The 288358-nt window shown below is 44.5% G+C and overlaps 2 protein-coding genes and 2 pseudogenes across 17 annotated transcripts; 2 read left to right on the top strand and 2 right to left on the bottom strand.

The window, feature by feature from the left end:
* The first annotated feature begins 27848 nt into the window (after positions 1–27848).
* On the top strand, positions 27849–86866 carry LOC110136833 (guanylate cyclase D-like; annotated as a pseudogene).
* Positions 86867–87041: 175 nt separating this feature from the next.
* On the top strand, positions 87042–100960 carry LRRC32 (leucine rich repeat containing 32). 3 transcript variants are annotated; one of them, XM_020892775.2, is made up of 4 exons: positions 87042–87164; positions 87745–87914; positions 91858–91948; positions 96871–100960. In XM_020892775.2, exons 2-4 carry the CDS (start codon positions 87769–87771, stop codon positions 98776–98778), a joined length of 2145 nt encoding a protein of 714 aa, XP_020748434.1. In that variant the 5' UTR covers positions 87042–87164; positions 87745–87768; the 3' UTR covers positions 98779–100960. The 3 variants fall into 3 exon arrangements, with proteins under 3 accessions (XP_020748434.1, XP_020748435.1, XP_020748436.1); XM_020892776.2 differs by lacking the exon at positions 87745–87914; XM_020892777.2 differs by lacking the exons at positions 87042–87164; positions 87745–87914 and adding an exon at positions 87927–88072.
* Positions 100961–181578: 80618 nt separating this feature from the next.
* On the bottom strand, positions 181579–181962 carry LOC110136832 (prefoldin subunit 4 pseudogene; annotated as a pseudogene).
* A 19598-nt stretch (positions 181963–201560) lies between these two features.
* Positions 201561–281473, bottom strand: EMSY (EMSY transcriptional repressor, BRCA2 interacting). Of its 14 annotated transcripts, XM_020892767.2 has the most exons (22): positions 281199–281470; positions 279410–279518; positions 273832–273931; positions 272207–272281; positions 270824–270865; positions 267271–267446; positions 265523–265675; positions 263332–263591; positions 254218–254494; positions 249590–249844; positions 238509–238658; positions 235619–235789; positions 229936–230072; positions 227248–227421; positions 225148–225346; positions 217158–217322; positions 215290–215445; positions 214237–214278; positions 211574–211725; positions 209101–209664; positions 207634–208134; positions 201561–203550 (listed from the first exon to the last, which is right to left on the bottom strand). In XM_020892767.2, the coding sequence occupies exons 2-22, from the start codon at positions 279477–279479 to the stop codon at positions 203356–203358; spliced, it is 4014 nt and encodes a 1337-aa protein (XP_020748426.1). In that variant the 5' UTR covers positions 279480–279518; positions 281199–281470; the 3' UTR covers positions 201561–203355. The 14 variants fall into 14 exon arrangements, with proteins under 14 accessions (XP_020748426.1, XP_070329041.1, XP_020748424.1 ...); XM_070472940.1 differs by lacking the exon at positions 214237–214278 and having other exon boundaries at positions 211574–211776; positions 265523–265672; positions 281199–281471; XM_020892765.2 differs by lacking the exon at positions 214237–214278 and having other exon boundaries at positions 211574–211776.
* Between the last annotated feature and the right edge of the window lie 6885 nt (positions 281474–288358).

Raw genomic sequence — 288358 nt, 5'->3', positions numbered from 1 at the left:
GTAACATCAGTTAACCGAAGTCACAAATCCTGTCCTTGCAGGGCTTGCCTTCTAGCAGAGGGAGCAGGTGACAGAGAGCTAACAGAGTGTTAGATGGTGACAAGCACTATGGATAAAAATTGTGCAGTGCAAGGGGGTATGTGGGGTGCGAGGAGGGGAATGGGTTACAATTTTAAATAAGGTGGTTGATGTAGGGCTCCTTAGAGGAGGACATTTGAGCCAGTGATTGAAGGAGGTGACAGAGTTGGCCATATAGATAATTCCATGGGTGGTGTGTTCCTGGCCAGGGGAACAGCTGGGGCAAAGGCTATAAGGCGGGGCCTTACCTGGCTAGATGGGGTGGAGAAGGGGAACAGGAATATGAGGGCAGGGCAGTTACTGGGCCACTTGGCCAAGCCTTAAGAGGCCATTGTAAGGACTTTGATTTGTTTGCCCTGAATGAATTAAGGAGCCCTTGGAGGGACTTCCCTTGTGGCCCAGTGGTTAAGATTTCTCCAGGGCTAGTAGCCTGGTGGCTCAGTGGTAAAGAATCTGCCTTCCAATGCAGAAGACACATGTTCGACCCCTGATCTGGGAGGGTCCCACATGACTTGGAGCAACTAAGCCCATGCATTGCAACTACAGAGCCTGTGCTCTAGAGCCTGGGAGCTGCAACTACTGAGACCATGTGCTGCAACTACTGAAGCCTGCACACCCTAGAGCCTTGCTCGGCAATAAGAGAAACCACCGCAACAAGAAGCCTGCACATCTCAACTAGAGAATAGTCCCTTCTTGCCACAACTAGAGAAAGTCCACACACAGCAACAAAGACCCAGCACAGCCAAACATAATAAATAAAAAAAATTCTTGAAAAAAAAACAGACTTTGCCTTCCAGTGCAGGGGGTGTGGGTTTGACCCCTGGTAGGGGAGCTAAAATCCCACAAGCTACATGACCAAAAAAACCAAACCATAAAGCAGGAACGATATTGTAACAAATTCAATAAAGTTTTTTAAATGGTCCATAAAAAAAAAAAAAAGGAACCGTTGGAGGTGTTGAGCCTAAGAATGACACAATTTGATGTGGTTTATCTTATTGAGATGTAATTGACATGTGACACTGTATTAGTTGTAAGTGTACAAAGTAAATATTTGACATATCTATATATTGCAAAATAAATGATAATCATAGTAAGTTTAGGTAACAATAAGTTTTGTTTTTTTCTTGTAATGAGAACTTTTAAGATTTACTCTCTTAGCAATTTTCAAATATGCAATACAGCAGTAAAGAATCCACCTGTCTATGCAGGACATGCAGGTTTGATCTCTGGGTTGGGAAGATCCTCTGGAGAAGGAAATGGCCACTCACTCCAGTATTCTTGCCTGGAAAAATCTTATGGACAGAGGAGCCTGGCAGGGCTCCATGGGATTGCAAAAGAGGGAGACACTACTTATTAGCAAGTGACTAAACAGCAACAACAAATTATTAACTATAGTCACCATTCTGTAACATTATGTCCCCAGGACTTTTAATCCTGTGGCTGGAAGTTTGTAGCTTTTGTCCACCTTCTCCCATGACTCATGTTTTAGAAGGCTCACTCTGCAGGGCTCTTCTATGAGTTCAAATCCCAGCTCCGCCTCTTTGTAGCTGCATCACTGGGCCAGACATTTTACCATTCAGTTTCAGTTTCCTCTCCCTACAAAAGCAGATGAAGAGTATGTGTCTAACAGATCTTGGCAGAAATGCCTGTCTGCTTTTAGGCCTAAGAATAGCAGTCCTTCTGAGCAGTTGCTCTGTTTCAATCTCATGGGCTTCTCACACTCACTGGCTGCTGGGAAGACGAAAGCAAAGCTCGTGCCCTGCCCGGAGCAAACATGTCCATCTTTAGATACTCGCAGCTTTATTCCTGGGCTTGGTTCTTCCCACACCTACTTTAAAAGTTTTTTTTAAATGTTATGCCCTTTAAATAAATTCTTCAGAATAAGTTTTTCATCAATTACAAAAAATTTACATGTTAATGTTAGATATTTTAGGAAGCAGACATGTAAAGCACCATTAAAAAAAAATATGACCCAAAGATAACCATTTTTAATCTCTTTTGGTAGTATCTCTTTCAGATTATATACAAAAATATACATTTAAAATATATCTTAAATATATATTAAAATATATTTAATATATATAACAGGTGAAAGCAGATGGGAGTGGTTTGTTTGGGTGAAATGACTGAGATTAAGTTTTCACCTCCCATAATGGGAGTTCATAATAGAAATTAAATTTAGTCCAAAAAAAAGTTATCACCTTTTTGGCAGATCTGAGTGGTCTGCAGTTGGAATCCACTATATATACCCATGCACATACATACTCCCACAGTTAGCACTCATCTATAAATACTCTTATGGGCTGATTTTTTTAGCTTAATAAAATGCTGGGAACATCTTTCCATGACATTAAATATTCTACATCACCATTTTTACAACTGCCTTTAACGTCCCATTGATATTCAATACTATAGATACTCCCACTTGTATTTTTATAATATCCCATAGTGAAAGCGACTCTTTCTGACCCCATGGACTATACAGTCCATGGAATTCTCCAGGCCAGAATACTGAAGTGGGTACCCTATCCTTTCTCCAGGGATCTTTCTGACCCAGGAATTGAACTAGGGTCTCCTGCATTGCAGGCGGATTCTTTACCAACTGAGCCATCAGGGAAGCCCAGACATCTTAAATCCCTTTTTTACTTTTGACATTATGGGAAATCAATATATTTATGAATATGTTACAAGGTTGGTATGAGGATTAGCTATAATATATGTAAAATTTGAAATTGTAATATGTTCAAACCTTTCTTTGCCAAATTTACTTCTTCATCATTTCTTATCACAGTAAAGGTGATAATTGAATTAGAAACTTGGATGCCACTCTTGCCTACTCCCTTTGGCCCACCCAGTCCCCTATATCGAATCAGTTGCCAGGTCTCATTCATTCTATCTTTAAAACACGTCTGGGATCAGTGAGTTCTCTGCTCCTCTCCTTAGTTAGGCCCTTACCATCTCTCCACTGCACAGCTGCACCAGTGTCCTCCTAGGCTGTCTTCTTTGGAGTCCCTGCAAAAGCAGATCCTGATATAAGAACTTGGATACACACAGTTTTTGGAATGTGGTTGTTATTGTCATTGTTGTTGTTCAGTCGTTAAGTCATGTGTGATTGTTTGCAATTCCATGGACTGGAGCACTCCGGGCTCCTCTGTCCTCCATTATCTCCTGGAGTTTGCTCAAATTTATGTCTGCTGAGTTGGTGGTACTATCTAACCATCTTATCCTCTACTGCTCCCTTCTCCTCCTGCCTTCAATCTTTCCCAGCATCAGGGTCTTTTCCAATGAGTCAGCTCTTCAAATCAAGTGGCCAAAGAATTGGAGCTTCAGCTTCAGCATCATTCCTTCCAATGATTATTCAGGGTTAACTTCCTTTAGAATTGACTGGTTTGATCTCCTTGCAGTCCAAGGGACTCGAAAGTACCTTCTCTAGCAGCACAATTTGAAAGCATCATTTCTTCTGTGCTCAGCCTTTTTTATGGTCCAACTCTCATATCCGTATATGACTATGGGAAAAAAATCATAGCTTTGACTACAAGGACTTTTGTCCGCAAAGTGATGTCTCTGCATTTTAATATGCTGTCTAGGTTTGTCATAGCTTACCTTCCAAGGAGGAAGCCTCTTTTATTTGTGTGGCTGCAGTGCTTTTGGAGGGTGATCCTAGGAGTAAATCTGGCAGTGGGGAAAGTGAGGAGAAAAATCAATAAAACTCAGTCTCCTTGGGGCCCTTGAGGTGTCTGTAAAGCAGCGCAGGCTCCTGGGAAAGTCTTTTTCCTGGGCAGAAAATAGAGGATGTCTCTTGGAGTGGGAAGCTGTCAGCAGGTATGGGAATGGTGTCCTGTGGCCACTCTAGAACTTGGAGGGTGGACTGAGGGATCCAGGGCCAGACATCAGAGCAACTGAGACACTGGTCTTTGGCCTCAGTCTGTCTTTCTCTGGCTCATCTATAGCCACAGGGGTCTTTCTGAAACACAGAGTCCCAGGATGAAGTGCATGAGAATGAGGAAGCAGGCAGAGGGGTGCTGGGACAGACTGGCTCCCACAATGGGGCTTGTTCAGGGGCTGTGGCTTGCTTCATGGGCTGCCTTGTGTCTGAGTTCAGTTCAAGTTGAGCTGGACTGAGCTGGGCTGGACTAAGCAAGCCTCAGGACATCAGCTTTCTTTTGGTTCAGGTCAAATTGTAAAGACTGAGTCCTTAGCATCAGATGAGAGGGGGAGGTGGCTCAGGAGGCCCAGCAAGACCCCTGGGAATCCACACTTGCCATAGACAACCCACATGCAGATAATTGAGAGCTTATCCTGTGCATTTTTACTAAGGCACGAAAAGTACAGAGATGCATTTAAATCAGCACTGATAATAATTAATATTCTCATATAAGAGGACAAATTAATCTGTTGCTTACTTGAAAAAAAAGTATGGCACTACTGGAATATTGCCAGTGATGGAAAATGAAAGACTCATGTGTATCATGAGATCAACTGAGAAAACAGCTGTCTGGAAGCCGAGGACTTTCCCCAATAGCCTGGTGACTGCCCTCACTCACATGAATCTGAAAGCCTAGGGGCTCACTTCCCAGTCTGGCTGGTAAAGCAAGCTGAGTGGCTGGCAGCCAGAGCAGACCCCTCTGGGTCCTCTTAAAGGAACAAATTTCATCATGTGTTGATTAAATAATTAGTTCAGCGGCCATTTCCTGATACCTGTTTGTGCCAGGCCCTGGGACTCAGAGGAGGTTCAGACATGATTTCTGGTGATTTCTATTTTCTGCCCAGAAAAAAGTCTTTACCAGGAGCCTGCTCTGCCTTATGGACACCTCAGGGGCCCCAGGGAGACTGAGCTTTATTAATTTTTCTCCTCACTTTCCCCACTGCCTGATTTACTCCTAGGATCACCCTCCAAAAGCACTGCAGCCATGCAATTAAAAGAGGCTTGCTCCTTAGAAAGAAAGCTATGACAAACTTAGACAGCATATTAAAATGTAGAGGCTCATAGGGGTAGCTGAGATAGGAGACAGAATTCCATACTGTGATGGTGGGAAGTGTGGAAAGCCCCAGGTAGCATTATGAGTCACTGGGGAGACACTCTGCAGGGGTGATATATGAGATGGGTCTTGATGAATGAGTAGAAGTTTTCTGGATAGGAAATACACTGGGGTCAGAGCAAGAGGCCATTCCTTCAACTCCATTTATGGAGCATCTGCTCCATATGTTAGGCCCCCTGCTAGTTATTGTATGCATGAAAACAACAAAGAGATGAAACTTAGTGTTAAGGCAGCTGAGGCCCAGAGAGGCCACTTGACATGTTCAGGGTCTCACAGCACATCAGGGGTAGGGGGAAGACTGAGCTCTCTAAGTCCCAATCTTTTCCACCCTCACTGGGCATGACTCCAGAGGACGGTGCCAGGCAGTGCTCCTCGCTCTGAGTGTTCTCATGTGTGCGTACCCCAGACCATCCCTCTCACCCCCATTCCTCAGCACGAGCGGAGGTTGGCCTGCCTTTGACTTCTGTTTTCTGTGCTTCTGTCCACCTCTCAAGTTGGAGACTGTGAAAGTGTACACCCACAGTAAGGCCTAGGCCTGGGGCTGCTGGGGGAGGGTCTTGCTGGGACAGCTGGAGAAACCAAGCCCAGGCAAACATCAGCATATCAGATATGGTGAAGGTAAGGGTCTGAAGCAAAAAGCAATAATGTGTCACCTGCAAAGTACATGTGAGGAGTGGAGGAGGAGTCCAGAAGCAGGGGATGGAGGTCAACATATCCCGTGTTTCTATGACCTAGACCCGGAAGTTAACACATCTTCACTTTGATTGTACCCTATTGGTCAAGGCAGCTACAAACACCTGCCAGGCCCAAGGGCAGAGGACGTGGACTCTGCTTCTTGATGATAGGAGACATCATTGCAGTCATCTTTGGAAAATAAAATTTGCCGCACCCACTTTGCAACTCATGTTTTCACCTTCTTTTTTTTTTTTTCGCTTTCTTTATGGTATCTTTTGAGGAGCATAAGTTCTAAATTCCACAGCAATAAAATTTACTGCACTTTTCCATTTATGTTTGCATTTTTAACATCTTATTTTAAAAGTCCTTCTCTTTAAGTTCATAAAGCAATGTTCCTATATGTTTTCCAAAAATTAACAGAAAAGTTGGCTCTTGAATTTAGGTTCTTAATCCATCTGGAATTCATTTTGGGGTATGGTGTGAGGTGCAGCTCACACTTCCTTTTTTGCAGAAAGTTAACCAGCAGGGTCGACACCACTCTGGGAATAGTCCTTTCTTTGTCTGCAATGCAGCTGTCATAGATTAAGTTTCTGTGTTTTCAAGGACCTATTTCTGGGGTCTCTATTCTGTTTCATTGCTCTAGTTGTTTACCACCTGTGTCAACACCCACACTTTCTTAATTTCTATGGGTTTATGATGTCTTAATAGCCAGTAAAGCAGGCTCCTCATCTGATTTTATTTTGCCAGGGTTGGGGGTGGTGAAGTATTTTGGCTTTTTTGCTTACCTATTAAAAAAAACACAATGAAATCAACTTGCAAAATTCTCCAAAAGGTCTGCTGGGATTTTGATAGGAATGATATGGAATCTATGAATTAATCTGGAGACAATTGACACTGATAATTAATGATGATTTTTTTATCCATGATTCTTTACTATCCCTCATGTTTAAGAAGTCTTTTAAAATGTTTTTCAACAAAATTTTTCAATAAAATATTTCTTCACAAAAGAGCTTGATGTCTTCTGTTAAATTTATTTCAAGGTACACATAAAATTTTGTTTTGTTGTTTATAAATGCACCTTTTTCAAAAATTACATTTTTGAATTTTATGTTGCCAGCATATTCAAACCAACTGCAGTTGCTTTGAATGTATTTATCTTATATTCTCCCATTTGCTAAACTATAGTAATTATGTTTCAGGAATGTTTGTAGATTCCATGTAGAAAATAATATCATCAGTAAACAAAGAGAATTTTGGTTTTTCCCTCCTTTCTTTGCTTTTTTTGGCTGCACTACACAGTTTGTGGGATCTTAGTTCCCCAACCAGGGATGGAACCAGAGCCCTCAGCAGTGAGAGTGTGGAGTTCTAAATACCGAACCACCAGGGAATTCCCTACTTTCTTCCTTTCATAACTTTATACTTCTCATCTCTTCTCTTTATTGTATTGCCTTGCCTTGGGGCTCCAGAACTGAATTCAATAGAAATTGTGACAGCAGGAATCCTTGTTCTGTTCCTAATTTTAAAGAAGATGTTTTAAAAAACAATTCACTGCTGACTATAATATTTGCTTGTGTGGGTTGTATAGGTATTCTTTATTAGCTTTAGGAGGTTTTTTGTCTGTTCTGAGTCAGCTTTAAGTTTTTTTTTTTTTTAAACTATGAACAAACATTGACTTTTACTTAATCCTTTTTCTTTGTCTACCTAATGAAAATATGACTTTTCTTCTTTAATCTGCTATTTATTGCTCAATATTAGTTAAGATTTAACTGTAAATGACAGAAACCCCCAAATAACAGCATCCTAAACATAAGAGGAGTTCATGTCTTTCTCATATACCAATCTGGAATAGCCAATTCAGGGGTAGTTTGGCCACCTGCTCTGGGAAGTCTTCAATGGCCCTGGCTGCATCACCTCTCAAAGGGCTCTCCTGCCTTTTAGGGAGTGGAGGACCCACCAGGGACCCACCAGGACCCACCATGGGGTCGGACAGTTGGCTTTCAATAAAAGCCCTGCAATCTGTTGCCTTAGATTTAGCTTGTATTTTTTTATTTAGGATTTTTACATACATGTTTGTATATTCTATAAGCTTACAATTTTCCTTTATCACATCAACTTTGATTTTGGTATGGAAGTATTGAATTCATTCTGGGTTATTTATTCCTTGAAAATTTGGCATTGTTCATAAGAAAAACTCTTTACTTGGGAGTTTCATTGTAGGAAGATTTAAAAACAACTTTTAAACAATCTCACATTTACAGGAAAGTTGATAGTACCCATAATTTATTTTCTCCTGAAAGAATATTTTCATGTTTCCTACAAATAAGGACATATTCCTACACAACCACTATAAGGTCATCAAAATCAGGAAATGAACATGTATGCATTACTATACTCCTTAGACCCAATTAATCTTTCTCTAATTGTCCCAATAATGTCCTTTATTTTATTTTTATAGTTAACTTGTATTTATCTCTGTGTTTTTGGCTGTGTAGGATCTTGGTTACTGCACTCAGGCTTTCTCTAGTTGCAGGATCAGGGACGAATCTCTAGATGCCGTGCACTGGCTTCTTGTTGCCGTGGCTTCTCTTGTTATGGTGTGAAGGCTCTAGGGCACGTGGGCTCTAGCTGCAGCGTGTGGGCTTAGTTGTCCCCCTCCCTCTCCAGCATGTGGAATCCTCCGGACCAGAGGCTGAATCTATGTCCCCTGCTTCGGCAGGTGGATTCTGAACCACTGGACCACAAGGTAAGTCCTAATTGTACCAACAATGTCCTTTAGAGCCAAAGGATCCAGTTCAAACTCTTGTGTTGTGCTGTGACTCTTTGTCTCCTTTGGGCTTAAACGGACCCCCAGCTCTTCCTTGACTTTCATGATCTTGATATTCTGAGGATTACAGGCCAGTTATTCTGTAGGATGGATGCCCTTCAACTTGGGCTCATCTGATGCTCCCTCATGGTTAGAATTTTGAGCAGGAGCATCACAGAAGTGACGCTGTGTTCTTCTCAGTGCCTTCCGTCAGGTGGATTTCATTTACTCCATTACTGGTGATGTTCACTTTGATCATTCTGATGGTGCTTCAAGTTTCTCCACAGGAAAATTACTGCAGAAAGTGATTCCTTCTCCATTTGTGATGAAAAAGTATTTTGTGGGGAGGTATTGTGAAACTATATCAGTATCCCATTCGGCATCAAATTCTCTCTCCCTCCTCCTCCTTTCCCTCTCTCTCAAACTAGACTTCTGGTTTCTTATTTTATTCAGTGAATTATAATCTGTTACTCTTATGACTTATTTTGACATGCAGAGTATTCCAGATGTGACCAGTGACTTCCGTGTCCTTTTGGTATATCTCCATCATTCTTTGAGCACATCCCTACTTTCCAGAATAACAAGCTCTTCCTGGCTCGTCTTGTTCCTTCTTTGTCCCAGGCTTGGAATCAGCCTTTTCTACAAGGAGCCCTGGTTCCTTTTGGAAGCTAAGTGTTAAGGGTGCTCTCACTGCTATTGAAATGCTACTGCTCCCATCTCCTCTCAGTGGAGAGAGCTAGAGAGCATTATCTATCCGGAACACCAGGCGTTCATCTCACTACCTCAAATTCTGCTACAATACCACACAGAATATTCTATTTTTCTCTTTCCATATTTGTAACTCCCTCATCCCACAGTGAGAAAACTGGCTTTCATTATGCTGAATATATTTACTTAGTTGATCATATATAACCAGTCTCTCATCACAGGCGCTGCCCTGCTCCTTCATGTGGGTAACTTCCTAACCCTTTCTGTCCTCTAATACCCTGGGCTAGGCCAGCCCCCATGTGGGCTCCAGGCCTGGCAAAGGGGAAGTCAAGCTCAACACTTGTTGAGCTGACTCACTCAATGGTCAGCCCTTAACACTGACCAATAAATTCAAATCTTATTCTATGAAAACCTCTTTTAACTTTGAATTGTCACTGAAAAGGAAATCATTTGCTTTTGTAAATGGGAAGATAATTTTAAAAATAATGTCAAGTAAGGGAAAGATTGAGGGCAGAAGGAGAAGAGGGCATGCCAGAAGATGAGATGGCTGGATGGCATCACCAATGCAGTGGACGTGAACTTGGGCAAACTTCGGGAGATGGTGAGGGACAGGGAGGCCTGGCGTGCTGCAGTCCATGGGATTGCTAAGAGTCTGACATGACTGGGTGACTGAACAGCAGCAACAAGGAAAACACATGGTTAAAAATTCTCAGAGAACTCTTGTACCCTTAGAATTCATTGCTGGCCTACGGATTTGAGACCATTTTTCTCAAATGTGTGTTATACTTCTGCACCTTTGTAAGCAGCATTCACTAGTGCGGTTACACAATCATGAAAACTATGGTTCACTGTTAAGCACCCTCAGTGTTGCTGTTCTTATGCTCCTGCTCTGCCTGGTCCCTGACTGAGAAAAGGTGACCTCTGGTATCTATTGTTCATGATTATTCCATGTCCTTCTTGGTTGTCAGCTGATGTTCCGTAGGCCTGCCTATGTGCGCACCTGCAGGGTGCTTCCTTCAGATTTATTGGTTTACTCTGCAGAGGTGTGAGGAGCCAAATCACTGGGCTAGATGAGAATGTGTGGAAGTGGATTCATCGTGTTAGTGTTTGTTTAGCCCACACCACCCCCACCACGTTTCTCTGCCTTCAGCTGCGACCTGAATCAGGTAGGAAGTTCTTGGGTCTGTGGGCCCATACCAACCCCTCAGCTGAAGGAGAGGCCAGGTATTCATTGCTTTGGGTGCTCAGGTCTCCCCAGGCACCAGATCTTCTCCCCTTCTCTGCTTGATCCTCTCTCTTTGGGGCTTTCTGCTGGGCTCTCAGCTTTTCTTTAGGTTTCTTTCCCCTTTCACTATCTCTGTCACCTATATATTTGAAACCTGATTCTGCCACTGATGTGCCGGGCCTCAGTTTTCTCATCTGGAAAACAGAGGTGAGGGTTGAATGTGGTAGGTCTTAAGATCCTTCCCAGCTCTCCCCCTCCTTACCCCATCTCTGGCACACATTGTTTCATTTGCCACCACTCTTTGCTCCTTGCTTATTTATCACACACTGTTTCCCTATTCGCCTCTGATTCTCTTGGTTTATCTACTTCCTCTTTCTATGACTCTATTTCCATCTCTAAACATCTACTTCCTACCTTAATATTTCTTTCTTGAATTTCTTTGTGACTTTCTCCCTGTCTCCCTTCCTCTGTTTCTATTGCTTTCAATGTTGTGGTCTCCATTCCCTTTCTCCCTTCTCCCTGGCTTTCTACCTCTTCCCTGTCCATGACAACTTTGTTCTGAACTGTTTCTTCTTCTTACCCCATCGCTGCTTGATCACCGCTCCATAACTCCCTGCCCAGTGTTGTTTTCTCAGCCTATCCCTAGACCAGTGTTTCTGGGTCCACCTCCCCTCCTATCTCCACCCAGAATCGCTTTTCCCATTCATGCCCTGGCCTGGAGCCGGGACCTGGGAGCTGATGCCACGAGGTCCCTACTGGAGCCAGGCTCCTCCCTGTAATGGAACTAGCAGCTGTGAGGCTGGCTCCAGCAGGCACATTGGGTCCAGTTGGCTGCCTCTGTTTGAAGGGAGGCTCCCAAAGTCAGGCACAGCGCTCAGATGCGGTGTCAGGTCCTGCCACGGCCCAAACCTGGAGAGTAGGTATCGGCTGCACGAGCAATCCCATCTCGTGTTTATGCAAGTGCATGCACATGCATGCACACTCACACACACATACACACACACACACACACACACACACACACACACACACCTGGGGCATAAGCACAGGCAGTCATCTCTCACTGAGGGGGCATTCAGGTTTGCCTACAGAGTGTCCCTCTCCTTGGAGTCTACTCTTGATAGGGATAGAATTGGATAATCAATAGCTCAGAAACCCCATTTAGGGGAATGTAAATGGAGAGGGAACTTTAATGGGCATTGGGAGACCAAAGTAAGTTAATGATCACTCGAGAAAGCAGGTTTGCTTAACCACAAAACCAAGCAGGCTTGCTTAGCAACAAAACCATGCAGCAGAAGTAGGAGGCATGCCTCAAAACAATAAAATAATGGTGGTGTGAGACCCACATCCTGCCCAGTGAGCTCAGTAAGTTAATGACCCCAGGATGTGCTCTCTGAACACATAAAAAACAGTAATTTATGGAAAGGTGAAATTTTAAAGACTTTCATTGTATTGAGATCTAAAGTAATTTTTCCATAGTGCCATGATAGTCCAGACAAGGAACTGAAGATGGAAATGTGACGTCTACTCAAAAATGAGGAAGAAGGTGGTCTTTCCCCCCTCCCCACTTTTCCTTTGATTATAGAACTGTAGCCCACTAAGTTCTCAGGGTGTGGTACCCACTTGTCTGCCCATTTGTAAGCCTCACAAGCATCTTATTCTAATCAATCACTTCTTATCTATCACTTTGCCTCTCATTGAACTCTTATCAGAAAGGACAAGAACTCCTCGGAACCCCGGAAATACTCTTAGCAGTTTCACTCTGGCCTTATTTGCAAGTTTTCAGCCTTTGGAATGTTCCCCATGGAGATACAGATCAAGGCTCTGTAGAGAGAGAGAGTTCTGACCCATCCAGGGTTTAGGATCTGGCTTCCATCCTATCAGAGCCACGGGTTCTGCACCTTGCAGTCTGGCCCCATGTTTTCCATTACCCCTACCTAACAGACATTTGCTGGACATCTCCCGCCACCCAACCCTTGCTAGGCATACCAGTCACCCCACATAAGCCTCACAGCAATTTTGCGGGGCAGGCACAATCGTCCTTCATTCCATAGATGAGGAGACTGGTTCCCGAGATTGCAGGTCAGTTCAGAGTTTTAAGCCCAGCATGAGTCTGACCTGTCTACAGTGTCTTCCACCCACTGTAACAACCCGATGATGAAAATTTGACAGTGGGAGGAGGAGCTGAGAGATCCTGCCGGAGCAGACCACTGGCAGCTGGTTCCAGCTCTGGAAAAGGCACAATAGTTTCAGATCTTCTATCCCACGAAGTGTCATGTTATAGCCAGATTTCTGACCAGAGGCTTGAGGTTTGCGTTTTGGTGGGGAGGGCGCATGGCAGAAAGAGTTGAGGGGCAGGCCATACCAATAGCACAATCTTAAAGAAAGCAAGACATCCCCACAGGGTGGCCTCAGATGTCAGAGTCGGAAGTGGCAGGCTGCCTGTTTGGAGGTGCTGGCTGGTGGTCTGGTAGCACAGGGAGGGGCCGCCTCCTCCCCCGACTCACTACCAGGACCCTTGTCATGGAGGCAGCCTCCACGGCCTGGTGTCAGCCCTGTGCATTCAGCCCCACTCCCAAAATGTGGCTAGTTCTGCAGACACTGCACCCGGCTGGCCCTGTCTGGGGTCTTGGGGCCATGCAGAAGACTTTGACAGCACTTCAGACGGCAGACTCTCAGGGTGCTTGCTGCCAGGGCATCTGACAAGCGTGGCTCAGTTTTTCATCAGGCTGCTGCTCACGTTTTCTGGCTTCTCCTATCTACTCTTTGCTATTTGCTGCTGGCTCTTCATCAGTTGATACCTCTCTGCCAACCCTCCCTCTGTTGCCTCTGTCCCGCTCAGTCATTTTGCTGGAGATTGGGGTCAACCTGCACAAGTGTGACAAATGGAGGGCCTGAGATTCACCAGACCATAGGATCCATACCAGAGAGGGTTGTTTCCACCTCCTTTTGTGCCTCCACTTGTTATCAAACACAAGTTTGTGTGCCTGAAGCACAGTGAGGCCAAACAACCCGAAACATCAGAGTTGGGAGGAGGGAAAAGTACATTGCAGGGCCATACAAGGAGAACCCCCCAAGACACTGAACTCCCTGAAAGGTTTCAGCGAAGTACTTTTAAAGGCAAGGTGAGGGAGGGGCATGGTTGGTTGTTGCAAACTTCTTGGTGCCAGAATTCTTTGTTCACAGCTGTCCGTGTAGGTCAGGACATAATGTTCCTGTAAACCACAACAAGACAAACGTTATTCTCTGTACTACAACTTTCTGTTTCTACATGAATGGGAAAGCGTTATACCTTTAAAAGTCAGAGCCTTGAGAATGGGCTGTCATGATTATTTCAAGTTATATTCATTTGAAGCAAAAGAGATGGAATACAAGGTTCAGGTCAAAGAAACAGATCTAATATGGAGTCAGATTTGTTCTTCCCTATGACACACCCTTTGCATGCATGCATGCTCAGTAGCTTCAGTCGTCTCTGACTCTGTGGGACCCCATGGACTGTGGCCCACCAGGCTCCTCTGTCCATGGGATTCTCCAGTCAAGAGTACTGGAGTGGGTTGCCATGCCCTCTTCCACACACATCCTCCACTAGGTTGCAAACCTCTGCCTTCCCCACTAGGTTACAGCAAGGGCCCTGACTTAGTAGCCTAGTTCCCCCTGGTACCAAGGACAGAGCTGACATAGAGTAAGGGCTCAGGAAAAGTCCAAGTCACAGAAGGATGAAGGGGTGAATCTGAACAAGATGGATTCATGAGGAGCTTTATCAAGAACAAATGCAAAAGATCCTGCATGAGCCAGGACGAGGAGTGGGGACATGAGTTGCTGGTGGAAGAGGCAGACCCTCAGGTGGCAGAGTCTGTCACTTATCCTGGTGAGCAGCTATGGAGGCTGCAGAAGTGGGTTTAGACCAGGGTGGGTATTGAGAGCTTACAGTGAGTGATGTTGGATTCGTGATCTCTGAAGAAGATTTAGCTTTGGGACTAGGGAGCAGTCTTGATCACTCAAGAGTTTTTGTGTAGCAGAGTTTTATTAAAGTAAAATAGGACAGAGAAAGTTTCTGACATAGACCTCAGAAGAGGGACGGAGAATGCCCCCCTTGCTAGTCTTAGCAAAGGCATTATATACTTTTTCAATTGGTTAGTACAGTAAATCAGAAGAATGTCTCAAGGTTGTGAAGGTCTTACCAGACCCACTCCCACAATTTACATTTTAAGATAACATGATTAGAATTAACAATAGAAAGATCTTATCAGACTCACTCCCACAATTTACATTTTAAGATGATAGGATTAGTCAGAAGGGTTTTAAGAAGGAGAAACATGTCCTCAATGTATAGCAAGATACATTCCTATACTGACTAAGACAAAGCAATATAGAAACAAATATTTGTCTTTTTCTCCTCCTTAAGAATTCCAGACCCCTCTTTCCTCCTTGGGACTCCGGACTTCTTATCAACCTACCTAGGAATTGACTGTCTCAGTATGGCCCCACTCAAGTCTATACTGGCCTGCAGCACCTTGGCAGGTTCTAGATACTGCTTTATGGGAAGGAAAAGGGCAGATAAAGCACCCCCTCTTTTTCTTGGGGTCCTTGCCCAGTCTCAAGGAAGTCCCACCCTTTACAAGTCACTTTCTAAAACAGGAGCACTGCTTTAGACCTTCCTCCTCAGGGTCAGGGTCAGGGGACCAGTTCATGATCAAAGACCTCTCACTCTTTTGTGCTCCATGCAGGACTCTCCACTTGCTCCAACAAACACGACATTGGTTTTCTGTTCATTTTTTTAAGGTCTTGGCTTTCTGCAGGTTGCCGCCAGCCGACAAGCTCATTCCAGGGTAATTCAAGCCAGGCCTGGCCCCTGCGATAAATCCCTGGCAAGGATCACAAATGACAACAACACATAAAATAAATGCCTAGGGAAAAAGTCAGCCTTCTGAAACAGATGGCACATTTACACCCAGCAGCCTGAGGAGATGCAAGTCAAGTTCCGCATTAAAATGCTAATTTCCTACATGACAGAGGTGCGCCAGGAGTTCCTGGGCAGGCTGGTAAGTGGTTGTTTGGTATCCACCCCAGGTGGCAGTATGAGTTCACTTAACTCAGCCCTTGTCTCTAAGAGTCTTCCTCAGCCTCAGAGCTGCTTCCGCCCTCAAGACTTCCACTCTCAACTAGAACTGTCTCCATCCCCCAAAACCACATTGATCCTAACAGAAATTTCTCTAGTCACATTAGGGTCCTTGGTGTTAGTTGCTCAGTCATATCAGACTCTTTGTGAACTCACGGACTATAGTCTGCCGGTCTCCACTGTCTGTGGGATTCTCCAGGCTAGAATACCGGATTGGGTTGCCATGTCCTCCTCCAGGGGATCTTCCTGACCGAGGATTGAATCTGGGTCTCCTGCACTGCAGGCACATTCTTTACTCTCTGAGCCACCAGGGAAACCCAAGGTCCTTAAAGATCATGTTTGTTTCCCATTTTGTACTTGCTGAGTGGACTTGGGTAAGTGAAACAACCACTCTGGGCAATGAATACATGCTTTGTAAGTGTTGAGGGCGTCCAGCATACTGAGCGCTCTCTGCTATACCTCATTTAATCCTCCTGACAAATCTGAAAGGTACACTTATTTCCCATTTTCACAAAAGGCAACTGGGCTCTTTGTGAAGTGTTCTCCCCAAGCCCGTTATCACTGGCTGCAGGTGTGAGCGTTTGTCTCTAAGCCTGAGCGCCTAGTGCCTCACCCTGAACCCCATGGTCTCTGACCTGGTCTTCTCTGTCTCTATTCTTTCACCTGCCAGAGCTGCCAAAATGTACAGACCACGACCCGGGTTGGCTACAGTCCACCCCCACCGACCCCACAAGAAGATTTTTATTGCCAGGAAGCTCTCAGTTCAGTTCAGTCCAGTTGTTCAGTCGTGTCAGACTCTTTGCGACCTCATGGACTGCAGCATGCCAGGCTTCCCTGTCCATCACCAACTCCTGGAGCTTGCTCAAATTCATGTCCATGGAGTCAGTGATGTCATCCAACCACCTCATCCTCTGTCGTCCCCTTCTCCTCTTGCCTTCAATCTTTCCCAGCATCAGGGTCTTTTCCATTGAGTCAGTACTTTGCATCAGGTGGCTCACATATTGTCTAGGCCAGTTATTGGAGCCTTGGTGCCCTCTGCTGGGTTAAGACCAGAAGACCAGCCCAAGTCCACACTGTTACATTAACATCTTTTCCAAAAGGGCATTTATTTTTTTCATTCACCCATCCACCCACCTATGCACCTCCAACCATCTCAGTTTCACCAATGTCTGGAAGCATCACCCTCAGAAGGTATATTAAGCTTTATGAACCTCAATTCCTTCTCTGTAAAGCAACTCACCCAACTGATATTCAATGTGCATATGTTCTGTGCCAGTCTTGGCTTTGGGGCTACAGCAATGAATTAGACTGAAGGGGCATCTGCCCCTTCAAGCTTTATACTGTGAAGTTATAAAGAGGCTTAAATGAGGTAAGAATATACCACAGTGCTATCTAAGTGCCCTTTATGTCATTTCTTGTCATTGACTATGGGAGAAATGTGAAAGGATTTGGAGATGCTTTCTTGGGAAAAGTAGAGATGAGGAAATCCTTGACATTATATTTAAAAAAAAAAAGCTGCACATACTAGGGTTGAGAGCAGAAGGTCTGGAGCTTCATCACCTGGTTCTAAATCCCAGCTCTGCCCCTTTGAGCTTTGTGACCTGCAGCAGCAAAATGGAGATAGTAATATAGCACATACTTATTGAATGTCTCATAAGTGCTGGGGAGGGTCTTAAGGGCCCAGAAATGAACAAGACAGGGAAGGCCTGTTCTATTTCATAGGAACATGATGATGAAATGAATCATTACATGCCAGACACCTATAACGGTCCTGAGCATAAGTGCTTGCTATTATGACTATCTTAAGTTGTTGCAAAAGCTCTGTGGATGATATTTACCAGTATTTTGTGTTTGATGATGCCCCTTGACTGTCTCCAGGAGATAGTGGAGGACAAGGAAGACTGTTATGCTGCAGCCCAAGGGATCACAAAGAGTCAGACAGAACTTATCTACTGAACAACTTGACTGCCTGGGTTTGATGACAACCAGAGGAGGCAGGCTTGCCCTGTTGGCAGAGAGTGTAGAACAGGGAAGTGGAAGTCAGAGGGACATGGGTTTCTCAATGTAACAGGACAGGAGATTCAGCAGCTGAATGGCTCATAGCAGCGGCCCAGGGAGCAGTGAGTGGCCAATAATGACTGGAGGTGTGCAAACGTGGTTGGAGGTATGTGGAGTTCCTGTCCCGTCTGAGAGGTGGCACAGAACCAACTTAAATCTCCTTCTTCACTAGGAGCTTCTGTTTCTCTGGGGGTCAGAGAAACATCTAGCAACCCTGGAGAGAGCCTGGATTCTGGTTGGGTTTGGCCCCAGAGAAGCCCTAGCAGCAGTCAGAGAGTAAGACACATGGAATGGGGTTTCTGCTTCCCTGGATTCCTCCCTGTAGGGACCGCATAGTCTGGATGTGTCCTTTCAGCTTTCAAGACAGCCAGCTGCCTTCTGGGCTCCAGAATACTCTTTTCCTCATCTCTTTGGGCCTGGAGAGGCAATAGTTCTGCTATCATTACTCTCAAGTTGCTACAATATTCTTGATACCGCTGCTCTCACCTTTAGGACAGGCCTTTGTGAACAACCCCCTCAACCTTCCCAACCCCCCTCCCCCAGAGTTACTGTAATTTGAGTCTGCCCTCAGTTTCCTGCTGGGACTCTGTCTGCTACAAGGAGTGGCCTTAGGAACCTGATCCTCCAAATAGGATTCTGGAATTGGGTTGGTCCTGTATTTGAGCAACATGGGGATAATCTCCTGCTGTGGGAAACAGGATGCAAGTAATTCATGGCATCTAGTAGTAGCACAGTTAGCAGTTACTCAGTTGATCAACGGGTAGTAGCGTGGGATGCAGTGCAGGCTGGAAGGCCATACTCTGGCCTATCAAATGGCTGCGGTGCTTTGCTTGGCGGCAACAGTAATGGTTATAAAGACAGTGGAGGCACTTGGCTTCTTCCTATAGCCTGCGAGAGAAAGAGAGAAAGAGACAGAGAGAGAGAATGTATGTGTATGTATATACACATATACACACACATATATATGCAATAAATTAAAAATTATGATCATAAAATTGAAAAACGTGTGTGAACAACAGAAGCTGTCCACGAGAACTTGAAGGAGCCCCTCATGTCCTTTGAATGCTGGGAAGGTCTAACTGAGAACCAAACTTGGGGTCTGATGGCAAAAGTTGCAAGGTTGCTGAATCTCTGCCCCAAACCTCTTATATTGAAGGAGGGACACTAATAGGGAAGGACTGGGACTCCAAGACAGACAGTGGAGACTTGGGGAGACATGGATGGGGCTGAGAATTTTGATCTGCTTACTCCCCTAAACCTCCTTCACCAGCAGCCTTTCGGTGGTTGCCCTGGGAGCAGTAACTCTGTAAGTTAATACCTATGCTCTACAGAACACTCATCAGCTTCTTTCTTACAAGCCCATGACCAGTGCTCAGTTCCAGTATAGCCTGGAGGTGAAGTGCAAAACCTGAACTATGAGAAGATCATCTAGATAGTGAAATACTTCTAAGATTCTGTCAGGCTGTATCAGCCAGAGCCTGCGGGAGTGGATTCCAAAGGCATTAGACCAAGGGGAAGAATTAGGATTTGACTGGGCCACATTCACGGACATGGGTACCCTAGCCTAGGATATGGAATTTAATATTTTGACTTTATCACCCAGGAGTGGTTTTAGTCATTTGACTAACTGAAGCCTGGAAACAATGATGGCCTCACTGAAGGAAGCCAGAACTTCCTTGGAGTACTGTGTAGGAAAGTCTGAGGCCTCAGGAAAGTGGGCACGTTGGAGTAGATCTATTATATGCAACCTGCTCATACCCCTAGGAGAAGCCAGAGGACACTCTCTCTCTTCTTTTTAAGAAAGAAGTTGGATCTCTACCTTTAATCATATAAAAAATTAATTCAAAATGAACCACAGAACTAAATGTAAAAGCTAAAGCTATAAAACTTAAAACATAAGCATAATTGTTTGTGATCTTGGATTAGGCAATGGTTACTAAGCTATGACTTTATTTTTTTGGGCTCCAAAATCACTGCAGATGGTGATTGCAGCCATGAAATTAAAAGATGCTTACTCCTTGGAAGGAAAGTTATGACCAACCTAGATAGCATATTAAAAAGCAGAGACATTCAAAAATATACAAGCAACTCCTCCAGCTCAACTCCAGAAAAATAAATGACCCAATCAAAAAATGGGCCAAAGAACTCAACAGACATTTCTCCAAGGAAGACATACAGATGGCTAACAAACACATGAAAAGATGCTCAACATCACTCATTATCAGAGAAATGCAAATCAAAACCACAATGAGGTACCATTATACGCCAGTCAGGATGGCTGCTATCCAAAAGTCTACAAGCAATAAATGCTGGAGAGGGTGTGGAGAAAAGGGAACCCTCTTACACTGTTGGTGGGAATGCAAATTAGTACAGCCACTATGGAAAACAGTGTGGAGATTTCTTAAAAAGCTGGAAATAGAACTGCCATATGACCCAGCAATCCCACTTCTGGGCATACACACTAAGGAAACCAGATCTGAAAGAGACACGTGCACCCCAATGTTCATCGCAGCACTGTTTATAATAGCCAGGACATGGAAGCAACCCAGATGCCCATCAGCAGACGAATGGATGAGGAAGCTGTGGTACATATACACCATGGAATATTACTCAGCCTTTAAAAAGAATTCATTTGAATCAGTTCTAATGAGATGGATGAAACTGGAGCCCATTATACAGAGCGAAGTAAGCCAGAAAGATAAAGACCATTACAGTATACTAACACATATATATGGACTTTAGAAAGATGGTAACTATAACCCTATATGCAAAACAGAAAAAGAGACTCAGATGTATAGAACAGACTTGTGGACTCTGGGAGAAGGAGAGGGTGAGATGTTTCAAGAGAACAGCATTGAAACATGTATATTATCTAGGGTGAAACAGATAACCAGCCCAGGTTGGGTACATGAGACAAGTGCTCGGGCCTGGTGCACTGGGAAGACCCAGAGGGATCGGGTGGAGAGGGAGGTGGGAGGGGGGACTGGGATGGGGAATACATGTAAATCCATGGCTAATTCATTTCAATGTATAACAAAAACTACTGTAATGATGTAAAGTAATTAGCCTCCAACTAATAGAAATAAATGGAAAATAAAAAAAAAAAAAATAAATAAAGATGGAAAAAAAAAAAAAAAGCAGAGACATGACTTTGCCAACAAAGGTCCGTCTAGTCAAGGCTATGGTTTTTCCAGTGGTCATGTATTGATGTGAGAGTCGGACTGTGAAGAAAGCTGAATGCTGAAGAATTGATGCTTTTGAACTGTGGTGTTGGAGAAGACTCTCGAGATCCCTTGGGCTGCAAGGAGTTCCAACCAGTCCACCCTAAAGGAGATCAGTCCTGGGTGTTCATTGGAAGGACTAATGCTGAAGCTGAAACTCCAATACTTTGGCGACCTCATGCGAAGAGCTGACTCATTGGAAAAGACCCTGATACTGGGAGGGATTGGGGGCAGGAGGAGAAGGGGATAACAAAGGATGAGATGGCTGGATGGCATCACTGACTTGATGGACATGAGTTTGAGTAAACTCCGGGAATTGGTGATGGACAGGGAGGCCTGGCATGCTGAGACTCATGGGGTTGCAAAGAGTTGGACACAACTGAGCAACTGAACTGAATTGACTAAGCTATAACACCAAAAGCACAAGTGAAAAAGAAAAATTGATAAATTGATTCCATCAGAATCAAAACTTTTGGAGGAGTTTTCTGGTGGGCCAGTGGCTAGGACTTGTGCTTTCACTGCTGTGGCCTGGGTTCTGTCCCTGGTTGGGGAACTAAGATCCCACATGCCAGGCGGCTTGGCCAAAAAAATACTAAAAACCAATTTGTGCTTCAAAGGACACTGTGAAGACAGTGAGAAAACAATCCACAAAATGGGAGAATTATTTGCAATTCATAGATTTGAGTACAAATTTGCATCCCAAATATATTTTGAAAACTTTTACACTGATACCAAAGTCAGGCAACAACACTACAAGACAATTACAAATACCTTTATGAATATTGACATCATAATCCTGAACAAAATATGAGCAACCCAAGGCCTGTATTAAAAGCAAACCCTTTAAAAGTGTTATACACTATGACCAAGTGGGATTTATTCCTGGTATTAAAGAATGGGTCAACAGACAAAAATTATCATCATGATATATCACCATAGAATTAAGGGGAATAAATAAAACCAAAATCATCTCAGTTGATGCAATAAAAGAATTTTACAAAATCCCACATCCTTTCATGATAAAAACATTTAACGCTAGAAATAGAAGGAAGCTTACTATGATAAAGGCCATATATAAAAAACCCATAACTAACAGCAAGCATATTCAATGGTGAAAGACTGAAAGCTTTCCCCCTAGAATTAGGAACAATGCCCATTTTGCCACTTCTAGTCAATAATATCTTGGCAGTTCTAGCCAGAGCGAGTAGGCAAGAAAAAGAAATAAGACATTCAAATTATAAAGGAAGAAGTAAAATTATCTCTATTCAGAGATGATATGATCTCATATCTAGAAAACCCTAAAGATTACCCCCGCACACACAAAATTAGAGCTAATAAATGATTCAGCGAAGTTCCAAGGGAAAATCAACCAACAAAAATCAGTTGCATTTCTATATACTAGCAATGAACAAACCAGAAAGATAATTGAGAAAACAATTCCATTTACAATAGCATTAAAAAGGTTAAAATACTTAGGAATAAATGTAATTCTATCAAAATCCCACTGGTGATGAAGTTTTGAAACTAGAGAGAGGGGATGGCTGTACATTTTGAATGCACTAAATGCCATCTAATTGTATATGTTAAAATGGTTAATCATGTTTTATCTAGGCAATATCCAGCTTGCTTCTCTTTCTTGTTTCCTCCCAAGATTTTACTTCTAAAGTTTTCAGATATCACTTTGAAAGAATTTTTCAGTGAACATCTATATGCTTATCATTGAGATTCTATCCATGATCATTTTACTGTTCTATTCTTTACTATTCTTTATCACTAATCATCCATCTTTCTACTAGTCCATTTAATTTTCTAATACATTTCAAATAAATTTTCATTATCAGTACACTTCACTCCTAAATATTTCAGCATTGTTGTTGTTTAGTCGCTAAGTTGTGTCCAACTCTTTTGTGACCCCATGGACTGTAGCTCGCCAGCTTCTCTGTCCATGGGATTTCCCAGGCAAGAATACTGGAGTTGATTGTCATTCTTCTCCATGGAGGACACTCTCTTTATCCAAGAATTAAGGAATGCATTCACAGGAGTGGGGACCTCCCCATCCTTGAAGACCTCCATGTTGGTTGTCCTTTGTAGGCCAGAGACGGCCATGGGGTGGGGGGGATGGATAACGGGAGGCCAGGTAGATGGCAGCATGTAACCACAGAGACAATGATGTCTGGGACTCTCGAGAAGAAAAAAGAATGGGTGAGTGCCGGGAGCCAACACACAGATCCTACCCATGACAAGGTCATGAGGGAGAAAACCTGATGGGCAAGGCAGATCAGGTTTTTGGGGATTCCGAAAAGCTGCCCCCGGGCGCTCACCTTAAAGATGATATCTGCCTTTCTGATGCTTGCTTCAATAGACTACTCCCTAATTTCTGTGACACAGGCAGAAGGCCTTCCCTGATCTCTTCCCAAATAAGAATCAATTTAGAACTTTAATCAATAAGTTTCCCGGGTGGTGGTATTTTATGAGATTATCCAGGGTGAAAGGAGTGTTTGAATTTAAACTCCTTTGCTGGTATTTTAGTTTGCTTGGCAAATGTGTTTATACCCTTGGTCCTAATATGCATGACTGCTCATAATACCCTAATCATAAAACAGCATAAAGAATCTGATCATATAAAGGCCCTAATGACATAGAACCTTTTTATTGAGGGGGGGTGGTGAAGGAGTCCTATTAGAAAACATAAGAAAAATTATTCTAAAGGTGGTTATTGGGTTAACATTTGCTTGCTGTGTTTTTGCTCTTAATGTGCTAAGGTTGTGTTATAGAAACCATTGTTAATATAGTTCTAGATCTAGAAAAATATGAGCTTAGCCCTAGTATGGTAACACTGAAACGGTTGTTAATTATTAGCCAGGATAGCTAGGCAGGGGCTGCCTCACCAAAGTCGCAGAGTCAATGTGGGGTAAACTTAGATAAACACAACTGACAACTTCTGCAGAAGGATTAATTTTTGTGTTAACAAGGTTATACTTCTACTCTGTACTGTTGCCCTATGAGACTGCTACCTTTCAGTTAAGGTCACCACAGAAAATAGGTTTACATTCACCTGACCTGCATAAAATGTTAATGGGCCCCAAGGCCAGAAGATAATATGCTAAGATTTACTATAGAATTAGAAAGCAAAAAACATCCTGCTCTTCCTAAAAACAAACTGATGTAATACTAATCCTGTGTAAGCATGAGTAAGCATCTTGTACCTTGGATACGTTCTGAGTGAGGGTATAAAAACTGTTGTCAAAAAGTAAAACACAGACTTGGCCCTATCAAGGCTGGTCTCACGTGTCTTCTCTCTCCGATGCTGTTCATCCTCAGAGTACCCCCTGGATCCTGCCAAGGCTGAACCCCGGCAGATGAGCACCAGGGAAATCAACACTACTGAGCATCCCACCATATACAGCCCAGAGAGGTTGTATGGGGTATGTTCAATCCCTGGCATGAGGTAGATACTTGGTGTACTTAATAAAGGTCAACTTTGCCTTGGTAGAAGAAAGCAGGTGGCAGAGGAAGGGCTAAAAGTCTATTGGACTCTGGTGTCTATCTCCACATAAGGGAAAGTGAAAATCGTTCAGTCGTGTCTGACTCTTTGAGACCCCATGGACTATACAGTCCATGGAATGCTCCAGGCCAGAATACTGGAGTGGGTAGCTTTTCCCTTCTCCAGGGGATCTTCCCGACCCAGGAATCGAACCTGGGTCTCCTGCCTTGCAGGTGGATTATTTACCAACTGAGCTATGAAGGAAGCCCCAAATTATAATAAAGGTTTTTCTATCTTCTCTTTTAATGTAGACCTTATTTGGAGATTCTCAAGGACTTCTCTGATAGCTCAGTTGGTAAAGAATCTCCTCATAAGGTCCACATTAAAAGAGAAGATAGAAAAACCTCTATTATAATTTCCAAAGAATCCATGTGGTGTGATAAGCAGAAACCTGGACCCATAGGCAACACTAACACTTACTAGCTCTGTGCCCTTGATCAAACTACTTAACCTCTCCAGGCTGTTCTTTCCTTAAATACAAAGTGGGAATAATAATGACAATACCTGTCTGAGTGGGTTGTATAAATAGTGCCCAGTACAGGGTTTGGCACGTGGTAGATGCTCAATAAGACCAGTTTCATCCTTTTTCCCTCCTGGGAGTCCCGGCCAGGTGTGGAGCTGTCCGGAGTGCTGAAGACATCCTCCCTCCCTCCTTGCCTCCTTCCCTGCCTCCCTGCCTCAGGTCCTCTCTCCTGCATTTCTTCCTTCCTGTCTGTGCTTGGCTCCCCAGAGCCCTAGGGCCTGAACAGATCGAATTTTCCAAGTGGCTTCTTCAAGCCCCTGAGAGGGGACAGGAGGGAATGAACCATATACGAGGCCCTCTCCACTGGCAGAAGTCTTGGAAAGATGACAGGAAGCAGGAGTGGTGACTGTGTGACCGTGCAGGCCAAGGTGGGAATGGAGGGGATTGGGGGGAGGTTCTTCCCAGGGCAGAACCTCTTGGAGAGCTTGACATCTGAGGACCTCATGCAAAGGCCTTAGGATCTGCAGAGAGACAGTGAGTCGTGCCCAACAGCAGGGCACGGCAGGTGGGTCTTTGGGGAAGTTTCCCTGAATGAGGGCAAGAAAGACCAGGTTGGGAGGCAGGAGAGTGACTTTTGGATATTGGGGTCTAAGAAGCCCTGGCTCTGACAGGAATCATCCACCCCCATTCCCTGGAATATCTCGGTCATTTGGTTACTTGTCTGTTAATGTAGCTAAAGGCATCTTCATCATTTTAGGTTATAGCAGTATGGAGTTGACTAGCTTCATATGCTTGGCCCTATGAGCCACACTGTCTGTGGCTAACCCTTGGTGTCCACCTCCTTGAGACTAAAACTACAAATGGTCTCCCCTAGGAGGGTGGCATATGAACCTATTGTGTTAGAGGTGGGAGCACTGGCAGCTCACACACTCCAGGGGTAAGGGCTGGAGAGGGGATGCAGCCACCTTCAGAGATGAAAGTTACCTGTTTCCTGGTTTCTATTGACAACTAAAACATTGGAGATGAAGGATCTTTGGAGACCTAAATATTTAACTAAGCCCTCCCTGTACAGATGGTACAGAAAAGGATATGAATTTTGTCTCACAAGTCAGAGGCGGAGCCGGGGCTAAAGTCAGCTTCTGCCTTGGTCAGAGGCTGGCCTCGCTAAGGACCTGAGCCTTCAGTGACCCCCTGCAGGCCACTGGCTGCAGGATTTCCATGACACTGAGCAGGACTAACAGGGCCGAGCGGCCAGGGGAGCCTGCTGCTGCTTTATGGGATGGAGAAGTCCACACCCCTTCTGTACCCGGTTTCCTGTCTGTGCACAGAGGAGCTGCTTCAGATGCTTAGATCTCTAGGATTCTTCAGCCCTGATGTTCTAAGTGTTCAATAAAAGAGGTGATTTTTGTCTTTGACTGGGAGGTGGGATCCTGGCTCCAGTCTCAACTCAGCCTTAACTTTTGGTGAGAACTTGGGCAAGTTGTTGCCCTGCCCAGAGTCAGTCCCCCTGCCCCTCACTCCAAAAGGAAGATAAGTGATCTCTCTTCAGGGCCTCTAGAAGCACCAGGTAAAGCAGTGGATCACAGGTGCTTTGGGAGGTAGAGATTGAAGGGAGAGGTGCCTGTCATCAGTATTGGATGCATATGCCTATGTTCCCACCCGGAAATGATTCACTGTTTGTGAGCCCAGGACAAACCCAGCTGCTCTGAGGGGTTCATCCCTTGGGGCGTGATGCTAGGAGAGAGACCACTTAGAGCATCACAGCAGAAGAGGAAGGAGTGTACAGAGGGTCCCTCAGAGACTGGTGGACGAGCAGCCCTCCCCAAGTCACCGGCCTCTGAGATGAAGAAATGTAGCATCACAAGCCAGAAGGGCTCAGAGCTGGCCAGCCTGGCAAGCTGTCTTCTTCTACAGATGCGGAGGCTGAGGTTTTGAATGGGGCAGGGGCAGGACTGCAGTGCAGGCCTTCACTCCCCTGTCCATCTCTCTCTACCCCATGGTACATTTGCCTCCCCTCAGAGATCCAACGACGGTGATGGCAGTGGTGGTGATAATGATAACTATTACTTCTAATAAGTGCCTACTCACTTACCTACTCACTGCAATGACCATCCCCGCTGTAGCCCCTCGAGCCACAAACACACAAAGGGATGCTACCCAAACCCAGGCGCTGCTTGTGCTGTGGGGCCCTCAGAGTCCTGCAGAGTTAAGTGCTCTGGATGGTGCGGGGTTTGAGAAGTAAGAGTCAGGGGAGGTTCAGAGGGAAAACTTGGCCCACTTTGGAGGACAAGTGAAGGAAGAAATAATAATAGGTTGAAAGAGGTAAGATTTATTGAACATAGAAGTACCAGGGACTGTGCTAAGTGCTTCACCTTGTGTCATTTAACCATCCCAATAACTCCACAAGGTAGGTTTCATCATCCGCATTCTACAGAAGAGAAAAATGAAGCTCAGGAACTTCAGAGATTGGCCTAGGGCCACAAGGATGGGAAGCAGTGAATGGGTCTGGCTGGCTCTGACTCCAGAGTCCACACTCCAGTCTAGGACTGAGTGAGTTCTGGGAACTGGCTGTGAGCCAGTTCTGGGAAGGAGGTTTAGGTCCCCAGATCTGGGGGTCTTTGGGCATCAAGGATCTGAATCCCTCATTTTTTTAATCAATGAAGAGGCTGAGGTTCTGGGGGCAGGAGGGGTGTCTGCCTCAAAGTCATGCAGGAAGCACCAGCCAGGAATGCTGGAAAGCAAGCCTTGTCTTTACTCCTGTTTACTCCTGTTTCCCAGGACTGTGGGAGCGCTTGTATCCTGAAGATCGGTCCCGGACGTGGCCGCATGGAAAGGCCTGCCAACCCCGCCTGGGCCTGCGGGGGTCCATGCTTAGCCATCCGAGCACAGTCCCTTGCCTGGGCCTGTGGGGGTCCATGCTTAGCCATCCGAGCACAGTCCCTTCCCCGCCACTTCTCTCTCTGCTGCTTTGGGGTGCCCTCCTGTGGGCTGGCTCCCTCCCTGATCAGGCCTGGGGCACAGAGACCTTCACTCTGGGGGTGCTGGGTCCCTGGGACTGTGACTCCATCTTTGCCCAGGCCCGCCCCAGGGTGCTGCCTAGCTGGCTGTGGACTGAGCCAACCAGGACCCCTCACTGATGCTGGGCTCACGCCTGGCTTCCGTGGTTCTTCCCACGGGCCATGACAGCCCTAGTGCCCCGGCCACATTCCTGGCCCACAAGTACACCGTGGCTGCTTTCACGGGCCCTGTCAATCCTGGTTACTGACCAGCTGCAGCTGTGCTGGTCCAAGGCTGGGGCAAGACCCTCTTCTCCTGGGCATGTGGGGATGCAGGGGGAGGAGGTGAGCTGGTGACCACCCTGTCTTTGGCTGTCTGCATGCTTCTCTCTGTCATGAGACACTTTGGCTGGGCTCATGTGGCCATCGTGTCCTCCCACCAGGACCTCTGGCTGGCTACTGCCCGATGTGGCCATGACTCTCAGGACACACGGGCTGCCTGTGGGGCTGGTGACCTCTCTGGGACCTGGGGAGCAGGGGGTCACAGAGGTCCTAAAGCTGCTTTGCAGTGTGGATGGCCTGAAAAGTAAGTGTATGTGGGTGCCTTCCTCCTACCCTAGCCCAGACTTCACATGGCTGGTGATGGGGAGTTTTCTTGTATCAGACACTAGGCTGAGCCCTTGACAACAGGCTCACATTTAACCCCAGAGCAGCCCTGTGAGCTATTAATAGTTCTGCTGCTGTCTGCACTTTGCAGCTCAGAAAAGGTATGTAGCAGACCCAAGTCACACAGTTGGCAAGCAGCACAGCTGGATTTTGAGTTCCAGTGTATGTGTCAATTGTGGAGTGGGAGCCAAGGGCTTTCTTGGTTCTTCCCTGGTAGAGCAAAGAAAAAGAGAGTGTAGTAGGACCTGAGCCCCAGGAAGGGTGTTAGAGCCATTCTAAGTTTCTTGAAATTAGAGTCAGAACCTTCATGGATTTGTTGACTGATGGAAGACTTCTGCATTCATCAAGTCCCTGCTCTGCTGGGAGCCTGGTTGCCTGATGAATGGGATAGACAGTGGCTTCTCTAGGGGACGACTGAGTGATGGAGACACAGGTGTATAAGCAGGAGATTATGATAGACCTCACGGTCACCCCAGGGAGTGGAGGCTTGGAGAACAACAGGAGTATGGGGCTGGGCCCTGGGGGAATCTAAGGAGGCTTCTTGGAGGAGGTGACACTTGGCCTGTCTTTAAGTAAGTAGCTGGGCACAGAGAGTCATGGTGGGATGGGGTGTAGGGGAGTGGTGGCCTCTGGAAGACAGAAGATGCTTAGTGTTCATCTGGACTAGAGCTTTTCCAAACTGTGGGTCATGTCCCATTTGGTCAAGAAACCAGTTTAGTGAATCAAGCCTAGCATTGCCGGAGACTTCCCTTGTGTTCCAGTGGTTACGAATTTTGCTTCCAATGCAGGGGATGAGGGATTGATCCCTAGTACCACAGGTCAAGTGGCATCACTGAAAAATAAAAAAAGAATTTTTAAAAATATATTGTACAAAATGAGTCTAATAGAATTTAATTAAAATCTAAAAAAAAGAAAAAAGACAAACGTTACCAAAAAAAAGGAGGAAGCGACTGAAACAGAAAGAGAGGGACAAGAATGGAACTGACTAGGACAGGATAAAGTGGTGAACGTGAGGATGGAGGGCAGACAGCTGGGGAAAGTATCACTCTGTGAAACTTTCAGTTTCCTGAGCTACTGCTTTCCTATTCCCAGCTTTGAGAGCACACCAAGCTAAAAGATGCTTCTCTCTGTGGCGCTGGCAACAGTTTGAGAGCCACAAAGACCAGGCGCTGTGTTCTATCTTTTTGGAATGCGAGGCTGGTGCCAGCGAGGAGGGCCAGGGTGGGCAGCCTCTGAGCTCCTGAGGCCTGTAGTGAGTTAGAGCTGAGTGGAGGGGGAGGCCTGGCCCAGATGTGCCCGCCGCCCCTCAAGACAGGCTTCTCTCAACCCAGTTTGACAGGAGGGGAAATGGGCTAATGAGACCTATTTTGCAGGATCGAGGGCTCTGTACCCACTTCACTCAAGCACAGTCACTGAGCACTACCCTGTGCGTAATCCTCGCTGGGCTCTGGGGACACAGAGGAGCTGGCCGGGCACCAGCAGGGCGAGCTGAGTTTGGGGGGAGATAGATGCGGACACAGCCCAGAGCCTGCGGGGCCTGATCTGCAGGGGTGTGGGCAGGGCTTCCCAGAGGAGGTGACGCCAGTGGAGGGCCTGAAAATAAAAGTTGATGGCAGATGGAAACCAGGGGGAGGAACTACTGACAGAGAGGTCAGCTAAAGCAAAAGAATGGAGGGAGCCTGGTAGCAGGATTATGAGGATGAACATGTTCTTTTTTGTGTGGCTGGAGCATGGCAGAAGTGGATGGGGGAAACCTCAGTAGACTCTTGCTCCACCCCTGTTGTAGGGGTTGAGTTCCAGCCATGGTGGAAACCAGAAGGCAGAGTGGTTAGGGGCACATTCTCTGAAATCAGATTACCGAGATCCCTCTCTTAGACCCATTTCCTACCAGCTGTGTGACCTCAGGCAAGTCACTAAACCTCTCTGTGCAGTAGTTTCCTTGTCAGGGACATGACTTTAATGAAAGCCCTTACTTCATGGGGTTGTGAAGATGAGATGGACTATTGCAGATAAAGGGTTTGACTGTAATCAGTGTGGACTTTGATCTTTTTAACCTTCCCTGTTGTGTGGAGTAGCTCTCCCTTGTGGCCACATGAAGAAAAGCGCCTCAAGAGAAAGGAGAAGCTGAAAGGAGAAGCAAGGCAGAGCGGAGGGGACCAAGATAGTCCCGGTTTTGTTTCCATTCAGTCCTGGTGGATCTTTCTCCCAGGGCCCTACCCACTATTTGGGGGGCAGAGAGGGGTGGCTCGAGGCCATAGCCCACATATCATGGCCACCCAGGAGTCAGCAGAGTCCAGGCTTCCTGGCTCCATCTTCTACACGAAGGTCCCCTATTCCTGGATAAGAATCCCTCCCTAGCATGGAGACCCTTGGCCTTTCTTGATGGCTCCATATTCCTGGATTTTTCTGGAGAAGCAATTTCAGTAGGAACCTGGCCCCAGCCAAAACAAGTGGTGGCCCTTTTTTGGCAGGGGTTGCAACCCTTGTCAGGAACCCAAGATGCAAAAACCTTTACTTGGGCAGCTACATGGGGCCCCTATTTTGGGCAGGATTCTCTTCTGTCCTGGGTGCTTGGGGATGGAATTACCTGTTTTATGATCATGGGCTTCATTTCTGTTACACAGGCCAAGGGGAATGTATTCATGTCTGCTCAGACCTCGAGGATGCCTCTCAGAACCACAGTTAAGATTACAAGCCAATGATAAATGGATAAACAAACTGTTTATACAATGGAATATTGTGCAATGGTAAAAATGAATAAAGTACTGACACAGGCTATTACATGGGTGAGCCTAGAAGACATTATGCTAACTGAAAGAGGCCAGACTTAAAAGGCTGCATATTGTACAATTCTATCTACATGAAATGTCCAGAAGAGGCATATTCATAGAGATAGAAAGTAGATTAGTGGTTGCCTGGGGTTAAGAGGAAAGAGAAATAGGGAGTGACCAGTGTTGGGTATAGGATTTCTTTCCGGGTTGATGAAAAAGGTTCTAGAATTAAATAATGGTAGTAGTTTCATAACCTTGTATATAAAACTACTGAGTTATACCCTTTTAAAAAGGTGAATTTTATGATATATGAATTATCTAAAATTTATTTAAATGTTAAACTATAAAAAGATTACAAGTTGGGAGCCAGCCTTCCTGAGTTCCAGGACTGGTTCTCTCACCCTGGTAGCTGTGTATCCTGGGCAACTCCTTAACCTCTCTGTGCCTTGGTTTACTCATCTGAAAGTAGAGGTAATGATGAACATACTTCTTTTTTAAAATATTTATTTTTATTTATTTATTTGGCTGTGCTGGGTCTTAGTTGTGGCATACAGGATCTTTAGTTGTGGCCTATGAGAACTTGGGTCGCCTGCACTGGGACCACGGAGTCTTAGGCACTGGACTGCCAGGGTAGTCCTGAACATACTTCTTCATATTGTTGTTAATTGAATGAGTAAATGTTTGTTAAAGTACTTTAGGACAACACATAACAAGATGTCAGTAAATATTAGCAATTTTCAGAGCCAGTGGGGCACAGGAAGGGTGAAAATTTGGTCAGAATTACTTGGCGGGAAGATTGGGAGGGACATATTAATATAAACTTGTCCTCAGCTGAGGGGATTTTTTTTCACCAGATTAAACCTGGATTTATCAACCTTGGCTGTGATTGTTGCGAGAGCATCAGATAAAGGGGAAATTCCTCTTGCCCCCAGACTGAGGCTTCCCTGGTAGCTCAGACGGTAAAGAATCTGCCTGCAATGTAGGAGACCTGGGTTCGATCCCTGGGTTGGGAAGATTCCCCTGGAGGAGGGCATGGCAACCCACTCCAGTATTCTTGCCTGGAGAATCCCATGGACAGAAGAGCCTGGTGCGCTGCAGTCCATGAAGTCTCAGAGTCGGACCTGACTGTTCAACTAAGCACCAGACTGAGGGGGTGGGAGGAAGAGAGGGACAGCAAAGGGGGCCGGGTGGACCTGCGAGTTGCAGTTGCTCTCCAGGGCCACAGAAGCCTGGGGAAGGCCTGGAGGGTGAGCCCCGGCCTCTCCCCCAGTTGTGGTGCTCTGCATGCCCTCAGCGCTCCTGGGCGGCTCCGAGCAGACCTCCTTGCGGAGCAGGACATGGGCCCAGGGCCTGACAGATGGGAGGCTGGTCTTCCTGGCCTACGACACGCTGCTCTTCGCCTTGCCCTACCGTAACTGCTCCTATCGGGCCTGGGCGCCGGCGGGCCCCTGTGGAAGGCATACGATGCAGTTCTGACCATCAGCTTGGAGTTCAGCCTCAGAGACATGGCCTTTGAAGCCGCCAGGGCTGATGGAGAGGTGACTGCACCTGGAGCCAGAGCAGGTAGGTCAGCACAGACCCTCACGGACCCAAGGAGCAAGGGTGCAGGCAGGTGTGAACGTTTCTCACCCCCCTGGCAACCGGTTCCTTCTCCACTGTGGGCACATGGCCTGTCCCTTATCTGACAAAGTGTCTTGGTCTGTCTGTCTCTTTCTATCTCTTATAGAAGTGTGTGTGTGTGAGCATGTGTGTGTGAGCATGTGTGTGTGAGCATGTGTGTGTGTGAGCATGTATGTATGTATGAGCAGTGTGTGTATGTGTGTATGAGTGAGTGTGTGTGTGTATGTGCATGTGTGTGAGCATATGTGTGTGTGAGCATGTGTGTGTGAGTAGTGTCTGTGTGAGCAGTGTCTGTGTGAGCAGTATGTGTGTGTATGAGCAGTGTGTGTGAGCACGTGTGTGTATATGAGCAGTGTCTGTGTGAGCAGTGTCTGTGTGAGCAGTATGTGTGTGTATGAGCAGTGTGTGTGAGCACGTGTGTGTATATGAGCAGTGTGTGTGTGAGCATGTGTGTGTGAGTATGTGTGTGTGAGCAGGTGTGTGTGTGAGCATGTGTGTGAGCATGTATGTGTGTATGAGCAGTGTGTGTATATGTGTGTGTGAGCATGTGTGTGTGTGACAGCATATGTGTGTGTGAGCGTGTGTGTGTGAGCGTGCGTGTGTGTGTGAGCATGTGTGTGTGTGTGTGTGTGTGTCTGTCCATCTCACTTCTTTCTCATGTCTCTCACTCTCTTGGCCACTTTGTTGATTCTCCTTCTCTTGTGTCTCTTTTGCCTCCATTTTTCTGTCTTCAACTGAGTTCCTCTGATTCCCATCTCCAACTCTTCTGCTCTTTCTCTCACACACATTCTTCCTCTCCTTTCCCCACATTTCTCTAACACACTGTGGAGGTCAGAAAGAGGGAGTGACGGAAGTATGGGAGAGCAGGGAGGTTTTCTGAAGTCACTGCTGTGGATCTGAAGAGTATGGGTGGTTGGGGATGTGGCTGCCGGCTCAGTTTTGCTCCATAGGACTCAGCTGCCTGAGTCTCTCCCAGGATGGCTACTTCCTGGTGGTAAGAAGACAGCAGTGTCTGGAGCTGGTGATGGGAATGTGGATGATGATGGAATCATCATCATGGAACCATCATGGAACCTCCATCATGATGATGGAGGGTCATTCAAGTAGTCATTCATCTAACAAATGTGGGTTGAGTCCCTTTCACTTGGCTCTGTGCCAGGCATCAAGGATATGGGGATGGGTAGACAGACTTGGCCTTCAAGAAGCTTCCATTCTATTAGGGTGAGACTGACAATAACCAAGCAACTTAATAAACAAATTCAAGTAGTGACTGTGTCATCAAAAAGTAAAACAGGATAAAGTGACAGAGAGTAATTGGGATGGAGTAGTGCCAACAAGAGACAGGACAGGCAGAGAAGTTCACTTGGAGGAGGTGGCACTCGAGCTGAGTTTTGAATGACAAGGAGGCAGTCAGGTGAAGATATGAATGGCGAGCAACCAAGCAGGGGAAACAGCAAGTGCAAAGGCCCAGAGGCAGAGTGAGCATCAGTGGCCAGAGGAACAGTTGTGGGAGTGTGGGGTGGCAGAACTGTCATGAGTGATGGGGCGAGGGCTCCGAGGTGAGCTTGGGACCCAATCATGTGAGGCTTTGAAAACCGGGTAAGGCATCTGAAGTTATCATAAGTGAAATGGGAGACAACCAGCAAGGTTTAAATAAGAAATGATTTATGTTGTTTTAAAAACATGGTTTGGTTGCTTTGTGGTGAGTGGTCTAAAGAGGGCTGGATGAAGCAGGGAGGCCTTGGGAGGCCCTTAGGAGGCTCCTGTATGGTTCAGGTAAACAGTGAAGGGGGTTTGGACCCAGGTGGCAGGAGTAGAGGTGATGAAGAGTCAGTTAGATTGGGAACAAATTCTGATATAAACCTAAAAAGATTTGATGATGAACTGGAGAGAGACAGGAATTGGGAATCAAGCCTAGGCTTGAGACTGGACTGGTGGTAGTTCCAGTTCTTCAGATTTGGGAGGAATGGGGTTTGGTGCAGTAGAACCATGAAGAACCTTACAGAATTGGGAGTTTTGTTTTAGAAGTATTAGGTAAGTGGTGAGGGTGGTGGTGGTGGCCGGCATGATGGTGGTAGCCATGGAGACAGTGAGGCTTCTGAGTGGGGACTGAGGTAATGGTGGGACTAAAGAGAGGACTGTGTTGTGGATGGAGAAAGGGGACGGTAATTCAAACAATTGCTGAGGGCAGGAGGGCCAGGACTCAGAAATGTCTGGGAGCCTATGATGGGGTTATGGAGCTAAAAGACTCTCTCTTCCTCAGGTGTCCCCGCTCTTTGGAACCATCTATGATGCTGTTGTCCTGCTGGCCCACGCCCTGAACTGCTCTGAGAGCCATGGGGCAGGACTCTCAGGGGCCCACTTGGGGGACCACACAGGGTCTCTGGATGTGGCTGGCTTTAACCAGAGGATCCGGACAGATAAGAAGGGGAGGAGGCTGGCTAAGTATGTCATTTTGGGACACAGATTGTCGGGGAAGCCAGCTGGTTCCCACCCACACCCTGGACGCAGACACATGGCAGTACAGCCCCTGAACAGGGCTATCCACTTTCCAGGAGGAGCCCCTCCAGCTCGTGACTCCAACTGCTGGTTTGACCCTAATACACTATGCATAAGAGGTAATTCATCATTTATCGATTCATCTGTCCATCCACCCACCCATCCATCCATCTATCCACCCATTCATTCATCCATCCATCTCTCCATCCATCAATTTATCCATCCATCATTCATTCACTCATCCATCCATCCATCAGTCATTAAGGCTCTCCATGTGGACAATTATGTGAGAAGCAGAGCAAGGAAGAGACTTGACCCTCCACTAGACTGCACCAAAGGTTGTGAAGCTCCAGGGACGCCTAGAAAGGCCTTCCCTCAGCCCAGCAAGCTAACGCATTTGTAGAGCACATTTCTACCTCTCAGCTCTCCTGAACTTCGCTAAACTTCCTAAACAGCTTTGTGACAAGGATACTATCCTCTATGGGCCCCAATGGAGAACCGAAGCTCAGAAAGTTTAGGTAACTTGCCTATAGTTACACAAGGGGCCCCAAGTCTATCTACTGCAAGGGCAAGATTCCCTTTACCTTATGCCCACGGGGGAGTATGAGACATGAGACCCACACATTCTCATTTCTGACATTCATCCACCCAGACTTTGATCCCTGATGAAATTTCACTGACATACAAGCATGTACATAGAGATGAGCTCACTCCTACATGTATACCAAGTGCACCCACATTTTCTGATGCACACCTAGTTGCAATGACTGCTGTTGGGGGTAAACTCAGATCTGGCCAGGCTTGCTTATATCCCTGCCTGCCCCACACTTTCAGCAGCTACTCTCCTGCCCCATGACCCAGACCCTGCTGTCCTTCCTGTCCCATCTCCTGATACTGTTCCTCCTTGTCTTTCCCCAAACACATGCCACCCTTTCTAGCCTCCCTGAGCACATGTGTTTTCCTCATCCTGGAGTGCTCTGGCCTTGCCTGGCTAAATCCTTTTTTCTTTCCAGAATAGCTCTCCAGTCTGAGCCATGGCAGGATAGTGCTACCACAGTGCTCCCCACAGTCTCTGGGGGCATAGCTTCTTAGGGTATGTGTCCTGTGTTGGGGAAGACCAGTGCCACCTGTGCCCAGACTAATAATAGGAGGTCATACAAAGAAACTTTCACCCAGTTGTTTCTTTGGCTCTCTTTTCATCTACAAATATTGATTGAGGGTTTACTGGGCATCATGCACTGTTCTCAGCCCCAGGGAAGGAGGAATGAATGAAACATTGTCCCTGCACTGGCTTAGAGCACCTGCCCTCCAACCCCATTACACGGTGAGCTCCATCACAGTGCTGGCAGTGACTCTGAATCTTATCTGCTGTTGTATCTTCAGTTCTTGGCACTGAACTCATCACACAGTGCTCTAGAAATGTTTGCTGAGGGATTTATTGAATGAATGAGCAAACTCCTGTCAGAGGGTAAAGTCTGTGAGCCAGAGCTGGTGGAGGTGTTTATGAAGATCTCCATCAGCCTCTGGCTGTCCCTGTCACAGTTTTGACCACATTGTGTGGTATTATCTCTGCTGTCCCTGTCTCTGCAACCAGACAAAAGACCCCGGAGAGTGTAGCCTGGGGCTGGTTTTCAAGAACATCAGCTCTATGAGGGCAGGGAAGATGCTTCATTCAGGCTTCTGCCACCGCTCAACAGCCTCTCTTGCCTGGATGCCTAGATGGCGTCTTCAACTTGACATTGCCTGAAACTGAACTCCCGATCTGCCCCCAGCCTTCTCCCATTTTCCTCAGCATTTCCCACTGCAGGTAATGGCAACCCCATCCTCCCTAAGGCTCAGGTACCTCATCTCCCCACACCCAAGGCCCAGCCTATCAGAACACCTGGAGACTCCATCTTTAGAACCTGCCCAGAAGCAGAGCCCTGCTCACCACTCCCCTGCCTCCTCCCTGGTCCAGGCCCCGTTATCTCTTGCTGGATTACCACAGCATCCTCCCAACAGGCCTCTGTGCTTCTACCCTTGTCGCTGGACCTCACCATGGCAGTTGGAGGATCCTTGGAACATATTTTAATAGAGCTGGCTTTCCCCTGCTCAGAGCCTGCAGATGCTCGCCTCGCCTAGAGTATGGCCAGAACCCTTGCCACCCTCAGCTCCCTCCGTCTTCCTCCCATTGAACACACCAGCCACGCTCCTGTTTCTTTGTGTTTGCTGCTCCCTGGACCTGGACTGCTTTCCTGTCTATGCTTCCTCTCTTACCTCCTCCAGATCAGGAGTCAAGCTTCCTTCCTGGGTGAGGGGCAGGGCGGGCGGTGGTTGGGAACCTAGTCCCTGCCACTCAGAGATAGTTGCCTGTCTTTCTGTTTCCTCTTCCATGGAATCGTGATCATGATCATACATACTTCCAGAGGTCACTGTGCAGAATAACTGAGTTGAAATATGTGACATCCTTAGAACAGGTGTTTAGTGCAATATGATAAACAGGAGTACCATAAATGGGTTTCCCTGGTGGCTCAGTGGTAAAGAATCCACCTGTCAATACTGGAGATTTGGGTTCAATCTCTGGGTCAGCAAGATTCTCCTGGACAAGGAAATGGCAACCCACTTCAGTATTCTTGCCTGGAGAATCCCATGGACAGAAGAGCCTGACAGGCTACAGTCCACTGGGTTGCAAAAGTTTTGGACAAAACTTAGCGACTAAACAACAGAACAATAAGTGCTGCAAGCTATTTGCTGCTGTTATTATTATCAGGACTAAAATTGGAGGAGGCTCATCAGAGGGCAGATGGACAGTGCTGTCCTTCAGCAAATGGAAGGAAGGGAGGGAGGCAAGGAAGGAAGAAGAGATGGTCCCGCAACTTGTGTGACAGAGGAGATCATTGTCCTCTCTCCAGAATAGGGCCTGGCATTTTGCCACCTTGCCAGCCCAGGCTGATGCTGGAGTTGCCCAAATGGCCCTCCCCACCCCTTGCCCAGCAGTCCCAAGAAGACTTTACACATCCAATATGACAGCTAGAAAGATTAAGATTCAGTGTCAGATTCAGGCTCTTCTAACAGTCAAAGTGAAACACTGAAATTGACTGCTGAAATAGGTAATGAGCAGCCCATGGTGGGGGTTATGTAAGAAGTAGAATAATCATTGATAGGCATCTACGATTTTTATTCAGCATCTTGCCTGTCTAACCCCTGTTTAAGGTGCCCAGGGGCCCTGAGATGAGTAAGAAACAGGTCTTGCTGTCCAGCTGCTCTCAGTCTAGTGGGAAGAGCCCGACATGCTGGCAGATAAGGGCCAGAGTGTGGTTAGGACAGTCATGGGGTCTGTGCAGGGTCTGTGGGGCTCCTGAGACTAGGAGCCTGAAGTGAGAACCCTAAGAGCAGTGCTGGGAATCAGATGTGTGTATGATGACCAGTCCACAGTCCGGGGCCATTCTGTGCCTTCCCCTGGGAGGGGTGGCACTGGGCAGGACTTTGTGTCCCCATGTGCCAGTAGGTGCAGGAGCGGAGTGCAGGGGCTGAGCTCCTATGTGGTTGTTAATTACCACTGGGACTCATGCCGCCCCTGCTCCCCGCACAGGTGAGCAGCCCCCCGAGGCCTCCTCGCTCTGGCCCTGGCCTGTGTCCTGGTGCTGGCCGGCGGGGCCCTCACTTGCCTCATTAGGTGAGATTCTGGTCTCCTGAGCCTGCTCTGCCCTCTATGCCCCCCACCCTGCTGGGCCTCCCTGCTGTGTATACAGCCCTGGCATCTGCAGGGAGCTTTCCCACCCTCCGCCCCAACCTCAAGACCTCCCATCTGCCCTCCTGTCCATCCTAGAACCCGGGTCAGGGCCCTGTCAAGGTGGGCATGCCTCTTAGGAGGTCCTTAGAGACCTGAGGAAGAAGCCCGGACCTCGGACAAGACTCTGTCCTTCCTGAAGCTCAGGCTACACACCTGTGCATTGAGGGCTTGGTCAGGATGACCCCAGAGCTCTTCAGCTTTGAAAACAATCATTCCTGGGTCTGAAGTCCTCTGTGCTCTCTGAGCCTCAGCAACATCCAAGAGGGACAGCCCTCTGCCCCCAGGCGAGTTGGAAACACCAGAAGACACATCAGGCCTGGGGTCCATCCAGCCCTGAGCCGGACTGAGGGGCTCTGAGGGGCAGTGCTCAGTGGTGTCCTCTCGGCCCAGCAGGGACTGATGGGGGAGACAGGCAGGGAAACGGGGAGGACCAGGAGGGCTCTGGGTCAGAGGCATCTCTGAGGAGCCAGGTTGGGGGGGTGGTGGTGACAACTCCATCTTCCCTGTCCTTCACTTTGCTCACCTCCAAATGGAGCATCTGGCAGTTGCAGGCCCCCACCGGATCCTGCTGATGGGCTAGGAGCTCACCTTCATCCAGCGGCCCCTGAGCAGACGGGTGGGTGGGCAGGCACCAGGCTGCGACGGCAGGCACAGGCTTGTTGGGGGAGACGCCAGGCTAGGGGGGTGGGCAGAGCATGGACAGAGCTGGTCTAGCTCTTGACCTCACCTATCACCTCCAGAAGCTGCACGTGGACCGTGTGAGTGAATCAAGAAGTGTGGCAGATGGCGGGAGCCTGAGGTCTGTGGCCCAGGGGTCAGCAAGGAGCCTACCGGCCCCCCAGGAGCCCGCCGACATGGCTCTGTACCAGGTGAGGGCCCCTGCCACCCCCAGGCCCAGGTTTTGAGAGCTCTTGTCAGTTTGGGAGAAGCTGAGGGAACCCAGAGCGTCTCTGTATGCCCCACTCCTGCTATGGCAGAGGAAACCGAGGCTGAGGGACAGACAGTGACTTTTCTGGGCCCCACAGCAAGTTGGTGGCAGGGCTAGAAGTGGGAAGCAGGACTCCCAACTCCCAGTCACCCATGTTTTGTTACCTGACTTGGGAAAAATCCTGTCCCCGGCCACTTGGGCCCGAGCATTGCTGGTGTGAGTCCAGCCCGGGACCTCTCAGCACTGGGCCAACCTAGGTCACTCTCCTGCTGGCTTTGGAAAGGGGTGGTGAGGTCTGGGGTCCCTGAGGCCCTGAGTGTGGGGCAGCACCCAGGCCCCGGACAGCTTCTGGACAGAGCCTGGGTCACTGGCTGACAGGACAGAGGTGAGACCAGTCAGATACTAAAGTTGCTGAGGACATTGTGATGTCTCCAGAGCTGGCTTCTCAAATCCAGCAACTGACTGATCTCTGACTCTCCTGTTGTGCGTCTCATGGTCGATGTACCAGGTTAATGGTTTCTATGGGAAGCCACATGAAGCTCTTGCTCCTTTCCACCTTCTCCCTTGGAGAATCCCATCTTTTTTCTCTTCCGCTGAAAGGAGGCTTTAAGGATGTACAAAACATGCTTAATCTGCTCTACCAAAAGCACTTCCGGCCAGGCTGAGGAGGCAGGAATCCACCAGTGATGAGAGGAGAGAGGGCGAAGGTTACAGAAAGCTCTCGGCAAGGGCTGAGCCCCAGCTTGAGGCCTCTGCCTCTCTCACCTCCCCTCTCTGCTTCCCTAGGGTCTCTGGGTCACAGAGCCCCCCTCACTTTGCTGGGTTTGGGCTGTTTAGGTGCCCAAGGCCAGGAGCTAACATGTTTTCTATCCACAATCTTGTTAGCCTTCTCCATGTGGGTGGGGATATCATCCTGGCTTTACAGAACTGGGACATGAGGCTCAGAGAACTGAAGTCCCTTGTCCAAGTTCACAGAGTTAGAAAGTGGTGGATCTCAGGTCTGTCAGCCGAAGGAGACAAAGTCTAACTCTTTGTTTCCAGTGGCCAGGTTCTTCTGGCTTGGAGCACACAGAAAGAACACACATATGGGGAAGAAGCTGAGGCTGAGAGAGGTGGAGGAATTGACTCCAGTTGGGGACCAGCAGCGGGTAAACTCTTGCTGTCTTTTCTTAAACAGGGAGAGTGGGTGTGGCTGGAGAGATTTGAAGGTTAAACAGCCCCTGAGCTGTGGCCAAGCTGCCTTAGTGTCCTGAGAAAGGTAGGGCAGAGGGCATGGAGGGTGGGCTGTGGAGGGGTGCTATCAGGAGACCCCTACAGATCTGGATTGGCCCCTACTCAATGCAGAAGCTTCTAGCCTCCAAAAAGGAAGGGCTTAGTATTACCATGATCACTGGCCCATTGTCATGACAGATATGCACCATCACTGTCATCATCCCACACCAGCATCCCCCATGTCACACCCCCAGCCCATATGATCATCACTGTGACTACCAAGGGCACAGACATCTCCACTACTGTCATCACAGGGTACGATCAGCACCACTGAAAGACCTCATCTTGTACCCCTCATCCCTCCACACACCCATTCATTCATCCACTGTTTTCTGAGCTCCTTCTATGCTCTGGGTTTTGGGAACACAGCAGTGGAGAAGAGAGACAGGATCCCTTCTCTCGGGGAACTTCCAGCCACTTGTCATCACTACTCACATAAGCCCCTTCACCTCTGAGGTTATCACCATCTTGAGAAGCACTGTGGGATGGAGGGCAGAGCATAAGATTTGAGTAAGGGAGATCCCAGATGGAATTCTGCCTCCCTAGGACACTTAGTTTTCCTGTAAAATGGAGCTAATGAAATGGGAATTAGGAGGGCTTCCCTGCTGATTCAGACAGTAAAGAATCTGCCTGCAATGTAGGAGACCTGGGTTCAATCCCTGGGTCGAGAAGATCCCCTGGAGAAGGGAATGGCAACCCACTCCAGTATTCTTGCCTGGAGAATCCATGGACAGTGGAGCCTGGCAGGCTACAGTCCTTAGGGTCACAAAGAGTTGGACACAACTGAAGCAACTTAGCATACACAGAGAGAGTATATAAAATAACCTAGAACTGTCTCTGGCAAGAAGAGTGCCTTTAGTAAATGGTGAATTTTATTATTACTTCCAACATCATGTCATCTGAAATCAGATTCAGAAAGATTAAGTGATGAGCGATTAGGTTAGACATTCCACAGTGGGCGTCTTACAACTGAGGCGTGTAGATGTTTCTTAAAAGAGAAGGTCATTTATGTGGTCAAATGAGTTTAGAAATTGCTTGGCTTAGGCACAGGACTTCTCAGAACATTTAATATTCTGTTTTGGTTATCTATGACTGTGTAAAAACTTATCCCAAAATTAATGGCTTAAAACAACCATTTTATAATATCTTACAATTTTGTGGTAGGAAATTTGAACAGGGCTCAGCCAAGCAGTTCTTCTGTTCCACTGGGCTTGAATGGGGGTTACTCAGTGGTTTTCAGCTTTAAATATACTGTCAGTAGTTGGTTCTCAGGTCAAACAAGCCCACTTCTTGTTTGTGTAGAAAAAATTTGATTGGAACACAAGTTCGTGTATGTAACCGTCTGTGACTGCCTTTACACTGCAGTGCCAGAAGTATTTGTAACAGAAACTGATAGGCCTTCAAAACCTAAATATTTACTATCTGGACTTTAACAGAAAAGTTTGCTGACCCCTTGTCCAGAGGGCCTCAAATGACTTTACTTGCCTGCTTGATGCCTTGGCTGGGCGGTTGGAAAAGTGTACTCAACTGAACCTGCTTTTCCACTCAGTATAATCTCAGGGCCTCTCCATGTGATCTCACCAGTGTGGTGACTTGGGATGGAGGGAATTCTTATGACCATTCAGGCATCCAACAAAGAGGGCTCCAAGAAACAAGAAATGAAAGCTGTCAGTCTCTTAAGATTTGGACCCAAAACACACAAGTTCACTTCTGCCATGTCTACTGGCCTTCTCAGATTCAAAGGGAGGGGTCAGCAGCCCAACTTCTTGATGGCAGCAGGGTTAAAGGATTTGAGGCCATTCTTCCCTCACCACATATACTAATAAGCATGCAGATCTCTAAGGAAGTAGGGAGAGTATGTAGGTTTCCCTCACTTAGTTGACCCCTGGACTGTATTTCAGAGGAAAGCCATGCCAGACAATGTTCCCCTCTTTCCTGCTTGGGCAAATGCCAGCCTCGCTGGTGGGGCCCAAGTTCTCTGACCTGCTGGGATGCTTTCTGCTTGTCCCTGATCCCTTCTGATCTTCTCCTCATCTGTCTCTGAGTCTTGGGGAGAGATTTTACAGTTTCCGCGTCCATGGTGTCACTTAGGTGGAGAATAGGTGTAGATGCATATTCTGTGCTGTTGGCTACAGTGCAGTGACTTATTCACCCATGATGCTTCCATGCCCTCATCTTACTGGCTCATCCATCTGTCCATCTCTCCATCCATCATCCATCTACACATTTGTCATTCATCCATCATCCATCCACACATCCACCATCCATCCACACATTTGTCATTCATCCATCACCCATCCATCCATCCACTCATATATCCATCCATCCACTCATCCTTTATCTACCCCGTCCATTCATCCATCCATCCACCCATCACATCCATCCAATGTTTCTGATGCCTCTCTGTGTTCAGCCCTGTGCTGGGTTCTAAGTATAGGGAGCCAGATGTCCAATCTTTGAGAGTCCCCAGGGGCTGCTAAGGTGTCCTTGTGCTGGCAGATGTGGGAGCTGAGGCATAAGAACATCGCCACCTTCCTGGGCTTCTTCGTGGCCCGTGGGATTAGTGCTCTGGTGTTGGAGCACTGTGCTTGGGGCAGCCTGGAAGACCTGCTAAGGAATGAGGCTCTGCAGGTAGACTGGACCTTCAAGGCCTCCCTGCTGCTGGATTTGATCCATGTGAGAACCCTTCCCAGGCCTGGAGCTGTGGGGGCAACAGGGAGGGAAGGGAGACAAGAGAGGCTCATTTCCCAGGCCTCATTTTCCACTTTGTCTTATTGAGAAAAATCTGAACAGTGCGGCAAAGGGTGAAGGGAGGCAGGGAGATTTCCTGGGGTCTATGGGAATTCTGAGAGAAGGAGTCCTTCTCATTCACCACAGGCCTAAGGGATTCCACTCTAATAGGGGGTGCGGTATCTACACCATCGGCATTCCCCTCATGGCTGCCTCAAGTCCCGAAACTGCGTGGTGGATGGGAGTTTTGTGCTGAAGGTCACTGACCATGGTTATGCGGAGCTCCTGGATGCTCAGAGCCAGCCCCAGAAGGTCAGCTCAGGGGTGGGCAGGGGGCTGCCAGTAGGTGCTGAGGCCTCTGTTCAAACCAGACTCTTGGAGGGAAGAGGAGAGGGGGAGATGTCCAGTCCTCCAGCATTTCCTGTGGTGTGAACTGGAGTGGATGGATTTTTCTCTCTGAGCCTCAGGACCCTCACCTGTGAATGGGGGAGGGCAGAAGCACCTCCCTCCTCTGGGACTGTAGGGACAGGACAATGACACAACCTGTATGAAGCGCCCACCCAGCTTGGCCAGCTTGGGTGGTCCACCAGTGACGGCCATGTGGCCCTGTCTTGTGATTGCAGAGCTGCTGCGGATGGCTCCGAGCTGCTGTGGGGGCCTGGAGCACCTGGGCGGGGCACCCTCAGAGGAGACACCTTCAGCATCGGCCCTATGCTGAAGGCCCTCAAGGCCCGCCCTATGGTTCCCCGGGGCTCCCAGCAGAAGGTACATCATCCTCCTCCTCCTTCCTCAGCTTGTCTCTGGCAGAGTCCCCACGTAGTTGGGTAGCTCTGTGAGCATGAGGAAATCAGGGCCTGAAAATAACCACAGAGACACACATGCCTGATTTGATGACGAGAAATGGGTTTCTTTGGCTTAAGCCAAGCAGCCTTTAGCAACTACCAAAATGTCTGCTCACCATCTCTAGAACTAAAAACTTTGGTTTCTGGGTAAAAGCCCAACCCCTTTCTTCCTCTCCCAGTGTTATTGCCATGTCCAGAGGTGGTTATGCCCTAAACGATCCGGCTGCCCAGCACAGACTTTGTGTCTATGGAGACCTCTGTTCTTCCCCTGGATCACTTACTGCATGACCTTTCACTAATTGCTTACCCTCTCTCAGCCTCAGTTTTCCCACCTTTAGAGTGGGGATCAAATTTTAAAATGTGTCAGGCATCCAATGCCTGTCTGATGTCACCAGTCTGCTGGGTGTTTGGGGACTTGGTCTTCTGCCTGAGTGGGGCTCCTTGAAGCACATCTTGGTGCTTCTGGGGTAATCACTCACACCTTCCCCATCATCACCTGGTCTTACATATTTTTTTCTCTTCGGACCCCAGTGTCAGGACCCAACTTCAGAAACAACACCTCTGCTTCTCTGTTCTCTGTCAGGGCTTCCTGGACTCTGCGCTGCTCTTTCAGTAGCCTGTGCCCCGCCCCTCCACCCCCAGCTGCCTCTGTCCAATCCCGGGGACCTGTCTCACGGATACCCTGCATTTCAGCCCACAGCACAGGCAGTAATGCAGTGATGGAGCCCACTTCCCTCCCACCCCAGATGGAGAATCGTAACTTACAGGGAGGCCTGGCCTCACTTCCTTTCTCCACCAAAGTATGACTCCATGAATCATGAGCATTCCAGGCCCCAAATTTATGGGGTGGAGGAGTGGGAAGAGGGGGAGGGCTTGGTCACACCATTTGTTCAACTCTCCTTGGCTGCCCCCCTCCTCAACTTGCTGACATCTGCCTGCTGCGGGTGTGGGAGAGGCAAACAGCCAGATGGGGTCTGTGAGTCATGCTGCCATGCAGGGGCCTTCAGGCCAGTGGTCTTCAGACTTCAGGGACCCCAGGGTCACCCCTGCATTGAGCTGTCAATCCCGGACCTGCTACTTCCTGGATCACTTTTCCTGGTCTCAGGGAGTGAAAAGTCCAGAGCACAACCTTTGGGGGACATGGACTTGAGCACAGCTCTACACCAATTCACCTCACGACTCTGAGTAAATCTCTTTCAGACTCTGAGCTTCAGTTTTTTTCATTTGTAAAATAGGGACCATGATGCCTGACTCCAAGAGTATTTGTGAGGATTCCGTGAAATGCTTTAGACAAGAGCCTGGCACACGCTAGACCCTGGGTGGTTTTAGGGATGTGCGAGTGGGGAATATCCCATGTTCTTTCAAGTCTCCTACTTAGAAGGGGACCTCCTTGCTCTTAGAAAAAGCATCTTTGAAAAAAGTTTTAATTAATTTTTAAATTTCATTTATTTTTGGCTGTGCTGGGTCTTCATTGCTGTGAACGGGCTTGCCTCTAGCTGCAGTGAGTGGGGGACTACTCTTTGTGGTGGTGCACGGGCTTCTAATTGCAGTGGCTTCTCTTGCGGCAGAGCACGGGCTCAGTAATTGTGACTCATGGGCTCTAGAATTCGGACTTAGCAGTCATGGTGCTTGGGCTTAGTTGTCTGCAGCACGTGGAATCTTCCCTGACTGGGGTGGAACCCCTATCCCCTGCACTGGCAGGCAGATTCTTAACCACTGGACCACCGAGGAAGTCCCAGAAATAGCATCTTTTTAAGATCCTGTGTGTGTGGGGTCACTTGTGGTTTCCTAAGCACTCTCGTATGTGTTATGCCATTGGACAATGCCATGAGGTTGTTAGTGCACTCTTTTCAGAGATGAATGCGGTGAGGCTCAGAGAGGGGCAGGACTCCCCAGCGGGAAGCTGTGGGTCTGGGATCCCAGTGGGCTCCGTGGTGTTGCCCTAAAATCTTCTGGAGTCATCCAGGGAGCATCTTCTCCATGGAGCTGGATGTATGGCCTTTTGGCCAGCGGCCAGCAGGACTGATCCATCCCAGTGATGGGCTGGATGTGGACAGTGGGCTCAGCCTAGGGAGGGAACATGAGATCTGGCCTGGCCTGGGCTAGGGGTTCCCAACATGACTGCCTGTGAGAACTCTACTTTAATGACAAAACAGTTTGGAGCCTCACATGCTACTATCTGACTTTTAATATCTGGTGACTGAGAAAATGCCCAGAGACAAAAATCTGCTCTGAAATCAGCAACACTTTGAAATGGATCTGTATTTCATTCATCACAACACCATTTGAATGCTTTTGAAAAAGAGCTAGACATGTGTATGTGTGATACATTATGGGTTCCATCTGTGCACACTCCTTTATAAGCATATACAACTTCCTTGATCTTCTACTCAGAGGCCCTCACGGTCTGACGCCTGCAGACTGGGCGCCTCTGGGCAGAGAAAAAAGTGCAGGCTGGGAGGCTATTAGGCCCAGTTCTAGCATTTACTTTTTACTGGCCTTGTGACTCAGTTGACCAATGTCACCACCTCCTCGGAACCTCAGTTTCCCTGTCTGTACAATGGAACAATGAATCATGGGCTTCCCCCAACAAGGAGGCCAGCAAAGGGAAGTTCAGAGAGAAGCTTCTTTTGACTCTCCAAGGAACTTTCTCTCCAAGGAACCCACCTCTTCTCCTCCTCTGAGCAGGGTCCCAACCCTCCTCAGAAATGACCCTGTTCCACCCCTAACAGCCCGGTGAGGGAGACTGAGGTTCAGAGACATAGCATAGCTTGCAGAGGATTAGAAGGATAATCTTGACATCTCCTCCAGTGCCGCTGAAGACCTGAGCTTTGTACCCAGCCTCACCTTCTCTCGGTGTGCCCATGAATCTCTCAGCTCCCCGAGGCACCCCAGGGCTGTCTGAGGTGGGAAAATCAAGGCACAGAGTGATGGCAAGTGGCACAGACAGAGCTGGATCACTGATCCGTGAGAGCTTGACTTAGTCTGTGGTCTTTATCGTGTGGAACAGGGACAGGAAGATTCACAGCAGGGATTGTCCTGGGAAAAGAGTCGTGACGATGGCGAACAGGCAAAGCAGAGAGTCTTGCCTCACAGCTGTGCAGAGTCGACACCAGATGGCCTCCGGGTGGTGGGGCTGCCAGACAGCTGCAGTGCCCAGGTCGTGAGCATATTCTTAGACACTGCTGGCAACAGCGCAGCGGCAAGTTGTGCAGGGTTCATGGGCTGGGGTGAACCTAGCACCCCAATATCTAGCATCTGTCATTTCCTTCCTCAGCACTCATCTCAGGAAGGCAGTTTATTAAGCTCACTTCATAGACGGGGAGACCAAGGCTCAGAGAGATGGCTGTGTTGTTCACCATCTCATAGAGAGGTGGTGGTGGATCCAGAATTCAAGCTCCATTCTCCAAGCTGAGACACTTTCCCACGCCACACTGTGGAATGGGCCCAGGAAAACAGCAATCCTGGACCACTGGCCAGCATGCCCTGGAGCAGAGAACAAGGGGCCGAGGAACACTCTCACAGCCTGGTGTCCACACCCCACAGGCCCACCCTGCTCTTCATCTCAGAATCCCAGGCCCATGCCTGACCTCCAGCTGTCCTCGGGGCCTCAGCCCCACTGGCTGGTCTGTGTTTATTGCAGAAATCATCAGGAAGGTGGTATCTCCCCCTCCCCTGTGCCAGCCCTTGGTGTCCCCTGACCATGGCCCACCCGAGTGCATCCAGCTGATGAAGCAGTGCTGGGAGGAGACTCCAGAGGACAGACCCAATCTGGACCAGATCTACAGCCAGGTCAGTGCCACCAGAGGAGCTGGCTGCTCACAAGAAATAGCAAATCAGTTCACCTCACTTTGCCCAGTGGGGGCCCCCCATCCCGGTGGCCTGGAAATCCTGTGCATAGAGGGGGCAATGGGCCAGCATCATCACCCCTGAGGGTGGAACCTGAGGTCTACCATCTGAGGGAATCTTTCTCAAACTCCGGGTTCATAGACACTGCATTCCTGAGTGCCAAGCTCCATGCTAAGTCCTGTGCTTATATTTAATCCTCCTGATAGCCCGTCAAGGAAGCATTGCTATTACCTGAGCTTTACAAGAGAGAAACTGAGGCACGGCCAGGTGATGGGACTTGCCAAAGGTAACCAAGGAAGTGAAAGGTGGGGCTGGAGCACAGACCCAGGTTTGTCTCTGCAGCATTGATGCTAGGAACCCTGATCCCGGGGAGGCCTCCTGGCACCAGAGCAGAGGGGCCATTTGTGGTCATGGAGGCAGCCCTGGGTCCTGCATCAGGGAGCGGAAGGTATGAGGGGGACTGCCCTTCCCACCCCCAGCCGGCCTTGGGGACTGCACTGGGAGGGGTGAGGCAAGCCTGGATGAGTTTGCTGGGCGGAGGTTTTGTGTGTGGACCTGACTGAGCCAGCTAATGGCTCTCACAGGGCCAACTCATCAAGCCTGAGGTGACAGCTTTTGTGCCTCCTGTTTCCTGCCCTCCACTCCCCAGCCACAGTGGAATTTTGCCAAGGAGAGGTTCAGTGAGACAGAGGGGCATCCAGACAGGTGATGAGGGAACGAGAGTTAGGAAGACAGGAGAAACATACAGGCATCCTATGGGAAGTCTGGACCTCAGAGTGAATGAGCTCTCAGTGGCCACTGTGAGGGTGGGTGGCAGAGCTAGGCCAGAAAGACAGTTCTTAAAACACCAGCCTAGAATATTTCCAGGGGTTAGAGATTGCCATGGCTAGCAAGACGAGGAAGAAGGATCTTACCCTGAGGGAGGGGCGACTGTGGGGAAAGCCTGCCTCAAGTTCAGTGGCAGAGAAGGCAGAGACTGGCACATGATGTACTCCACATGCAGAAGATGAGAACTGTATCACACTGTGGGGAGCTAAGGGTCAGAGAGCCTGCATTCAGATCTATGCTTCCACTTACCTACTACTTGACCTTGGCCAAATCAATTCTACTGTTGAGCCTCAGATCTCCTTAGGTGATGTCTAAAAGGGCTAAATCTGGTCCAACTGGACACACTGGTGTGACCATCAAGTGAAATAACTAAGCAAAAAAAGTATTTTTCTGAGGAGAGAATGAGGAGAAAGAGCACTGACCCTGAAGTTGAAAGACTGCAACTATAAATAATTAGCCTCCAACAAATAAAAAAAAAATAAATAAATAAAAGATGGAGGCATATCTAAGTAAATATGTTAAAAAAAAAAAAAAAAAAAAAAGAAATGCAACTGTTCCTGTTGTTGGATCCTGAAAAAAAAAAAAAGACTGCAACTGTGTTCATGTGAGATTGTTCTGGGAGTATCAGCCAATGCAATTAAGCAAGAAAATGAATGTTATAAAAGAAGAAGAAAATGGGCTTCGCTGGTGATTTAGTGGTAAAGAATCTGCCTGCCAATGCAGGAGACTCGGGTTTGATCCCTGGGTCAGGAAGATCCCTTGGAGAAGGAAATGGCAACCCACTCCAGTATTCTTGCCTGGGAAGTCCCATGGACAGAGGAGCCTGGCAGGTTATTGTCCATGGGGTTGCAAGAACCCAACACGATTGAGAAACTAAACGACAACAACAAAGAAAAACATAATTGTGTTTGCATATCCTATGATTTTGTTCCTGGGCAATGCAAGGGAAACAATGGAAAACACACTCCAAATGATAAAATAATTCTGTGGGGTGGCTGGTGATACAATTAATATATAATAGACCTCTGTTTGAAACTCAGTTCCACCATTATGTTGTTCTCAGCAAGTTGTACTTCTCAGATCCTTTGTTTCTTCATTATAAAGAGGGAGCCCTCCTTGCAGAGTTGATCTTACAGTCAGCTTCTTGTCCATGTTGCTCTCTCAGGGTCAGCAGCTGTCACACCCATGGCAACTGACCTAAAGCTTGTGCCTCTGCTTCTAATGCACAGTACAAAATATGTGCTCTTCAGGGGCTGCTGACACTCCCCACCTTACAGTCATTTGCCTGAGAAAAGCAGTATTAATGAAGGTTGGGTATAAATACCTACACACACACACACACACACACACACACACACACACACACACAGAGGTCAAGATGCTGGATTTAGACAGGAATAAACTCCTCTACTTTGATCATCATTAATTTGGTTTTCCTACTGACTGCACTTTGGTAAGGTACAAACCACACTGGGAAAAGTTCTAGTAAGTCTCCTTAGGAAACAAGGTTTCCTAAGGTTGTTGTTGAAGGTACAATTTATAACATCATCTTACAAAGACCTAGGAGAGGTACTTATCTCTGTTCAGCACCAGCAGTAATTGTCTTCCTTCTGGGAAACTAGTTTAATGCTCCAATGTCTTATGGACTCCATGTATTATGTAATCGCTGTTTCCCTCTTTGCTTTGTTGCTAGGGAGCTCATATCCAAAATTGTGACCAAATCATAGCCTGCATTTTACATATAGACCTCACTCCTGGATTAACTTCTTTAGCTTTTACTTTCTTTTGGTCTCAGTGCCCTTACATATTTATAATTTTGTTTTGTAAAAAAATTTTTTGAACAAAGAGAGAAATAAAGAGGTTGAAATAGATTATATACATGAACAATCTACATAAAATGCTTCTGTAATCTACCCATCTATCCATTCACCCAACCAATTTATCTTTGAGAACAAAAAAATACCTATTCCACAGTGTTTTTGTATGGACTAAAGTGTTAGTTAACGGTGATACAACGCTGGGCATGCGTTCCTTTGCAAAGTCCTCCCCATGCCTGTCTGCCTCACAGAGAACTAACCCATTCTTCTGCACTGCTGTCTCTGCTTTCCCTTGTCAGAGCTGCCACCCCTTGCCTATTACCTACCTGCTCCCCACCATCCAACTCTTCCTGGCAGGGACTATATCTGGTTCATTCCCGTGGCCTAGATTCTCAACCTGAGGGCCAAGTGCTATGCTGATCTTCATGGATAAATTGGGATTTTCATTCCATTTTCAGTTCAAAAGCATCAACCAAGGCAAGAAGACCAGTGTTGCTGACTCTATGCTACAGATGCTGGAGAGGTATTCCCAAAACCTGGAGGACCTGATCCAGGAGCGGACTGAGGAGCTAGAGCTGGAGAGACAGAGGACAGAAAGGTTGCTCTCTCACATGCTCCCCCTGTGAGTGGACTTGATTGTGCCTCTAGACTCAGTGCCTCTGAGCATGGGACCTGGGAGCTGGGACGTAGCAGGTACTCATTAAAGCTGGGTTCCATGAACTGATTCAATTCATTTGTTGTTTATTTATCCATCATATTTTCATAGAGCCCTTGCATGCATTAGGCACTGTGCTGTCCACATGAGTATTGAATTTCTGCTGCCTCTTTCCTTTGGGAACAAGGTCAAGGTGCAGTGTCCCCCATCTGACTTCAGAGGAAGTAATGTCCAGAGAGGGGCAGGTATTCACTGGAGGGGAACCAGCACACAGTAGACCTATCCCAGACCCCCTGACACTCATCTCAGGACTTTCCCACAGATATCCCTCCTCACTTCCAACTGCGGAAAGAGGGTCCTCCCACCTTGTGACTCCGGCCCTTCCTATCCCTTCAGGTCTGTGACTGAAGCTCTGAAAATGGGGGCGGCCGTGGAGCCAGAGTACTTTGATCAGGTTAGCATATACTTCAGTGACATTTTGGGCTTTACCACTGTTGCAGCCCTGAGTGAGCCCATTGAGATGGTGGGCTTGCTCAGTGACCTCTACACACTGTCTGATGAGGTTCAGGGCAATCATGACGTGTATAAGGTAAGAGGACTAGGAGGCAGGCATTCCATCTCTCTCTCTCTTCTACACTGTGTTTGCATCATACCTATATTTCCAGTCATTTACTTATGCACCTTTTATCAGTAAGCTATTGTTGTGTAACAAACAGCTCCCAAACCCAATAGTGTAAAACAATACACATCTGTTCTTGCTCACAAGCCTACAGGTCCAGCTAGAAAATTCTCTGGATTCGGCTGGGCTCACTCATACATCTGTGGTCAGTGTAGGTGAGAGGAAGCTCTGCTGATTTTGGCTGGACTCTGGAGCCTTGGCTGAGACAACTCAGTTCTGGTCCATATGGTACCTCACCCTCCAGCAGGTGAGTTGGTATTATTTAAAAGGTGTGCCAGAGTTCTGAGATAGAAGACAGAAGTCCAGAAGTCTCTTGAAGTCTAAGCTGAAATTGGGCATATTATTATTTCTGACATATTCTATTGGTCAAAGTAAGTCAAAAGCCCAGCCCAGATTCAAGAGGTAGGAAAATAAATTCTACTTGTTCCAGGTGAGGGTCGACAGATGAATCAGCTTCTGTGTCTGCCCACAGGGAGCTCTCAGTGCTGTCGGTAAAAGAGGAAGACAACCCACTATGAAACTGATGATCTGGGGAGGCAGAGGAGGCTGAGAGGGCCTCTAATCCAGCTAGGAGTACATGTGTAGAGTAAAGAGCAAGGAAGGCTTCCTGGAAGAGGTGCTATCTTCCTAGTATTGTCCATCCTGGGTGTGGTTGCCCCGGGCAAGCAATGGGGTAATAATGTACTAAACTTTGAGGTTTGAGAGGGTGGCCCTAGAAGTGTGAGAAATGCTAAATGGGCTTTGATGGCTGGACATGAAGTGGGCCATCAGTGGAAGTGGGTGGGAGACACTGGGTGGGGGGCAGCAGGGGCCTTGGCAGAGTCATCAACCCTCTCCATGATCTAGTCCCTGTGTACCTCTCAATCCTGGGTTTGAGTCCCACCCTGGACACCAGCTTCTGTGTCATTTCGGTTTCCTATCTCTGGGCCTCTGTTTCCTTACCATTAATATAAAACAGGAATGATGATTCCTGTCCCAGTGGGTTCATAGATGATGGGCAGATTGTCTCCCCCTGGTAGAAAGTCTGCGTAAAGCTGTGAGCCTGTGAAAGTGAATAGCCTTCTGCCCTCTCTGCCTGCCATGGAGGCCTTCCCATCCCAACCCTGCCCCTATTCTGATCCAATTGTTGGGGGTCCCAGATCAGCCTCAGACATGGTGGAGGAGGTGCGGAGGAGCTCCCAGGAGACAGCCATACCCTGGCTCCCCTGCCCTTCCCCTTCATTTGTGACCTGTCAGCCCCCTTCCTGCCACAGCCCTCCAGGAAGACTGGGGCTGGACAGGGCCAGGCCCTGGGCTGGGCTGAAGCCAGGAAGGGAAGGGTGCATGGGCGGGAAGTTTCAGAGGTGAGTTTTTGAGGTGCCAGGTAACCTGCTGATAGCATTACACAGAGTATCCAGGCAGCAGTATTCACCAGTATTTATTGAGTGCTTACTGTATACCACACACTGGTATGCAGTCTAGATGCCTTATATGTATTGTACCATTTTGTCATCATAACAACATAACAAGCTGTGAGGTAGGTACTAGCACTCCTAATTTACAGATGAAGAAACAAGGGGTTGAGCAGCTAGTCTCAGCAAGACGTGAAGCTGAGACTTGAACTTGGACATTCTGGTCCTGAAACCCAGCTTCCTCGGGGCTCATGGTCCTCCCAGGACCCAGACCTCCTCAGGATAAAGCCACAGGTTCACAGTCGGCTCTCCAGGAGTGGGCCCCGCCTCCCTCCTGTGTCTCTCGCTCTGCCTCTGCGCCATCTGCATTCCTCACACAGGCTTTGCTCTCTCGCTCTCTATAGCCGTGAGGTCTTCACACATGCTGTTCCCTCCTCCTGGAACTCTGCTCACCCTCCTCCTCTGCTCCCTCCTGGTCACCCTCCTGGTGTCAGGTTAGCTTGCCTGCCCTCACACACATGGTTAGGAGCTCTTGTGTGATGCTCTCATAACAACCCCTGGACGTGTCTGTTCCATGCTAAACCACTCTGTCCCCAGTGCTTGACAATGTCCAATATGTGGTGAGTCCTCAGAAAATATGTGTTGACCCCCAATGTTCATCGCAGCACTGTTTATAATAGCCAGGATATGGAAGCAACCTAGATGTCCATCAGCAGACAAATGGATAAGGAAGCTGTGGTACATATACACCATGGAATATTACTCAGCCATTAAAAAGAATTCATTTGAATCAGTTCTAATGAGATGGATGAAACTGGAGCCTATTATACAGAGTGAAGTAAGCCAGAAAGATAAAGACCAATACAGTATACCAATGCATATATATGGAATTTAGAAAGATAGTAATGATAACCTTATATGCAAAACAGAAAAAGAGACACAGATGTACAGAATAGACTTTTGGACTCTGTGGGAGAAGGCGAGGGTGGGATGTTTTAAGAGAATAGCATCGAAACATGTATATTATCAAGGGTGAAACAGATCACCAGCCCAGGTTGGATGCATGAAACAAGTGCTCGGGGCTGGTGCACTGGGAAGACCCAAAGGGATCGGGTGGAGAGGGAGGTGGGAGGGGGGATCCGGGATGGGGAATACATGTAAATCCATGGCTGATTCATGTCAATGTATGGCAAAAACCACTACAATATTGTAAAGTAATTAGCCTTCAACTAAGAAAAATAAATGGAAAAAAATATATATATGTGTTGACTAAATGAAGGAGCTCACTAAGGCCTAGAGAGGGAAATGACTTGCCCAAGATCACACAGCTGATAGGTGACAGAGCCAGGACAGGAGCCTGCAAGTCCACCACCACTGCCCAGATCTGTTCACTGCCCCACACTGACCAGCAGAGACCTGAGCCACTGACATTCCTAGCACACAGCTTCCCTCCAGTTTCCCATTTAGGACCCCATGTTCCTGCCCCAGCCCACGGCCCGAGGCATTCTCAGTCATGCTGGCTGTGTTCCCCTCTTGCCTCCAGAGCTTAGGAAAAGATTCCTCATCTCGTCTTGCTGAGCCCTGCAGCTTTGATGTGCCCTGAGTCACCCCTGGCCTTGTCTTTTCCTTTCCTGCTAGTCTTTTCTCACACATGTGTCCCTCTCAGCTCTGAATCACGCTTTCTGATCTGCTCTGAACTCTGGCCAAGAGGTCTGCATCTTTCTGGCAGAGCGGAATGAAATAAAACAAGGCCTGCACACCCATCCAGATGTGGGGAAACGGGAGGCCAGGTCGTTCCCAAGTGCAGGCGCGTCTCTCATCGCTCACTCAGCCGCCTTGGGTTCCCCTCCATTCCAGCAGGATCTGGTTACTGCTCTTTAATCCGGTCTGGGCTGGGAGGCAGCCAGGCAATCATTTCCTGGTTCCCCAGGGGTCTGCGATTCCCTCCCAGCAGGTACTGAGAGAGCACTCTCCTGGACAGAACTCCACAGCAGGGCCGTGTGGGCTGCCGGGTTGGGGGGGTGCTGGGGGGTGGCGGGGGGTTGCGTGCGGAGGTATGGAGGGGGAGTGGGGAGGAGAGGACTTCTACTCCAGTCCTCAGCCCAGAGGGTGAGCCTGGCCCCACCCACATGGTTGAGCCACTCTGGGCACATCACTTCATCTCTCTGAGCCTCAAACTTCCATTTGTAAAACAGAGGTGACAGTGACTCTGGCTTTGGGTAATTCTGCAGATTGAGCAGAATGTGAGAGGAAGTGCTGTTGTTCACACCAACAAAATGAGCACATCATGTACTGGCATTGAGGCCTTGACCTGAAAGTACAGAATAGGGGGAGGTGGCGCTAGTGGTAAAGAATCTGCCTGCCAATGCAGGGCATGCAAGAGGTGCGGGTTCTATCCCTGGATTGGGAAGATCTTGTGGAGGAAGGCATGGCAACCCACTCCAGTATTCTCACCTGGAAAATTCCATGGGCAGAGGAGATAGGTGGACTACAATCCATGGAGTCGCAACGAGTCAGACATGACTGAGCAACTGAACTCATGCAGACGCGCCATTTAAGCATCTGCAGAGAACTGACCTGGCTTAGGGATTGTCACAGGATATCTCATTTAACGTTCGAAGTGTCCCTCAGAGGGATGGATTATTATCTCTACTGTACAGATGAGGATACAGGCTCAGAGAGGTAGGAGACTCATCCAAGGTCACATAGCAACTCACCTCTGTGTCTGTTAGTATGGAAGCCTTTGCACCCACCTCACCTCTGGCTGCGTTCTCTCTTCTGCTAAAGGACCATGCCTGCGAACGAGGAGCTGCAGCTCTCAGTTGCAGCTGAGCGCCCCCTGCAACAGACGTCTCTGGTGATCGTCTTTGGGAGTCTGAGCTCCTAGAGAGCAGAGCCTGTGCCTAGTCACCTTTCTGCTGCTAGGGTTGTGGGATGGTTATTAATTACATCAAGCTCTCCCTTCTTGCTCAGGTGACAGGCAGGTGGAGGGCTAGAATTCAGGTTCGCGGCTTAAAGAATGGAGTTTGGATGTGTGGTCACCTCGGGGCTTTCTACGGCTCCTCTGTGCCAGTTTGGACCTTGGGTCACCCATCTGAGGCAGTGCTGGGTCCCTAGAGCCAGTGTACTGTTCCTGAATTGTACCTGCACAACTGGCGGGCTGGGAGTGGGGCCAACGAGCAGTAGGACTCTTGGGCTGCCTCTGGGAGGCAGGACTTGGCCCAGACATATGTGCCGACAACGTGCAGGGCAGGAAAGAGGGAACCCCACATAGCAGACAGATTCTCCCCAAGAGAGAGAGAGAAAGGGCCCAAGCCACATGCATCAAGAGGCAGCATAACATATGGGCTCTGGAGAACTTGCACTGAACAAGTTCACATCTGTGCTATGTGATGTTGGCGAGTGACTTAATCTCTCTGGCCCAGTTTTCTGTATGCAAAATGGCAATAGTACTTGCCTCACAGAATTCTTGTGAAGATTGAAAGCATTAATATCTGTAAAGGGTTTGGAATTGCATCTGGCATGTAATGACTGCTATATCAGTATTTAAAGGAGCCCTTACTTAGAGCGTCTTCCCATCTTGCCAGTCAGATAATGCATTCATCTTCTTGTGAGGGAGAAGAGTGTGGGCAGAGGGAAAGCCAGAGCTTGCTTATATTCTTCCCTCTGGGCTGTGTGGTGGGCGGTCTCTCCTCTGTGGAAATGTACACAGTAGGAGGGCAGCTGTGTCCTGTCCCTGCCACATTCACGCCAGCCCTCAAGTGAGTGCCGGGTGGGTGACAGTGAATGATGGAAGGGAGGTGGAGGGCACAGCCCTGAGGAAGGAAACGTGTTTTCCAGCTGATGATGAGGGAGATTTTATGGTCTCAATATGATGTGAACTGGGCTGATGGAGGGCCCAGATCTCAACAGATAGAGATCTCAGCAGATAGAGAACATTTCAGGGGCGATCAGGGGCCTGGAGGTGAGCAAGCGCTGAGTGTCTCTGTGGAGAGCAGAAAGGTTCCCATTTGGCTGAAGCGTGGAAAACCAGGAGCAATTGTTAGGAGTAAGTCAGGAAATTCTACAAATCATGGGAGTCCCTGATCGCTAGCTCCATGGGGAGTGAATTTTAAGCCATTGGCTGTAGGGAGCAAATTTAAGTATCTGAGCTCAATAGGGTGTGATTAGGCCAGATCACTTCTGGGTACTGGGGCAGGGATATCCGGAGTGAGGGAGAGGGAGAGTTGGGGGACAGAGCTAGGAGGGCACAGTCCACAGCTAATGATGGGGAAGGAGATGTATTCAGTTACAGCACTCCCTGTGGACATGAGAAGCATCATTATTATCATCACTGTCTCAGTTTAGTTCAGTTCAGTCGCTCAGTCTTGTCAGACTCTTTGTGACCCCATGGACTGCAGCACACCAGGCCTCCCTGTCCATCACCAACTCCTGGAGTTTACTCAAACTCATGTCCATTGAGTCGGTGATGCCATCCAACCATCTCATCCTCTGTCAGCCCCTTCTCCTCCCGCCTTCACTCTTTCCCAGCATCAGGGTCTTTTCAAATGAGTCAGTTCTTTGCATCAGGTGCCCAAAGTATTAAAGTTTCAGCTTCAACATCAGTCCTTCCAAAGAATATTCAGGACTGATTTCCTTTAGGATGGACTGGTTGGATCTCCTTGCAATCCAAGGGACTCTCAAGAATCTTCTCCAACACCACAGTTCAAAAGCATCAATTCTTTGGCACTCAGCTTTCTTTATAGTCCAACTCTCATATCCATACACGACTACTAAAAACACCGTAGCTTTGATTAGGTGGAGCTTTGTTGACAAAGTAATGTCTCTGCTTTTTAATATGCTGTCTAGGTTGGTCATAACTTACCTTCCAAGGAGTATGTTTTAATTTCATGGCTGCAATCACCATCTGCAGTGATTTTGGAGCCCCCCAGAATAAAGTCTCTCACTATTTCCATTGTTTCCCCATCTATTTGCCATGAAGTGACGGGACTGGATGCCATGATCTTAGTTTTATAAATGTTGAGTTTTAAGCCAACTTTTTCACTCTCCTCTTTCACTTTCATCAAGCAGCTCTTTAGTTCTTCACTTTCTGCCATAAGAGTGATGTCATCTACATATCTGGGGTTATTGACATTTCTCCTGGCAATCTTGATTCCAGCTTGTGCTTCATCCAGACCAGCATTTCACATGATGTACTCTGCATATAAGTTAAATAAGTAGGGTGACAATGTACAGACTTGATGTACTCCTTTCCCAATTTGGAACCAGTCTGTTGTTCCATGTCCCAGGTGCTAAGGGAGAGTGCACATGCTTGGCTAGAGAGAAGGTTCTGCTCTTCAGATCCAGTGATGCTGGCAGGTGCCTGCTGAAGGAGGGGCAGTGCATGAGTGGGGCTCTTTAACCTGCAAATATGAAGACCCAAGAAGTAGAGTCACTATGTTCAACCTTGGCTGGCTTGGCCTGTGACAGGGGAGAAGGCCATGACACATATGTGTCCCCAGGTACTGGAACGGTGTCTTCAGAATAGAGAATGAGCTTGAGAATAGGAAAGGTCTGTGGCATGAGTTCAGAAGGTAGAGCTGGAGCCAGCAGGTGAAAGGCAGGTTGCTTTCAACTCAACTTTTGTAAATCAGAGCTGCCTAGGGGGATAAGCAGCCATGTCAAGAAGGAGACATGAACAGGCCCAGATAGCCACTGGGAAGGCATATGGGTGGTCTTTTAAAGTCCCTCCTGATTCTAAGACTCTGGGATTCTATTGTCTCCAAAACTGTTAGTGCAAGAGATGATGGTGATGGTGATGGTGATGGTGATGGTAAGGACTGAAGTCTCTGCTTATTGAACATCTATGATGAAACTGGCTCTTTACTACTTTAACTTTAATATGCATTTCATGTAAGAGGAACAGGGGCTTGCACAGGTGAAGTGGCCAGACCAAGGTAAATGGCAGACCCAGGGTTTATATCCATCTATTGGATTTCACACTCTACATTCTTGGATTACACCTTGGAAAATCAAAGGTTGAAGAAGTAGGCTATGTATCCAATATACGTGAAGCCCTGTCAGCCCAATCACATGAAACCCTGATCTGCTGCTGCAGCATTGTGCAGTTGGGGCTCCCAGCTCTGTTGCCAATATGCTCATGGCCTGGGCTCAAAGGAGATGAGACAGGCATGGTCCAGGCATGGTCACCTCCAATTCAGACAAAGGTGATCTGAAACATGCAGATTCAATCATTGCTAGAGAGGCTGAGAAAGATGCCACTGTGGGCCAGAGACTCGAGGGGTGGGCCAGGGGTTCCCGAGAGGTGGCCTTGTGTGGGACGTGGGTCAGTCCAGGGAGGGGAGTGCTTGTACTGGAGCATGAAGGCTGTGACCTCTAGGTGGAGACCACTGGGGATGCCTACATGGTGGCCTCGGGACTGCCCAGGTGCAACGGGAGCCAGAACACGGCCGAGATCACCAACATGGCCCTAGACATCCTCAGCTCTGTGAGTGACTTCCGGATGAGGCATGCGCCCACTGTGCCCATTCATATCAGGGCTGGCCTGCACTCAGGTATGCACTTGGGGCTGTGGGAGCCTCCCAGTCCTGCCTGGGGTGCTGGCTGGGGCAACCCAAAGGGTTCTGAAATTCTGAGATTCTAAAAGTCCATAATATAATGTTTTTGCAATGTTCTTCTATTATTTTAAGCTTCTATTATAAATCAAAGAATCTGTTGTGCTTAGATTTGCAAATATATATATATATGTATATATATATATATATATATATATTTTAATCTCAGCATCTGTCAAGGGCATTTAAATCCCTGCTGAGAAACTGATAGAAGAGGCAGGACAGAGACCTTCTGTGGTCAGGCAGACAACTAAATATCTGTGGGGTGGGGACTAGGAGATGCCACAGGGTCTCTACTATAGTATATCCTTTTCACGCCCCTACCCCATAAAGTCCAAACTTCCCAGCCGAACATGGCCTCCAAGACACTTGCTAATCTCTGCAGCCTCATCTCCCACTTGGTATTCCATCCATACTCAGCCACTTGCAGTTTCCCACGGACCTGTGGGCTCTGTGCTTCTGTGGCTTTTGCATGTGCTGTTCCCTGCCCACTCATTTTCTTATCCTTCAAGACACACTTTATATACTGCCTCCTCCAGGAAGTCCTCAGGGCTGGGTCAGAGTCCCCTTTCTGGACTGGCACAGGTCTGGTGCTTCCCTCTTCATGACATTGATTATAGTTTACACGTCTCCCCCTACCAGGCTGAGGGCTCCCTAAAAGCAGAGCCTAGATTTTTCTGTGCCCTCCTACCCCCAGGCCAGAGCCAGGAACAGACGTCATCTCCTCTCTGGGTGTTGTTGGAGATGCCATACAGCTTCATCCTTACCCTTTAGCTGGAGCCCAAAATGTAGGGTGGGAACAGAAGTTTAGGGGGAAGGGTGAGAAGGACAAGACTGTTGTAGGGACTTCTCTTGGGCCCAGGAGCTCACTGGGCACATTTGGGTTTCAGGGCCCTGCGTGCGGGGGTCACGGGTCTCACCATGCCTTGGCATTGCCTCTTTGGGGACGCTGGTAACACCGCATCCCAGATGGAGTCTACAGGACCGTGTGAGTGTCTCATACTTCTATCCTGCCAGGGAGGGACTCTCGCAGTAACTCCTCCAGCCTGGCTGTTTGCAACAGTGCTTAGTAGCCAAGCCACCAGCTGGTGGCAGCGTGCTCTAGTTACCAGTAAAGCCACTGAAGTATAAGGAGAGGATGTGTGTGGTTTTTTTTTTTTTTTTTTTAAATATAACTTAGCACAGGGCTTTTGTGACGACCTCATGAGAGAATTAGCAGGAAAAACAATGACTTGAGGGGCAGGAAACCTGGGTCCTCAGCTGGACCCAGCACCAGGGTGCACAGTGTCCTTGAGCCAAAATGCTCTTCCTCTAGGTCTTGGTTTCCCCATCTTTAAAATGAATGGGCTTCCCAGGTAGCTCAGTGGTAAACAATCCTCCTGCACTGCAGGAGGAGATCCCCTGGAGAAGGAAATGGTAACCCACTCCAGGATTCTTACCTGGGAAATCCCATTGACAGAGGAACCAGGTGGGCTACAGTCCACAGGGTCGCACAGAGTCAGAAACAACTGAGCACACACACACAGAGTGAATGGACCCCTTTTGATTCTCTAAAATGCCATTTTATCCACTCACTGGCAGCAGGAGGCCACTCTGATGGCTTGATTACAGCCGTGCAAAAGCTGAGCCTCCGCTCTGGCTGCACAGACTGCGTGCTCTCTGATGTCGCTCCATACACATCTTGGTTAACCAGATGTGGTGGCCTTAGTGGGGAGTCCTGCCCTTAAATGTAAGATAACTTCTTATCTGCACTGATCAGCCTTCAAAGACTTTCCTACAAGTAGAGATTATGTTTCTGCAGTTCTGACTTCATCTTGTGTTCTCCTTAACACTCAATCCATGTAATTTACTTTTCCTTGAGACTGCTGCTTTAGTGCCCAGCAATCTACTGGGGGACAAGAGGGCCATGCAAAGGGCACTGCATGAATCAGAACCGTGTGCCTTGCTGGCTGGAACTGGGGACTGTTACAGACGCTCAATGATTTTACCAAACACTAGGTACGCAGTCACCAGGTAGTAACTTGACTATTGCCTTTCTCCTCAGCATACAGAATTCGTGTCAGCAGAAGCACAGTCCACACACTGCTCAGCCTGGATGAAGGCTACAAAATTGACATCAGAGGCCAGACTGAGATAAAGGTGAGAGACTTTCTTTCCTGGAATTGATTGGAAATGTCTCCAGGGGTCCAGTTTCTGTGGGCAGTGGGAGAGAGTCTCACCTGACTGATGTCGCTGAAGCAAGGCCGACCTGGGAGCTGATCATCTTCTGTGTCCTCCTTACTCTCCTAGTTCCGCGGAAACGTTTCTTCCTGGGAGACTCACCCTCATTTGGCTCCTCAAGAGGAGAAGTGCCAGGTCAGAGAAGTTACTTCTACTGATGTTCCACCCGGGCAGCATACTGATGTCCAATAGATATTAACATATTTATTACCACAGAAATGATGAAAGGAGGATCCATGTCCCTACTGTATAGTTAAGGAAATTAAATTAGAGATGCAAAGAGAGTTGTCCAAAGTCACAGAGTTTGATCTTAGATATGGTGGCTCCAAAGCCTGTGCCTTCTCCATAGCACTGTTGGGCTCCTACTCATCCTTCAGAACCTTAGCACAGACCTCAGCTCTCACTGAAGCCCACCCTGACCCAGGAATACTCTTCTTCTTTTCCCCCAACAATAAGTATCCTATCTTCTCTGTGCACCCACCAGTCACATGGCTGGCCCTCTGCTGTTATAGAGTGATGTTGGGTTGTCCCTGCCCCTCCATCCTGAAAAGGCAGAGATTGGTCTGTCACCTCTGTATTCTTTTTTTTTTTTTTAATATTCACATTCAATAATGGGACCATCCTAGGAACGACTTTTCTTCTTACCCTACCCCCTTTCGTTTCCCCAGCTCCTCAGGTAGAGCCACCAAGTGACTGAAGCAGCCAAGGTATTTAAAGGCCCAGGGCTGTGACTGGGCCCCACCAACTGGTGCCCCACAGGACTGACTTCATTACACAGTGAGATGTCAGAGCAGGAGAGTGCCGCTCAGAGACGAGCAGTAACTTGCCCAGGGTCACCTAGCCTGAGAGGGCCAGTGTAAGTGGGGCACTTTGCTCTGGAGGCTGAGGTTATGAGAGAGTGAGCTGGAGCAAGGGAAGGCATGTCTTGTTCAGGGGAATGGGTGCTAGAAGTCCCGAGGAGCAGAGGATTCTGATGACACGCAGGGATGCAGAGTGGGAGTGGGGAGGGCAGCATGCCAACCTCAGGTTCTTTGGCCTGACCTGAGGGATCCAAGGGGCTATACCCATCCCTGGGCCAGGTGGGACATGAAACTTCTAGGACAGCCAGCCATGATCCCTGTACCCCTCATGGCCCCTCCACTGCTAACCTCCAGGAAGCTGCGTCCCCATCCCAGGGAAGACCAGCGGAACCTTTGGCTGTTTGGGAGACTCACAAATCACAGAATCCTGGGATCTTAGCGTTCCATGTCTGCTGGTTATAGAATTCAAGATTCATTATTTTTTTACTTCTCTAATGGATAAACATAAATTCATTTAATCCTCACAACAACTCTCTGAGGTATTTAGGAAATGGAGGCACAGAGAGGCGATGTAAGTTGGTCAAAGTCACACGGCTAGCAGGTGGCAGAGTTAGGATTTGGACCCAGACAGTCTGCCTCCAGGCTCTAGGCTGCTCTCCTCCCAGTGGTGGGGATCACGCCTCTATCCTTGCTCTCTGCTTGAGGAGGTTTGCTGAGCTCCTTTCCTCTCTCTTCCAGGGGGAGGGCTTCGAGGAGACCTACTGGCTGCTGGGGAAGGCGGGCTTCCCCAGACCCCTCCCCACACCTCTGGACATCAAACCAGGGTGAGTAAGAGGAATTTCCCCCCAAAGCTTGGCCTCTTTTGTTTGAAGTTTGACACTTGTTATTTTTCTAACTATAAAGGTATTACCTGCCTAGTGTGGCAAATTTGGAAAATACAGAATTGTTTCATGACTAAATAATCTCCATCTTTCCACTCCTGAGAGACAGCTGCTGTTAGTACTTCAGCATGGTTCCTGCCAGCCTGTTTCTGGGAGGTTTTTCATGAATGAGATCAATCTGTCCCCATACTCATTCTGGTCTGTGTTCTCTGCTCAGCATGCTGAGCGCCCTCCTGTAACATTCAGAGCACTTTACATGCACACTCACGGCATCAGGATTGCAGATGTGGGCACCACGATTGACTCAACCTCCCTCTTGTGGCTGAGCATGGAGACTCTTCCCATTCTGAGCCAGTTAGAGGTGAAAATGAAAGTGTTAGTTGCTCAGTGTCCCACTGTTTGCGACCCCATGGACTGTAGCCAGCCAGGCTCCTCTGCCATGGAATTCTCCAGGCAAGAACACTGGCGTGGGTTGCCATTTCCTTCTCCAGAGGATCTTCCCAACCCAGGGATCAAACCTGGGTCTCCTGCATTGCAGGCAGACTCTACCATCTAAGCCACCAAGGAAGCCCAAGGGGATACATTGATAAATATCACTGGGCGTTTGTCACCATTCAGACTATTTCTGCAGATGAAGAATTTACAGATCAAAGGTCCTCATATTTTAGGAGGTCAAAAGAAGCAAATTCTCAGAGCTGGTGCCTGCCTTGCAGTTGGGCTCTTCCCTTTGTCCTCTGTCCTCTGTGACCCCCCGTCCCTCTCTGAGGGCAACGCGGGTGAGGTAGGAGGGTGCTGTGCTGTGCTGTGCTCAGTCGCTTCAATCACATCTGACTCTTGGCAACCCTATGGACTGCACCAGGCTCCTCCGTGCATGGGATTCTCCAGGCAAGAATACTGGAGTGGGTTGCCATGCCCTCCTCCAGGGGATCTCTCCCACCCAAGGATTGAACCTGAGTTTCCTGCATTGTAGACAGATTCTTTACCATCTGAGCCAACAGGGAAGCCCCCGCACTTCCTATAAATGATAGTGAGTGAGTGATAAGTTGCTTTAGTCATGTCCGACTCTTCAAAACCCCATGGACTATAGCCTGCTAGGCTCCTCTGTCCATGGGATTCTCCAGGCAAGAATACTGGAGTGGGTTGCCATGCCCTCCTCCAGGGGATCTTCCCAACCCAGGGACTGAACCTGGATCTCTTCAGTCTCTTGCATTGCAGGCAGATTCTTTACTGCTCAGCCACCAAGGATGCCTGGTAGGGAGGTAGCAAGTACATTTTACAGCAACATGCTGTTCCTTACTCCCTTCCACTGGAGCCACAGGCAGTCTGCAGAGGCCAAAGGGCATAAGTGCTGCCTCTTGTTGAGAATTAGTTTCCTAGAAATGAGGAGGACCTCAGGGCCACGGGGGCCCATGCGCTCATTCCACCAGAGGGCGGCTGGTCTGGGGATGGACAGAGCCCCATCAGGGGTCCACAGCACAACCACATGAGAGCTTCCTGAGCAGGGCCTTCCCTTCATTAGATCTTCCAACTGGCTCCTCTCAGCATTTCCAGAACAGGCCCCATCCCAGGCTGCACCTCCACCCCACCCCACCCCCAGCTATCTCTCAAAGATGAGAAACCCAATGTGAGGCAGACACGAGCTTCCTGGAAAAAGACCAGTGCTGAAGCAGCCTCGGCGGCACATCCTCCAGTGGAAGGACTGGTGTGAACAGGGGCAGAGGGCAGTCAGAGTAGCCATTTCCTACCCCTGCTGTTGGGGTGCCCCAGGCCTTGGGACCCCAGGGAGCCCAGGCAGAGCTGTGCCTGGGGGCAGGGAGCACCCCATTCATCTCCATCCCTGGGGTCCAGCGAGGAAGGAAGAAGGGGACACACACATTGACCTATGGAGAAGCCCTCAGGGTGCAGAACACACACAGGTGCACCTTAAAAAAAAAAAAAAAAGAGGACACTCCAGACTGCTGGGTGCAAAACCAGCTTGTATTCACAGAAGCCTCCAGAGTCCTGGGTCCTTCAACTTGGCAGAGGCTTGCTGGGTGAGGACCAGGCTCCGGCCAGGCTCTGGGACCTGGAGTAGGCTCTTGACCTCCCAGGGCCTTCCCCTGGGCAAGGGCTGCAGCCCCCTGGCCCTCTACTCCAGCCGCCTCTCCAGCCTCCAAAAGCCACCATCCTCTGAGCTTACTATCCTCAGTGCCGGCCCTGCTTCTGCCTCCACGTGCAGACACTTTTCTCAGAAGGCCCGTCTGCTGACGCTGACCTCACTTCCTCATCGCCCACTCCCGCCCGGCCCCCGCAGCCTGACTTCCACCCACCCGCCCAGAAGGCTCTGTGAGGTCACTGGTGACCTGCACCCATGTCACCAGCTCTGTGGGCAGTTTTAGTTCCCAACCTGACTGCGCAGTAGCGTTTCCCCCGCCTCCCTCTTCCTAGAAAGGTTCTCCAAGGCCTCCTCGGCCCCCCGTCTGTGAGCCCCGATCTCCATCTCCTCCTCCCTGTGCTCCCTGCCGCTCCTCTCCTCTCCCCAGCCCTTCCTCGCTGGGGCTGCACAGAGCTCCTCCCCAAGGTGGCCCTTCCTCTCCTGACACTGATGACACCTCCATTTCCTCCGGGCCTCAGCCCCCAAATTTCTCTGAGCTCCAGGCCCATGGAGCTCTCATTGCCCCCTCAACAGTTCCTTCTGTAGCTGTCACAGGACCTGAGACCCGCCAGGTCCACCGGAGGCCTGGCCTCCCCCAGAGTTCTCTTCTCATGGGTGGCCTCGCCATCCACAGTCAGAAAGCCAGACCCTGTCCCGGAGACATCAGCCAGTTCCGCCACCCTGCCTCCATCGCAGCCCCAAGCTGACAGCTTCTCCATCACCTCCTCTCTCTTGGCCACTGCAGGGGCTTCTCAACTTTCACCCTTATGCATCTTTGCCCAGTAGTCAGAGTGATCGTTGAATAATAACACACATGTGATTCATGTGGTGTTTCCCTGTTTAACACCCTCCGGGTCTTCCTACCTGAACTCTTTCATGCTGCCTCTGAGGCCCTGCTCTGTTGGGCCTGGGCCTGCCCTGTGGGCTCAGGTTTCTAGCACCTTGTCTGTGAGTTACCACCTCGGGGCCCCCCTCATGCCCCTTAAGACTCACTGACTGGGCTTCCCACCTCAGGGCCTTCACTCTCGCTGGGCCCTGTGCCTGATCCCTTCCTCCACTGCAGGTCTCAGCTCTCTTGCTGCCTCCTTCGCCAAGGGGCTCTCACCACACACTCTAATCAGGGCCCTGCTGTCGTCCCATCCCCATCTCCCAGCCTTGTGTCCCTGAAGCACTTGTTACTCCTTGATTTTCCTTGCTGATGCATTTATGGACTTCCTCCAGGAGGGTCTGGCTGGCTGGCCGATCCGCCTGCAGGTCTGCAGGTGACAGACTCCCAGGGAGGTGAGTTCTCATCTCTCCCTCCCGACCCTGCCGCCTCATCCTGGGAGTGGGAGCCAGCAGGTCTGGCGGCTATGTGTCACCCCGAGCTCTCTTAGCTGATGACTTTTCCACTCCAGGCCGGAAACTTTAGAAAGTGCCAGCAATGTTTTCATCTTCTTGGCTCAGGGAGGAAAGAGAGCGGAGATTAGGCCCAGTGAGCTCGACCTGACCTGGGAGCCTTCCAGGCCTCTCGGAAGCAGGGAAGAATCCCACACCACTTAGGCCCACAGATTCGGATACAGCAGGTGGGGGAATGGGAGCCTAAGCACACAAGTGCACCCGCCTGGGCACACACACCCTCCACCCTGCACGAGCATCAGACACGTATAAACGCGGAAACACCACCACGTGCCCCTCTGTTTACTGGGGGGTGAGATCACAGACAGACAGACCCATAGACACACGGAGAGATGCTTAGACAGCCACACAGGATCTCTGCAGGAAGGACCAGCTGGGTGAGAACTTGTCTTGGACTTGTGTTTGAGACAGTTACCAAATCTTTGCTTGAACTGTATGCTATAACTTGATTTTTTTTTAATAGTTTGATTTTTAAATCAAGTTTTCTAACCATGCTTTTATCCTTACTTTCTGTATTTGCCGTATCGGCTTAAGTTACTTATCTTTATTTTGAGGGCTGTTTGGGGAAGCTGGTCAAGATCAGGGGATGGGGAACCCCCCACTTCGTGATTTGGTATAGCCATGACCTAGGCAGCAGAGCCCCAGAAGGGCCTCCTGTCACCTGCCACAGAGACACTCCACACCGGGACCTGTTTTCTGCTCTGCCCTTGACAACTGTGCTCAGAACTAGCTCTGCCAAGCTGCTGTGAGGCCCTGGCTGTCACTCACCACCTTGCTCCCTTCTCTGTGCACAGCCAATGACCCCATTCCACACTCCTCTGGGCATCTGTGGGAAGCAGGTGAGAAAATGAAAGTGTGAGAAGGCTGGGGAGCCAGTGTCCTCGCTCTGACTTGTGTTATAACCCCAGAGCCACAGAGCTCCTCACCCCAAAGCATTAGGGCACAGAGCTGGGACGAGCTGCCCAACTCCTGGGAGGCCTCTGGACCCACGTGTAAGTGAGTGAGCAGCTCTTCAACTCCCTGGGCCCCGTCCCCTACAGTTTGAAGTGTGGACGGCAGTGGTGTGCCTGTGGCTGGGCTGCTGCAGGGATCAGGAGACGCCAAGGACAGTGAGGGAGCTCCTTGTAATCGGCTGTTGGCTCTGAATGCCCACCACTGTTGTTCTGGGTGGTGGGTTTATTATTCTTGTCTATCCTCTTCCCCTAGGGATGCCTGGCAGGAGCTCATAAACCAAAAGATCAAGGTGGCCTTTGCCAAAGCCCGCCAGAGCGCAGCGGGACCCTGGGGTGCGGGTAGGGCCTCGACCCGCCCTCAGGAGCAGGATGGAGCGGGACAGGGGCCAGCACCAGCCCAGAGACTCCTGTGCTGGGACACCCCCAGGCCCTCTCCCTCCTCCACTCCCTGCAATGAACTCCCTTGCTGAGTCTTCTGGCAGCCAACAGGCTCTCATTAATATGTGCCCTAGGGCGATAGCCACTGATGCTTTCCTCTGTGAATCCTACGGGTAAGCTTGCCTCTTGACACAGAAACAATAAAAAATAGAAATAGTCCCTTCCTTTTATGCTGTGCCTTGTTCTTGATAAATGGTTCTGACTCTCAGAGCTCATTATGGAACTCACTATTCCTTCCATCAAGAATGCTGTCACTGTCGTATAGTTGCGGTGCCCAGGCCCAGAGAGAGGAGGTCATCCTGCTCCTGTCACATCACTTCTCAGAGCCTCTGCTTTGTCATCTCTAAAATGGGTTTGGAGAAGGCCCACACGAGTCTCGTTCCTAACACAGGGCTCTGTTCACAGCAAATGTTCAGAGCGAGCTGCCTCCTTCCCTGCCTCTCCTCGCTAGCTGGCCTAACCTCTGTGAGCACTGTGTTGGGAGTCCAGGTCTTGGGCTCCCAAGATCTCAGGGAAGGGTGAGAAGGGGAGTGATAATTCCTGGGCTCTTAGGAAAATGAGACTTCTGTCTTACAGAAAAAAAAAAAAAAAAAAAAACAAACCACAACTAGCTCTTTAAACTGGCTTCCAACATCAAAGGGTTACTTTCCAAACCCCCGAGGCTGATTTCAGAGCAGCCGGACCAGACACACACGGAATTCATTTCCTTGACTGAGAGGAGAGGGTGGGGGCCAGGGGACAGGTTAAGCCCTGAACAAACTCGTCCTTCTTCAAGAGACCCCTTGGGAGGGCGGAGCTGGTACTAAAACTGAACTGGGAGTAGTGGGGAGAATGTTCTAGTGGGGGCTGTGCCAAGTGTGTGTGAGTGTGTGTGTGTGTGGATGTGAGAGGGATGTGGGTGACGTGTGTGGAGCCATGAGCTGCTGTGTGGTGGAAAGTATTAGACTCCGCTTTGGGAGATGCCCCTGCCATCCTGACCTGCACGACTTTGGGCCTAATCTTTTTACTCCTCAATTTCCTCAAATGCCAAACGGGATGGGTCACCCTCACCTCCCATGTTGTTGTGAGAATTCATGGAAAGGACTGGAAATGCCACAACTGGGCCCCAGCAAGCCTGCGGAGGGCTGAGAAGGGAGGGTGTCCACTTGCCCATCCTGGGACGCGCCCAGGGCTCTGTGCATGACTGTGTCTCCGCGAGCCGTGGCCCTGTGGCCTGGCCAGAAGCATGGCCCGGGTTCCTCCACTGAACTCTCCACAGCCCACAGAAGGCCTGTGGGTTTTCTCTCCAGGCCTCAGCCTCTTCATCTGATGGTCTAATCGCCATGAGGCCCCTCAGTGTGAGCCTCTGTGCGTACCCATGGGCACACAGGTGGTCAGTGGAGGGCTAGCAGTGGGGAGACACAAGACCAGAATTCAAACCAGGATTCCATTCCACTTTCCTCCCAGAAGCTGGCCTGTGGGCACCTCTATGCCCTTAGTGCCTCACTGCACATTGGGGATCAACCCGTGACCCCATCTGCCTTATGGGGCTGCTGAAGGTCAAAGGAGGCAGCAGTGAAAGCTTGGGGTCCCCGGGAAGGTGCTGCAGCCACGACTCAGGGTGCACGTGTGCAAACAGACCTCGTGGCTTCATGTACGTTGTGTGGATGTCAGCACTCGGGGGCCCCAAGCAGGCAGGTGACCATGTTTCCATGCACGTGACTGTGTCTGCATGTGTGTGCCTGCCTATGGATGTGTGTGTGTGAGCTGTGCATCTGTGCTCATGTGCACTGATGATGTGTGCGCCTTGGTGTGTCTGCATGCATGCTGCCTTTGCTGTGTGCATCACGTGTCCACGTGTGTCTGTCTGGGCACCAAAGTCTGGGAAGAGCGGCCAAACTTCCAATATTTGTGTCCATGCCCACAATGTGGGTCTGCTGGTGTGTGTTGCCTTGTGTGTAGGTGGGTGTATGTCCAGGGGTATCTGGATCTGGCCTTGGGTGGGTGTCCTTGCTCTTGGGCCCTCCAGGACAGTAGCGTGGGAAGAGCGGAGCTGCCTGTGCTGAGGAGGGCTAAGGTGGCTCTGTTCTCAGAGGCCTCTACTCAGACGCTCCAGGGTAGAACCTGGGCTCTCCAGGGAGAAACTCTGGTGCTAAAGCCTATGAATAGCCCCTGCAACTCTGGGGTCCTCATCTCTCCCTAGCCTCCCCCCATTAGTAGAGGATGTGGTCACCCAGGGGGACAGCCATTACCCACCTGGGTCCTGCGCTGTGATCCCTCCTGGGCTGAGCCGGTTTCCTCTGTCCCAGAGGCTTTGGGGCTTATTTACTTTCCAGTCACGAGCTGCCTGCTGTGAGCCAGCCCTTATGCCTGGAGCTTCCACACACATTATCTTAACCACAGCCACTCTTGGGACAGGAGGTGTTTACCCACTTTCTAGAATTAAAACAGAGGCTCAGAGGGGTGAAAGGACCTGTCCATGCCACCTCTGTCTCCTGATTCAAGGCGGCTGCACAGATGCTACAGAAGCCAGGACAGATAGCAACGGTCCCTGGAGAACATGCAGAAGGGGTGGCCTCAGGGTCAAGCGATTGTCTTCTCTGTGGATGAGATGAGGCTGAGGAGGTGCTCAGAGCTGGCCCTCCCCTCTTGAGGAGCTGGCCTAGCATTTGCATGGGGCTTCCGTGCATAAGCTCAGATGGAACCCCAGAGATGGGGCCCCAAGTCATGACTTTCATGATGAATCAGTGCCAGCTGGTCCCCCTGAAGTCCCCTCCTCTCCCCCACCAGCCTGGGGCCATCCTCCTGTCCCTTGGGGTCAGTTCCCAGCAACAGGACACCCCTGGCCTCTCTGGGGACTGGGGTTCTTGATATGACAGATGGGGCCACAGGGCTCTGGAAGGTCCTTGCGGGGCCTGGTCTGGAGTGGTTCAGTTCATGGGCCTTCAGGCAGGCACAATTTGGGATGGTCTCCTTGGAAACAACAAATGCTTTAGCCTGGCATTCAAGGCTCTCCTCACGCTGTCTTTACCGCACCAGCTCCCTGTACTCTGACGCTCTGGCCACGTCAGGCCTCTTATTCTTCCCCAAACCCTTCGCGATGCCACCTCTTGTTGTTTCCTCTACCTAAATGACCTTTTCTCTTTTTCAACATTTGGTGAACGCATCCTTCAGTGTCCACCTAAAAAGCTACCTCCTGGGAATCCCCTGGCTATCCAGTGGTTAGAATCCATGCTCGCACTGTTGAGGGCCCATTTCAATCCCTGGTGGGGGAACTAAGATTCCACAGGCTGCGTGGCCTGGCAAAAAAAAAAAAAAGAACTAGAACCTTTTCCTAACTTCCCTCTGTATGTAATTAGTAGTTGCCTTGCCTGACCTTCACGTCAGTAGGAACCTTATCTAGTTCATTGCTTTCCTCTAATGCCCAGGCAGAGGTGTGCATTGGGAGGCTGAATTGATGAATGAATAAACTGATGAGCTAGTTAGCCCAGAGGTTTCAATGAACAATCTCTGTTCCTGCAACACCAGCTCCTGAGTCTCCTGCCTAGTTTCTCCTCTGCTCTTTCTGCATCTGGGCTTGCTGAGTCTAGTGCTTAGGCAGGATCCTCCCCACTATGTAGGTATGGGCAGTGTGTCAGCCCGTGGCTGCCCTGTCTCTCTTCCCTACCTCCAGTCTCTGTCCTGGCCTGGGTGCTCTTCCCCAGCCCCTCTGCTTCCCACCCCTTCTGGCCAGCTCCTCTGTACCCTCCATGCCTCTGCTCCTCTGCCACTTCCTCCAGGAAGCCTTCCCTGAAACCCTCCCTTCTACCCCTGTGTTCTGTAGGAAGAGCACCTCCTCTGCCCTCTTAGCATCCCCCAAGTCACCCTGTCCAGCCCTGTCCTTGCACACTGGGGGCTTCCTGAGGGCAGGGCTGGGCTGAAGCCCCCTTTCTGTGACTTCAGTGGAAGAAGAAATATAACAGGGCAGGGGAGGTAAAGAAGGCCACAGTGATGGCAGGTGAGCATTGCTTTAAGGAAGTACACCTGCCTGGAAATTCATGTTCATTCTAAGACTAGAGATGAGTCTACACTCTTACAAGGGGGTGGGGGATGAAGTGACAAGAGTGGAGGGAAGGGCCTCACGTGTACTTGGCATGTTGTGTGTGCACTGTCTCAGGGAGCTATCCTTGCAGCCCTAGGAAATGGGTGCCTTCACCACAGTGGCTGTTGAGGTCATCTGGGGCTGTGGGACGACAAAGCCCGGGTGCTTTCTGGTGGGCCGGCCATGCTGCCTCTTGTCCCGGCTCTGTCTCCAGACTTGCTTGTAGAAGCCACTCCTACTTGGGGCTCCAGTCTCCTGGTCAAGACATGGATAGTGGACTCCTTTCCCGGTTTCCCTGAGTCCTCGAGACTCTTCAGAACTCCACTAGGGGGCAGGCAAGCTGTTCCCAAAAGAACCAGAGTCCCTGCTGCAACCCCAAGATCCCTAGCCCTCCCCCAAGCCCAGGGTCCCTGGGCTTAGCCCTCCAGCCCAGGAAGGAGTGATGCGCAGGACCCCACCACACGGAGAAGCCGTGCTAGAGGATCTCCCTGATGACGGATGGACAGGACAACAGATCTCAGCATCTGTCACCATCAGAAAGGCCCGGCCCAAGTCGGCATGTGTCAGAGGTTTGTCTAGTCTCTAGCCATTTGCAATTCTTGTTAAATAACATAAAGCTGATGCTAATCTCACCCAGGGCTCTGTTGGACGCGGCCTCATGCAGCCTACCACGCCCTCAGATGAGAGTGAGTGGCAATTCTGGCAGTTCTCTTCCACTGCTGACTTAGGCCTTCCTTCTGGGCTTCAGCTTAGTGCCTGGCCACCTATCAGGCATCTCCCCAGTGAGCTGCAGATCACCCTGACTATACCCTTCCCTGTTCCCTGCCCAGGACCATAGGTGACCACCCTTGCTTTCCTGTCCTTCCCATGACCCTTTGCCTCACCCCCCATAATGAATCCTCAAGTCTGTCCCACCTACCATGATGAAGTCTGCCTTAGTCTAGGCTCCATCATCTGGGTCCTTGGCAACTGCCGCAGCCTCCCCGTCACCCTCTGGCCTCCACTCCCACTAGCCCGTGCCGACCCCAGTTGACCCCCTGGGCAGCCCTCACCATGTCGCTTTCCTACTTAGCATGCCCTCCACTGCTGATGACCAGGGCCCTTCCTAGCACTCCTGCCAGGGGACCCTCCCACCATCTCCCCCAATGCCCAGACTTTCCCACCCCCATGCCCAGTCCTGTCTTGTCCCCTTAAACTGCTCAGACCCCCAGTTTCAACCTAGAGGATCTTTACCGTAAATGCATTCCTATTAGTCATTATAATAAAGCTCCTAAGACCAGGGATCAATAGTTTGGAAACTCTGTAACCTTGCCCTGTCACCACTGTGTCCAGGAGCAAAACCCTTCCAGTCTGAGGAACATCACAACAACCACTTGGCCCATTTCCAGAGTTGTCTTTAGATGCCTGGCCTGGGGGGAGCTAAGTCATGGGCACAGGCTCTATTCTTCTGCTTGTCCACCTTGAGCCCACACTCAGTACCTGATACAGCCCTAAAATCAGGCCCAACCTCCCAGTGCAGCAATGAGACATGTGGAGTTTGCTGGAGATTTCCTGGGAGCCAGAGAAGAGAGTATGTCCTCACCCTTCATGCAGCCAAGTTTCATGAACTCCTCTGAACCTCAGTTCTCTCTCCCAGGCCCCTCCCTGGCAGCTGCCTGCTCTTCCCACTGTCCCTCCCTGTTACCCTCTGTTGCTCCCAGTCAACCAGCACCTAGTCTCAGCTTCCTGCTCCACTGGTAATTACCCAAAGAGCAACTGCAAGATTGATCAAAGGACCAGAGCCTGGAGGCTGTTTGAAGGGCTGATTCAAGCCTTCTAAACACTGGGCAGGTCTTCAAGGCTCCCCTGCAGGCAGCCCATAGGAGGGTCTTTCAGTTCAGTTCAGTTAAGTCACTCAGTGTCTGACTCTTTGTGACCCCCACGGACTGCAGCACGCCATGTCCATCACCAACTCCCAGAGCTTACTCAAACTCATGTCCATTGAGTCAGTGATGCCATCCAACCATCTCATCCTCTGTCGTCCCCTTCTCCTCCCGCCTTCAATCATTCCCAGCATCAGGGTCTTTTCCAATGAGTCAGTTCTTTGCATCAGGTGGCCAAAGTATTGGAGTTTCAGCTTCAGCATCAGTCCTTGCAATGAATATTCAGGATTGATTTCCTTTAGAATGGACTGGTTGGATCTCCTTACTGTCCAAAGGACTCTCAAGTGTCTTCTCTAACACCACAGTTCAAAAGCATCAATTCTTCAGCGCTTAGCTTTCTTTATAGTCCAACTCTCACATCCATACATGACTACCAGAAAAACCATAGCTTTGACTAGATGGACCTTTGTTGGCAAAGTAATGTCTCTGCTTTTTAATATGCCATACTTCACTGTAAAGAAGGACCTGAGGCAGTCATGCAAGGTAGACACATTCCCCTCATATTTTCAATGAAGCTACTGAAATCAGCCCAAGGTCACCCAGCAAGTCAGTGGTGGGACCGGACCTTAACTCCAAAGCCTCCGGAACACACACCATCCTGGTTTCCTTGTCAGCCACAGCCACACACTACATGGAAAAAAGTGACGCACACACAGTGACAGCCTCAGTCACCAGCCGCAGGGTGAGACCAACCAAAGGAAGTGGTGTGAGTCCTGGGGTGAGGTCCAGAGGGGTAGGCAGTTGAGGCTGGGGACCCAGGTGAAGCCAAGACCCACAGCCAGGGGTCTGGATGGTGGATGGAGGAGCTGAGTGTTTTGTGGGCAGAGGTCAAGGCTGGAATCTGCAGTGTACGTGGGGCAGAGGGAGAGTGAATTAACTCTGACTGTCCAGAAGCCTTTTAAAGAGCCAGTTTGGGCACTGGACAGGTTGTCTTCAAGGCTCCCCTTGTGAGCAACCCAAGGGAGCATGGGTTTCTCATGTCTGCAGCCACAATATCTTCTCTCTTGGCCCCTGGACTTGTATTTCACGGACATGAAGCATCCTTTCAGTCAGAAGGCTTAGCTTTTCTTTTTTTCCCCCTTTTCTTTCTGTATGCACGTGTGCATGCTCATTCGTGTCTGACTCTTTGTGACCCCATGGACTGTAGGCCGCCAGTCTCCTCCTCTGTCTGTGGAATTTCCAGGCGAGAATACTGGAGTGGGTTGCCATTTCCTACTCCAGGGGATCTTCCCAACCCAGGGATCGAATCCATGTCTCCTTACTGACAGGCAGATTCTTTACCACTGTGCCCCTGGGAAGCCCCTTCTTTTTGTATGGGAGCCCCTTAGCTAGTTCTTACCATCCTCCCCTCTGCCAGCTCTTCGACAGAGACAGAGGTGAGAGATGGAAGTGGGAGGGAGAAGGGAGAAGACAGAGGCGAGGATAGGGAGTTTGACAGATGACTGCACACAGTTGGGAAAACCGGAAAGGAGAGAGGGGACAAGGGAGGATGTATGTGGCTGCTTGATAGGGACTTTGGCTTCATGAGTAGTGAAAGAGACAGGAAAACGGGAAATGTGACATATGCTTGGACCCCCAGGGCCATCAAAGAGTTTTAAGCAGCAGAGTGACCTGGTCAAACCTGTGTTTTAGAGAGACTCCATCTGGCCGCCATGTGGCGGGTGAACGGCTGGCCTAATGAACAGGAAAAGGAGACCCTGGGGCAGGAAGCTCTCCTGAGAGAAGGGTGAGAAGAGAAATGAGCGAGGCCAAGGAGGAGGGAGACCCATTTAAAGACCAGGGGGAGGAGGGGGTGGGGATGAGTTGCCACAAAAGGATACAGGAAGTGGTGATGGGGAGGCGGGAAGAGGACCAGGAGAGGGTGTTACAAGGAGCCACTCTAGCAGGCAGCAGAGAATGCAGTCAAGTGACCAAAGGAGCTAGGGATGGAAGAGTGTCTGTCCATATCAGTTCCAGATGTGGAGGCTGGGGGTAAGCTGGGTGGAATGATAGGGCTGGAGACAGTGGAGAAAGCAGTGAGGTGAGTGGGGGAAATGGAGGTCACAAGAGTAGATAATAGCCTTGATAGGTTCAGCCAGGAGGAGACTAGAAGAAGGGTGGGCAGGGACTGGCGGGGGTCTGGGAGGCCTGTAGTTGTTGTTGTTTAGTTGCTAAGTTGAGTCCGACTCTGCCATCCCATGAACTGCAGCATGCCAGGCTTCCCTGTCCTTCACTATCTACTGGAGTTTGCTCAAACTCGTGTCCACTGAGTCGATGATGCCATCCAACCATCTCATCCTCTGTCGTCCCCTTCACCTCCTGTCTTCAATCTTCCCAGCATCAGAGTCTTTTCTAATGAGTCCGTTCTTTGCATCAAGTGACCAAAGTATTGGAGATTCAACTTCATCACCAGTCCTTCAATGAATATTCAGGGTTGACTTCCTTTCCTTAGTATTGACTGGTTTGATCTCCTTGCTGTCCAAAGGACTCTCAAGAGTCTTCGCCAACACCACAGTTCAAAAGCATCAACCTTCTTTATGGTCCAGCTCTCACATGCATACATGACGACTGGAAAAAAACAAAACTTTGACTATATGGACCTTTGTCGGCAAAGTGATGTCTCTGCTTTTTAATATGCTATCTAGGTTTGTCATAACTTTTCTTCCAAGGAGCAAGCATCTTTTAACTTTATAGCTACGGTCACTGTTTGCAGTGATTTTGGAGCCCAAGAAAATAAAATCTGTCACTGTTTCCACTTTTTCCCCTTCTATTTGCCCTGAAGTGACGGGACTGGATGCCATGATCTTAGTTTTTTGACTGCTGAGTTTTAAACCAGCTTTTTTCTCACTCCTCTTTTACCCTCATCAAGAGACTCTTCAGTTCCTCTTTTCTTTCTTCCACTAGAGTGGTATCGTTTGTATTTCAGTGGTTGTTGATCTTTTTCCTGGCAATCTTGATTCCAGCTTGTGATTCATCTAGCCTGGCATCTTGCATGATGTACTTTACATATCAGTTAAATAAGCAAGGTGACAATATACAGCCTTGATGTATTCTTTTCCCAATTTTGAACCAGTCTATTGTCCCATGTCTGGTTCTAACTATTGCTTCTTGACCTGCATACAGGTTTCTCAGCAGAGAGATAGGTGGTCTGGTATTACCATTTCCTTAAGAATTTTCCACAGTGTCTTGTGATCTTTAGCCTTTGAAGCAGAAGTAGATGTTTTTCCAGAATTCTCTTGCTTTTTCTATGATCCAACAGTTGTTGGCAATTTGACCTCTGGTTCCTCTGCCTTTTCTAAATCCAGCTTATACATCTGGAAGTTCTCTATTCATGTACTGCTGAAGGCTAGCTTGAAGGATTTTGAACATTGCCTTGCTAGCATATGAAATAAGCACAATTATATATGGTAGTTTGAACATTCTTTGGCATTGCCCCTCTTTTGGATTGGAACAGGGAGTTGTGAAATAAGGGCGTGGCCATGCTGATGGGAGAACCTGCAGGGAGAGGGGCTGTTCAGATTTCCCAAGAGGCAACCTCCATCAGCGGAGAGCACAGCCCATCCCCCAGGAGGCCACGTGGGCCCTGATGCAGGAAAAGTGAGGTTGATTTTTAGGGTCTAGTTCAGATCTCAAACCCAAGTCTCCTGCCCCATGGGTAGAGATGGCGAACGGGAAGAAGACACACAGCCCAAAGGAAGGCCAGAGAGCAGGAGTCTGTAAAGCTGAACACCCATTCCCAAGTTTCCAGACCTAGAGAGAGGGGCTGGATTTGGAAACAGGGCTGGGCATCCCCTCCTCAGGAGACAGGATCCAGCCTTCTGCATGCTGGAGCCCCAGCCCAGCCTCCAAGTTCCTAGAGTCCTGAGGCCACAGCAGCCCACAGGGATGAATCACAGGATCCCTGGGGCATCACGGCAGTCTCACTGTGCCTTTCCCCCTTCTTCCCTTTCACACCCCCGGGAATCAGCACTCTGGGGAGCCACTTGACTTGTGTGTGGTCTGCTTCTGAGAAAATCAGTGTCATGAGCAATTTGAGATCACAGTCTTGCCCCATGAGTGTGTGCACACGCCGGCGCTTGGGTCTGTGTTATGGGCACCTCCACACACACATATGGTGTGTTTATTTGTGCGCTGTGTCCTGTGTGTATGTGCAGGGAGTTTGGGAATCTGGGTATTCGAAGTCTTCACTGTATACTTGGGATATGAAGTATGTTTGTGGGTGATGTGTGTGGAGAGTTTGTGACTGGTGTTTGCATGGGAGATATATGCACTGTGTACACATTGTGGATGCTCAGTGTGCAGGCTTGTGATGTGGCATGCATGGTAGACATCTGAGTGTTGAATTTGTGGGGAGTTGTGCCTGTGTGTGGTGGCTGTGTGACTTTTGAGGGTGTCTCTGAAATGTCTGAAATATTTGTGGACATATATGTTCGAAATACTTGTGTCCATGTGACATTTTTGTGTGAGGTGGATGCATGCTTCCTCTTTTCAGGAGGTGTGGCCCTGGGCGTCCATGTTGTCGTTGAAGGTATTTATGAAGGTTGTGTGTGTGTGTGTGTGTGTGTGTGTGTGTGTGTTGAGGGGAGAGTGTGCTTTTGCAGGTGTCTGTGTCTATGGAGGGAGCGTGTGTGAGGAGGGATGTCATGGGGGGAGATGTGACAGCCCCACACAGCAGAAGGGGCAGAGTTCCAGCACTCAGTTCACCATCTCCTGGTTGGGTGACCTGAGCTAGTTACTGCCCCTGCTAGCCTAAGATTCCCACTAAAGACCAGTACTTGGTGAATTTTAGGAAAGAATTCCCCCTACGGTCTTGAGGAGGAAAGCAATGTGAACAGGACAAGAAGGGATCGCCAAGAGCTATACTGAGGAGAAGGAAGACGTTCCCGGTGAAAGCCCAGGATGTGGCCAGGCCTCCGCCCCCTTGCCCAGCCCCCGGAGGCCCCACCTGTGCCCTGGCAGGGTGCGACTGCTGCCTGCTCTCACTGCCCCAGAGGGGCAGCCACAGCTACATTTTAGGCAGGTCTTCTCCTCACATCCCTCAAGCACAGACTGGAGAAGCTTCCTGACACTTGACTCCCGCCCTTAACTAAACTAGCGTGAAGAAAATAGAGCTGCTGCCCTCGATGGAAAACAATGCCTGGTTAAGAATCACAAGTAGTTCCACAGATGGGCGAGTGCCGTGGGCGGGCGGGCACTTGACACCAAGGGGCTCACTCTCCCAACAGCCCCCGTTGTCCATCCATGTTTGCTCCACTTTAGACATGGAACGCGTTCAGAGTGGTGAGGCCACCAGCCCAAAGTCCCACAGCAGTGCAGAACAGTGAGGACGGGAACACAGATGAGGCCCTCTCTGAAACCTGGGCTGCTTCTCTTCCTCAGTTTTGCGCTCTTCACGTCCCTCCTTGCCCCACCCAAGAGGAGGGAATATACAACTCGACACACATGGGGGATGTCATGATAAATTTTAAGAATTCTAGATGACATGCTCTTTTGGCTAATAAATGCTCCACCAGGTGACAGTTACAATAGAGTATTAAGTGGGTAGACCCTAGAGCCCCACTGAGTGGACTCGTCCAAAACTGGCTGTGCAAAATAGAGTTAATTACCTAACCTCTCTGGGTTTTCTCATATGTCATCTGTAAAATGGAGGTAATAATAATAATAACCATATCTATCTCACTGAGTGTTGTAGGATTAGATGGGTTACAATATGAAAGTTGCCTGAGAAAGCTGCCTGGCCAGCCCATCCCCTTTTCAAAAGTACAGAGGCTTCACACCCATCTCAGAATTTCACTCCTGGTGAGAAAGCTTCAAAATCCTGTTAACCATAACCTTTATATTTCAACCCTTCATTTCTGCAACTCAGTGGGGAGGGGCTGGTGTTATCTTCATTTCACAGAGAGGCGAAGGTAGCACCACAGTGAGGGGACAGCCTGCCTGCCCCATGCCCACTCAGGGCTTTTCAAAGGGCGCCTGCACATTGGCAGCATCGGCACCCCTGGGAGGAGGCTCAAGATGTAGGTTCCAGGCCCCAGCTCAGACCTACTGAAGCAAACTCTCGGGGGCAATCTGTCCTCACAAGCCCTCAGAGATTCTGATACTCTAGGAGGAACTGGGCAAGGCCTCTGAAGAGATTGCTGAACCAGAAATACCTCACATGAGGCAAGTGAAGGAAAGTGGAGTGGGGGAGGGGAATCACCCCCTCAGCTCACGTGTGACCTCAGGCCACATCCTCACACTCTCTGGGCCTAGAATCTGCTCTCCTTCCAGGAGTGATAGTACAGGAGGCAGGCATGATTCTCTGAAACTTCGGGAGGTGACCATTATCTGTGGGAATCCTCAGGGTCCAGGTGAGACAGTTTCTGAGTTCTGCCAGGCCCTGGGGCTTCAGGGGTTCAGCACAGTGGGGAACCCAAACTCTGAAAGAGCTGCGAATCTGGAAAGAGACCTTCAGAGAACCCCAAGAGGCAGGGTCCCCCAACTATGGCTGTCCTATCCGGGCCACAGTCCTTCCCCTGAGGGTTTGGGACATACCTCTGCCCTGGGTCCTGAGCCCACAGTGCTGTGGTCCCTCCAACACGGCCGTCCCTGTCATTGTCTCCCACCACTGGGTACTCATCTGTCTATAGGTCCTTTCAATCTTCCACAGACTTTTATGTGAGCAAGATCATGTCAGTCACGTTGACCCGGCCCCCACTCCATGGCTTTCTACAAGTCATCCTCTCAACATCCCCTTGAAGTGAGCAGAATGACTGTCCCCATTTGACAGATGAGAAATCGAGACTGCCAAGAGAGAATGACTGCCCAGTTCCCTTGTTGGGGGAGGGGGCTGCCCCATAGCAGCCTTGCCACTAATTAATGCTGCCTTCGGGGTGCTCATGTGTTTGCAGCTGTCTCACCCAGGCTTGGTTCTGTTGCTGATGTGTTAACCTGGACATGACACTTTATGACCTCATGGACCCTAACCAAGGCCTGTCCTGGTAACTCTGGATCCTCAAGAAAAGCATTCATGCGGTTTAACCTTCAAATGGTTAAAACAGACGAAAAAGCTGTGAGGCTCAAAGGGACAAACCCTCAGGTTCCCAGCAGCCCGAGGCCTGCAGAAAGCTGTGGTTTCATGGTCCACAGAGCAGCACAGTCAAGCTGTGGAGACGCTTCTGATCCTGCCCTGCCGGCTTCACTCACTCTCAAATTTTCTCACCTAACATCCCCCCCCACTTCCTCGGGGTCTCTGGGAGCCTCCAGATCCTCAGCCCTGGTTCTCACTGACCAGACTTAGAGCCAGGAGCCTCCTGTGTGGTGGCCATGGGGTATACAGGGTGCTCCCAGCACCTGCTATCCCCTGCATGGATGGCTCCAAGCAGACAAGCAGCCAAGCTGGCCACGCAAGAGAGGCCCTGGAGTCTGAGGGCTCGATGGGAAGGGCTGCCATGCCCCACCCTACTAGTTGTGTGACCATGGGCAAGTCACAGGATCTCTCTGAGCCTCGGTCTCTCTTCTGTAAAAAGGGAGCAACCATTGTCTTCCTTTCGTCAGGTGGCTGTGAGGAGGAGACGACACAAGTAAAGTACCTGGCACCACGCCCGGTCCTGCAAGCCCTCGTTATTCCCGTTAAACACGTCGGCTAGTTCTCGGAGGATGGGACACTCCAGCTGTCTCTTTATCAGGATTTGTTTCCGAAGCACCCTGTGTTGTCTTTTGGCTCACAAACTTCCTACAGCTGACACCCACCAGTATTTTCTCTCCTATCCTACTGTCCCTCTGGGGGGTGGCCTATGGGGTGTCCCTATGGGGTGGCCCATAGCTGGTATGCTCTAAGCCTAGCTGCCCTAGGGAGCAAGGGGGTGCTGGGCAAAGAAGAACTGGGGAACCCAGGGTTTTCCCACAGAAGGCAAGGCCCCAAAAGGGGCTGATGAGGGAACTCCCTGACTCCCCAGGGCCCACAGAGGTGCTGGGCAGGGCCGAGAGTGAGGAGAGCCACACTCTTGCACTGAAATCTGGTCTGGGAGTCTGGAGATTCAGGTTCAATTCCTCGTTACCAAGCTGTGTGACTTAGGCCAGTTATTTAACCTCTCTAAGCCTCAGTTTCCAAGTCAGTAGTTGAGACTAAAGACACCTGAGGCTGTCTGTGGTTGTCTTTACCCCCATTTGCCACAGGAGATGAAGGACTGGCCTGCAGTGGGGGTTCAGTAAAAAGGGCAGAAGAAACTAAGTTGGGGGTCCAGGGTGCCACAGTCCTTCCCATCCCATTTCTATGGTTAGATGAGGCCAGAAAGGCTCAGAGAGGTTTAGCAACTTGTCCAAGGTCACACAGGTTGTGCACATCATTGCCTGCCTGGGCCATTCACTCCTACTTGGGATCCTCAGGTATCAGTTTGGTCTCAGAAACCCTCCCAGGGAACTTTGAGCCTGCCTTGGTGCCTGGGAGAGTTTTCTCATCTCAGAATGGTAGTCCTAGAGACACAAGAAAAGATGTGTCTCCTATCTTCACTGACAGATGTTTGAGGGAACAGAAGCATTTCCACAAAAATACCAACACACTGAAGTTGAGCCTCCCTTGGAAGGGCTGTCTAGGAGAATTGCTGGAGGGGTGCAAGTAGGTACTAAGCAACATTGGATGGAATGTTGGCTTTGGTGGCCTTTAAAAGAAAGCCACCCTCCACACGGCTGCCACGAAAATCTGACCCCGCTCAGTCCCACCCTATCCTTCCCTTTCAGATCCAGTTTCGACTCCCGGACTTGGCCTGTGCGTCTTCTGGATTCCATCATCCTACATTCTCATTTGCCTCCCATCTGGTCTGGGGGTCCTACAAGGGTAGGTCCTGGACATTTTGACTCTGGGACCTGCCACAGAAGGGAGGTTATATTTCCTGGGCTAGGATCACAGGCCAGGCCCCCATCAGATGTTTACACACGTTTCTGCGATTTGGGCTTCACAATAAGACAGAACATCAGATGTTACTATTATTCTCATGTTGCAGATCAGCAAACTGAGGTCAGAAAGATCAAGCAATGTGCCAAAAGTCACACAGCAATGTGACTGCTGAAGACGTGAAGAGATGAAGGGGCGCTGAGCACATGGGGTTCCCACTTTCAGGCCCTGGTCCCCAGAGGCATCTGCAGTGGGTAGGCTCGCTTGGTTGCCCATCTGTCTCCAACTCCTGGGGAGGCCCATCTAGGCACTGAGTGAGGTGGACCCCTGTGAACTGACTAACCACAACTACAGTCTTTGGAGGTGTGTGGGAGGAGGAGAGTGGCTCTCCCCCAGCCCGCCATAGCCCCAGCCCCGCCCTACCCCAGCCCCAGCCAAAGCTCTGTGCCAGCCCAGTGGTTTCTGCTTGGCAGCAGCTCAGAGAAGAATGAGGTGGCGCTGGACGTGGGGGGAACAGGTTGGGTGGGAGAGCCTGAGAACTCTCTGATTCCAGCTCTGCCATGTTCTGCCCATGCTGCAGGGCTGCTGTGAGGCACTTCCTGGGCATTTGGCCCCTTGGACAAGGATCTGGAAAAGGAAGCCCACAGGGAGTGGCAGAAGCATCATTAATCAGCAAAATAAAGACAGCCAGAAGTTGCCTAACAACCACTGGGTGCATGCCCCAGGCTGGGTCCGTTATTCTTAGTCTAGGCACCAACCTGAGAAGAAGCTACTATCTTTCTCACTCTACTCATGGGGAAACTGAGGTTCCATTGGATGAGATGAGGACTAGCGCTGGGGGTAGGTGGGGGAAATATTAGTGATGACCAACAGGGCTCTCAGTCAGCATAGATCTGAGGTTCCTGGTGGCGAGGAAGGAGAAGGTGTGGACACCCTTCCCAGGTACTGTGACCTGTACCACGCTCTCCTAGCAGCTCAGGTCCCCTCTTAGAAAAGCTTTGCCGATCTCCTCCTCTGAGTCTGTGTTAGGCCCTGCCCCATCCCCACCCTGTTCCCCTACTGCTCACAGATTGTCATCTCTGAGCTGTCCCCATCTGCCCAGGCCTGTACCCACAGTAAGTCAGATGGGAGGAAGGAAAGGCAGCTGCCATTGTGAATTCAAGGAACTCAGCTTGTTAAGTCCAGCTTCATCCTGATTTACCACAAGGCTTTGGGTGGTCCCTTCCCCATCTGTAAAATGGGACACCCTGTGCTACTCTCAGGGCTGGTGACCATCACAGAAGGGAAACATTGTGGAAGAGGAATCCTCTACTACCCTCAGAACCAGGGTCTGGAGGATAGCTGTGACCCTCTTCCACTTGGCACCCCTCCCTCAGGTCCACACTCAGTAGGGCAGGGCAGCTGTGATTTGGCAGGGTCGAGGCATCCAGAAGAGGAGGTGGCTTTGGGGAAGATGTGTAAAAGACAATGATACCACAGTGCTACTTTTTGAATAGCACTTGAAGACAACCTGAGTAAGACGGTGCTGGAAACGGGGATCCAGTTTGGTCAGGGCTTAGCCCTGGGTTGGGAAGTTCCCCTGGAGGAGAGCATGGCAACCCACTCCAGTATTCTTGCCTGGAGGATCCCGTGGACAGAGAAGCCTGGTGGGCTACAGTCCCTGGGGTTGCAAAGATAGGCAATGGATGAGCAGCTAGGCACAGCACAGCTAGCTTTGTGAAGACTGGGCTGAAATCCCTGTCTCTTATAGTCAGTGTGACTTTGGACGTGCCACTTAACCTCTCTGAGACTCAGTTTCCCCAAATGGGGACCTTACTAGTCCCAGAGAGGTGATTTTTATTTATACTCGACGACCCCATCCCTAACTTGTTTCTCCACCCGAATTCTGGAGACTTAAGATGGTACCTTTTCACAGCTGCTTGAGGGTCCAGGAGCAGCTGGAGGAGGCTCTGAACACCACACCACAATCCAGAGAGGGGACTGTGGACCCACCAGAGGGGATGGCTGAGGTGTGGGGGAACCCCCTTTCTAGCCACCCCAGGGCCAGTGAAGGGTCATTTCCTTCCGTGTTCAGCCCCGCCGTCACCTCTCCTGTTTGCCTCCCCTAAGTGCGGCGGCGCCAACAGCGGGGGAAATCGGGGCCAGGCCGGATTTCCTCTGCGGACCTGCGGCTGCTAGAGCCACCCGCCCCTCCGGACCCCGCGGGGCCACGAACTGCACGTGCGGCGGCCTGGGCACGGCCTCGGTGGCACAGCGCTTCTTTATGGACCCTTCTCCCTCCCCGTCCTTTCATCCTGCCCTCTTCGACCCGCCCCTCCCCAGCCTCGCGGTTTCGGACGCGAGATAATGCTTCCTCCCCTCGCGGGTTCCGGATAAACCGAGTCACGCGGGGGCGCGCCGGCCGGGCGCTAGGACCCCGCGGCCGGGCCGAGGGGGGGCGTGGTGGGGCGGGTCGGCGGGAGAGGTATTTAAATTGGAGCCCCAGTCGCCCTCTCGTGGGTCAGGCTCCCGTGGGGCGGTGGAGCGGCCGTGCGCCTCCTCGGGCCGTGACCCCGGGGTCTGGCGCGGGGTGGGACGGGGAGGGCAGGTTTGCGCAAAATGTGCCGGGGCTGCCCGGGAGAGGAGCGGCGGCCGCGCTGAGCCAGGTAGGAGCCGCCCAGCGGGCGAGGCTGGCCGGCCCCTCGGGGAACTGGCGGTCCCGAGCCCCTCTCGAGCAGCCGGCGCGGAGCTGGGCTGGGGCTGGTTCATCGAGACACTGATCCTCAGCAATACACCCCCCACCCCAACCAATACTTTGTGCGTGGGGCCAGGGTTGACCCTGCCTCGGCTCCAGGCTCCTAGCTCAGCGGATCTTTCCCGCGAAGGGCAGGGCGAGGCCGGCGTTCCCATTTGACAGATGGGAAAACAACCGCAGAAAGGCCGGCACTTGCCTAGGGAAAACACAGGCTAGTCAAGGGCAGTTCAGGATTTGTCTCTGGTCTCCTACTGCCCTCTAACCCTGGCGTGGGGGGCGGGGGGTGGGGGGGAGCGGGTGTGTGGGTCTTCCCATCCCACCGCACCAGATAGCCTGCCCATCTCTAGGGGTGCAGAGGGTGAGGCACCCAGCTCTCTCCTAGGGTTTCCACAGCCAGCCCTCTTCATGGGTGGTAGGACGTGAGGGACCCCCCACCCCCACCCTCAGCTGCTTGAAATTCCGCCATCACAGACACATTCCTTTGGGTTAAGGTCTAATTCCCCCGTGGGCTGCACATGTCTCCAGAACGGGGCTTGCCCTTAGTGATTCACTGCTGGCTGGGAACATCCACAGCAGCACTCCCAGGACCCGACTCTGCCGTGATCCAGGCTGAGAGGAGGGAGAGGAGCACCCAGGAGCACCCCGAAGCCCGGCTGGCACTGTGAGCCTGTCTGCTGCTGCGTGTGTTGGGGTTGGGGGATGTGTGGAGTGGGCTAGAAAGGAAATCTTGGCCTGGTGTTGTGGAAACACTTGCTTTAGGAGGCAGACAGACTGGATTCTGAATCCTGACTCTGCCATTTACTGCCTATGTGACCTTGGGTAAGTCATCTCCCTGAGCCTGGTTTTCCTCTTGGGCAAATTCTCTAGGAGGCAGGCAGCTCAACACCTGCTGAAAAACGCACAACACACAGATCTGGGCTAAATCCCCAAACACTCATGAGCTGGGTAACTCTGGGGTAAGTCACTTCACCTTTCTGAGTCTCAGTGTTCTCATCTGTAAAATGGAAATTATAGTAACTGCTTCATTGGGTTGTTGTGAGAATTAAATGATACATGTCAAGTGCTAAGAAGAGTATCTAACATCCTTAAACACTAAAGATGGGCTTAACATCGGTAGCACCTCTCCACCTCATTTCTCTCTCTCCCTCTCTCTCTCACACACACACTTTCACACACACGTACACATTATTTTTTTGGCACTTCTCCTCCCAGAGTCCTAAGATGTTTCTGGCCTCTTCTTCCCTGGGCCACTTGTCTGCAGGCTAGGGGCCTTCCCTTTGAGCACTCCTCACCACGCCTGGGCTGCTCAGCCCTGCAAGTTTGTCCCCACTGGGAAAGACAATGTGTGTCCAGGGTACCTTCACAGCCATTCTCTGCTTGATCATCACAACCACTGGGGGCAAACAGTGGCTAAACAGGAACCAGGCTACTTGCTCTACAGATGGGACATGGAGACTCTGAAAGGTGAAGGGACGTGCCCCAGGGTGCAGGGCTGGTGAGCAGTAGAGTCAGGATGGGAGCCTGGGTCTCAGTGATCCCAGTCCTCCCTCTTGAGAGCGAGTAGCTCTCAAATTCTACACACTGTGTCTGGGCACTTCTGAAGGGTGCCCGCCATCAAGGGGCCCCTCTCCTTTGGATGGCAGGGCAGAGTTCCACGTGCTGCAGGGAAGGGCCCCCCTGGATGCTCAGGTGCCCACCTGGGAGATAGGATGGGATTTGGCAGGGGAACAGGAAACAAGAGCCCCTTTGGGAAGGTTCAGAACTAACCCAGGTCCTCCCTTATCCTTACCTACCTTATCCTTACTCAACACTCAGCCCTTTGCAGTGGACTGCTACCCCTCACTTTGCTGTTTATTCAATAGATCTTTAGTGAGCACTGCTTATTAGATCCCTGTTCTCAGAATAAGAAATAAACTATTAGGAAACAACCAATACAGGGAAAACAGTAAAACACATGCAGATCTGGGGAGGTGGAGGGAGCAAGCAGGGCCAAGGCCCTGAGGCAGGAGGGCACTTGCTTGAGGAATGGCGAGAAAGGTAGGACTCGGTGAGGGAAGGGCAAATGGTAGATGGAGTCAGAGAGCAGACTGTGTACATCTGGACTTGATGGGAGGTTTTCAAGCAGTGAGATTCATGGTCTGATACATGATTTAAAGACATCACTCAGGCTACTGTGCTTAGGACAGACTGAAAGAGATCAGGGTGGGAACAAGGTGTTGCTGGGGTTGAGGCCCGAGGTCATGGTGGTGCTTCCGTCTGTGGGGTGGTAGGCAGATCCAGAGCCTGTTTTTTTTTAGGAAGAGCGGACAGAACCTGCTGATGATGGGAGGGAGTGTGGCAGGGAGGTAAAGGAGAGTCCAGGAGAGAAACTGCCGTGTCACCGAGGCACCGCGTGTGCATTCTCAGTTCCTTCCCCGACCTGCACAGTGTGAGATGGGCCCGAGTGAAGAGCAAGGCCCCTCTGCCCTGGGGACACGTCCCATGGTGATGGGGGGGGAGGTGGTGGGGTCAAGGGAAGGGAACCAGGGGCGGATGGAATGCTTGGCGCCAGTATATAGCCCAGACTTGGAGAACCAGAGAAGGCTTCTTGGAGGAGGTAACATCTAGGCTGAGACCCAAAGAATGAGGAGGTATTCAGCACAACAGAGGGGAGGAAGTGAAGGTTAGGGGCAGTGAAAAGATGCTTAGAGAACTGAAGGGGATCCAAGGCTTCCAGAACACAGAATAGGAAAAGGGACAGTGAGAAATGAAGCTGGAGAGCAGAGCTGGTGAGGCAGGCAGGCTCCTCAAGGGCCTCAAAGGCCCTGCTGAGGGGTTTCCACTCAATTCCGAGTATACTGGCTTTCAAAAGGGTGGTGATGTTCTGCTTTTTAAACAGCAGAACAGAATTTCCTGTGAAAGCCCAACCTGTAACGCAGGTGAGAGGGAGAACAGCTGTGGGGCAGGGGGCCCATGGCCCCGGGGGAACCCGGGGAGCAGGGCTTAAAAGACACCACTGCGTTCTTTGCCTATCTGAACAAGGAAGGACCTCAGAGCACCCGCCGTCATTTACAATTCATAGCAAGGATGTTTATGGGTTCTAACAGTAAAGACGCAGCCCATAAAGGTTCTATAAATGCATCTTCTAAAGCATCCCTCAAAAATAAATAAATAAATAAATAAAGTATCCCTCAGATTCACAATTCAGTACTTACTTATTGAGCACCTGCAGGAGACCTTATAGCATAGAGGTTAAGTGCACAGATCCAGAAACCTAACTTCCTGGGTCTGTCACTTGTGAGTTGTGTGACCTTGGGCATGTTGCTTAATTTTTCTGAGCCACCGTTTGCCTGTCTGCACAGTGGGAATGGTGATCATGAAGCCAAGTCATTGAATTATTGGAAAGAGTAAATGAGTTCATAGCTGTAAAGTGTCAAGAAGAGTGCCTAGTATATGAGAGCTCTGTGTGTGACATTTTCATAGAATACGTCTCATTTGATCTTAACAAAACTTGGCGAGGTTGGCATTAGCCTCAGAAGAGGAAACTGAGGCTCAGAGAGGTAAAGCGACTTGTACAAAGTCACACAGCAGGTAAGTGAAGGAGACAGAGGAAGCAGTCTGGTGTGGGTGACTCTGAGTCCAGTGCTCTTGGAGAGCATTATGTGTCTCTCTTTGTTAATGTTTTGTATGTATTTATATTATGGTCACTTCTGGGCCTTTATCTGTGTCCCCAGTTCCCAGTACAGAGTCAGACATGAAGAGGCATTCAGTAAAGATGTGGGTGAATGAATGAATGAATGAATGAAATTGACGAACTGAGCTGTGTGTTGCTAGCACTTGGCCCAGGTTCTCCGTGAATGAGCACCTAGCAGCCCTGGGATGCGACCCGGCTGGGGCCTTTGTGGTCCCCCTCAGCCTCAACCAGGCTGCTCATAGAGAGAAGGGCTGGCCCAGCAGGCCTGGGTGTCCCACTGTGTAGGCGGTGGCTTCAGTGAAAGTTAAGGGCCTGGCAGCCTGTTCCTGGGGAAGTCCACGGGCCACAGTGCTGGGGGCAGGGCAGGCCTCCTGGCGGGGCTTCCTGTCAAGGCTCCAGGCCCAGCCTTAAAACAATGGCAGGGACTTGGGGATCAGAAAATCAAAAGAGAAAGGGCAAAATAAAGTTCTGCGGGTGGGGGGATTGAGGAATTCCGTTTGGAACTTGAAGAGCTAAGATGCGGGGAACTGCTTGTAGCCTGTGTGGAACTGGAGTCAGAGGCCCAGCCCTGAACTTGGTCCAGGGCAGCCCTTAAAGTCTGTCTGCCTCTGGCTCACCTCCTCCAGGCTGTCTTCCACCAGATGGGGCCTTTTGAAACCCAAATCTGATCTTATCACCCCCTGCTTAAAAACCCTTGTCCAAGGTAATGGCTTAGCTCCGCCACCTGGCACCAAAGGCCCTTTGTGACGGGCTGCAGCCCTGTTTCCCATCACCTTCACAAGGTGCCCCATTCACAGCACCTTCAGTCCAGCTCCCACTGTGGTCTGGGGTTCCCTGAGGGCAGGTGCAGACAGGAGGGGGTGGTGGGAGCCCGCAGTGGCAAGGAGCCTGCGGTCTTAACCATCTTCCCCTTTCCTCCCGCCCTGTGCAGAGCCATGAGCCACCAGATTCTGCTGCTTCTGGCCGTGCTGACCCTGGGCCTGGCTACCTCCCAACACCGAGACAAGGTGCCCTGTAGGAAGGTAAGATGCTCTGCCTCATCAGGGAGAGCTCCTCATATCCCCTGCCCCCCGGGCGTCCTACTGCCCCAGAAGCTGGAGGCTAGAGGGCTCAGAAGAGGAGAGGGGATCCATTTAATGCCATTAAACCTCACATTTAATGAACACCTACTAGAATGTCTAAATGCCTTGTTTACTATTAATCCTGCCAGGTAAGTATAATTATTCCAGTTTTAGAGAATTGAAAACCAGCTTGGAGAAGTTAGCCAACTTGTCCGAGGTCACTCACTTCAGGCCAGTAGGGACTCTATTTCCTCAAGCCGCCCCCACAAGGCAGTGGGTCCAGCTGGGGCTGAAGAATATGTGTGCGTGCGTGCTAAGTCACTTCAGTCGTATCTGACTTTTTGTGACCTCATGGACTGTAGCCCATCAGGCTTCTCTGTCCATGGGGATTCTCCAGGCAAGAATACTGGAGTGGGTTGCCATGCCCTCCTCCAGGGGATCTTCCCATCCCAGGGATCAAACCCACGTCTCTTACATCTCCTACCTTAGCAGCCAGGTTCTTTACTGCTAGCACCACCTGTGAAGTCCTGAAGAATATGTATATGTGTGGGGAACCTGGGGTGGGCAGCTGGGAAAGACTCTTCTGTTCTGGGCCCCTCCTGGGGACAAATCCCCTCCCTAACTGGGCTCCTTAACTTGGGCCGAACTGCCGTATTCCTGCTGTGATGCCTCTCATTTGTTACTGCCCAGGTCAAAAGGCTGCCTCCTCCAGGAAGCTTTCCCTGACCCTTCCCAGGCCATCCCTTTTCTGGGCTCCCACAGTCCTAAGCCTTCCTCCTTCTCAACACTGAGCAGATGGGGTGGTTGGTAAATTGGTCCACACCTGACTCATCTACCAGACCAAGAGCTCCTCAAGGGCAGTGACAAAGTTTGATTCACTTTGTCCTGTTTTCCTGCCTGGAGTCAGGGAAGCTAGCTCTGAGGTTACTGTGACCCTATGGGGTACAGAGAAAAGAGATTATCTAGTCTACTTGTAAGGCTGGGCAATCACTGAGGTCAAGGCCAGAGCTTGGGCTGGGGAAGGGACAGGCCCTCCAGTAGCCTCATTTGATCCTGGGACTGGAAGCTCATGACACAGAGCTGGTGTTTTAGTCACCCAGTCATGTCTGACTCTTTTGTGACCCCACGGATTGGGATTTTTCCAGGCAAGAATACTGGACTGGGTTGCCATTTCCTTTCTCCAGGGGATCTTCCCAACCAAGGGACCGAACTTGCATCTCCTACACTGCAGACGGATTCTTTACTGCTGAGCCACCGGGGAAGCCCTTGTGACACAGGGTGGGCAGCTGCTTTTGGAGGTGCCTGTGCTAGCAGCCAGGGCCAGTAGCACTTGCCTGGGGTTTGCAGTGTCTGCTGTCGCCACCTCACTTGTGCTCCTTGGAGCCCTTCCAGGGTTCCCAGAACCCAGAATAACAGGCAGAGAGGGACTCAGATGTCACCATGTGCAGCCCCACATCCTACCTGGGGCAGAAGGCTCAGAGGGAGGAAGGGTCTGGGCCACCCAACAGGCAGAGGGGACCTGGGTGAGCTTTGGATTTGGGGCAAAGGAGATAACAGGCAGGAAAGGACTTTCTGAACCCCCACGGAAGGCATTATGATGCTTTTCAGTAGTAAACAGAAATGGCCACATGCCAAGAGCTAGCAAGGGGCCTGCTCTACACTAAGGACTATCTCTCATTTTGTCCTGCCCAGAACTACTCTTTTCAGCTGAGGAAACTAAGGCTGAGAGAAGGGATGTGGCCCCAAGGTCATACAGACAGGAAGTAACAGAGCCAGGATTTGGACCCCTCCCTGCCGAGTTCATGCTGTCCACTGCAGGCTGATTCTCGCTGCCCTGCTTCCCTTCTGTGTGCAGGCAGTATGATGGGGTTGAGTGGCACCCTCTTCCCTCCCCTCCTTAAAAAAAAAAGAAGCTGGGCAATGGCATCCTGGCATATCATAGAGAGTGGATGGGGGTCATCAGGGGAAGCTCTGAACCTGACTAAGGTCGAATGCTCCCAAGACTCCTCCCCACATAAATCACTCCTGCTGGGGGCTCAGAGATCAGGGAGCATTGGGTGCCCCACAAATGGTGTCCTGAGAGCTGCCCTGGTCTTCAAGCTCCTTCTTGGACTGAACTGCTGAACTGGAGAGCTGAGCAGTCCTGTCTCGTGGCAGCCCCCTCTGGGCCTCTGTGACAGGGGTCCTGGGCACTGGGCAGAAAGCAGGATTGGGTGCTGGACTGGGCTAGTTTTATGTCCTGGCTCAGCTCTCAGGGGCTGGTGCCCCAGGGAACCTTTGAGTATCCAGAGGTGAAATGGGGCTGGGCTTACATATGGGGTAGGCGTTCCCCACCCCACACAACACACGTTATGTCTGTGTTCATTTTGTTGTTTCTTCTTTGATCAGGATGGTTCAGGGAGCTGAGAATATGGATGAGGAGTCTATGCCCAGTAGCCCCAGCTGGCAGGGAGGTTGTGAGGGAGGAGGGAGCAAGGAGCCAGGCAGGTCTGGCAAGGTGGCTGGAGTATGAGGATTCTAGCTTGCACTGGCACCCAATGGCAGGGGTTGTCCCTGGGCCTCTGAGGAATGCCGGTCACTGTGCCGTGTGGACTTGGAAGAGTCACACATGCCTGATGGAAGACAGCCGGTTCCTCCCCCCATCCCTCCCCCTACCTTGGGCTCTTGGGAGGAAGCTGAGGGCTGGGCCAGGCAGGGAACACCCAGGCTGTGTTCCGACCCTGTCGGCCCAGCTGCTGACTTGTGACCTCATTCAGGTTACTGCCATCTTTAGGCTTGGTCTCCCCATCTGGGAAGGGGGTGGGCTGAACCCTTTGCGTTCTAATAGTCTTTGACTCTAGTCTAAATAAATGGATGTACATCCTAAGTTGCTTCAGTTGTGTCCGACTCTTGGGACCACATGGACTGTAGCCTGCCAGGCTCCTCTGTTCATGGGATTTCTCAGGCAAGAATACTGAAATGGGTTGCCATTTCCTCCTCCAGGAGATCTTCCCAACCCAGGGATCAAACCCTATCTTCTTCATTGTCAAGCGGGTTCGTTACCACTAGCACCACCTGGGAAACCCTGAATGAATGGATCATCCTTTTTCTTTATCATTCAGAAAGGTGATTGAGTCAGTCCCTCAGACCTGTATTAAGCTGATGATGTGTTTCATCTACTGAAAAATGTACTGAGCACTTTCTGGTGCTCAGAAAGGCCAGGTCCAAATATCCACTCAATCAAACCCTTTGCCCTGAGCTCACTTTCTAGCCAGTCCGCACTCAGATAGTCACAGGGATCTGTGAGAGCCCAGAGGAGGCCCCGACCTGCCCGGCATTCAGGGAAGTCTCCTAGGTGGAGGAGACCCTGGTGCTCAGCACACAGAGGTCATGGTCCTGATCTGGTTCGGCAGAGCACAACCAGCTGGCGGAGCAGCAGGAAGGAGGCTGAGAGGTGGGTGTGGGAGGGCACAGTGGGGTGTGGTCAGGTGTGGGCTGGGCTAGGGTGGGTTGGGAGATCAGCAGGGACCACAAACAACATTGAACCCTGCTGAGGGTCCTGGCTCTGCCTGGAAGGGGTTTAAGTCAAGGGCAGCGTGGTCAGAGTAGAGTTTCTGAGCAGTTGCCAGGCATTTGGCTGGAAGACCTATCAGAAGGGGTCAGTGGAGACAGACAGGCTGGGGTGTAGTGGGCCTGAGCTGGGTGCTTATGGAAGTCAGAGCCTTTGCTGGCAAAGGCTGGGGTTCCTGGTGTGCCGGAAATGACAGCGGGAGACTGCATTCACATGGAAGGAATTCTGGCCCCTGAAGGCACATGTGGTAGAGGACAAAAGTGGGGTCTTTGGTTGTTAAGAGGCTGGGGTTCAAAAGCTATTAGCTCTGTTCCTCACCAGTGGGGTGATCCTAGACCCTCTCTTTCCCTCTCTGAGCTTGGGTTTCTTAGAGGGGTGATCATGTTTGATGGGCAGGTTACCATGACAATCCGATGAGACCATGGGTCTGAAAATGCGAAATAAAATATAAAATGCTGAATAGGCATTGGGGAAGGATGAGTTACATTCTGGATCAGAACCAGATGGAGCTCACACAGCCAAATCAGTCTTGTCAACAAAGAATATGGGTTGGGACTCTGGTCATCTTTTCCCCTGCCCCAACCCCATCTCTGGGGGGCCCATCTGGACTGGACCATGGGAACTGAAGCCACTGATGGGGTAGGGTGGGGTGGGGGTAGATGGGGCAGCGGGAAAGAGGTCACATCTAGGGAGTGTCAGCAAGGAAGGCAGGCTCTGGGACCAGAGCTGTGCCCTATGGAGTGAGGGTTTGAATGAGATCTGAGGGTGAGGGGCCACAATTAAAACAGAGGACTAGAGTGGAAAGAGCATTTTTCCCTTTTGGAAACATTTCTCCCAAAGTGGTTTCTAATCTGACATCAGCTGGGTAAGTTTAACTCTCTGGGTCCATAGAAGGAACTTGGGATGTGGAACAAGGAGGCCTGGGTCCCAGCTTGGCCCTGCTCCTCACTGGCTCTGGGTAACTCTAAATGATATATGGCTTAGTTTCCTGTAAATTGGGATAATAATCAGTACAGAATTTTTTTGTTGGTACATTTTTCCTTCTGTCTATCATATGTATGGTCTATCTATCAAAGCTTCCTTGAGTCTTGCCTGATGGTAGCACTGCTGTACTGTGTACCAAAGACAGCGGCAGGGAGCAGGGTAGGGATCATGCAGACCTAGGGGGATTAGGCTGGGGTGGAGGACCTGAATCATGCTGGGAGGACAGAACAGAGGCCGAGCCACGCCTGGTGGGAGCTCAAGTCATCCTTCCTAGAGGCGAGTGTCTGGTTCTACCTCCTACTGCATGCATTAATGTCCACTGCTCTCCCTGCCCTCCCACCCTCCCTAGGTGGACAAGGAGGTCTGGTGCCAGGGCCGTGGCCTGCTCCAGGTCCCCTCAATGCTCTCGCGGGACATCGAGGTCCTCAACTTATCTGGGAACCAGCTGCGGAGCATCCTAGCCTTGCCCCTGGGCTTGTACACGGCACTTCGTCACCTGGACCTGAGCGCCAACGAGATCAGCTTCCTCCAGCCAGGGGTCTTCCAGGCTCTGCCCCACCTGGAACACCTCAACCTGGCCCACAACCGCCTGGCGGTGGGCACGGCGCTGAACACTGGGGGACTGGGCCCCCTGCAGCGCCTGACGTCCCTGGACCTGTCGGGGAACAGCCTATACAGCGGCCTGGCGGAACAACTGCTGGGGGAGGCGCCCGCGCTGCGCACACTCTCCCTGGCGGAGAACAGCCTGACGCGCCTGGGCCGCCATACCTTCTGGGGCACACCCGCCCTCGAGCAGCTGGACCTGCACAGCAACGTGCTGATGGACATCGAGGACGGCGCCTTTGAGGCCTTGCCCCGCCTGGTGCACCTCAACCTCTCCAGAAACTCCCTTACCTGCATCTCCGATTTCAGCCTCCAGCAGCTGCGCGTCCTGGACCTGAGCTGCAACAGTATCGAGGCCTTTCAGACGGCCCCGGAGCCGCGGGCCGAGTACCAGCTTGCCTGGCTCGACCTGCGGGAGAACAAACTGCTCCACTTCCCCGACCTGAGCTCACTCCCGAGACTCATTTACCTGAACGCGTCCAACAACCTCATCCGGCTCCCTGCGGAGCCACCTCGGGGTGGAGGCGAGGGCCTCCATGCGCCTTCCGAGGGCTGGTCAGCCTTGCCCCTCTCCAACCCCAGCAGCAATGCCAGCACCCAACCCCTCTCCCAGCTCTTGAATCTGGATTTGAGCTACAATGAGATTGAGCTCGTCCCGGAGGGCTTTCTTGAGCCCCTGACCTCCCTGCGGTCCCTGAACCTCAGCCGGAACTGCTTGCGGGCCTTTGAGGCCCGGCCCGTGGGCTCCCTGCCCTGCCTGACGCTCCTGGACGTCAGCCACAATGCGCTGGAGACGCTGGAGCTGGGCGCCAGGGCGCTGGGGTCCCTGCGGACGCTGCTCCTACAGGACAACGCCCTGCGGGACCTGCCCCCGTACACCTTCACCAGCCTGGCCAGTCTGCAGAGACTTAACCTGCAGGGGAACCGGTTCAGCCCCTGCGGGGGCCCAGCTGAACCTGGACCCTCGGGTTGCGTGGCCTTCTCTGGCATCTCCTCCCTGCGTGTCCTGAACCTGGCGGACAATGAAATGGAGATACTGCGGGCGGGTGCCTTCCTCCACACGCCACTGGCCGAGCTGGACCTCTCCTCTAACCCTGGGCTGGATGTGGCCCCAGGGGCCTTGGCGGGCCTGGAGGGCTCCTTGGAGGTCCTGGCCCTGCAGGGCAATGGGCTGGACGTCCTGCAGGTGGACCTGCCCTGCTTCAGCTGCCTCAAGCGGCTCAATCTGGCCGAGAACCGCCTGAGCCGCCTGCCTGCCTGGACACAGGCTGTGTCCCTGGAGGTGCTGGACCTGAGAAACAACAGCTTCAGCCTCCTTCCAGGCAGTGCCATGGGAGGCTTGGAGAACAGCCTGCGGCGCCTCTACCTACAGGGGAACCCCCTCAGCTGCTGCGGCAACGGCTGGCTGGCGGCCCAGCTGCACCAGGGCCGAGTAGATGTGGACGCCACCCAGGACCTGATCTGCCGCTTTGGCTCTCAGGAGGAGGTGTCCCTGAGTCACGTGCGTCCCGAGGACTGTGAGAAGGGGGGGCTCAAGAATGTCAACCTCATCATCATTCTCACCTTCGCAGTGGTGTCTGCCATCCTGCTCACCACGCTGGCCACCTGCTGCTGTGTGCGCCGGCAGAAGTTTAGCCAACAGTACAAAGCCTAGAGAGTTTGGAGGCCACACACGGGCTCTGTCGGGAGACCCTGCTGGGGCAGTGGGGGAGCCAGAGGCACGGAGAAGAGTGGGGACTGACCCATGATCACACAGTGAGCCAGGGTCCAAGACCCTTGGTCTCTCCGTCCCAGCCCAGAGCTCCTTTCCCCGTGTCCTGCTGCACCAGTAGGTGACCCACTTCTCAGGCCGCACATCATGGGGTCCAGCTGTGGAAGCCGGAAGCTGGGCAGTTTCAGGAGTGATGAAGTGTAAGGCTGACCCCATCAGATCTTCAGATCTTTGCCAAGTATCTGTTTTATGCCACACCCTACCCTGGGCACTGGGGGTGCCGGTGTATGAGACACATCCCTGCCCTCAGCATTTCCCAGTCTGGGTGGGCAGGTGGTTGCAGAGTGTGCGGTCACCATGTGGAATGTGAAAGCCAGGGCTCCAAAGTTCTGCAGCCCCAGCTGGCTGAATGTGGATAGTCCTGCCCTGGCTGGGCCAGGGCAAGAAAGGGGCAAGACCAGGAGGATTCGTCTGAGACATTTCCAAGCAGACTATTTGTCACATCTTCTGATAATGACTTTCAGCTTCTCTGGAACATGAAGAGCTTGTGACCGGAAGAGAGCTGGAGCCACTTGAGTAAGGCTTGGATCCAGTGATGTTAGGCGGGCTGCGGCAGCTCTGGCAGGGTCTGGTTAAGAGGCAGTCTCCCTGGGCTCTGGCCCAGCACTGGACTGGTTTGTTTCCTGCTCTCAATAGGCACTTTCCTACCTGGCACCCTCAGGTTGCACACAGGGGTCCAGATAACTGCCCTAGCCCTCCCCCCATTCCCTGTCCAGGCCCTGCTCAGGCCTACTGCTCCAGCCCAGCCCCACCCTGGCCGGTGAGCCAGGAGTAAGACCCTTATGTATCTGGTTCTGTTTTACACCACACTTGGCAGCAGTGACAAACCCAAGCCTGTGTTGGCCTCTTTATAACAACCCTCTGAGGTTGGTATATTATCCCATTTAACTAGAGGCTCTGAAAGTCTCCCTCCAGGGATTGCTAGCTAAGAAATGCCAGAACTGAGCTCCAGACTCACATCCTCCTGCGTCCAGAGCCTGAGCTTGGCCACTGCAGGGGCTGCAGGCTGTAAGATGGACAGGAAATGGCCCCATATGGCTGGAACAGGGCCAGGGAGCATCTGGGCACGCCCACCCACTCTTCTCCTTCCTTTCTTCCAGGCAGGGCAGAGAGAAGACAGGCAGCCACAGGCGTGCTCCTCCTTCTGTGCCTCTGTTTCTCTTATTCCATCCTTTGCTGACTGGGAGGGCTCTCCTTTTCTCATCTAGTCCTTGAATTCCCTCCCTCTCTCTCCCTCTGTTGAGCATAGCCTGGAACTTGAGACCATTGAGTCCAACCTCCCTGGTACATAGATAGAACAGCTGAGACTAGGAAGAGAATGGGACTTGCTCAGAGCTGCTCAAGTCAGGACAGAGCCTGTGAAAAAAGGTGGATTCAGACCTCACTGAGGGAGTCAGGGTTGGGGGGCTTGGGGGTTGGACCTGGGCAGTTTTCCTTCTCTCTCTCAGCTGTCACATCACAAGATGATGCTGGCTCCAACCTCCCTTTCTGGTCCTCATCATGCAGGGAAGTTTTTCCCCCTAGAAAAATGCGTAGAAAAATCCCATGCAGATATGACCCATGGAATCGTGGGCTGTCTGGGGACAAAGGAAGCCCTGGGATGAGCCTAGGACTCTGTGTCATTGTCTTCACCTTCTTACTGTGCTTGGCCTGCACTCAGGCTCATGATGGTGCTCGGTAAAGTATGAGATGATGAAAATGGCCCTCTGTCCACCCCATTTTACAGATGAGAAAACTGAGGCTGAGAGAGGGTCAGAGACTCAGGGAGTCCATGGCAGAGCAGGGCCAGAACCTGGCCTGGTGGCCTGGCCCCAGCTGGGGGCCCTGGTGGTGAATGGGGCAGCTGGTGGGTCCAGTCCTGTTCAGGATCATGACCACAGGTGCTCACTGCACACAAACACTCTTCCTCAGGCCTGAGGGCAAGGCATGGGCCTTTTCATGCCTGATCTTTGAAAACACTACACGATGCTGCTCTCACCTCCTGGGAGCCAGGCCGCAACCCAGGCCTCAGGACCCACTCTTTGTGTAACCCACATGAATGTATTAAAAAATGATTTTAGAGAAATGGTGCAGCCTGCCGGCCTCCTCCTTGCTGATGGGAATCTTCGCATCCACTTGAACCCTGCCCTCCTCTACTTCCCTTCCAGCCTTTGAAGCCTCATGGCAGACCCCTGGGGAGACAGGCTGAGGACTGCTGGGCGGGAGACTGAGGCCATGGGTCTCACCATCTTGACTCTTGGTGCCTCAGCCACCATCATGTCCCTGCCACACCTCTGTCTCCTCACACTCGGCAAACCCCGCTCCCCACCCGCGAAGAAAATGGTGACTTCCAGCAGGAACTTGTTAGCGCCTTTCTCTCTCTGCAGCTCCATTCAAGTGCTTTCTCTGTACCCTCTCCCCACCCCGTCCAGAGGCAGCCCTGGGCATGTCCTGTCCTCTCTCACTCATTTATTTTCTCACTTTCCTCTCCTTTCAGCCTCTCCTCTCTGCTTCTGTCTTCCTTGCAGATATCAGCTATGCTCAAGTCTTGCCCATTTTAAAAACAGTATGAAGACCCTTAAACCACTTTCCCCTTTCCTTTCCAGACATCATGGGTAAACGTCTCAGTAAAGTAGCTTCCTCTCCCTCCCCTCCATCCTAATCTATTCCAGGCCACTTCCAGCTGTCCCCAGCAATCTCCCCAACCCAGGGCTGAGGTCAAAGGTGGTACTTTTCAGACCATGCCTCCCTGACCCCTCCACAGTGGGGCCCCTTGCCTCTATCCCCCGATCACCCACACCCTCCCCCTGGGACACTCCCCTGACATCTAGGACCCTAGATGCCTTCCTCTCAGGCAACTCTTTTTCAGGCTTTGCTGTGTGCTCATTTTCTTCAAGCCATCAGAATGGCGATCAGCAGGACTCTTCTCTCAGGAACGTTATCACATTCACTGATGTGGCTGCCCCATCACTCTGATGAGGCACACATCTCTGTCTCCAGCCCCAGGCCTTCCTGAGCATCCAGCCCTGCTACCCCAACACCCAAAAGCCTCCCCAGCTAGAGAGTTCAAGTCACCCCAGGGGCTGGAGGATTGAAAGTGAGCAGCCAGGCTGCTCAAAGTTGAACTTGGAAGAATCAAGAGGGGTCAGAAGAAGAGCATTCATGGTTCTTAGAAGGGAGTTGAAGGATGAGAGTGTGGACTGTGGGGTCTAGGGGAAGCAACAAGAGTCACCCCCCTGAGGTGGGGGTGGGAGTCTGGCGAGGGGCACTGAGGCAAAGTCTAGAGGGCGGGGAGTGGGCCCCCGGGCTCTCCCACTTTGCAGCCCTCTGTGCTTGTCTTCCTGCGGTTCCATCTCCCCTTCTCAGCTGCCTGACAGCCAGACACTACCCCCTCTGCAGGTGCCAACCTTCTCTTCTCCACCTCTCTCCCACAGGCTCCAGCTCTGCCTCCCCCACCCCCCAAGTACCCTGGAGATTTCTCCAGCCCAGCTTCTTCTCTGGGCTGTGGCCTCTCACCTCTCTGTTCCTGCACCCAGCTCCTACTCTCCAAAGGAAAAATTGAAATGCCTATTTCATGGCTGAGGCTTGGGCCGGGGGGGGAAGGGTGAGCATTTATGTGACTTGACGCCCTGGCACACAGGAGATGCTCCTTGATGGCCCACGGGAGGATAGTAGCACGGACTGAGCTCAGTCCAGAACTCTGCGGGAGCCTCCAGGCCCCTGACCTCTTTTCCTGGCAAACAGAGGAGTGTGCTCACCTGGCCAAGACCCCCAGCAAGGCAGAAATTCCTGTTTTCAGCTGAACATGGACTCAGCTGCCAACTAGGTCATCAGAGCATCTGGCAAGTTCCAGAGAGAGAGAGGAGGCCAGTGCACAGCCCCTGTCACCGACAGACTGCAGTGCCAGGTCACCAGGCTCACTTGATCCAGTGAGCCATTGCGGCACTCCACGAGGGCCAGGGCCCAGCAGGACTAGCCTTGCAGGCCAGGTGGGAGGGCGGGGAGCCAGCAGCCCTGGCCCACCAGCTGCTGCACCCTGCCGGTTCCCTGTGCTGGCTCAATCCCCCACCCTGGAATCCAGGATCCACTGTCTGATCTCTGTGCCCTTGCTGTTTAGCAGCTCACAGTTCCTGCAAGTCAGGTCCCTGCAACCCTCCAGCCCCATCTGGCCGCCTCCCACCTCTTATTCCAAGCTGACACTTAATTAGCACCTCCAGGTTGGGGTCTGCACTGAATGCTTGACGTACAAGGCCAAAGATAATTCTAACACGCTTTGAAAACATTTCTGTAATTGTCATCCTCACTTTAGAGAAACCAAGACTCAAGATCCCACAGGTATCAAGTGCCAGAGCTGAGACTGAACCCAGGTTCACCCCGCTTCTCTCTGGAGCCAGCGATCTTAACCATTAGGCAGCACTGCCTCCTGACCCTCCCAACTGCCGGCTCTCTCCCACCTCCTCTCCTCAAAATGTCTCACCCACCCTGACCCCTTTGCCAAACCCCTCCTTTTCAACCCCTGCCCTCATCACCTCCTCTGAGAAGACTATCCTGATTTCCCTCCTCCAGCCACTGACAGCTCTGGCTGCCCTGGGCTGCTACATCAGGGTGTCGGCCTGACCTGCCAACTAGACCAGGAGCTCCTGGAGAGAGGTCCTACCCAGAGTCCCTTCTGTATCCCTGGGGCCCGTGAGCCAGCAAGTTCAAAGAAAAAGCTTCCTGAATGGATGGCCCTGCCCTCTAGGACCTAAAGTCTTGTGAGGATTAAGATCAAACCAAGAATGGGTGACAAGCTTCTCAGACAGACCCCGGAGACCCAGTGGGACTGCTCTGGGTAAGAGGAATCTTCTGTCACCATCCAAGTTCCCCTTGGTTCCTCTTGCCTCTAGGACCCTGGCTTCTCTTCTCCATCCCCCACTTGCCCCCCACTCTCCTCTTCTCCTTCCCCTCCCTCAGTCATCTCCCCTCCACCCTCAACTCCCTGGGATCAGCTGGAGCCGTGGTGCTGAGAACATGGAGGGGAGGGAGGCCCAAGCTGTTTATAGGAACTGGAGCAGCTCCATCCATCAGCTCTGTTTGGAGCTGGAGACCAAGCATAATAAATACCTTGGCTCCTCCCCAGTTGTGCTTTCCCTGAACTTGGCCATTCGAACTCCAAATCTCTCTGGCCTGCTGGTTCTCAGGACCCAGCTCCCACCCCACCGCACCCTACCCCCACCTCCCACTAAGCTGCCCTGGAAAGAGCCCTGCCCGTGGGACCAGATATGCAAGGCTAAGTCTAGGCTGTGCTGCAGCTTTGCTTTGGAAGCAAATCATGCCCTGCATCTGTGCCTCCATTTCCCCATCCGTACAATGGGGTCATTATCACTGCCCTCTGAACGTACAATGCTGCTCACACATTAGGCTTGAGCATCCGCTTGGTGCTGGGCCCTGGGCCCCGGGCCCCTTGAGATCCCTGGGAACAGACAGGCAGAGCCTCTGCCTATTGGGCAGAGGGAAGGGCCGCACCATAGCACAAGCAGGAAGTGGTCAGCACCACGAGGGAGGTCCAGACTTTGGAAGTTTGTTTGCAGCAGGGAGCGGCCCTTCCAGCTGGAGGAGTAAAGGAAGACTTCGAGGACATCTGGTCTGGCCCTGCAAGGAAGGGTAGGATTTCAACATGTGGAGATGGGGAGAGCCTCTGCCTGGTGGAGCAAATGCTGGGCAGCGGGAAGATGCGGGCCTGGGGGTGGTGGGGGCAGAGAGAAGTCTCCATCTGCCCAGCCTCCACCCTATCACTCCCAACTTTGTCCTCTTCTCTGATCCTCCAGCACCTTATGCTTTTTGAAATCTTCCCTCCTTCCCTAGAGAGCTTTACACTCACCCAGCTCTCCCAAGTTGTAGATGCATTCCCGGAATTCTGCAGTCATGTCCCCACTCCCAGCCTCCCCCTCTCCCCAAAGTCATCCTAGAAAGTGGAAGATTCAGATCAGGGGAAAAGTCATTGGCCAATAGAACGTGTTTCTGGAATGAATAAGGGAATAAATGAATAAAGGAATAAATAAAAGAGTGAGTCAATAAAAAAGAATAAGTGAGTAGGAAATTGTTTAATTCAATTGACATACTATGCTGTTCATACAAGCTCCCTCCCCTGGTGGTGCTGCTTTTTGGGGGGATGGGTGGGAATAGGCAGTAAACACATGGTCGCATGCACACACACACACACACACACACACAAAGACAATATGGCAACTCATGATGAGTGTTATAAGGAGGAAATAATAGGGAGATGAAATGGGTGGACCTGGAAGTCCTCGCTGAGGATGGAGTCTGTAAGCTGAGACTGAAGGAGAACTAAAGCGAAGTGAGCGAATTAATATTCCTTCTAGCCTCTTCCCCTCACTCCCATTAATTTGCAAGAGCTGCACTCTAGACCCAGAGGTCCATTCTCATGCATTAAAAAGTACTCTTACCCTCATACCCTCTGAGCCTTCCCCTCCCTTCAGTGCATTGGCTGTCCCATTCTAGAGTCATGGAGAAAAATATGGAAGGCCATGCATAACAGGTGGTGGGAGGGATGGGCAAGGGATGGGTGCGAAGAGTCAAGTTGTGGGGTAGGGGGCTGGTTAGGCTACAGGATAAGAGAGTCAAGTTCCAAAGGCCCCTGATTTAAAATTTTGGGTGGCGGGTTGGATGGGCTTGGCTCCCTCCACCATTCTTAAGTTACCCATGTCAGCTTGCACCAACCATATTCTTTCACCCTAGGTAACTTTCTAACATTCTCCTATTTACCCTGTATGTTTTCTCCATAATCAATTCACCATCGACAGACATATTTAAAATATATGCAAACACACTTATGCATGTATCATTGTTTTATAAAAATGGGATCATACTATATACAGTTTCCTGCATCTTTCTTTTTTTATTCAGCAATACTTCGAGGAAGAACCACCAAACAAACAGATAGCTCTGATTCATTTTTGACAGTATGCAATATTCATAGTGTGAATATTCCATAATTTATTCAACTATTCACCAACTGGAAGATAAAAACTTTGATATCTTGCAACTGTAAGCATGCTGTAAAATCATCCTTGTTCATATACCCATAGTCTCTGGAATTGTATTTCTGTCAGATAACTACTTAAAAGTGAGATTCTACATCAATGGACAGATATGCATATGTGATGCTGTGCTGTGCCGTACTGTGCTAAGTCACTTCAGTTGTGTCCAATGCTGCAATCCTATGGACTATAGCCGGCGAGGCTCCTCTGTCCATGGGGTTCTCCAGACAGGAATACTGGAGTGGGTTGCCATGCCCTTCTCCACTGGATCTTCCTGACCCAGGAATCAAACTCAGGTCTCTTATGTCTCCTGCATTGGCAGGTGGGTTCTTTACCAGCAGCGCAACCTGGGAAGCCCATATATATGATACATAATTTCAATAAAGCTACTTTTCAAAAAAACAATGATGTTTCATGTTGCCACAATCAACTTGTGAGATAATCTTTTCCTATGCTTCCTGCCAGAAATGCGGGTAATAGCTACAGATGTGACTCTGCTTATGTGTCTTTGTTCTAAATTGCTTTTTCGGAGCCTCATTTTTCTTTCATAGCTTCTCAATTTGAGTATTTCACTCAGATTGTTCATATAGTCTAAATTTTCTTTTTTTTCTTTTTTTACAATTAAATCTTTAAGTAATCTAAAATTATTATGAAGATGGAAAAATTACTTGCTTCTGGATGTACTATTTCCTTTCCTGAAGGAAATGAGTCTTGAATATTCATTGGAAGGAGCGATGCTGAAGCTGAAACTCCAGTACTTTGGCCACCCAATGCAAAGAACTGACTCATTGGAAAAGACCCTGATGCTGGGAAAGGTTGAAGGTGGGAGGAGAAGGGGATGACTGAGGATGAGATGGTTGGATGGAATCATAGATGGTCATGAGTTTGAGTAAGCTCCGGGAGTTGGTGATGGACAAGGAAGCCTGGAGTGCTGCAGTCCATGGGGTCTAGAAGAGCTGGACATGACTGAGTGACTGAACTGAATTGAATGTACTGTAATTTTGCCAGCATCATGTATTAAATAATCAAAAGCTCACTCTGTCAAATGCTAAATTCTGATATATGTTTGGTATCTATTTCTGTATTTCCTGTCCTGTATATTTCATTGATCTACTTCTCTATTCCTATAATAGAGAAGTTTGTTGTTTGTTCTGATACAAAATAATGCAAGTTCTTTTGCACTGTTATTATTTTCCATAACTTTTTGGCTATTTCCAGGCATTTATTTACTCTTCCATGTAAACATTTCACTCTATTTGGAACTGATCTGGGGATTTTTGACATTTCTATGATATAAGTCTTCCCATCCAGGAGTATTAGTATTTCTTCCCATATATTCAGTTCTCATGTTCAGACTTTCCACAAGACTGTAAAGCTTTCTTCATATAGGTCCTACATTTTTGTTGTTAAATCTATTCCTAACCTATTTTGGACTTTTTGTCAAGATTATAAATGGAATATTTTTCCTACTTTCATTTTTATGTGTTTATTGTCAGTATAGAAAAAAGTACATAATTGGTTTTTGCATATTTATCTTGTACCCTAAAATTGATGTAGCCCATCAATTTTTCTTAATTCAAATAGGGTTTTTTTGTCTGTTTTGGTTTTGTTTTTTGCTTCTCTGCTAGAGGTTCTTGGGTTTTCTGGGTACACAATCACTTAGTCGACCTCATCTCATAGCTCCCTTGATGCCCTCATCACTGTAGCATCTGTCTCTAGCCAGACCTCTCCTCACCTGGATGGCAGCCAGGTTGCAGGGACTCCCCTCCACCATAACCCACCATGGAGCTCCTTCTCCTATATTTTTTCTCTTTCCAAGACCAGGGCTCCAATCCCGTCTCTGATTTGCAGGAATAGAGTGGAGGTGTTACATGGCAGCGCAGGGTGGACACTCAGAATTCCAGCTGATTTGTTCCACAGAATGATTCGTTCCACACTAACTAGAATTCTGTTCTCCTCCTAGAGCAGAGGTTGAAAAGTGGTGGCCTTTGAGCCAGATTTAGCCCTCAGACATGCTTTATTTGGCCCACACAGTGGTTTATAAAAATCTGGATTGGCTGCCAACATTTAAAACTTGAAAGAGTTGTTTTATATGGGACCATATTAAAAAAAATCTAGATTTCTGATATATTTTTTTTAATCATGGAGAATCTGAGAACCTGGGTCCCCAGCCCACAGGACAATGAGTGGCAGAAGCTGTGAAACTGTATCTCCCATTGAGACTGTGAGCACCTCCAGGGCCAGCGGCCATCCAGCCCCTCTGTATCCCAGCACCCGACACAGAGCCTGACTCCAGGCTGGGGTCATGAAAGTTTCATTCCTTTCCTTTTGTATCATGCACAAGTTTCGAGAATATGTGAGTCAAGAGTCCCATACAGGAAGGGTTCTGACCTTGGTTGTGCATGAATACTTTGGCAGTCTGATGACCCTGTGGACCCCTTTTCAGAACAAGGTTTTCTAATTCATAAAACAAAAAAAAATACACGTGATTGCAAAGGAAATCAATCCTACTGAACACAGTTTTCAAACTATTAAAAAATAATTGTGATTGGATGATATATGCTTTTTATTAACATGCTAAAATAACAAGATCTAGTTACAGATGTGATAATTACTATAACTTTGAAGTGCTGTTGAGCATGAGTTCAACAGCTGACATGAAAACATCTATGATTTCTGTAGGTAGTGGGACGGCTAACCTCACAGGTCCTGGTAATGGTTCATGGATTTGTGGCCCACGTTCAGGATGGAAAGAGCTATTACATTTCACCTAGAGGCTAGTGATGAAAAGGAAGATGTAAATTTTTCTCATCTGAGTTCACCGTCCCAGGAATTCTACCCTTGTGTCCCAAGGATCTCAGGTCAAGACCCCTGCTTTTGGGAGAAGGCGCTAATGGCAGCTATGACCAAATCACAGGAACAGGGAAACACAATCCCAGAGAAACCATTCTCATCTAGGGCAGGGTTGGGATGTAAATTAGGTCACTTTTTCTGGAGGGCTTCTTGACAATATGTTCCAAGAATCCTAAAAATGTGCATCTGATTTAACCCAGCACTTCTGTTTCTAGGAGTTTATCCTAAGGAAATAAAAATGTAGCCAAAAGAAAATTGACTGTGAGGATGTTTATCATAACCAAGGGCACATCCCGCTTCTGTGGGGCCCGAGGCTTATACAATTTAGAGGGCCTTTTTCTCAAAAAGAAGACAAAATATTGTTAAACTCCTCTCCTGGGCATGTAAAAAAGTTCTGGGCCAGTGAGCTTGTTATTGTTCAGTCGCTTAGTTGTGTCTGACACTTTGCGACCCCATGGTCTGCAGCACGCCACTCTCCCCTGTCCTTCACTGTCTTCTGGAGTTTGCTCAGATTCACGTCTATTGAGTCGGTGATGTTATCTAACTGTCTTATCCTCAACCACCCCCTTCTCCTATTGCCTTCAATCTTTCCTAGAATCAGGGTCTTTTCCAATGAGTCGGTTCTTCACATCAGGTGGCCAAAGTAAGTGAGGACCCTGCAGCTGAAGTGCCATCAGCTAGACCTAAATTGACCCAATCATAGCATTGTTAATGAAATCTAAAATTAGAAACAAACTGCCAACAATCAGGGTTCAATATAGTAAGTCACAATATATCTATACAAGGGAAAACTGATCAGCTGTTTTGAATAGTATGAATGTAGACATGTTTATTGACATCTGTTTATTGACATGAAGAGATGCTCCAAACATAGTGTGAAGTGGGAAAGCAGATTATAAAACATGGGTGAGATCCCAGTTTTGTTAAATAGCATGCTAGTTATGTGTAATAGGATGCTCAATGGGACTTTCGTGTCTCGGAATTACTGCAGGACTCAGCAAGAGGTTACAATGTCCTCACGCCATCACCTGCCTCCAGACTCACACTGACCCGGGAGAGGAGGACAGCTGCTGAGACTTTCTACCAAGGGATAGTCCAAGTGCTGTGCTTCACCTCAGATCTCAGAGGACCCAGAGCCTGAGCTCACTTCTCACACAGAAAAGTCTGAAGATGAGGGGACCGTGGAAGCTGTTCCTGGTGAGGGTGGGTTTGGTGGGGGATGCACCTTCCAGAGTTCGGCAACAAAAGAGAGGAATGTCTCCCAAGGGACTTATGGGATACAGTGCAGGGTACTGGGCATGAATCATCCCCAAATATCCCTTTGCAACAAGTCTACTCTCCAGGGCAAGGGGCCTGTAGAAGGACCCGCCCAGCAAGATTGGAGCGGGGGCAGGAGTGGAAAGGGCAGGTGGTCAGTCAGGGAATGTGTCATAAGCCCAGGGCCCAGTGAGGGGAGACCACAGAGGGAGCTCCATATAACCTCAAAATTGTTTACTCTGTGAGGGCAAGAACTAGAGTTTGGGCATCTGCTGCTTAGAAGGATCTAACTACAATTTACAAAGACTCCCTTCTGAGCAGACCTGGCACTTTCCTTGACCTCCCCAACTCCCACTCAACCCTGAGCCCAATCTGAAGATGCAGAAGAGAGAGAGAGACATGATTCCCTTTTCCCACCACAGGATTCTGAAGTGTGTCTGCCTGGGAGCTGTAAGGGAGGAGAGAAGCTTTTGAGAAATTCTCTTCCTTTGTCTTTTTGTATAATTGAGATATAATCTAGTCATGGTAACCTATGTTAGCCACTCAGTCCTGTCCGACTCTTTGCAACCCTATAGACTGTAGCCTGCCAGGTTCCTCTGTCCATAGGATTTTCCAGGCGAGAGTACTGGAGTAGTTTTCCATTCCCTTCTCCAGGGGAATCTTCCTGACCCAGGGGTCAAACCTGGGTCTCCTGCATTGCAGGCAGCTTTCTTTACCGTCACCCTTAACACACAATTCTGTGAGTTTTGACAAACTCATACTGTTGTGTAACTACCACCATAGCCACCATGTAAAACATTCCCATCACCCTAAAAAGTTCCCTTGCACCCCTCTATTATCAACTCCTTCCTCCATGCCCAGCCCCTAGAGATCACTGATCTCTTTCCTGTTGTTTTGCTTTTTCCAGAATAAATGAAACCACACAGTCTGTCATCTTTTGAGTGTGGGATCTTTCACTTAGTACAACTCACTTGGGTGTCATCTGTATGGCTGAATCAAGTTTCCTTCTCATTACGGAGTACTATTCCACTTGAGCAATACATGACCCTTTGTCCAGCCATTTACCTACTGAAGAACATTTGAGTTGTTTCTAGTTTGGGGGTGGAATTATAAAGACAACTGGTATAAACATTCACTATAGGTTTCTGTGTGAACACAAGTTTTCCTGTCTCTTGACTAAATAGCTAGGAGTGGGAGTGTTGGGTCCCATGGCAGGTGTGCGTTTAACTTTCAAAGTCACTGAAAAACTGGCTTTCTGAAGACACTGTACAGCGTTCACTTCCTAGCAGCCATGAATGAGTTCCAGTGGCTATTCATCTTCAGCAACAACTTGGTATTGTTGTTGCTCTTTTTAATCCATCTAATAGGAGTATAGTAGGAGACTAAAATTTTGTTTTAACAGATTTTTTAAAGAGCAGTTTTAGGTTCACAGCAAAGTTGAGCAGAGAGTACAAAGGGTTCTCACATATTCCCTGTCTCCCAAAAAGTACAGTTTCTCCCCACTGACACCCCCATCACAACAGTACATTTGTTATAACTGATGAACCCACACTGACACGGCATTATCACCCAGAGTCCATAGCTTATGTTAAAGTTCACTCTTGGTGTTCGATATTCTGTGAATTTGGACAAATGTACAATGACATGTATCCTGCATTGTAACATCATACAGAAGCGTTTCACTGCCCCCAAACTCCTTCATGCTCTGCCTATTCATCCCCTCTCCCTGCATCCTCTGGCAACCATTGATCTTTTTACTGTATCCATGGTTTTGCCTTTTCCAGAATGTCATATAATTGGAATCATACAGTATGTAGATTGGTTTCTTTCACTCACTAATATGCTTATAAACTTCCTCCATGTCTTCATGGTTTGATAGTTCATTTCTGTTTAGCTCTGAATAATATTCCATTGTCTGAATGGGCCATAGTTTATTTGTCCATTCACCTATTGAAGGACATCTTGGTTGATTCCAAGTTTTAGCAATTGTGAATAAAGCTGCTGTAAATAGCTGTGTGCAGGTTTTTGTGTGGACATAAAATTTTAACTCATTTGGGTAAACACCAAGGAGTGCAATTGCTGGATCTTATAGTAAAAGTATGTTTAATTTTGTAAGAAGCTGTCAAACTTTCTTCCAAAGTGGCTAGGCATGCCTGCTCAGTTGCTCAGTCATGTCCAACTCTTTGTGACCCCATGGATTGTAGTCCACCAGGCTCCTCTGTCCATGGGATTTTTCAGGCAAGAATATTAGAGTGGGTTACCATTTCCTCCTCCTGACACAAGGATCAAACCCACGTCCCCTGAGTTTCCTGCATTGGCAGGTAGATTCTTTACCACTGAACCACCTGGGTGTACCATTTTGCATTCCCACAAGCAATGAATAAAAGTTTCTATTTTGTTCCACATCCTCACCAACATCTGGTGTTGTCAGTGTTTTGGATTTTGGATATTCAAACAGATCTGTAGTGATATCTCATTGTTGTTTTAACTTGCAATTTCCTGATAACATGATTTTCATGCTTATTTGCAACTGATACATCTTCTGTAATGAGTTGTTTGTTCAGGTATTTTACACATTTAATACATTGTGTTGTTTGTTTTTTTATTGTTGGGTTTTAAGAGTTCTTTGTATAATAGTCTTCTATTGGATATATCTTTTCAAATATTTTCTCCCAGAGATCGAATAATTAATTTTAATTGGACTGGACATTTTTTTATCTTTTAGTTCTGAAACAAATTCAAACTTGCTGAAGAATGCAAGAATAGTACAAATGACTTCCAAATAGCCTTCATTCAGTTTCACCAGTTGTTAGTAATTGTCAACATTTTGTTCTGTCATTTTCTCTCTCTCTCTGTACACACTTTCCCCAAGCTATTTGAGAATAAGTTGCATATATTGTTACCCAAATATTTAAACATACTTTTCCTAAGAAAAAGACATGCATTTCCTCTGAGAAAAAAGACTTTCTTTTTCCTAAAGAAAAGTAGTTATCAAATTCAGGAAATTTAACATTGCTATAATACCACTATCTAATCCAAATTTCACTAAGTGCTCCAGTAATGTCCTTTTTAAAATTAAAATTTACTTCTTTTTAATTGGAGGATAATCACTTTACATTAATGTGTTGCTTTTTGCCATATGTCAACATGAATCAGCCACAGGTATACATATATCCTCTCTCTCTTGAGACTCCCTCCCACCTTCCACCCCGTTCTAACCCTCTAGGTTGTCATGGAGCACTGGATTTGAGCTCTCTGTATCATTCAGCAAATTCCCGCTGGCTATCTAATTTTACATGTGGTAAAGTATATATTTCAGTGCTACTCTCTCAGTTCATCCCACCGTCTCTCCTTCCCACCGTATCCCCCAGTCTGTTCTCTATGTCTGCGTCTTCATTGCTGCCCTGCATATAGGGTCATCAGTATCGTCTTCCTAGATTCCGTATGTATGTGTTGATATATGATATTTGTTTTTCTCTTTCTGACTTACTTCACTCTGTATAATAGGCTCTAGATTCATTCACCCTGTTACAACTGAGTCAGATGTGTTCATTTTTATGGCTGAGTAATATTCTACTGTGTATACGTACCACAACTTCTTTATCCATTCATCTGTTGATAAACATTTAGGTTGCTTCCATGTCCTAGTCATTGTAAATATTGTAAATATTGCTGTGATAAACATTGAGGTACATGTGTCCTTTTCATTTATGGTTTCCTCAAGGTATATGCCCAATAGTGGGATTGTTGGGTCATATGGTAGTTTGATTCCTAGTTGCTTTTTTTTTTTTTTTAAGGAATCTCCATACTGTTTTCCATAATGGCTGGATCAATTTGCCTTCCTACCAACAGTGCAAGAGGGCTCCCTTTTCTCCACGTCCTCTCCAGCATTTATTCCTTTGCAGCCATTTCCTCTCTAACCTAGGAAGAAATCCAGAATCACGCATTCTATTTGGTTGCCATGTCTCTTTCATCTCCATTAATCTGAAGCCATTAGTCTTTCACTGTCTTTTTCATTTTATGACACTGACACTTTTGATGAGTCTGGACCAATAATCTCATAGACTGGTTCTCAGCTTGGGTTAGTCTGATGTTTCCTCTGCCAGGTTCTGCCTTTTTGGCAGGAATACCACAGATGTGAGGTGTCTTTCTCAGTCACCACATCAAGAGGCACTTTAGACTCCACTGAATATAGCTTCTAAAGTGCATTAGGGGAAAAAGAAAAAAGAATGGAAAGAGGATATTCACCAAAAAACGAGTAGCATTTCAGATGATTTTTATTTTCTTCTTTAACTTATCCATATAATGGACTCATACCCAGCAAACATTTAATCTATCCACCACCTCCAAATAGCCCTTTCACCCACTTCAAACTAGATCTTGGTCCTTGATGCTCCGTGGAAAAAAAGGTCACAGTCATAAGGTTGTTATACAACATAACCTTTGCCTTCTGAATTTCTGAAATCCCAGGTCCTTCCACTTAAGGGATTATCCAAGGTTATTTTTATTGAAAACAATTTTCACCTTACACTCATAACAGCTAATGCTACTATACTTTCAGATATTTTCTTATACACTTAACTTACATTAGTCATGAATGAAAAGAAAAAAAGTTTATATTTTTTTTTAAAAAAGGTGAAAAATCACTTGCTTCCATGACATTTTGAATCGTGGACCAGAAACCTCAGCAGCCTGAGGTGGGGGTTACTCATTCCTCTGCTCCATCCCCAAGACTGACAGCTGCCACAGAGGTCACGGGGGTGGGGTGATTTATACGTCACTGCCCACATCATGGAAATTCTCAGCGTGGCATCTTCAGAAGGAGGAACAGCTTGGAGACAGGCACCTCAAAGGGGAAGATATCTCTAAATTAATCATCGGGCCCACATTTCTTCCTCCGAAATGTCTTTCATCTTCTCTTCATCCTCATGCCCCTGAGGGTTCAGGCCTCTGTCATCTTTCACCTGGATGGTGGCCCCAGTCACTGATCTCCCTGGCCTCCCTGTCTTTGGACTCTTCTGTAGCTAAATAATCTTCCCAGAGCCCTTCTGTTGTTCCCTCTCTTACGGTTCTCCACCGCTCCATTGCCTTCTCAGTTAAATGCATTCCCAAACCCTGAAACCCTGATGCCCACTTCTCCCAACCCTCTATCCCACCCTGCCTCCGTCTCTCCCAGAATCCCGCACCCCGGCTCCCAGGCAACAGTGAGCTGCTCACTCATTCCTTTAGTGTGTATCCTGCCTCTGAATTTTGCTAGCACCATTCTCATCCCTGGAATGCCTTCTCCATATGGTTCTGCCTGTCCAAAGGGCCACACTTCAGGAGCAATCATCAGAGTTACCTCTTTCAAAAAATCTCCAGAAAACCTTAATTAATGACTCCCGTGGGCCAGGCTCTGTGCCAGGCCTTGAAGATACAACAATGAGAATGACATATAGCATGCCTCCCAGGGGTTCACAGTCCAACTGGGAGTCCAGAAAGATAAACACACGAACAGAGAAACCAAGGGATAATATGGGGACAAAAATATTGTTCATTATAAATAAATATTAAATAATAAAAAAGAAAAGAGGGATAGAAACATGATACGTGACACAGAAAATAAGTGGCCCTTTTAGGTGGTATGTCAGTTTGCTCAGGCTGCTAGAACAAGGCACCACAAACTGAGAAGCTTAAAACAAAAGGAATACATTGTCTACCAGTTCTGGAGGCTGGAAGTTCAAGATTAAGGTGTTGGCAAGTCCATGTTCCTCTGTAGGAAAGGAACTGTTCCAGGCCACTCTTCTGGCATCCTGGTGGGTTCCTGGCATGTACAGCGCAATTCGGTCTTCACAGGGAGGTCTTCCTATGTATGCATCTCTGTCCAAATTTTGCCTCTTCTTTAGGGCACCTGTCGTATTGGGTTAAGGGCCCACCCTACTCTATTATAATCTCATCTTAATAATGAATGTCTACATCAACCCTGTTTCCAAATACGGTCACATTCTGAGATGCTGAGGGTTAGGACTGTAACATATGAAATTGTCAGGGGGAGGCACAACTCAACCCATAACAGGTGAATAGAGACCAGAGGCCAAAGTGGAGGGCTGAGCATGGAGGAATAGAACTGGAAGTTTCAGTTCAAGCTAAATTCACCCATGTGAGAAAGGCAGCTGGGTCAGAAGAGGGGTTGGGGGGAAGGACAGAAACAGTTCATGGAAATTTAGAAGAATGTTATTGCTATGTGGCACGCACTGACGTCTCTTCCATGTTCCACAAAACATACTTCTACTCTGTACCCTGGAGTGGGGGAGGGGATTGCAGATGTGCTGACCCCAAAGCCAGGCCAGGAGGCCAGGGCTCCTGGTAACACAAGCTAAACCTATAGCTTGGAGGAGCTGGGGTGCTCCTGGCTGAGGGAGCAGAGTAAGGAAGAGCCTACAGCACCAGCTCTGTGAGGGAAGAAACAAACACAACCAGCTGTGTTTGACGTCAGACTTTGCCATATGCACTCATTTCTGATGGCATGTTTGATTCTCATAAACACCTTAGAATGGTAGAATTTATTGTCCCTATTTTATTGACATGGTGGCTCAAGAGTGGTGTGGCCCACTAGAGGACCTACTGCAGGCACCAAAGTTTGAACCCAGGAAATAAAACAGCAAAGCCCAAACTCCTTCCAGAGGTACACTCTGACCACAGCCTCCTCTTCAGCAACTTGGGGCACCGCATGTGCACTGAGCCCCAGCAAGCCAGGCCAGGAGGATGTAGTCACATCCCTTGGCTCACTTCTGATTTCAGAAAAGGTCACCTCCCACAGCCAGAGCCTTACCCCAAGCTGGTGCTGTGTGTCCCCGCATGGGCTGCAGGCTCTTCAGCACCACCTGACTTGCTGGGGTAGTCTATGCAGACAAGGGGTGTAAAGGCCCTTACCCAGTGGAGTGAGTGTCTGGATCAACTTCCTGCAGGTAGATGATTCTGGGAGGTGTTCCATAGGCTCTGCAGGGTCCTGGTACAAGCCAGCCCCATCACACAGTACACAAATGATAGAACACGCTAGGGTGGACCTTTCTTCCTTCCCTGTTGCATTCTTCCCACCCCTTTTCTCCTGCTTCTCAGAATCACTTCCCTATAAATCACTTACACTGGGACCTTGAGTCATGCATTTGGAGGAACTCAAACTAAGACAGCAGTGATGATGCTGGTGGGAATGAGGAGGAACCCTTTCCAAGAGGCCCCTCTGAAACAGACTCAGAGGCACACATGAAGAAGCCAGCAAAGGCTCATGGATCAAGACCATCGAATAGGGTTTTGCTTCCGAGGCAAAGCTGGAGAGGGAGGCCTGAGTGTCTCACACAGGTTGGAGATCTGGGGCTCCAGCTAAGCATGGAAGCGACATGCGTAGTTAGAGTCATGCTTCTGAAAGATCAGGCTAGCTGCTCAACGGAGGATGGATGGGAGGAAGCAGGACCGGGGCCAGGGAGAGAAGTGAGGAGGCCGTTGTTGTAACTGAGTGTAGAAAATGAGGCCGGGACTAGGGGAGTGGTGATGGCCAGGAGGGGAGAGAGCAGGGTCCAGAGCAGTCTAGCAAGTCAAACTGCTGGACTCATGAGGACCCAGATACGGTCAGAGGTTGAGGGTGGAGAGAGACAGTCAGAGATGACTCCAGGCTTCTGGTGTCTTCCCTGATGAGGAGACATGGAAGGAGTTGGGGGGAGGGGAGTGTGTTGGATGTCAGTGCTCCTGGGTTAGGTAGGTCCCTGGGGCACCTGGAGGTCTGTGTGTGGCACTCAGGGGACAGCCTGGGCTTGAAGCAGATGTGGGGGGCATCCACCTAGTGTGTGCATCACTCGCGGGCCTGTTCCTGCTGCTGAAACCAAGAGGGGTCACCCTCGGTCACTCCTAAGCGTCCTGCAGCTCAGTGGAGGGGGGGGGGGGCCTCTACTGCTTCTTCCTTGTGTCCCCCAGCTGCGGGGAGGAGGAGATAAAACCTAGTTTCAGACCCCATCCCCAACCTCGGGACACTCTGCTTCTTCTAGGTGGAAGCCCTGTAGACCCAGCATGTCCCAGGAGATGAGGGCCCTGGAGGAACTCAGCCCCAGGCCCCAGCCCCTGGAAACCCCTGTTTCATTGTTTCCACAGCAGTACCAGCCCAGAAACAAGACAGGAGACTCAACAGGGAGTCAGACTTTGCCAAGTCGCCGTCCTGTCTCAGGTGGGTGGGGACGGGGCTGTGGGGAGCATCCCAGTGGAGATGGGGAACAAGGCAGGAAGGTGGGAGAAGGTCCAGCTTGGTCTCAGCTGGGATCCCAGCAGGAGATTGGGCCATTTAAGGTGAGGGGCTGAAAAGAGATGAATGACATGGTGGGCAGAGGAAGCGAACCAACAGAGGGTGAGGAGCACCCAGACCAGCAACGGAGGGGTGGGGAGCGGTTCCCCACCTGCAACCATGGTGTTCCCAGAGCCAGCAGATCCTGCACGGTGGCCACGCGGGAGGAACGGGGAGACTGAATGCTTTGCCCTCTCTCTCCTCCCTCCCTGGCCTCCCGCCATGGCTTCTTCTTGGCTGAACCTAACAGAAGGGTGAAGCATCCACAGAAGTCAGCCCCTCCAGGACACAGAGCAGAATGGAGGACAGACCTGGGGTGTTTGGAGAGCGACCAGTGCAGTGTGGATTCTGGGTGAAAGTGCCCCCTGTTCTGCTTTCCAGATGTTCAAGGAGGCTTTTCACCTCTTCATTTTCCTCATTTGTAGAGAGACAACTGGCGAGATGCCTGCCAGATAGAAAGCACTTAATGTTTCCCTTCCATGTTCTAGTCTTTCCCACAGTTCTACTCAGCAACAAGCTCCCTACCCCATGTACACATGGGCACTCCCACTGCACCTCCAATCCTGTTTATCTCCATGTTAGACTAGATGTTCTTTGAAGCATCTTGGTGTGCAAGGCTTGGAGTCTGAAGACTTGGGTCAAGGCCATGGCTCCATCCCCTACCTTAAGAAAGTCCTTTGACATGTTTGAATCTTGACTTTTCTCATCTACTAAAACAGTCACCATAAACAGTGCATTTTTATTATTTTAGCTCATACCCTTGGTACACCTTCCCGTGTCCTCTGAGATTTTCCTTCGGGAGGGAGCTGTGGGCACTAATTCACATGAGTGTGTAAATGACTGACAACTGACTCAGAGCTCTTGCAAGGGCCTGGGAGGACAAATAGATGCCTTAGTCATCAAGATTGTAGTGTGTCTCTTATTCATATCTGCATCACTGGTACCTCACACAATGTCCTACTCCTCATGGGCAGAGGGTAAAGGTTTGTAGAAAGGCTACATTCTCCTCTGATGTACCTCTGTGTTCTGGATACCTAGATGGAACCTGGCAAACAAGCTGCTAATGGTGATTCTCCAGGCAAGAATACTGGAGTGGGTTGCCATGCCCTCCTCCAGGGGATCTTCCCAACCCAGGGATCGAACCCGGGTCTCCTGCATTGCAGGCAGATTCTTTAACAACTGAGCCACCAGGGAAGTCCATGTGATCGATATGTGAAGGGATTACTGAGTTCAGTGGGGCCCCAAAGACCACGTGTGAGCGTGGGGTTCCTGGCTGCCGCTGTTGGGGGTGGGGGGCAGGATCACACCTCTCTACACGCAAGAAGTCAACGCCTTGGCAACAGCTGCAGCCAGCTGGCACCAGGTCCCGGCAAGAGTCATTGTTTGGCCAAAACAGGAAGCCACCAGAGGGGAAGTGTGGCCTCGCCTCAGTGAACCCCTGAAGAATGGCCCCTGAGAAACAAGGGGACGTGCTGGCGGGCACCGACCACACGGCAGCTACACCACCACCACCTCAGGCCGGGCAGCTGACCTCACTTGACCTGTGCGACTTGGTGCGGGAGAACAGGGCTGAGAGCCAGGGTCTGGGTTCCAGTCCTCTGTGACCCTGGGCAGTTACTGCCCCTCTCTGAACAGATTTCCTCATCAATCGAGTGATGAATCAAACTATACATTTCACCAAATGGATCCATGTCTGGCAATCTCATTGGCAATCCCTCTGGCCGCCTGTTTCCTGTTGTCTTTTAGAACAGACCAGGCCTATGGAATGACCATTTTCCACCAGGAGAGGGGAAGCATGATGGTTCAGATGCACTTCACGATTAGTAAAACACCGTCTCCTCAATTCATTTCATTCTCCCAACAATTATGACAAGAGGAGAAGGTGTGGTTAGCACTCTCATCTCACAGAGGAAGACACAGAAGCTCCAAGTCAGGATTTGAACCCCTAGCCCTGGCCTTGAGTCCCAAAGCTCTTGGGAAGCCTCACGTCGTGAGTGAGTACACACTCAGGCTGGAGAGGAAGGCGGCCTTCCACACCGCACGATGGGCTCTGAGGCTGGGCCACTGAGGACAGGCGCTGCAGAAACCCAGAGGAACTTGACCCCAGGCTCGCAGCTGGAGGTCTGCTCTGTTTGTTTGCTGTGTAGTTTTCTCATTTCAGGCTCTGCCACTCACCCACTTGTGTGACATAAATACGCCATCCCCACCTACCCTCTGCCTCAGTGACCTCAGCGGTCACCTGGAGAGAATGCCCATCCTGCTGACCCCCAGACTGGGTGGGGGTTGGATGAGCCGAGGGGAGACAGAGGCTTATTATCCTGTAGATGTGTTGGTTGCCCATCCAACCTCCACTCCACTCTGCCTGCCTTACTTACAGGACCTCAATTCTGCTCAACCCCCAAGTTTAACACTGCATGCTCAGTCACTTCAGTCGTGTCCAACTCTTTGCCACTCTATGGACCATAGCCCACCAGACTCCTCTGTCCACGAGATTCTTCAGGCAAGAACACTGGAGTGGGTTGCTGTGCCCTCCTCCAGGGGATCTTTCTAACCCAGGGATCAAATCTGCATCTCTTATGTCTCCTGCATCGGCAGGTTCTTTACCACTAGTGCCACATAGGAAGCCCAATTAACCTAAGCCAATTGATCTAAACCAATCAGCACAGGCATTCCCTGAGAGACTATCACCAACTGGAAACGTGACCCAAGTTGTCCTATTCAAACCAAAAGAAAAGGACTTTAGTCCAGAGTTGGGAGAGAAGTCCTCTCTTGCACTTTCCTGCTGGACATTTCACACGGAAATGTGTAGCCTCTGTTGTTACTGATAGCTGTCATGGGGCTGCAAAGGGAACCAGCCAAGGACAAGAAAGAAATAGAAAAGCTTATGTTCTTGATTATACAAGGAATTGCTGCTGGAGCCTGAACCACCCACTGAGGGCTTGTAGTGGGGAGAGGTGATACATTTCCTTGTTATATTTAGATGCTAGAGACAGGGTTTTCTCTTACTTGCAGCCAAAGGCATCTTCAGTGCCCCTCGTTATTGAGCATGTTCTGGTGCACAGTGGGAGAATGAGCTGCCCTCCCGTGTTGGCTCCCTCATGTTATTCAAGCCTTTGGACAGTTGTGAGGATGGTTGCAAAACCTCTGGGCACCCAGCCAGAGCTGATGACTTGTTCACAGCTTTTTGGAAGCTCTGCATTCTTTCCTCTCTGTTCCTCGAGCCAGAGACAATTCCTCCCTCCCCGCAGCTGGCCTCTGGCCTCAGCCCAGCCACCCCACAGACATGAATGCTGCAAGATTGATGGGAGCGGAGAGACTGTGAGCCTAGGCCCCAAGACCCCAGCCCTGGCTGCTCTTTCTGCTCAGCCTGTTTTTCTCTCTCCTCTTCCCTCCAGCGACCTCTGCCTCTTCCTGACTTGGGATCAAAGAATTTTCAGAATATAAAAGCCCCTGGAAACGACCTAGTACAAGCTCCTTGACGTACAAAAGTGGAAATCGGGGCCCAGATAGAGGTGAGAAACTTGTTCCAGATCGTATGGATCTGGGACTAGAACCCAGGTCCCTTGACTCCCAGTCCAGGACTCTTTCCCATAGGCTATAGGAACATCATAATTTGACATAACTTTTCCTTTTTGAATATCAATTGTAGAGCTGGCATTTCTTATCCCAGCGCTCCTTTTCTTTCCCTGTGACCACTGCTCTGATTTGGGCTTCTCAATCTCTTGCCTGGGTGTTGGTCTCACTTTAAGTCTGTCCAGTTCCCATCTACAATTCTACCATCCACAGAGCAGCCAGAGGGATAGTCCTTAACACAGACCTGATTCTCATCTCCCCGCTTCATTATATAAGCCGTGTGGCCCAGAATCTGTAATCTGGTTTACAGATCCCCTCAGGACTGGTCACTGCCCAACCTCATCTTCTAGGTAAGATCTATATTCCCCACTACTAACTTGACTGTAGTTAGCTACAGGACAACAGAGCTAACAATTGTAGCTGCCTCCAGGCAGCTCTCCTACATCCCTCTGTAGTGAACAGTCCTGTATTAGGGTCTATCATGGAGCTCTTCTCAGGGTGGGAGGCTCTGACCCCAGATATCTGCTCCCTGGATGGTGAGTGCTTCCAAAGCCGAGGCTGCATCTGCTCATTGTCCCTGCCTGCCTGCCCTCTCCACCAGATTTGACTTTGCCCTGTACTCTCCATCAGGCTCGAACTTGCCCATGTACAGTTTCCTCCTGTTGGTTCCAGTAACCTGTCAATCGTCCTGGGATGGCAAGGAGCTCAAGGGCGAACGGCAGGAGATTCTGATTCCTCCTCCTGAGTGGGCTCCGTCCTGCCCATCTTGGCCCCTCCTCAGAACTGATTTGGGTGTGAGTATGTCTCTGCTCCAGAGCACAGACATTAGACACTAGCCTGGGGCCATAGGAAGTCACAGGGGCAAAGCTTAGCAGACATTGTCTTCTGAGCATAGCCAAGAAAAGCCCCGAACTTGGAACTCAGTGCTGGGATTCTAAGAGCTCGATTTCCAGGAATCAGATCCTAAGGGGGCAAATTTCAGAATGTGAAAAAAGATGGACATGGGAGAATTTATTTATAATAGCGAAAAACTGGAAACAATCTAGAAATCTAGCAATAATTGAAAGGTTAAACATATGCTCTGATGGTGAAATATTGTACAGTCATTATTATGTTTGCAAAGAGTTGTTATTAACATGGAAAAGTGTTAAGTGAAAAAGAACAGAATATAAAACCATATATGTAGTATGACCATAACTGGAAAAAAAATACATAAAGACTGGGAGGAAATAGACTGAACACTACAAGTGGTTGACTTGGGGTAGAAAGGTTAAAATTTTCCTTGGCTTATACTTCCCTGACAACAAAGGCCTGGCTAGTCAAAGCTATGGTTTTTCCAGTAGTCATGTATGGATGTGACAGTTGGACTATAAAGAAAGCTGAGTGCCAAAGAATTGATGCTTTTGAACTGTGGTGTTGGAGGAGACTCTTGGGAGTTCCTTGGACTGCAAGAAGATTCAACCAGTTCATCCTAAAGGAAATCAGTCCTGAATATTCACTGGAAAAACTGATGCTAAAGCTGAAACTCCAATACTCTGGCCACCTGATATGAAGAACTGACTTATTGGAAAAGACCCTGATGATGAGAAAGAGTGAAGGTGGGAGGAAAAGGGGACAACAGAGGATGAGATGGTTGGATGGCATCACCGACTCAATGCACATGAGTTTGAGCATGATCTGGGAGTTGGTGATGGACAGGGAGGCCTGGCGTGCTGCATTCCATGGGGTCACAAAGAGCCGGACACAACTGAGTGACTGAACTGAGTTGATACTTTCCTGTGCTTTCCAAACTTTCTACTGTAAACTCATAACTCATTTTATAGTCAGAAAACTTCTACTGTAAACTTATATTCATTTTATAGTCAGAAAAACTAATTAGACAAGGAAAAAAGATAAGTTCTAGTTCTAACTTTGGTGATAATTGGACACATGACTTCGAGCAAGTCAACCACCCTCTTTATGATTTGACTTCATCTGTTTGTTCACCTGTTCCTTCCTTTTTTCATTCTAGGAATCTCTCCGAAAGGCCTCACCTGTGCCAGCTGGGTACTAAGGACCCAAAAGTGAATCAGAACATAAATATGTGAAAAGATATTTAACCTTGTTCATAATTAGAGAAATATAAATTAAAATTAAGCCAAGGGTTAGGTTTAAGTTTATCAGATTGGCAAAGCCTCAGAAGTTTGATAACATACTCTGTTGGCAAGACTGTAGGAAATGAAGTTCTCTCAACTGTGTGTGGTAGGTATACAAAAAGGGGCAAACTTTCTATGGAGGGAATACAGTAATTTCTAGAAAAATTACATATGTGCTTGTTCTTGAACATTATTTGTCATTGCCTGTCTTTGGGATTGGGATGAAAAGAGACCCTCTCCTGTCCTGTGGTCACCGCCGTGTTTTCCAAATTTGCTGGCATATCGAGTGCAGCACTTTCACAGCATCATCTTTTAGGATTTTAAAGTCTTAGGTTTTATTTAAAATATCAATATGAATTCTTGGTGTGAATTTTCTTAAGCAAAAAGTATTTCACAGCTCTGCATCCCGAAGTAACCTAGACATAATGACAGTCAAATAGCACTGAGCACTCCTCACATCCAGGTTTGAGGTCTCTCATGTCTCTTCTCATTTAAAGAACCAGAGCTTCTTGGATAAATAGCTAATTCCAGATCTGGACCAAAAATACACAAGACAAATCTGGACGTCTTGTCATACCAGAAAGTCAGGAAGCTACTAAACACTGCTTAGGGTTCAGATCAAAAGGACTCAGAAGTCAATTAAAGAGATCCCTACTGGCCAAAAATGGGATGATTTGATAGTAACTGTAATAGAGTAAACCATGTCAAATGCACTAAAACTATAAGATACGAATGATACAAAAACCCCAAACAAACAAAACCCTGTTGGTCACCGTTAGAGAATATTAGAGGCTCAACTCCTTATTCTGAAAGCTGATAAATAAGAGGAAAACACCAAGCATTTTTCTTACAATTCATGAATAGATTGTACCTCAGAGAAACCAGAGTTGATGACCAAAGTTTCTCTCTATAGAAATATTCCAGTTAATAAATGAAGAAGAAAGTAAAATATTGTTTTGCAAGTCTCTGATAAAGTAGTAGATCTAGGCAATGATCTTAGTATGGTTTAGATGTTAAGTCGTGTCCAACTCTTGCAATTACAAGGACAGAAGAGCCTGGCAGGCTACAGTCCATGGGATACTCCAGGCAAGAATACCAGAGTGGTTTGCCATTTCCTTCTCCAGGGGCTCTTCCCAACCCAGGAATTGAACCCAGGTCTCCTGCATTGTAGGCAGATTCTTTACCAACTGAGCTACAAGGGAAGCCCCTCCAAGTCTTTTAGAAGCCCCCAAAAGAAAAGATAGATAATGAAAATTGTGTGCCTTTTGAGGAAAGCATGGTAGTCTCCCCTCTTATGCATGATTTCACTTTCCACAGTTTCAGATAACTGCTGTCAACTGTGGTCCAAAAATATTAAATGGAAAATTCCAGAAATAATACATAAGTTTTAAATTGTGCACTGTTCGAAGCAGCACGATGAAAGCTCACATCATCCCTCTCTGTTTTGCCCGGATGTGAATCATAAAGTCCACTTGTCACTGAACAGCCACCTGTGTTATCAGATCGACTGTCACACAACTATCAGATCATGGTGTTTACGGCCAAGTAATTCTGATTTTACTTAATAATGGCCCCAAAGTGCAAGAGTAGTGATGCTGGCACTTCAGATATTCTCTTTCTGTGCCTAATTTATATTATACATTAAACTTTATCATAGGTGTATATATATATATATATATATATATATATATATATGAAAAAATATATGGTATATATTAGGTTTGGTACTATCTGAAGTTTCAGGCATCCACCAGGGGGTTTGGAACATACTCCCCATGGATAACGAGAGACTACTGTACACACACCTCCTATGAAGAATTCTTTCTAAAACTTTAAATATGAATTTAATTAAGTCTTTAGATATAACTGTCAATTTATAGAAAAGGCAGGGGACTGAAGAATATGTTAAACAACACCATGGGGGATGCAGTGGGAAAAGTCCACAGTGTGAAAGACTACCGGGACAAACAACATAGTTTATTTCACAAATGAGGGAAAATATAACAGAAGAGGGAGAAACCTACATATTGAAGGAACACAAAAGACCCAACAAACAAGTGACATGTACGGAACTTGTTGGATCCTAGTCTAGAGCAAATCAATTTTAAAAGACCATTTATGAGACAATGGGGAAAATTTAAACCTGACTGGATATTTGATAATAATTTTTAAATATTATAAAAATGTATGTATGATAATGGTATTCTGGTCATGCTATTATAATTTAGAAATACATACTGCAATATTTAGGGATAAAATGATTTGATATTTTGGATTTGCTCCAAATAATAAATCCAGTGGGGGAGGAGTTGGGGGTTAGAAATGAAGCAAGAGTGGCCTTGCACACAGGGTTCTTTGTACTGTTCTATTTTTGGGTATGCTTAAAATTTTCCACAATAAAATGTCTTTGCAGCTCTCACGGAGGTGGGGAGGAAGACTCAGAGACGTCAACCAAGGAGGTCAGTTTCCTCTGAGGCGATGATGGGGGCAGATCCCAGAGCACTGCACCTCCCTCCGCAGTAAGCAGGCAGGAATGGACATGTAGAGGGAGCGGCTCCCTTAGAGAGAACAGCAGGAGCTCGGGCAAGAGGGCTCCCTAATCTGGGACATTAAGGAGAATGGCTCAGACAAAGATGCGGGGAGGGCCTTGAAGGCCCAGCCAGGAGGCCCAGGAAGGGTTTACGCTGATGAGTAACATCGTGGGCTGTGTTTCAGCCATGTCACCCAAGCAATGGACAGACTGGAGGAAGGAGCCTAAAGGGGTGTGGGGAGATCCAAGCAGAGGCTGGGCAGGGGTCCTAGAGAGGCTCCAGGAGGCCTGAGCTGGGGTGGCCCGGGGACAGGTTGCAGAAGCTGCGTGGCTACAGTGAGGAGGTACTTGAGCAGTTTCTGGCTCAGACAACTTAGTGGATGTTGGTGCTATTATTAAAATGGGCCAATGTGGGGAGCAGTTTAGGTGCCCCCGTCTAGAGCCCTGGCTGAGAGGCAGGGGCCTGGGTTCTGGCCCTAGCTCTGCTGTGTGGCTGTGAACCTCAGAGAATATCTCTACCTCTTTCTGGCCCAGGGGTCCCCATCTCTGAAGCCTCAGAGCAGAGGCTCTCCAATTCCACTCAGCCAGTGCGTGCATCCTTCTTGCCTGCAAAGAGATCATGAGTTCTCATCTTGCCTCGCTGAAAATCCAGTTGTGTGATGTCAATGGCATTTCCCTTCAGAAAAAGGAAATGAGGTTAGCGAGCGTGTTACCAGGAAAGGAAAGTGAGTTGGGCCCCACCTTCGGCAGCCCCATGTGCCCCACCCTACCCCGGGCATGCTAGGCCCCTCGCCTGGAGCTGGGGACCGGACACAGAAATGTCACGCTTCTTACAACATGGGTGAGTATTGCCTATTACAACTTTGATTTCCAAGCAGGGCTGGGCCACCCCCAACAGAGTCAGCATCTTGTGCCCACAGCCCGAAACCTGGCCACATTGGGCGATGGGAGTCACAGGAGGCTCCAGGGTCTCATTAAATACCAGCAGGACCCTAATGATGAGTTTGTTGTACGTGAAGAGGCAGAGGCCCAGAGAGGAGAAGGGACATGGCCAAGATCACAGGACAAGTCAGAGAACACAGGTATAGGTTTCAGGACACCAACGGGGTCAGGTGGTCCCAGACAGCCTGTCATGCCACAGAACTCCCAGAATGTCCTGCTCCTGATGAATGTCCCCAGAAAGTCCTTCTCTGATTACAAATATTAAGTGTGTTTATTAAACTGCACCACTCCCAACACTAAGCTTTTGACCATCTGGACATTCTTTAAAAGTCTGTCATAAAGACAAGATAAAAAACAAATTCTAATCCTTCCAATAAAATTGCTGTGTACATCCAAACTGGAAAAACAAAAAAAAAAAGCCCTGAAATCAACAAATTGATAACTTGGTATGTTCAGCAAATCAGTCTTCTGTAAGGTTGATCCCTTGGCAAATGGATCATTAAGTGAATACACTTCAAGGGACTTGATCTTGAGCCTCCCACTGATTTCACCCATCACTCCACCTCCCGACCGTGAGCCCTCCAGGCAGAGCCCAGTCCAGCTGTCCTGTCTCTGCCTCCAACTGCCAGCCCAGCACCTGGCACACAGTGGGGGCAGGTGTTGGTGAGTTAATTATTGAGTTAACCAAGGAGATGGAGTTCTGAGGTTGGACCCGGCTGTCCTCAAGGGTTGAGGGCCTCCTCGGAGGGGGCTTAGCAATGGTGTCCCTGGTCACTCCCAGCACAGTGAGGTAACAGGGTGGAAAAAACCCTCACTCTTGCTCTTTGCAAAAGTCACCTTGGGTCATACTTTCCACTGTGCCCCCTGCAGGGAGGGCGTCTGGTTCACCCTCCCACACACCCAGGGGCTGGGGGTTTTCAGGTGAAGTGGAAGTAGGTGCTCATGTCTCTGTGCCTTTACGGACTCACTCAGCAACAAGGGATCCAGACAAGGCAGTGTGTATGTACACTGGTACGTGACACTGGTGAGCTTGTATGTGCATGTATGTGCTAGGGTGTGTGTTTGTGTTTGCACATGCACGTGTGGATGGCTGTGGTGTGTGGTTTTGTTCTGTATATACTGATGCTCATATAATCTGTGTTTATTGTTACCGTGTATGCATATGTGTCAATGAAATGTATATACACACCCAGTTTGTATGAATCTCTGTATGTTTGTGGTAGCATCCATTCAAATACCAGCTTTCACAGTGTGAGTATATTGAGTCTTGGTACTTGTCTGTCCATGGAAGTGTATGATGACTGGGGGTGTGTGTGCTTTTTGCATAAATCCGTCACTTGTGTTAATCCATGTGAGTGTACGAGACATGCATGTAGGTTTTGGGTAAGGTGTGTAGGTGCATCTTAATGTAGGGCTATGGATAAGTGTGATGTGTACATATAGGTGCCTGTGGGAATGTGTTTTTTGTGTGCCTGTGTGAACATGTGTGTATGTGAAGATCTAAAAATGTGTGCACACAGGTGAATCTGTGCATGAAGCGGGCCTGTGCAGTCTGTGTGGTGTGCATGAGTGCACATGATTGCAGGCGTGTGCACACGTGAACATCGCCTCGCTGCTCTTTGTTTTCCTCCTGGGAAATACAGAGCTTCTGTGCTCTAACCATGGCTGGTGACTCTTCCAGGAACAAGGTTTCCTGAACCTGAAAAGTGAGACCATCAGAGGTCCTATGTGAAAGGAAGGGGAATGGACCCGAGGCTTGAGCTCCTCTAAGCTGGGAGGTGGCCCCTAGGGCCCCAGCTGTGGGTCAGGCTGGCGAAGGGCAGGGACACCTGGGGCCTCAGCCCTCACTCTGAGCCCTGGGGAGTGTCAACTACCACCTCTTGTGGCAGCCACCTCAGTGGCTTTCAAACGTTTTTAGGGGTCATAGGGGGAAATAAAATCTTACAAGGATCCCCATGAGTGTAAAATAGATGAGTAAGTGGGAATGCTGTGACTGAAGTTTGGAGTTGGGGAGGGGTGGGAAGGGGTCTCCATGGAACTGAGCCTAAGCTGTCTCTGGGCCTGTTGGTTTACAGTTTAGAGTCTAGTTTACAGTTTAAAAAACATACTGATATCCATGATCTCAGCTAATCCTCTTGAACTTCTTCCAGCTGTTTGGGGAGGCTGGGAGCAGAGCAGTGAAAAGCCCTGGTTCCACTCTGGCCCCTCTTCTATCTGAGCAATTTCTGTGACCCAGACTCCCTCATAGCGAGAACCATGTGAGATCTGTATTTGGCATTTAGTAAGCAGCACAGAATTGCAGGCTCTGTGTTTATGGCTATCCTCATTTTGCAGATGAGAAAACTGAGACCTGGGGAGCCTGACTTGATCCCATGTCAGCCGGAAGTGCTGGGAAGCACTCAGGTCCTTGCTGACCTCAGATATTCACCCTCTGTCATCAGAAGTGTTTTCTTGTTCTTCTGGGCTTGGCCAGGCGGTGGTAAACCCCACATGTGGTTCTGTGGTTGCCCACACAGGCCTAAAAATAGCCAACAGGAGCCTGGGGCTCCCCCTTGGTGAGTGGCAGAAGGCTTATGCTCCAGACAGCTTAGCTCTGCCCACAGATGAACAGGTCCAGTCTAGGGAGGGCTGGGTGGTCTGAGTACCCTGCATGACATGCCAGAGGCTTTGCCAAAATTGTAATAGAGATTATTGCATTTCACTGACTTGTTTTGTAAAGTCTGTGATATCCCATTGGACAGATATGAAAACTGAGCCTAAGAGGGATGAAGTGATCCACCCAAGGCCAAGGAACTTCAATGAGAATCAAAGTAGCTCTGATCTAAGGCCCATCTTCTTACTGCTTCACCCTATCACCCCTTCCTTATCTTGAACCTGGGACAGCTGGTGCAGGACAAGAGCAGGACCGTTGGAGTCACACAGACCCAACTTCAGGTTCCAGCCTCACTGATGACTCCTCGTGGCCTGGGTAAGTCCTCACCTCTCTCAGCCTCATTCTCCTCACCTACAGAACAGGGAGCCGCATGGCCCACTGTGTAGAATCATGGTGTGGATGGAATATAATAAAGCGTGGAAGCACCTGGGGTAGGGCCTGGTGTAAGTGCTCAGTAAAGAGCCTTTCACACTCTCTCCCCATCACACCACTGAGGACCAAGCTTTCATAGTTGGGATGAGAGGAGCAATGTCTGCTGAGCCTCTGAAAGTGTCTTGCTGGTTGGGAGGTGAGACTCCTGAGGAGAGGTCAGGAGAGGAAGTCCCTGTGAAGGGTGTATTTTCCGAAAATGGACTCAGGAGTATTTTCAGATCCTCATACTGAAAACCTGCCATTCTCCATCAAGAAATGGAGTGCATTGCCCCTCCCATTGAAATTAAGCAGAACTCTGTGACTGTGTCAGTGAACAGAATGCGGCAGACATGACGTTACATAAGTTGCCAGGCTAAAATCTACAAAAGTAATTCAGCTTCCACCCATCTGTCTGAATGCCTCTCTATCACTCTTTTTCTCTCTCTCTCTCTGAGATCCAGTAACCATATTGTGAGGAAGCCCAGGCCACATGGAGAGGCCACTCTAAGGGTTCTGGCTAACCAGGGCCCTACCCAGTTAATCTCTTGGCCAATGGCCAGCTTCAACCCCTGGACTTACCCATGAATGACTCTTCAAATGATTCCAGCTCGCAGACTGCCAACCATCCCAGGTAATGCCGAATGGAGCAGAGATGAACTATTCCCTCTGAGCCCTAACCAAATATAGATTTGAGGACAAAATGAATGTCACTGTTTCAAGCACTAGGCTTGGGGTACACAGCAGTAGGTGACAGGTACACCTCTTTCCTCTTTCCCCTGCAGCCCTCTGAGTTCCCCCAGCCAGACACAAGTAAGTTCCTTCCCGTGCCCCAATTTCACTCCAGCAAGTACAACTTGGAGTCTGTCTTCTGCCCACTGTTGAGCCCTCCAAGCCAAGTTGGACAGCCCTGGCTCAGAGCCCAGGTCTGTCACTTCCAGTTGTGTGCCCTGGGGCAAGTCATCAACCATCTAGGATGCTTTATTTGTGTTAATGGGAATTAGGATAACACCTCTTGGGTGTCTGGTGTGCAACGTCAGTTGCTCAGTCGTGTATGATTCTTTGCAACCCCATGGACTGTAGCCTGCCAGGCTCCTCTGTCCATGGGATTCTCCAGGCAAGATTACTGGAGTGGGTTGCCATTTCCTCCTCCAGGGTATTCTTCCCAACCCAGGGATCAAACCCGTGAGTCCTGCATTTCCTGCACTGGCAAGTGAATTCTTTACCACTGAGTCACTGGAAGCCCCAAGGAGTCTGGGGGACTCATTAAACAAAGTGCCCAGGCACGTAGTGAGTGCTTCTTAGAAGGATAGAGGCATGTAAGGCTGGTGTGAAAGGACGTAGTCAAAGATGTAACTCCAGCCTCTGCCTTAGTCAAGAGAGAGGGGAGGAATGGGTCCAGGGAGCCTGAAAAGGCATGAGTTCTGGCAGATGTCTAGTGTGAGAGGCCCAGCCCTGTGCAGCCAGGATGAGAGCCAGGTGATACTGCCCTCAGGTGGCTCCCAGATTAACTGAGCTATAGGAGCAAGAGGAAAGGTGCTAGGTGGGCTTGGCAGGATCCTGTCATGGGTGAATGGGAGTGCAGCCGGCAGCAACAGGGGAGGGAGGGATGAGAGGTTGGGTAGTCTGCACCAGAACCACTCGGGTTCAGCCACATTTGAGCATCTCACTGTGAAGCTTCTCAGAAACCCAGAGGCGCTCTTCCTTCCCAGCCAGGGCTAGCCCAGACCCATGTAGAGATAAAGTCACTGCAGGGGCTCCCAGGCCAGAGACATCCTTATCAGCCACTGTCGTCTGGGATACTTGGGAATGTAAACACTGATGAAATGGACCAGCCCTGGGAAGACACAAGACAGATGCTCAGGGAGCCGTCCCCTCTCCCCATCACCCCATTCCCTCCCTGCAACCCAGGAGGAGGGAGAGCCCCAGCCTCATACAGAACTTGAGGAGTCCTCTACTCCCAGCACTGGGGATGTGTTCTTTTCCCTTCCGGTCACACTCAGATTTGAAGGGAGCCCACTCTGTTAAGGCTGTGCTAGCCAATGCACAGTGAGGATAACTGGAGGTGAAGGGCACACAGGCTGAAGTGCCTTCACACGCCACTCAGGCTCTCCAACTTGCATAAACATTTGGACCAGGCACGGGAATGGGTGCTGTTGTGAAGTGGGACCCAGAAAACACAGCCCTCCTGATTCAATGTCTGGTGGGCATGCATGCTAAGTCATTTCAGTCGTGTCTGACTCTTTGCGACCCTATGGACCGCAGCCTGCCAAGCTCTCCTGTCTATGGGATTCTCCAGGCAAAAATACTGGAGTGGGTTGCCATGCCCTCCTCCAGGGGACCTTCCCAGGGATCAAACCTGAGTCTCTTATGTCTCCTGCATTGGCAGGCAGGTTTTTTTCCACTAGCATCACCCAGGAAGACTTGTCTAATGGGCAAATAATAATAATAATGAACTTGTTGTTGGGCACTGACTATGCATCAGGCACTGTTCTGAGTGATGTACATGGATGAAGTTTTTAATTCACATACAGCCCAATAGCAGAAGAGGGTGAATATGTCTATTTCACAGAGCAGGACGCCTAGACCAAGGGAAGTGGCAGCATGTGCACAAGATCCCAGAGCAAGGATTCAAGACACAGAAGCCTGGCCCCAGGGACAGAGTGGTGAGGGCTGTATGGGGCTCCAACTGTAGTTTCTCCTGGCTGAGCCAGTGACCTGAGAAGACACAGGGGTGGGGTCAGCGAACAGTAGATGCCCCTCCAGGCTCAGACCCCAACCTCTTCTTCATAGCCCATCCCTACTCACCTGGGCTCCACTCCTTCCTTCTCATTGTGCTCAGGCCTGCTCAGGCCTGTGACTTGGGACTCTCAGTCCTGGTGAGGACCCTTCACAACCACATGCTCCTGGGATCCAGAGATGCCAATGTCAGGCAGTGAGAGCAGGGAAATAGCACTAGGTTTGGGGTGGGACAGAGTTTACATCCTGGCTTTGCATCCCTGGGCCTCATTTGTCATGTCCGATTCTTTGCAACTCCCTGGACTATAGCCTGCCAGGCTCCTCTGTCCATGGGATTCTCCAGGCAAGAATATTGGAGTGGGTTGCCATTTCCTTCTCCAGCAGATCTTCCTGACCCAGGGATCGAACCCATGTCTCCCGTGGCTCCTGCATTGCAGGCGGATTCTTTACAGTTGAGCCACCGGGGAAGCCCCACCTGTAAAATGAGGTATAGTCTAAATGACTTGCCAGGGCCTCATTCTCCACTGACATCCCAAGACTGTGTCAAGGCGAATAACTGTGACTGCATCTGCAGAAATGCAAGCAAGGAACCTGGGCGGCCAAGACAGGGAGATTCTGCTGTCTGGGGGCCTTCCTGGGGGAGGAGTAATTGAGCAAGCACCTGAAAATAAATTTCTTCTTTTCTCTTCCCTCTCTGCCTACTTTTCACCCTTTTCCCTGACGGACTCCCAGGCTGAGCAGGGGGCTGTATGCTTGGTATCACCAAGGCTTAGATCAAGGTTTGTACAGCGTATACTGGGGGAGGGAGCATAGAGTGAGGAAGGGGTCAGGGCCACCTTTTGGGGCAATCTTTGGGCGGCATGATCCTTGAAGAATGGGTGACATGAGACAAGTGCTCGGGCCTGGTGCACTGGGAAGACCCAGAGGGATCGGGTGGAGAGGGAAGTGGGAGGGGGGACCGGGATGGGGAATACATGTAAATCCATGGCTAATTCATTTCAATGTATGACAAAGACCACTGCAATGATGTAAAGTAATTAGCCTCCAACTAATTAAAAATAAATGAAAAAAAAAAATGTACCATTTAAAAAAATAAATAAATAAAAAAATAAAAATCTGCTTCTGTAACACACTGAAAAAAAAAAAAATAGAATAAGTGGGTGTTGGCCAGGCAGACCAGAGGGAAGAGGAGGAAGGAGCTGTGGGCAGACAGAGCTGGGACCAGAGCAGGAAGCCTCGGAGGCTGTCTGCTGCATGAATGGCAGAGCTCGGGGGCTCCTGAGGGCAGCAGGAGCTAGGGAAGCAGGAAGCAGGGCCTGAGCTGAAAGCTGAGGAGCTGGGCTTTCCCCTGAGGATGCTGGGGAGCTATGGACGGGTTTTGAGGCAAGGAGGGTTATAATCTGACCAGTGTGTCCAAAATGTGTCTATGGCTACTGTGAGAAGTTTGAACTGGAGCAGAGGGGTGGGTGGGAAGCTGGGAGGCCACTGGGATACAAGTCTGGAAAGTGAAAGTCAAAGTCGTTCAGTTGTGTCTGACTCCTTGTGACCCCATGGACTATACAGTCCATGGGATTCTCCAGGCCAGAATACTGGAGTGGGTAGCCTATCCCTTCTCCAGCGGATCTTCCCAACCCAAAAATCGAACCGGGGTCTCCTGAATTGCAGGTGGATTCTTTACCAGCTGAGCTATCAGGGAAGCCAATGCAAGTCTGGGGCTGCAGTCAAAGGCGGTGGGCAGAGAGGCTCTGTATGAGAGCTGAAGGGGTGGCCCTGGAACAAGAGGGATTGTCGGGAGAAGGAAGGGGAGACAGGTGACCTCAGGGGTCTGGCTAGTTGTATGGTGGCTGGACCCTAGGCTCAGCCCTCACCTGGGGTCAGGCTCCAGGTCAAAATGGGAAGCAGGGATGGGGAGAGGGTGGGAAAGGCTGTTACAGGGGAGTGAAGGGTGGGGTGACTAGGACCAGGAATGGGACTTTGGGAAGATGCCCATGGTGCCTTCCTCTTGAGGGTCCGGAGAGGAGGTCTCAGGGCTCAAGATAATAGAATCCTCTCGGGGGTGGTGTGGGTCCTTCTCTCTGCAGGCTGGTCTGTGCTCATTAACTGGGTGATTTGAGCTTTATGGACTGCTGTTCTGTGTGCAGTGTGAGGCTGGGACCTGAAAACCTCCAAGCCCCTTCCCTTTCTTACCATTCCCGGCTTCTTTGTTTCCCTCTGCCCTGCTGACCAGGCAGCTTTGTGTCAGGCTTTCCCCACTCCAGGCCTCAACTGCCTCCTCTAATCCAGAGTCTGTATTAAGCTGAAATGATCTCGAAGTTTCCACAGAAGGCCTCCGTGTTTGTTCAAAGATCAAGCGAACAGATTCCAGCTGCCAAGGCCCCAGATTTCATTCCTCTCCAAGGAGTCCACGCTCAGCCCTGCCTCCCTGGCCAGTCAGCCTGCCCCCCCCCCCCCCCCCCCAATTCTGCCCTCAACTAGTCAGCTCCTCGGGCACGGACGCAGCATGTCTGCTCCCAGCTCTCCCACTCCCTGACCCCCCCACCCCCCGCCCCGAGCATCCTGGAGCTGGGGAGGCGCGACCTGCAGGCCTGAGGCTTTCCCGCCAATCTCAGTAAAGCCCTGTGTTTCCAGAGATTGGGTGTAGCAGTCCTGCCAGCTCTCAGTCGACCCTGGAATTCAGAAAAAAGGCAGCTGGTGGCAGATAGATAATAACCTCTGTCTGAGTTTTTTAAACTTTCTTTAAAAGCGCTGGACATCATCCCACTCCCACCCCCTGCTCTCCCTCCCAATTCCGCCCACCACCTGGCACTAAGAGGAAGGTAGAACAAGGAGAGCCGTGACTTTGCAGATGGAGAAACCAGGGCTCAGAAAGAGAGGAGGAAGTGACGTGCCCAGAGTCACGCAGCAAGCCGCAGAGCTGGGAATTAAACCTCGGCTCTGCCGCCAAGCCTGTATTCAGAAGAGACTTCTGATTCCAGTAATTCCTGAAGTTCCTCCAGAACTTGCATCCTATACTAGGGTTTTCCCAGGCAGATGAGAGAGGTCAGGAAGAGGGGAGGGGCAGGACAGCCTGAGTGTGTGTGAGAGCCTGACCCTCCTAGCCCTGCTTCCATGTGAACCTGGTACTGTGCCATAGCCCTCCAGTCCCAGGCAGTCTGACCCTCCAGCCTCTTCTCTCTCCTCTTCTTCCTTTGCCCTATGAGCTCCTGCCACATGGTTTTCTTTGCTTTCTTAAATATACCAGGCTCCCAGCCACAGGGCCTTTGCACATGCAGTTCCCTTAGCGGAGAAGGCATACCCCAAGCCCCAGCCCCTTCCAGGTTCACATAATGTCTCTTCATCCTTCTAGCCTTATTAAATATCAGTCTTATTGAGTTATAATTCATATATCATACTATTCTCCTATTTAAAATATATAATTCATTGGTTTTTCAGGATAGTCACAGATTTGGGTAACTATTACCATATTCAATTTTAGAACAATTGCATCTTCCCTCACAAAATTGCCATACTCAATCATCACTGCCTCCCTCCCCCAAATTTCACAACCACTAATATGTGTATGGATTTGCCTATTCTGGACACTTCATACAAATGAAATCATACAATATACAGTCTTTTGAGATTGGCTTTTTTCACTTAGCATAATGTTTTCAAGATTCTTCCATTGGTACATATTTTATTACTTCATTTATTTTTGTTGCCGAGCAATATTTCATCACACAGATGATACCACATTTTATTTGTACATTCATCAGTTGATGAACATTTGGATTGTTCCCACTTTTGAGCTATTGTGACTAATACTGCTATGACCATCCTCTTGAGGACATATGTTTTCATTAACCTTGTATATATTCCTAGGAATGGAATTGCTAGATTATGTGGTAACTCAATGTTTGACCTTCTGAGGAACTGCAAGACTATTTTCCTTAGAGGCTGCATCAATTTCCAATTTCTCCACATCTTCATCAACACTTTTTATTGTCATATATATCTCCATCATGAAATGGTATTTCATTGTGGCTTTGAGTTGCATTTCTCTGATGACTAATGATGTCAGAGCATTTTTTCATGGGCTTATTGGACATCTGTACATCTTCTTTGGAGAAATGTCTGTCTAGATTCTTTGCCCATTTTAAATTGGGTTCTTTGTCTCTTTTATTGTTGAGTTGTAAGAGTGCTTAATTATATTCTAGATTCAAATTCCTTATCAGATGTAAGGCTTTGTAAAAATTTTTCCTATTCTTGATGTTGTTCTTTGAAATATACAAGTTTTTTGTTTTGATGATATCCAATGTTTCTAATTTTCTTTGTGCTTAAACTTTTGGTGTCATATCCAAGAAGTCACTACCTAATCCAAGGTCACAAAGATTTACAACTATTTTTTCTTCTAAGAGTCTTACAGCTTTAGTTTTAGATCTTTGATCCATTTTGAGTTCACTTTTTTGTGTGTTATTAGATAGGAAATCAACTTTATTCTTTTGCATGTAGATACCCAGTTATCCCAGCACCATTTGTTAAGAAGACTACTCTTTCTCTCATGGAGTGGTCTTGGCAACATTATCAAAAATTGCCTAATCTTAACTCAAGCATCATTTCTTCAGAGAAGCCTTTGCTGACATCCCTCCCCAACCTAACCTCAGCTTAGTCAGGTTCTCTGTAATACATATGTGCCTGTATGTGTTAGTCACTCAGTCGTGTCCAACTGTTTGCAACTCCATGGACTGTAATCTCCAGGCTCTTCTGTCCATGGAATTCTCCAGGCAAGAACAGTGGAGTGGGTAGCCATTTCCTTCTCCAGGGGATCTTTCCAACCCAGGGATAGAACCCAGGTCTCCTGCATTGCAGGCAGATTGTTTACCATCTGAGCCAGCAGGAGGTGGGATAGGTTATGAATTGTATTTATCTGTTCAATGTTGCAATCATGAGCACACACACTCACTCTGTAGCCAGAGAGCTGAGTTTCAGCTCCCAGTTCTGCCACTTCCTGGCTGCCTGGTATATTGTTTCACCACCCGTACCTCAGATTCCTCACCTGTAATGGGGGATTTACTCACCTCATATTGTTGTCATGAGAGTTGATATGTGTAAATTACATGGCAGGTGACGATAACATTGAATATATGAGCTCTCATTAATCAGTGTCATCTCCTTAGGTGTTACAATGCTTGAGGATAGGAATCCTGTCTGTTTTGGCTTTCATGAAATCCTCGTGGGCATCATTGGGAGGGCTCAGGGAAGGGCTTCAATGTTGGCTTCTTGAATTAATTAGTGGGCGAAAGCACGTACACATGCATGAGTGAATGAGCCTGGCAGACGGAGTTCTAATCCCACCCTCACACTGTCTGGCTGTCTGACTTCAGAAGACTGAAGCCAGACCCTTGGAAACGCTCGTGGTTTACTCCCTTTCTCTGCTTGGGTGCAGAACTCTCTCTTCACTTCAAATAAGGGGAACCTAATATATAACTCAGATAAAGGTGGCTGTTGTGAGAGCAGCCAGAGTGGGGCCCAGAGACCCCTCTTCCTAGGCACCCCCGAGGACCCCCAGAGTCTTCCAGACAGTAAGTGTGAAGATGTGATCCATGTCCTCTTCAGGCTCGAGGAGCCTGTGATTCAGAGGCAGCTGATGTCTGACGCTCTTAATTCAGCCCAAATGCTGAAGGTCTGTGTCTTGCGGCATGGAGGAGGCGGAGGGGCACATTCCAAGGGAGAAAGCTCTTCCTGCCTCCTGCCCGTGGAGGGGAGCCGTGTGCCCTGAACTTATGGACAAGCACGTCCTGGCTCTCATACCCTCCATTCCTTCCTGCTTGGTTTCTTGGCCCACACCTGGGATGGCCTGGTCTCTTGGACCAAACTTCCTCCTGCCTGCCCGCCTCCACCCTGACCTCATACCCAGCTCACTTCCAGGGAGGCCCACTGTGATCCTGCTCACGTCACCCTCCACGCCCTCATTTCATCTAGGAGACAATTCCTCAGAAGCTTAAGGGGAGTGACTAATCCAAGGTCATGGTGCAGTAAATAAGTGGCAGAGCAAAGAGTCAAACCCCAGCCTCCCAACTCCAAGTCTGGACACTTTCTTCAATAGCTGCCTCCATTACACAAAGAGGGAACCACCATCCACACGACCTCAGGGACAGGGCCAGAGCAAGAGGTATGGGAGCTCAGCCAAGCTCTGTGATCCCCAAGGCAGCTCCTTTGGCAAAAGAAGCTGCCTAACGCTTTCCCCTGGCAGAGGACCCCTGGCCACAGTGGGAGGGGTTGCCCTGGGAAGCAGGGAGGGGGAGGTTCCCACTTGGTAGGGGGCCGACATGAACTTAAGGGCTAGGCAGATCTGTTCAGGTTACTGCCAACCTCTCTGAGCCTCAGTCTCCCCTGACCCCATGCCATGAGGATAATAGTACCCACAGAGCTAAGTTGCTGTGAGCATAAATTAAGAGTGAACATACTTCTCTTGGTGCTGGGGAAGCTGGGCTCTACAGGAGTTGCCTGGAGTCCCCAGGCTCATAAGGAGGAGACAGCTGGTTCCCAGATCCCTCCCAGATCTTTGAATTCCCTGAGAATGTTTTTAGGAACCATATCTCTACCGGAAAAAGAGGTTTATAGTGCTAATGGTGCAGAGGAATGAATCTGGGAGAGTCACCGGATAATTGGAGAGTTGATTTGGGTTAATTAAGTTTTTTTAAACTCAGATTTCCTTCAGGACATTTGTCTACTGAAGACAAGCAGGTCTGAGACGGTCATGTGCGGGGGCTGCTGCTCTGTCACTTGGCTTTGGAGCCTAGCTCTGCATCTCTGAGCCTCAGTGTCTTCATTCGTAAAACAGAGGAAGGGAGAGTCCCATATAAAGGTTGCAGCCCGTGCTCCTGCTGCAGTGCTGAGCTGGAGCTCCAACAGGGGGCCTTTAAAGTGCGGCCTACAAGGTGCTGAGGAAATGACCCCTTCCAGGTGGGGGAATCTGGGTACACTTCCTGGGGGCAATGGCTCAAAAGAAAGAAAGCTGTCCAGGTAGAGGGAACAGCTTGCGCAAGGGTAGAGCAGTGGGAAATTACAGGGCCCACAGAGATGGTGGTGACAGGGATGTGAGATTCAGGAGGGAAGGCCGAGGGGGAGGTGGGGGTGAGGATGATGCGGAGCTCAGGTGACCGGCAGGGGCGGGATTCTGACTGAGCCTTGGGGCTGCTTCTGGGAAGGGCTCCTGGATCTATTCTCAGAGCTCCCCAAGGGGCAGGGAGGGGAGGGCCGAGTGATTCAGGTCTGCTCTGCTGTTGACACAGCTTCCTGACAGGCACTTTGGATGAGAGGCTGGTTCTTCCTGGAGGGCGTGGCTTCCCAGCCTCCACCCCGCCACAGTCCCTGGACCCACTGGAGGGTCAAGGGAAGTGGGGCCCAACCCACGCCTGAATTATTCACCAAACAGCCCAAAAAAAGCCAACAAGAGACGCCCACGTTAATAATAAAAAATAACAATTCCTTAAATGTGATCAGAAGCGTGGGAGCTCACTCCGTAGGGACACCTCCATGTGAGGTCACTCTCATTACCCTCCTGACTGACATACGCAGAACCGAGACTGGGGAGGGAAGTGGCTCCAGGGAGGCCAGTCATTAGGAGACTGTGGTCCCGAGGGCATCTGTGTGTGCACGGGGGGCGGGGGGCTGGGCACAGCAGGGGAGGGACCTCTGCCTGGGACAGTAACCCTGTGGGTCCCCTCAGTCTTAGGAGGAGTGAAGAGGGGTGTTTCTGGGCCCAGGGTCTCTTACGGCTTTCCTCACTGGCCCCGCAGCAGTAGCAGCAAACTGGAGGAGCAGGAGGGGAGCTCAGTCACTTGGCAGAGAGACCTGATGCGGGGAGGGTGGAGGAGGGATGGGGACGGGGCTGGGGGTGGATGGGGCCTTCTCTGGTTGCCCAGTGGTTAAGGCTCCCACTGCTGGTTAGATCCCTGGTTGGGGACCTAAGATCCCTCAGGTGTCCACTGTGAAATGCTGCCAAGAAATTTAACCAAAAAGTGAAAAAAAAATTTTGGATGTAGATGGAGTGGGGGCTGGCAGGAACCAGGTGAGGGAGGTGGGCTCTCTGACCGGGGAGATGGGGTAAGTCTCTTGGGCAGCATGCTGGCATCTCGTGGGAAGACTGAGGCCCAGAGACAAGGGGACTGTGTATCCCAGGCTTTGTTGTTGTTCAGTCGCTCAGTCATATCCAACTCTTTGCAACCCCAGGGACTGCAGCACGCCAGGCTTCCCTGTCCTTCACCATCTTGCTCAAGCTTGCTCAAACTCATGTCCATCAAGTCGGTGAGGCCCACCAACCATCTCATCCTCTGTTGTCCCCTTGTCTTCCCGCCTTCAATCTTTCCCTGCATCAGGGTCTTTTTCAGTGAGTCAGCTCTTCGAATCAGATGGCCAAAGTGTTGGAGCTTCAGCTTCAGCATCAGTCCTTCCAATGAATATTTAGGACTGGTTTCCTTTAGGATGGACTGATTTGATCTTGCAGTCCAAGGGACTCTCAAGAGTCTTCTCCAACAAACACAACAGGCTAGATTAGAGCATATCAGTTCAGGTCTGAAGTGAGCCGCCTTTCCCCTGAAGCCATCCCCATGGGGGATCCTGAGATGTGAGCCTCCCAGTCACACCACTCGTGTGAACGCAGTGAGCTCCCACGGGGACTCTGCAGGGAGTGAGGCGTACTTGGAAGGATGTGTCTTAGTTGTGCTGCTCTCCCATCTCACTCGAAAGACAGGGGCACTCCTCCCCAACACCAAGGGCAGGGCCTGACGTGCCTGCTATCTGAGCACGGTTTGTGAATGGACAGACTGACTTTCGAACCCCAGTCCCTTTTGACCAACTGCTCTTCTCCTGGCCTGGCAGCCAGGGCCAGGCCAGACAATGGCTAGTTGTTGGACCACTCCCAGGCGTGTCCAGATTTGGCCTGCCAGACCTTCCAGGGCCAGAGGGGACCTTCCTGCATGGCTCTGACTAACAGGCCCCTGGTTCTGTGTAGCATCACAACAGAGTCTGTTGCCAGGGTAACCTTAGACCCGGTAGCCTGGGACCTGGGGCTCTGGCCACCCCACACTGGCTGCCAGCATGAGCACTTCTAGGGCAGCCCTCCCTGGCTCAGCTGGGCTGTGCAGGACAATGAGGCAGGGGGAGGCCCTGTTTGGGCGCTGGAGCTGAGCCAGCCTGCAGGGAGAGCAGAGAGACTGGAGTCCCTCTCTCTCCCAGGGCCTTGGTCGTCTCCTCTATCAAGGACCCCACAACGTTATCTCATCACATGGACCAAGGCAACAGCGTGGGTGCCTCTGGAGCTCTCTCACCCCCTCATTCCATCTACCACCGCAGGCATTCTCCACTCCCCACTCCACCCTCCCTTCAGCTCCAGGGCTAGGTCCCCTCCTGAATCCAGTCTAGATCACAGCCCAGTCTCCTGTCTAGACGCTGGGCCTCACATGCCCAAAGTGGCCTCGATGGATCCAGCCTTTCCCTCCAGATTTCCTCCCTAACTTTCCCATCACTCTTGGCCACAGATGAACCTCACCCTCTCATCAGCAAAAGCAAAGTTCATGCAATCTAACCAATATATGTATACATTTATTTGTAAATTATATACATATGCCACCATACAAATATACTGGATAAATGATAAAACATATACCAAAAAACAGAAACCAAAAAAAGAATGAAAGAGTAAATCAGTTGTTTTATGTTTTGTTTTCTTTTTCTTTAATGGTCTAAAAAATCTTCTTTCTCTGATTAAATATATTATTACTAAAAATTGTACTTAAATGTGGTTCATTTTTCATAGAGAGCAGACTTGTGGTTGACAAGGGGGAGGGCAGGTTGAGGGGATGGACTGGAATTTTGGGGTTAGTAGATGCAAACTATTACATAGAATGGATGGGCAACAAGGTCCAACTGTATAGCACAGAGAACTGTATTTGATGTCCTGGGATAAATCATAGTGGAAAAGAGTATAAAAAGAGCATAAAACCAAGTCACTTGGCTCTACAGCAGAAATTAACACAACATTAGAACCCAACTATACTTCAATTTAAAAAAATGTGGTTCATTTAAAATAAAATCTTGGTTTCGTGATGTGATGCACTCATTGACTGAGAATCTGGTACTAAACTCCATCTATATTTTCACTTGGTTTAATTTCTGTTGTAATTGAAAAGTATACATACCTCATAAAGAGCAGATGCTCCATGTGGAATAAGAATGTTCCTGGTTGTGCTTACTAAATCACACGATGTGAACTTTTTTTGTTGTTGTTCATTTTTTTTCTTTTCTCTCTTTTTAAAAAATTTATTTATTTTAACTGGAGGCTAATTACTTTACAATATTGTGGTTTTTGCCATACATTGATGTGAATCAGTCATGGGTTTACATGTGTTCCCCATCCTAAATCCCTCTCCCACTGCCCTCCCCATCCCATCCCTCTGGGTCATCCCAGTGCACCAGCCCTGAGCACTTGTCTCATGCATTGAACCTGGACTAGCAATCTATTTCATATATGATAATATACATGTTTCAATGCTATTCTCTCAGATCATCCCACCCTCGCCTTCTCCCAGAGTCCAAAAGACTGCTCTATACATCTGTGTCTCTTTTGCTGTCTTGCATATAGGGTTATCGTTACCATCTTTCTAAATTCCATATATGTATGTTAGTGTGCAGTATTTGTGTTTTTCTTTATGGCTTACTTCACTCTGTATAATAGGCCAGTGTGAACTTTTTAATTCCATGCAGAGGTTTTTGCTGTAATTTTATTTAATGATATCAATCTTTAATTGGAAACTAATCAAAAGGTGTTATTTTAAAAATATTTTTGACAAAAAAGAGTTCAAAACCAACTGAAACTCTTCAGTTAGAAGATTTGAAAATTGTTTATAATATTATATTGTATTTCAAATGTGCAGATGCAACAGACAGATAATGCTCAGTAACAAAATCATTCCAAAATATATGTCTGCAAAGTATTCTGTCTGTAGTGCGAGTTTCCATCCCAAAGTGGTTCCTTTCTTTTAATCTTAAAACATCTTTACCTATGTTATTCATTTGTTTTAGCATCTACTGGATAGTATTTCCTTGTCATCACAGAGAAAGGTGGCACATTTGGATGGTCTGTCTTTTTGTAAAACAAAACAAAACAGAGAAACCTCATTTTTAAGGTGGCAACTCTTGGGCTCTTCCGGTGGCTCAGTGGTAAGGATTTGCCTGACAGTGCAGGAGACACCAGTTCAATCCGGGAAGATCCCACGTGCTGGGGAGCAACTAAGCCTGAGCGCCACAGCTACTGAGCCTGTGCTCTGCGCCCGGGAGGTGCAAACACTGAAACGTGTGCTCCACGGGAAGAGAAGCCACCACGATAAGAAGCCTGCACACCGCAAGGAAGAGTAGCCCCCGCTGACTGCAACCAGAGAAAACCCCCCCACGCAGCAACAAAAACCCAGCACAGCCCCCCAAAACGGTGGCAACTCTTTTAATGACTTTGCCATGAAACAACCAGCAAGTTTCTCTGCAGTGCAAAAGACTTTTATGGCCCCTGCCTTTGTCAACAATATGTCTGGTAAAGATTCAATGATTTAAAGACTTTGTTTTTATAAAATTAAGTGCCTGAATGAATCCTGTGGCAGGTTACCTGAAGTCATCACCAGGGGAGTGGGGACACCATTGTTAGCCAAGCCTGCATGGTGGACCCCATCCAAGCTTCCTCAGGAGACCTGGGATATGGGACATATGACCTAGTCTATTTGGCTAATGTTAGTAGTGCTTACATTTTTCTTCTTTTTTTTTTTTTTAAGGTAAAGACAAGGATACATAAATGTTCTAGAATGTTCTGTCTACATGAATGGGTCACTTAGTGCACACCATTCTGGACACCTCTGGGCTGCACAACAGGGTCCTTGGCCATCTTCACAGTCCTCTAGGATCTGTTCCAATATTCATCCCACCTTGGCTCCCATATAAAACTAAATTCAGTGTTCCTGAGTATATCATATGTTTTCTGTCTTTTCAACGGGAGTCTTTTTGCCTGATATTCCCATCCCCAGTGGACTGGTTCAAAATTTTGTCCTTCCTTCAAGAGCCACAGACTGCTGCTCCATAAAGACTATTCTGATTCTCTGGGCAGAGTCACATATTCAGTTCTCCAACAAATATTTATTGAGTACCTGTTGAATAAAATATTTATTTATCCAACAAATATTTGAGTCAAATATATGACTGATCTAGGGGCTACTGAGCATATAGCAGTGAACCAAACAGACAAAAACCCCTCCCTCTGGGAATTCGTGTTCTAGCGGGATAGACAGTGATGATCAAGGCTCAGTCCTCATGCCGTTTACCCACAGGTCGTTGGCCATTTACAAGTTTGTCTCCCCAGGAAAGCAGCTGTTCCTACAAGCAGGGATTTCCAAACCTGAGCTCTAAGTCCAAATAGATACGGTTGGAATTAATAAATAAGACAGGGGATAGTCAATGTGATGACACTAGCCATAGACGAACATCTGACACCAAACCCAGATGGAGGTCTTCCAAATGCTTGAGCCCAGCACACACTGTCTCATAAATGCTGTTCCCAAGAGCCTCCTCCCAGCTTCGGGGATGAAGGAACTGGATGGCCCCCTGCAGTTGGCAGGAACCACTTCCACCTCCGAATGTCCCTATATTTAGCTGCGTGCTGTGACCCCACAGCCCTCTCCCTTCTCCATGGCCGGAGGGAATTGCCCAGGCAGCTTTGATGGCGTGTTTTCCCAGGCCCTGCTCCTGCTTCCCAGACCTTCAGCATCCCTGCAGGAGGTGGGGGCCTTAGCCCAGTCCCCAAACAACTGGCAGGTTCCGCATCCCAAAATAGCATTGGCACTTGGCAAAGGAGAAATGGCCACCTGTAGGGACAGTGCTGCCTTGGGGAGGGGAGGCAGGGCAGGGTCAGGTAGGGTTAGGGGAGAGATCATAAGAAATGAGGTAGGGATGGGTAGCACACTCCTGAGGTCCCAGACCTCTTCCTAGCATTAAGTCCTTGACCCCTAATCCTTCCACTGTTGACAGCCAAGACAAATCTTAAGCTTGCCCTCTCACCACTACACACTCAATCTGCATATTAGCCACACTGTCCCTCATAGGTCCCCACCTCTGAAACTTAGCTTAACTAAATCTCCCTCAATCCCAACCCCACCCCCAGGAACAAAGAGTCAGTTCAAATGCCAGCTGGGTGCTGGAGATCCCCCGAGGCACTAGGATGGGCTCAGTGGTTATGCTTCAGTGTTCTCTGCCCCTGCCGCCCCTGGCCTGCCCTGTAACTTCTTCCTGGTCCAAAACCCCTACCATGGTGGTTGCAAGATGCAGGTTCTAGACTCACCTCAGTGTGTTACTCTGGGGTTGTCGCTCCTCAGTCTGGCCCTCAGTTTCCTTGCTTGTGAAATGGTGGAGTTTTACTCTTTAATCTCTAAGAAATTCCCAGCATTCTGAGCCTGTGATTCACCACCTTGGAGAACAAGATAACTCTGATCCTTAAACTCTTTCTCCCCCCTGCTCCCCATTCCCATCCTTCCCCACAAAGCCAGGTGTGGACTCCTGAAGAGGCTTCTCTGGCTGCCATAGGTGGGATGGGGCATGGTGACGAGGCTACCTCCCATGCCAGGAAGCCCCCTCTCCAGTCCATCTGGTTCAGGTTTCTCTGTTTCTGTCTCAGCTGGCGCACTCTGCCCACAAGTCTTGTCGACTGGAGTGAGACATCCCAGCATTTCCACGTTGTTTGCTTCAGCTGGGCAGAGGCCCAGGGGTTCTGCACAGACCACCGGGATCTCTGTGGACAATAGGAAATCCCAGCCGAGCTGCTCCGGAAGGGACCAGGGAGCCAGTTCTCGCTGGAATTCCAGTGAGGCAGCAAAGATTCCAGAGGATGCTCGGGTCTTACGGGCTGGGGAACCCCCTTGAATTCTCAGGTGTGTCCCCTCTCCTTTCAGTAGAGAATAAGGGCAAGCTTCCAGGAAATGTAAGAGGTCTTCTAAACAAGACTCAATGTCCCATCAGGGCAAAGATGATAATGATTCAATGGAATGTATTCAGTAGATGTCTACTGTATGCCAAGCACTATTCTAAACATGGGGGTACAACAGTGAGTAAAACTGATACAATCCTTGCTTTATGGAACTGACATTCTAGTGGAGAGAAGTAGACAAATAAATATATACTATTCCGGGTAAATGAAAAGAAGTGCTCTGACGGAAAATAAAATGAGGCAAGGGGACTACAGGGTGGCTACTCTCTGGAAGCTGACATCTGAGACCTGGAAGAAGTAAGAGGGAGCCACGGGGAATCTGGAGTAGGAATGTGCCAGTCAGAACAGCCAGCATGAAGGCCCTGAGGCAAGAGTGATGCAGGAGCAATGAGAAAGTCAGTGAGGCTGCCGCAGAGTCAGGGAGAAAGAGAGGAAATAAAGTAGGCAAATAACATGGGCTGGGAAGCAGACCACCCTGAGCAGTCTTTTATTTTTGATTGATTATAACCCACAGTAAGAAATAAATTTTATATTTCGATTCAGTATAAACACTTTGGGTGCAGCTTTGGGTTTCCCTGGCAGCTCAGCTGGTAAAGAATCCGGCTGCAATGAGGGAGACCTGGGTTTGATCCCTGTGTTGGGGAGATCCTCTGGAGAAGGGAAAGGCTACCCACTCCAGTATTCTGGCCTGGAGAATTCCATGGACTGTATAGTCCATGGGGTAGCAAAGAATCGGACATGACTGAGCAACTTTCAACCCATGGATGGAGGAGCCTGGCAGGCTATGGTCCATAGGGTCACAAACAGTAGGACATGACTGAGCGACTTCACTTCAAAGGTCAGTATAAACAAACATATACAAAAATAACCCTAAAGTCAACATTTCATAAAACATACCTTTACTGTATACATGCAGGCCTATATTTCATTTCATTCTACTTCACTAAGAAAAGAATGCTGTTCACGATCCTCAAATTGATTTCCCCTCCTATACAAAAGAGTCATGGCCCACAGTTTGAAAAACACTGATACTGGGCCTTACAAACAATTGCAAAGAATAAGCTGGGAGCCACTGGACAGATTTGCACAAATGTGAGTGACAGGGTTGGATTTGCCTTCCTGTTCCAATTTTTAAATTGAGGAATAATTTACATACAGTAAGATATACCTTTTCTCTTGGCACCACCCCCTGTGCCTCCCAGGGGGACAGAGCAGCCCAAGAGGCAGTTTGGCAGCCACAGGACTGTGGATCTTTGCTCTTCGGCTGGTGTGGCCTCCCCTGGGGCCCCGAGCCCTTTAAAAGTGGTTAGTTTCTTGAGGAATCTGTCACCATCTGGTCTCCATGTAATGCCTGTGGGTCTTTCTGGAGCACTGGAAGTTTCCATTCCAGCCAGGGTAATTGTCACCAGAGATGGGCATGACTGGGCTTGGGGAGGGGCGGCACTGCCCAGAGCAGGGCCTTTGATGACTTGAAAAGAGGGACCTGGAGACAGAGACAGAAAATCAGGACTGGAGGTGACAAGAGAGAGACAGAGGGAAACACCAAGACGGAACCGAGCAAGAGAGGGAACGCGTTCAAGCAAATGGGAACTTAGGTGGACGTGACAGCAGGAGACAGACTGGATGGTGTGATAAGGACAGAGAGCAAGAGAACAGAGAAAGGAATTGAGAGACGGACCCCAGAGAGGGGCAGAGACAGGGGAGAGACCAACATCCAAGGAGAGACAACAGAGAGGAAGGAGAGACCAGAAGGGAGAGAGTGGGTAGAGGGGGAGAAGAGAGATGTCAGCCAGGGGCTTAGAAAATGCTAGGACGCTGGAGCTGGTAAGACTGGTGGCTCCATGGAGGGAGCTTTCTGAGCTGCAAGAGCCCCCAGGCCCAGGGGGTGCCCATGCCCCCCGGTCCTGGGACAGCCATGGTCACATCAGGAGAGGTCAGTTGTTGCTCACTGGCCTCTCCGAACCCCGTCCCCACCTTGCACCACCCATCCAAGGACACCCCTCTCCTGCCTCCCTCCTGGGCCCTGGCCCAACACCAAAGTCACCTTCCCACTGGACTCTCGGAAACCACTTCTCCGAGAATGATCTTGGGAAGCAGGAAGAGCCTTGGACCACAAGCCTTGGTCCTGTCCCTGCCTCTATTCACCACACAGCCTTCTGTGTCCTCCCTCCCCTCTCTGCCTCAGTGGTTTCGTCTGTTGAAAGTGCCGGGCTTGTCTGTCTAGCACTTTATTCTGACCCAGCAGCAAAATTGGGCTCCGTAGGTGGTGGACTGCTCACCACACATGGCCTCACATCAGCCTTGCCTCACACTCACTCAGTCACTTGTTCACTCATTCTTTCATCCACTCATCCCCTCTGCCAGTCCCTCTGCTTTAGCCCCGCTATTTTTTCCTTCCTTCCTCCTTTTCTTTTCTTTTTTTTTTTAATTTTATTTTTTGGCTATGCACAGCTTGTAGGATCTTAGTTGCCTGACCAGGGATCCCCCTGCCTTGGAAGCTCAGAGTCTTAACCACTGGAACACCAGTGGTGGTGAAGTCCCAATCCCCCTCATTTAGTCTACCTTTGTCTTCCTCCCTCCCTGCCTCCCTTTCTCTTTCCTTTCTCTGCCTCCTTTGTGCCAGCCCTGGGGTGGGCACTGATGCCGTAGAAGTGGGTCCTACAGGGTCCCTGGGTCTGGTGGGCTCAGCCCAGGACTGAGGCATAAGGTGTGGGGCCAGTAGGGGCAGATCCAACTCCAGGCATAAATGCCCCTGCCCCAGACCAGGGGGCTCCCTCTTGTGCCACTAGGCCCAGCCCCCACGTCTACGTAGCCCTGCTTTGGGCAGTTTAGCTCTGGACATTGACCCCAGGATGCACAGAGGTAAGACTGGCATAATCAAATACTTCCCACGTTAGAATCAGGGGTGGTCATAGAGCCCAGAGAGAGGCAGGGACTTGCCCAAGGTAATACAGCTACTCATAGGCTGACTTACTTCCTACTTTGTCTTGGTTCGTCCTGGGGGACCTGTACAGATCACACACCCAGGCCAGGGAAAATCTAGCCATGGCCAGTCAGAGTGAGGTCACTGATGGGATTCATGTGTTTAGGCCTTATCCCCCCTACAGCCTTCCCCACCCAACCCCAGGAGGCCCTGGGAGGTAATGGGGTTGGGGGGGGGGTTGCGATGTGTCAGTCAGGCACTCAGCCCAGGGATGATGAATGCTGAGGCCAAGTCTGAAAAACAGGAGAGAAAGTGATCCCCACCCACCACCTTACATCTTCAGATAGGAGAAGGAGGGTATGGGGGTGGGGCACAGGAAAGGGCAAGCCTCAGGCTGGAGTGGGAACAGCTTGATGATGCCGGATGCCTATAGGTTCCGTGGCTTCAGGTAAGCCTAGACTCTGAGTCCTTCAAACTTGCCTACTAGTCCCCAAGATCTATAAGACAATTCCTGGCAATAACTCTCATGACGTGTCTCCTACTGGTTCTACTTCCCTAACAGCCCTGATCGATGCACCATCCGTGGCACAGACCATGTGCAGGTGCCATTTTGATGTAACATTCTTTCTCAAAGGATTTTCCCTGTTGCTTCAGTTTTCATTTTTGGCTGCAGAATATTTTATCTTGTGAATGCACCATAATTTACTGAGTCAGTTCCCTCTTGCTGGACATTTGTCATTGTTGTTCAGTTGCCAAGTTGTGTCCGACTCTTTGCTGGACATTTAGGTTTATTTAGATATTCTATTTCTTTATACATTTATTTATGTATACATAAATACATATATATTATATATTTCTATTTACAAATATAAACATATACAATTATTTATGTATACATTTATTTAGATATTCTAAATATCTCTATGGGGCTTCCCTAGTGGCTCAGTGGTAAAGAATCCACCTGCTAATGCAGAAAATATGGGCTCAATCCCTGGGTTGGAAGATCCCCTGGAGAAGGAAATGGCAAACCACTCCAGTATTCTTGCCTGGGAAATCCCATGGACAGAGGAGCCTAGCAGGTACAATCCATGGAGTAACAACAGAGTCAGATGCAACTGAGTGACTAAGAAACAACAACAAATCTCTCTATATATATCTATATAAATATATGTATATCTAAATATTCTTATCTACCATCTATCATTTTTTAAACTTTCATGAACATCACTGTAGTTTGAAAGTTTTTCTCAAGAGGAATCTCCAGGCATAGGGCTCTGGCATATGGACTCCCTGCCCATATCAGTCCAACTTCCATCTCTCTTTCTCTCTCTCTCTCTCTCTCTACCTGAGGGCTTTCTCCAGTGCCAAGGGAGCCTGTACAGGGAAATGTCAGAGATTCCATACACCCATGGGCACCCTTCAATTGTGAGGGGCGGGAGCTGGACCAACACTGAGCCGTCACCTCCCCATTTGAAAATTCTGCTGTGTGTTCAGTTCAGTTCAGTTCAGTTCAGTCACACAGTTGTGTCCAACTCTTTGCAACTCCATGGATTGCAGCACACCACGCCTCCCTGTCCATCACCAACTTCTGGAGTTTCCCAAACTCATGCCATCCAACCATCTCATCCTCTGTTGTCCCCTTCTCCTCCCACCTTCAATCTTTCCCAGCATCAGGGTCTTTTAAATGAATCAGCTCTTTGCATCAGGTGGCCAAAGTATTGGAGTTTCAGCTTCAACATCAGTTCTTCCAATGAACACCCAGGACTGATCTCCTTTAGGATGGACTGGTTGGATCTCCTTTCAGTCCAAGGGACTCTTAAGAGTCTTCTCCAACACTACAGTTCAAAAGCGTCTTTTCTTTGGTGCTCAGCTTTCTTTACAGTCCAACTCTCACATCTATACATGACCGCTGGAAATACCATAGCTTTGACTAGAGGGACCTTTGTTGGCAAAGTAATGTCTTTGTTTTTAATATGCTGTCTAGGTTGGTCATAACTTTACTTCCAAGGAGTAAGCGTCTCTTAATTTCATGGCTGCAGTCACCATCTGCAGTGATTTCAGAGCCCCCAAAAATAAAGTCTGCTGCTGTTTCCACTGTTTCCCCATCTATTTGCCATGAAGTGATGGGACCAGATGCCATGATCTTAGTTTTCTGAATGTTGAGTTTTAAGCCAACTTTTTCACTCTCCTCTTTCACTTTCATCAAGAGGCTCTTTAGTTCTTCACTTTCTGCCATAAGGGTGGTATCATCTGCATATCTGAGGTTATTGATATTTCTCCTGGCAATCTTGATTCCAGCTTGTGCTTCCTCCAGCCCAGCGTTTCTCATTATGTACTCTGCATATAAGTTAAGCAAGCTGTTAAGTTAAACATATAAGTTAAACAAGTTAAATAAGGGTGACAAATAAGAGCCTTGACGTACTCCTTTTCCTATTTGGAACCAGTCTGTTGTTCCATGTCCACCTCTAGCTGTTGCTTCCTGACCTGCATACAGATTTCTCAAGAGGCAGGTCAGGTGGTCCGGTATTCCCATCTCTTTCAGAATTTTCCACAATTTACTGTGATCCACACAGTCAAAGGCTTTGGCATAGTCAATAAAGCAGAAATAGACATTTTTCTGGAACTCTCTTGCTTTTTTGATGATCCAGCAGATGTTGGCAATTTGATCTCTGGTTCCTCTGCCTTTTCTAAAACCAGCTTGAATATCTGGAAGTTCACAGTTCACATATTGTTGAAGCCTGTGTGTTCTGTATACCTGCTCAAAGGGTGCCCAATGGGGTTAAGCTCAGGTGCCCACAGTGGTGTCCTGTTCATCAGACGCATTTTCCTGGGCTCTCTGCCTCCCAGGTCTCACTTCTCTGCCCCTCACTGTGTTTCCTGGCATTACCTCCTACCTAGAGAAACTACCTGTACCCGACTTCTTGGCTTAAGGTCTGCTGGGGGAATCCAGTTTAGGACAGGAGCAGTGGAAAATGTCTTTCAAAGACTTTACATCACTAGCAGGAAGGCGGCCATCTCAGCTCAACTTTTGTCTCAAATGATCTTGAATCCACTTCCACCATCCTCAGACTTCAGGATGCAGTGTAAGAGAAACAGCAGGGGTTTCAGAGCCAGGCAGCCCCATCATTGAGCAAGTCACTTCACCTCTGTGAGCCTCAATTTCCTCTTCTGAAAATGGGCCAGAAGGGCTGTATATTCGGCTACCTATAGCCCAAAGTCTAAAGGGAACTATAGTCCCACCACCTCCTTCCCAACCCTGGCCGTGTCTCCTCTTTCAGTCTGGCTGAGTGAGGTTGTGGCCTAAAGCCATTTCCCTAACCCTTTCCTGTCCTTAAACAACTACCACTTATGGTAACCCAGGCACTGTGCCAGGGCCACACATTGACAATGTCATTTAATCTCCAACAACCCCATAGGGCAGGTACAATGATTGTGCTCATCATAAATGAGAAAACTTAGATGTAGAGTAGAGACTTGCCCAGACATTCAGTTGTCTTGATTCCCATCCAGATCTCTCTGAGTCCATAGTCTCGAGCATCTTGTAGCTGGCCTCTCACCCTCAGAACCCTCTGGCGAGGAGAGAGGATTCCTTGGAGCTGACTCGGGGCCTGAGACAAGGAAGCCACCTCTCTGGTGGCTGCAGGGAGGGAGAAAGTGACGCCGGGGAAATTCCCACACAGAGTCGAGGTTCTAAGCAGTCAGGATCTGGAGGAAGGGGCTGTGGTCTTTGTCGCCACACTCAGGTCCTTGGAGGGGTCAGAGCCGCCTGGGTGGCTGCATGATATGTGGGGAACTAGGAAGAAATGAGTGAGGCCACCCTGAGTGGTTTCTGGAACCCAGGCACTGTCTGGGAAGCAGACATTCTTCAGTGGCTGAGGTTGAGCGGAATTCAGTAGGAATTCCAAAGGCTGCTTTTCCGGGGAGCCACCAGGAAGATGCCTGGAAGTGGCCTTTCCAACTTCTAAAGCCGTGTCACCCAATAAAATATAATGAAAGCCACATATGTAATTAAATTTCTTTAGTAGTCACACTGTGAAAGTAAAAAGAAACAAGTGAGGTTAATTTTAATAATACATTTTAGTTAACCTAATATATCCAAACTATTCATCATTTCAGCTTGTAATTAATATAATTAAAGTAAAAATCATTCATGATATATTCACATCCTCTTTGCATATTGTCTTTGAAATTGTGTGTAAAGTAATAATGATAATAATAAAACACAGCACATCTTGACTCAGACAAGCCATCGCCTCAGACACTGAGTAGCTGCATGTGGCTAGTTGCTATGAGGTGGAGAGCAGTTATAGAGCCCAGGGAATGGAGCCCACATCCCCTGGAGGATGCTAGTTTTCCAAGTAGGACTGAAGGGGGCCAACCATGGTGCCAGGTGCCAGCCAGGTTGGAGACCCAGAGCTAATGATAAGGATTGGGTACTCTTGAAAGTCCCTTGGACAGCAAGGAGATCAAACCAGTCAATCCTGAGGGAAACCAGTTCTGAATATTCATTGGAAGGGCCGGTGCTGAAACTGAAGCTCCAATATTTTTGCCACCTGATGGGAAGAACCGACTCATTGGAAAAGACCCTGATGCTGGGAAAGATTGAGGGCAAGAGGAGAAGGGGGCAACAGAGGATGAGATGGTTGGATGGTATCACTGACTCAGTGGACATGAATTTGAGCAAACTCAGGGAGATAGTGAAGGACAGGGAAGCCTGGAGTGCTGCAGTTCATGGGGTCACAAAGAGTCAGACACAACTTAGCGACTGAACAACAACTGGTGGTATATCATTTAATCCTCTCAGCAACCCTGGGAGTTTGTACTATTATCCCTGGGAGCTAGATGAGGAGGCCAGCTCATAGAAGTCAAGTGACTTGCAGAAGTTCACACAGCAGCATGTGGACCTAGTCACCCTGCAGAACTGAGGGGCTGTTGGAGCCCACCCCACCCCAGGGGCACAGAAGAGGGAAAGAAGACTCCCCACCACAGAATCGATGAACTCACTGATCTCTTCCCTGGCTCACCACGTAAGGGACAGGCACACAGCGGCAGCCCTTCAGTCACCCTTCCTTCATATGGACTTGGGAACCAGGAAGTGGATGGGCAGCAACAGCTTCTTCTACATCTTTCTCTGTCAAGCTTGTGATGGGTGGTATCAGAAGGACAAACTACCGAACAATTGCACTCATCTCACATGCTAGCAAACTAATGCTCAAAATTCTCCAAGCAAGGCTTCAACAGCATATGAACTGAGAACTTCCAGATGTTCAAGCTGGATTTAGAAAATGAGGGAGGAACCAGAGATCAAATTGCCAACATCTATTGGATCATTGAAAAAGCAAGATAGTTCCAGAAAGACGTCTACTTCTGTGTCATTGACTATGCCAAAGCCTTTGACTGTGTGAATCACAATAAACTGTGGAAAATTCTTAAAGAGACGGGAATACCAGACCACTTGACCTGCCTCCTGAGAAATCTGTGTGCAGGTCAAGAAGCAACAGTTAGAAACTGGACATGGAACAACACACCGGTTCCAAATTGGGAAAGGAGTATGTCAAGGCTGTATATTGTCACCCTGCTTATTTAACTTATATGCAGAGTGCATCGTGCAAGATGTCAGGATATGAAGCACAAGCTGGAATCAAGATCGCCAGGAGAAATAACGTCAGATATGCAGATGACACCACCCTTATGGCAGAAAGCAAAGAAGAACTAAAGAACTTCTTGATGAAAGTGAAAGAGGAGAGTGAAAAAGCTGGCTTAAAATTCAACATTCAAAAAGTGAAGATCATGGTATCCAGTCCTATCACTTTATGGCAAATAGATGGGGAAACAGTGGAAACAGTGACAGACTTTAGTTTTTTGGGCTCCAAAATCACTGCAGATGGTGACTGCAGCCATGAAATTAAAAGATGCTTGCTTCTTGGGAGAAAAGTTATGACCAACTTAGCATATTAAAAAGCAGAGATATTACTTTGCCAACAAAGGTCCCTCTAGTCAAAGCTATGGTTTTTCCAGTAGTCATGTATGGATGTGACAGTTGGACTATAAAGAAAGCTGAGTGCCAAAGAAATGATGCTTTTGAACTGTGGTGTTGGAGAAGACTCTTGAGAGTCCATTGAACTGCAAGGATATCCAACCAATCCTTCCTAAGGGAGCTCAGTCCTAAATATTCATTGGAAGGACTGATGCTGAAGCTGAAACTCCAATACTTTGTCCACCTGATGTGAAGAACTGACTCACTGGAAAAGACCCTCCCTGATGCTGGGAAAGATTGAAGGCAGGAGGAGAAGGATACAACAGAGGACGAGATGGTTTGGTGGCATCACCAGCTTGATGGACATGAATTTGAGCAAGCTCCGGGAGTTGGTGGTGGACAGGGAAGTCTGGCATGCTGCAGTCCATGCGGTTGCAAAGAGTCAGACATGACTGAACGACTGAACTGAACTGATCAGGAGGATGTGGCTTTTCTCCTTCTTTTCCCACTCTTCTGTATACATGTGTGCATGCTTATGCATGAACATAGTAGAGCAAGGGTTTCCATTCAATGTGAATAGAGAGGATTAGGTGGGCAGCTCCATTCCACAGATGGAGAAACTGAGGCACACGGTGAGAAAATCATATAAGATCCCAAGTCCATTCACTGCCCTCCGACCTCAGATACGCAGCTTCTGTCTCCTGAGCATCCAGGCTGCTTTAAGTTCTGTTTGGGACCAGTGTGGAATCTGGTAAGTCTGACCTTCTCTCCCACCCCCCAGCTCCTCTGCTGCTCTGACCTGGATCTCAGAAAGGGAGGCTTCATCCAATGTTCCAGTTTGAGGAACATGTTCCTTCTATGTCCCCAGAATCCCTGGTAAGTCCATGGAAACTCTAGGATCCCAGAGATCAATTGATTTCATCCCATCTTATTATTTACATGGGGGAAGAGACCTGCCCACTGCACAATGCATCCTCCCAGAGGCAGGGGTTGGTTGTCTTTGCCACAACCTTCCTACGAAAGATAGTAGGAGGAAAGAAACCTGGAGAGGAAACTGAGGCGGTGGGTGGGAGAGCATCATGCGAGGATTGGCTTCTCCCAGATCACTCTGCTCCTGCCATGGCCACAGGTACTGTCTTCCAGTTTGTCCACATCAGCACATGCAGCATCCCACTTCATCTTTTCCTCACCCTAACCTATCCATGGGTACACACTGTTCAGAGCAGTGTCATTCACATTCATTGGTTCAGCCAAGATAACACAAGAGGTTAACTCTGCAGGGATTTGCGCCTGTTACACAGATGTGGAGACTGAGGCCCAGAAAGGGAAGAGACTTGGTTCCCTGATCGGGGCAGGATGTTGTTCTTGGGAGTCTGCCCACAGCTTCCCACTGGCTCTCACTGAATGAGTTCCCCCATGCTGAGGGGGAGCTGAGCCAGCGACTCCAGCTCCTCTGGAGGGGACACCTCCAGCTCCCAGGGTTAGATGGGGTGAGGAGGCAAGGGAGGCGGGAGACGTAGTTGGTTTCCAGGTTTCTGGTTTGAGCGACTAAGTGTGGATGGCTGTGCACGTGGTGGGAAGCACAGTTTGGGTCAGGCAGCGCAAGTCAGAAGAGAGAGGCCCCCTGGGGAGGACAACCTGAGCAGGAACTGAGAGGTGTCTCTCTGGAGAGGCTGCAGCCTGAGTGGGTGCAATGGCGCCAAGAGAGTCACATTCCTGGTGAGCCTTCAGCAAATACCTGTTCAAAACTCCAGCCCTCCATACTCCTTACACTCTTGCCCTGCCTCATTTTTCCCCATGGCCCTTAGACCATGCAACCTACTATTAACTTATATCTCACTTACCTTATTCACTGGTCTGTTCCCCATGGTGGGTGGGAACAGACAGGGAGCTTGTGTTTGTTTGTATATCTGTTTGTTTCTCTTCTAGGCCCCTGTGCTTACAACATTGCACCTCTCAGAGATGCGTGGATGGATGAAATCCTCAAGAGCTGAGGGCTTGAGCCTGGGGTGTGTTGGGGATCAGCATGTAAGAGGTGGCAGAGAAATAACAACCAGTAGACAAGGTCCACTGCACCCAGGTAACCTCCACAAGGTCACTTCACAATTTTGGTTTTGCTCATCTGTAAAAAAGGAGATGGGCTAGTTTGCTGGGGCTGCTGTAACAAAGTGCCAAAAACTGAGGAGCTTACACAACAGACTTGTATTGTCTCCCAGTTCTGGAGGCTACAAATCCAAGGTCAAAGTGTTGGCAGGGTTGGGTGCTTCTGAAGGATGAGAGGGAGGATCTGGTTCTCGTCTCTGCCCTAGCTTCTGCTGCTTTGTTAGCAATTGGTGCCATTCTGTGGCTTATAGAAGCATCACCCTAATCTCTGCCATTGTTGTCACATGATATTTTCTCTGGGCAGGTCTCAGTTCAGTTTAGTTGTTCAGTCATGTCGAACTCTTTGCAACTCCATGGACTGCAGCATGCCAGGCCTCCCTGTCCATCACCAACTCCTGGAGTTTACTCAAACTCATGTCCATTAAGTTGGTGATGCCATCCAACCATCTCATCCTCTGTCATCCCCTTCTCCTCCTGCCTTCAATCTTTCCCAGCATCAGGGTCTTTTCCAGTGAGTCAGTTCTTCACATCAGGTGGACAAAGTATTGGAGTTTCAGCTTCAGCATCAGTCCCTCCAATGAATATTCAGGACTGAGTTCCCTTAGGAAGGACTGGTTGGATATCCTTGCAGTTCAATGGACTCTCAAGAGTCTTCTCCAACACCACAGTTCAAAAGCATCATTTCTTTGGTGCTCAGCTTTCTTTATAGTCCAACTGTCACATCCATACATGACTACTGGAAAAGCCATAGCCTTTACTAGAGGGACCTTTGTTGGCAAAGTAATGTTTCTGCTTTTCAATATGCTGTCTAGGTTGGTCAGAGCTTTTCTTCCAAGGAGTAAGTGTCTTTTAATTTCATGGCTGCAGTCACCATCTGTAGTGATTTTGGAGCCCCCAAAAAATAAAGTCTGTCACTGTTTCCACTGTTTCTTCATCTATTTGCCATAAAGTGATAGGACTGGATGCCATGATCTTAGTTTTCTGAATGTTGAGTTGGTTTTTTTTTTTTTTTAATGTTGAGTTTTAAGCCAACCTTTTCACTCTCCTCTCTCACTTTCATCAAGAGGCTCTTTAGTTCTTCTTCGTTTTCTGCCATAAGGGTGATGTCATCTGTGTATCTGAAGTTATTGATATTTCTCTTGGCAATCTTGATTCCAGCTTGTGCTTCATCCAACCCAGCATTTCTGGCAGGTCTGCTTCCAAATTTTCCCTTTATACCAAGTCATGCTGGATTAGGGCCTGCCCTAATGACTTCATTTTACCTTGACTACCTCTGCACTTTGCAGTCCCAGCTGCAGTGGAATCTGAAGGCATCAAAGGAGAACACAGAAGGAAAGAAATCCTGGCATTTTCTAAAATGTTCTCCCCTGGCTGATTCTGTATTTCTTCAATTAAAGATATTGTTTATGCAAGCTGGCATTGGGAAAACATAAGGGCTTTTTGGTGATAAAGATTGCTTCTAGTATTTTGCAATGGTGTAAGATGGCAGAGTAGGACATGTGCTCATCTTCTCCTACAAGAACTCTAAAACTACCACTCGTTGCTAAACAACTGTTGATTGGAGAATGTTGGATCTCACCAAAAAACAGATATCCCACGTCCAAGGGCAAAGGAGAAGCCCCAGCAAGACCATAGGAAGGGCAAAATCATGTTTAGAATCAAACCCCTTACCTGCCAGAGACGCTCAGAGGGCTCAAACAAATATTGTGTGCACCGGGACCCAGAGACCCCAGAGACTGAGCTAGAACTGTGTTTGAGTGTCTCCTGCGAAGGAACAGGTCAGCAGTGGCCTGCCGCAGGGGCAGGGGCTCTGGGTGCAGCAGACCTGGGTATGGCATAAGCCCTCTTGGAGGAGGTTGCCATTAACCCTACCACAGAGCCGCCAGAACTTACACAGGACTGGGGAAACAGACTCGGAGGGTACACACAAAACCTTGTGTGCACCAGGACTCAGGAGAAAGGAGCAGTGAGCCCACAAGAGACTGACCCAGATTTGCCTGTGAGTGTCCAGGAGTCTCCAGCAGAGGTGTGGGTTGACAGCGGCCTGCTGCAGAGCTGGGGGCACTGAGTGTGGCAATGTGTGCATGGGACCTTTTGAAGGAGGTCACCATTATCTTCATATCTCCACCATAGTTTGGCCTCAGGTCAAATAACAGGGAGGGAACATAGCCACGCCCATCACCAGAAAATAGGATTAAAGATTTACTGAGCATGGCCCTGCCTATCAGAACAAGACCCAGTTTCCCCCTCCCATCAGGAAGCTTCCATTAGCTTCTTATCCTTATCCATCAGAGGGCAGACAGAATGAAAACCACAATCACAGAAAGCTAACCAAACTGATCACATGGACCACAACCTTGTCTAACTCAATAAAACTATGAGCCATGCCATGTAGGGCCACCCAAGGCAGATGGCTCATGGTGGACAGTTCTGACAATATGTGGTCCACTGGAGAAGGGAATGGCAAACCACTTAGTATCTTTGCCTTAAGAACCCCATGAATAGCATGAAAAGGCAAAAAGATAGGACACTGAAAGATGAACTCCCCAGGTTGGTAGATGCCCAATATGCTACAGGAGATCAGTAGAGAAATAACTCCAGAAAGACTGAGGAGATGGAATCAAAGTTGTGGATATGACTGGTAATGGAAGTAAAGTCCAATGCTATAAAGAGCAGTTTTGCATAGGAACCTGGAATGTTAGGTCCATGAATCAAGGCAAATTGGAAGCGGTCGAACAGAAGATGGCAAGAGTAAACATAGACATTTTAGGAATCAGTGAACTAAAATGGACTGGAATGGGTGAATTTAACTGAGATGACCAGTTTATCTACTACTGTGGGCAGGAATCCTTTGAAAGAAATGGAGTAGCCATCATAGTCAACAAAAGAGTCCGAAATATGGTACTTGGATGCAATCTCAAAAACAACAGAATGATCTCTGTTCATTTCCAAGGCAAGCCATTTAATATCACAGTAATCCAAGTCTATGCCCTTACCGGTAAGGCTGAAGAAGCTGAAGTTGAACAGTTCTATGAAGACCTACAAGACCTTCTAGAACTAACACCCCCAAAAGATGTCCTTTTCATTATAGGGGACTGGAAGGCAAAAGTAGGAAATCAAGAGATACCTGGAACAACAGGCAAATTTGGCCTTGAGTACAAAACGAAGCATGTCAAAGGCTAACAGAGTTTTCCCAAGAGAAAGCACCGATCATAGCAAACACCCTCTTCCAACAACACAAGAGAAGACTCTACACATGGACATCACCAGATGGTCAATACTGAAAACAGACTCATTATATTCTTTGTAGCCAAAGATGGAGAAGCTCTATACAGTCAGCAAAGACAAGACCGGGAGCTGACTGTGGCTCAGATGATGAACTCCTTATTGACAAATTCAGACTTAAATTGAAGAAAGTAGGGAAAACCGCTAGACCATTCAGGTATGACCTAAATCAAATCCCTTACAATTATACAGTGGAAGTGACAAATAGATTCAAGGGATTAGATCTGATAGACAGAGTGCCTGAAGAACTATGGATGGAGGTTTATGACATTGTACAAGAGGCAGTGATCAAGACCATTCCCAAGAAAAAGAAAGGCAAAATGGTTGTCCGAGGAAGCCTTACAAATAGCTGAGAAAAGAAGAGAAGCTAAAGGCAAAGGAGAAAAGGAAAGATATACCCATTTGAATGCAGAGTTCCAAAGAATAGCAAGGAGAGATAAGAAAGCCTTCCTCAGTGATCAATGCAAAGAAATAGAGGAAAATATTAGAATGGGAAAGACTAGAGGTCTCTTCAAGAAAATTAGATACCAAGGGCACATTTCATGCAAAGAAGGGCACAATGAAGGACAGAAATGGTATGGACCTAACAGAAGCAGAAGCTGTTAAGAAGAGGTGGCAAGAAAACACAGAAGAACTATACAAAAAAAGATCTTCATGACCCAGATAATCATGATGGTGTGATCAGTCACCTAGAGCCAGACATCCTGGAAAGCGAAGTCAAGTAGGCCTTATGAAGCACTGCTATGAATGAAGCTAGTAGGGGTGATGGAATTCCAGTTGAGCTATTTCAAATCCTAAAAGATGATGCTGTGAAAGTACTGCACTCAATATGCCAGCACATTTGGAAAACTCATCAGTGACCACAGGACTGGAAAAGATCAGTTTTCATTCCAATCCCAAAGAAAGGCAATGGCAAAGAATGTTCAAACTACCACACAATTGCACTCATCTCATATACTAGCAAAGTAATTCTCAAAATTCTCCAAGTTGGACTTCAACAGTATGTGAACTGTGAACTTCCAGATGTTCAAGCTGGATTTAGAAAATACAGAGGAACCAGAGATCAAATTGCCAACATCCGTTGGATCATAGGAAAAGCAAGAGAGTTCCTGAAAAACATCTACTTCTGCTTTATTGACTGTGCCAAAGCCTTTTACTGTGTGGATCACAACAAACTGTGGAAAATTCTTAAAGGGATGGAAATACCAGATCACCTGACCTGCCTCCTGAGAAATCTGTATGCAGGTCAAGAAGCAATAGTTAGAACTGGACGTGGAACAACAGACTGGTTCCAAATTGGGAAAGGAGTATGTCAAGGCTGTATATTGTCACTCTGCTTATTTAACTTACATGCGGAGTGCATCATGGGAAATGCCGGGCTGGACGAAGCACAAGCTGGAATCAAGATTGCTAAGAGAAATATGAATAACCTCAGATACACAGATGACACCACCCTTATGTCAGAAAGTGAAGAAGAACTAAAGAGCCTTTTGATGAAAGTGAAAGAGGAGAGTGAAAAAAAACTGGGTTAAAACTCAACATTCAGAAAACTAAGATCATGGCATCCAGTCCCATCACTTCATGGCAAATAGATGGGGAAACAGTGGAAAGACTAGCAGACTTTATTTTTCTGGGCTCCAAAATCAATGCAGATGGTGACTACAGATATGAAATTAAAAGACACTTACTCCTTGGAAGAAAAGCTCTGACCAACCTAGACAGCATATTGAAAAGCAGAAACATTACTTTGCCAACAAAGGTCTGTATAGTTAAAGCTATGGTTTTTCCAGTAGTCATGTATGGATGTGAGAGTTGGACCATAAAGAAAACTTTGAGCACCAAAGAATTGATGTTTTTGAACTGTGGTGTTGGAGAAGACTCTTGAGAGTCCATTGAACTGCAAGGATATCCAACCAATCCTTCCTAAGGGAACTCAGTCCTAAATATTCATTGGAAGGACTGATGCTGAAGCTGAAACTCCAATACTTTGTCCACCTGATGTGAAGAACTGACTCATTGGAAAAGACCCTGATGCTGGGAAAGATTGAAGGCAGGAGGAGAAGGGGATGACAGAGGATGAGATGGTTGGATGGCATCACCAACTTAATGGACATGAGTTTGAGTAAACTCCAGGAGTTGGTGATGGACAGGGAGGCCTGGCGTGCTGCAGTCCATGGAGTCGCAAAGAGTTGGACACGACTGAGTGACTGAACTGAACCGAACCTCTATCAAGACTTCATCTCTCAATAAGGTTATATTCTGAGAACCTGGGAATTAAGACTTCATATGAATTGGTGGGGGCTTCCCAGGTGGCTCTAGTGGTAAAGAACTGACCTGCCAGTGCAGGAGACATAAGAGACGTGAGTTGGATCCAGAGGTCAGAAAGGTCTCCTGGAGAAGACGTGGCAGCCCACTCCAGTATTCTTGCCTGGAGAATCCCGTGGACAGAGGAACCTGGCAGGCTACAGTCCATAGGATCACAAACAGCCAGACATGACTGAAGCAACTTGGCACACACATGCATGAATTGGCAGGCAGGGAAACAAAATTCAACATAAAACATGAGATATGAATAATATAAAACTTGTTGGAGGAGAGGTTGTTGGAGAGGAGAGGAGTGCAAATTACTGTCCAGGCTAAGCCCCCCTGCATGACCACCAGGACCACATGACAGCCCACTGAGATGGACCCCCATAAGGGGTTGTCATAAATGCCGATGCCTAGGCCCCACCCAGAGATTCTGGTGTAATGGGTCTGGGGTGGGGCCCTGCCTTGCGATTTTTTTATAAGCTCCTAGGTGATACTGACATGCAGGTGGAGATGAGAGCTCAGGTACTGAATCTGTGGATCCGTGGCCCTCGCTGCCTCATCAGCAAACCCACGCTGGGTTGGCACAGCTTCCTGCTCAGGTGGAGCATTGGGGCAGACAATGGAACAAAGAGGCTTTGTCCGTGCCCACACCCTAGGGTGGAGCCTGTGTACCTGGGCCTTCCCAGAGCTAGGAAGACATTCCCAGGCCTGGGCTGTGGGAGAAGAAGGGATTACAAAGTTATGGCTTTCTCGCAGATTGCACCCAGGTACTCGGAGGCCTGTAGCAGGAAACGAGATGGAGCCTTCTGGGTGCGGTGGTTTTTAAGGTGAAACCTGGAGGAGGTCAGAGCATGGGATTGTGAAAAAGGCAGAAGGGAGGGCAGGTCCCCAGAAGAAGAAAGACAGAAAAAAAACCTGTGTGAGGCAACAGGGCGTGGCATGGCATTCAAGTCCAGGCCTCACCACCTGCCAACAGCGTGATCCTTGGAGAGGGAGAAACTTTACTAAGCCTCAGCTTTCACATCTGTAAAATGGGGGTTGTGAATATAATAACTAAATTGTTGCGGGGCGGGGGGGAGGGGGGGTGAGTGGTGCTATTGAGACTAAACACTAAAACTGGCCCAAACAGTTCTTTACCTCAGCTTCAATCCTATCCTCCGTCCATGAATTGAGTCCATCCCTCCGCTCAGCACCGCCCCACCCCCACTGGAACACTGGCCTGGGGTTCCATCGTCTGCCCTGCTCGGAGCAGGTCGCTTGCAGTGTCACACCTGACTTCCCCCCACAAGACCGAGGACCTGGAGGGCGGGGCCTGGGGCTTGCACTGCTGTGTCGCGGACCCACGTCTCATGCTCACCCAGCAGCAGGTCCCTTCTGAGAACCCCAGCTCAGTGAAGATAAGCATCTCTAAGGGTTCTCAAGAAGTACCTCGCAGAAGTGACAGCCCATATTATGTGATGTCTGCCATACGCTGTTCCAACAGGTGCTGGGAGGGTTTGGCTAAGGGACAGACGGACAGACATGGGAGCAGCATTTCCCGAGTGGGGCCACCCCACCGTGGTCTCTGCTCACACGAGACCATGTTCGCCGAGCAGCTGTGCTCTTATTTTGCCACGTGCACCCCCCTCCTTGGCTCCTCACAACCCCCTTCTGGGGCAGCTGCTTTACAGATAAGGAGATAGAGCTTGTAGGAGACGGGCACTTGCCCCAGCCTGTCTGCACCGCAGGCCGCTCCCACCCCACCCTCTGCCGGGCACAGGGCGCCGGGAATACCATTCTGTCCCTGCAGGCCCAGCACTCTACCACCCTGTCCAGGCTTGGCTCTGACCTCTCACCAGACCAGGAGCCCACACAGGCAGCCAGCACAGGGCCTGGCACAGACAAGAGTTCATACAGTACACAAGTGAATGAACAAGTGAATGAACGGATGGCTGAGTGAAAGAAAGCCAGCGCCTCTGTCCTCGAGGGGCCTGTGGTCTGGTGGGCTAGCACACAAGCTGCTCAGGGAGCAGAGAGCCCTTGGGAAGCACTGAATTCCTCTCTGCATGCACCGGGAACTGCTCACCCAGCCTCCTGGCCCAGGGGAGGGGAGGCCTGAGATTGACGACAGAGAAGAAGCGGCTTTCGGTACCACAAGAAAGCGCCCTCTGTGCGCCCCTGTGTGCAAGAACAAAGTGGAGCCCAGGCGGCGCAGGGATACCGCTGAGGCCACAAATGGTCCACAGCAGAGAATTTTTAGGTCTCCCGGCTCCCCTTTGGCCGGCGTCCTCTCCTTCATGCCTCACTGTCATGATAGTGCCACAATTATCGTATTCATTACAGGCAACCTTGGCCTTTAGGAAGTGCCCTTGAGGAGCTGGCCTGTGCCAACCTGGGAAGAATAGCAGCCACTCCCGGGTGCACCCCACTTGACCCAGGAAGCATGGTCCACACCCACCTCCTTTAGTCTCACAACAAGCTGTGAGGCAGCCGTGCTTCCTGGAGTGTAAATGAGCAGCTGAGGCTCCGAGGCAGGGCGCTTGCTCTCCCGGGAGCACACAGCCAAAAACAAGAAAAAGACAGCCAAGAGTGTGGGGTGACGCGAAAGTCCTGGAGCTGGATGGTGGCGATGGTTGCACAACAACGTGTATTATTTAATACCTCCGAGTTGTGGCTAAAAAGGGTTAAAATGGTAAACTGTATGTTATGTATATTTGACTGGAATTTGGAAACAAATAGCCAAGGTGCTGTGTGTACCTAGAACCGTGGGGCACAATTGGGGGCCTTTCCCGTCTTCGGGGTGTGGAAATTTCACCCACTCAGAGCATTCCGGTAACCCAGGCTACCCTCTACCTCATTCCTCTTCAGCAAACCTTTTGTTGGTTTCCACGCCGTGCTGGGGTCCTGGCTGGGTGCTAGTGACACACAGATGAGGCCCAGCCCCCCTAGAACTCGGCAGGGAGGCCAATCCAAGACACGGAGGGGCCCAGTCAGGAGCAGAATGGAGAACACGGGGCATCTGCAGGCTTCCAGACTGGGTTGGAAACAAAAGATGAGCAGACCAGGGTGGATAAGAGGTTCAACAATGCAGCGGTAGGTCTACCAATCAGCTGGCTCCAGAGTCGCGACTCTGAGAAAGGAGGTCAGGGCTGGAGTGAGGTCCCCAACCTCAGTGCAAGCAAGACAGGGAGCCTGACTGAGCACAGGAACCCGCACACCTCGGTTGGAGCTCAGCTGTGCCCACCACCTGTGGCAGGTCACTTCCACTCCGAGCCCCATTTCCTCAGGGTGATACCTGCTCCACCTGAAGCTCGTGAGCATTGTACTCATGGGCGTACACTGCCTAACTCAAGACTAAATCTTTCCGCCCTCCGCTGCCCTTCACCCTAAGCCTCATCCCCTGTCTTAGCTTTGAGAGCCCCTGAGCAGAAGACAGCAAGGGGCTTTGAGCAGCTCTGGCCCCTGGCCCCTGCTCCGGGACTGATAGCTCCCCACCTCCCAGGCCCCAGCTTGGCCCCTCACAGGTGCCAGGGGCCTGTCTGACGTGCTTTCATTTCATCGTCTAGTGAAACAAGGGTTGTTCACATCTACGCTACAGAAAAGGAAATGGGGGCTCGGAGAGCGGCTTCCTCAGTGTGTCGGGGCTGCCTGACTCCTAAATCATGACCTTCTCACTGACTGTCTGTTTGGGGCCAGCGGTGGATCCCAGCCCCCCAGGGCCATCACCCTCCATCCTTCTGTGACACTGTATCCTGGGAGCTGGGCTCAGCCCGGCAGCTTTGCCTGCTGTCCAGGTTTTTACCTGCGCAAGCTCCCCACAGCCTTCCTGCCCTGTTACCGCCTGGCTGTATCCACCAAGCCCACCTTTGAATGCCCCAGCTCACCTGGACGTACTGGTGGCTGGGTGCTATGGGTCCTCAACTCCCTGCTCTGGCCAGTGAAGCTCAGGTGAAGGAATTTTTCATCCGTGTGATGTCATATCCCAAGTGGATGGCACACACTCTGGGCTCCAGAAATGTCTGAGTGAATCAGAAACAAAGGACTCAGTGCAGTATCCTTGGCACCTAGAGCTGACACTGCAAAAGCACACCACCCCCAGAGCCCTGCCCCAGAGGAGCGACCAGAGTTATGTCTGCAGCCGGGTTCCTCATGTGGGAGAGAAGTGGGACAGGGTTTGGAGGAAGGAGCCGGGGGCAATGGTGAAACCACAACTAGGGAGGATGGTTAGAAGAGGCGGCCTGGCAGCCTGTTATCCTGAAGAAGACTCCAGAGGGCCTGCCCATTCATTCACTCATTCATTCACTCCACCGTTCAACACAGTCTCCAGAGTAGTCTCCCTAACACCACACTGTGCTAGGGCAAAGAGATGACACCAATCCATCTCTGCCCTTGGGACCCCCCAAAATCCCTCTCCACACTGCTGGACATGGAGTCTAGGCTGGGGCCAGGGAGCCCAGATCAAGTCATCTGGCTAACAGGCTACACGGATTGGGCAGGGGGTCCAGTGATGCCCTTCATTTGGATTAAGCAACTGGTGGATGGCGAGAGAACCACAGAGATGGGGACTATGAGGAAGGACATGCGTGAGGCAAGAGATCTGTGTGGGACACATGAAATTTGAGGTGCTGCTCACACATCGAGGGGTCTTCCAAGAGAACCAGATAGATGGTCAGGAGACCCACGGAGGGCTCCAGGCCCTGGGACAGAGCCTTGGGGACTGTCGGGGTAGAGCTGGCTCTGATGCCCCCTTGCAGCTGAGGGGTCGAGTGTGTGGGGAGGAGAGTTGACAGCAGTCCTTCCCCGGGAGGAAGCCCCTCCCCCAGGAGAGCCCAGGCCACTTCCTCCCTCGCCTGGAGCGAGGTGGATAAGGGCCAGCCTCCAGCCTTGAGGCAGCGGGGCCTTCCTGCTCAGCAGTGCAGCATGTGAAGGAAATAACTTTATTAGCTCGTGGATGAAAAACAGGAAACGTATGCTGTGACTCGGGCACCAGCAGAGTTTCACTCACATCTAGTTTCTAGGAAACAGTTATGTGGCCTCAGACTAGTGGGGTTTTCTCAGCCAGGTCTTTCTGGAAACGCCATGCTTTTCTCAGGAAAAACCATGTCCTGTAGGCCCCCCAGACTGAGGGGTAATAGTGAGACGAGACCTCACTTCCCTTCCCAGTCCCCTACCCCTAGAAGGCTTCGAAGATACCTGAGGGTGACAATGGCGGGTTTCCTGAGTACCTACTATGTGCTATAGAGTAGAAATAATTTGATTCACAGTAGTGAAATGAAGATGGTTAAAGAAGGGTAAAAAAAAATAGCTGTAAGAAAACAGAAAATTCAAAGGATGAAATAGACAAATATTAACCAAAAAGAAAAAAAATCTGGTGTAGCCAAATGAATATCAGACTAAACAGATTTGAAGACAGAAACACGATGAGAGATAAAGTGGGCCATCAGGAAATAATTAATATTTCAATTAACCAGGAAGATATAAAACTTTAATTCATACACACATGAAAACACAGCTTTAAAAAAGACATATACAGGGGGAGATCTATCAGAACTTGTTAGATCACATAAAAAAAAATCATCAGTAAGACTTCAGTGATCTAATTAAAATCCTATATCCAATAACTGGACAATAAACCCAGTTTTAAAGAACATAGACCACCTTTGCCTACTGATAATGCACTAGGCTATAAAACAAGTACCAACAAACTACAAAGAATCATATAAACCATATTCTCTGACTACAGTGTTCAACATTAGAAAAATCTATAAATGAACTGCTTTTAACAACAGATTAAAGGGAAAAATTAGAATTATTTTTAACATCCATTTGCAGTTAATAAAACTCTTCACAATTAGTAATATAAACGAATTTTCTAAACCTGATATCTACCAAAAAAATCTATGGGAAGCATTTTACTAAATTCTGAAACAATAAAAGTGCTTCTTTTAAAAATAGGAATAAGATAAAGAAGAGTACTTACTGCCATTTCTACTAAACATTGCATGAGTTCCAGAAAACACAATAAGACAAAAGAGAAATAGAATTAAGGATCGAAAAGGAAGAAACAAAACTGTTATGATTTAATATGACTTTCTACCTAGAAAAGCAAAATAGTCTAGAGTCAAATTACCAGACTTCAGAGAGTTTAGCAATTTGTCTGATTAAAGTCAACACACAAAAGTCAATTGCACTTTTATATTTTTTTCCATTTTTTGTTAGAAAATACAGTTTAAAAAGAATATGATTTGTACTAATAAAAATGTGCAATATCTTGGAATAAATCTAACAAAAGATGTACAGAACTATTAATAAAACTTCATTGAAAGATGTTGCTGTTGCTGTTTAGTTGCTAAGTCATGTCCTTTTGTAACCCCATGGACTGTAGCCCATCAGGCTCCTCTGCCCATGGAATCCTCCAGGCAACAATACTGGAGTGGGTTGCCATTTCCTTCTTCAGGGGATCTTCCCAACCCAGGGATCAAACCCGAGTCTCTTAAGTCTCCTGCATTGGCAGACAGGTTCTTTACCAAATAAACAGAGATATATATCACATTAATAAATGGAAAGACTTGCTATCTTGAAGATGTCATTGTTCTCCAAACTGATCTTTAGATTCAGTGCAATCCCAAACAAAATTCCCAGTGACTTTTTTCATTGGGAAAGAATTCAGTTTCCTTGTGATTTCTCCTGTTTCCTCATGATTAATTCATATGGAAAAACAAACCAAGACAGGCTCCCACTGACCAAATATGGGACCATCTGAACTTCATAACAATAATGACAAATATATTGAAATACAAATTGAAATACAAATATATTAAAAGTCAGCAAGTTCATAACAATACTTGTTCATATAATAATAGACCTATCATGGTGATCAGTTTGAAATGTATAGAAATGTTGGATCACTACGTTGTGTAACAGGACCTAATGTAGTATTGTAGGTCAATTATATTTCAAAACTAAACAAACTCTTAGAAAAAGAGATCAGATTTGTGGTAACCGGAAGTGGGAAACTGGGGGAGGAGGAACTGGATGAAGGTAGTCAAAAGGTGCACACTTCCACTTCTGTGATACATAAGTACTAGGGATGAAATGTACAGTGCAATAGATGAAATTAATACAACTATATGTTATATATGAAAGTAGTTAGAGTAAACATTGAGTTCTCATGGCAAAATTGCCTTCTGTTTCTTTAATTTAATCACATGTCTATACGACATGATGGACACTCACTAAACTTATTATGATATCACTTTATGCTGTATGTAAATCAAAACATTATGCTGTACACCTTAAACTTTAGAACAGCTATATATCAATAAAACTGGAAGCAAAAAGTCTTATTAATCAGCTTAGGAGGGTGCTAGAAAATAAACCCATTATTATGAAAGCTAATAAGTAAAGGGAAAGACATTTATCCTGACTTGCTATTGAAACTACCTCAAAGAAATGAACTCGTGTATTTGATGAAAAGAAAGTTTTTTAGTTTTGTTTTTAATGAAGGAATCCTTGCTAATAAGTAAAGAAAGAATAATAGAATGTCACCATTTTGCATTTCCTTAGAGAATGCATGTTCACAGGATAGGAGCAGGAACAGTACAAGATGTGCCTGAAATACGTAAGTACTAAAGATGAAATATACAATGCAATAAATGAAATTAACACCACTGTATGTTATATATGAAAATAGTTAGAGTAAATCTTGAGTTCTCACGGCAAAATTGCCTTCTGTTAGGGGGCACAGGATAATCACAGGATAATCACAGGATAGGAGCAGGAAGAGTACAAGATATGCCTGGAAGATCTTGTTGTGCCAGAAATTACGGAAGTATCCAAGAATGACAGGGATTTTTCAAAAGGATACATGACCCGGCTTGAAGGGACTGGTCAAGCTAGGAACAATTTGATCACAAAACTAAATACAGCCCAGCAAATAAAACAGAAAATCATAAGTACACACTGATATAAACAAATGAATAAATTGAAATCTTGATGAGAAATGAGACATTTTCACAGTTTCACAATATTTCTCTATGAAATCACAAAAGAGGAAGGAGTAACTTCACCGTGGAGAAGACTAGCAGATATCACCTCTATCTTCATCAGTAAAGGGACCGGTCAAAATCACACACCATCTGAAGACGCAATGAGAAAACCACAGGGTCACTTCTGGGCTATTCCTGCTAATGATGCATAATCATGAGGAAATGTCAGACAAATTCCTACTGGTCTAGAAAATCACTCCCCAAATGTCAAAGTCTTAAAAGTCAAAAGTTGAGGAACTTTTCCAGACTGAAGGAGGCTAAAGAGACGTGACATCTAAATACAGCGACTGTGTCTGAACTGGGTCCTCCAACTATACAATACACTACTGGGGCAATTGGCCACTTGAAGGAGCTCTGAGGAGTAAATGGTAGCGATGAGTCCCTCTCAGCCTCCTGGTGTTTCTGGTTGTATTACAGAGGAGACAGTCTTCGTAGGAAATAGTGTAGACTCAGGGGGTGATGGGAAACCAGGTCCACAACTCACGTTCAAAAGGTTCAAGGGAAGGGAAGTTCTTTGTAATGTACTTGCCACTTCTCTGTGTTTGTGCTTGTTTCAAATTAAAAAGAAAAACTTAAGAGACACAATCAAACACAATGTCTGGACCTTACTTTGGATCCTTATTCAAGCAAATATATATACATAAAGAGAAAAAATATATGTAAATGAATATACATATTATATATTATACTTTGTATATATGTATATATGTATAATATGTGTAAAAAGACAACCAGTAAAATTTGTTACATTGGTATTTGATTATACTAGAAAATCATTCACTTTTAAGGTGTGAAACTGTTTATCTTTTGCAAAGACTTGCTGAAGTATTTACAGGTGAAATTATATAGAGTTTGGTGTCTGTTTCCTTAACTTGTGGTTGGGAGTCTAGATGGAGCACAGTTAGCCACGAATCGATAACTGTTGAAGGTGGTCGGGGTTCATTCACTCCACTTTTACTGATGTGTGAAATGTCCTTACTTTATTTTTAATTTCCAAATAAAATGTAATAAAAAGCTCATGCAGTAAATATGGGGCAAAGCTGGGTGATGTGCTCATAATGTCTATTATGTTCTTTGCTCTATTTTTTTTTTTGGTGGGAAATTTTTTTTTTTATCTATCTATTTATTTAGTTATATATTTTTCCATTTATTTTTATTAGTTGGGGGAAGGGGAACACATGTAAATCTTTGCTCTATTTTTACAGTATCTGTCTAACCCCCTTCTTGAAAACACCATGTGTTGGTGACTGTAATCCCACAGGCGCTGTGATCCACGGTTAGTGGGAGTGTAAATAATGGCTACAATTCTTTGAAGGTAGTTTGTTTAGAGAAGTATAATTTTTAAAAATTATTTATTTATATATTTTTGACTGCCTTGGGTCTTAGTTGCAGTGCACAGGCTTATTTGCCCACAAGGCATGTGGGATCCTAGTTTCCCAACCAGGGATCGAACCTGCGTACCCTTCATTGGAAGGCAGGTTCTTACCCATTGGACCACCAGGGAAGTCCCTAGAATTTTTTTTTAAATGATCTGTTGAAAGTATCATTGGACCTCAAGAAATTGACTAGATTATAGTACTTCTCTAAAATGGGATACACTGTGAACATTTTTTTAATGAAGCAGTTCTTTTTTTTTTTTCTTTGCCCAGCATTCTGATGACTATTTGATTCAGGTCACTGACTGGGCAATCATGATTGCAATAGCCCCAGCCATGGGGTCTTCCTCTTCCAGAGTCAGTGGGTTGTCTGTTTGATTTTTATGACATGAAAATATATTGAACATAGACCCAAGTGAAAAAGTCAAATGGCTGAATAGTGTATGAAGAATGATTTCATCATAGTGAAGTGAAGTGCAAATAGCTCAGTCATGTCCGACTCTTTGCGACCCCATGCACTACACAGTCCACGGAATTCTCCAGGCCAGAATACTGGAGTGGGTAGCCTTTCCCTTCTCCAGGGATTTCATCATAATGTAGACATAAATATATTGTATGTATATTGCTATCTACACGTAAAAATTTTTATGACTATATCTCAAACTTTTAAACTTTTACTATGCAAATAGTTATATAAATTTTAAAGTAAATTATTCAGATTAATAGTGATACTAGCATTATTTTAAGGGAACTTTAATATAAATGGGCAGGGATAAGGATTTTTAAAATGACCTTTAATAAATACCAAAAACTATAGTGAAGACATTCCAGAAGAAGAAAGTGCAGATGGGGAAGTTTTACTCTACCAGATATTAAACAAGGGCATGCTCAGTTGCTCAGTTGTGCCTGGGTCTTTGCAACCCCATGGACTGTAGCTGCTAGGCTTTTCTGTCCATGGAATTTCCCAGGCACGATTACTGGAATGGGATGCCATTTCCTATTCCAAGGGATCTTCCAGGGATCGAACTCTTGTCTCTTGCATCTCCTGCTTTGGCAGGTGGATTCTTTATCAGGGAGCCACCTGGAAATCCCTACCAGATATTAAGACTTACCCTAAAACAACAGTAATTAACACTGTAAGATATTGTTTCAAAGTTAAATATGAGACAGAGACAGTGCTGCAGAGTGAAAAAGAATGCTGAGTGGTTGCTTATCTATATTTTAAAAACTAGTGCCCTACCTCCTCACACCCTCCACAAAAATCAATTCCAGGTGAATTAAAGATGCATGTGAAAGGTAGCATTTAAAAATTTTGGAAACACATAGGAGCCTCTCTCATGACCTTGGGATGAAACAAGGATTTTTAGAAGTAGACAACAAAAGCACAGAGCATAAAGGAAAAGATGGATAAATTTGACAATGTTAAAACTAAGACCTTCTATTCTTTAAAAGATACCACAGAGAACATGAAAAGATAAGCCTTTTAACTAGAAAACATGTTTGCAAAATACATAGCAAATTTATCAGTAGGCCAATCCTTTCTATTTTTATATCTATATATATGTTCATGACTTCCCAAAACAGCAGTAAGAAGAGACAACCAAATATTCCTATAAAAGGTCCATCTACTCCTTCACATATACACCTTATGATGTGACCCTCACTCCGTTGAAGCAGCCCCCACTGAAGACTCATTCTGACTGGGAGAAGTTTTTCCCTCATGGAGCTGAGACTTGAGCTCTTCTCTCCCACAAGTTCTAGTCTGCCTGCTTCCTAAGGAAGCCAAGGGGGACACCGGGCAGACCTCAGCTATAGGAGTCTGCCAAGGCAGCCATAACAAAGGACCACAAACTAGATGACTTAAAACAACAGAAAGGTATTATCTCACAGTTCTGGAGGCTAGAACTATAAAATCTAGGTGCTGGCAGTCATGCTCCCTCCAAAGCCCTCCAGAGGACGATTCTTCCTTGCCTCTTATAGTTTCCGGTAGTCTCAGGCATTCCTTGGTTTAGGGCAGCATAACTCCAATCTCTGCCTTTGTCTTCACATGACAATCTTTCCTCTTCTTATAAGGACACTAGCTATAGTGGACTAGGGCCCACCCTACAACCTTTTCTTAACCTGACTACATCTGCCAAGACCTGATTTCCAAATAAGGTTACATTGGCAGGTATGAGGGTTATATCTTCAACGGATCTTTTGGGGGAACACAATTCAATCCATAACATAACACCAGTCTCATTTCTGTCTTCCTGATCAGGTCTTTGTGTCCCAGGACCTAGGGCTCCCACAGCCAGAGGGAGAAGGGGAGAGCTCTGTACATGAGTGCATCCAGGGCCCATTCAATCCACAGGCCAGCCTCCATGTGGGCCCCACAAGAGCCAGCAGGATGCAAAGGACAGTCTTAGAGCTGCATAACACATGATTCAATCCTAGATCTATCATTTGCAGGTCATGAAACCTTGAGATTTCATGCCCATACTGAGCCTCAGTTTCTTCATCTGGAAAATGGGAAGTGATAACATACACCTTGAAGGCCTGTGAGGGTCAACGGGGATGACTCTGTCTGTGGGAGTTTCTGGCACGTACCAGACACTTGGTTGACTCTCAGTAAATGTTAGTGCTCTCTCCCCCAGGTTCCAAGAGCTCCTCAAGGAGAGAGGAAGCCCCGCCCTGCCACCCAGTCACTTGTAAGCCCCTCAAGGGTAGAGCCGTGTCCTAAATAATTCATACTTATACCCCTCAAGCATGGTCTTTGCAGGCGTCCAGTCGTATCATCATGTCTGAGATGAGCGACCCCTGGGAAAGGGCAGTCTGACACAAAGAGAAAGCCAGTCACCACTGGGAAAGTCGTGGGAGTCGCCACACTCATGTCACAAAGCAAAGTCTTGACCCTGAAGGAAGGAGCTAAGAGGCCAAAACCCGACTTCTCAGTGGGCGGCCAGGCCTGTTCTCGTTCCCTTTCCCCCTCTTCGGAGTCTGGCCCCATTGAGATTTGGGAATGTTTATTTTCTTTGGTGGGAAAACAGAGTAGGATAAAATATTTCCTTGCGTCTGGAGAGCTATTTTGAGCCAGGCCAGCCTGGTGATGCTCCTGGTGATGGACGCTGGCTGACCCGGACTGGGCCCCAGCCTTCCGGTCTCTCTCCCTCCCAGGCACCAGAGTCCTGGCAGCAACATAGCCTGTGGGAGCCTGGGTTCCAGCTCCTGCCCAGTGACTCATCCCAGGGGGGTCTCGGGGAAGCCTTTGGCGGTCCTTGGACCTTGTCTCCCAAAGGGGAGACTGAGGTCTGTGCTGCCCCCTCCTGGGGATTTTGACAGGGAACTCGGGCTGTGGACATGAACGTGCCACGGAGATACTTAGGATGTAGAAAAACAGGAGCGCCACACAGCCAGAGCAGTTCAAGATCCCAGGGCGGGAAAGGACCTCCCCGGAGGCTCCACCTGTAGCAGTGCCCCCTCCACACATCTCCACTCAGTGGCCACAGTGGCCTCCTGGAGACCCAGTCTGATCTGGCCCCAAATCTGCCTAACCCTTACCAGCTCCCACTGCTCACAGAGAGAAGTTCCACTCCATCTGTGATCAACAGGCCCCACCAGCGCTGGATGCCCCTCCTCTGCCTGCCCAGCCTCCTCTTTCTTTGTGCTCTGAAACCAGGCTGGCCTCTTCACTCCTCAAACTGCTGACAAGTCCCTCAGGACTTTCACAGGCTTCATTTCTTTTCCATCCTCACCATGACCTTCAGGCAAGTGCCTTCCAGGGCCAAGGGTTGGGAGGAAGAGATGTTTGTGAATATGCCTGCCACACAATAGGACCTTAATAAATGTTGTGTTTCTTCCTTCCTTCTTAACACACACCCTGTTTTTTCTTCTTTTTAAAAAAAAAACCCCAGTGGCATCACATAAATCTTACTGCAGAAGTCGCTGCTGTCGGGCGGGTGTTGAGGGCAGGAAAGTCCAGGTGGCCCCACTCCAGAGACAAGAACCAGGCCTCGGGATGAGGGGCTCCTGGGAGTCTGCTCTCTAAGGCTTCCCAGCCTTCACCGTGGAGCTGGGAAGCTGTGTAACAAGCTCCTCACATCCTCAACAGAGACGGGGCTCTGGCTCCTATGAAAGGCTGGAGGAGGGTCTTCGTGAGGCGAGTCCCGGCTGGAGGAAGGAACAACTTGAGACTTCTTGCTTCTGAAGGTGAAGCAGGAGTGGATGGAGGGGAGAGCCTCAGAGAAGAGAGGAAGTGGTCCCCGGGCGGAGTGTCAGGAACCTCTGGACAGCCCTGGGGTGGGGGTTTGCTGGGGTGAAGGGATGGGGACATCTCAGAGCCCCAGATACTTAACAAAGGCCAGATTGGAAGCAGTTAGGGCTTATTCTTTTTTTTTTTTTTTTTTTTAATTTTTATTAGTTGGAGGCTAATTACTTTACATCATTACAGTAGTTTTTGTTATACATTGATATGAATTAGCCATGGATTTACATGTACTCCCCATCCCAGTCCCCCCTCCCACCTCCCTCTCCACCCGATCCCTCGGGGTCTTCCCAGTGCCCCAGGCCCGAGCACTTGTCTCATGTGCCCAACCTGAGCTGGTTATCCGTTTCACCCTAGATAATATACATGTTTCAATGCTGTTCTCCTGAAACATCCCACCCTCGCCTTCTCCCAGAGTCCACAAGTCTGTTCCATACATCTGAGTCTCTTTTTCTGTTTTGCATATAGGGTTATCGTTACCATCTTTCTAAAGTCCATATATATGTGTTAGTATACTGTAATGGTCTTTATCTTTCTGGCTTACTTTGCTCTGTATAATGGGCTCCAGTTTCATCCTTCTCATTAGAACTGATTCAAATGAATTCTTTTTAATGGCTGAGTAATATTCCATGGTGTATATGTACCACAGCTTCCTCATCCGACATAATCCTCTATGACCCACATCCCAGAATTTCAGAAATAAAAGCAAAAATAAACAAATGGGACCTAATGAAACTTAAAAGCTTTTGCACAAGAAAGGAAACTATAAGCAAGGTGAAAAGACAGCCCTCAGATTGGGAGAAAATAATAGCAAACGAAGCAACAGACAAAGGATTAATCTCAAAAATATACAAGCAACTCCTCCAGCTCAACTCCAGAAAAATAAATGACCCAATCAAAAAATGGGCCAAAGAACTCAACAGATATTTCTCCAAGGAAGACATACAGATGGCTAACAAACACATGAAAAGATGCTCAACATCACTCATTATCAGAGAAATGCAAATCAAAACCACAATGAGGTACCATTACATGCCAGTCAGGATGGCTGCTATCCAAAAGTCTACAAGCAATAAATGCTGGAGAGGGTGTGGAGAAAAGGGATCCCTCTTACACTGTTGGTGGGAATGCAAATTAGTACAGCCACTATGGAAAACAGTGTGGAGATTTCTTAAAAAGCTGGAAATAGAACTGCCATATGACCCAGCAATCCCACTTCTGGGCATACACACCAAGGAAACCAGATCTGAAAGAGACACATGCACCCCAATGTTCATCGCAGCACTGTTTATAATAGCCAGGACATGGAAGCAACCCAGATGCCCATCAGCAGACGAAGGGCTTATTCTTAAAAAGTGGCTTGTTCTTAAAAAGTGGTCCAAGGGCGTTTTTTGGAGAAACCTCCATACCTTGAGAGTGAACTGGAGGAAGAAGTGAATGTGCAGGCTGAAGTGCAAAAGAAGAAAGATGAGGCAGAGGTCCAAGTAAACTTGTACATCATGGAAGCCACAGAAGCAGAAACAAGGAAAGCCAGAGGCCAGGGACCCTGGTACAAATTGTTCGACTGCATGCCTACCATCTAGAACTTGTCTCAATGGAACATCTATCTGGAGCATCTGTGGCCATTCTGATTGCCTCGACCACGTTTGAGAGACCCACCATGCTTGTATTAAAGCAGTCCCTTTTGGTCCTTTGCCCTGGACTTGTAGTATTACGGACTAGTTCTCTTGTCAGCTGTGGCTGAATGTAACATGTTCAGTAAATCGTTTCTTCTGCTGTCTTAGCTGAAGAAAAAGAAAAGTGGTCCGAGGGCCAGCAACATCAGCAGACTCTGGAAGTTTGTTAGAAATGCCATCTCTGAGGCCCTGTCCCAGACCTGCTGAATCAGAATCTGCCTATTAACAAAATGCCAGCAATTCACCAGCACACGAAAGTCTAAGAAGTACTCTTGATGGTGATGCCCCCACGTTATAATAAAGAATGGCCTTGAGAGGAGAAATCCTGTCCCAGTTTCTCACATTAAGTCAGTGACAGCCTAAGCCTGGAGCCCGGCTCTCCCGGCCTCGTCTTGGACTAGCTCTGCTTCATCCCGGTCCCCTGTGCAGGAAGTTATCCCTTCTACCCGAGTGTGAGAATAGGGAGAAGAGCTTTGGTTGGGGAAACAGGGACCTGGAGGCTGAGCATGGCTCTGTTAACAAATCCAGGTGTAACCTGCGCTCTTCGGGCCTCAGTTTCCCCTGTGGTTCTTTGAGATGGGCTGGAGTAGGCAATAAAATCGGGTGGTATAATCAATCACACTCATTTCCTTACAGCTGCCTGGTGAGGCAGGCAGGTCAAAGCATATTCTGGGGCTTCCGTGGTGGCTCAGTGATAACGAATCCGCCTGCTAGTTCAGGAGACAGGGGATTGATCCCTGGTCTGGGAGAACCACACAGACTGCGGAGCAACAGCCCATGCACCACAACTACTGAGCCTGTGCTCTAGAGCCCTCCCAGAACAACTATTGAAGCCCATGTGCCCTAGATCTTGTGCTCAGCAAAAAGAGAAGCCACAGCAATGAGAAGCCTGCACACCACAACTAGAGAGTAGCCCCTGCTCACCGCAACTAGAGAAAAGCCTCAGCAGCCATGAAGACCCAGCATGGCCAAAACCAAATAAATAAATAAAATGATTTTTTTTTAAAGGAAATATCATCCCTATTCTACAGATGGGGAAACTGAGGCCTGTTAGGCAATGGCTTCTCCGAGGCTGCCAGCCCAGGCTGCTTTATGCTGTTCTGCCCAGCCCAGCGACCCTGAAAGGTGCCCCTTGGACCCAGCCTTCCTCTCTAATGGTTCTTTCAGCTCCTGTCAGTTATCAGGGGCCCCGGCTCGGCTGACAGCCAGCATGTCTGCTGCTGATACTCGGATGCCCACATTCCTGGGCTGTGACGAGGAGCGCACCCGGAGCCCGGGCTGGGGGCACCCGGAGGGGCTCCACTTGGCTGCAAGCTCTGGGGCCTGGCTGTCTGGAGAGTGTCAGGATTCAAAGCGCTTTCTCTCCTTCTCACTGAGGAGGCAGGGGGAGATGTCTCTAGAGGCTGATATGACAGGAGCTGGAGAGGGTACAGGTTCAGCTGGGCCCCGAGGCAAGGCCTGGCCCTGCGGATGACGAGGGGGACGGAGGAGGGGAACAGGAAGTGTGAGGGGGCGGGAATGAGCTGGGGTCAGCGGCCGATCAAAGGGAGCCATCTGAGCAGCAAGACAAAGACCGCAGGCTAGAGAGTCGGACCTCGCTGGATTTGTGTCCATGCTCTGACATCTCTCAGTTCTGTGACTAGGGGCAAGGCACCCACCACCTCGGACCCTCCGTTTCTTCATCCTTAAAGCCTTAACACAGCCTTGTACATCCATAGTAAGCAGGCAGTGGAGTCCTTCTGAAGTCAAAGAACTCAGGGTTCAGTGTCAGACTAGCATTGCATTTAAAGCCAGCAGAATAATTCATCCTTCTCTTTTTAAAGAAGTCATTTCAATTTAGACATTATTGAAGTTTAATATAGAGAGCAAACTAGTGTTTACCAGTGGGGAAAGGGAAGCAGAGGGTGTAGAATTAAGAGGTACAACTATTATGTATAAAATAAGCAAATAAACTGGGCTTCCCTGGTGTCTCGGTAGTAAAGAATTCGCCTGCAATGCAGGAGACACAGGAGACCCAAGTTCAATCCCTGGGTCAGGAAGATTACCTGGAGGAGGGCATGGCAACCCACTCCAGTATACTTGCTTGGAGAATCCCCAGGGGCAGAGAAGCCTGGTGGGCTACAGTCCATAGAGTCGCCAAGAGTGGGCTTCCCCGGTGGTTCAGACAGTGAAGCATCTGCCTGCAATGTGGGAGACCTGGGTTCGATCCCTGGGTCAGGAAGATCCCCTGGAGAAGGAAATGGCAACCCACTCCAGTACTCTTGCCTGGAAAATTCCATGGACAGAGGAGCCTTGTAGTCTACAGTCCATGGGGTCGCAAAGAGTCGGACATGACTGAGCAACTTCACTTCATTTCAAGGCTTATGTTGCTGTCAAATCTTGATTATAACTCAACTTTCGAGTCTAACACCCACTGAGTTGATCCCAGTTTGGATTCCAAGGCATCAGTTTCTTCTAGGAAATTTTTCTTTGCTTCTTCTGACACTTCTTGTGCTCATTACTGAGAATGGCTAATAAAACATCACCAACTTTAAATCATCTTGATATTATCTGCAAGCATGATGCTCTGACAAGTGTCTTCCAAATTTCAAAGTTGTTTCCTTCTTTACTTCTAATTCTTCCTTCAGTTCTGGGATTCCAATTGTATTCTGTGCAAATGTGTCTTCTGTTTACCTTCAAAAGTAACATTGACATATTCTACAGCCACCTTCCTCATAGCGGCTGCCATCTTAGTGGCATCTTTGAACAATTCATTCTTTGCTTGATTCTGTTGAAAAGAAAAATGAATCTAAATACACTCCATGTGATGCTCTGAGAATCCACTTTCTCGTCCTGTTACTTCTATCCTCTTCTTAGTTTGGCTCCTGTCACCTCAAATGCCCTGAAAAATTTCTCCAACACCATGCTATTCAGTTCATTCTCATTTTCCCTCCCCTCAACCCCAGGACTTTACTGTGTGGATCAACTTGGCCTCTTGCCCAGCAACAGAGAAAATAAAGGGGAAAATGGCAGGGTCCCTCATACGATTCCCTTGGGCACGGTAGATTCTGTGTAGTGATCCCTGTTCCATGCAGATTACTCCTATGATTTAAAGCTGTGACAGGACAAAAAAGATTAACATATGAGCATTCAAGAGCTTGTCCTAACAACTCCTACCCACTAACAAGACTCTACGTTTTCCCTTTCAGTTCTGCCCGTCCTTACCCTATAAGGAGGGGTCTTGCGATGCCAGGTAGGACCTTTTCCTTTGGGAATGGAGAATAGGGTTGGAGGGTAAGCACAGAGGAACCGGATCAGAGGCCAGCAGGGAGGGGAGCGGGACTTAGGCAAAAGAAGTTAAACCTACTTACTTTCGGGGACTTCCTTGGTAATCCCTGGTTGGGGAACTAAGATTCAAAGTATCGAGGGGCAACTAAACCCATGTGCAAAACTAGAGAAATCAGTATAACACAGTTAATGAACTTGTGTACTCTAGAGGTCGCACAATGCAACACGAAGAGCTCAAGAGCCTGTGCTCTAGTTCAAATACAGAGGTTTTCTGTTCATCAAAAGGCATCAGAGAGTGAAAAGCAAGCCATAAAGTAAGTAAAAACATGTGCAATGCTTTACACCAGAAAAGAAATTACACCCAGAATTTATAAAGAAGTTCTAGGAAATAATGAGAAAAAGATAAAAATCAAGTTGAAAAAAATGACCAAAAATCATGAACAAATACTTCATTAAGAGAAAAGTCAAATGGCCAATAAACATATGAAAATAAACTCAACCTTAATAATAATCAGAAAAGTGAAAGTTAAAACTATGATTACACTCAAAATAATTTGTCATTAAAGAAATACAAATGAAAGCAATAATGACATTCTATTACACACTTAATAGGATGGCTAAAGTCCAAGAACCTGACAATACCAAATGCTGATGAGTATGTGAAGTAATAAGAGCTCTCTTTCATAGCTGGTGGGAATGCAAAATGGTATAGCTACTTTGGCAGTTTCTTTTAAGCTAAATATAGACTTACCATACAACCCAGCAATCACACTCCTGGGTATTGACTTCAGTGAATTGAAAATTTAAGTAAATACAAAATCCTTTACATGAATGTTTATTTATGGTAGCTTTATTCATAAATGCTCTAATAGGAAACAACCAAGATGTCCTTCAATAGATGAATAAATAAACTGAGTATAACATCAGGGTTCTCCAGAGAAAACAGTATACACATACTGGGCTTGGGAAAACGTGAACATATACAAAAATATTTCTAGCATAGCAAAAAACTAGAAGCCACCCCGCTTCGGTAGACTGGAAAATAAATTGTGGTATGTTCAGTCAATGGAGTCCTATACAACAGTAATAATGAACAGACAAATCTGTCATCATAGAAATAGCTTAGAAACATAGTGTTGAGTAAAAGAAGCAAATCATAGAAGATATAGTCGGTATAACTTCATTTATATAAAGTTCAAAAACTGAAAAATACATTATTTAATCACACACAAGTAGATGTCAAAATATTTTTTAAAAAAGCAAGGGCATAACTATAACAAAAATCAAGAAAGTGGAACTTCCCTGGTAGTCCAGTGGTTAAGAATCCACCTGCCAAGGCAGGGGACATGGGTTTGATCCCTGGTCTAGGAGGATCCCACATACCATAAGGCAACTAAGCCCCTGCATCATAACTGCTAAAAAGGCCGCATGCTATAGCTACTGAAGCCTACATACCTAAAGCCTGTGCTCTGCAACAAGAGAAGCCACTGCAATGAGAAGCCCGTGCACCTCAACTAGAGAGTAGCCTCCATTCGCTGCAACAAGAGAAAGCCTACACACAGCATCAAAGACCCAACACAGCTAAATAAATAAATAAAAATTTAAAAAAAAATCAGGAGAGTGGTTTTGTCCTGAGAAGAGGAATGTGACAAGAATCACACAGACGTGCAGGGTGATTGGCAAGTTCCAATTTCTTAACTCGGGTGGTAACTACATGAATGTTTGTATTTAGTCACTCAGTCATGTCCAACTCTTTGCAACCCCATGAACCAGGGTCCTCTGTCCATGGAATTCTCCAGCTAAGAATACGGAAGGGGGTTGCCATTTCCTTCTCTAAGGGATCTTCCCAAACCAAGTACTGAACCTGGGTCTCCTGCATTGCAGGCAGATTCTTTACCATCTGGGCTACCAGGGAAGATTTATAATTATTCTTTAAACTGTATAAAAATACTCTGTATAAAATACTCTGTATAAAAAAATAAAAATGTATATATACTCTCCTGTATATATTGTATATTTCTAATTTTAATAATTGTTAAAGAAAAGTTTAGAACCATCTATTCCTACTGCATTAACTTCTTTCTAGCGCTAGCACTTGAGCCTGCTAACCTACAGAGAGCAGTCAACCTGATCCCTTTGGTGTCACTTAGGGCATGACCTTCATCCATTCCTTCTACCCTTCATGCCACACTCCCTAGTGCCATTATTTCTACCAGCAGTGCATATTTCTGGTGATTTTCTTTGACCTGGGTAACTCTTATTCAGTTAACAACCATGAGCCAGGCACTGTTCTAAAAACTGCAGATACAGCAGGGAACAAGACAAGAAATCTATTCCTCAAAGAATTTACATTACATTCTAGGGCAGGTAGACACATATGTCAATAAACAAAAAGGTAGTTTAAGGAACTAAGTTGCATGAAATAGATAAAATAAGATAACATGGAACCAGAAGTAGGCTTTTGGTAGGACAATGTGGGAAGGCCTTTCAGAGAAGATGACGTTTGAGATGAAACATGGTTGATGAGAAGGAAGCGGTTCTGTGAAAAGACTTCAAGATCAAAGTAACAGCAAGTGCAAAGGTCCTGAGATAGGAATCAGTTTGCCATGTCCAGGAACAGAGAGAAGCCCACTGTGACTGGAGCACAAGAATGAAGAGAAGGAGGAGATGAGCTGGATAGGGTCAGTTGCACCAGGGTTAGGGTTGGGAAGTCATCCTAAGAGCAGTGAGAAGCCATCAGGCATTTGTCTGACACTTAACCCAAGAATTCGTTACAAAATTTAGAACAACTTTTAAAATAACAGTTTAATTGAAATATAATTCACAAGCCACAAAATTCACCCTTTTAAAGTGAAAATTCAATGTTTTTATTCACAGAGTTGGACAATCTTCTCCACAAACAATTTTAGAACATTTGCATCATATTTTTTAAAAAGACAAAAACTCTGTACCCAATAGCAGTCATTACCCAAAACCCCAAGCCCTAGGCAACCATGGATCTACATTCTGTATGAATTTGCCTATTCTGTATACTTCATATGAATGGAATTATACAGTATATGGTGCAGAAGGAAATGGCAACCCAGTCCAGTATTCTTGCCCGGAGAATCCCATGGACGGAGGAGCCCAGCGGGCTACAGTCCATGGGGTCACAAACAATCAGATATGACTGAGTGACTAAACATAACAACAATACAGTATATGGTGCTTTGTGATTAGTTTATTTCACTTAGCATAATGTTTTTGCTTTGGGTTCCCCCATTTTTCAGTGTAAACACTTTCTTTATCTCTTTTCTATTAATTAATAAGAAAGAGATGTTGAAGCCTCTGAACGTAATTGTGAATCGGTTTATTTTTCCTTGCAATTCTAGCAGCTTTTTTCCTCTACTACACTTTGAAATTCTTTTATTACATGCATATGCTTTTAGAATTACATGCTTTTGATGAGTTTATCTTTCTTAGGGCTTTCCTGGTAGTTCACTGGTAAAGGATCTGCCAGCCAATGCAGGAGGATGTGAGAGACAGAGGTTTGACCCCTGGGTCAGGAAGATCCCCTGGAGGAGGGCATGGCAATCCACTCCAATATTCTTGCCTGGAGAATCCCATGGACAGAGGAGCCTGGCAGGCTGCAGTTCATAGGGTTGCAAAGAGCCAGACATGACTGAGCATGCACGTGGCACCCCTTTCTTATTAAGAAATGGTAGTCTTTATTTCTGATAATATTCTTTGCTCTGAAATCTACTTTATCTGACACATAGAGCCATTCCAACTCTTTTTGTACTATTGATAGTATGGTATATATATTTTCAATCCATTTGCTTTCTAACTAACTTTTTAAAAATTGTATTTATTTATTTATTGGCTGTATTGAGTCTTCATTGCTACGGGCGGGCTTTCTCTAGTGTGGCGAGTGGGAACTACTCTAGTTGTAGAGTATGGACTTCTTATTGTGGTGGCTTCTCTTGTTGTAGAGCATGGGCTCTAGAACATGAGCTCAGTAGTTGTGGTTCAGGACTTACTTGTCCTGCGGCTTGTGGTATCATCTCAGACTAGGGATCAAACCCATGTCCCAAGCATTGGCAGATGGATTCTTAACAACTGGACCAACAGGGAAGTCCTTCCATTTACTTTTTAAAGTTGAAGTATAGTTGAGTTACAATATTATATTAGCTTCGGGTATACCACACAATGATTCAATATTTTTATAGGTTATAATCCACTTAAAATTATTACAAGATATTGGCTATATTCCATGTTATGTACAATGTGTGTGTGTGTTTAGTCGCTCAGTCATGTCCGATTCTTTTGCTCTATAATTTTGTGTTATTTTATACATAGTAGCTTGTACCTCAATCCATTTACTTTTAAACTATTTATGATTTTTTTCAAGTGAGTTTCTTGGAGGCAGCATGTAGTTGAGTCTCATTTCTACATTTAATCTAATGCTTTATGCTTTTTATTTGAGAGTAGATAATTTACATTTAACGTGATTATTTACATGCTGCTGCTGCTGCTAAGTCACATCAGTCATGTCCGACTCTGTGAGACCCCATAGACAGCAGCCCACCAGTCTCCCCCGTCCCTGGGATTCTCCAGGCAAGAACACTGGAGTGGGTTGCCATTTCCTTCTCCAATGCATGAAAGTGAAAAGTGAAAGTGAAGTCGCTCAGTCATGTCCAACTCTTAGTGACCCCATGGACTGTAGCCCGCCAGGCTCCTCTGTCCACGGGATTCTCCAGGCAAGAATACTGGAGTGGGCTGTCATTCCTTTCTCCAGGGGATCCTTCTGACCCCAGGATTGAACCTGCATCACTTGTGTCTCCTGTGCTGGCAAGTGGGTTCTTTACCACTAGTACATCTGGGAAGCCCAGATTTTTTATATGGTTAGGGTTAAATCCATTGTCTTGCTATTTGATCTATCTCTTCTTTGTTCCCCTGTGTGCTTACCTGGCCTCCCTCAAGGACAAAATCCCGCAAAATCACAGTGCATCGTGAAAAACCATCACTGAAGCTTGTATTCAGTGGTTACAGAGTTTTAGGTTGACAGGTATTTTCCTTCTGTACTTTCAAGCATCATTCTCTTTTTGTTTGAATTGTTTCTTAAGAGAAATCTGTTATTATCCTTATTCTGGTTCCTTCTTGTCTTTTTCCTCACACTAGTGCTTTAAGGTTTCATTTTCATCATTGGTTTTGAGCATTTGACTATGAAATGTCTATGTACACTCTTTCACGTTTCTTGCCCTTGGAGCTCACTGAGATTCTAAGGTGTGTGGGTTTATAGTCTTCATCAAATTTGGGGAAATGTTGGTCATTATTTTCATGTATTCTTCTGTCTCTTTGTCTCTTCTGTTTCTCCAGGGTGCCAAAATACACAAATATTAGACTGCTTAAAATTTTCTCACAGTCAACTGATGCTCTTATTCATTTTAAGATGTTTTCTTCTTACTTTCTGTGTTTCATTGGGGATAATTTCTATTATTGTCATTAAGCACCATAATCTTTTTTCTGAAATGCCTAATCTGCTGTTGATCCTATTCAACATATATCCCAGATATTAGAATTTTCACCTCTAAAAGTTTCATTTGCATCTTTATATCTTCAATGTCTCCATTTAATATTTCAATATATATATGTAGTGATACTGACATTTTTAAATGTTCTTGTTAGTTTTTTTATCTGAGGTAAGCCTGTGTCTGTTTTATTTGACTTTCTCACTGTAGGTTTTATTTTCCTGCTTATTTGCATTTCTGATCATTATTCGATGCAAGTAATGGTGACTATTACCTTGTTGAATGCTAGATATTTATTTCTATAAAGATTCTTGAGCTTTGTTCTAGGATGCATTTAAATGGGTTTGAAACAGTTTGATTTTCTTGGTGTATTTCTTTTAAGATATGTTAGGCAGGACAAAAATGGCAGTTCGTCCAGGACTCATGATTCCCCACGACTGAGGCAAAACTCTTTTGAGCACTCTACCTGCAGCCTTGTGAAGTAAGTAGCTTTCCAGTCTGGCTGGTGGGAACCAACCCTATTCCTGGCCATGTGTGAGTGACAGCTACTACTTCCTCTAATCCTTCCAGGTGGATCTTTCCCCCATTTTGATAGTGTCATCACACACACACACACCAATCAGCATTCAATAAAAGAAGCAGGAGGATATCATCCAGGTCCCTGGGAGATGGTGTGACCTTACTAAGGAACCGGAATGCTCTCTCCATTATGACTGAAGGCAGGCATGTGGGCCCAGATGTTAGTAGGTCATTAGAAATAGTGGGTGGAAGAAGTATCTTAATTTGGGCTCCCCCAGCAGAGCACAAGAGGAGGAGTCATCACGTCTAAGTCATTCATTCAGGAGGGGGCCCCAGGAAGCATTGTTACAGGAGTCGGGGAGTGAGGCAGGGAGGGGAAGGCAGCAAATAAAGGCAACATTACCAAGCCAGTTACCACTGTGGGTAACTGGGGCTTAACTTGCAGAAGATGCTCTTAAGTTATCCCAAATTAAGAGGTGAGAGAGCTGGGTTATTTTTTCATATCCACTCCCATCAGTGCCTGGTTAACTGGAGGGCCGTAAATTTCTCAACATTTCAGCACCTGCATGGGGGCAGAGGCAGGTCCCTGTGCCAGAGAAAGCCCTTGGGTGGGCAAAGAGGCTGATGTCGGCAGGAGTCTGGCCAACCGGCCCTGAAATGGAAAGGCTCTAAAGGAGCGATGCGTGGGATGCCAACAGCATCTCAGTGTACACTGCAGAGGGTCACTGCCACTTCTGAGTTCAGGGTTTAGTCTATACAATACGAGGTGAGGTCATCGTCTGAAGGAGAGATTTGAGGGAAGAGAAAACGTCACTCTCAGTCGGGGTGTCCTAAGTGAGACTGCACATTGCACAGTGTGCTCCAGCTGTTGATAAGCCTTTGATTTTAATACAGGCACACACGTGTGTGCACACACAACCATCTTCCCCAGTGCATCCCCACTGCACTGAGTCCACAGGGCTGTGGAAGGCACATGGTGCAGATGTGGTGTGGGCAGCAAGAAGCCACAAAAAGAGCATGAAATGTGGAGCCATGAGTCCTGGTTCTGCCTTTTGTGAGCTGTGAGATGTCAGGAACTGGTTTCCCAGTTGGGAAAATGGTGCTAACTTATCTCCCAGGACTATTGTGAGAATGAAGGGAAACAGGGCATGTGAGAGCACTCTGTGAACTTACCCACTATGTGCACACTGCCAGAGGCCATCAGGTACTTGTAAGACGCCCCAGAGAAAGAATCACTGAAGATAAGCTTCCCAAGAAAAAACACAGAAGGTTACAAGCAAACCTCCGGTAGGTCAACAAAAGACTTGATATTTAAATTGTGGTCTGTGGTCCAGCAGCCCTGGCATCACCCGAGAGCTTGTTTCAAATGCAGAACTCAGATGCCAGCCCAGGACTGAGTCCAAATCTACTGACTCAGAAACCGCATTTTAACAAATCCTCACGCAGTTCAAATGCACAAAGCAGCAGCAGGTTCACCGGTCCTGTGCTCAGCTCAGAGCCCACCTCTGCCCTCCCCTGCCCCTACCGCCACTTACCCCTCTGACTCCTGGGGCAGTTCGGCTGCCTCCAAGTTAGATTTGGGGTTTTAGTCCAGATCTGCTCCAGGGAAAGACTGAGCCTGACGTATGCCTTCTCTCACTCCTTTAGCAAGGCTGTGTACTCTCATTGCTGAGCTGGAAAATCATCATAACTATGTTCATAACGAAGATTGTGAAGAAACAAGAGATGGGAGGATCATGTTCAGGATGGTATGATAATATATTTCTGAAATTTACCTTCTAAAGAGGTTAAAATTAACAACAATAACTACAACAACAACAACAACAATGTCCTGTTGCTTAATTTATTTGAACTGTGGCAATCCGGAAAAGTCGTCAGTATGAAATGACTCATTCCCTGAGGGTTCTGAATAAGATTCTAAAATCACCACCCATGGTTTTCCTGCTCTTTGAAGTGACAGAACAAATGGCAGCAGAGGACGGCACTGTGCTCGGAGTCCAGAGAGGCTGATACACAAATATCTCACAACAATAACATCCTCATCCAAAAACAGCCTGCAATAAGGATGTTATTTCTGGGATTTGCTCGTGCATTTTAATGTTGGTAAGCATTTGTGCACCTGTGAGCAAAGCCCCAGGACCAGAATGGTCTGAATTTTTTTTACACAATCAACAAATTTGTTGATGCCTCATCCATGCCAGATCCTATTCTAGGGACATGAAGAGGAATTCAATTCTTAGAGCAAAACTTTCACGGAGCAAAAACTGGAAGCCATAATGAAAATTCAGAAGAGCTATAAAGGAGACAGATTCAACAGTAATGGGGGAAGAATTTGGGGAAATATCTCTGGAAGTGACCTTGTGGATGGAGGGTGAGAAGGGGTTTTGGTCAATAGGGGTTTTGGCCAGGGGTAAAATACAAGGAATACAAGGAAATACAAGGAATACAAGGCCCAGAAGCAAACTGTTTGTCAGGTTTTTCCAGCTGGTTAACAATCTAATGCTACGGAGAAAAACTGAAGATAAATAGCCTTTTAGATCATTTTAAAAACCATGGATAACTCCATGAGACCCTGACAGAATGCACTGTTGACCTCTGGGTGTGTAATAGTTTCCAGGGGCCTGCTTTGAGCTCCCTGCTCCCTAGTCACCCCACACCCCGATTTCCCACCATCTCTGGGTTATCTTACCTATTCCATTCTCCTACTGTCTGGCCCATGGAAGATATCTACCCTCCTTCCAGCATCAGCTCTGGGATTGCTAATGAATGAAACCATAAATTAGAAGAAAAGGAATTGATCTATTCTGGTTTGGGACAGCCTGAGGCTGAAGTACTTTTAGGAAATCCAGTTGGGGATGCATCAAGGTAGTGGGTTTTGGTCTGGGAAGAGATAATATTATAGATATGGATTTGAGACTCAGCAGAAAATTGAAGCAAATGTTATCTCCCCACCTACCCTCCTGTTCCTGAATTTACTTCTCTTATGTTGTAATGGATGAATCCAACACCTCCACAAATCCCTTCTCTTCCCACTAGTCAAGAACAGTACATGAGCAATTCTCCTCTCTCCTGCATTATAAACTTTTTTCTGTCCACTGGATCAATTCCATCAGGAATCCCGTTTTCTTAAGTTACGAAACACAAAAAACAAACATCTTGATCTCACTTGTTTTCTAGCAATTGCTCCTCTTTATAGCAACTCATTATCTTTATTCTTAGTTTTCAGTTTCCTCCTCATATTCTTCTCTAGCTTTTGTCCCTAACTCCACCACAATTGCTTGTCCCAAAATCACCAATGACTTCACATGACTAGTTCTGTGAGTTGTCATTTTGACTTAGCAACTTTCTTTAGCTGTTTCCTAGATACTACCACATCAGTCTCTAGCTTCACCTCCCATCCTTCTGGTCATTTCTTCTGTCTCCTTTTCTGATTCTGCCTCATCTTCCTGACCTTTATGTGCTGGACTGCCCAGGGATCAGCCCTTGTACCTCTTTTTTTCCCCTACCTACTTATAGGTATCTTGAATATAATTTATGCTAAACTGAACCCTTGATATCCTCTTTCAAAATTTAATCTTCCCAAAGTCTTTCCTACTTCAGTTAATAGCTATTCTACTCTTCCAAACTGCTCAGGACAAAATCCTGATGGTGATAGCAGATAAATGGTAGTCAACTCCAAGCTCCCATGGTCCCACAGAAACACTGAAAAATAAGCAGAACCTGTCAGAACCAATTTGTCAGACTCTGGAATGCAGTCAAAGGTTTACAGCAATAACCAAATGATGAATCAAGCAAATGGCAACTTGAAAAGTATAGGATGGTTAATAAGGGGCTGGGTGTGGGGCACAGAAATAGGAATTACTATATAACAGGTAACAAATGGGGATGAGGAAAAAGTTCTGGAGACAGACAGTGGTAGTGGTTGTACAACAATCTCAATGTACTTAAAATGGTAAATTTTTTTCTGTATATTTTACCAGAATTTAAAAAAAATGAGATAGAAAAAAAAAAAGCAGGAAAGCTTTATGGCATTTTACTAGCCTTCATCCCACTCTCCCTGACTTGGCTTAAAGATGTCAAGTTACCAGTGTAGGAGCCTGGTCCCTGGTTCTGGGAGGAGGACAGCAAACCGTATTTGCAAATTATTGTGTACATCTGTTCTAAGCTGCCTCAGGGTTATTTGAAGGACCAAAGCAAGGCACTCACTGCTGTCTCACTTGAATAAAAACTCACTCAGGCTGAAAAAGCAGCAGACATTGCTTGAAAACATGGTATGGCTGAAAGACAACCTACACACACCTGAAGAACAAGATTTGGTTGAGACACCAACCATCAATAAATCACCTAAGGACTGGGAAAAAAGACTAGGGAGTCATTTGTTGTTGTTTTTTTAAATTAGGGCATTCAAAAGCACTTGTACGTTAGGAGAAATTTAGAAAGCCATGCACATACTTAGGAAAAAGCCTGAGACCTCAAGCTTCACATTAGGATGGACTCTAAGTTCAGTGGAAGTCCGGTTAAGTGTTGAAGGGCCACAGCACAAAGTTAATCTGCAAACACAAGGAGGTGTGTATGTGTGTGTGTATTTGCTTAGCTCCTAGGGTTCAAGGAAATTTCTGTCAAAACACTAGCTGAATACATGCTGAGGAATAGAGACTTCAGCGACCACACATGAAAAAGAAAACAATTTCTGGCTGGGGGGAAAGAAGTTAGGAGAAGTCACTAGACAAGTGAACCACTATAGCCTTTAACAATCAAAATAAAAAACAAAACATGCCAAACCAAACAAACAAAAAACCCTTCAAATCCCGGGGGAAAGTGAAAATCTGATGTCTATAGAGTTGCCATATCTTAATATTTAGAGGTTCACTTTTCAACAAAAAAATAAAAGTATATAAATAAAGAGTAAAGTACAATCCACTCAGCAGTACAAAATCAATTAACTGAAAGTCATCCAGAAAACTCAGACATTGGACTTACTACACAAAGCCTTTAAAATAACTGTCTTAAATATGCTCAAAGAGCTAAAGAATAACATGGACAAAGAAATGAAGGAAAGTGATGTCTAAACAAAGGAGAATATCAATAAATTATAAAAAGGAACCAAACAAAAATTCTGGAGATGAAATAATTATTAAAATGAAAACATCATGGAAAAGGTATAAAGGTTCCTAAAAAATTAAAAATAAAACTATCATATGGTGCAGCAATTCCATTACTGGGTATATATCCAAAGGAAATAAAAAGAGTATCTCTAAAAGATAGTTGTACTCCATGTTCATTGTAGCATTATTCTCAATAGTTAAGGCATTTGTTCATCAACAAATGAATGGATACAGAAAGGGTGTGTGTGTTGTATACATACACAGTCCAGTTCAGTTCAGTTGCTCAGTCGTGTCTGACTCTTTGCAACCCCATGAACTGCAGCACGCCAGGCTTCCCTGTCCATCACCAACTGCCGGAGTCTACCCAAACCCATGTCCATTGAGTTGGTGATGCCATCCAACCATCTCATCCTCTGTTGTCCCCTTCTCCTCCTGCCTTCAATCTTTCCCAGCATCAGGGTCTTTGCAAATGAGTCAGCTCTTTGCATCAGGTGGCCGAAGTATTGGAGTTTCAGCTTCAACATCAGTCCTTCCAATGAACACCCAGGACTGATCTCCTTTAGAATGGACTGGTTGGATCTCCTTGCAGTCCAAGGGACTCTCAAGAGTCTTCTCCAACACCACAGTTCAAAAACATCAATTCTTCAGCGTTCAGATTTCTTTATGGTCCAAATCTCACATCCATATATAACTACTGGAAAAACCATAGCCTTGACTAGACAGACCTTTGTTGACAGAGTAATGTCTCTGCTGTCTAAGTTGGTCATAACTTTCCTTCCAAAGAGTAAGCATCCTTTAATTTCATGGCTGCAATCACCATCTCCAGTGATTTTGGAGCCCAAGAAAATAAAGTCAGCCACTGTTGCCACTGTTTCCCCATCTATTTGCCATGAAGTGATGGGACCAGATGCCATGATCTTCTGAATGTTGAGCTTTAAGCCAACTTTTTCACTCTCCTCTTTCATCAAGAGACTCTTTAGTTCTTCTTCACTTTCTGCCATAAGGGTGGTGTCATCTGCATATCTGACACTTATTATTCTCCCGGCAATCTTGATTCCAGCTTGTGCTTCCTCCAGCCCAGCGTTTCTCATGATTTACTCTGCATATAAGTTAAATAAGCAGGGTGACAATATACAGCCTTGACATACTCCTTTTCCTATTTGGAACCAGTCTGTTGTTCCATGTCCAGTTTTAACTGTTGCTTACAGGTTTCTCAAGAGGCAGGTCAGGTGGCCTGGTATTCCCATCTCTTTCAGAGTTTTCCAGTTTATTGTGATCCACACAATCAAAGTCTTTGGCATAGTCAATAAAGCAGAAATAGATGTTTTTCTGGGACTCTCCTGTATACATATACAATGGAATATTATTCAGCTTTTAAAAAGAATAAAACTCATTTTCAACATGTATGAATCTGGAAGATGCTAAGTGAAATAAGCAAGGTACAGAAAGACAACTACTGCATGATCTCACATATATGTGGAATCTAAAAAAGTACAACTCATAAAAGCAGAGAGTAGCATGGTGGTAGCAAGGGGCTGTGAAAATGGGGGGATATGCTGGTAAGTTCTTAAAAAAACTTCAGTAGAAGGGTTCAACAGCAAATTTGAAAAGGTAGAAGATGGAATCACTGAATTTCAAGATAAAACAACTGATATTATCCAGTCTGAGGACCAGAAAGAGAAGAGAATGAAGAAAAATGAATAGCGTCTACAAGACCTATGGAACACCAGTAAACAGATCAATATATGCATTATGGCAGAGAAGGTGTTGGTGACCCACTCCAGTACTCTTGTCTGGAAAGTCCCATGGACAGAGGAGACTGGTAGGCTGCAGTCCATGGGGTCGGTAAGAGTCAGACTCGACTGAGCAACTTCACTTTCACTTTCCTGCACTGGAGAAGGAAATGGCAACCCACTCCAGTGTTCTTGCCTGGAGAATCCCAGGGACGTGGGAGCCTGGTGGGCTGCCATCTATGGGGCCGCACAGAATCAGACACGACTGACGCGACTTAGCAGCAGCAGCATGCATCAAGGAAGTCCCAGAATAAGAGAGGAAAGGCCAGAACAAATATTTTAATAGATAATAACTGAAAATTTCCCAAGTTTGTTGATGAAGACATGAATCTACATATTCAAGTTCAGTGAACTTCAAGTAGAATAAACTTATAGACCCACATTAAGACACATCATAATCAAACTCTCAAAAGACAAAGAAACAATTGTAGAAAGAAGCAAGAGGGCAGCAACTTATCATGTACAAGAGCTCTACAATAAGATCAATAGCCAATCTTTCACAGAAGCCATGGAGTCTAGAAGGAAGTGGGATGATATACTTAAAAGTGCTAAAAGAAAAAAAAAACTCAATCAAGAATTCAATATCTGGCAAAACTTTCAAAAATAAGGGAGAACTTAAGACATTTTCAAACAAACAAAAGCTGAGGGACTGAATTACCAATAGATCTTCCCTAAAAGAAATGCTAAAGTCCTTCAGGTTGAAATAAAAGGCCACTGGATAGTAACTTGAAGACATATGAAGAAATAAAGATACCCAATAACTATATAGGCAAACGAATATAAGGGCAGAGTTTTGTATGCTATCAAAATTATCAATTCAAATTAGATTGCTGTAATTTTAAGATATTCCATGTAATTCCCATGGTAACCACAAAGGAAATATCTAAATATCTAAAAAATATACACAAAAGAATTGAGAAAGGAGTCAAAACATTTCACTGCAAATAATCAATTGACACAAATGAAGACGGAAATGGAGGATAAAAAGGGTATAAGACATTTGGAAAACAAACACCAAATGGCAGAAGTAAATCCTTCCTTCTTAATAATTACATGAATGTAAATGGATTTAACTCTCCTTTCAAAAAGACTGGCAGACTAAATTTTAAAATATCTAATCTGCTATCCACAAGAGACTCACTTTAGATCTAAAGGTAAAATAGAATGTTAAGTGAAAGCATAGAAAAATATATTCCATGCAAATGGTAACCAAAAGAGAGCTAAGGTGACTACACTAATATCAGAAAAAATAGATTTTAAGTAAAAACTGTTGAGACAAAGAGGCACAATATAACAATGATAAAAGGGTTGATTCATTAAGCTGCTGCTGCTGCTAAGTTGCATCAGTCATGTCCAACTCTGTGCGACCCCATAGACAGCAGCCCACCAGGCTCCCCTGTCCCTGGGATTCTCTAGCAAGAACACTGGAGTGGGTTGCCACTTCCTTCTCCAATGCATGAAAGTGAAAAGTGAAAGTGAAGTTGCTCAGTCGTATCTGACTCTTCATGACCGCATGGACTGTAGCCGACCAGGCACCTCCGTCCATACAAAACAATTATAAGGATATATGCACCAAACAGAGCTCCACAGTATATGAGGCAAATATTAATAAAAACTCCACAATAAAAGAGACTTGTGGAGACTTCAGTTCACCACTTTCATCAATCATGGATAGAATATCTACAATAGAATGAAGAAAAAAATAAAAGAAGTAAGACTGGGCCTTCCTTGGTGGTCTAGTGGCTAAGAATTTGCCTGCCAATACAGGGGACGTGGGCTTGATCCTTTGTCTGGGAAGACTACACATGTCATGGGGCAATTGAGCCCATGTATCACAACTAGTGAGCCTGTGTGCCCTAGAGCCTGTGTTCCACAAGAGAAGCCACCACAATGAGAAACTCACATATCACTACTAGAGGAGCCCCCACTGCTTGCATCTAGAAAAAGTCTGTGTGAAGCAACAAAGATCCAGTGCAGCCAAAAGTAAATAAACATTTTAAAAATAAGTAAAACTGAAAATTCACAAATACGTGGAAATTAAACATTTTAAAATAACCAATGGTTGAAGAAATCACAAGATAAACTAGAAAATGCCTGAGATGAATGGGAAAAAAAAAATCCCAACATACTAAAATGCATGGAATATAGCAAAAGTAATGCATCTGGTAAATTTATAGCTGTAAATGCCTATATTAAAAATGAAGGTCTCAAAATCAATAACCTAACTTTACATCTTGGGGAACTAGAAAAAGAAGAAAAGTTAAGACCAAAGCTAGCAAAAGAAAGCAAATAATAAAGAACAGAATGGCGATAAATTAAACAGAGAATAGAAAAACAATAGAATCAACAAAGTCAAGTCATTTATCAGAAGAGATCAATGAAATTGGCAACACTTTAAGTTTGGGCACGCTCTGGGAGTTGGTGATGGACAGGAAAGCCTGGCATGCTGAAGCCCATGGGGTCACAAAGAGTCGGAAATGACTGAGCTGAACTGAACTAAGTACTGACTCCCTCCCCAAAAGATGTCTATAAGGAAGATTCACAAGCAATACAAACAGTTCACAGTAGGTAACTAATGATAAGTGATTAGTAAACACATGTTTCTCCCAAAATGCTAGAGGAACCTAGCAGTGGGGTGGGATGAATTCTCCTTGAAGAGATCTGGGCAGTCTTAGTGAAGGAGGTGAAATTAAAGCTGGGCTTTGAGGAATGAGTGAGATTTTCTAACACAGCATAAACTGTGTGTGTGGTGGGGTACATAGGCAACAGACCAGGGTAGTGAAATGAATTATGAATCTAGAAACCTAAGGTGAAACTATGGCTAAAAACCTTGAATACCAGATTTATTCCACAGTACTGGGGAACCATTGTAGGTGTTAAAGAAAAGGGACATAAAGAGATGAGACTGGCATCAAAAAAGAAATGTTAAATGTTTTTCTGTTCCAATGAACAGTTCACTCCAAATATTTTGTAAATGTATTAATTCATTTTACTGGCTCTAATGGCTTAAAACTTTTTAATGACTTCTCATTGTTCTTTTAAAAAATATTCAAACTTTTGTAACAAGCTCTAAGATCCACATAGGTTGGTCTCTCCTTTCCACTCCCACTGAACTCACTGCCCTTGCTCTCCAAACTGCTGCCACCCTGGCCTAAAAGTCCCCTCCCACCACAAGGGTTTGTGTCTGCTGTCCATCTACTGGACAGCTGCTGCCCTCCTCTTTGCCTATCAGTCCTCTTCCTTCAGATTACAGGTTAAACAATCTTTCCTGAAGGAAAACTCCCCAACCTCCCCATTTATATGCTATCATGGCACTTTCTGTCACAGCATTTAACAGTGAATAGATCTAGGTGTGATCTTTGATGAACATTATCTCCTTTGCTATGCTGAAGCTCCATGAGGACAAGGGCTTCTCCCCCAGCTGACAACTGTGTCCCTGATATCTATGCAAAGGAAGTATACCGTAACTACTGATATTTTTTGGAAGAGAAAAAAAAAAAGTCAGAAAGAACCACTTGGGGGAAATTTGCTCACCTATCAGTTTTTTTTTTTTTAAAGTAGGAATTATAATTCATTCCATCTTCTGCTGTTTTAAGCCCCTTAGAGCTTGTCCAAACTCACATGGCTTGTCAGGAATCAAACTTAGGCTTTTTTTTTTTTTTAAAGAAAGCATGTTTTCAGGTACACTGTATACATAAGAGAGAAAAAGGCAAGAGTCGGCCTTCTCACAAGTACAAATGTAGTGTTTCTTCTTTCAATATATATATATATACAGGTCATCAAACCTCACTTATATAAAGGCTTATAAACCTGCAAGCAGAGGCAAAAGACTGTTTTTCACTGTCCTTTCTTGGAAAGTCCTTGCCCATATGGTGCTTTTTCACTCTACTTCCTCTTATCAGGAGTTTGTGATACATAATTAAACTGAGTTGAGCACCTCTGAGAGAAGGCATGTTAGGCTGGTGTAATGATCATCTTAAAGACCAACGCCAAGTTCCTCTGACGTTCCAAAGATTAGTCCTGTGTCTGGTGGCACAAATATACTCTTCTGTAGAAAGTAGCAACTCATGGCTCAGCATGATGCCTACTAGCATTTAACCTGTGAGGTTTGGTACATCACCTGTCTCTGAGCCACCAGTTTTTTAAGTGGTAGTGGTACAAATACTAGACTTAAAAAACAGATCACCAAACTTAGACTTACAAAATAGAGCACAACTGTGCTTGGGATTTTCACATAAACAATTTCATTTAATCTACACAATAATTCTATGGGATCAGACTTATGGAAAATGTGACTTCCTCAAGTTCACATGACGAGTAAACAGAGGAGCCTGGAACTCAAAACCTAACCACTATTTCCTTTGCACCATCCCAGGCGCTACTGAAGTCTCCTATCACAGCAGTGTATTGAAATGTATTTAAAAGCATTTTCAACTATAAAGCTCTATACATTTTTAAGGATGTTAAGTAATTTGCTACATTAGAGATGAAGAACAAGAACCTGCTTATAATTTTAAGGGTGATGAATTAATCTCCAGAAAACAATTTACTTTTAAGAGTAGTAATATTTCTGTACTTCAAAGTTCTCAATTTAAATAATAAAATAGAAAATAATTCAATTAAGAAATAGGCAAAGAACATTTATCCACAGATGTATGAATGGCCAATAAACACATGAAAAAAATGCTCATCATTAGCCACCAAGGAAATATATATCAGGACCCTTCCTATGTTAGCATAACTACAATTAAAATTACAGCCAGTATTGGCCAAGACAGAGAAACTGGAGCTCTCTGACACCGCTGGCAGGAATATAAACTGTGCAGTCACTGTAGAAAAGAGTTTGGCAGTTCTTCAAACTGTCAAAAATACTTACCACATGACCCAGACATTGCACTCCTAGATATTTACCCAAGAGAATTGAAAACTTATGTAAAACTTGTACACAAATGTTCATACAGCATCATTCTTAAGCGCCTCAAAGCAGAAACCATCCAAATGCCATCAACTGATGGATGGACGAAATGTGGTATAGCTACACAGCGGACTGTTACTGAGCCATAAAAAGGAATGGGGCACTGACACACACTACAACATGAATGAACCTTGAAAACACGACACCAAGTGAAAGGCGACAGTCATAAAAGACCACCTATTATATGACTGCATTTATGTGAAATGTCCAAAACAGGTAAATCCATTGGGACAGAAGTGATTAGAGGATACCTGGGGCCAGGGTGGTGGTGGTTTCAGGCACACAGGGTTTACTTGGGGGGCTATACAAATGCTCTAAAACTGACTGTAGTGATGACTGCCCAGCTCTAAATATACTAAAAAACCACTGAACTGTAATACTTTAAATGGGTGAATGGTATGACGTGAAGTAATCTCAGTAAAACTGCTAATTTTTTTAAATTCTGTAATTTCACCATAAACTGCAACTGCTAGTACGAAGCATTTATCAAAGATTCCTTTAAACCAAACGGATTTTTCTTATCACTGCTTATAACAGTTGTTAGGGTTTTATTAATTTTGTAGCATTTGCATTGTAATCTTGGAATATCTTTCACACGGATGATGTAAACTTACATTTATGGACTTAAACATATGAAACAGTAAAAGAACTAATGCTAAGATTTTCAGTAAAAGGATGCCTAGAGATCCATGAATGGTATTACCATCCACCCACTAAATTAAGAAACCTAAGAGCCACTCTTGTTTCTTTCCTTTAGCCTTCATATCCATTTCATCAGCCGGTAACCCTGCTTGTCAACTCCATAAGGGAAGGATTGTCTGTTTTATTCACTATGGTACATACCTGGTGCTTAGCCTAGCATCTAGCACACGGAAGATGTTTAATTAATATTTGTCAAATAAATTGAGAAATTCATGCTGTCCTTGAGATTAACAGCTTTTAAAAGAAAAAAAAAATTAAATCCCTCATTTGATAATTTTTTAAAATTATATTAATTTTTAAAAATGCAGACTATGGAAATTTCATTTGCCATTTTAGTTGCTGAAACATATTAAGGCTAAATTCTCAAAGGGACACAGATATGCTATGGTGCCGGAACATGCAGAAGTAGAACATAGTGACTTTATTCAAGTTTGCTGTTACCTGATCCACGAATATTTAAAAGATATTTTATTTTATAAAAACTTACATCTGTAAGTAATGGACTGACCGTTAACAGAGGGCTTAACCTGGAACACATAGATAGGCTTAGAGGCCCATGAACCCCTAAAGATTGCAAAACCTAACATGTATATTGGCATGTGAGAGTTTTCACTCTTTTTGGTGAGAGTTCAAAGTGTCGTCAGATTTTCAAAGAAGTCTATGACCCAAAAGGTTAAAAAAATTACTTAACTAGAAACAATCACAAAGTCTTTTAAACAGGAATTTGTACAATAAAATAATACCCAACAGCTCCATCTATGGGTATAAGTCATTATCGTGTAGCAGAAATAATGACAACTACAAGAAATCAGTGCATCTGTGAATGCCTGTGTTTAAATCTTCAGTGTCACTCTAGTGGGAATTTATTAATTATAGGATCACAGTTGGGTTTTTTTTTCCAGATATAGATGTAAAAATTAGGAGACCATCGAAGAATTCTACTTTACAGTACTTCAGCACCAAAAAATTGGGCAGTTATGCTGATATATGTATATACAGTTCAACATTTGTCAGTCTTAAAATGCTTATAGTGAAATCTATATAAAACCGTTAAAAACTTTTCTATTTACATTTTTTTAAAAAATGAAAAGTATAGTTTCCTTTGCCACAACTTGTCAAAACTGACTTTTACCCGTTCCCACCCTCTTACCCTTCACTCTACTTGTGACAGACAGTGATCACAAGACCCAAACATATTGCTTAAACAAATCATGTCCTAAAAAGGTAGAATGCTTAAAAACATTACATTTAGAACTGTAAATGAACTTTTTATACATTTCAAAGGGGGTTAAACAAAGGTATTTAAAAGTTATTTTCAAAGTCTCAGTCCAACATGAATGTGCAATTTCAGTGTTAAGATAGCATCATATGAATAACTTGTTTTCCTGAACATAACTGAACATTTCCTTTGGACTAGAGAATATTTCTTTTCCTCTGTTTCACAATGAAACATTTTCTCATCAGTTTTCTTAAAGGAGAAAGGGGGCGGGGTGGGAGGTGGAAAGGGTAAACAATCCTGGCTTACAGGAAATTTGTCAGAAGGAATATGGCCTGCTTTGAAATGTTTACATTTAAATAAATAGAAAGCAAGTGTGCTGCCTAGAGCACAAAGGAACAACAACACAATAAATTAGCATACAACTGGTGAGAATGTACAAACCACCCAAAGAAGCACTTCCCACTGGTGGAGGGACCTGATTTCCACCATCTAACAAGGATTCTTTAATGCCAGTATCAAAGAACTAGTTATTTTATAAGATATGAACTGAGGAGATGTAAAATGTTAACCAATTCAGCACTTGCAGGGATTTGCAAAAACATACAAGATTTTTAAAAAAAAACAAAAATGTTTCTGACACACTGTTTCAAAATACAAACTATTCACATTCTCCTTTTTTTGATGGTGTTTGCTCAGTAGAAACCAGTTGAGGAACATTCACAGGAAAAGTCTCTTTCCACTGCAAGACAAACTTTTCCATTAGCCATGGTCCAATAGAGAAAGAATATCAGGTCTTATGTCGCTGTAGATGTGCATCTTTTTTCTTTTTCTAAAAAAAAGTACATTCCCCTGTGAGTTTTATCTTGTTTTAAAATGCTACTCCTGCAGCAATTCTTGTTGAAACACTGCTGTTTCAGGGTCCACAGTCTAAGCATGGGCAAAGTGCTCTCTTTAGACATCAAAATTACAAGGGCTTCCCTGGACACTTGGTAACCAAGTAGGTTTTAAAGTGCACTCCTGTGTCCAAAACACTAGGATCGCTCAGCAGAACTCTGAGAGGGGCTGGGTTCAGTTCCATCCTCTGTGCTACTGTCTATGTCCTGCTCCATGGCCGTCTCATCATCATCCAACTGCTGACTGGTGAAATTGTTCAGTTCAAGGAGCCCGCTGGGCTCTACGACCACATTGGAGCTGGAGTGGCAAGGAATAGCATACTGGGGAATGGCCTGGAAGAGAAAACAGAGGAGAGAAGCTTCATGGTTAAAAAAAAGGGGGGTAATAAAAGGATATCCTCAACAATAACAAGGAAGGAAATAAGGAAACTGACATTAACTGGACAACTACTAGATGCCAGGCACTATGTTAGATGCTTAATATTATTCCCATTTTACAAATGAGGAAACTAAGATAGTAAGTGACTTAATCAAGGTCACACAGTTGGCCGGGGTCAATGCTAGGATGCCAGGATTCAAATCCGAGTCCTCTGCAACGCAAAGTGATCTCTCCACTCCTTGATGGTGCCTCTTCTAACAAAGCAGGCTGAAGCCCATGCCTCTCAAGAGACAGACTCTGGGGATATTTTTATTTGGTCATTAAGCAAATTTTAAATGTAAATGCATCAGATTTTGCTTCTGTAAGATGAATGATTAATCCACTGATACCACAATATTTTTAAGCCCTTTGGTAGTTCAAAGGTGAACTTATTTGTTTGGGTCACAAAGTAACAATATTTACTGAAAATAAGGCTAGAGAGGACAAACAGTCTTTTAAACAATAAAAGTACCAAAAGATAAACACATACTAGGCCATATTGCCTTGTCAGATTCTTTTTTTCTCAACTTTGTTATATAGCTTCTTAAAAGGTGTATCAGTCCATATCATACCCCTACTTAAAATTCTACAATTGTTTCCTACTGTTCTTGCTATAGATCAAAAACCTTACTGTGTCTCCAGCCTTATGCCAAACTCACTTGTACCATAGGGTGTGTGCACTAGTTCTTCCCCTCTTCCTGGAATATCCTTCCTCCAAATCTTTACATGGCTGGTTCCATTCTTATCATCTGCATCTTAGCTCAAATGCTTCAAGTAAAAGGCTTTGAGAAGACTTCCTTCTATGAAAGTAAACCAGAGTACTGGGTCGATCCCAACCCTAGCTCCTATTATGTTCTGTAACATTTTCTTCATTGATTTATCATCTCTTTGTTTTCTTCTCATCTTTAGAATGTAAGATCCAAGACAGTTTGAACCAGAGCACAGATCCTGACTATCTTTTTCATTGCTAGATACCCAGAACTTTGAACAGGGTCTGGCACACATTGAAACTGAAAGTCGCTCAATTGTGTCTGACTCTTTGCAACCCCAGGGACTATACAGTCCATAGAATTCTCTGGGCCAGAATACTGGAGTGGGTAGCCTTTCCCTTCTTGAGGGGATCTTCCCAACCCAGGGACTGAATTCAGGTCTCCTGCATTGCCAGCAGATTCTTTACTTTCCCAATGAATAATGTATCTTTTTTTTTTTTGAATGATGTATCTTTAACATAAAAAAACCTAGGAGCAAAGTTGAATATCAGCATTTTGAAAATATACCTAACCAAAACAACCTTCTACTGAGGGGATATGCAAATTTAGTTTTAATACTATCAAGAAAATAGTGCAAGATGCCTAGGCATTGATTCTAAAGTGGTAAAGTTTTTTTGTCTTCCCTCACCCTCCTGCCCTTGTTCCATACAGCTGATCACTGTGAAAAAGTCTCTGGTGGGATAAGAATTTTAGTTCAGCTCTAGCTGTGACTTGCTGTGGACCTCTGAATAAGTCACTTCCCTTCTTAAGCTTTAGTTTAATTTTGTGTAAAATAAGATAATTAGAAAAGATATGCTTTAAATATCCCCACAGATCTAAATTCTATGAAATCCATATACATACAGACTCCTTCAAAATAGAAGATAAAACTCAACTTGTTTACTCCTCTATCCTTACACCTAGCACAGTGCCTGGAACACAGAGGTCATATAATCCATGTGGAATGAATGAATGAATGAATGAATGAATGAATAAAAGAAATATGGATTATCTGTCTACAAAGTACTCAATATTAAACATGCTGAATTTGTACAGAACATTTTTCAAGAAATCAAAGAACTTCTGCAGATTTCTTTCACTCAAGTCAGTAGGTATTTTACTGAATGAGTAAAAATCAATACTTTGGGTCAAAGCTAAACATAACTAGTGAGACCTGAAAATAAATGTTTTAACAATCTGTTAGTGATGATTATAACAACAGGAGCTATCCTTATTGAGTATTACTCTATATAGGACACTTAATCAGATATTTACTCAATCCTCAAAACAACTCTTTGAGCTATTATTGTTTCCTCTTCATCACAGGGACAGAGGTTAACTGTTGCTCAAAGCCACAAAGTAGGTAAGGATTACAGGTGGGATTCAAATCTAGCTATTTCTGACTCCAAAAGCTTGGTCCTTAATGCTGCTCTTCCCTCTGACACAGTGACACATTAACCCAGAATATAGTAAACACTAAAAATTAGCTCAGTATTCTTGCAGAGAACCTACTCATTAGCTATCATCTTTGACACATGAAGCAAATTACATTTTCACCCCTGTTCATGAAGTATAGAAAATAATTTCCACATAAGCTATTCAAAATAATTTTCAATTTAGTAAGTATATGAACTTAAAAGAACTTAAACTCCCAGGGGCCACAGTAAATTTTGGTAAAAACAGGAATAGCTTCATATATTGGGCAATCACTACAAGTCAGGTACTGTGCTAGGTGCTTCATCTCAATTTTATATAATCCTTATGTCAATCACATAAAGTAGGCATTCCTTATTCCCATTTTACTGATGAGGAAACTAAGGCACAGTGAGGTTAAGAGTCTTGCCCAAAGTCACAGAGTGAATAGCAAAGCCACAAAACCTCCTTTTCCACCAAACCCTACCTCTTCAGTGGAGAAGGGCTTGGCAACCCACTCCAGTATTCCTGCCTGGAAAATCCTATGCACAGAGGAGACTGGTGCAGTTCATAGGGCCGCCAAGAGTCGGACACGATTGAAGCGACTTAGCACGCATGCTACCTCTTCAGCGGGAAAAAACACGTAACAAATCCATTTGGTCAACGATTATTTAGTTCACTATTTGTTTTGACAGGAACAAAATGCTTGAATAATTCAATGGCCAGATCTATTTGCCTTTAAGCATTGCCCCTATACTAAGATAAATCCTATCTGGGTTAATATCAGTCAATTTGCATTCTTTCATGGCTTGGGATCACAGGAAAGGCAAAATTTACTACAGAATCATCTAAGTCACACAATATAGTACAATAAATACTACCATACATAGTAAATACTAGGTTATCCACATTTCAATAAATTCAAATTCTCAGTTAACTAAAATGTGCTGCTCTGATACCTTCCAAGCAAAAAATGACAAATGTCAAGAAAAAAAACCTGAAACCTTGCAAGGAGAGAGGGAAATAAAACATAACTTCTAAAAGCTAGTCTGGACCCAGTAACTCTTCAGTCTGGATTATATATGATGACAGATGAGTTTTATTTTATTTTTTTTGACAGATGAGTTTTAGAATGAAGGGAATGTGAGGCATAGGAAAATCTACTGTCAATGAATAATCCATCATGTTCACTAGCCTGTACTTACCAAGGCAGGAGAGTAACCATAATGAGATTTTTCAATAATATAATGATTGAAATAAAAAGTAAAGCTTTATGGTTAATCCCAAGTTAGTTACAAAATTAAATTACTAAGAAACATTCTCTTACAACATGGTTCTCTAGACATTTCAGTTAATTAAGATTTTATAGTGCTGAAAACCATATATTTGGATCAAGATCAAGAATTGTGTTTCTACAAGGGTCTCTGAAATTAACTTGAAACAGGAGTACAATCCAGTTATATCCCAGAAGTACAAACTACTTATACTCTGGGCAAAGACTGAGAAGCCCAAAATTTGACCTGGAAAGTTACTGATCTTGTAGGTTGACTGCTGAGTCAACACTGGCAAGTGTGGCTTGCATCTATGAATCAAGTGGACACAAGGGCTCAGGGCCCTTGACTGTCTCTGAGGTGTACTGTTGTGACAATATCTATCAATTTTCTACGACTCCGTTTCAAAAAATAATTATAAACTTGTATATTTGTAATAGGTAATAAGCCAAATTTTATAATCTCTTTGCCATTTTGGCTTGACTCTTCCTGTGACATCCCAAAACACACCAAACCCACAACCCTCAAGACACCCAAGATTTCTTGTGTTCCTTCTGATTCTTACCTGGATGATAATTTCTGCTGGGCTCTCTTCAGCTTTCTTTTGGCCTACATTCTGAATACGCATGAACTGGCCTGTCGCAGGCACTCCTGGTGCATCGATTTTCCTTGTTGTTAGGGAAGGGCCAACAGCAGATGGACTTGAACAGGACTCTCTACACTTCTGTTGCTGGGGAGTGGAATTCGCCATCCCTGCCACCATCACATGGGTGGAGGGTAATGATCCTGCTTCACCAGTGAGCACACTAGTGGCAAGAGCCTTCTTTGGGGGATCCACTACCAAATGCTCTACATTTGTATCAATCTGAGCTTCCATCAAAGACATTTTCAAAATGTCTGACACTGCTGTCTTCTCAGAGGCCTGAATGGGAGATATGCTTGTAACTGGTGATGTCAACTTAGGCACAGAACTGCCACCAGTTATCTTTGTAACTGTGGGAGGCTGGCGCCCCTCAAAAGTTATCTTTGTAACAGAGGATCCTTGGGTTATAATTGGCTGCTCCACCTGAAAACAAATTGGGGTTGTGTGTGTTACAGCTACATATCTTTGAGAAAACCTATCAAACACCCCAGACAATAATGGCAAAAGAAACATTTGTGCTGTATATTAGGAAGATATTTTGAAGCTTGGTGTTTCAGTAAGAGGGCTGATGGGAAAGTATCTGGTTACTTTTAAGAAACCTAGCGAAAAAGAGGAGGGGTCAAAAGAACCTTTGTTCAGCCAGCCAAGGTTCATAGCAGTAAAGGAAAAAAAGTCACAGCAGCCTTGTATTCCTTGGGATTTACATCCCCACACAGCACACCTTAAACCCATCTCAAATCATTTCATATAATCTTCAGCTTTTTAAAATAAAGGTAGGGGGTTTCCAATCTTTTGCTTCAAAATACGTTTATACAAACATATTCTATATATATATATATGTATTTATAATACACACATATACACATACATCACTCCAAAGCCACTAATTTTCCCTAATATAATTTTTCTTTTCAATATTCACAGATAATTCCTCTGAAATCTAGAAGATAAATTTATTAACCAAATGGTGGTGGTGTAAACTACAAAGGAAAATGGTCAATGAAGCTCCTTAAAAGACTGTAGTTTACTTATTAGCATTACTGCCACAGAAATAAGAGTTTACAGGCATGGAAATAAATACTTTATGCCTAAAAAATAAAAATAATTTAGGTATATCTATGCATTGTTGATCAATGCTGAAGTTATTTCATTAAAAACTGCCTGGAAATTCAAGTTCTGAGTGCTATGCTTTTTTTCTTCCTATATTAGTGCGTACATTTCTTCCCTAATGTCAACCTTCTGATGTAGTAAAGTAATACCAGCGTAATGAGGCTTTTGAGTTTCCTCTTGCCAGGAGAATGCACCGCTAATCACGATAGGGTCGTGATGTTTTCATTTTTTTCCGTGAACAGAGAAGTTTAACTTTGCATGCTATCAATATTCCGTTACCTGGCTTGCCGGCTGTTTCTCTGAAGAGGCTGGGAGCGGCATTTGGCTCTGGGGGGTTTGGGGTTGCACGTAGATTTTTGGTTGGTTCGGAGCCTGCTGCAGTTTAGGGAGCTGCTGCGTGGTTTTCACTGCAAGCACCTGTACTACAGTCTGGGGGGGCTGTGCCATTAAGGTAGGAAGCTGCCTGTCTTTGGCCACCATGGGATGCTGTGTGTGCTGTACATCTGGCTTGGGCTGTGCTTGTTCTTGCTGGAGAGGGGTGAGTTTCTGATGCCTGATGGAAAGCTGGGGCATTTGCGGGAGTTTGTGCTGGAGCTGGTCTGCCTGCAGGTGGATGGTCTGCTTCTGTTTAGTCTGGAAGCACTGCAGAGTTTTCACTTGCAGCTGAGTCTGTTCCAGCTGTGGCTGGCTAAGTTTCTGCGGTTTAGCTGACTGTGACTGAGTCAGGGCAGATCGATAAAACAGACCTGTCTGAGGGTCTAAAGTGTCCATCTCTTCAACCTCGCCCTCCTCAGTTCCAAGTTCCTCGCTGTGTTTGGTAAAAGCAGTGTGACTGCTTAATGCCTAAGTAAAAAAGGCACAAAGTAAGAATGAAATAAGAAAAACACCTATATTGCTACATTTTCCTCAAATTGGAAAAGACTTGATTATGAGAATCATTCAAAATTTTCAGAAGGGAGAACCTAAGAAGACCAAAAAACTCTCAAGGTCTCTAAATCTAAAGGCAGCCTTAGATTGAGACTTAAAATTTCAATTCTTAGACATTAAGTACTGCAAAAACTGGCAAATGTACTGCAGTAAGAAAAGTCTCAGAGGGCCCAGAACTTAAAAGGTAAGAAAAATAGGGATGCTCTGCAAGCACAGCACAAGATGAGAAAAGAAAAGGCTCCCTGGCTCAGGACACAGCTCCAGAGCTGTTCATCTGTCCAAAGGAAGAATGCAGCAACCCAGAAGTGAGGTATCCAGAGAAAATTCAAGGTTCAGAGAAGCCCACTTGTGCTGTGCACCCATTTAGCACAGTCCAGGAGGTAGGCATTGTCTGAGGGCTGTGCCCATCCCAGTCTCCGCAAAGGGCCTCTTTGCTAAGGGTGGAGACGGGTGGCCAGGCCTACCAAGGTCTGAGTGATATGCCCTCTGCCCCAACCCTCCTCGCCCAGGTTCCAAGCCCACCAGGCAATAGCTTTCAGACACCTGGCTCCCTCCCTGGAGGGTAGGAAACTGTGGCAGCAATAAGAGCACTCCTGTTAGGAGAAACAGAGATGGCCTGATATCAGTTATAATACTGTTGGGAGGCAGCAGCGATCTTGAGTGACATGGTTAGAGCCAGCTGTCCGACCTCCCCCGGTGTCTTGAGAAAAGTCAATGTCAGGACAGCCAGACAAGGGCCAGACTCCAGGCTAAGAGCTGACACCCAGCAAAATCTCTGGCCATCTGGTTTCCCTCAGTGACAGAAGATCCATCTCAATCCCATTTTTCCCACTGCTTTGTCAAATGCTACACATCTACTTAAACTTTAAAACTCTGAGATTCAATGGAAACTCTCCCTTATCTCATAATGAGATTCAATGAAAACTCTCCCTTATCTCATAATGACCTTACGCATACAGGTTTTTAATTCAACTATTTCTTCATGCCTTTCCAGTAGTTTGCCTGTAATTACGGTCAACTGCTACCAGTTGAGTATTAAGTCATGCTTAAATCTGATATTTATGATATCACTTTATAATAGAGGCAGGAATCTTTAGATTTAAATCCTGGTTCTGCCATCCAGAATAGGTTATTTAATTTCTATGGGCATGAGTTTCCTCATTTGTAAGAGGGGTGATACAATCACCTTGCAGGCTCAAAGCAAGAATTAAATTAAAGCATTTAAAGCTCAAAGCACAGTATCTGGCACAAAATCAATATATCAATGTATTTTTAACCTTTTCCCCATTACCCTTGGTACCACATTTTCTGTTTTATATTAATTCATTTTCCTTCCTGTTGAGTCTCTTCCTCAATTGGTCACATTCAGTAAAAGAAGTCAAATAATATTTATCTACTTATTTTTAATGTTCCCATAAGGATTCATTATGAAAGCAAAAAGTAAAACAAATGAAAATCTCAGCATCAAACAGCTTAAAGAAGCCAACTTCTATTTCATTTGAAAATCTTGCCTCAGTGATAAACCCTTCCATAACAAGAAAATACATAGAAACAGTGACCAATTCTGATGTCATAGATTCATCTAGATAGCTTTACCCTTTTGAAATGTTAAGAGTTCACAGAAGACCCAAGAATACTATTTCTTAATTACTTTCTGGTGTTAAGACTCTCAGTTCATTTCCTTTACTCACCCCTCACAGATGAAAGAACTACACTAACACTCTTTAACTTAATTATTTCCCATCTTATAATAGGAGATGAAACTGAATCTTATTTCAGGAAGGAAGCAGCTACAGAAGGTAGAAGGAAAAAGAAGAGATACAACCTGCTGCATTATGTGGGTGATTGCTCCAGGGGAAGAAGCTGGGATGGACTTCACCACCACGGATGTCTGTGTTGCAGTCTGTGACTGAGCCACATGCTGGAGAAGGGTCCGCTGAGGCTGGGAGGGCTGTTGGGGCTGGGAGCGGTGGCTGACTGAAAATAGAGGAGGTGATGATGATATTTCTCCAGAAATCACCACAGCATCTGTAACCAGTAGTCATTTTAAACAATTGTCTGTGAGATTGCATCACAGAGAGAAAGTGTGGTACTAGGAGGCAGAAGACCAGAGTCTGCCCATTTATGAGCTGTGTAACTCTGAGAAAGTCACTTATCTTCTCTGAGACTCTGTGTCCTCATCTGTAAAATGGGAATAACAGAGCTATTATAAGGATGAGATGAGAAATGTATGTGGAGGCACTGTGAAAACTATTACCACAAAGGAGGAACAAATCCCTTAAAGCTACATCCTCCTGTGAGTTGCACTCTTTCTCCAGTGACCTTTACCCCATTAAGGTAACAAAACAACAATCAATTTCTGCAATCAAATCCTAGACTAATATTTTTAAGGATAGTGAGACAGTACACGTTTTTAACCTCTTGATCCCAGTTCTAAATGTAATACAAAAGCCAGAAGCATTCACTCCTTTATATACAAAAGACATTCTCTCATATCCTAAAGATTTAGGAGGTCAAGGTGATACTGCAGAAAGAGAACTGGATTAACAGTCACAACTGGATTCTGTCCCATTCTGCCACCAATCAGCTATGTGAATTTGAAGAGGTCACTTAAACTCTATGTTACTAATCTCTAAAATTCAGAGGTTTTATTTTGTCTATTTTTGTTTTTTATTAGGATAAAATTTCATTCTTAGAAGAGGACCAAATGAAGTAATGAATTGAAAATGGTCCTTAGATTAAGTACCAAAATATAAAGTTAACAAAATAACAGAAAAGTCAGTGTTCTTTTATCTTCTCAAATTCAGCTCATCCAAAACAAATGAATAAGAGTACAGTTCAGGAAATAATTCCACCTCTTAGTCTCTTGCTGGAAGGTCCCATGGAGTAAACTACACATTTAAACTACACATCTATGTTGATGCCAAACTATCACTTTTCATCAGCCTCAATTTCAACTTTTTAAACAGTATAAATACTCAACACTTCTTATTCTACAGAGCTTTAAAAATGTTTATAGTTACTGGAAACCAACTTTTTGAATCAGAAACAGATAAAAATAAATCTGTAAAATTAGCTAAGGATTTTGAGAATATCAAAACCTCTCAATAATCCATGGTTCTAATTCTCATATATCTTGATCTACAATTTCAAGTACTAGTGGTTCCATACTTAGAAAAGTCATAGTCAAATGCCCAAGGATAAGATGATCACTACAAAATCAATGTAAAAGTGCCATTGTGAGTATAGAACTTTAAAGCTATCCAGTGAAAAACAAGTAAGCTTCATTTTTATAACACATTTTATCTATATTCAAAAATGCCATTTTTCTTTTGAACATTTTTCTAATATTTATTTATTTGACTGCACTGGGTCCCAGTACTGCATGCAGCATCCTTGATCCTTGGTGCAGCATGTGGGATCTAGTTCCCCGACCAGGAATTAAACTCAGGCCTCCTACAATGGAAGCTCAAGAGTGTCTGCCACTGGACCACCAAGGAAGTCCCACAAATGCGGTTTTTCTGTTGTTGCTACATATATGCCTACATGTGATATGAGGTGACAGGCAGCACCACCAGTACTCTTTTATAAATGCACTGTAGTATCTTACTGCATTTCACAATAAGCTTTATATATACATTTTAAATTATATGAGTTAATAAAATCTTTCATATGTGCTCAACGAAACTGGAAAAAAGGGAGTCATGGTTTGTATTAAAATAACAAATACTGAAATCATTTACAATATAACTGAGTAAGAGAAAAAACAAATCATATTAATAATATTAAAACTAAGCAAGCAAATCAATGAAGCTTTTTACTGATAGAAGCATCATCAGAAATGAATGACATTTGAAAAATAATAAATATAATTTCTGATGAAATTATCAGATTATATGGAACATTTTTGCTGCCCACCCTAATCTTCATAATTATTACATTTATTAAGAAATGAAATGGATTTCATAGATGATCAACTGAAACCATTTAAGAATAAGTAATCCTCAAGATACTATAAATTCAAGATAATATAAATCTCTTCATAGTAATTCCCCAGAGTGCAGGTAAGTTAAAGAAAAATAACATCCACTGCAGAATAATACAAGACGGTCAGGAAGTTGGCTTTGAAGTTAAAAAAAAAAAAAACACTCAGTGAGGCTGATGATATGATGGGAGAAGATTATAGAAGGGAGGTCACAGAGTAGATATTTAGAAAACAGCTGAAGTGACCTTTATCTGGGCCATATAAACACCATAAAACAGTCACTTATTTCTTTAAACAACTCTTATTTTTCAATGTCAAACTGCTCATTTCTGAGAAAGAATCTGACTACTCTGCAAAAGGAAAGTCTCTCTCCCTTTTACTGAGTAGAGCTTACCTTTCCTCTACCAGATCAGAGTAGAGCGCATCCATTAAGTGGTTTGCCCCCAAAACAATCATCTTTTACCTTCAGTCACTTTTACTACAAATGGATGCACACCACTTACCTAGAAGGGGAAAAGCAACCTCTGTCCCCTCATCAGTGCGCTCTGAAAAGGATAAGTAAGGGAAGATATCATAGGTCTTGTTATCTATTTACCGTTTGATAATCTAGTCTATCCCCAGAGGTTATTATCGATTTTCCCAACATACTGCCCTCTGCTTTTTGCTAAGTATCTCTAAAGAAAAATGCTAGATAGCTTTACATAATTTTTAATTGGATTTTCCCTTTTGGCAATTTTAATCCATTAGTCTTAACAATATCTCCTAAAATTATGCCAAAAAATTCCTTTTCCACTTTGGTATTTACATCCTTCAAATATTTGCAACTCTATGTTCTCTTATGCTTAAGAAAACAGAAGACAGGTGTTCTTTATATATTGCCTCGTAAGTCATCTCTCCTAAGCCCTAATTATTCATGTTACTACTCTCTGAACTTCTCCAAATCTCGAAGTAATAGAGTGCCTAAAACAGAAAGCAGTATTCCAGGTGTGGTCTCACCAGAATATGAAAGAACCTATTACCCTTCCTGCTCCACTTCTCTACATATGCCATCCAAAAATATCATCAGTGTTTTGCTGCCAGACCACATAAATACCTAATGTGCTTTCCATCACAACTCTTAACTATTTATAAGGATTTAAAAGTTTCCACATTTTTTTCTTTACATTAAAAAGGAGGAGGAGGGTTGGATTTTATACCTTCTTTCTCCCTTGACCCACCTCCCCTTTCCCAAAACTAAAAAATCCAAATGTATATGAGTGTTTATTCCCCTAGAAAAGATATTCTATCCTCTCACTACCAGTACTGCCTGATGTTCACAGATACCTTTAAGGACAACTACAGTTTTATATTACTTGCAAACTTTATAAAATCTATCAATTTTCTCCCTCTAATCATTAAAGACAGGGTAAATTCCAAAGACAATGTGAATCTGTTCTCAGAGAAAACTGGAAGCGATCAAGAAATATAAAAAATACATTTTCCCCCAAACAATCATCCCATGAAATCCAGAAAGGTAGCACTCCTACCTTAATACTACTTTTTAAAAGGACACCTACCAGTAGTGATGTATTCAGCAACTAGTTCTGACTCTACCACCGCAATTGATGGGCTTTCAGGAGAATGTCTCTTTTCCTGGGTCATCTGAATAGGCACTGCCATTTGACTCAGGTCAATAGTGGGTTGTCTTGGTTTAGATTCCAATTTTTCCTTCACTGTATAAAAAAGTCAGGGGAAAAATTAACTTTATTACAAACAAGTACTAAAACCAGAGTTGTCCATGGAAAAATGAACAAGACCTCTGGGGTGCCACATGGGCAGTGACTAAGAAGCTAGGAAGTTGAAAACAAAAGAGCAGACTACTATATGGCTATAGAGTGCACAACTTGTACAACCATACTCAGTAGCATAGCAAGAACTCATATGCGTTCAGACTAAAATCTCCACCCTATTATCACCAGGCCAAACCACTGGATCTGTTTCTCTTGTACACACTCCCTTTAGAACATTTCCTTTACCCTTAGTCAAGGCAGTACCTGGTATTCTTGAGTTCACCAACCTAAAAACAAAGGGTGAGTAAGCAGTACATAGCATTATTTGCTCCAGGACACAACGGCCCAGAAGAGCACAACACAGTGACCAGTTTAATTTGATCTATTAAAAATTCAAGATAATCCCCCCAAAAATGTTACATTTTTATGACTCTTGAAGAATAAAAATATTCATTGTTAGGAAAATATGGTCTCTCTGTTCCTGCAAAAATGTCTATGGAATGGTCTGGAATCAAGAATGGTTTCCATGGATAGAATAACTTTCTAAATTATTACCTTTTCTACAAAATTATTTGGTTTCCACACTCTATAAGGCATTAACGGAAATAGTTGAGTATGTCAAAGACAAGGAGCTAAGGAAATGCCTAAAGCCAAAAATAACACCGATAAAAAAATCAAAGACTTAAAATAAATGCTACTATTCTTTGGGTAGTGTAGAGTGGATGTTACAACAAACAGTAACCAGTAATTAAGTCCAGTAAGCAATCATTCAGGTTATTCTCACCAAGCATAAAATGTGATAAAATCAAAATAATCATTTAAAGAAAGTAAAAATAAAACCAAAGGAATACAAAAGTCACTCCACAAGTAGAGAGGACACTGACCTGGGAATCAAAAGACATGGAATTTCACTCTGCCACTAGCCAACTGGATAACCTCTCTAGGTCTCAGTATGTTTATCCATAATGAAATGGTTGGACGAGATCATCACCAAGGTCCCCTAAGAACTCTGACAATATCTGATCTATTATAATAGAAAAGTCAGTATAACTAACAAAGTTTTGCCTAGAGTTTATAGAAGATATTTAGTAAATGGAAATACTGATTGAATCTTGCTAAATGAGAACAGCTTTGCATGGAAGCTCAGGTTCTTAAATTATACAAAGAAGTATGAAGATAAGAAAAAATTAGAATGTTAGCAAGGCCCTTAATGTTTTATGACCACAAAACTGCTCCACCAATATCAAGCAGGATGGCAGGAGCCCTCCAATTTGCCTTCTACTTTTCTTGAATAGAATTGGCAAATGTACTGCATTTATCTTTGTGCTTAGAAATCAACAGACCTACTCCTTTCTGGTGACAAAAGGCAACAGGATTGTCCATTTTGAGCAGGAGAGAGAGAAGAAAAGAACTGTGCTGTTTTTTCTTCTTTCTTCTGATAGAAACAATAGACTACAGTCTATCTATCCTTCAGTACTCTTGTGAACATCTTAATGAACTGACAAGTAAACAGACTGAACCAATGATTATAGACAAGTCCAGAGGGGGGAAATGTGCTCAAATAATAACAAAGAAAATATAACAGTAGTAGTATTTTAGCACAACCCATCTCTAGAGAAAACATGCTTCATTCAACTGAGCATGTGAATTCATACCTGTTGTCTGTTGGAGTTCTAACAGAGCTTTGATTGTTGAAGTAGCTGATTGTGATTCACTGGATACATCCTGATAAATTATGGTGGGGCTAGTCTCCATTGCAATCTCATGTTCTGACCAATCCTGACGCCGGGAAGCAATTACATGAACTACAGGCTGGGAATCTGTTTTATATTAGTTAAAAAAAAAAAACCCTATAAACAAAGTTTCTCTTAAAAAAAAAAAACAATTTGTTCTTTTTAAAAAATCTTTGTTTTACTACAAACTTCATGCTTTATCTCCCCAAAAAGACTGTAAGCTCCCAGAGGGTATAATGTCTTTCATGTCTGTATTCATTTATTCATTCATTCATTGATTCAACAAACTGGGCACCTATGTGCCAGTCTACATTTGGCACTGAGGATATAAAGGAGCTCACAGAATAATCAAACGACGCTCAAGAAGCACACAATCTGGTTGGAGAGACAGACATGTAAAGAGACAAATTACAATTCAATGTTATAACTGCTATAATAAATAGGTGTGCATTTCTGTAGGTGGGTGCATGTCCATGTACCATAAGAACGAAATGCAGTATGAGTCTTATTTTCCCCAATGCACCTAAAAATGTGTTCTGTATTACAACCTGAGCATTCAGTCAACACTTATTGGAGTCACTGAAAGGAAATCCTGTCCACTGACAAGAAAAATGGATAAATGATCTAGAAGCAGCATGATATAATAGGACACGTATAACATTCAGAATTCAAAGTCTTAGGTTACAGTCCCAGCTCTATCAATTACCAGCAAGTTGATTCTTTGGGTCTTAGTATCATTATTTCTAAAATGGCAACACTAAAATTACCTCTCTACCTCACAGGCTTTCTGAGGATATAATGAAATAATATATGTAAAAGAGCTTTATAAACTATGAAGGACAATAGAAATGTTTTATTGTTGTTGTTGCTGTTCTGGCTGTGGCCTGAAAATTTCTCAATTCTAAGCCTTTTTGTTAGTTTCAAAATAAATTATAGCCCTAACTAACTCAAGGCTTACTGTATTCATGCTATATAAGTATGCATGTAAATATTAGACACATCAAATCAAACAACAAATTATTTGAGTTTTCCATCTACAGAATAAGTAGATGGAATAAATAGTAAAAGTATAGTATACACTACACTATTGTTAAGTTCCTAAACTCCTTGGTCCAAGACACCACATAGAGATTACATAGGCTATAAAAGCATGACTCCTACTCTCAAGTTTAGATTCTAATCGAGGAGACATAAAACGTGTGTGTGTGTGTGTGTGTGTGTGTGTATACCTTTGTATCCTGGGATAAAGTCAAATGATTAGGGCAATTATATAATAGAAAGAAAAAGACTACTATGAATTGGAATGATCAGTGAAAGTATCACAGAAAATAACCCATGCAGCCCCAAAACCAAGAATAAGTACAACAATAAGTTCACCCTTCTATGAATTTTATATTTTTGAAAACCACAAAGTTGTTCAAAAAGGTCGAAGCAGGAGGAATGACCCTTCAGAAATAAAAACAAAAAACCTATCTTCCCCAAAAAACAAGATCAATATACAAAATATCTGGAATTTTTATTTACCATAAAAGCAAAACTCTATTTCCACTCCCTACCTTATCCTCTAAACTCTAAGTAGACTATATGCCACACCAGGGATGTGTAATTTCCATTAAACTTCAAAAAAATCCTAGATGATTGAAGAACAACATCATGTAGTAATATCAAATTCCACGTGAGGCTTATAGCAGTTTTTCTTTACTAATTCTAAGAGCATATATAAGAAATTAAACTTAAGAGAGAACTGATTATATTAGGGAATCATTCATTTTATAAAAACTTAGTTCTCAATTTTAAGAATCTCTCATGATGCTTTAAGTACCCCTTCGTTAGGTGAAAGGACCTATAGGCAAAGAATGACTCTGCAACCCAATTCTGTAAAATACACATATTAAATACCCAGAAGAAAGCAAAAACTACACTGGCAAAGAGATAAGGTAAAATAAGACTGGAAAAAGAAAACATATTTCTACAAGGAGCACCTAATCAGACACATCACCCTACATAACATCATCCCATAGGGACTGTGGAGACTGGTTTTTCTCTTTTTGCCCATACACAAAAAGTGCAGCTCACCATACAAAGAATCAATGCAGCAACCCCAATGGCTGTGACACAGAATGAGTGTGAACCTAAACGTGAAAAACATTCCTTGAGTGATTTTCCTCTCTACTTTTGGCTCACACTTAGACTAGATAAATCTACTGCCTACCAAATCTGATGCTGAGGTCAGAGTGCAATAACTGACACAGCAGGAGCCTGATACAACAGTCCCATTTGATTATGCAGTGTGCATCCATCCAGATTTCCCTATCTCTCTTGGTGGTAGGTTGATGGTGGCCTACTGACCCTCAGATATCTTTCCTCATAGGTCATTTAACAAATATTTACTGGGCATATACTACATGTTAAGTACTAGAGATATACACTATACTGTTATATCCAAAGGCAGATTTGGGCATCTCTATGGAAGAATGTCTCTTATGTCTTTACTACAAAAACTTTCTATCATATTTGCATAGAATTGTAAGACCTCTCAGGCTTCCCTAGTAGCTCAGCTGGTAAAGAATCCACCTATAATGAGGGTGACCTGGGTTTGATCCCTGGGTTGGGAAGATCCCCTGGAGAAGGGAATGGCTACCCATTTCAGTATTCTGGCCTGGAGAATTCCACGGACTATGTATTAGTCCATGGGGTCGCAAAGAGTCAGACATGACTGAGCTACTTTCAACTTTCACATGAGACCTCTCAGCTAGAAAAAATAAAATCTAAAAGTATGTTTAATACTACCATTGATCCTATGTTAAAATCTTCAAAATATCACCACCAGTCCAGGAATCTAGCACTAGAGAACTCACTGTTTTCCAAGGTAGTTTCCCTTCCATCTTTGCACAGTTATGACAATTAGAAAATTTTCTTGTATGGAGTGGAAACAGGTCTTCTGATTGCTACTCAATGGTTCTAGTTCTGCCCATGTACCTACCAAAGACCAATTCTTTTCCCTCTTCTTTGTCACAGTCTTTAAGATAACTGACAACAGTTCCTGTGTCCCCCACAACCCAATCCAATCTTCATCTTCTCTTCTCTTTGATAAATGTCCTGTCTCCACCTACGGTTCTTCATAAAAATGATTCCCAGATGTTGCATGCATCTAATTCATCTATTCTATACTAAACCCAAGATGTATCTTTTCCATGATGTAATAGGTATCTTCCCTCTGAAATACTGTCATACAAAACAAGGCCTTCACAGTATTTAACTGCTTACACAGCTTTCCCCCAAATGTTCCTTAAAGAACATAAGTTCTTTAAGATGTTTTGCAAAAGAAGGGTTCCAGGCTCAAAAAAGTTGGGGGGCATTTTATATTACATATGCCACTCTTCATCTTTCACAATATATATCACCACATAATGACTCTGAAAAGTTCTGCAATAAGTATTGGTATGTTTTGCCTAACCTTCATTCATTCCTTACCCTCACCATGACCTGCTGAGATCATGAAGCTTCTGGAAAAATCATCCTAGAAACCAAGTTACTTAAAACAATGTCTTTATAGGATGCATTTTTGTATTTGCCTCATAAATGTTCCATCTTAAATCCCTACCCTTGATTTTGTCTCCTTTTTCTCTTCCATTTTACTTCACATAATCTTGTATTCTAGCTAGTCTACTTAAAACCTTTTTTGGGAAATAAATTTTTCTTTTAACACTTTTTTCTTTCTTTAAAAAAAAATATGGAACCCAATAAGCCCAATAACACTGTTCCCAAGTGAAAAAGGGGAAAAAAGAAGATTCATATAGGAAGGAAAGCTGAGGAGTTGTGGAAGGCATGTGGCCCAATTTTCATTTAGCGACCTAGGCAAGTATGACCCTGAACTATTAGAGTTGGTCATCTAGCTGTCTAGCAGTATGTAAAAATACTTCAGGTGTACAGAACTTAAAAGGTCCACTCACTAGGTTAGGAGAAACCCCACAAAGGAAAAAATGTTTTGGATTCAGGCAACAAAAATGAATTTATAAGGCTGAAGCTTAACCCTGTGCCACAGTTGCTGTTACAGCTGCTGTTTTATTTGTTCATTCAGAGAAACTTTTACTAGTGTCTACTTAGAGCTAGCTAATCTCTTCACTAAATACTGAATATACAGAGATGAGTATGATGCTTGCCTCTGAAAAGTTAGTAGCCTAGTGGAAAAGAAAATAATTATATTAAACAAACAAAAAAAGTACAAAATAAAATGATCAATGATAAACTAGCTGGTAGTACAAAGCAATTTTGGAAGCCTAGTATAGAAGCAGTAATGAACCCTCCCAGGGTGATTAAGGAAAGTGCCATAACAAGGTAAAGATGGTCTCTTCTAGCCCATGAGGAGATAGTTCAGAAATAAGGTATAAGGTCTAAACTGCTTCTCCTTTCAGGCAGGGAATGGTGGGGAAAGTTTAGAAACCACAAGTAGAATCAAGGAATCCTTTGGCATAAAAAGACATCTTTATTCTAAGACTAGTATAAAGGAAGTCACTAGAAAAAGGATAGGAAGTCACTAGAAAAAGGATATGAAATCAAGAAAAGTCGATCTATTCTTATAGTAGAATGCCAACTATCAACTACGTAACAAATAACAGACTTTAGAAAATTATCACTGGATGCTAAAACTAGTAGATAAAGATGAGGGATATGATATTTATATAGTTTCAAACCATCTCCCCATATATTACCATTAATCTCAAAGGAAAATATGGTAATTTCATAATGCAAAAAAAAAAAAAAAAAAAGGAAGGCATTAACCAAGAGATCAACATTAACATCATCAATATTGGGACAAACTGACATCAGTGCCTTCTGATAAGATAAAGCTAAGGATACACCACATCTGTGGAATTCATGCTGAATCAAATGATAAACATCAGACAATGCAACTAAATGTAATGCATAATATTGATGTGGACCGTGGACTGGTGGTGGGGGTAGGTTGTTGTAGTGGCAAAACTACAAAGACCATGATTGGATAGTTGATAGCATCTGAATGGATTGAAGATTATACAACTAAATTTTAAATTGTGATTTTGATAACTGTATTTTAGTTATAAAGAGACTACCCCTTAAGAAATATAAGCCAACAAATATAAGTATTTAGAGATAAAGGGCATGACATCTACAACTTGTTCTCAAATGGCTAAAAAATTCAAAAATTATAAACACACAGAGGGCGGCACAGAAAGAGAATCAACAACAAAGTAAATAAGGCAAAATATAAGTAAGTGGTGGATCTAGTAAAAGACTAGACACAGAAGTTCTTTTTATTCCTGCAATTTTTTATAAATTTGAAGTTATATTAAAAGTACTAAACAGAGGTGTGCTAAAAACTACAAAAACAATATAAAGAAAAAAATGGACTGTTATACAGTGCTTATATTCCCAGTAGGTATGAAAACCAAACTTGAGTCTTAGACTTAGCAAAACCTTATCCCTTTCTCTTATAACACAGCATATATATTCCCAATTCCTTGGCTTTGGAGAATGTACTAAGAAACTATACAGTGAAATGGGGAGAGGAGTAAATGAAGACTATAAAAATTGGCTTTAGGGACCTCCCAGGTGGCCCAGTAGTTAAGAAACCACCTTGCAAAGCAGGGGACATGAGTTTGATCTCTGGTCAGTGAACTACGATCCTACAAGCTGCAGAGCAACTAAACCTGCATGTCACAACTGCTGAGCCCACACGCTCTGGAGCCTGTGTGCCACAACTAGAGAGCTGCGTAGCACAACGAATATCTGCATGACACAGTGAAGACCCAGCACAGCCAAATAAAATGCAAATACATAAATATTTTTAAAAATTGGCTTTATAATTAACTATATTAGATATCCTTCTTTGGTGATTTTTTTTCTGTATTATAAAATATTTTAAAAGAAGTAATATTCAATGAAAGATAAATAACAAAAGTAAAAATAAATTATGCCACATATAATAACAGATCAAAGAGCAAGAAACTGCACTCAATCATTTCCAAAAATTGTCAAGCTTTTGTCCATTTCTTAGAATGAAAACTAAAGGCTCCCTAATGTAATGGCATGTTAGGGAAGTAATGACTGGCTTATAGCTCCCTTAGGAAAAAACCAGCAATTTCAAAGGTAACCTGAGATTGTGTATATATAATTTACTGTTCAAGTTCCCATTTCAGCACCAATTCATAACCTAAACATTTTACCTGCCTTTTATGAAAACATTTCTCAAAGGAAAAAACAGCTGAAATTATTCAAGTAAGTACAGACTTGAAAATAAAACAGGAAAAAAGAATCTTATTGTTAGTTTAAGAACAGAATCTATACACATCAAATCAGTAAGTCTAAAAGAAATAGAGTAAATATGACTCCACTGTAACCAGACATAAACTGATTCACAACCAATATAGAATGATAAATTAAACCTTAGCAAATTGATTCAGAAAATATTACTATTACTGATAATATGCTGAAGAAAATTATCCATTTTATAAAATGAGAGACATACTGTTTGCTAAAATCAATATTTTATTTTTTTATCAATGAGTTTTCAAAGACCATTTCAAATGCTACCTCCTTCATGAAGCTTTCTCATAAAGCTTATTAGATAGTATAAATTTAAAAACAAATGTTCAAATTGAATTAATGGAATAATTAGCAATATGAACCATTAGTAAGACTAATCTGGGATGATTCCACTAAAGGGTTAAAATAATAATGCCTGTACAATATGAAGAAACTGTATTGAAAAAGTGAAGGTGCTAAGATAGCATTCCAGAGAGAATAATGTGGAAGTAAGGAGAGGAAACAGAGTGAGTAAGAATGATCAAAGAAAGGTAAACAGTTCTGTTTCGATATATCAGAGCTTATAAGTACCGACATAAATACACTGCCTGGGTGGTTAAGAAAACTGACACACACACGGGCACTAGATTTGTTGTTGTTGTTCAGTCACTCAGTTGTGTCCGACACGGGCACTAGATTTGTTGTTGTTGTTCAGTCACTCAGTTGTGTCCGACTCTTTTGCAACTCCATGAACTGCAGCACACCAGGCCTCCCTGTCCTTCACTATCTCCCTGAGTTTGCTCAAACTCATGTCCATTTAGTCAGTGATGCCATCCAACCACCTCATCCTCTGTTGCCCTCTTCTCCTCCTGTCCTCAATCTTTCCCAGCATCAGGGTCTAGATTTGTACAAAGTCTCAAAGTTTATGATCAATATGGGTGGTTAAGGTAACTGACAGGCACAGGTACTAGATTTATAAAAAATCTCAAAGCTTATAACCATTGAGTTTATTTCAAGGGACTCCCTAAAACAACATTATTAAAATAGCACTAATTATAACTAGTTTCCCTACTATGGAGCCTGGCTTCATATCACTTTCCTCATAATTAGGACAACCACACAATTATCATCTAAACTGGAACACCTATGAGAGTGAAAGAGAATGCTATCATTCTAGAACAGAAATAAAATAAGACTTATCCCATGCAAACTGCAATGTATGAACACCCACATACAGCCCGTTTATAGGCCCATCTCTGGCCACCATGATCCTTTCTCAAGGTTCAGCAAAAATCATTTCAAAAGGTACACTCACTTTCTTGCACACTTCTTCTACTTACTCAAAGCAAACAAAAGGAATCACACCTCTATCCAGTTTGATAATACCTATCTGCCAAAATCATCATCTAGTTTATGAATTATTTGGTGAACATATGCCAGGCAAGAAAGAATGGTAAGCCTTACCAAAAACAAAACTTCTGCTCACGTCAAACATTAGACAATAAAATCAAAAGAACTGACAAGTCAAAGTATACATATTTGTTTGAGATCCTTAGATTCAACTATTTTAGAACTAAGGCATAATCTCAGCAATAATTATATAAATCAGAAGTAAAATGGGTCTTACCTTGGGAACTTTGGGAGGACTCTGTAGAAGAGGAACTACTATCTGTATAACCCTGTGGTTCTTCCTTTCCTTCTTGAATAGATGAATTACCAGCCTCTGCCACCCTGGATGCTTGTTGTAATGTTTCTGTGACCAGTTGCCTTGTTTGTTCACTAACAACTGTCGCCTGAAACGTCACTGGTTTGGGTTTAATAAGAACCTAGAAGACAAGTGGAAATACAACCAGTATAAATTTTTGAGCATTTAAAATATATTTAACTTCTAGATCAAATAAATATTTTCCTGACATGGAAAACCGTACTCTGTCCATTTATTATACTTGGGGCACAGCATTGATCATCACAAATTCAATCTATGAATCAATTATACCAGGCCACATATACATTTCATGCTACAACAGCTACAATCCTGACAAGAGCCTTTGCCCTGTTTTTTCTTGGCTATAATGACTTCAGGAATCCTTTTACGATCTGCAGTTATATGGTAGAATGATAGCCACAAGCTAAGGACGGCAGAACAGAACGACACAAGGAGCCGAGATTCCCAGGGGAAGTATGTGTGTGTCTGTGTGTGTGTAATAGAATTTAAGTATTTATGTATACTATACATAGTCAGCATAAGAGGAAAGATTTCCTCAGATCTCCCAGGAGAATTTTTGAGCCACAATAACAGTCCAGGATTTCCTTCCTCTAAATATTTATCAACATAATAAAAATAAAACCCTAATTTGTTTAAGCCACTGTTCTTTAGGTTTCTTTTTAGCAACCAAATGAAATTCCTAATTAACACACCTGCACAGAGTAATCTTGCTTAGGACCTAAGTCATCTTTTAAGAAATCTTCAAAGGAACACTAATTTAGACAACTGGGTGTGCGTGCATGCTCAGTCATGTCTGACTTTTTGCGACCCTATGGACTATAGCCCACCAGGCTCCTCTCTCCATGGGAATCTCCAGGCAACAATACTGGAGTGGGTTGCCATTCCCTCCTCCAGGGGATCTTCCCCACCCAGTGATTGAACCTGCATCTCCTGCATTGCAGGCAGATACTTTACTGCTGAGCCACAATTTAGACAACTACTATAGTCAATATGGAACATGTGACAGATCAGCTCTTGGCAAAGGTCAAAACCACAGACAGTAGAACAAGTGAAATGGGAAGAAAGTTTCACACTGAACCATTCAATTCAAAGTGTGGACTCCAGGAGTTAACTTCAATTAGGTACATGGAATGAAAATGTTACTTTACCACAATTATTTTTTACTTCTCCATTTATAAGAATCTAAATCTTTCAGACTCTATTAAGTCACCCATTTCCAAAAATTCAAGAATGAAAACATGGGTTATGACAAAGATGATGGAGCAAATATAACAGTTACCACTGAAATTTAAAGCAATTTGACCTTATTAGAAAATCACAAAACTAATGGCTTTGATATATAAACTATTTGGCTATAATATTGAGGGAAACTGATTCTAAAGGCAAACTATTAGTTTATAGATAAATTATTATCTTTTACAAAAATTCTAAAATAGCATTTTTCAACCAAAGTTGACATCATTTCCTTTGATATTCACAAAAAGTAAAATACCTGCAAAATAAACAGTAGCCCAGCAACACAATTTCCCAGGTAAATTTCTAGAAAAGCTCCCTTATCATTTACTGGTTGAAAAATGAACAGATCTCTACTTTCTCCATTATTTAGGTTTCAAGAAAATAAAATTTTATAAGTAAATATCTGAAGTGCTTTCAAAGGTCATATAAACTTATACAAAAATATTCTTTGACAGATTATGAATAATTACCATCCTCTGTCAACCATCTACTTCTCAAATAACAACATACACCTTCAGCAAATTTTACTCCAAGGGGATTCTATTCTCTAAATTTTGCTCATGACATGACACAAATATTTAATTTTTTTGAAGTACTGAAAAGAGAAACACAGGTTTTGAAAACAGATGGTTATAAACATTCAATCATAACTTTTAATAATCTGGTTCTTTAATGTTACTCATCTTTTTGTTCAGATTTCTACCTTGGAATTTTAGGAATTTGAAATATACCAGAGTCAAGAAAAATCACCATATCTTAGCATACCTGTGTTTTCCCTTGCTGCCCATAAACAATTTTTGTTGGGATGATTTTAGCTGCTGGTTGAACTGTGGAACCTATACCTTTTGGCTGAGTTACAATCATTTTGGTGATGGGTCTTGTAGCAGTGATAATAGCTGGCTTTGCTCCTGTTGGCACCGTCTGAATAGTCTTTTCTCCCTAAATTGAAGTCAGTAAATACATGAGATTTACATACATTTAAATGGGGGAAAAAAGTCCTTTTACTGAAAAATCATAGGAAAGTTTTACCAGGATGATGGGGAAAGGGTTGCAAATTGTGCAACAAAGTATAAGCTTCCAGGTGATCAAAAATGTTAGAACTAGTTGAAATGATCTTAGAAGTCATCTGATCAACCTTCTGTCCAAAGAAGGCAGTAAATATTTCTTGGTGAGTGAATTTTAAAAATTACCTTATTTAAGAATACTTAGTATTCTCTGTCATTCACAGAATGTATACTAAAAGAGAGTCAAAAATTATAGAATATATACTAAAATGTTAACAATGGTTATCTCTAAGTGTTGGAACTACAGGTCGTGCTCCCCCAACATTCATCTTTATGTGACAGTTTATATGAAATAAACATATGTGTAATAAAAAAAATTACTGTGCATTCTACCAATAGCTAAATGTTCACATACAAAATAAACTAAATTTCCCAAATATGAAGTTATAAGGCTATCCAGCAGAATGTCTATGTGAAATGGTATGGGCAAGAAATGTAATCAGCAGTGATATTAACATTTTTTCTGAGGTTACACTGGAAAATACAAAGAAAAAACAGGACATTTCCCACATTAGCATGTTACTAATATCACTTTAGTCTATTAACTAGGTAGTTAAGCCCATTAACTTTTCACCATTTTCTACATTTTCATCTGCTTTATTCTTAAGTACTATTTTCTGATCATTTATGGAGTCAATACTTGAGCTTAACAAATTAAATTCAAATACAGTCATTTTACTAAAGTACTAAAATTTTAAAAATTAAAATCCGTAAAATTAAAAAGGAAAATATCTAAAATTTTTTCACCTTATCAGTTTTTCTTTTCAGTCACCATCACCTAAATGTGTGGCCACTGAAATTTAGCAGCCAGTAAAAACAAAATACCTAGGTGAACTGGCAAAAAGGTAATTACTCTGTGAATTTAGGTTAAATGATTACAAACTTCACAAGTTTAAATATCTGCTGCAATAATCTAAGGAAAACATGGAGTGTCTGCCAGCTATGTGATTACTTATTTTAATACATAACACACCCTTCACGGCAGCATCTCTGGAAAGAGCTCTATAGTCATTTGCCAAAAGCTGCTAGTTTGCAAATGGATGTGCCCTTCTATTAAGAAGCTCAATGGTCCCTGTCCAAGTATAATTATAAAGACCCATTCAAAACAAACTAGCAGGCTTATTTTTTGAAAAAGTTCTTCTGGTTGTGTGTGTGTGTGTGTGTACATGCACAGGTAGGTGTGTGTGTGTGTGTGTGTGTGTGTGTGTACATGCACAGGTAAGCAAGTTACGAGTATAGGTGCATGTACGTATGTGGTTGAAGAGGATGGTCTTATACCCTGATCTTGTTTAACTATCATTTCTTGTGTCAAACTTTTTGCTATTAGATATATATGGCAGCTAGTACTCACACATACTATTTTTAGATCTATATGACCGTAGGACCTAGAGTACATGGTACCCCTCTCTTTTAATATCAAGTTCCATGAAATTACAAACCATGTAATTTCTGAAAATCTATATTCTAATTCTGGCTTTATTTTTGGCTTACTGTGTAAGCCAACTAAAGCTAGGAACAATCTACACTTTCCTATGTGACGAAAAAATCTAACACTAGACACCCACCAGCACCATAAAGACTATGATGCCAAGGAAGCCACTAGAGATGAACTACAATGAAGTATAGTATTCTTATTTCTAGCAAAGTAGATATACTACCAAACCTCTATAGTTAAGTACAAAGAGTAATAACAGTAAGAAAAAACAATTTATTGAGGATTTATGTGCCAGGTACTGTTTTAAGCACTTTTAAAACAGTCATCAGTTAGTTACTCTTTACTCAACAAACTCACTGGTAGAGGTCATCATCCCCAATGTACAAATGAGGAAATTATGGATGAGAGAAGCTGAATAAGTTAGCCAAACACCTATGATACTCAGAGACAAAGCCTAGGTTTGGCTAACTTCAAATCTCTTAACCTTGTAACAATTGCCTTCACAACTATAAATGCCTCTCTAATTTACTATTTTTCCCACTAGTTCAAAAAAGAAAATAATGAAAGAAACAAATCCTTGTCATTAATTTAGTCTTAGCAGCAAATATTTCTCTTTGCCTAACCTACGTCCAGTACTAGACTGGTATCTACTGGCCATAAGCAGGAATAAAACTGTCCACTGACAGAGCTCCCTCTGAGTTAGGCTGGTAGAATCTTCCATCTGAACCAAGCTAAGATTGAAATCATGGTCATAAGCAACATAGCTATGAGCAACATGTTTTAGAAATTACTGTAAAAAATGGCATCAGTAGGTGGTGTTTTTTTACATTACAGTGGGGTAAATCAAGCCATTCTAGCCATTGTGGGTTCTAAAGTCCTTAGACAAATATTTATATAGCTGGTCTTTAAAATCCTTAGTAGACTGCTGAATCAGCAGTTCAAGCTCTTACTTACTCCAGCATTTAGCAACGTTGTGACAACGTTTTTGCCCGGGAGGCCTTGAATGGTCGTTCCTTTTCCTGTAGTCTTTTGCACAACAATCACATTGGGCTTGGAAGTCATGGGGATTGTAGTGATTTTGGTAGTCGTTCCTTAGAGAAGGGGGGAGAAAAGGAGGCCTGAGTTAAGGACTAGTGATATTTGGTTATTTCTATTTATGTTGTACACAATTAAATACATGTAGTCAGTGTCACCCCAGAGATGTCAAAGCTGTCATGAGGATGAAAATGAAGGCCTTGCAATAATAAATTAAAAGTTGTCCTAGAATGAAAGAATGTTAAGAATCGATTCTTACAGTGTTCATCTTTTTGGAATCTAAAGACCTACATACCAAACTCGGAATCTAAATATATCACCATCTGCTTCCCTATTGATATTCTTCTTCTGACTAGTTAACTGAAACAAATTAGACTATTTCATGACAAACATTTCTCCCAAACTCAATAGTATTACCTGTGTGACTAGTATGATAGGAAAATGCTTCAAAAAAAGAACATAAAAAAGGGTAAATGTATATCAAAATTCTCATGTAACACTAGGCTATAGAGAAAATTTATGAAAAAGAAATGTCATTTATTTTTATGTGAACAAAAAAGAAAATAAACACTAGTCCCAGACCAAGTCAGATGAAATGTGTACTCTTATAATTTGCAACATTCTGAAAAGTCTGAGGATGAAACCCTAATTTATACACTTAAATACATTAAGATCTATATAGTAGATCTATATCTACCAATCCAAACATATTAGTATCTTACCCTCTCCCCCACATCCTTCCACAACCTGTTTCTCTTGTATCAAATTTATCTTCCTATCATATCCATATCCCATACTCTTCTAATTGTTCAAGCTGGAAATCCTGGTGCAAATCTTTGATTCCTGCCTTGTCTTCACTCTGCATCCACTAACAAAATGAAGCCTCTTAGCTCCAACTGTAATTTTTTATGCCACTGACTCCTCAGTGTTTAGCACACATCGTACTGCAATTACTCAAGTTATCATTCAATGAGTATATGAATGAACTAAATTTGTCATAACAAATGTCTTCTTTCAAAATGTTATCAATGTCAGCTCAACAAACAGGCCCACATCTCTCTTGCTTTACTGTATCTTCTCCCTAGTTTCAAGTTTCTCTGTCATGCAGATAGCTCTGATGTATCCTGCCATAGCAAACATTCTTAAAAAACAAACAAACAAACACCACCTCATTTCATCATGCCACGAACCAACAACATATGAAACTGGTCAAAAACCTTTCAAATCCCCACTGTATTTAGTTTCAACTTCCCTTCCTGGGTTTCAAAATCCTTTATAATTTGATTTTATTTGTTCCCACTGCACAATGTACACCATAAACTCTATAGTTTAACGAGTAATTTCTTTTATTATGGCTTCCTATTATCTACCACACGAAGACCAAACTCTTCAGCTTAGCCCTCCAGGTTTCATCAGACTTTAATTTTCAGGATTACCCAATATATCTCTTCTTCAGTGTGCTGATTTCCACATCAGTCCTTGAGCATACTAGACCCAATGCGCCCTTTTAACCTACAATTTCCTGTGGCTATGCAAACAGGCAAGTCATATTTTTCTTCTACAGGTTTGCATATCATTTATCAAATGACTAAGCATAGAATGGATACACACTAAATACATGACTGATTAATATACTTGAGAAGAAAAATTAAAATTTTATTCTCTTCTACTGAGAAACCTTAGCATTCTCTACTGTTTCAGAAATAAGATTGATAAGAATAAGAATGTTCTAGTCATGTGTCAATTTTTGGCACTCTTGTTACAATATAATACACTTGCCATCATCTAATGCCTCACCAGTCAGAGGTAAGGTGCTCAGGTTACATAAAAAAGCACTTTTGTCTATGGGCCAGTTCCATCAATATTTTTTCCTTTATCTGTGGTCTGTGAATAGTAAGTTGTTAAAAGCCACAAAAACCAAGCTGCCTATTACTTGCTTTTATCAACTTTAACTCTTATTAACTCCAATTCCTCATATGTGATTGACTATGATGTCTTCTCTGACAATGCTCCCTCACCAAATATTTGGTTAATAAAAAAGTGTTTTTAGAAAGTAAGCATTAAATACTAGCTCAAGGAAATGTAAACCAAGCTTTAACTTTATAGCAAAGTATAAGGGTCACATTTTTGACAAAACTTACTTAACAAATGAAATATCTTTATAACTATGAAAATATCAAATCCTTTCTATTACAGGTGTGTCAATTTGTGAGACAGCTGCAAACCAAGCTCCCTAGCTTAACAAAATGGGAGGCGGGGTGTTAGAAAACTGAAGAAAAGGCATAACATAAGGAAAAGCAAGTACAGCATTATATTAAGATAGAATACGATTTATAACTAGAACTATCAAATTATAAAAATTTAAAATTCTAATAGTATATTTTTGTATCTCAGGTGGTATCTATTATATTGAAGTAAGAAGTATTACTCATTTTAAAAAAAGTCTTCCTCTATGCTTTCATAGTATTCAGCCTATAGTTCTCATGTGACAAGAGAATGTATAAAGTTCACTTATTTAGCATCCTACTGTAGGGCACAGAATGTCCCTTGTGTACATCACTGTGTATCACAGCACCCAACCCCACATCTAGCTCATAGCATATTAGAGAACTCACCTAGACACACAGTCTTTACTTATAAAGAGTCAAAATACAATAGGTGCAAGTAACTGTGAATCACAGTTGGATCATAGGCTATGACACTGACGCATTCCAGAGATTCCTATTCAAAAATAAGATGCCTGTAAAACTTTGAGCATTATGGAACGTGGGCTTAAAGAACACAGATTAATTGGCCTAGATTTTATTATTCACTGATCCTTAAATCACTGGCAATTTTGGTTTTGGGGGTAATTTTTTATGTTACTCTGCTCAAACAATTAGCAAATAAATGAATGAATGAACAAATATACAAACACTAGCCCCTTGCCTAGACATTGTACTAAAGATAAGGGGAATCAAAATCAAGTCCTGCCATTGTCACAGGTTCTCATAATGTCCTTAGATACAAGATAATGATTTTACCTCTAAAGGATCCATCTTCTACATAAAATAGACATGATTTTTCAACCAACCTTCAACAAAGCTCACCAATAGACTTACGTATCTGATAATTCTCTCTCTACATATACATATAAGTAAATACTTGACTGCATAAGATATAAATGAAATAACTGCAAGAACAGTCATGCCTTCAACTTAACTGCTTATTCTAATAAAAATAAAAACTTGATCTTTCTATAAAGTACTCTGGAAGCATGAATTTGCCTTCCAGGATATTACCAAAGGAAATAAGAATTTCATATAATAATTTATGTATAATAATATTCTTCATAGGATTTTCAATGCGAAAAAAACTGTTAAGTAACCTAAAACATTCAGCAATGAATAAACTGTTAAATTATGGTGCATTATAGGAGAGAATATTGTATAGTCATTAATCTAGGGTGTGAGGTATCAAAATATATTTAATGGAATGAGGAAATGATATTATTATATGAAAAAATATTAAAACTGATTATATAGATTTAAATTTAATTTTTAAAATATACATATATACACAAAAACATTTATACAGAAATCTAAATAGAAAAAGGAATAAACAGAAAGATACAGATTATTTCCCTAGATGGCAAAAATTATAGGTTTTTAGTTTTCTTTGTATACCTTTCTGTATTTTCCAAATTCCCCACAATAAACATAAAAGTATTATTTTTTTAAAAAGCTTTCTATTCTTAAAGCCAGATGTATGAGTGTATTTTAAGAAAAGCATTTCTTTTTTGTTGTGGGGGTAGTGAGGGCATTGACTCTAGCATCCAGCATCTGATCATGGATGAAGGCAGAAAACTGTCTAAATTCATTCAACCTGGCTTACTGGTTTACTGTGAAAAGACAGGGATTGAAAACTAAATAAACTGACCAATAATCCCAGTATCATGGAACAAGAATATATTAAGAAACACTGACACACAACATAAGGATTAAAGTACTCAGAAATGAGAGAAGTTCTTTAGAATGAAAGTGTCAAACAGCGAAGTAGAGGTTGAGGCAAAATGAGCTCTATGAGCTAATTCAGCTGTGAGTCCATTACATCCTACAGCGCTGAAAAGGTTTAAGAACTCTTCCCCTATATATCTATACACTTGAAATAGCAACGAACCACCAGTTACTTTATATTTTAGAACAAAGGTAGATGATGTGTTTACAAGTGTAGGGTATATACCTCACTGCCCCTTTGCTTCTAGGAAAATGTGCTTGTGTATACTGCTCTAACCTCACACAGAGCAGCTAAATCATAAATAAGGTTTGAAAACAAGAGGCTTTGTGACATTCCTTTACCTAAGTAAAGAAATACCCTATGGTCATAAAAAGTTATACACTAATAAAAAACATGATTACTTTTTGAAAAATGTTTAAGTATGTGCTCTATACTATTTAAGGATATTGTCAGGTAATAAATTACAATCTGAGTTTTAACTGTGTTATTTAAAATATCCTCTTAAAAGCTGGAGTATGATGATTCTTTCCCTACTGGTTTCACCCTCCTTAGTTTGGCAAACATCAAAGTTTCTCACTTACACTTAAAAACTAGAGCCAAAATTAGCAGCTTTAAATATAGAACTTTATGCCAATACCACGCCCTGCCTTGTTTTTTTTCCACTCCTTGAGTTATCAGCAACATCATATTACTGCCAGGAACTTCAATTCCTTCACTTTAAAATGTAGAACAATTCACTGGGGGCATACAAAATACGGCTAGTCTACAAAAATGGTAGACAGTAAAAGTTCACAGGGCTTGCCTGGTCAGAGATTATTCACATCATTTTAATTAAAAAATAATAATCAATGAAAATAGATACCATGTTAACATTCCACTTCAGGGTACACAACTCAAATATTGCAGGAATAAATGAGCCATTAAAAACCAGGTAGGGTTCTAAAACACCAATAAATATTAGCTTTCATTATCTAAGTTAAATATTTTTAAAAAGTAAATAGCCAATATAAATGGTGAAAGGCAAATAAAAATGAATCAAGTATTTTTATTTTTAATAAGCTAAAGTGATATTAGTAATTGAAACTATGAAATTATGATTCCACAAACATATGCAGACAAATAAATACTAGTTAGTAACTGAGATTATGATCCCACAAACATATTTAGAAAAATAAATACTAGTTCTTTCACTGTCTAGTTTATGTGGCTTTGGACACGTCAAGTTCATCTCCGAAATGTAAAACACATCTATACCTATAAACTGGAGATGACACCAACTATTTCAGAGTTTTGAGGTAGAAATGAATTGATAGATGGGACAATATTTTGTAAATGAAACATCTCTATGCAAATATAAACTATAATCCTTCCATTCTGATTAAAAGCAACTAAATGTTCTTTCTATTTTAAAACTCTCAAAAGCTTAACATGTCAAGATTTTTATAGTGGAACTAAAAAACTATACTTCATCACTAGACATAAGGGCTAAAAACAAAGTTCTAGATTTCTAAGCAGAAAACTGAGATCAAACAGTATCCTTTGACAGTGAAATGTTTTTTCCTCTTATTGGTCACCTATACCTTTAACACATTTCAGATATACCTACCAGAAACTATATTACTGCTAATTATCTTGCCCCCCAAGGTAGCTAATGATTTGGGTACTACTGTAATAATGCTACCACTGGTAGTTTTCACGTAGGTTGCAGCTCCAGGGGTTGCAGCCATCCGACCTATAGATGGGCTCACTGTTGGCCGAGTATAGGTTGCCTGTGTGCCTATAAAAAGGGAAAAGCCAAGAAAAAAACTTGTCATCACTTTTAGAAGAATGACAATTTATACAGTTTAACTGTAATTCAATGTAATCTACATTGCTTTAACTTGAAAATGGAATTTCAAGGTGTCAAGCCATTAAGTAACAATTTACAGCCAGTTTTCAATGCACATAGCAAGAACTACAGCCAACTCAATTTAAATTAACTTTACACATAAAATTTTGTGATGTGTTGCATCAAATTACTAACCCCAAGAAAAAGTATAACTAACTCTGTTCCCTTCTTCCACTACCATTCTTCCACTAGCTTGGTGCCAAAAGAAACTCAATCATCTTTCCTGCCAGAGCATTTTAGATATTTCTGTTATACATTTCAAGGTCTCTGCATTTGTTTTATGCTGTCTCAGTGCCAAATCCAATGTCAGCACTCAGCAAATAAGGCAGTATATTGTTTGCCTAAAATTTTAGAAACTTTTACTGTTTTGTACTCTGCTACCCTCTAAATACATTTCCATCATTAAAGAGTTATTCCAACATTTTACTAAAGATTAAGGTTGTAGCTGCCAAGAGTTGCCAGGAATATTTTTTTACCAAAAAAATTCACCATTTACATATTTCCTCAACTTTAACTGACCTGTTAGAATATTTTTCTTCATATCTCTCAAAAAGATTTTACACCCTTCCCCACTATTTCTAGGACTTTTTCCTTCCCCCAAATAGGAACTAAAAATTAACCAGATTAACCTACTGTAGCTTCTCACATATCTGGTAACTCAGAAACACTATTCCTAAGTTTCTAAAACTGTTTCTAAGAACAGTTAGTTCTGGGGAGAAAGAAGATAATTCAGGTAACACATTCTTCAACTGATAACATTTTTCTCATAATAGGTTCAGAAGTCACTGTAATAATCATTTTCAAAACCCCCCTAAAATTGGTTTTATCCAGTTAGTATTTACCATTTTAAAATACAATCACTACCCAAAAAAGGGAAGAAGCAGAGGAACATTAAGTAGAATTAGTTTAAATTGATTACAAACATACATCTAAATCAGAAAAATAAATCTAGTACAAAATAAATATGCTATGAAGATACATAGCTTGAATTAATTATAACTGGAAAATATTTCAACTTTAGCTTTTGTTTTAAAATTTGCAGAAACACTTATTCTAATATAGATACATAAGCATACATTATTTTTTATTACCTTTTCCTAACATGAGGAATCATATCTTTGTAAAACCAAATGGAGAAAAGTTTTGGGTGAAGAACAACAGATTCAATAAAAGAAAAACTGTTTTTAAAGCATAGGCTTTGCAAGAAGATTAAGCAGATTAAGTAGGTTATTGTAGAATGGCAGTTGTCAGGGACTGGAAGAAGGTGGGAATGGAAAGTTACTGTTTAATGGGTAGTTTCAGTTTGGGAAGACAAAAAAGTTCTGGAGCTAGATGGTTGCAGTGGTTGCAAAACAACATTAATGTACTTAATGCCAATGAACTGTACACTTAAAAATGGTGAAAATGATAAATTTCATGTTATCTACATTTTATCACAATCTTTTTAAAAAAAAGTTTTGGGAGTCAAACAGTCCTGGATTCAAATTCCAGTCCTGTCTTTTATAGACTGTGTGGCTGTGTAATGCTGCTATACATAAATCTCTGTTTTGTCTCTGAAAACGGAGACATTAAAGCTTAAGGGAGATTAAGGGAAATGTTTATACACACTTTTACATAATAGCCAATAGGTGATAGCTTATAAACTTGAGAAAGGAATCACTTTACACTCTTCAGATTCTATCATCTAAATCTGTTGTTGTTCAGTTGCTAAGTTATGTCCAACTCTTCATGACCCCATGGATTACAGTAGGCCAGGTTTCCCTGTCCTTCACTATCTCCTGGAGTTTGCTCAAACTCATGTCCATTGAGTCAGTGATGCCATCCAACAATCTCATCTCATCATCTAAATTTGACCCTCTTCAAAGAGTCTGGTAATTGTTACACAAATTTAAAATAACAGCAATGGATAATACTAATTCTAACATTAATTTATAGTAATGGCTAGTAAAGCACTCTCCTGGGGACTTAACATACCAGATTTAGTAAAGGTATTATGATCACATTGAAATAGACAATGGAAAAGACTGAGAGGAATTAAATTGGTCAAAGTAACAAAGGATGGTATTATTTAAAATGTTCTATACTGTCACTTCCTTGGGCCATAGTCTGGATGCTCTCATAACCAGGGAAAACAGCATCCAATGCTTCTCTCAGTCAGGCTAACACTTACCATACAATAATGTAACAAAGACTCTTAGCCTCATCAGGGTGAGATTCTCTTGGGCTGGGACTGTGTTTTCATTCACTCAGCAAATCCTGACTGAACACCTACTTACAGATCAGCTCTACATACATATGGTGAATGAAACAGATATGGACCCTTATCCTCATGGAGCTCACAAGCTAATAAAGTGATTAACATCAAACAAACTGACAAAAAAACTACCTAAATAATTAGAAATTGTAGTATGTGTTACAAAGGAAAAGAAGAGGACCATGAGAACAGCAGAGAGCTAATTTGAGTTGGGAGGAGAGAAGAGTCAAGAGAGGCCTCTTTGAAGAATTGTCTCCTGAATTTCTATATTCCCAATGTTAAGCAAATTACTGGGTCAGAGAAATTACTCAATGAGTATGATGAATGAATGGACTGATGCTCAAGATAACTTACCAGTAGGAGTGGTTACCAGTTTAGTTGTCATAATTGCACCATTACTGCTAACCACCATAATAGGGGAATTGCTACTGGTAGGCAGAGTTGCTGTCACTGGTTTGGGTAAGATTTTACTTGGTTGAACTTGTTGTGTGATGATTTTAACACCTTTGAAAGAAGAAAGATAAATCTCAATACAAATTATTTTTTAATAACGTGCTTTATATCAACCCGAGGGCAGCAGCTATACACATTTACTGAGTCTTTAAAAAGAAGCTTTCTTTCATACTGATGAATTATACTCTTTTAACTTTTATCCCTCAAACTCCTATCTTTCCAAATTTCTTTGATTCAGGAATATAATTAAAATACTACAAAAACTGTTTAACAAGTTCTTAATGAAAAATGACTTTTGTCTATGATTACATCATATGAGAGCTTTCAAACCAAATTAGCCATTGATCTTAACTTTCACAGACAATGTGTGTTCCATGCAAATACTTGGGATGAAAGGATTAGGATGAGAAGACAAAAATAGTAATGTAGCTTTTATATATTCTCTACTCTATCAAAGATTTTTCTAACCTCTTAAGATTACAAAAAGCAAAAACATTTTCTTTTTGGACCTTTTATTTTTAAACCAACTTATTTTAAAGTATTCAAATAGCTCACTTTGTCAAAAGTAAAGAATATGCTATTATTGAACCTACATAAAATATACATGTGGACAAGAATTTGAAAGCAATTACAAAAATAAAGTTAAAATATTAGGGTGGTGATGTTATATTTTTTATACATTTTTCAAATTTATTTAAATGTTACTGTTACACTGACTTTCCAAATTTCAGATGTCCACTGGAAAAATATCTCTCATGCTAACAACAAATTTAAGTCCTAACAGCTACTAAGGAAGGAAAATTTTAGTAACACTTTTTCCGCAGTAAACTTCACTGAAATAATTCATGGAATAGAATATATTTCAATAGACAATTAAAAATTTTATTACTTTTTTGGATGGTGATTTAGGTTAAGATATGAGGTAGCAAGTAAATATATTTATTTAATAGCCTTAAATAATTATAAAATACTTATACCCAACAAAGAAGTTAAAATAATAACATCTAGGCATAATTAGTCAAACTACTTAGTGATCTTTATGACTCAGCTTTCCGTTCATAAGATAAAGATAACATTAGTATATATACCTTCTAGGATTGTTGTGAAGATTAATTATGGGAAAATTGTGAATTGACTAATACACAGCAAGGATTCAATAGAAAAACAAGTATTACTACTGTATAAACAAATTCTGATTACAATAAATCATAAACTATAAAGCTATAGGGGAAAAATTGTTTCTAGAATTATCTCATTAATGAATTACAACAATGCTTAAGGTACATAAAGAAGATAACTCTCATGCTTTTAAAACCATTCCTCTCATTGCTGCAGTAAACAGGAAAAAAGAGGAATTAAGTTTTTTCTTTCCCTTTAGTGAGAACAAAGAAGATAAAGAGAACAGTGAGCAGGCCTGATCATTCCTACTTTTTACTTTAACTGTTCCTAATCTGTTGTTGTTGTTCAGTCACCCAGTCATGGCCGACTATTTGCAACCCCGTGGACTGCAGCATGCCAGGCTTCCCTGTACTTCACTAGTTCCTGGAGTTTGCTTAAACTCATGTCCATTGAGTCAGTGATGCCATACAACCATCTCATCCTCTGTCAGCCCCTTCTTCTCTTGCCCTCAATCTTTCCCAGTATCAAGGTCTTTACCAATGAGTCTGTTATTTGCATCAGGTGGCCAAAGGATTGGAACTTTAGCATCAGTACTTCCAATGAATATTCAGGGTTGATTTCCTTTAGGATTGACTGGTTTGATCTCCTTGCTGTCCAAGGGACTCTCAAGAGTCTTCTCCAGCACCGCAATTCAAAAGCATCAATCCTAATCTCTAGCCTGTAAGTAAGATTGCTTTTTGCCCCCTAACTCGACATGAGCTACATTTTGCACCTATTATTCTTTGACTCTGTGTGAATTACATCCTGAATCTGGTACTCACCTTTATAGCACTCGCTTCATAGACCACCCCTCAGTTTTTCTCTTTTTGCACTACAGAAAGAAGGCCACAGGGCTACCAAACTGCCAGATTCAATTACTGGGTTACCTGATGCCACTCTATCATTTTTTTTGAAACAATGCAAGAGGAAGAATACAAGATCCTTACACCTTTGTTTCTCATCATTGACTCCTGACTGCGAACCCTCATCTTATATGAGCCCCTAGACTCTTCATGGAAGTGGAGGCACAGTTTTTGAGGCACGAGGCTGTTGTGTCGCCCCTGCTGCTGCTAAGTCGCTTCAGTCGTATCCGACTCTGTGCGACCCAGTAGACAGCAGCCCACCAGGCTCCCCCGTCCCTGGGATTCTCCAGGCAGGAACACTGGAGTGGGTTGCCACTTCCTTTTCCAATGCATGAAAGTGAAAAGTCAAAGTGAAGTAGCACAGTCGTGTCCGACTCTTAGCGACCCCATGGACTGCAGCCCACCAGGCTCCTCCGCCCTCTGCTGGCTGAGAATTAAAGCCACCTTTCTAATTCCTCCAAACTCTTGGTCTTTGTATTTTTTTATTCAGCTTCAGAGGGCAGAGAAAGCCAAGATTTGGGCCCTAACATCACCAAAACAAAACAAACTGTGTGGTGTGCTCAGTTATGTCCAACATTTTGTGACCAAATGGACTGTAGCCAACCAGGCTCCTCTCTGCATGGGATTTTTCAGGCAAGAATACTAGAGTGGGTTGCTATTTTCTCCTCCAACCCAGGGATGGAACCTGCATCTTCTGTGTCTCCTATACTGGCAGGCAGATTCTTTACCACTGAGTCACTTGGGAAGCCAACTGTGTGGTAATGGATGTTAATTAAACTTATTGGGGTCATTTCATAATATATGCATATATCAATCATTATGTTATACATCTCAAACTAATAATGCTATATGTCAATTATACCTCAATTTAAAATAAGCAAATGACAAAAACCATTCCAGAGATTGATTTCTGACAAGAAAGCATGAGGAGCTCTGCTGACAATGAAACTGATTTTTTAAAAATTAATAAATAAAACCAACCAATGAAAGGCTCTGGCAACAGTCCCAACACCAAATGAAAAACATCTATTCAAGAATACATTTGGTAAGACAGGAAAGATCTATAATATTTAAACTAAGACCTGTTCCTCCTCATCCCTCCCTACAGGTGAAGCAAGGACTCGTCTCCAGACTGCCATAGTCAAAGGCACAGGGTTTTCTCCTTCTCCAGCTCCTAGTTGGAGAGCTTTCTTCTGAGGAGTAGAAGGACTTCAGCTTATCTCATCCTGCTCCCTGGTACCTGCTGCTAAGTCACAGGCCACTGCAGTCAAGAGGTGGATACTCCCTTCTGCCCAGGCCCCAATCCATGGCTCGATCTTGGGTAAAAAGCCTCTGAGAATATGGGGCTCATGACCACTCCTGCTCTGGCTTGTAAGACAGTGGCTCCACCACTGGGGAAAGCAAAATGAGAGGATCTCAGGCTGCTTGCCCACTCTCCCACACTTGACTTCACTGAGTGCTCTCAGCTCACAAAGCAGGGGTAACATTCGGAGAAAAGCCTGCCATTACCCTACCCCCAGAGTTCTAGAGCTGCCTGAGGATAAAAACAGGTCGTAAAACAGATAGCTCCCTAATCTCTTCCCAAAGAAACTGAACTCATTTGTAACAGAGCACGGAGAAGTTCAAACCTAAGGGTGCTCTCAAAAACAGTGGAGGATGTGACGAAAAAGACTAGAGATCTCTTCAAGAAAATTAGATACCAAGGGAACAATTCATGCAAAGATGGGTACAATAAAAGACAGAAATGGTATGGACCTAACAGAAGCAGAAGATATTAAGAAGAGGTGGCAAGAATGCACAGAAGAACTACACAAAACAGTGTCTTAATGACTCAAATAACAGGATGATATGATCACTCACCTAGAGTCAGATATCCTGGAGTGTAAAGTCAAACAGGCCTTAGGAAGTACCATACGAAAAAGCTAGTAGAGATAATGAATTCCAGCTGAGCTATTTCAAATCCTAAAAGTTGGTACTGTGAAAGTGCTTCACTCAGTATGCCAGCAAATTTGGAAAATTCAGCAGTGGCCACAGGACTGGAAAAGGTCAGTTTTTATTCCAATCCCAAAGAAGGGCAATGCCAAAGAATGTTCAAACTGCCACACAACTGCACTCATTTCACTTGCCAGCAAAGTAATGCTCAAAATCTTCCAAGCGAGGCTTTAATAATACATGAACCAAGAACTCCCAGATGTACAAACTGGATTTAGAAAAGGCAGAGGAAGCAGAGATCAAACTGCCAATATCCACTGGATCATAGAAAAAGCAAGGGAATTCCAGAAAAACACCTACTTCTGCTTCATTGACTATGCTAAAGCCTATGATTGTGTTGGTCACAACAAACTGGAAAATTCTGAAAGAGATGGGAATACCAGATCACCTGACCTGCCTCCTGAAAAACCTGTATGCAGGTCAAGAAGCAACAGCTAGAACCAGACATGGAACAAAAGACTGGTTCCAAATTGGGAAAGGAGTACGTCAAGTACTGTCACCCCGCTTACTTACCTTACATGCAGAGTATATCATGCTAAATGTGGGGCTAGATGAAGCTCAAGTTGGAATCAAGATTGCCGGGAGAAATATGAATAACCTCAGATATGCAGATGATACCACCCTATGGCAGAAAGTAAAGAAGAACTAAAGAGCCTCTTGATGAAAGTGAAAGAAGAGAGTGAAAAAGCTGGCTTAAAACTCAACATTCAGGAAACTAAGATCATGGCATCCAGTCCCATCACTTCATGGCAAATAGATAGGGAAACAATGGAAACAGTGACAGACTTTATTTTCTTGGGCTCCAAAATCACTGCAGACAGCGACTATAGTCATAAAATTAAAAGACGCTTGCTCCTTGGAAGTAAAGCTTTGATAAACCTAGACAGTGTATTAAAAAGAAGAGACAGTACTTCACCAACAAAGGTCCGTCCAGACAAAGCTATGGTTTTTCCAGTAGTCGTTTATGAATGTGAGAGTTGGACCATAAAGAAGGCTGGGTGCCACAGAACTGATGCTTTTGAACTGTGGTGCTGAAGAAGACTCTTGGGAGTCCCTTGGATTACAAGGAGATCAAATCAGTCAATCTAAAGGAAATCAACCCTGAATATTCATTGGGCGGACTGATACTAAAGCTGAAGTTCCAATCCTTTGGTCACATGATGTGAAGAGCCAACTCATTGGAAAAAACCTTGATGCTGGGAAAGATTGAGGGAAGGAAGAGAAGAGGACTGTTAGGAGAAGCACATTGACTGAAATCACCCACCCTGGCCAGGCACCATAGTGACCATCTGTCTGAGTTATTTTATGACAGGAGGTCCTCGCAAGGAACACGGAACTAATAAGCCACCACTAATCAGAAGAGTTTGGGAAAGGTCAAAAGGAGACACCATGTGTCCAACTACCTGCCAGTATCCTTCTTGCTGGCATTCATCTTGTCTGAGCAATCCTTGGCACCATCAGGAAGGACTCTGAGTCAGAATGATTGGCCAAAGACAACCAGGAAGCTAACCCCACCACCATAAAATTAGAGACTGCAAGCCAAGTGGCAAAGCACTTCTCCTGGGTTCCCTTAGCCTACTGCCCTCCTCCAAGCAACCTCTTTCCCAATAAAATCTCTTGTTTTGTCAGCTCATATGTCTGCTTGGACAATTCATTTCCAAGTGTTAGACAAGAGCCCACTCTTGGGCCCTGGAAGGCATTTCCCATTCCTGCAACAGGGCAACAGAGGATGAGATGGTTTGATGATAACATCGACTTAATGGACATGAGTTTCAACAAACTCCGGGAGATAGTGAAGGACAGGGAAGCCTGGCATGCTGCAGTCCATGGGGTCACAGAGTCAGACTTCACTTAGCAACTGAAAAACAGTGGAGAAGTTCAAGCCTACGGGTATCTCAAAACAGTGAAAGATGAGATGAAAGGCAATTCTATAAGTAGAATCATGGATTTAATTAAGATAGACTATAGGCCAGATAGTTTGTAGAAGACAGCCAAATAGTAAGGAAGCTGAGAGGAACCCTCCTGTGGTCAGAACAAATATCAAAAATAGAACTTTGAAATTATTCCTTCAAAGAAGCCACAATTTGCAACAGTTTGTAGAGCAACTTATGCTCCAGAGCATTGTGGCATACAGTAGAGAAATTAGTTTGTGAAGTTTAACAACTAGATGTGGTCAGGAAAAGAGAAGAAAGAGCCACACCAATACCACTGTCACCTCAAAATGACTGGGCTATATCTCCCTAAGGAACAATAGTGGGGGCTTAACTTCAACAAAATAATTGATCCAGTCACTAAACAACGAATAACCATGCAAATAATAGTAATAAATCACAAATGAGGGTAGAGGAAGACCTGTACCCAGTTACAACATACAATGTCTATTAGCTATATATACAATCTAAAATATCAATGTAAATATCTAAAATGTCCAGTTTTCAACAAAAACATCAAGAGGCAAGCAAAAAAACACAGGAAAATATGACCTACACAGGGGGAAAAAGCAGTCAACAGAAACTGTGAGAGCAACCACGTGTCAGATTTAATAACAACAAAAAGGCTTCAAACAGCCATTACACATATGTTCACAGAACTAGAGGAAAGCATGATTACAGAAGTAAAAGAAGGTATGATAACAAAGTTGCATCAAATAAAGAATATTAATTAAGCAATAGAAATTACAAAAAAGAGTCAAACAGAAAATGTACAGCTGAAAAGTATAGTAATTGAAATAAAAAATTCACTAGAAGGGCTTAAGAGTAGATTTGAAGTGGCAGAAAAATGAATTAACAAATTTAAAGATAGATCAGTTACAGATTATGCAAGCTGAAGAACAGAAAGAAAAAAGAATGAAAAAAATGAACATAAATGTGAAACACCATTAAGTGCACAACACATATGTAATGTAACTACAAAAAGGAAGGAACAGAGAGAAAAGGGAACATTCAAAGAAATAATGGCTGAAAATGTCCCAAATTTATTGAAAAGCAGTAACTTACACATCCAGGAAGCTGGACAAATACTAAAGAAGATAAATACGAAGAGATCCACAAACAGGCATACCACATTTAAAATGCTGAAAGTCCAAGACATGGAGGAAATTCTGAAAGCATCAAGAGAACAATTTTCCATTTACAAGGGAACTGCATCAAGGTTCGAAACTGACTTTTCAGTGGAAACAATGGAGGCCAGGAGACAGTAGAAATATGTGTTTGAAGTGTCAAAGAAAATCCATCAACCAAGAATCTGATATTCAGCAAAGCTGTCTTTCATATATTGCAGATGAAATAGTCTTTACCAAATACATTAAAAATGAAGCGAATTTGTTGCTAACTGACCAACTTAGACAGCATATTAAAAAGCAGAGACATTACTCTGTCAACAAAGGTCCCTCTAGTCAAGGCTATGGTTTTTCCAGTGATCATGTATGGATGTGAGAGTTGGACTATAAAAAAGGCTGAGCACCGAAGAATTGATGCTCTTGAACTGTGATGTTGGAGAAGACTCTTGAGAGTCCCTCAAACTGCAAGGAGATCCAACCAGTCCATCCTAAAGATCAATCCTGGGTGTTCATTGGAGGGACTGATGTTGAAGCTGAATCTCCAATACTTTGGCCACCTGATACGAAGAGCTGACTCACTGGAAAAGACCCTGATGCTGGGAAAGATTGAGGGCGGGAGGAGAAGGGGATGACAGAGGATGAGATGGTTGGATGGCATTACCGACTCGATGGACGTGGATTTGGGTGGACTCCGGGAGTTGGTGATGGACAGGGAGGCCTGGCATGCTGTGGTTTCTGGGGTCGCAGAGTCAGACACGACTGAGCGACTGAACTGAACTGAACTGACCACCTTACAATGGACACTGAAAGAAGTTCTATGAATAGAAGGAACTAGAAACAAAACAATGATATTCACTCTTGCCAGTTACAGTCAAAATTTTATCATTCCAGTCAGGGAAATCAGGCAAGAAAAAGAAATACAAGGCATCCTGATTATAGCAGAAGAAACTATCTCTATTTGCAGATGATTTGATATTTCATATAGAAAATTCTAAGGAATTCACTAAAAACTATTAGGACTAAAAGTGAGTTTAGCTAAGTTGCAGATGTAAAATCAGCAGATTCAGTTGCAGCTCTATACTAATCCAAATAACTAGAAAAATAAAATACTTAAAAATTAACAAAAGTATAAAGTTAATACACTGAAAACCATTCATTTCAACAGTGTTCAAAGAAATTAAAGCTCTAAATAAACACAGAAACATCCCATACGCATGGATCAGAAGATTTAACACTATAAAGATGGTAATACTCCTCAGCTGATCTATAGATTCAAAGCAAACTCATGAGATTTTCAGCTTTCTTCTTTGTAGAAACTGACAAGCTGATTTCAAAATTCATACAGAATTGCAAGGGACTCAGAACAGCCAAAATATCTTTTAAAAAACAACAGAACAGGAATATTCACACTTCCTGATTTCAAACTTAATATAAACCAATGGTAATCAAATCAGCACAGAGACAGACATATAATGGAATACAATTGAGAATCCCGAAATAAAGTCATACATGTTTTCAGTGGATTTTCCACAAAGGTACTGAGACCACTGAATGGAGGGGGAACAGTCTTTTTAAAACATGGTATTGGGATAATCAAAGCTTAATATGCAAAGAATGAAATGGGATCCTTACTTCACACCATTACAAAATTAACCAAAATAGATCAAAGATCTAAATTTAAGAGGTAAAATTATCAATCTCTTAGGAAAAACATAAGGATAATCTTCATAACCTAGGATCTGGCAAAAGATTCTTAAATAAGATACCAAAAGTACAACAACACAAGAAAAAAATCAACTGTACATCATCAAAATTAAAGACGCCTGTGCTTCAAAGGACATCATCAAGAAAATGAAAAAATGACCCACAGAATGGGAGGAAATGGCAGTTCATGTATCTGATAAAGGCTTAATATCTAAAATATGTATAGCAAAAAAAAAAAACCTTTCAATAATAAAAAGACAACTCAATTTAAAAATGGCAAAGGATATAAATAGACATTTCTCCAAGGTAGATATAAAAAGGGCCAATAACCACATGAAAAGACGCTCAACACTATTAGTCGTCAGAGAAACACAAATCAAAACCACAATGAAGTATCACTTCACACAAACTACAGTTGCTAGAATCCAAAAATCAGAGACAAACAAGTGTTATCAATGGACAAGTGGATAAACAGAATGTGAAAATATTATTACATGCTATTTCATAAATGAACCTTGAAATCCTTATGAAGTAAAAGAAGCCAGTCATAAAAGATCACACATTAAATGACTGCATTCACATAAAAATCCAGAATATAGAAACCTAGAGACAGAAAGTAGGTTAGTGGTTGCTTAAGGCTAAGAGGTTGTCATGGCGGGACTTCTTTTCAAAGTGATGAAAATATTCTAAAAATCAACTGTGGTGATAGTTGCACATATCTGTGAATATACGGAGTGAGTGAAAGCTGCTCAATCATGTCTGACTCTTTGTGACCCCGTGGACTGTAGCTCACCAGGCTCCTCTGTCCATGGAATTCTCCAGGCAAGAATACTGGAGTGGGTAGTATCCCTTCTCCAACGGATCTTTCTGACCCAACAACTGAACCCGGTCTCCTACATTGCAGGCATCTGAGCCTGTAAGGAAGTAAATATACTACCTACCATTAAATAGTACTCCAAATGGGTTGAATGGTAGGTGAATTCTCTCTCAATAAAGCTCTTTTTAAAAAAAATTCCAGAGCTTTTTGAAAAGGAAAACTTTACAATTCTTCCTTAAAAGCACATATACCATTGAAACTAAAGCCTGACAGAGACTGCAGGCAAAAAGAAAACAAGAGCTCAATTTCCCTATGACTACTGATACACTGTACTATCCATACCTCATACTAGCTGTGAGGCAGTGGCCAAATGGTACAAACTTCCAGTCAAAAGGCACAAACTTACAGTTAAAAGATACATAAGTGCTGGGGATGTAATGTACAGCATGATGACTATAGTTAACAACACTGCATGGTATATTTGCAAGTTGCTGAGAGTAAATTTTAAACATTCTCATCACAAGAAAAAACACTGCAACTATGTGTGGTGATGATGCTAACTTACTGTGGTAATCATTTTGCAATATATACATATATCATCAAATCATTATGCTACATATAAAACTAATACAATGTTATATTACACCTTAAAAAATAAAAAAATGTTTCTATCAAAAAGGTAAACAAAAAATTGAAAATATCAGGATCTCCCAAAGTCCTGTTCTACACTGAAATAAAATATAGATTCCACGGAGGGAAAAAAAATCTATTTTCTTTTCTTAAAGATATTAAGTATGTTAAGAGGCTTTTAATTTCCTTAAATCTAAGAATCTATCCTATCTGCCTTTCTATTCAATACCTTTACAATTCAGTAACTTAGTTATTGCCTCCTACCTCTGAGTTCCCACTGTGCTAGAGATGATTTCAATAAACTGTTATGCCACATTCTTCACTGTACACAGTGTCTTTTAATCTTAGTACCTCTGCCTAGCACCTAGAAACTCATGCCAAAATCACAATATGACCTCTAACACAAGACTCCCCAGACTAATTTTTCCACTGCTGACTTCTCATAACCCCAATGGGCTCCAGGCTATAGTTCTAAAATCTGGGTTTGTTTCCTCTGCTTCCTTTATCTCTCCTGAAAGTTCACTGAAGAAAACCTCTTGCTGCTGTGCAAACTGGTTTTTCATTCTTCTCTATTCCCAAGCATCAGTTCTCTCTATATAAATAATCTCCAACAGGAGGGCCTCAGAATATGTTTTGGAATTAAAACTCTAGTGCTTGAGGAGCCTATATGTGAAAGTAAATCCATATATATTATTACCATCTTCAGAGAACTGGTGACTGGGGAAGAATTACCATCTCCTGTAAACAGTTTTCCATTTACCTGACTCCTGTTTGATTTGAATGGTAGGCTTGATACCAGGTGGCAAAGGAGACTGCTGAGGCTGTTGCTGATGAGACACTGGAGAAGGCTGGGCCACCTGCTGCTGCGTCTGTTGCTGCACTTGATGTAACTGCTGCTTAGGAGACTGCTGATGCTGTTTAGGAAACTGTGCAAGAATCTGAGTTGGGGCACCCACCAAGCTTTTGGGAGAAGGAAGTCTGGTTGATGCCATTTTGATTGCTGATGTAGATACACCTATAGAAAAGTAAGGAAAAGAACATTTAAAAGTGAAGCATAATTAAAGCTACTTCTGGTTATTACTGCAGGTGATAGTTTAAAACTAGGTAAATCAATAAAAACAATGATTATTAAACACCTAGTGTCAGATATAATGTATGTAGTATTTTACATATCTGATATCTAATCCTCAAACTTTGCAAGAGAGGTATCATTGCACCAACACTCAAAAAACCAACTCATTTTCCCTTGGTGAAAAGTCAAAACAGAAGAAACATCAGCCAGCACAGTCTCACACATCTCTCAATAGGTTTTTCTCTTAGAAAATATAGATTCTCAATGTGAATAAAAGAACAAAAGCAAACTAAGTTTGATTTTGTTTTTTGCAAACTAAGTTTTGAATACAGTTTTTTAAACGTTGCTTTTCAGGTTTTAATGAGTCAATTTAAAAATGGCATTAGACAAAATAATTCACACTGAAATATTCACCTTTTGAATTATTTAACATGGCAAAGCAGCTTTTCTGTATCTCACTTCCAATAAAGTAAATATCAGTTTTCCTTGAGAACTGGGTCATTAATCATGTGGAAAGGTACAAGTGGGCATACTATTTAGTATATCCATAGCAAAAAATTCCCGTGATAAGAGGTTTTAAGAAATTTTTCAGTGCAATGCTAGTATTAGCAAGCATGCACAGAAAGCAAATACCAACAATTTTCACTACAAATGTTATGAGTTTGAGAAAAATTATTCCCTCTCCCAGATTTTTCATCAGTAATGTTACAATTCATCAACAAAATAACAGAACTATTATCTGTAATGAAGAGAAACTGATAAATTAATAGCCTAATTATAAAAATCTAATTATCAAACAGGCTATTTCACACCTTCCTCCCCCACAGCCCTATTATGACATTTATATTGCAGTACAGAAAAAAAATTTAAATATCACATTTGTATGTAAAACATTTCTGGAGAATAATAAAAACCAAGAAGAAATCTTAAGACACCCTGACTCAGTTTTCCTGGAATGCTGAGTTTACCCTGCACTATAATTCTCTAATGGTTGTTTAATGGATCAGGTAAAACCACAGATTGAGGAATACTTTGAGAGAAGACAAAAGAAAGATGCAGTTAGGATCAGCTGGAGGGCTTACTCATCTTATTCACACATTATTCTCCCACCTTGCTCACCTCCATCCCTCCCTGACTGCTAGGATTTTGGTGACATGTGTCTGCTATATTGCTTAGTTTTACTAAACTAGATTATCTCTGGAGCCCCTTTCAAGCGCCAACATTTTAAAACTTAATGAATATAAAGTGTCATTAAAGTGAAAGACAGTATTTTTAAACTATCTGAAAACTTTAACCTTTATATTACATTAATGAACTCTTGTATTAACTGAGGTAAACTGTGCACATGAGTAACTTCCTAACTAATCCATGTTCTCTACATCCTTTTATACAGGACCACATTTGAATTGACAGGGTTGGGGAATTTCATAAGAGGATTTCATGAAACAGAAATGGAAAATGGGAACTGCGTTCAGGGCCAGACTAAAAAAATAAATATAGTAAAGAGAACAGGAGTACTAGTGGATACAATAAAATAGGAAGTACCATGTTACTTAGGTTGAAGTGCAATCAAGGAGGAAAATAAAAGCAGAAGACTGTCACAATATTGAGGAAGGTAACTCATCAAGTCTATAAAACATTATTAGAAGAATGAGACAGAAGAAATTTCTCTCACCAAAGTAAGAGAAAAGGCAATGGCAACAGGATTTATCTGAGAAACAATAAAAAGTAGAAAACTAATAGTAATCAACCTGAGTAATAAATAATAGTCCATTCTTCGGTTAACGAAGAACAAGAGTCAGATGAATTTAAGAGATAAGATAAAAAAGGTTATTTATGACTTCTAGTCTGATAAATACTGTATGAAAACTAGAGGAGATAGAAGGGAAGAATCATGTTGTGATACATACTGAAGTATTTATAACTGAAATTATGATATTTAGGATTTGTTTCAAAACATTCCGGGTCAAGGATATGTAGAGGAAAATAGCAGGTATAGATGAAACAAGACTGACCATGTGTTGCTCATCTCTGAAGCTGAGTAATGGGCACATGGGCATTCATTTTACTATGCTATCTACTTATGAGATTGGAATTTTCAATAATAAAAAAGAAAATTTCAGTTATCCTATTTCATAATGATCAATTCAGTATAAACATTTTAATTGGTAGAATTTAGGACTTCTTATATTCCAAATATGTAGTTCCTCTCCATACACATGAGCCAAGCATACACAGTTCCCCTACACTCTACTTTTTAGAGCCAGTCAGATGATATCACTTAAATGACAGAAAGCAAAGAGGAACCAAAGAGCCTCTTAATGAAGGTGAAAGAGGAAAGTCAAAAAGCTGGCTTAAAACTCAACATTCAAAAACTAAGATAATGACATTTGATCCCATCACTTCATGGCAAATAGATGGGGAAACAGTGGAAACAGTGACAGACTATTTTTCTGGGCTTCAAAATCACTGCAGATGGTGAGTGCAGAGATGAAATTAAAAGATGCTTGCTCCTTGGAAGAAAAGCTATGACAAGCCTAGACAGCGCACTAAAAAGCAGAGACATCACTTTGCTGACAAAAGTCCACATAGCCAAAGCTATGATTTTTCCAGTAGTCGTGTATGGATGTGAGAGCTGTACCATAAAGAAGGCTAAGTGCCAAAGAATTGATGCTTTCTAATAGTGGTGCTGGAGAACACTCTTGAGAGTCCCTTGGACTGCAAGGAGATCAAACCAGTCAATCCTAAAGGAAATCAACCCTGAATATTCATCGGAAGGACTGATGCTGAAGTCGAAGCTCCAATCCTTGTCCACGTGATTCAAAGAACCAACTCATTGGAAAAGACCCTGATGTCGGGAAAGACTGAGGGCAACAGAAGCGGGTAACAGAGGATAAGATGGCTGGACAGCATCATTGACTCAATGGACATGAGCTTGAGCAAACTCCAGGAGATATTGAAGGACAGGGAAGTCTGGTGTGCTGCAGTCCATGGGGTCACAAAGAGTCAGATACGACCTAGTGACTGAACAACAACTACATTTATTAACATGGAGTCCTCTACCAGGTCTTATTGTTACTAAGACTCTTCCCCCTCCACCACCAGCTGCCCCTAAGAGAATAACTAGAAACAGATACATTAGCTTTAAAAGAGTTTGTCTTTAGTCTCCAACAGAAGCAGACACTGAATGCCACAGTGCCCCAGGTACCTACAAAGAAGCTACTAAAGAAGCCCTGCACTCAGAATCACAATTGCAGTTTATATATTACCACTTCTGCTAACACTTACCTTTTTGTAAGAAAATGCCTTAATTTCTTAGCACTTATATCTAAATTAAATATCTCAAACAAAAACTCAAAATAATTATACAGTTTCCTTGGAGTGTCTACATTTGGATGCTCTATTGAATTCCACTGAATTTAGGAGAAATCTCTGAGATGTCTTATCTAGCTCCCCTATGACAACTTAGGGCTCAAAAAGATACAGGATGCTAAGAAACAAAGGAGAAAATAGGGAAGTCAAAGTCACAGGTTCCCAAGAGATTCAGAAGATACCTGGAGAAAATTAAGAATGAAAAACAGAAGCATGGAATGTTCATTTTGCCTAAAGCTATTTCAATAATAACAAAGAGAAATAACAGTCAAACCAGTCAATCCTAAAGGAAATCAACCCTGAATATTCACTGGAAAGACTGACGCTGAAGCTGAAGCTCCAATACTTATGCCACCTGATGCAAAGAGCCAACTCACTGGAAAAGACCCTGATGCTGGGAAAGATTGAAGGCAGGAAGAGACAGAGGCGGGACAACAGAGGACAAGATGGCTGGATAGCAACACCAACTCAACGGACATGAGTTTGAGCAAACTCTGGGAGATGATGAAGGACAGGGAAGCCTGACATGCTGCAGTCCATGGGGTCACAAAGAGTCGGACACAACTGGGCGACCAAACAACAACAAGAGAAATATCCCTCTTTCCTCAAATAACAATTTCACAAAGGGGAAATGTGTGTGTATTGTTGGGGGCCGGGGGGGGGGTGGGGGGATTAAATCAGAAACTTGGGATGAACACTACTATATATAAAATAGACTATCAACAAGGACCTACTATATAGCACAGGGAACTTGACTCAATATTCTGTGATAATCTATAAGAGAAAGACACTAAAAAAGAATGAATCTATGTATAACTGAATCACTTTGCTGTACACCTGAAACTAATACACTGTAAATCAATTATACCCCATAAAATTAAAATATTATGAAAAAAAATTCCATATACTACAGGGACAGAATTTCATGATAAATTACCACTTACCTTGTGCTACTGTTGACATGACCACAGATGGTGTGGAAGAAACCACAGCTGTTACTGCAACTGTATTAGGAATAGGTGATGGTGTAGAACTGCTGCTGCCACTGCTGCTACTACTGACCAGAGAGGACTGTGAAGCAGTTATAACCACTGGTGGCTTCTGGGTTGTGGAAGCAATGACTGATGTTGGTACAAGCTTAGTGACTGCTGCATAGTTATGGGATTTGGAGAGAATGTTGGGCACGAAGGTTGAACTTGGTGATGTGGTCACTATAATAACCTAAGGAAGGTAAAATAAGTTATTTTCATGTACCTATCATACTACTAATGTATCTAGACTCACAGTTATATACAATTTAAAAATAGCTTATAAAACACAATGAAGCAATTCAAGAAAAAGAAATTTACAACTACAAATATATGAAAGCTTTCCTTTACTAGTGATCATCAAAACGTATTTAAAAGAAACAACTTTTACCAACCAAACATTTTAAAAGACAACATTCAATGCTGGACAAGATGCAGCATTTCAATATACTGTTCAGGGAGTATAAACTGGCATAATTTTTCTAGAAAATAATTTGGGTAGTCATTCATTTATAAATATTTGTTGAGCATCTACTATGTGCCAGGCATGGTTCTAGAGGCTGAAGCTAGTGTAATGAACAAAACAGAAACATTTCTAATTTCCATTCAACTCCAGTCCAGTAAAGTGAGAAAAACAGTAAACAAATAGAAAAGTAAATATATGCCATGTTGAGATAAATGGAAGACACAATAAAGCAGGGTAGAAAACAAAAGAAAAAGGGAGTGGTATACGGTTTTTTTACAAAACGTTCAATGAAGATCTTTCTGACAAGGTGACAACTAAGCAGAAATTAGAAGTAGGGGTTGAATCACACTGCTGCCTAGAGGAAAAGCATCCAATGGAACAGAGAACAGCAAATACTAAGCTCCTGAGGAAGAAACAAGCTTGGTATGTTCAAGAAACCTCAAGGACCTAATAAATGGGATTGGAATTTATAAAACAGAGAGTAGTAGCAGACAGACTTAGTAAAGTAATGGGGGACTAGATGGTTTAAGATCATGTTGATATGTATACCCTACATATGATATGACAAAAATGGCATTTTATCTCTGTGGTCTTCCTTCTAAAAACCCATAACCATAATGTAATCGTAAGAAAAACATGAGATAAATGAAGAAATGGGGCATACTACAAAATATCTGACTAGTCCTCAAAACTGTCAAGGTCCTCAAACACAAGGCAAGTATGAAAAACTTTCACAACTAAGAGGAGTCTAAGAAGACATGACAAAAAAATGTAATGTGGTATCCTGGAACAGAAAAAGACAATAGGTAAAAACTAAAGAAATCTGAATAAACCATGGACTTTATTAATATTAATGCATCAATATTGGTTTATTAATTGGAGCAAATGTACCATATTAACACAAAATGTTAAGAACAGGGGAAATGAATGCAGAGTATATGAGAACTCTCTGTACTGTTTTTTTCAATTTTCCTATAAATCCAAATCTGTTCTAAAAAATAAAGTACTTTTTAAAAATCATTACTCAATTTGCTAGGTGAAAAGTACAGCCAGGCAGACAGAAGAAACAGGGAGACAAATTAGGAGGCTCCTGAAATAAACCAAGCAGAGAAGACGGTAACCAAAATGTCTATAGTAGAACTGACGAAAAGTGAACGAATTCTGAATATATTTAAAGGTAAAACCAACCGGATTTGATCACAGACACAGAAAATGGAGGAAAAAAGAGGCAGGACAGAGATTTCAAGGTTAACCACTACGACTTGAAAAATGTAGATGACAGAGGAGAAAGCATTTCAGACAGAGGGAACAGGACGGCGCAAAAGATCAAAGGTAGGAATTAGTCTGATGTATTTAAAAACAGAAAAGAGAGCCAGTGCAGCAAAAGCATATGGGGCAAGGAAGGGTTACAAAAGCAAGCAGAAGCCAGATCAAATCTGCAAACCAGAGTGAAGAATCTAAATTTTATACTAAGTATAATGGGAAGCTAAGGGAAGATTTTAAGTAAAGAAACAAAACCTGATTTATAGTTTAAAATATCATTCTAGTTGCTAGGTAATGAGAGGTAAGAGAGGAAGCAGTGAGACTAGTAAAGAAGTCACTGCAGTAGACCAGGCAAGAAATGGTAGAGGCTGCTCGGACTGGGGTGTTAGTAGTCAAAGATATGTGATCAGATTCAGATTATTTTAAGACATAGAGTCAACAGGACTCGCTGATGTATGGAAATGGCAAAGTTGAGGAAAAGAAGAGAATCAAGATTAGCTCCTAGAGCTAATACATACTGGTTTTTGAAATCTCCCAACAGTCTTACCACAGAGATTACTATTATTATCCCCATTTTACAGTTGAGAACACAAAACCATTTATAAATCTGTAGTATCAGCTTTATTCTGGGCAAGTATAATGGTAGTTTAGTGATACTCCAAATGACACTGAGTGAATTTTTCCTCTCTAACCAGAATTACTTTTTACCTACCTAGGACAGAAAATTGTTTTGAAAAACCCAAAGAATTTAAGGGAGAAATTCTTTTTTTTAACTTTTTTATCAGTCCTAAAGAATGTCTGAAATTAAATCAGTCACTCAAACTTACTGATGTCTATACTCAGTACTGACATCTCAAAGAAGTTCTGACGTCATAGCATTATTATTATATATTCCCGTGGTGAAGAATTCTAAGTAGTATCCATTACTTTAAGAAGTTTGTTGATTATTTGAGGAGTCAAGAGAGACATACAAGTCTTGACCAGCAAAAACGTCTATAGAGTTGACCAGCATACTTCTATATAGACTCCACCAGCAAACATCTACATAGCACTATTACAAACACAACCATTAGCCATCATATAAACTGAGAAGTAGACCAATATGGTAAAAAGACCCAAAGTTAAGAGTCAAATGAACCTGAGAACTCTGAGTAGAGAATCTCTGCTACTAACAAACGGTAGGGCCCCGGATATGTGAAAATCTCTAGGTTCCAATTTTCATCTATAAAACAGGGATAATAATACTCACCTTACAAATCATTCTAAGAATTAAGTGAGATAATGATGTGAAGCATCTAACCTAGTGCTAGGCACATAGCAGGTGGTCAATATTTGGCAGTTTACAAATGGTATTTAATAGTATCTTATTATTACTACTTAATAAATGTTAGGATAACAGTAAAGCTGTTATAGATCAAATCAATCTGGAAATTAATTTTTTAATATATCAAATTAATGTGCAAAGTTATTTTAATGTACTCTATTTTTGTTTCATTTAAAAATTTTATATATCTTTTTCCCAAATTCTGATACCCCTGAGAATCCAAAGAGCTCGCAGTTACTACCAACTAGCCAAGCCAATTAATAGCAGTAATAGCAATGGTAGGTTTCATATTTTCCAATTCTGAACTAATAGCAGTACCTTCCTACAGCACAGCTTTTAGAGGGACTCTGCAGCACAGATAAGGATTCGCCAAGGCTTGGCAGGAAAAGCATGCCACACTTAACAGGCAATATCTGTCATGGGTAGGGAAGGGGAAGCATTCACACTTGGGTCAAATATTTTTAATTTTATAACTAGAGTATATATGTAGACTTCTAACATCAATACAATAACATTTCAGCAAAATACAGAATCTTTGAAAGCATGTTTTAGGTTATAGGTATAAATGATAAAATATATTTTGAGACTTTCAGTCTGCAAGCTAATTTCTGATCTGAAAAGGGGTTAAGCAAAATTAGAGATCCACCTTGAAGAAAATTTACTTGTACTTTAGTTACGTGTTACAATAAGGGAAACAAAGGGATTTTGAAACCAAGAGAACCAAACAGTGTTTATTCAGGCCATAATTCAAATTACTGACCTTCTAGCACTCACAAAAACTCCTTAAGAGTGCTGGGACTTGCACCCTAAGGATAAAATGAAAAATATCAATCAAGCATGTGAAAGCATAAAGCTATATTCTGTTGCTTTGTTTATATAAGTGCTGTACCAATGTTATACTTAAAATTAAGGCACCACATTAACACAGGTGGAAATTTGTCTACCCTGAAAATACATGATCTATATGAATTTGAATCAAGTCCACAAATTCATAAATAATTATACTTAATATAAAGTAATTCCTAAGTTGACTTCCATAGGATTTGTGAGAAATCCAAGGTGAATGGAATAATGGTAACAGCTTTACAGAGATTTCAAAAAAATCCAATTATCCAGCAAAAGGAAAACAAAAAACATACCAAAAATCCAGTTTATCTATTAGTCCTACCCACATTCAGCTTCTCCAAGAAATAACAAAATTAATGGCACTGAATACACATGAAGTAAAAGAGTATCATTTTGCAACTAAAACAAAATAGATACTAGATACTTAGTAAATATTTGTGGAATGAATAAGTCTTAATTTTATTTTTTTTTCGGCTGTGCTGGGTCTTCATTGCTGGGAGGCTTTCTCAAGGTGTGGCAAGTGGGGGCTGGTCTAGTTGCAGTGCATAGGCTTCTCACTGCAATGGCTGCTCTTATGGAACACAGGCTCCAGGGCACGCAGGCGTCAGCAGGTGTGGCGCGTGGACACAGCAGTTAGGGCTCCCGGGCTCTAGAGCACAGGGTCAGTAGTGCGGTACACGGGCTTAATTGCTAAATGGCATGTGGGATCTTCCGGGAGCAGGAACTGAACCCATGTCTCCTGCACTGGCAGGTGGATTCTTTACCACTGAGCCACCAGGAAAGCCAATTTAATTTGTTTTACATGTTTATTCAACACAGTAGGACAAATCTAAGGTTCTAGGCCTGGAATATTATGAGATGACTCATGCATGACTTTGGAGATAAATAAGTCTTCTTATGAGCATTACAAGTCTGATAACCTCAACTATCCATTTTCAACTGACAATTCAGAAGAAAAGGAAAAATTAAAATTAGAAAGTTCACCAATTTCACTTATAGGTGAGCTCCCATCTATTCTAAGAATTTTTATACAGGTTTACTAAGAAGACTGGAAAGTTAATTTAAATGTCAGGTGACATTTACTGAGTATTCATCATATGTACTATGTTAAGTACTTTCCACAAATCATCTCAATTAATTAAGTAATAAGCACTACTATTATCTCTGTTTTTAAAAGAAACTGAGGCTCAAGAGAGATTGAGAGTGATTACTATAACCATATATACTTATTCATTCAACAAATATTAGTTAACACCTACTGCATGTCAGGCACTGTTCTAAACACTAGGAAATAGTAATGAATAAGACCAAGTCTCTACCTTCAGTAACAACTTATACTGTATGGGAGAAATAGAAAATAAACAAATAAGTAACATAATGTCCACGAGCTATAAGTATAATGAATAAAAGTATAATAAAACAGAATAAGGAAATAAAAGGACATGGACTGGAGGTGGGTACTCTTTTAGCTATAACTTTGCTACATTATTTCTCAAATATCAAAAGAGCAGAAGAGAAGAGGGAGACGAGAAGAGAATTACTAATGAAATGGATCCAGCAAAGGTAGTAAAAATTTACAGAAGTAGATTTAAATATTCTTGGAGTATAGCAGGCTAAAGACACCTAATACACAGCTTGCCCAGAAAACAATAATTAAAATATATAAAAATTGATATTCAGAAAGATTACCTTGGAGCCATCAAATACAAATACAAAAATTATATTCAGTGTAACATTTAAGAAGTCAGCAAAAATAGTCAATTTCTATATATTAAGGGGGAAGCTTAGTGAAATAAACTCATTATTTGGAACAGTTCATTCCCAATAGTATAAATAAATTTTTTTTTAAGTTCACTGACTTGGTTTATAGGTTTTATGTCTTCCAGTAGAATATTTTTATATAAGTCTACCAAAAAAGATTAGAAAGTTAATGTTAGGTGACACTGCTTTCCATTAAAACACCAGCAAGGGAAGGGACCTAACATTTTTTGAGTACATACATTTTGTGTACTTTAAAATACCCAGTCTCATTTAATCCTTGCAATAACCTTATAAAATAGGTATTATCCTTATCTCACAGATGGATAAACAGATTTAGAAAGACTAATTTATCTCAGGACATACTGGAAGAAGAGCTGGGGTTCTAACCCAGGCCTCTTTGACTACGAAAATCCTTACCTGATTCTTAATACTAAACTATAATGCCTCATCCTAAGACTGAAGACAGAATTATATTCCACAGATCAACTCATTATCATTTCTAGTTTATCAAGAAAATTAAAATTTTTATATATTATATAATGACATCTTTTCAAGAAACTCAAGGAGCTTCTTTAAATGAAAGTTATCATGGATCTGAAGATTTTAAAGTAGGAAAGACAAACTATTGAAAACAAGAATTCACCTCTACTCCTTCCCCCAAATCCCTCTAAAACAGTCTGAAGGGATTTTTCAGAAGAGGCACATAAACCCAAAATGTTAAAATGGAAAGGAGACAACAGCTACCAAGTTTTTGAAAAGTGGAAAACAGAGAAGTAATAGCCAATCAAGCATACTCAAAACACTGAACATGTAAGACCAGCAAGCAGAGAAACAAAAAATCAGACAGCTTTCAGAGAATCCCAGAAAGACTCAGGAACTTGAGAGTACCAGATGCTTCTGAAGTGAGGGTAACAGAGGGATTAAAAAAATGGAAATCAGTTGAAAACCTGTTTAAGCAACATTAAGATCCCCAGCTAATCTCCCCTATCCTAAAGGAAGACTAAAAACTTATTCTCTTGAGGGAGAGATTGAATCCAAGGGAATCTGATGATACAAGGCTGAGGAGAGTTAGTGCTATGCTGAAAACAGAGGGATTTAGTAAAGTCTATGTATTGAATGATTAGACTATCCAGACCTCTCCCTCCCTTTGTTCCCAAAATATTGGCAGACAGGCTTACTACTGTAGGTGAAGACTAGAAGATTCTTCTCTAAAGAATCTATCCAGTCCATGAAAAAGCCTTAATGAGAATGACAACTGGCGGAGGTAAAGTGGTACTGAGTGTTTATCAACAGAACAGCCCCGCTAAGTCAACCCACAATGAAAGTCACCTGCCAGTTATGTCCCATCCAACTCACAAGCTTTCATCAGCTTTTTAGTGCCTATTTCCATACATAGATGTGGCCAACATTTAAGTAAACTGAAATTAAAGACAGAGATCAAAATAAATAGGTAAAAGAAATTTATGAGAGAAAATATGAAAGAAAAAAAATATTTTTAATTATCATATCATTAGAAAAGAGAACATAGTGACCGTGAAAGAGCATGATACTATTTAAAAAAAAAAAAGGAACTTTCAGAGAGCAAGAAAGTTACTAGAAATTTTAAACAGAAAAACCGAAGTGAAAAATTACAGACAAGTAATGAAGGGTAAAATTAAAAAATAAAGAAAATAATACTTACAGAGCATTTACTATGTGCTAGGCTCTATCCTACGCATTTGCATTTATTATCTCATTTATTTACACCCTAAAACTCTATAAAATAGATATACTATTCTCACTATTTTACAACAGAAAAACTTACATCTAGAGTTTAGTTTTCCCAAAGTCACACAGCTAGTAAGATTCAAAATTCAGGACGTCTACTTCTAAAATCCAGACTTTTAACTACTTTACTACAGTAGAAAAAGCAAACAAATGGAAAGTGGGGATGAGAAAGATTGAAATTAAAGGATCAATCTAAGCATTCAATATCCAGAATAAGAGGTGATTCAAAAAAAGACAGAAAAATAAGAGAAATAATTCAAAAAATTTTCCAGAATTCAAGGATAGGAGTGACTAAGAATAACAGGGGCCACTGAGTATACAACTCAATGGATAAAATAAAGACCCACAACCATGGAAAATTACCTTGAATTTTAAGAACTCTGACAGTTACTAAGAGCTTTCCAAGAGAAAAAGAGGGTCTGGAATTATAATGGCATTACTGGACTTCTCAAAAGCAATATTGTAAACCAACAGCCAATGAAGCAACATCTTCGAAATTCTCAAGGAAAATAACCTCTCACCTAGAAAACTTACCTTGCTAAATTGACATCAAGACAGTAGGAGGGCAGAATAAAGAAATTTTCAGTCTACCATGTAAGGTCTCAAAGACTTCCCAGGTGGCGCAGTGGTAAAGAATCCAGGTGCAATGCAGGAGATGTGGGAGACATGGGCTTGATCCCTGGGTCAAGAAGATCCTCTGGAGGAGGAACCCACTCCCATATGCTTGTCTGGACAATCCCATGGACAGAGGGGCCTGGAGGGCTACAGTCCACAGGGTTGCAAAGAGTTGGACAGAACTTGAGCATATACACACACATGTACACGTGCGCGCACACACACAAATGCACGCACACACACAAGGTCTTAACAACTCTACTTTCCACCCCACCCATATACCAAGAAGCTACTGGAGGATATACTTCAGCAAATTTGTAAATAAACCAAGAAAGGGGAAGATCAGAATGACAGTGAAGGGAGATCATAGACACAGCAGTGTGTAACAAGCCTAGCGTACCATCAGTTTCCAGATTAGTGTGGGAAGTAGAGGGTTCTAATAACAAAATTGACCAAATACTGATGACTTGATCATACTGACAGAAGAGTCTAGAAATGAATCAATGATAGCTTTCAAGAATTAAAAAAATAATATGATAACAATTATTCACTTAATCATATCCTTCCTTTCTTCTATGAAACACCTAACTCTGTCTGACAACTTCATTACTCTGGCAACATAAATACTGAGTTCCTAAAGGTAAAGTTATCCAAATATAGGCTGAAAGAATTCTCTATATTTTAATTTTTTTTCCAAATAAGAACCATAAAAGTGAAATAAATGGAAGTCTTAGAAGATTTGCTAGCTATGTCCTATCAGGCAAGTCATGTGGCATCTCTGAGCCTCATCTACAAAAACATATACAAAAAGTAAAATAACAGTATCTAACCCAAAGCTTTATATGTAGAATTAAAGAAAGTCATGAATATTCCCACCTAATGCCAAGCACATAGTAAGCACTCAGTGCATGTTTGTTAAGTCTGAACCACACTGACTGAACGAGGGTAAAACAGCACCTGGCAGACAGAGATTCCCTCTACCACACACCTTCTGTGTTGCTGTGTTTGTCGTCTGTGTTGACGGTTTGGTGAAGGTTATTTTCACAGGAGACATGTGGGGTGGTAAGGAGTTGGCAATGCTCTGCATGATGTTGCTCATCTTGGGACTGCCGCTCACAGGCACAGTGATCGTCTTTGAGACCGGAACAACAGCTTTTGGAACTTCCTTGAGGACAACAGGCGAGGAGCTAGAAGAGTTTGTTCGCCTTCGTTTTCTGGGTTTTTCATCTTCATCTGAACAGCTAACACCTGTAAGGCAATCACAACATGGTTACATTTTATAGCGATCTAACCTTGTATTTTATACCTCATTTTAAAATGATCGTGTCATCAGTCATCCTTGACCTCTCCCTTTGCCTCATGCCCAATCAGACAGTTCTATCAATCTTCCCTTAGGGGAGCTATCTCTGAATGTCTTCCTGACTTTCTTTAACCCTACAGCCATGTTAGGCCTCCTTATCTCCTGCCTGTATTTCAGCAACAACCTCCTAAAAGGTGTACATGCTTCTAATTTCTCCACTTCCATTCTACCTTTCAACCTACAAAGTTAAAAAATCTCACATCTAATCATGCCAGTGCCCTGCCTCAAATCTTTTAGTTTTACCTCCCTACAAGATAAGGCACAAAAATCATTACTGTCTCATTCAAGGTCCCATATCTTTCTAAGAACACAATACCCTATTCCACCCACCCTATAATCCTTGCAAATTGACATGCTCACCATTCCCCAAAGCCAACTTATCACATACTCTAACCATGTAGAATCTTTATATACTCTCGTTCTTTGGGGAACACCACATACCATCAGTGACCTCTTCACCATCCAGCGATCATCATCCTGTAAGCTATTTCCTCAGTGAAGCCTTCCCTTACTCCAAGCAAAGCTAATCCATATCTCCTCTGAGCTTGGAAAGCACTTCATACATTCTTTTCGGTATCACTTATCCCATGGCAATGTGGCAGTCAGTCTGCACATCTCCTGTTATTAAGGGGCTCTCAAAGGGCAACAACTCAGTCTTATTGGTTTGTTTCCCTGGTACAGTGCCTTGCACGTATGAAGTTAGGAGAATGAATGATTATATCTCAAACTAATGTTGCCTGTGTGATTTCTGAGAATAAAACAATAAACTTTGAGTTACTTCAAGCTATGTATTATATGAAATGCTTTCTTCATATTTGGGATTCACTTTCAACATTTAAAAAACAATTAAAAGATAGACCTCTACAGTTATTTTAAAAGACCATTTTGGCTAAATTCACAGAAATCAGGTATAATACTCCCAAAGTTTAAAATTATTTTTATGTACTAAAGCCTCAATTGTCTTATACTTAAGAAAAAAATCAAATGAAAAACATAAAATTTTGCAATATACATAGGAAATCTTTATAAAGCAGACATCCACAAAAGCACACAGCATGACTCATGGAATTGGTGATAAAACATAACTCCTTATACCTTCAAGTTTTAGACTCTAACCAAGACTGACAATGACCTAAAATTTTTTCTGTCTAAAAGAGTAAAGTCCACCTCTAAAAGTTACAAAGAAATTAAGTTTATAACTATACTGAGAAAAACCAAAGTCAAATAGTAATGATCTCCAGTTAACACTAAAAGCAAATCAATACTGACATAACAGACATTGAAAGCAAAAAATGAACTGGACATCAAAATGCTTCACAGGGTAGAATCAAAGGGTTAAAAACTGCAAATAAACCTCAAAAAATTACAGTCAACTAGAAATATGAAAGAAAGATGCTCTAGAATGCGTCACTGAAATTTAACAATTAGAAGACATGTTGCATAATTTTTAAAAACACTACAAAGACTACAATTATAGGAATAAACAATAAATAAATGACATAAGCACACTCTCTTAGTTTCTATTCACGTTTGTATTCCATGAAAATCAGAACAAGTGAATACTTAAGAGGATAGCACTGTTTAAGGCAGATTCCCCACAGAAAACAGAAAAAAGGATACATAGTCAACCCCCGGAAATTATTAAAAAGCAATATATACCTAGTCATGTGTAAAGAAAGGAATTCTTTACAACGTTCAAAAACTAACCACTGCTAATAGCCGGTGGGCCAATGAATTAATCAGGAAGGCAGATCTAATCAGAGCCTATGCTGTAGCTTTTAGCCAAGATGGCCCTGATAACACTGAGAATATCACTTACTTTTGACATAAACAGTACTTCCACTTGGCAAGACAACTACATTGGAGGCAGGACTGGCAGGTCTTGGAGACTTAACCGTTGCTATGCTGCCACTTGGAACAGGGGTAGAGGTTGGGGTTGACGTGGTACTTGTGTAGGAATAGCAAACCACTACTGAAGGAACGATAAAAAAGTCTGCTGTTAACTTTCACCAAAACTGTCCACGCATACACAAAGACAATTTTTTTTTACTGCAGGCCAATTTTAACATTTCCATATAACCAGAAGTTAGCAGTCAATACTAGGAATTAGGTCCACAGGTTAAAAAAATTAATAACCTTTCCTGAAAATCATCACTTAACTAGGTTTTCCCCAAGTATTTAGCAGCTGTCTACAGGTGGTATTGACAATAGAGAAGAGCACAGTTACAAAGAAACCAAGGTCAAAACTGAGAATAATGAAAATCATTATTTATTCATGGCAGGAGTTGGACAAAAAGCATATACTTATTTTCTAATATTAATAGCAGTACCAATGATGGAGTTACGGATCATTTTTCCCTAACCACAGAAATTTCCAACTTAGCCCCCAGAGAGAACCAAGCTAAGTTTCTCTTATAAACAATCACTAGTCACTTGCCATCTAAACAGTGCAATAATAACTAAGGTAATAACAACATCGTATTTTAACTGCTTGAATAACAGCAACAAGCAGGAGTACCATGGATTATGCTAAATTCCTCCCATATATTATCACTAATCTCACAACACCACATCCTCATTTTAAGGATGAGGAACCCAAGGCTCACAGAAGCTAAAAGACTGGGTGGAGGTCACAAAGCAAGGAAATGACAAATGAGGACTCAAACCTAGATTAGAACTATCAAAAATTTTATAGTCTTTCCACTGAATCAGAGAGGTGGTAAACAGAAAAGATAAAAGAAGGCAGAGAAGAAAGATATCTCTCCTGCAACAAAGAAAACAGGAATTCAATGAAGGCCAAGTTTGAACACCGATAACTGTCTCTCCCTAAATACAGCTTCCTTAGGTGTAAAACAGTCTGGCATGTAGGAAAGGAATGTCTCACTCTGTTCCACAATCCATAGTCAAAAAAAGATAATTCCCCAAAATAATCTGACAACTGCATTATTTTCAGGGTCATTTTCATATAACACCAAACTAAGCTACTGAAGTCAACTCAAAACATGCACTCTCAAATTTAATATTACTCTTGGTGACCTTAGGAGACTCCAAGGAATTTTAAAGCATCTGTGATGTGATGTGATGACTAGATGAAATAACAAGAAAGCCTTCTCCATCAGCCATGTAACCCCTAACAGATCCAACACATTGCCTGGAACAGAGAAGCAGCATATACCATTGATTCCAGAAGACAAAAACAGAACTTTATTTTCTAAAGGATCAGTTCAGCATCTTTCTCCGGCAGCTATTATAAATGACTTCTATTGCCTTATTAATTTTCTATGTCACCCATTTTATCCACTTCTAACAAGATAGGTTCCTATCAAAAAAATTCATTCCAAGGCTTTTTGCAATTTTGTGATTAATGTAATTCACACTTTGAACAAAAGGGATATTTAATTTTGGCTGAGACTAAAAACTTGGCAGTTTCTAGTTTCAGAACAAGAGTTATTCACTAGTTTCACAGCGTTTAAATACTGGGACAAAAACAGATGGAAAATAAGACAAGTGTTCTTTGAAGAATCCAAGAAAAGTCGCCTCTGCACACTGAAGGACACCTCTGCTCACCTTCCTTGCTTCCCGTTTCCGCAGGCACCGGGAGAGACGCGTTGTGCTGGACGGCCGCGTTGGCGACAGCATTCGCTGTTACAGTGAAGGCAGTTTGGGGAACCAGCCGGGGCATCAGGGGTACCAGGCGACGACCTTCAATGGACCATTCTGAGGAACTATTAGGTCCAGACATACTAAACAAAAAAGAAAATGCTGCTACAAGAGTTCTCGATTGCTAAAACTGAATCAAATACATATATTCAAATATAACTTTTTAAATTATAAAAAAGTACTCTGAGTGAACAGGAGAGGCTTTATTTTAAGCAAGATTGAAACTATGAATAAAAATCAGAATTTAAGAAATCTTACATACACTCAGGTTTTCGCACATTTTATTCCATAATCTGAATCTTACAATGAACATCTCTGAAACTGTGAAAAACTGTCCCATGCCTTGTAAATAAACATCAACATTATTTTCATTACTTTAAATCTGGTTGGTATTAAAGATGAAAACTAGTATTTCTACCAACTTTTAGAACTTAATGTTGTAATTAGGCTAGAAAGGTAAAAATTACTCAATTTCAAAAATCAGAATTTCCTTAATAATTAAGGATGAAATTCACTGAATTTTTGCAAAATTATCCTAACTGCCTGCATGGCCAGAGGTTCTAAGGCTTTCAAAGAAGGGAAACTGAGGCAGTAAACGAGGGAGACTAGGTACTGGGAGGTGTGAAGCTGCACATATCACTGCAGGTGTCACTGACAATGTGTTATATTACTATCATTTCTATTAAAAAAAAATAGACTGGATCTGAGGACACTGGAAGAAATCTGCCACTATTTTAATTTTACTTATTTATATCATTCTTCACTCTTAGAGATGTTTGAGGCAACTGAACTCTATTCCTTAGCAGACACTATTCTCAATTTTACTCTAAACTTGTTGAGCAAATTTTATCCTAGGAGTCCAAACAGAGGTTGAAGCATGAAAAGACAGCTTTTCGCTTCCCTTTGCTTGGCTTCAATAAAGGCAGCAGTCTAACTAACGGTGACTGTCAAGGTTTAAAATTCACCCAGAATCAATCAATCAGTTTCTTCACTAAGTTGGAAATACTTCTGCACCTTTTTCAAAACCAAAGATTCTACAACCCAACCTAGAGTTTAAGATTCTGCATATCCACTGATTCCTGTTAAGAGTACACAAAAGCCCTTATTAGTGGATAGTGGAAAAATGATGATGATGGTGATGATGATAGTTAACATCAGTTAGCACTTAGTACATGTGATACATTGTTCTAAATATTTTGCCTGTATTAATTCATATAATTCTTTCAAGCCTATGAAATTGGTAATATTATCATCTCCATTTTATAGATGGGAAAATTGAGTTACCAAGAGGTTAAATAACTTGCTTAGGGTCACACAGTTACTAAACAGCTCCTTTAACAAGCATACATCATGCTATTGAATGAACTGCCACATCACAAGTAGAAGGTATAAAAATTTTCAAATGTGTTTCATGTCTAACTTTTGCCTTTGATTTATACTAACTAGACACTGTTGTCTAATCTACAAACTTTCAATGAATGAAACAAATTACACCTTGAGAAGAATTTACATTCAGCTAAGAAAAGAATTTCTAGGAGTTGATGAATCCAACTGAGTTATTGTGGGAAATCTGCAAAACACAGGCCTACCTAAGACACGGGAAAGAGGGATTCCTAAAACCCAGATAATCCTCACAAATCTGTTATCATGTAATCTCCAAGTTGACGCTAGTTTTGAAATAGAGAATGGTACAAACAAGAGAGACAGAAAAGGGCTAATACTGATTGTCAAAGGGAAAAAATTTTAAAAGCTATTCAGTATTTTCTTGGCTTACTCCTATTTTGCTACCATTTTACTAGAATGTCACTAATAAATTTGCTTGATGAAAGTTTACCACACAAATAAAATGATGTCTACACTTACCTGGTACACTGTTAAAGAGTGGCAGAAATTATGGAAGATTAATAATTTAAGCACACGAATATATATGCTATTGAAAAGACAGAATCTGCAGTGCAAAAAACACAACTGCAATTTCTAAAAATATCTATAAATCTTCCAAATTTCTACTCACACAAACGTGCTCAATTTTTTTAAGTGAGTGAAAAATTACTCATCATGTTATAATTAGATTAAAAATTCCTATTTGCTTATTAAAGACGATGTATATATTCATTAGTTGCACAAATCATCTAAAAAGAATTTTACAGGTTTCTGTAAACATATTCCATGGCTTCCCTGGGATTTCTAAGTTTCAGAGAACATTTCTTTATTTATACTAAATATAGCAAGAGGGGGATGGAAACCTTGCTCCAAGCCCCTTTTCTGAGAAGTCTGACACTAGTAGAACTACCTTGGCCCTTGCATCCTTTGGTGTGCACGGCACCAGCACGAAATCCTCACAGAGACTCACACAGTATCCATGAACGTCTAGCTGATGGGGAAGGAGTTAAGAGATCAGTAATTCTGGATAGGTACTTTCTCTAGATACAATGCTGCCAAGAGTGGCCCAATTAAAAACTGTGAGGCCTCTTAACATTCCAGGCTTTAATACTATAATATTCTGACACGTTTCAAAACTGAATTAGAGTATCAAATAATAAAAACGTGTTATGGTTCAAGCAAGGCTTTTCTTTGATCCCAGACACTTGACTCCTTTTGTTTCCACCTCCTTTGTGCTCAATCTTCTTGGCTTTCTTTTCACCTTTCAAACATTCCTTCTGGCCTAAGCTGCAGTTTTGAGTGGGGGAGGGAAGGGAGAGGAGAAAGGGAATGCAGTCAGTTCAGATGCATTCCTCCTTTGGCTCAAGTTACTTTTCCAGGCTCAGAGTATGAAACCCTCCTATATCTATATCCTATATCTTTAGAACTAGGTTCTGTTGCTACAGGGGGCAAAGGAGACGGACAGAATGAGGGATCTATGTCTTCCTCAGCATTACCCACTCATTGCCCCTTGGGCTCCACAAGTAAATACAACATCTGGTCAAACTAAAACCACAATGTCAAATATTAAAACAGGAGTATGGAAAGGCCTGAGAAGCTTAAAATTATACACTGAAGTAAACGTTTTTCAAAAAATTAAATTCATGTATTAAAGAAATCAGAAAAGGAGAGAAAAAAAGAGAAAACAGGTAGGTAAAAGCCAACTCTCAATTATCCATGCTAATAGAGAGAGGAGGGAAAGGGAGAGGTCAAACAGATTAAAGAAACTCACATATTAACCAAAATACTTTGGCAAATACTTATAATTTCTTCCATCAAACCTTTTCCAGAACAACTAACAAGTAGTAAAATAACTAATTAAAATATTCACCTCCTCTCCCTTCCCACCCTCTGACTACTTTAAAGCAGCAAAATAGCTAAAGGGTGGGCAGTATTAGGAAGGGGAGGAGGAGAAGAGAAGGAAAAGCAAGGGGCTCGGTTAATTCGTAAATGAAGTATGTGCCCCTGAATAATTGAGAGCTTCATTTTGAAATAAATACAAGAAAAAGCCTGAAATAATAATAACCTATTTGCATACCTGTAACTTGGTCTTTCACCCAAATATAAGGATAAATTCATTCTTTAAAGGGGAAAAAAGGAAAAGGAGACTAAATAAATGTTATCTTTAAGTATGAAACTGATGCATCAACTTATAACTAATTGCCCCACAATATTGTTCCAATGTTTTTAAGGTACTAATTTTGTCTCTAAGTGCCTCTGAATGCAAACTACTATTCACTACCTCATTATCTAGCACGTAAGTTTCCTATTACCAGTTCTCAAATTAGAATCTAGGCTCAGTTACTATTTTTAGAGTATCCCAATTTAAAAGTTTAGAGAAATTTAAAAGAAGGAGCACATTAATATTTAAATGTTTCAGCCATGTTGGCCTAACAATACTTAATGTCACTAGAGGAAAATTTTCAAATTTCTACAGTGCACAGATATCTACCACTGGAAAATCTCCAAATTCAAACTGTTTATCTTTCAAACTATGCAGTTAAAAAGGTAGCACCCCATTTTATCAGTCAAGTAAAATGAGGAACAGAGAAGTACAATATGAAGCTAATGGATCTTCGGGGTCAATACTAATACTGCCAATTGGGTTAAAAGCACTATTTATTACAGAATGGAAAGGTATCAAAATTTTTCTTTTAGCTTTACTTCATATTAAGACAAAAATAAAAAGCAAATGAATTATTCTATAACATACCTTATTTTATAAAATGTTCCTACCATCTTGCATTAACATTTAAAGGATAATTTCTGCTCTTTTCTATTTTTCAGGAGGCACTCTCTCCATACATACTCCGTTAATGCTCAGGCCCTATCTTCTACCACCCTCCACCCCATCTATCAAATAGTTATAATGATTTGAAAGCAATTTGATAAAAATTCTTTATAATTTTATCTTGCTGACTTTTCAAAGTAAATTAAAATATACTGTATTCATATTTCTTAAAACCAGGCTATATGTTAGAATCCTTTTTTCTGAATCTCAAAATACATGAAATATGAGTCAAAATATTTATAATGCCTATTTATAAAGCAATATGTATACATATCAAATACTGTTACAAAGAACCTCTATGGGGCTGTCAAATTTGGGGAGCAGGGTACTTTGTTATTAAACTTTGTTTCAAGTAAAGGAATCACCTGCTAAACTGTGGAGGCCTTTAGGTACACAGAGATTACATTGTAACAGGATCTGACCTGAGTACTTAAAGCTTGCCTAACCAAATAAATGCAAAACATAACCAATAGAATAAACAGTTAACACAGCTATGGTTAGGATCCCTGAGTACAGAGATATTACTATCAAGATAAAAGACTCAGGAACCTCTACACAATAGGAAGACTGTTTCAAAACTATGGTATACTAAGTCATGAAAAATCAGGGGTGGTATGACTAATGGCTTACTTATGTGCAATTGTTGTTAACCGTTCATCGTTTACTGCTCTCCGAACTTCAGCACGGTGGCGTTCTGTTGAGATGCTATGAAAAAAAATAGCCATTATAGAACTCTGCCAAGCAGGCAGCTCTTCTCTATACTTTTATTAATGTTTAAGTCAACATTTTTTGTGGGGGAGGAGGGGAATTGATGTGTAAAAAAGATAAAGACAAGGGTCTAATATATATATATATACATATATATATATTCAGATGCTTTAATTAAAGTCATAGAAAAGGATTCAGACTGATTCTGTGTAATTGTAGAGAGAATTACAATTGTAGAGAGAATCTGTAACTAAATTCTAATTAAAAATTACAAATTATAAATTTATAAAATTATACAAATTACAAATCACAGAAAGACAAATTCAGTTTGCTATGAAGTCATTAACATCCAAAACTCAGAAATGTCAGACCAGTCAAGATTAGCAGAGGTTCCGGTTATCTAAAAATACAAACCACTGAATGACTGCTAATCATGGTTACTGAGATTTTGACCCTCAAAAGAAAGTCCTTTCTAAAGCTTAAGAGTCTAAAATTTTATGTTCAGTGAATATAATAAAGAAATAAAAGTGATAAGATAATGTTTCCTATAGCTATATGGTATGAAACTTGATACCAGGATATTACTCCTTTATTACTCAACACTGAAGCTATGTGTCTTCTGTACTATATCACATCACCACTACAGTAAAAATGTGCTTATGTTGATCCTGATTAAATATACATAAAGTTAAATCTAAACAACTAAAAAAAAAAGGCTATACCAATTCCATTCATAAATACTCAATAAAATGAATACCACCCTTGAAACTGTAATCTTTATTGCGAAGCTAAATCTATACAATTGATTAAAATATTTAAGGGGCTTAAAAGCAGAATTTATGAGGCAATATAAACAACAAACAAAAAATATAAATTGTTAAGTACGAAGGCATTAAGACAGGATTTAATAACATACCTACTTTACTGTTAATTGAACATAGGGGGGAAAAAAATCTCTTCCCTATTTTCACTTTAAAAATAAGACAAAATGGTCTTAAATGTAGAAAGGAAATTTCAGTTAAAACAGAACTGAATTTTCTGAGAAAGCTCAAGATGTTAAGAATGGATCAAGGCAAAGTACCAAAGAATCCCTTTCACCAGATTTTTTTTAATGAAGTCCCACACTAGTGGGAAGCTGAAGGGATCAACTGTCCCTAATGCTGTGACTATATAATCACTACCCATCTCTATCAACTAAGACAACAACTGCCTAGTGTCTTCTTCTACACCCTAACAAACGTCACTTGGCCACCCTAGATCTTCATATCCAGTCACTGCCAGCTCTTCTTTCCTTTACCCAGGTTAAACATATTTCCCTTTTCCAACTGGCCCAAAGCTAAAAGAACCTGCCTTAAACCTTTTCTGATGAGATTACAGAATAAATGGTAAATTACATAATGTTCTGTAATGAAGCACACAACTGGGATGGGATCTCTAAGTACCAACAACCTGAACAGCTCTGTCTTCAGCCTAAGAGGGAAGAGTATCACAATACCTCAAAATGAAATTTCTAGAGTCATGTCTCACAAACTTTTATGATAATTTACCTAAGAACTTTTGAGAGTTCTCCAAGAAGATCTTTCTTTTCCTTGGTGAGATCTCCCTGTGCCCGAAGTGCACTGATAACTCCAGCATATGCCTCCAATTCTAGAAGAAGAAAATTATTTTATCAAAATAGACCATCAATATTTTAATACTATGGCTATATACAGTGAAACTTCAGGGCAGGAAACCTAAAAATCAATATGCAAATATTTCATTAATGTCCTCTCAAAAATTTTATCTACTAACATACATTAAATGTGGCTTTTATAATCTTATTTTCTTTTTTACTGCCTCACAGAAGTCATTTGTGTAAAAGTTTAGGAAGAAAAGTCTAAATGTTTTGCTTTACATATCATCACTGAAGAACATTCAACTTGGATGCTACCAACAACTGAGAATAGGTTCCCAGTGGTATAATAAGGCTGATAAGAGAAGTTCTTAGTATTATTGATAGGCAGCTTTACTGATAAAATTTTGAAATAATTCCTTAAGCGTGCCTAGGAATTCAACCTATATTCCATCTGTGAGTAGCGTGCAACTGAAAAACTACTGGATCAAGAGTCAAATGACCAGATTCTGCCTCCAGCACTGACGTCAGTTGTATGACCTTGGGTAAATCCTTTCTCATCTCTGATCCTAGTTTCTTTACCTAGTGTCCTAGAAGACACATTGAAGGTACCTTGAAGAAACCACCAACAAATTGAAACCACCAGCAAAATGACTAAGGCTTGATAAGCAAACATGAATTTTCGCTCTTACAGAAATCAGGACATAATACACTGAAACCTAACTCCAGACAGTTTCGTTTCACTAACTTTCCACAGCAACAACCATTATTTAATGAAACTGTTGTCCCTAGTAATGGTTAAACTATAAAACCAAAAAGCCCTCAGTGGCTCCCAATGAACCATGCGTGCTTCTCAGTATACTTCCTCATGTACTACCTTTCTATAGTACCTCCAACAATGACTCTGGACTTGGCATGTGACTTGCTTTGGCCAATGGAACATCACATACATGATGCAAACAGCAGCCTTGCACACAGGGCCTTGTTCTCTTGGAACCTTAAGATCACCAAGCTGTGAAGAAGCACAGGATGAAAGGTCACATGGAGAGCGTGGCCCAGCCATCTTAGCTGAGCCCAACTAACCAGCTAAGCTACCAGCTGAATAGAGCCATAAGAGCGAGCTCAGGCAAGATGAACAACCCATAGAATCATGAGAAATAATAAAATAGTTGTTTCAAACCATAAACACTATGAGACAAGTAGACCTGAACAAAACAAAATGATGGGAAATAAGTATCCAGACTATAGCTATCTTCTTAATAGATCCAACTTACTACCAGCATTTGCCAATGCCTTAGCCAAATAACTAAGGCATGCATACCTGCATTCAAGATACTACAATAACAGTAAAATAGTAGCCTCATTCAGTTCATATTATCCACAGTCTGTCAAAAAAAAAAAAAAAGAATTTATATAGAAGAGTGAGTTGACCATATTAAATAGACATGTCTTGTCCAGCTGAATTATTCCATGTGTAAACATCCTGCATGTTCAATCTACACAGGATATTAGGTAGATGTTTCATGTGGTCCCTCTGGAAGGACAAAGTGTTTCCCTGGAAAAATTTCGTTCCAAAAAACATATCTCGGCTTTTATCAGACACCAAAGTAGAGTTCAGAAAGACACTGGGAATAACTTAAGAAATCACTATACTCTAAATGTTTATGCCTCACTGATCAAGTATTTTATTCAACAAATCAGTATTGAGTCTCATTATATATACACGAGATAGTATGCTAAACCCTGCCTTAAGAAGTTAACTCTAGAATAAAGTAACTGTGAAACAAGTCATCAGACAATTCTGATACAGTTTACAACACAGTGGTAAAGGCACAGAGGAAAAACATCATCTAGTCTAGAAGCGTAAGCTTTACTCAGAACTGTGCTCTAGGCAGGCGGGGAGAAAAGCAAATATGCAAAAAGAACAGAGAGTAAATGAGCATATAATGTTTCATAAAGACGTTAAACTTCCAGTAATAGTCACTATTTTGAGAGTTTTATACTAGGAAAAGTAAAAATATGTCTGTACTTGGCTAGTCACCAATTCAAACCTAACTACTAACTGAACACTACTACTACTGCAAGGTACCAAGACGAATCTTCATATAAACAAAACAAGGTCCCTATCCTCAAAATGATTAAAATCCAACAAGGATGAAAATAGAAAAATAATTTGGGGCCAGACTAAAAAAAGCCACTATTTCCAGTCTAAAAAGTTTTTGATAGGACTCAGTGATTGATTAAATGTGGAAGGAATGGCAGATGGAAAATAACCAGATTTTTCAGTTTCCAAGATATTCAGGAGAATGACAATACCATAAAAAGAAATGGAGAGGTCAGAGAGAAGTGATTTGAGGAAAAGGTTCACTTTTGGCCTGTGAAATTTATGGTGATCAAAATTTCACTATTTCACAGTATTTTTTAGAAAGTGAAATTAACTAAAGACAAAGATTTTTGACATCTCAAGTCTCATTCCAAGTATAACTAAAAAGTCATGGATAGAAGAGGTAGCAACCGCACACAAAACTGTAACTCAGAACACAGTTCTCATAGGTACACAATCCAAGGCACACTTTCCCTTCATTCAATGAGAAATTCACTCACTGTAAAGAACATCTGCTAGCTTCCCAACCTCATTCACATTTGTGGATTTCCATTTTGATGAGGATCCTAAGATTCTGACAAATATCAAGCTCAGTTGAATTTCTAGTATTATTTTTGATACCATTCTATTACAGTGTTAACTTTAATGACACTTAAGTATAATGAAATAATTACCACATGAAAAACCACAGAAAACAAAAGATCTGCTGAACTATTTTAATAAAGCCTCAACCCATTCCATTTAAACAAACCTGCCATTCAATATAAATACTGTATTTCATAAAGCCCCATGTTAGAGTTATATAGAGATAGAAATTCTCTATCCCAATTTCTATGTGGGCTTCTCTCGTGGCTCAGACAGTAAAGAATCTGCCTGTAAGGCAGGAGACCTGAGTTTGATCCTTGAGTCGGGAAGATCCCCTGGAGAAGGAAATGGCAACCCACTCCAGTATTCTTGCCCAGAGAATCCCAAGGAATGATGAGCCTGGTGGGCTACACAACTGAGCAACAAACATTTTCACAAGTAAAATATAAATGTTTAGCATCTTATGTTAAAATAATGTATAACTGTTTTAAAAGAATCTTTTAAAAGCTAATCCTTAAAATATTTTAAACTAATTCTTAAACACAGTACCTTCTCTAAACTCTGGACCTAGAGCTAGGGTCTGAAAGCAGTTCAAAGGTTTCACTGTTATGATAATGAGCCAAGGAGGAAGTCATTCTGCAAATCACTATCAAAGCTCACCTCCCAAAAGAAGGATCACTGAAGATGACATTACCCTATAGGAAGGCTGTTCTCTTCAATACAGAAGCAGCTCTTCAGCAACATTACCTACACAGCTCTGACTAAAATTAAGAATAAATTTAACACTTAAAGCTTACAATTTTTATATTTAAACATAATCTCTTGATTTGAGGTCTTAAAAGCCCAGAAACTAAAGCAACTAACTGCAGTTGTGATCTGAACAGATCACAATAACTCTGTAACTATTTCAGCTATGAAATAAATACAAATCCAACTTTATAACTGGTAGCTAGCAAGTTAGACCAATTGCCTATCAGTGTATAGAAAACCTTGAATGGATAGTAAAAGTTTAACTTATAAGGTTAAATTTTAAAAAAAACAAAATAAAGGAATAATTGACCAAAAAAACCAAGGGACTAAAGTACAATGCTAAGAAATAGTTTAAAATACAGAAATCTTCACGGTAGCCCCTAAGGGGAAATGAAAAGGGCAGAGGTTATTAGCAGCTAAGGCCAGACTAGCTATGATTCAGATTTATGCACAGGAATTTCCAACAAAGATTTCTTGCGAAGAAATGATTCAAATAACAATAATAAATGCAATAAATAAATGTCTGAAAGCAACTGCTTTAAAATGCTGTGTCGGACACTGTGATAGGCCCATTTTGTATATACTTAACCCACAAACTTATGAGGCAGATATTATTACCTTCATTTACAAAAGTATCAATAGATTTAGGGAGATTAAACAACTTGTTTCAGGATGTCAGTCATGAGTAACAGGACCAAGATCCTAAATCTATGTGAATTCAAAGTCCTCACTTTCCCCTTCAAAATCACAGATATCTAAATAATTGCTATCCTCTGCCAAAACATTTAATGTTCTTTTCCAAATTATTTTTTTCATTTATTGAGTCCTTACTATGTGCTGGTCTGAGACTACAGTGGTAAATAAGACAAAAATGTCTTCCTTGAATCTTAGAGTCTAAGGCTACATTTCTCAACCAAGGATTCTCATTTGAATCACAGAATACAGAAAATGATTTGAGTAACTCTTTTTTTCTCAATTTTCCCAAAGATAATACATAACATACCATTCTAGATGCATGAAGAAAAGTTGGTTCATTACATACAGTGAAGGCCTTAGCATTAGGGCTTAATTCTCTCCCTAAATGCTGTTTGAGAAAGACTGCCCTAAAGGAAAAGAAGCACTAAATAATTCATTACAAGTGTAAATGGTGTTTTATTACTGATAGTAAAATATAATTTAGGAAAGTCAGCATTGTTCCAGTTCAGTTCAATCGCTCAGTCGTGTCCGACTCTTTGTGACCCCATGAATCGCAGCACGCCAGGCCTCCCTGTTCATCACCAACTCCCAAAGTCCACCCAAACCCATGTTCATCGAGTCAGTGATGCCATCCAACCATCTCATCCTCTGTCGTCCCCTTCTCCTCCTGCCTTCAATCTTTCCCAGCATCAGGGCCTTTTCAAATGAGTCAGCTCTTCGCATCAGGTGGCCAAAGTATTGGAGTTTCAGCTTCAACATCAGTCCTTCCAATGAACACCCAGGACTGATCTCCTTTAGGATGGACCGGCTAGATCTCCTTGCAGTCCAAAAGTCAGCAAAGCTTACACTAACTCAGAATTCAGAAACAGTATGGCTCCAGTCCATGGGGTCGCAAAGAGTCAGATACAACTGAGCGACTCAGCATGCGCACACACACGTGTAATTCACACACACTCATGAAGGCTGAAAGTATGTTAAAGTGAGACTGGAATCCTATTCCCTGGGTTGAAATTCTGACCCCATGACTTACTAAAGAATTAGTTTGGGTTCTAAGCTTCAGTTTTGTCATCTGTAAAATGCGGACATAAAAAGAAAAATATGTATCTGGTTTGAGTGAGAATTAAAAGAGATATTGAATGTAAAGGACTCAGTCTAGTAGCCCTGAAGAATTCTTAGCTGCTATTATTATTAATATGATTCATGTATCTACTGTGTGCAAAACACTATGCCAGGCCCTAAGAAAATAACAAAGAGTAAAACAAGAACTATATATCTCTAAAGGGTTTCTAACACATCATGAAATATGACACCCATGCAACAGTCATGACCCAAATAGAAAGCAAACAGAGGCACAAAACATCAAAAATGAAAATCATACCCAATTTTCGAAGAATCCTTTTGCATTCATCCCTGCTGAGATCCAAAAGTGTTGGCCACACAACAGGCATTGCTGCTTCTTTTTGGTAGCCCCAAAGAGCTTATCTTCCCTACCAAAGCAAAAACCAAAAAGTCAAATTACAAAAGCCCATTACAAAAGTACATTCAAAAGCCCACTCACCTGGATATCCACAAGTTAAGAAGCAACACCAGTAAAAGTATCACAAAAGCCTATTTCACCTCCACACTTTCCAACTTCTGACAAATGAAGAACTTAATCATTTGGGAGCTTACTATTCCAGCCTATCACATGGAAAGAACACAGGTATCAGACACCTATAGGCTTTAATTAGATCTTACGAGTTACTGGCTGTGTGATCCTGGGTAAACAGGTCTACTTGAACATGTGTTACTATAAAGTAGAGGTTTTATCACCCAGTTATGAGGACTGAATAACAGTGTATGTGAAGTTCTTATCCTAGTGGCAGGCACATTATTTAATAAATAAATGCCACTACCTATGTAATCTTGGGCAATTAATTCACTTGACTTCTGCCAAGCTTCTCACTATGAATTACATGAGGTACAGTATGCAAAGATCCTAAGATGTTAAGTGGGTAAATGGAACTGTCTCCTCGTCTTAACAATGAAAGACGAATTTACACCCCAAAGTCTTTACAAAAGCGTTTACCAAAAGTTTAGATGTCAGAAACTTCGGACTGGTAATCCCCTGGTCTAGAAAAAGACAACGACGCTGGGCCCTTGCACAATACCTGCTTAGCCCACAGGAGATCTGCTGTATCTATTAAATAAATGAGTGATTGGGAAGAGTAACACGAATGAATGAATGAGTGAATGTAAGAATGAGAGAGCCCAGTGTCTAGACGAGGAGTCAGGCACCGATCCATAATAACTGCTATCTCTTTTCCAAGAGCTAGCGCTGCTAACTCCAGCTCCACGCCTGGAGTTGAACCCCCTCCCCCTACTTCCCATAGTCCTCTCAGCTAAGAACCAACCCAGAGCCAGGAGAACTGAACTGCGCGCCCCAGTCGGCAGAATGACATAAAGAAAAGGGGTGGGGAAGAGGAAGAAGGGGCAGAGCCAAAGGAATCTGCTCCCTCCACAAGCCAGTCCCCGCCTCCCGACAGGATCTTGGAGGTGGCCGGCGACCGCCGGAATCAAGCACCACGTCACGGCATCCCGATGCGTCCCCGCCAGAGGACCTTACTGCGGGGCCGCATCGCACTGGAAACCTGGGCAGAGGCTGCCGGAGCCCGCTCCGGGAAACGGAATCCTGTCTAATCCTTCCACGACTCAGTGTCAAGGAAGGTAGCCCGCCCCGCCCCCTCCCCAAACACGCACTCTCGCAACACCACAACAAGAGTAGCCCGCCCACCCTCCTCACCCGTGCCGCTCAGCGCCCACCCCAATGTCAAGTACGCGACCCAAGCTCTGTAAGAACCAGCAGCCGGAGTCAAGGGCTCTGGTAGGCATCAGCGCCTCGTTCCCTCCTTAGCGGAGAGGACAACGGAGAGAAAGAGTAGACGCTCGGACAGCCAGGTAGACGACCAAGACTCACAGGCAGGCCCCCAGGAGCTGGACCCCCGCAATTCCAGCACCAGGCCTGCCAGTTCCCCTAAGCCCACCTCGGGGAGCCCCACGATCCCGTTAGGAGACAACGGAGGATGGGGCTGGGCGCCCCAAGCCAGGCTCCAAATGCTTGGCCCGGCGGTCCTTCAGACTGGCTATCCTGCCAGCTCTTCCCAGCACTCTGTCTGAGAGTCACCCACCTGCCCGGCTTTTCTGAGCTCATCTAAAAGGCTCCTCCGCCAAGACTAGGGGACACCAGGAATTGGGTTTGTTTGCGGTGCCTCTGAACGGGCAAGATGGCGACAGGTATCAGGGCGCAGGCGCAGCCGCGCGTTGCAAGTCGGGAGGTGTAGTTCGCCTTTCCCGCCTTTCGAAGAACGGACACCAGAAGATCTCCATTCTTCTGTCCCTCTTTTCCTCCACGTTTTGAAAGCAAAGGAGAGACATCGCGAGGATTTCTGGGAATTGTGGTCTGAACTCAAACTCCCTCCTCTTTCGCTCTCGGTGGGCACGCGCAAAGAAAGCTGGGATTGTAGTTTCTTCCATACCCTCCTCTCCCGGCTTCGCGCGCCTCTCCTCGGATCTCTCAGCCAATGGGCTGGCTCTCCGCTACGTGTTCCGCTACGTGTGGCGTCACACGTAGTGGACAAGATGGCGTCGGTGGCTGCTGCAGATGGTTCCCTGCGACCTTTATTCTAGGCGGGGTTAGGAACGGTTGGAAAGTTTGTTCGTCCCTGAAGCGCCGTTGAGGATTAGGCTCGGATTCCTCAAGAGTATTGGGAGCAATTATCACGGCCTCCAGCCCCGCCAAACGCAGCTCGAGGAGAGAGCATCAACGCTGCCAGACCTGACACAGTGGACACCGCAGTTGGGCGTACCCGAACTTGGGGTTGCGGAGTTGCAAGTAGAGAAGCGGGACCCGAGCGTTCTCGACTTCGGGTTTATCTGCCTGTGAAGTGGGAATGATAGTGCCATTTCTGTCAAAGGCAAGAAGGAGAAGGGATTTACTTGAGGCCCCGCGACTTGGCAGGTTCACCCTTCAGCCTTTGTTCTTAATCACAGAACAATTGTGTCAAGAGTGTATTGTTACCCCTATTTAATGGATGAGAAAAGGGGCCCAATATATAGTTAATTGCTGCTGTAAGATCGAAGCCAGTACCTGCTATTGTTGAAGATCTAATTAAATTTTGTGATTTCCCTTTCAAATTTTTTTCTTTGGGAAACGACTGCTCTGGTTAAAATGTTCAAATGGAAAGGAGCTTTTAATCTGCTTTATGATATTAACAAAGTTTTCTTGTAAACGTTAGGTTAATTTTACCCTACTGGGATGTGATACACAACGTACAGAAAAGTTATTGGATCTCCATTGTAGGTTAGGTAGGAAAAATAAATAACAACATGTGTGTACTATTTGCCCATTAGCTAAGAATCCTTTCGGAGGCCCAGGAAAATTTTATAGTGTTGGAACGCAAGTCTATCCCTTGAGAAAGTCAGGAAGTGGGACAAATAGTCTCCCACCACCCCATCCCTGATCTTCCAATGCATTCTCTTCCATCTGTTTCCTACTAAATTAAAGTATCAGCTGTTTTTTGACCAATTTCTTAACTCTTGGAAAGATGATAAATGAAACTTTAATAGAAGATTTTGAATATTCTTTGATTTGAGTCTCATAGCATCTTAGTGAGCCAAGTCTAATTAAGATTACCCCCTACTATGAAAAAGAAAAACACAGATCAAGAACTCACCCTATTCCACAAAGCTAGGAATTGAAGGGAGCTAGGTTTTCCCCCCATCTGACTTCCAAGTGTCTTCCTCTACAACATATGTCAAGGTGACAGGTAATGGAGTAGAAATGGAAAAACAATCTGCTTATAAAACCAACTCTGACCATAATTAGTGTATAAGTCAGGAATTATTATAGCTTATCCTATCCTTGTGCTTGATAGGTGCCAATACTGTTATAAGCTTTTAAAATATTCATTCCATTCTTAAAACTTTTATGAAGTAGATGCTGTTTATCTCTAATTACAAATGAGGAAACTGAGGCATAGGAAGAAAGTGAATAGCTTGCCTAAAGTTACACATAATAAGCAAATGGTGGGACTTACCTGGCAGTCCAGCAGTTAGGATTCTGTGCTTCCACTGCAGGGGGCATGGGTTCAGTCCCTGGTCAGGGAACCAATTCCCATGTTGCAGTGACTCAGCCAGAAAAATAATAAGAAGTAACTGGTAAAGCGAGGATTTAAACCTAAGCACCTTGGCTCCAGAGTCTGCCCTGGGCTAGTGCTTCGCAAAGTTAAGTGTTCAGTGAACCACCTAAGTATCTTATTCAAATACAGATTTTGACTGAGTAGATCTCAGGAGGGACTAAGATCCTGTGTTTCTAACAGACTCTCAACTGATGATGTTCTGTCATCTACTGCTACCTCTAATCTACCACACATCCTCCCTTTGCTCAGAACCTATTTGTCTTTTGCTGCAAGAAGCTGCCTTCCTCACGATGCCTCTCACTGCTTCATATCCCCAAATATTCCTAACATTAAATTCTCTTCTTTAAATATTCCTAACATTAAATTCTCTTCTTTAATGACCAGACTCAAACTTTACTCTCAAGAAAATTATCCTGTCCCTACCTTTCCCTCTCGGATAAGAGAGGCATTTTTTGTCTCTGCTCCTACAAGCACTTTTTGTAGTAAGTTCTTATTACAGAACTCAGAACATTGAGTTACAGTCATTTGTATGAAAATATTTCTGACAGAGAGTGAGCTCTTTAAGGAGAGGCACAAGAGTTTGTACTTTTCTGCCTAGCACATAATAATAGCTAATACTTATCTAGGGCTTTCTCTTACAGTTGCTGTTACATATCTAGTAAACATTTAATCTCCATGGTAGCCTTATGAGATATATTATTACCTCTATTTTATAGATGAAGAGACTAAGGCACAGAGATACCAAAGAGTTTGCCCAAGGTAACAAGCTAGTAAGTAGCAAAGCCATGATTTCAAGTGAAGTCACTTTAACTCCAGGAAATGTACTGTAGTACAGTACCTATTTCAAACTTTATTCCTCTATTGTCAAAGCAGATTAAGTATGTTTCTTGGAACAAACTTCAAGATGCATGCCATCTACCATTCTAATTTTGCAGTACTATATTGGAGATGGTAGATTTCACTATTATGAAAATATCTGTTAAGCTCCTATGATCTTGTATAGATAGGAAAATTGAAATGGATAAGACCTTAAAGATTCATTTTCTAAATAAAAAAAGTTGGGGGTCTAAAGAAGTGAAGTGAGTTAACCAGAGTCATATAGGAATTGCATGGCAGGAGTGAGACTGGAAACTAGCCCTTTCCACTTTATCACACTGCCTTTAGATTCTGTTGTGTATTACCACACTGGTATAGCCAGGATGTGTGCTGAAAGGGGATAACAAGACCAAAATTAAAAAAAAAAAAAAAAAGACTATCAAATAGATCAAAAATAAGTGGATTTGGGGGACAGAAAAGAAAGAAGGGAAATAAATGGGAGATAACTGACAATTATACATATCCAGGCTCAGTGAAGGATCAGAAGTGCTTTGAGCAATCTGGAACAGGTTCAAAAATGATTAAAAGATCTGGCCTTTGCATTGTCAACTGCCTCCATTCCTCTCTTCCGCTAACCATTCAGTTCTATAGTCTCTGCTTCCTAAGTAGCTGACCTCATTGTTTTAGTAGGCTGATGGTGATGCCTCATCGCCTCTGTGGAATGGACCTTTTTACCAACCCTCTTTCTGCAAAGGAACTTCTGTATTCCTTGCCACTACATCCACCATACAGCCACTACAGTTACGGTGAGTTTTGTGAATTTCAAACACGTCAGTCACCTACATAAAACTTGGGAAGCTCCCACATGCCAGTGGGCTTCCCTGGTGGCTCAGATGGTAAAAAGATTTGCCTATAATATAGGAGACCCAGGTTTGATTCCTGGGTCAGGTAGGTAACCCTGGAGAAGGGAATGGCAACCCACTCCAGAGTTCTTGCCTGGAGAATCCCATGGATGGAGGAGCCTGGTGGGCTATAGTTCATGTGGTTGCAAAGAGTTGGACACAACTGAGCAACTAAGCATGCACAGGTCCTAACGATTGTAGGGCTTCCCTGGTAGCTCAGTGGTAAAGTATCTACCTGCCAGTGCATGAGACACAGGTTCACTTCCATGATCCAGGAAGATCCCACAAACTGAGGAGCAACTACTGAACTTGTGCTGTAGAGCCTGGGAATCGCAACTATTGAAGCCCGCATATGTGGAGCACTTGAGTCTGTGCTCCACAGCAAGAGGAAATACTGCAATGAGAAGCCCATGCAGCTTCAGCTAAAAAAGACCCAGCACAGCCAAAAATAAAAATACATGTTTTTTTAAAAAAGAATAAAGTTTTAGCTTTTTTCTGAGCAAACTCATGCTGAACTAAAGAAACATCCTTACTCTTCTAACCTGTTCCTAGAACACTGCTGTCACCTTTTAATCTTGTCTAAAATCTAATTTTTCTTTAAGTTCACTCCTTCCCTTGAAACTCTTTCAAATAGAGTTCTTCCTTCTCCCCCCATCTTCAGTATCCTGAACCAGAAACAAAGGCTGACTTTCTTCTAAATTGTCACTACCATCTGTATTAAAGCCACCTACTCTTGTATTAAGGCTTTTACCATCAAGTCATTCAAACTCCATTCCACCCTCATTTTGTAACTCTAGGGATGAAAGACTCTTAAGGAGATTCTTAATAATCTGCTGCTACCTGCTTAGGTTACCCCATTGCTTGGCCCATGTACTCCCCAGAAAGGTATACAAACCTTCCCCAGCATTGCCATCCTGCACTTTGTTCTCCAGAACTGTTCCAGCTTTGAAATCACTAAGCAAGGTATTCCACAACCAAAACTCGTCTATTGCAGATTTCTTACTCCTTTACCCTCACCAAGCCTGCTCTTCAACTTCAGTGAAATCTGTAGTTCACAGTCTCCCAGTTCCAAGTCTGTTCCCTCCTCTGATTTTGCTTTCTACCCTGACTCCAAGATGATTTATTTCAAGCTCAACCTCATCAGCACTTTCAAGTCCATTCAACTGTCTCTATCCTTCCACATAGACCCTAAAGCAGCCCTCAACCTTGGATCAGTTGCATCCCTGCATCCCTCCCCATGTTGACTGATCTCTTAGTTAAATATTAGTGTATAATATGTTATCCCAAACCTTAGTGACTTAATAAAATTTTTAAAAAATTTCACACAGTTTTTGCAGTTTCTGTGGGTGGCTTAGGAGGGTGGTTCTGGCTTTGGATCTCTAACAGGTTACAATCATCTGAAGGCTGACCAGGGCTGGAGGATCAGCTTCCAAGGTAGGTCACTCACATGGTGGGCAAACTAGTGATGGAAGTTATTTTTCTCACTACATGGACTCCTTACAAGGCTGCTTGAGCATCCTCATGACATTGTAGCTGGATTCCGCCTGAGCAAGTGATCTAAGCAACATAGAAGCTGCAGTATTATGATGTGCCTGCATATGTGTATACAGAATGATGGTTTATATTTGTGTATATGACACATACATACCATGAAAGGGACTTGGTACAAAACTAAATCTAGAACAGCTTGATGAAACTAGTTGAAATAATTTTAGGTAGCATTTTTGTTCAGTTGCTAAGTTGTGTGCAACTTTGCGACCCCATGGACTGCAGCACTCCCGGCTTCCCTGTCCTTTAATATCCAGGAGTTTGCTCAAATTCATGTTCTTTGAGTCAATGATGCCATCTAACCAGCTCATCTTCTGTCACCCTCTTTTGTCTTCACTCTTTCCCAGCATCAGGATCTTTTCCAGTGAGTCAGCTCTTTGCATCAAGTGGCCAAAGTATTGTGGCTTCAACATCAGTCCTTCTGATGAATATGCAGGGTTGTTTTCCTTTAGGTGGTTTGGGTCCCATTATAAAAAGAGCACCTGAGAGTGTATTACCTCATTTAAACCTCAAAATTTCCTTAACATAGTAATTATTGTTCCATTTTACAATGGCCTAAAGAGAAAAAATTGTCCAAAGTTGGATTTCACCAGTAGACTCTTCTCAAGAACACACAGACACTACAGACTCTTATTTATCTGTGGTTGTGTAACAAGCCTTTGCTTTGGCTTGAACAATTTATTTTGCTCATGAATCTCCAAGTTTGTGTAGAGTTTAGTGGGGACAGCTCACCTCTACTCCTCTGGGCATGAGCTGGGGCAACTTGATGTCTTAAGAGCTGGAAGCATATGAATGCTCATTCATTCATATGATTAGCAGTCGATGTTGGTTGTTGCCTGTAATTATTCTTGGGAACATCTGTATGTGGCATCTCCATGTAGCCTGGGCATCCTTACAACATGTGGCCAGATTTGAAGGACAAGTGACTGAAGAGAAGGAAACTATTATTTTTATGATCAAGCTATGGAAGTCTGAGCCTTTTTTTATGCCATACCCTTGACTGGAGCAGTCAAGCCCACCTGAATTCAAGGGGAAAGTGGGAAATATATTCCATTGCTTGATGGAAGAGTGATAGTGTTCTGAAAAAAACATGTAGGGCCAGAAATGATGCTGTACCTATTTTTGGAAAATGTCCACAACAATTTATATCTCTCTCACACGCAAAACACACTCATTCCTTCCCATTATGACAGGAGACCTGGGTTGCTCAGAGACTACGAGGTTGCAATCATACTGTGAAATTACATTTACATAAAGATCAAAAGTCATCAGATATGATCTATAGTTTTAGATGTGTGAAAATTAAATACCTTGAAGAGAGCAAATACTTGAATGAAGCATGTAGGAATGTGCCAATGTGCTATAAGTATTCTATCTAAGTGGGGATTATATGAATAGGTATGCACATGTAAAAGTTTACCATTTGAACCAATCTATTAAGATTTGGGTTTTGGTGAGATTGCTTTTCTGAAAACCCATCTTCAATTTCTAGTAAGTATCTAGCCTTATTTTACTAATTTGGATAAAAGCAATTATTGTGTTTGTTGGGAAAGTGATGTTCTTAAAAAAAATGTTAAAAGCTTAACATCATGGCCCTTTAGGTCCTTCCCTTTCACATCCTTGCACATCTTTCTTTGTAAGCATCCTAGTGAATAAATGCAAAGGAAGTCCAGATCTGGCTAAAGTTAGCAGACCAATGTTTACTTCTTTGGGGTATCAATTTATTCTTTGATTGAATGTCAGGCCCTGAAGTTATGAAGATTAATAAATCATAACCATTATCCTCCTGGACCTCACTGTTGAGTGGGGAAGGTAGACATATGCAGATAGCTCTATTTACCATAGGAGAATGTGATAACACAGAATGTCCACGATGACATTGTG

This window comes from Odocoileus virginianus, chromosome 10, assembly GCF_023699985.2.
Source record: "Odocoileus virginianus isolate 20LAN1187 ecotype Illinois chromosome 10, Ovbor_1.2, whole genome shotgun sequence".
Taxonomy (NCBI): Eukaryota; Metazoa; Chordata; class Mammalia; order Artiodactyla; family Cervidae; genus Odocoileus; species Odocoileus virginianus.
This window is presented reverse-complemented; position numbering and strand designations above follow the sequence as displayed.

Bases quoted from the DNA above. Each gene is read 5' to 3' on its own strand.
- EMSY (XM_020892765.2), bottom strand. From the start codon at position 279,479: ATGCCTGTTGTGTGGCCAACACTTTTGGATCTCAGCAGGGATGAATGC. The intron at 273,932-279,409 runs GTATGATTTTCA...TTCTTCTTCTAG, and splicing joins AAGGATTCTTCGAAAATTGG to AATTGGAGGCATATGCTGGA. The intron at 235,790-238,508 runs GTAAGTTATCTT...CCCTTTTTATAG, and splicing joins ACTGGTAACCACTCCTACTG to GCACACAGGCAACCTATACT.
- LRRC32 (XM_020892775.2), top strand. From the start codon at position 87,769: ATGTCTCCAGAACGGGGCTTGCCCTTAGTGATTCACTGCTGGCTGGGA. The intron at 87,915-91,857 runs GTGAGCCTGTCT...CGCCCTGTGCAG, and splicing joins CCCGAAGCCCGGCTGGCACT to AGCCATGAGCCACCAGATTC. The intron at 91,949-96,870 runs GTAAGATGCTCT...CACCCTCCCTAG, and splicing joins ACAAGGTGCCCTGTAGGAAG to GTGGACAAGGAGGTCTGGTG.